This window comes from Hirundo rustica, chromosome Z (genome assembly GCF_015227805.2).
Source record: "Hirundo rustica isolate bHirRus1 chromosome Z, bHirRus1.pri.v3, whole genome shotgun sequence".
NCBI classification, from domain to species: Eukaryota; Metazoa; Chordata; class Aves; order Passeriformes; family Hirundinidae; genus Hirundo; species Hirundo rustica.
In genome coordinates, this window is record NC_053488.1 from 2,969,610 (window position 1) to 3,242,254 (window position 272,645).

Genomic DNA, 272,645 nt, shown 5'->3' on the forward strand with positions numbered 1-272,645 from the left:
CCAGCCTGGCTTTAGAGCCCCACCACAGCTGGCGTATCCCCAGCTTCTCTGGTAAACCTGTTACAGTGTCTTACCACCTTCACAGTAAAGAGCTTCTTCTAATCTAAACCTACCATCTTTCAGTTTGAATCCATTCCCGCTTGTCCTGTCAGTACATGCTCTTGTGAAAAGTCCCTCTCCAGCTCTCTTGTACAGGCCCCGTTTGGGCTGAAAGGCTGCAGTAAGGCCTCCCCGGAGCCTTCTCTTCTCTGAGCTAAACAACCTCCATTCTTTCAGCCTGTCCTTCAGTCCTCTGATCATCTTTGTGGCTCTAGATCCTCTTTCTAGCCCTTCTCGTAGACGATGCTTAAAGTTTTAGCCTTCATGGGTTTCAGATTCTGGGCTGCCCAGGGGTGCAGTTCTGAGCCTTATATTAAGTGTCAGTCAGCTCTCTTCACAGATCAGGGAGACAAAACAAATCCTTTTCCTGCTGATGACCAAGGACAACTTTCAGGCCTTAAAACAAACAATGATGGACTGAGGAGAGAGAAACAAGAAGGATGGGACCTCACAACCTGAAGCTGTAATTGAACAATTAAACCTCAATATGCAAATGGACCAAAACTTATGAAAACATAAGACCTCATGACCATTTGTCCATTTTGTGACCATCCTTAGTCCACCTTGGGTGTAGCCCTGGTCAGCCTCCTGTTGTGCCCAAGGTGTACCCTAAAGGTCTTTCAATAAATACCTACTTTATTCACTACTTCTGTCCAGTCTGTGTTTCAGGTCAGCTTTCCTAAGCCATCAGTTTTTGGTGACCCATCATAAATGGGCGACACATTTGCCAAACCCCAGTCAGCTGGGACCTCCCCGGTTAGCCAGAATTATGCTAGAAAATGGTTCAGTGGTTCAGAAAGTTTCCACCAGTTCCCTCAGTACCCTTGGGTGGAGGTAGGGTAGCTGGGTGTTTTGGTTCTCCTCTGCGTCACTGTGTTGGTCAGAGCTGGAGCACCAGATCATATCACAGCAGGTGTTCTGTGGGAATTTTTAAAGGTAAGAAGGTTTTCAGAGAGCAGAAGAACTTGGAATTAGCTGCAACTGCAAAGCTTGAATGTAGGAGAAGATACAATGATACAGTAAGCAAGGACATGAAACAATAGTTTGAGTTTTTAGGCTTGGCTTGAACACACCTTCAGATTGCAGAAAAATATGCTTAGCAAGATAGTAGAAGGTTTTAAGCTTAACAATGGAATATTGTGTATTGTTAATAGCATACAAGCAAGCATTGTTTGAAGCAGGTGTATGTGTGCTTTTAGTGACTGGCTAGAATAATTGTCTGTAAGCTTTAGCAATATGCTACTGGCTAGAAAGTTTTTAAAATGCCCTGTAACAAAGAAATCTTTGGTCACTGCTGGAAGTTGTGAGCTGTTTCCATCTTTCAATTGTCTCAGCCTGTTATGAGGCTGATGTTGCAATAAAAGGCTCGAGGAATATCTCACAGTGTCCTCGTCCTGTTAGTGCGAAACACCCAAAAAAAAGTTCCTTATCCTATAGCACCCCTTTAACAATTATGGAGAACAAGTCCAGAAAAATGAATCTTCATTTGTCAGGTATAATTATACCTTTGATAATTAGGAACATGACAGTGATTCTTCAGTGTCTAATAAAAAAATATTACTCACTGCAATCCAGAAAGGCAAAGGCAGTTCCTATTTTATGTCCTCGCACTAAATAGCCATATGCTGCAATGTAACAAATTCCCTCTTCATGGAGCAATCCATGTAAGTATTTTGTGCTCCAAAAATATGATGGTGGGGAAATCCCTTAGGGATTTTCTTGGTGCAAAAAACTACATTATCCTGCAAACTTGGTATTAGCAGTAGCCCAGCAGAGACATGATGTTGAATAATCTGTATTTCTAAACCAGGGACCTACTTCCATACAGCTTTTGTTGCCCTGTTAGCTGTAGCAGGGGGTTACTACATGCCTTACAGCCTGCCAAGGCACCGCTCTGCTGCAAGGCATTGCTCTGCTTCAAACACTTTCTTCAACCAGCCAAGCAGTTGGCTTTATCTTCTGGCTCACATTGTCAGCTTTGTGCTTGATCATGAGATTCACAGGCCTACAACAGAGCTAGGCAACAGTCTTCTGGCATAAAACTGTTAAAGTAGCATGAACAAGACGGAGGGTTTTGTGATGTCAATCTCACCAAACGACAAATAACTAGTTTTTTTTTTTTTTTTTTTTTTTTTTAACAACTGGAAAAACAAAGAAAAATGCAGCAATAATCAGCATCTCTGAGCAGGGTGCTATACACATCGAGACACAATCACTCTATGTTATCATAGATTAATTCTGTGGAGGATTCATAGTTGCTGTCATATGTCTTTCTTCATGAAGACGGATTTCTCTCTGATTCTGCAGGCAGATATGCATCTGTAGGGCTGCGTTGAATGGGTTTTCTCTTTGTATGCATATGAAACATCTACTCTTTTGTGTAGTAAGGGAACAACACAGAATCAACCTAAAAATCAGGGAACAATCAGCACTTTGAACAACTAGGCTTGTAATGAAAATTTTCTGGGAATGTTTCTTTCCTTATATCACTGAGTGTAGTGGGGAAGGCAAAGGAAGAGCAAGAAGTCTGAAAAGAATGCAATGCATATTATTTTGTCTTGATATTTTAGAAAACATACTTTTTCAGATGTTAATACAGATTTTGTTGCTTGTAAATTGCTCTTTCATATGGTTTATGATTTTTGTGATATGGCTTATAAATAATTGATGAAGTAGTTCAAGGAAAAGCAGAACAATTGCTTAAAAGTATGCTGTCAACATGTATGTTTCCTTTAAGTTTTTTTCCTAGCCTTGAATATTTAATGACTTAATTTCCACTGTTTCTTCCTTGAAAAATAGCTCCACCATTCTGCTAAAGAGTTGTTTTTTCTAGAAGCAGAGCATACTAGTATCTCAGTTATCTTAGTAAGTATGTATTTCTGAGGATATATGAAATAACATGCAAAAAGTATGATTTTATCAGGTTCTATAAAATGAAGTCTCTCATGCTTTGTGAACTATTTAAATCAGTTTTCAAGATGGTCTGCAACTGGTTTGAATTACACTTATAGACACCAAAAGTGTATTGGTGCTAAACAGAGGTATGGAAAATGGGAAGACATGGAGTCTATTTCTGTGGAATTCAGAAGGAAACCAGTTTCTTTTCCTCCATACCATTTTTGAATTGAGTTCAAAGTTCAGCACTCTTCATTGCTTTTCCTAGAGGTGGAGGAATCAGTGCTGGAACCCTGTTTACTTAGGTGAAAAGTGTATATCATTCACCATTTTGGAGCCACACTCATTAAATTACAGGGGACCATTTTCTTGCTTCCATCCAAAAAAGGCTTTTATCTAAAAAATCCAGCCTTTGGTTTAAAATTTCACTTAGCTTTTTCTCAGTCTACACAGAGATGTCTCTTTTGCCTTCCTGATCTTTCCATAGTTTTGGATGCATGATACAAAAATCTGCAATCAAACATGTGCTCTTGTTTTGTATTTATTTGCCATTAGTATTTAGTCCACAAGGAAACCTTTTAGACTATGATTAATCTCTTTTCAAACACTGTTATGTGCCAATAACTTTTATTCTAAAATACCTTGATATTTTAAAGAAATAATTATAATTATTCTAAAATCACACGCAAGCTGCTTAGAGTTTAGGACAGACAATTGCAACTATACTTTCCGCTTTATGAAGGGGTGGCATGAAAGACATTCGCTGAGTGATGAGATGGGGTGACCCAGTGAAAGGACATGATGTAATATTTATAACTGAGTTTTTCTGGATCTGTTGTTTCCTTGCACTTGCTGGATTTTATTTGGCACACAACTTTCTCAAACAGTATGTGCTGTGAGATGAGTAGAAAGTGACAGTCTTGTTACAACCTTTTAGAGTGAATGGATCTTCTCGCTTTATAAAGCAAAGCTGAAGTGGTAAGATAAGGGAAAATTTGAGCTGTGGAGGCACTGAATCCATATTCTGTTAGAGATACTATGATAAAGTTAATTGCTTTTGGTAAAAGGTCTAGAAGTTTTCAGGGAGATTTACAGCTAAACACTTTTTGTAAAAGGTATTTTGACAAATTATTTTTATGTGTTAATATGCCTCATACAATACAACAATTAGGAAAAGTAGCAATAAAGTAAAATTAATAGAGAAAAACTTGTAGTTATGAAGTTCCCTGGAAATATTTGGAAAGAGAGGGGTACACAGGTTTTTGGTTTATGTCTATAGATGAGTTATATTATTTTTTTATGTTGGCAAGACAGCAAATCCTTTATGATGGTTGAGGACAAATCAAGCGGTAATCATAGATTTCCCATGTAGATCTCCTTCCCCAAAAAGTCCTTCCATTGTCAATTTACCAGCTTTAGGGGATGTATCTTAGAGATCTAGTTTCAAGATGTGCTCAATGTGGCTGTTGACTGGAAGGCAATTGAATGTTTTAAGAGCTCTTATAAAGATGGCAATCAAACAGCTTTCTTACATGTTGTGTCAGTCTGTACAGCAACTTTTCAGGGAGGATGTGATCAGTCCAGAGCATTAAGTATCTTAGGATCTTCACTGTCATACTTTATCATCCTAGAATAACAAAAATCTCTGGAAAACATACAGCTTGGGGTGCTTCAGACCAGACTGGATTGCATTGAAGCAATTCAAGTTGTGATACAAAACTCATTGAGGTCAATGGAGAGGTTCCCAATCAATGGCTTTTGAATCAGAACCTTAAAGATGGTGTTTTCTGTCAGAAATTACTTAGGCAGACCATGAAACATAAGTGTGTTTTTCTCAGAGGACCTGGAAAACATTGAAACTGGTCCTTTCCCTGCAGCTACATTAAGGATTACGCCTGATTGGCGAAGCTTTCCAGAATGTTTAATCTTCAAATTAATTTGATGGTCCTGCTCAGCACAGGGTAAAGGAGCAAACTGTTCTGCAATATTTATTCACATTTTTAGATGGGTTATCATCAACAGTATTTTTTCTCTTTGTTTACCTTTCTGATAAACCATTCTAGTGAACAAGTTTGCTAGCTGGAAGGGATTGCTGATGCAGCAAACCTTAAATTGGTTGCAGTCTGCAGCCTGTTAGCAGTGCAGTCCATGCGTGCTACAGACAGAGGTGTGGCTGCTGTTGGCATGGTTATGCACAGGCTGGTTTTGTACTGCTGGCTGTGCTGAGTGGTTATCCAGCAAATCACAGCCTTGGGAAAGCTGACCTGAAACAGGGACTGGACAGAGCTAGAGAAGTATTTATTGAAACGCCTTTAGAATCCATCTTGGGCAGGACAGGAGCCTGACCAGGGCTAAACCCAAGGCGGACTAAGGATGGTCACAAAATGGCTGAGCCACAAAATGGTCATGAGGCCTCACACTTCTATAAGTATTGGTCCATTTACATATTGGGGTTTCATTGTCCAGTTACAGCTTCAGGTTTGTGAGGTCCCATCCTTCTCTTTCCTCCCTTCAACCACTGTTGTTTGTGCTTTTGGGCCTGAAAGTTGTCCTTGGTCTTCATCAGGAACAGGATTTGTTTCGTCTCCCTACTCTGTGAAGAGAGCTGACCAGCACTTATTATATACACCCCTAGGCAGCACAGAATCTGAAAGCTAAAACTTAAGGCATCAACAGCACACCGTGTAGCTGTTGCAGATTGAACTGTCTCTATATTGTAGTAAACATAAGGCTGGAATTGCTTTCTCTAGTGGAGTATATTATATAGTGGGTATAGCTCCCACCTTTGGCAGACAGTGTGTAGGAAAATGTGTCGCTTTTAACATCTACTAGTTGCAGAAAATTTATGTATGACAGAGAAAATGCACGCCAGCAAATTTTTAATGCAGTGCCCAGTGGTGGCAGGAAAATTACAAAGGCAGATAGGATGCCTAATTCGTTAATACTTCACTGAGTCTACACCTCTTTATCAGTAATGATCCTGTAACCTCCATCTCTTAAGAGAATTTATTTTTTCTTTTCATTGCCATGCAATGACAATCCAGAGGATTGCACCAGTTGTCTCTTGTGAGCAGAAACAAAGGATGAGTCGGATTCATTATTTGGTTTCTAGATCTAGTAAGTAATCTAGTAAGATTCTAGAGGTCTGGATTCTTTCTTTTTCCATTGCTGGACAGACTGTCTTCTAAGAATTTGCTTTATCTCCCACTGCATTTGTCTAATGCAAAATAGGAGGAATCTCCTGATTTTTAGGAGGAATTTGAAGATTATTAATTACAACCTGCCACGAAATAATGTGTATTAGGAGCAAGCAGACAAAAATAAAGACATTAAAAATGTTGCTAGAATGGGTTTTATTCAAACTGTAGTGCCATTGTTCATTTTGCAATTGTTAAGATAACCCAGAAGAAACAGTTGCTGTGCCCAGGTTTATAGACATTTTTGGAAATCTAGGTATAGAATCCCAGAATATAAAGGGCTGATGTGTCTGTCTGAGGCATGAACAGCTAAAGAGTCATGGAGAGCCAACCAAGGATTGTTGCTAATTACAGCAAAGGATTGTTGGTAAGAGCACACTGAGAGAAAGAACAAGATACAGCTGGGGAAGGAGCCATGCATGTCCTGGTTACAGGAGAAGAGTGCCAGTTTAGCAACATGTGGGTGTAACCAAACTGTGAATATTTGTCATTTTCTGATAAACTGTTAACGATGGGTCATTTCCAGAAGCTGCCCAGAGCACATCTGATACCTGAGGCTACAAGCTGGGTGTTAAATGAGGTAAGGGAGAAAAGGCACAGCCAGTGAGGCAAGGTAGTGTTTCTCTGCCTTCACAAATTACTCAGTCGTGATACTTCCCTCTGGGTGTAGGGGAAGGCACCAGCACCTTCACATCCATCCCTGAAGGGATCATCTCTGCTAAGGGACTTAATGGCTCCAGAGGAATAGGTAGCTGCAATGACTTACATCATCAGGGACTTCCAAATATCCTGTGACACTGTTACATCACCCATTGTGAAAGCTCCCCACCCTGTGGGCCGTGCTGAGCATTCCCACATGAACCTGTTCATATATAATCTTTGGGTTGGGGCTCCACCACTCAATGGGTCAGGAGGAGCACCAGAAGTTCTACAGGGCCACTGCTTTTTGACAAGACTGCAACTATTCACTTCAACAGGATTGCAAACACCAGTTGATAGGATCCTGACTTTTGTCATTCCTTTTGAACCACGACCACCTATGAATGTTGTGTACTCTCTTCCCCTTAAGGGCGAGAGGAAGGAAACAGCTTTTACTCCCAGTAGATAGTTAACAGGAGGCTATAGACTCCATGGAAACTTTAAAATTTGTAGGCTGCAATGCTTTACATTCAGAAACAAGCTGTTCTGGAAGGTCAGTCAGACAAGTAGAATAAAGTGGGTTTATTGCACCACACATACTCTTTCAGTTTTAAAACATCATCCACTGTGAAGGATGCGATTATGCGTGATCCTCATGGATAGGGAGATGTGCCAGCAAACAGGATACAGCTGAAGGTATTAACTGTCTACAAGCAGGTGTCCAGGATGGCTCATCCTGCACACTCATCCTACACAATCCCAAATGGCATGCAAATGTTAGGTAGTATATATAAATATTTAGTACAGTAGTCTTCAAGACAAGGCAGCATACTTAGAAAAATTGTGAATCAGACAAGTTTGAAGAAAACATTGGTTAGTACTACTGCTTCTCCAAGCAGCAGCAGGAAGTCTCCAGCAAGATCCTACTCATGGCACACCTGGTAATCTGGCTTTCCCTTCATGATATTGCTGGGCACGTGAGTGCCTGATGCAATTTTAGGTGTGTTCTATAACACCACCTTTCCATTTAGAGCACAAAGTAAAGGAGGATACTATGATTGAAACTGCAGACGGCAACTTCTAAAATTTTTTTAGTGAATGTTCAGCAGCCTTGGGAATGAGAGGCAAAGAAATAGATCACTCACATGAAGCAAAGCAAACCTGCAGGTTTGGAATCAGGTATCGTGTATCACATATTAGGTATTGAGCAACTTGTAGTATCAAAAGTGCAGAAAAGATACTAAAGACATTGGAACATACCACTGGAGCCCTGGGAAGGTTTCATTTTTCCCTTTCCTTTTTTTTTTTTTAACCATTTCCTGTTAGCTGTTGCAATTTCTTCTGAGCATATCACTGGAGAATTGAGGAAAAAGTGCAAAATTTTCCTTTAGCCACAGGCAGGAAAACGTAGTTTTCTTTCTTTTCTTAGCAAACAATGAGATGCTTCCATAATTTTAAATTACTTAGCATTGTTGAATACATTTATGCTCTGCTGATGCCATTATAACTGCATTATACATTTTATGATCATATGAACTTTTCTTCAGTCCTGCTATACAGACTCTCCTAAAACACTGCTAACACCAGAAATTACGGAGTACCACTGCTTGTCCAGATGAACTAAGGTATGCCTTGAACCTTTAGGTGCATCTGCTTTACTTTCTCTTGTAAAATTTTTAAAAAGAAAATTTGAAAAGCTAGAAACAAATATTCTAATAATCAAGCTTCCAATAAACCCCCTTGATGTCTGTGTAATTCCCAAATATTCAGGATGCATTGTGTTTTTTGTTCTGTGAGCTATTTACAACTTTATCATAAACAACTAATGATGTTGAATTTACTCTTCCCTGAAAAAAAAAGTTGTTTTTTTTTCTGGATGTGATGGTCTGGTAGTTCAGCAAAAGGACAAATGCATCTTTCTCTGAAATCTGAAGTTCTAGATATTGCCCCTGTGTCAGAGGAGGTCAGCATGTTCCCAGAAGCTGCTTATGGCAAAAGAAATGTCTCCTGCAATAAGGTGCCTGTCTGAATGCTGCAGCTAGTATTTCATAAGTGGGCTGGGGGGTGGTTAAGGAAACGCCACTCCTGTGACCTCTGCAAAAAATTGTTTTTCTAATAATCTGTGGCAGGCCTCATTACTACTGAGCACCAAGGCCGCACCTTTCCCTCGTGTTGCAGGCTGGAAATCAGGCTCCCACTGCAGCTGGACCCCCTCCATCTTCTCAGCACCCCTTGCAGTCCCAGCTGTAAGGAGTGCCTTGGTCACCAGCGAAGAGCAACCCTCCCTCCAGGACCCCATTCTACCAAAATCTGGGGCAGCTCTGCCTTTTGCTTCAGCTTTCTTTCTGTCATACATCCATAGTTGCTTCAGATTTTCTACTGACATGCTGCTCTCTGTGGCTTTGTTTTTTGCTGTGTTCAGCTTCCCAGTGATGGCTGTGGTCCCATCTCTCTCCCAAGGGAGGTTCAGGCAGCCCCGCACCACCCCCACACTGCTGTGGACCAGGACAGACCACCCATGGTTTTCAGAAGAGATAATGAGGCCCTCTCTTCATGGTTACAGCTCCACACAACTTCCCAGCTCAGATTTTCCAGGACACTGAGTGTAACCCTGTGTCAAAGCAAAGCCAGAAGCAAAGCTGATGATGGCTTCCATCCTTGCAGAGCTGGATCTGCTGTAAAGGAGAGTGAGATAGGAGAAGCAGGTTCAAAGTGCACAACGAACTCCCATAAAGAAGCATTCTTCTTGCAGAAACTTGGAAGAGGCTCTAACTTTTATATTAACGGAGGGATATGGGTCCTAAACTTGTGGGAAGCAACCAGTTGTTGTATACAAGAAACGCTTTGAAAATATTTGACTTCATGAAGAAGAGTAAATTTAGCCTGACTTTCCAGGAGACTTCACTTTGGCCTTACTCAGATATCTAACCTGTGAAGCTCTAAGGGTATATCCATGTTGATATATGTTTGTAAAAAGCTGTCTCCATGAAGGTAAGAGCTCCTTCTCACAGTCCTTGTCTCTCCTCATCTGTGTTGGAGGGTTGTGAGTAGCACTGAGCAAAACCAGCTGAAAACTAACACACCTGCCACTCTCCCCATCCCTAGATCAGCAGAAATGAAAAAACCTCAGTTATTTAAATGCCACAGGGCTTTACAATTATACAAACACTAACATCTCTCTGTCTTTGTTTCTGAGTAAAGAGGGCTGGACTCATCAGGTAATGCAGCAGATGATATTTTATGTGTATAGCAAGGCTCTGTGGGATCACAGTGAGAGAGGCAGAGAAAACTCATTGCTTTCATCACTTCTCTGGCATGTTAAACCAACCTTGTCTGGGATTAATCTGAGCCCTGGCTCTGTCTGTGCTTTGTATTAACATCCCCAGCAGACCAAAAACCACTTTAATTTAAAAAGGGTCTAGGCTAGTGGTTCTGGAGGCTTTCCTTGAAACAACTTTCACCAAACAGTGATGGAGCTTGGGGCAGGCCTCTGACTTTGCAAGAGGCATAAGTCTGGTTATTGCAGACAACATGCTGGTTGTTGCAGAACCCATGTATTACCCCCAGAGCTGCCTGCAAATCAACAATAATGATTCCTCTGTGTGACTGGAAATATACTGCACTGCACAGCGACTACAAGACACAGAATTAAACATCTTGGTCTTCTAGCTACTGTCAGTTGGCTGCTGATAAAGTGTCTTTTTAAAGCAGTAACCTTTAGCCCCAACTCCTTTACAAGGGAAAGATGTCAAAATTGTCCTTCTTTCTTTTTATTCCTAAAGATGTGCTAGTAGAGAGATTGTTATGCCTACAGCAGGCTCTTAAACTCTTCAAAGACCTTTTTTTTTTTTTTTTTTTTTTTTTAAGCCAGTGAATAGCATTGAATACCAACCATTATCCAGAAAAATTCTTTTCACCCATGAATTGGTGGATCTGGCAATCCATCCCTCCCTCCCACTAGGTTTTTCTGTGCTTTGATCATCTCTGTAGTCTTGCTTGGGTCTGAGTGCAAAGGCGACAGTTCCTCTGACTTTGACATTGACTGAATAGTACCAACTATCTGCTGGAAAACAAAAAAAAAAAGGTTTTGTGGATTTGGTTCCACCATTTCTATTCTGAACTAGCTTGTAGCTCTACTAGATCTACAGGGGCTTTGAGACTGAGAGGAAAAAGAAAGAATTCGGGGATTAAGCTTTAAAATATCAGAGATAAACTAAATGAGGTCTGTCTTCAGGTTATTTCTGCTGTTGAACCACAGGACCATAAGTGCTGGTGACACACTCATCTACAACAGCCCGAAATACTTCTGGACAGAAAGCCTATGACTGGTGCTGTTGCAGGGTGGCAGGCAGGGCTAAACCAGATCCTAGCCTCTGGCTTGTACCACAGCTTCAGTGCGTACTGGCTTGAAGAAGGGGAAAGCTGAGGAGATGTAATCCAAGTGAGGCATACAAAGTCAGTGACATGAGATAGGGACACCCAGAAATATGGCTGAGACTGCAAGTTTCCTGTTTACACTCAGCATATATTAATATGCCAATATGCCCTAACTCCAAAGACAGAGGACATGAAAATGTGCTAAAAATCAATGACATTAGGATGAGGAGTACTGTCAGCTGACACAGGATGGAGAACTCCTTCCTGTCCCCTTATTCTTGTGCAAGAGTACAAGAATGGATGTAATATTTTAAAGTCTTCTGCTATGCAGAAGGTTTTTCAAAAGAAATTCAACTGCTATGGTTGCTAAACCGCATCCCAGATGAACAGAGAAACAAAGTAGTGCAGTGGTATGAATTACATGGGGTTTTTTTAGCTATACATCTATCTCACCTGACCGTCTGCAGAGCCATGTGATGACATGGCTTGTGGCAAGAAGCCAGGCAGATATGCACTTATTTCAGGCTTTTTGAAGGACTGGATATTAGCTCAGCAAAAGGGCAAGTCCTGGAGAGTGAAGACCCTTGCAACAAGCATTTGTCCCCTTCAGCAAAACAATGCAGTAAATCACAGGTGAGAAAGGTGCCTTCACTTTACGAGTTGTTGCAAACTTGGTGCAGCTATTTGCAGTTGAGAAGGTCTTGGTGTGTGGCTTAGAAATGTCTGTGCAAAGAAGGGACAAGAAGAAACAGTCCAAATACAGCAAGCAAAGGAATTGGAGATTTTCTGCATTTGCTTTCAGTGTGCAGCAACACAGACGCTGAAAGTACTGCTGTAAACAGAACGCATTAATTTGGTGTCTTGTGCTGATGCATGTTTAAGAGCTGGTTTAGTTTTACAGCCATTCAAAAACCCTCATTGTATAAGTCATAAAATAATCTAAATCTCTTATCACATATCCTCTGGGAGACACTAAAAGGGCAGATGTCAGCATCCTGAGAGAGAGTAGCAGAACAAATTGCAGAATCACAGCCTTGTACTTAAAGAGGGCAGAATGTAACCCCTTTACAGATCTGCTTGGAAGAATTCCCATCATCCCAGGGAGACAGTCCTGGAGGAAGGAGGAGTCCAGGAGAACTACTGGGCTCCAAGCTCAACAATGATCCCTGCCAAAAAGCAGAACCAGAGAGGGCAGGAGGCTGCTGGTGGTTGAGCAAGGAGGGGCTAACTTGACATAGACATAAAAAGGAGGCATACAGAAGGTGGAAAGGGGGGCAGGTGGCCCAGGAGAACCAAGAAATTCTGTGTGAGTGTGGAAGGATGGGTTCAGGAAAGCCAAAGCTTGTCTGCGGTTGAATATTGGCAGATGGTATGAAGGTAAAAAAGAAACGCTTCTCAAATGGGTCCTCATGAGTAAAGGGCCTCCTATACCAAATGTGGATCTGTGAGTATATGGAGCAAGGATTTGATTGAAAAGAATACAGAAAAGGCAATGTTGCTCTGTGCTTTCTCTGCCTCAACCTTCATGACTCCAGTCCCTGAGACAAAGGGGCAAGCTCAGGACAATGCAGACTGCCCCTGATGGAGGACAGTCAGGTTAGGAAATATTTCACAAACTAGGCTTACACAAATAATGGTGCTGATAATACCAAGGCTGTGGGTTTGATTGGTCTGTGGGCTGCTCACATAAGATTTGGACTTGATGATCCATGTGGGTCCCTTCCAACTCAGAATAGCCTGTGACCCTTTGAAATACATGGGTTCTGATGGGAGGCGCTGAGTCCTGAGGGAATTGCCTGATGTTGTGGTCCGTGGAGTCTCCACCAGTGAAGGAATGCAAAGTCCTGCTGGACACAACTCTCAGCAATCTGCTTGAGCTGATCCTTCTGCTGACCCTTGGAAGGGCTGACCTGAAAGAGAGGCTGGACAGAGCTAGAGAATAAAGTAGGTATTTATTGAAAGGTCTGTAGGATACAACTTGGGCAGGACAGGGTCTGACCAGAGCTGTGCCTGGTGGTGTGGGGCTGGGGTGTGACACAACCCCCGGGGTCCTGAGAATCCAAGTCACTGCAGGATCACTGTAAAAAGGAGAAAAGAGGACATCACGGGCAAGTTTGAGAAAATCATTTATTAGAGCAACGTAAATCATAACATAACTTGAACGTGGAGGAGGGGCAAGGACCGGCAGCAAAGGCATTGACGGTGGGTTTTAAGGGACAGAGTCAGGGTGGAGTTTAGGGTTGAGGGACCGATAGGGAGGAGACCAGGGAGGGACACAAGGTGGGGTTTACAGAGTGCAAACCAAAGGGGAGGATAAGGGGAGCAGATTTATATGTACAGACCAATGGAGCTTGGAAGAATAGGGGATTTCCCAAGGGACGATCCAGGCAGGGGCTGGTACCGGGGGAGATTCACAGAGAACGTTTGGGAATAAGGGATATAAGTATCAGGAAAGACTGACAACTTACAATTTGGGCTAAACCAGCAACCCAGGGGGATGGAAAGGAACAAACCATCGGGGATTAAATCACAAAATTATACATCACGACAAAGGTGGACTAAGAATGGTCACAAAATGGCTGACCAGTCATGAGGCCTCACACTTTTATAAATTTTGGGCCATTTGCATATTGGGGTTTCATTGTCCAACTACAGCTTCAGGTTGTGAGGTCCCATCCTTCTTGTTCCTCCCTTCAGCCACTGTTGTTTGTGCTTTTGGGCCTGAAAGTTGTTCTTGGTCTTCACCAGGAAAAGGATTTGTTTTTTCTACCTAAGCTGTGAAGAGAGCTTACCAGCATTTAATATGAGGCTCAGAACTGCACCCTTGGCCAGCACAGAATCTGAAAACATGAAGGCTGAAACTTAAGGCATCACTGTGAGTAGGGGGGGTGGACTAGGTGTCCTCTGTAATTTTGGTCTCCAGCCTCTCGTTTTCTCCTCACTGTTTCGTTTTTGTGCGGGGATGGAATTGTGCACTTCTGGGTGTCCCACAGCACATGGGTTACATGAGCTGGCTCCTCAGACGCTGCCTCCCACATCTGCTGTGATAGCCCCAGCTGTTTGCAGTGACAGGAGAAGGGAATGCATGTTTCTTTCCATAGGAGTCCTAGGCCTTTACTGCTGTAAAGCCAGAAATGACAGAGTTAACCAAGACATTGAAAGCAGGTTTTTCAGAGCACAGACTAGCTTTCAGCTTGAAAGCATACTGTAGCTTTGAGGAGAGTTTTTCATTATTGGACAGGATCCAGCATCTCACCATCTATGTTACAGTTTGCTCAAAGGCAGGCAGATTATGAAGAAATAGAAGCCACATCTGTGTCAACTACATTTATCCCATCTGCTTTTTATTTTATCAACTTGGAAAGTAAATCCTAGTGATCACACAGGCCTGTTTTATATGGATTAGTGCAAATAGTTTGGCACTGACAAAACATACGTATGAAAGTTTTTCCTTCTTGACAACACATTTAAAAATTAAATTTCCAGTGGATTTAATTACAGTTAAAATCTTTCAGGAAATTATTCAGTGCCTACAACCCTCATTCAAGCAGTTCTGTGTCTCTCTTTCCCGTCATTTTTTGCGACAGGTTATTAGAAAATATTACCACACCATGGTTTGAAGTACAGCATGGGTTTGGATGCCCCTGATTTACCTTTGCTCAGGTCAGTGTCACTACTGCCTGCAGGTAAAAGTCAGAGACTGGTGTGGATGTGGGGAGTGAGAAGGAATAGCAAACAGGAGATGCAAGGGGACAGAAAATACAGATGCATCACACGTATTCTCCTGTAACTGAGACCGGCACCAGGCATCACCAGTAAACACAACATGCAATACTGTTTATAAAGCAACCAGGCTCTTCTCTGTGATCTCGTTATGTTATTAACCTAAGCACACATAGCCTCAATTGTCTGAAAAGGAGAAGCCTTTCATTTCTGATTTAGTTCTCTGGGCACTGGCCATTTGTTCCCATGCCAACATTGGTTAATTGATTTCTTCTATTTTTTTTTTTTTTTTACCCCCAGATCTCTTCTCTTCTTGTGTATTTCTCATGAGAAGTTAAAACCTTCTAAGAAAACAAAGGTTTTACTATACTAAACAAGTTGAAATAATTTATGTTCTCTCTTCCTAATATTTTTCTATTCCTATACCTTTTTCATTTTAGGATCTTTCTTTGCACAGTGTGCTGAGGAAATGTTGCCAATGCCTTGTACAATGACATTAATATGTTCTTATCTCTACTGGAGTTGATGAATGTGTCAGACTGAGAGTTTTTGATCTTTCCAGGTTCAGAGGAGCTGCATCTTTGGCACGAATGTACAGCATGTTCAGTTCTTACTTGCTGGGTTCTACATGGAGTACATCTGAAAGCTCTTTTAAAAGCATTCTAGTATCACTGTCCCCATTTTACAAAGACAGTTCAGATGATGAAATAACTTGCCCAAGGCCACCAGCAGACTGATAGACAAAATAAAGTGAAGTCTATGTGTATCTTGACCAACAAATTCTTTATCCTCTAAGCTACAGATTGCAAAAAGAACTCAGGCCTTTTAAATCTAAGATTTAGAAAAAATAAAGTTAAATATTGCAATTCAGGAGAAAGGAAAACCTTTTGATAAACCAGAAAGTGACCCCTGTATGAAATTCTGTTGACATTATATCCACAACACTTTTCAAAAAAAAACCCAGGAAACATGCCAGAGCACAGCATTGCTTTGTTCTCATGACAGTTTTCATCTGTGGAGTACAGGCTATCCTTGCCAAGTCAGAAATAATTTCCAGCTTGCAAGGAGACAAGTAGCTATATTACAGACTCAAGTAATATTGCATAGCCCTGATTCTGCAGGACTTACATTTTTTACTTTATTCATTGTGATTAGTAGCAGCTGCTTTACATGGCTTTTCATTAGGTACTCAAAGGCAGGTTTGTAAGATTTTAGTCAAAATGTCGTTGGAAACTGGAACAGTAGAAGCATCTGAGTCTAGGACCCACTGTCCTCCACTAGGTTTCTTAAAATATTGCCATGATTGCTTTTCTCTGAGACTAAGGACAAAGCCTCTAGGGAAATAGGTACTGCTTGTATTTTACTGCTTGAAGCAAGGTCTGAAAGAGTAACCTTCACTGTGTTTAGATCTTATTGCAAGTTTATAAGCATCTAATCCCAATTAAAGAAACCTAGAACTGTTGAGGTTGGGAGGCATTGGTGAAGATTGCCTTGTCCAAGCCCCTGCTTGGTCAGCCATGGGAGCTTATTGAGAGGTGTGTCAAGTAATGCTGGAATATCTCCAAGGATGGAGACTCCACAACCTCTCTGGGCAAGCTGTTCCAGTGTTTGACCACACTCTTTTTTTTTTTTTGTAATTTTCCTCTTGTTCCTTCAAGGGATGTAACCAAGAGGAGTTTAGCACCACTCATCTTTATTCTCTACTCACCGTCCCAGTCCTAACATGGATGATAGGAGGTGGACAGTTGGACATCTTGCTGAAGTGCAAAAGAACACTATCCACTTCTCTTTCCATGTCCATCAAGAAGGTCACCCCTTTGTAGAAAGCCATCAGGTTGATCAGACTTGATATCCCCTCCAGAAATCCACTCTAACTACTCCAAGTCAGCTTCTCATCTGCAAATGAGTTTTCTAGGATTACTCGCTCTATCACATCATGGATGAAGGGCAGGTGTCCTCTTTTAAAATGACCTCTAATGTGCTTGATGTCCACTGAAGGTGATCACACCTTACTCTGGACTTTACCACTGGTCTTAGACAACTGGAATACTAAGAGTATAAAGAAAGAAGGGAGCAGGGCTTTGAGAACATCAGGCTTCTCCACACCCTTTTTCACCAAGGCTCCATGCCCACTTCAGCAGCGGGGCCACATTTTCTCTGGTCTTGGTTTTCCTGCTGATGTCCGTGTGAAAACCTGCCGTGTTGGTGTTCACGTGTGTGGCCATATTCAACTGCAGACAAACTTTGGCTTTCCTGAACCCATCCTTCCACACTCACACAGAATTTCTTGATTCTCCTGGGCCACCTGCCCCCCTTTCCACCTTCTGTATGCCTCCTTTTTATGTCTATGTCAAGTTAGCCCCTCCTTGCTCAACCACCAGCAGCCTCCTGCCCTCTCTGGTTCTGCTTTTTGGCAGGAACCATTGTTGAGCTTGGAGCCCAGTAGCTCTCCTGGATTCCTCCTTCCTCCAGGACTGTCTCCCTGGGATGATGGAAATTCTTCCAAGCAGATCTCTAAAGGGGTTGCATTCTGCCCTCTTTAAGTACAAGGCTGTGAATCGGCAATTTGTTCTGCTACTCTCTCTCAGGATCCTGACATCTGCCATCTCATGGTCACTGCAGTCAAGGGTGACACCAAACTTCATATTCCCAACTAGTTCCTTCTGGTTGTAAGTATCTGGTCCAGCTGAGCATATTTTTTCTTGGCGCCTCAATCATCTGTGTCAGGAAGTTGTTGTTTACAATTTTATTGGAATTGTCTTGAATACCAGGTCTATTGGTAACAAAAAGTAATTAACCATACTTCTTTTTGGAGATAATATCACATCTCTTCATAGATGTAGGTTTTTTCCTAACTGAAAAAATGCTGGCCCCAACCTGAAACACTCATCTGTAGTGTTTGCTTAATGCACAAATCAGGAGTATATAGGCTTGGATACAGGACTGAGGATTACAGTGACTTATTCCTCAAATGAAATTGGCACAGATGTCAGCTTTTCCACCTCATCAAGCAGTGGAATGACAGTTCAGATTGTCAGCAAGTTCTCTATTTTTGGAGCAAGACATATATTCTGCTGGACTGTGACTTACAGAAAAACAGAAACATAGTTTTGAATTTCTGAAAGATTTTTGCTGCACAGATTTGTGAATCTGTACCAAAGTACATTGACTTTAATTTTATAGTTTTACTACATTAATTTGCCATCTAATAATACTATAGGTAAATCTCTGCACTAGGTTTATTTGCTTTTTATGCTAGTAACTTTGCTGTGAGGAAGACTTTTATAGTACATCCATGAAGATGTTATTATGCAGTTATAGTCTCTAAAACAGAACTCATTTTTGCTCTACTCCCTACTTGATATTTAACTTTCAGTAGTAGTTTAAGTAGTAGTTTAGGAGATTTGGGGTTGTGACTTTTTGAGAAGAGGTGGGGGGAACGATGTGACCGTTTTGTATATAAACCAAAATGGAGGAATTATTTTTCTGCCAATTTGTATTTTTTAACCGAGTTTATCTGGAAGAGGAGATGAGGCCTTTTTATTTCAGTGAACACAAAATCACCAAGCGGGATGGGGCATTACCCATTACCCTTTTACCCTGTTTAAATTTTGCCTTCTTGACTTCCTGTAAGTTTCACTAGGTCTCTTCCAAGTTCCTGGCTGGAGAAGGAAATGGAAGACAGCAGTGAAGAAAAGGGGAGACAGCAATGCCATGGGCTTAGAGAGTGGTCTTAATGCTATAAAATAGATCCAGCCCTGTGACACTAGGGGAACAGTCCTTGCTAGAGTGGTGCTCTTACAAGAAATCTTTTATCCTATTGGCTGAAATGTCCTGAATCATAGGGGCTGCGGGGGACAATGCAGTTTTTACTGCTGAGTAAGACTTCAATAAGTATTTTGCTTTTCATTTTACCAGTTTTCCAATCTTCCTGCTGGGTTGGCATGTTGCCAGCTCATGCTAAAAGTACAATCAATACTGCACTTGTTCTTGCAAAGAAGGTGTCACTCGCTGAGTTTAAAGAGCTATATAAATTCCAAGTGCTCTTGTAGTACTACACGTGTGCAACAAGAGTCCAAAATCTAAGCCCTTTTCCAAGCAAGTTATTTAGAATAGAAAAATTAATCACACTTTACATTTCCTTAGCTACAGTTATGTCCATTGCATTAAAACTTGGAGCAAAGTCTATTTATTGATAAACCCATTCAACTTGTGATTCAACTTGTGAAATAGCTTGACATCCTAAAATATTTTAGCAAAAAACTTTATTAGTAAATGAATGGTTAATAAGGTAAAAATCTAGGACAAGTATCTTGACTTGTGTATGTTGTCAATCCAGAGTTCAGTAAAGCATTTGATACCATCTCCCACAGAATCCTCCTTGAAAAACTGTCTGTGGCTTGGATGAGTGGACCCTTCCACGGGTAAAAAAACTACCAGGACGGCTGGGCCCAGAGAGTGGTGAATGGAATTAAATCAAGTTGGTGGCCAGTCAGCAATGGTGTTGCCCAGGGCTCTCTTTGGGGATGGTCATGTTTAACGTCTTTATCAATCATCTGGGTGTTGCAATTGAGTGTCCCCTCAGTCAGTTCACAGGTGACACCAGTCTGGGTGGGAGTGCTGATCTGCTGGAGTTCAGGAAGGCTCTGCAGAGGGATCTGCACAGGCTGGATCATGGGCTGAGGCCGATGGTGTGAGGTTCAACAAGGCCCAGGGCTGGGTCCTGCCCCTGGGTCACAACAACCCCAGGCAGCTCCACAGGCTGGGGCAGAGTGGCTGGAAAGCTGCCCACAGGAAAAGGAGCTGGGGGTGCTGGTGACAGGGACTGAACAGGAGCCAGCAGTGCCCAGGTGGCCAAGAAGGCCAATGGCATCCTGGGCTGTGCCAGCAATGGTGTGGCCAGCAGGAGCAGGGCAGGGATTGTCCCCCTGTACTGGACACTGGTGAGGCTGCACCTCAAATCCTGTGCTCTGTTCTGGGCCCCTCACTTTGAAACAGACGCTGAGTTCCTGAAGCATGTCCAGATTAGGGCAACATAGCTTGTGAAAACTTGAGTACATGTCATAAGAGGAACTTCTAAGGGGGTTGTTTTTCTATAGTCTATAGAGAAAAGGAGGATCGTTGCCCTCTACAACTGCCTGAAAGGAGGTGCAGTGAGGTGAGAATTGATGTCTTCTACTGTGCTTGCAGTGAGAGGACAACAGGAAATACCTGAAGCTGAGATAGGGGAAATTCTGATATTAGAATTTTTTTTTTTCACTGTTAGGGTAGTCAAACATTGCAATAGGTTGCCCAGAGTAACCATCTGTGCAGGTATTTAACAGGCATCTGGATCTGGTGATGTGGTTTAGTGGTTTAGGGGTGACAGGGTGGGTGACAGCTGGGCTGGATGATCATGAAGGTCTCTTCCAGCCCCGATGATTTTGTGATTTAAATAATGCTTTAGTCATTTCATGCAGAAGAAAATAAGTGGAAAGCAGTGAGTAAAGAATGGATGGAATGTAAGGGTGACTTGTATGTTACATCTTTACTATTCAAGATGGAATGAAAATAAAACAAAATTACACTGTTCCTGGATAAACTTATGATGTCATGGAATTGCTTGTTTACCTGCATTAACTAGTTGCCTGTGCAGTGTTGAGGCTGAAACTGTCAGCTATAGGAAACGCTTCGGATATTGGTTTTACACTTAAAATCTCATGGGAATATAATTCAGCCACCACCAAGCTAAAGTGTGTCTCTTCTTTCCCTATTTTTTGTGCTTTCAGTCAACTCCTGGTATGCATTACAGAATTTGCATGGAGATGGGAAATGCATGGAAATCAAAGCATACACCCATTTTCTTCAGGGCTTCTGGAAATTAAAGTTATGTACGGGCTACAATGTGTACAGATGAGAAACTGACATTTCTCATCACTGGCTAGGTTCTGTCTGTGTATAGGTTGAAATCTGTGCTCTCTTCTCTGTACGACAGAGATATCCCATGACAAAGCCTTAAGACTGCCTCGTCACTTGGTTCCACAGATCCGCAGATTTATCAGTGGCACCAGAGCTGAGGAGAAGGTGCATTTCATACATGCTGTTAACACATTTTTCAGGTTCAAGATTCATCCAGGCTTAGCTTCCTCCTCTGATACACTAAATTCTATGGCCAAGAATGCAATTGAAAACAGCCAGGCAGCTGCAGTCACTACCCTAAATACTTCCCCATGTTCTGACAGAAGCTCTGCTCTCCACCTCTCCTAGATGGTGCCTTCTACATAGCAACGAGACTCACTGCCATGGAGCATGACAGAGTGTTCAATAAAATACCTTCCACCTCTTTCTTTTAGAGATGGATATCTTCGATGCCTCAATGGATCCCCATCCTCAACAGCATCCCCATCTACTGACAATTAATACGACCTTAGTGCTGAACAAGTTTCAGCAAGCGGAGTTTAAAGGTCAGGGAAAGCAGCAGGCACGGATGAGCACTCTATGAAAACATCTTTACATCTTGTAAAACAAGAAGTGCAGATTTAGCTCTGCTGTGAATATGGACAGGTGTGCCAGTTTCTAGAAGAAATTTCTAGACAGAGGTTAAGTTTAATAGCTAACATTTTTTAGAACCCTTTTGAAACAATTTTTAAAAGGACTGTTTTGGCACAAAGTTCTACACTGGAGAAGCATCTTATTTCTCTGTAAAAGTCAAACAGAACTATTTAATGAATTTTAATACTTATTTGCACTGCATTCAGTTTTTACAGCAGGCAGAACTGTCTAAGAATTGATAGACACCTAACAGATAAAGTCCATTTGATTCCAGGTAACATTAGTTTTTGGAAATTAGAGTTGGACTTGATGGAGTTGGTCTCAGTATGGACTTGGGGATCCTTAGAGGACCCTTGAGATCCTTGGGTCTCTTTCAACTTGAGATATTCTGTGATTTTAAATACAAACAAATGGGAGAATATTTCATTGCAGAACAATTGCATTCAGGAAATAAACCACAGAGAATTTTTTGCAGTGCTGTTTTCCTTGGTCTGTACTTTAAACAGATTTATGCTTGTTTCTAGATAACTTATGATCCAAGCATTTGGAAAACATTTTCCTAGAACGTGGAATTTCCTCTTGGAGTACATCGGATCTGGAAGCCAACACACGAGGATTTGCATTTTGGCTTTGTATTCTTCAGATTAACTTCAAATCCGATGACTGAATGGAAGAGGAATGGAAGTTTCAGAATTCTTAGCTTGAACTTAACATGCAGATAATATATGGCATGTTTGAGGCTGTTCAGTTTTGCAAAATCAGGTGTTTTCACCAAGGATACATCACCTTGAACAGATGATCTTATTTTTTGTATTAACCAAAGTATTTTTGTGAACTATATGTGTTTTTATGAAATATAATCAAATGTAGACATATTCTGGATTAAAATTTCCCAGTTCTCTGACCACATTGCACATCTTGTGTTCTCCTCCATGAGTGCAGAGGGTCTCTGCGCTTTCTGCTAAGGTCAGCTGGGTGCATTGTGCAAGCCAGCTTAGATGAAGATTTTCTGCTGGATATTCTTTAATTACAACCTCCAACATGTCAGTATTTCAGAGAAGAAAGGTACAGATATTCTGTCTTGAAAAGGAGAGTCATAGAGATTGAAGTTATGTTTCAGGTTTTTTTCCATCAATAGATGATATAAAACCCCCCAAATATAGGTATAAGGTAGGTAGCCCTAGTACTAAAAGTGTTCTTCATCTCAAGTAATCATCCTACTTCATCCATTTGACATTCATATTTGTGCTCCCAATGAAGCATGAGACCCCTCAATCATTTTGGTTCTAGTCTTTTCAGATGTAGCAATAAAAAGTTGATGAAACATTTCTGAGATAAAAGAAAATACAGAATCCATTAAGATACTTCTGTAACCTTGCTTGTCTGATCACAAGCACACACTGCATAGCTGCATATTACCAGACCATTTTAGCAACTTACCCAGATTTTATCAAAGCTTACGCAGACTTTGTCTTGTCACTCATTATTCCTCCAACTAATTTTCAACATCTTTCAGTCCAATTTAGTCTTTTGGTTTTGCTGTGTTCCATATAGCCCAGATCCTGCAGCACCCATAATGTTTCAGGTTGGATAGTCACACCAAACAGGAGCAGGCTGATCTTTCCCTACTTTTTCTACTAGGCTCAAAGAACTTCAGGACAAAATAACACTGGTTTAATTTAGGTGTGACTGAGTTATTAGAGGTAGCACAGCAGTTATGCTTTGTCATTATTAAATACATCAGTGAGGCAAACACTGAAGAGAAATGTGGTGCTTATTCTACCAAAGTGCTGTTGCAACTACATTTGCACTTCTGTGTGCTATCACTATAGGCTGTGCAGAGTTTTCACAAGGGATCCCTTTGCTCTCCTCCACATTTGGAAGTTTTCTGGACCCAGCCAAATCCACATCTCACCTGCCTGGTGCTTCAACAAGAAAGTTACGCCTTACCTTAGAAGGCACCTGAGTGCCTTCCAGGCATACTTCTGTCCTAGAAGAAAACTGTCAGAACACAATGTCTGTGGATGGGGATTGTTATTTACTTCTCAGAACAGACAACATGGACTTTTTAGGTTTTATGTTGCATGGACTATGAAAAGGCTGCTTGGTCTGGCTTCATGCCATAAATATTGTTCCCTTGAGCAGAACTGGCAGACAGCTGCAGTATGTTGGAGATTTGTTTAAGTACTTTCTGCTTCCAAACATAAGGAAAGTTATCTTCATTGTGATCATGAGGACACGGACAAAAAATACGTATGTTATTCAGGAAGAGCCTGAGTACATCACTGTAATAGGAATTGCATTAAAGATGACAAATAAGTAAAGTAAACCATTCTGTATTATCTGTTCACTGGAGATTGTTTGTAGCTCAGTACTACACGGAAGTGCTGAATTACTGGGAAGAGTGAAAACCCAAACCAAACCACCTATGCAGAACAAGGTGAGTTCTGCAAAATGTGTTCAGACAATCTCTAAAAAGTAAAGGTTCAGACTACAGAGAAAAAAGAAATCTCTGTGATAATTGCATAATGTAAAGAAGTGAAGAATGCCTTTCAGACTAGTACTAGTGCAAACAAAGATCATGCAGGGCAGGTCCCCAGATTAGTTTGCCTTGAATTACACACTGTAAAACCAGGACTCAGAAGAAGTGAGTAATAAGTTCCATCAACTTCATTTTAAGAGAAAAATCATCAACAACGGGAAAAAGAAGGGAGGTTTTCTTAAGGGCAACTAATATACAATAATAAAGTGTGGAGAGCAAGCTGCATGTTCAGTCTATGTCAGCCTTTATTTGCAGTCCATAAGGCCAATTTTGTTGTTGCTTAGCAGTAGCGTGTCGCCTTGGTAAAGACAGAAGATGATATCCAACATCCTATTCTCTGTATCCTTACTTTGAGTGACCCCACACTTTATTTGCTTGACAGACACCTTGTGGCTTGATGCAGTGTCCTTCATGGAGCGGTGTCTCTGTCCACCCGAGCTAGCGCAACACCGCGGTCATGCCGGGGACACTCCTCCAGATCCTGGGAACCAGAGGAGCAGCTAAGGGGACTCTCCCCTCGTCACACGGGAGTGGACCACGCCGACGGGGGAGGAAGGAGTCTGACTCAACTGGAGGGCAAAGTCCAAGGTCTTTATTCAGTCCCAGTCGGGACATCCAAGCCTCAGGGACACAACTCCAGCAGAGCGCCCCAGCAAGGAGACCTGGGCTTAAATGCAGGGGAGGGACTAAGGGAGGAGACAAACCAATATCCAATGAGGGACAAGGTGGGAGTGGAACAGGGTTGGAGGGACATTCAAATAAACCAATGAGAACATAAAGGGAAGAACCTCCTTGGCTTCTGCCCTATCACTCGATGCCCTTACCCGAACTTTCTAGAAGCTGGGAGGAACAATCAAATGACAGGCAGGGCCCGTAGGAGGGGACTGGGAGGAATATGGGAGGATTGACAGGGAAGAGGGGCAGGGACAAACCTTGGAACACAACATTTCTTCAGGAGAAAAGGGTGGTGCGGAACAAACCATTGTAACAAATATAAATAACATAAAATACAATAAGAAAGTAAACAACGCACAGCACAATGCAACAGTGGCTGATACAGCTAAGCAATTAAATGGTTTCCAGATGTCTTAGTGATGTCCGTGTGTCACCAAAGCCTATGTGCTGCAATTTCCCATAAAGTTAGAAGGACCTGGTTAATTGTAAATTATTGTTTAACATTTCCCAGAATATTTTCCTTTCCTATTAAATGTTCAAGTTTCTCCAGAAGTTTTCGTACATTAACCTTTCTGGAGACAGTCACAAAGTTACTATACATTAAGTCTAGGTTATCAATAGCTTGCAAAGTGAATGGATGATTGAAGTTTAGTAGCAAGCTCATGAAAGACTATATTATTGTCTCCATCTTTGATATCTCACTACCTGCAATTGGATAGTGTTGGACAGATACAGAAAACCTTTCACATGAATAAATCTAGGCCAAATTTTTTCAATAAAACAATTCCTGAAATAATTTTGGCAATGTAATAAGAGGATTATCTACCCCAGCAATCTCCTTTCAGCTTTCTGTGCAGAAATCAGGGACCCTGCATTTTTTTTTCCTAGCCTTCCTAAGTACTTTGAAATATGACATTAACTTGCCAAGTTATTTAATAGCTAAAGGATACTTAAACCCAGTCAAATTTAATATTAATCCATAATTATACTTTGGATCTTTCCAGTTTTGTCCCACAGAAAAGTTTAGTCTTGACATTTTGGATAAAGTTGCAGTGATACACACAATAAAATTTCTGTAGATTGTTTTTCTGCTCTGCGAAAAAATCCAGAGCATAAAGCATTAGACTAGCACAGGAAAAATATGTTTTAATGAAATTATTAGAAAAAATGCAGAAAGTCCACATTTAAAAACTATTTTGGTGGTTCTTAGCACTGACAGTCATACATGTCTATCAGTATGAGTCTGAGTCCCATTTTCAAGATGTCTTTAACTTTCCAGGGAGAATTTATAACCTCTAAATGTTGCCATAGATATTGGTCTTGTTACTGAAAGATAGTCTCCTCAGGAGGAATTCAGAAAGTCTGGAAAAATGCTTGGAGTGATAAACCATGGAATGAGGCAAACAACATGCACAGAAACTGCTGTACAATTTACACAATTTACACCTGATGAATTCAGTGAGGACTCTATGAGTTAAAGTATGTGGGTGGTAGCAGAAAACATGTTTCTATGCCACGTCTGAGAAGCAACAGATCCACGTCCTTATAAGTGATTAAAACATACTTCCTACAAGTGACATGGAGAAGCAAAGCCACAGAAAACAGAAAGGTCACTCACAGGGCTTGGGAGACCTTTCTCATGATAACTCCTTCTCCAAAGGCTCTGTGGCTGTCTGCACAGACCTTGACAGGTTCAGCCCCTACAGCAGCTTCTGTTGCGTACTGACCTTTTAACTGTGCTTCTCTGTACTCTTTAATACCCCCACTACTTCAGTGAACTAAAGAAACATCTCAGACATAAATTTATGTGAAATGCTGGTGCTTATTTCACTGGCACAGGTGCTGTTTTGCATGGACTCAGTACTTTCTGCCAGAAAAGGAGAGGACATGATCTGCTGGTCCTCTCTGTGTAGGAAATCTAAATATTTGACTGGTAGCATGCATGATAGTTATGTTGCATGTTACTCTCTGCTAAAGATAGATCCATTCCCTCATTGCCATAGTTTCCAGCTCCATAGTTTAGTCACTGTGCTACAACTTCATTAACTTCAGTTAGCACTCATGTCTTCTACCATTTCCCATACAACATGGTGATCTGAGCATCCTTTTAAGTCAGATGTACAGCGTATGCCCTTCATCATTCACTCAATGTCCAGAGTCACAGATAGACAACTGTGCAATTTTATCATTACTTTTGGTAATTGCAAGGAAAAGGAGAAAACCTGACCACAAACAGTGAGTCCCTTCTCTGAGAAGGACAAACTGTCTCCCATGTTAATGATCATCATTAAAAGAAATAATCTACTCCTGTGCACAAGTTCTCAGCTGAAGAAAACAGCGTACTGAAATAGCAACAGAAGAAGAACATTTCTGTCTAGCTTGATTTTACCTGATTTGCTCCACATTGGAGGCATATCTTGTTGCCCTGGATGTTTTGCATTGTGTTTCCAGACAGAGGTTCATGAAGTGAAGAAAACAAGTTAAGCATCTGCTGCCTGTGTACATCAACATGTATATTCATGTATTTGAGCAAGGGTACTCAGTTCAGATTTATAGTCTAATAATCAGTAACCACTTAAATTATGATGAAGAAATAATCTTACTTAAGGGTGCAAACAGAAGAGGGGACACAGGGGGGGATTTGTGGAAAAGATAAGGGATTCAAAGATCTTGATTCATCAGTTTGTATAGTGTGCCACAGAGAAACTCTGCTCCAAGTTTTCTAAACAGCCATTCAAACAACCTCCCAGAGTGCTCCTTTGCTGATGTGTTAAGAATATTTAAGTCAAAGCTCTCAGATCCAAGTAAGTAATCAAGGAGGTCTAGACAGTAGAAAAGAAGGACTGCATTGTGCAGGCATGGGACTGGGATACAAGGCTGTAGGATCCCCTCCCCTGATCTCACCCAGATGCACTGGAAGCCTCCATCAGTGCAGATGGGATTAGACTGCAGTTCAAATAGGTGCCTAGTTTAGCTCTTCACTGATTACTGTTCTCTGTATGGTTTTAAATAATCAGTAAGAAAAGAATAAAGCAAGGAATCAAACAGAGGTTTGATTCCAGTAGAAGCCTAGAAGATAAGGAGGCTGATGTGTATGTCTCAAACACTAATAGACTGTGGAAGCAGCCAAGAATTGTTGGTAATAACAAACTGCAAGCAAGAACAATATGTGGCTAGAAAAGGGGATATGTGGAGGTAGGGCAGCATGTTTCTGGGACAAACATCCTTGTTATGGCTCCTACAGATAAGAACAAGTACAGGTACCACTCAAGTGCAGGAATGAGACAGAGAAATGGACTGAAGCAGGGATATAAAGAATTCCCAAAAGCTCTGAAAGAATGAATTTTGCATGATGATAATTTGAATATAAAGCAAAAAACTTAGATCCAGGGTCGGGAAAACCTGTCTATAAAAAGGTACCCCCAACAAGCCTAGGTTATACCTCCAGGAGCCTGGGAATGCCATCAGCTGGATCAGTGCTGGAGCCAGCAGGACTGCTGAATCCCTTCCTTCCTTCATTCCGACAGTCCTTCCTTCCTTCCGACCTTCCTTCCTACCTTACTTCATTCCTTCCTTCCTTCCTTCCTTCCTTCCTTCCTTCCGTCCTTCCTTCCTTCCTGCCTTCCTGCCTTCCTGCCTTCCTGCCTTCCTTCCTGCCTTTCCTGCCTTTCCTTCTCTTAAACCCACTGGCCTGTGCTTACATAGGTCAGAAACTAACACAGCAATTTCCAAGTCCATTGTGTAATTTACTAATGAAATTTTGGGGGTTTTGTGTACCTTCTGAAATTTGTTGTTCCTTTTGGCCATGAGAATCTTTGAGACTTGGGTGTTCCTTCCCCTTAAGGCTGGGATGCCACAACCAGCTGCCTTAAACAAGGGAATGTAGATTCAACAAATAGTCATAAAGATCACACCTTTGAAGGTCACCTGCAAAGTGCTGCCCCTAAAATGCTGCCCCACAATCAGGCAGCTGTGGGTGCTGCCTCTGAAGCATGCAGCCTTTTTAGGAGGTTTTACACTAAGGTATCAAATGTAAAAGTTTTGGAAAGAACAGGATGGATTTCTATTCACCAATGTAGTCATGGAGAAATATCTAAAATGCACATGACATAGAAAAGTGGCTTGCAACATTTGTACTTGTCAGTAGTTTTCAATAAAGCTGTTTATCACTATACACTGTCAGAAGTAACTGAGGCCCTATACTAGTCTAAGCCTATGAATGTTTTATTTCTTAGGCAGGCTGGGGCAATTTTCTCTATTTCACAATGCAGCTAGATTTTTGAACAAAAATAACTGAGTTGCTTTAGGCTAACATTTCTAACTCAGTCATTATTTCCGTCTAGTAAAGCAAATTCTCAATTCTGAATCTGTTTAATTTGAACTCTTCCCTATTTCTGATGAAAGAAACACGCACACACAAACTAACAAACGAACAGCAAAGCAAAAACCAAATCCACAATCGCCTCACAGTCAGCGTTTTGTTAGAAGAGGGGAATTTGCTTGGCAGACTCCACCTGCTGACTTTCTACCAACTTGAGTCTCCAAATGGGTAAGAGTTGCAGCCATAAGTAATAGAATGGAAGGGGGAAGGCATCTGTAAGCCAGTCAGCTGTCCTAAGCACTATTGCTAAATTAATTTTTATCCTGATACTGACTAAAGCTATGTAGTGCAGAACCAATCTCTTCCTCGTGTCAAGGTTCTTCTCTTCCCTAGGGATGCTCCCGTGAAGGCTTCAGTAGGCTTGTATGGAGGAGAAGGACTTGGGCATTGCTTCTGTCCTTATTGAGTGGTTCTGGTAAGTGCATTTTTTTCCTGCTTCCCTTGTATCCCAGCTTGCACATGAATATAACGGCTTGATCCTAAGCAGGCAAAGGAAAATATTCAAACCCTTGCAGGATTTCAGTAGAACAATGACACAAGAGTAAGTTATTAAAAATACCAGTTCCTCCAACATTTCGTTTGTAATAGGGAAAAGAAAGCAAATACAGAGGGAGATCAGCAGGACAATGGAAGATTTTGGCTTCCAGCAAGTATGTCATGTTTAATTTCCAAGCACCCATCAACTGTATTGAGAAAACAAATTGCTCCTTTTTTTCCCTCTCTTGCATCATCTGTCCTTTGTTAGTGCTTTTTCAAACTTTATGAACTCAATGGATTGTTAGCATGCATTAGTGTGTTAGTGTGACATGTTCAACAAAACATCCTAGTCATCCAAGATATAAATACTTCCTGGGAATTCAGTCTCTGAGTTAAACTACAAGAATCTTTGCTTTATCTGCATCATCATCAGAAGATACTATTCAACATGGGGCCCCTCTAAGAAAGGAAAGAAGAAAGGAAAAAAATTCACAATATCTAGAACAAGCAAGATTCAAGTCGTTGCTGACATCAACGTGCCAGAGAGGTTTTGTCCTCTGAGTATGATGCAATTAATTTTTCCTTTGCAAACTGAAGATTAGCATAGATGACACATACTTAACCTCACACATAATCAATCCTCAGATCTGTGAAGCAGATAGATCAAATTGAGGATAGTAAGTTCCACAACTGGCTGAATCCTTCTGTATTTGTCCACAGCTATTTTTCCACAACTCCTAAGGTTTTAGTTGACTCCAATATTTTCTTTGTCTGAAGCACTGGCACAGGCTAGGCAGAACACATCATGACAAGCAAGACTGAGCTGCCTTTTCTCTCCACTGTATGAGACCCTGAACATGAATCCTTCACTGCTTGTTGAACACAGAGCCAGTGTATTCTAAAGGAAACACAGACAAAACAAGTAGTCTTTGACAGGTAGATTTTTAATGAAGCTTCTACTTTGAGATATTAATTGACCTCAAGTATTTAGCAAAACACAACTTCACTGAAGGTGCTTAAAAGGATTTGTGCCAATTCAAGTCACAGGTGAACCAGAAAATGAGTGTGAAGCAGACTTCACCTCTCCTGCCCAAGGCATAAAGACTAGTCAACTGCAATGGGCACTGTTCTGGGAGGAGAGCTAATTGTTTGGTGTTGAAAGGACTGCTCTACCTCTTTTTAAGTGAGAATCAGTTCCAGTCTGTGAGTCAGACTCAGAGGCAGACTCTGGATTCCCCTCTAGATTGCATTTTTCCAACTCATAAGGATAGTCCTTGCTGGAAGTGGAGAAATACTAAGCTTATCCATGCTTCAGCAGCCTGTGCCAAGAGCTGGAAATTCCTTGGCTGTGTAATTCATCTGCACAAAGGCAAATCAAACTCCTACACAGCACAGCTGCATCAACTTGGCAGGCTGTTTTTTGGGGTTGTTTTTTTTTTTTTGCCTCCTCCTGTACTCATAATGCAGATAAAGCTGTTCTCAGGCATGGGTCTAGCAGGATTTGTACCAAACCCATGCACACTCACTAGAGCCTGCTCAGCTTCCAGGAGTTCAACATCAGGGAAGGCTGGGGCTCTGTTTGGAACAGGATACATACCAAACTACACACAAAACCATCAGGATCCTAGGATTGTCGAGTGGCATCCTTATGTCAGAGATGAATTTGATGCTGAAGGCTGAGTGGATATTTCTAAGGGCCCAACTCAGAACTTACCCTTCAGCCTTTATTATAAGATAAAAAGGGTGACACAAAATCATACATATTTCATACAAAGTAAACACACCTGATCTTTGTTGAAGCAATGATTAAATAGTAATTTATACACAGCCACAAACCCTCTTGCTTCCTGCTGACTGCAGGAGATGCAAGAACAGCATGTCAGACTCATTACAAGATAGTTGCATTTTCATCCTTATGTGGTGTTTTGAACGACTCCTGATTTTCAGACTGATGACTCTGGCTAAAGGCGAAGACTCATGGAGATGAATCCCTGAAAAAAAAATAGTTCCTCTTCACTTCCCAGGGACACCTACTGCGTGGTGCTGGAGCAAAGGCAGTTTGGTGTGGGGAGCTGGGTTACACTCTGTCTGAGCGCTGAGCTGCTGCCCTAGGGGCAGTAGGATCCTTCTGGCGCAATGCTGAGATATTTCACCATGCTTCACCTCGGCGTTGCAGCTGCAGGTGAAGTACTTCACACAGGCCAGTATGAATCAGTATGGATTTACAGAGCACTGTGACAGGGCCCTGTGAACAACAACCCCTCCTGTCCACCCTGGGGGGCTGTGACAGAGCTTCTTTTTTGGCAGACTCTCTATGGGAACCCGTCAATCATTCCAGCCACATGTCCCGGTCCTCCAGTCATGATGGTGGCTTCATGCCTTGTTCCAAATCACTGCAAGAGTCATATTTCATTAACTGTAATAAAACAGAACAATATGGGGGCTTCTAAGAGAAGATAAGGCCACAGGAAAAGAATATTAAATGAAACAGACCTAGTGCATAGAGGGTAAATGATAAGTATGCACCCAGTTCTCTCTGTGCAGCAACCCAGTGGAATGGAATTTATTGCACAGCAGGCTTGCTATTTGTTTTCCCTCTCTTCCCAGCATGGGGGATTTTAAGTTAAACAGTTTTATTCATACCCAAATTCACTCGTGTATCCCAAATTGGCTGCTTGCCAATGTTGTTGGCATTTCAGGTTGATAACATCTTAATCTAGAGTCATTACAGTAACTAGGAGGGAGTCGAATGTAGGAACAGACACTTTCCTGGAGAGTTGCCTTTGAGATTTTAATGTGAGAGGGCATCCATATTAATTGAAAGCTTGCCTGGAATGGCAATATGGATGCGAGCGCTAACTTTGTTTACATGAGCCATGAAAAATGCACAGGAGTGTTTGGTACTTGCGCTCAGCCTCACAGCAACATTCAACCCAGCAAGTGTCAGTTTCTGGCTCATTTGCCAACGATGTTCATGATATTATACATAGATTTCCTGAAACTTTAGCCCATTTTCTAGACAGCAGAGAGAGTAAGAAGCACAGACAAAGCATTTAACTGAGGATGAATCAAGATCTCGCAAGAAGTCCTGTAAAGTGGGAGTAGAAGGAATCTGTTTGGTATAATAAGAAAGGTACAAGAACAAAGGTTCTCCTTTCCCAGCTCTCCAGTTTCTTAACCCAGAGATAATGTATTTTTTTGGCCTGGAAACACACTTGTATGTACATTTATTTATTTTTTTAAAAAAATGAAATTTCAATATGGAATAGGAAAATGTTATGAGTTAGTCCATGACCTCAGTGAACTTGTTCCAACAGATATGAGCAGGCTGCTAGTGTTTATACAGAGTGACGTGATTTTCCATACTCAGCCCAGTCTCTCTACCCTCACATGGATATACAGGCTAACACTAATTATTCAATTCCCTTTGCTTTTGGTTTTGAGCCTAGGTGGAGCATCTTGAGGAATCTTGAGGAATCCTTCATCTTCTTAACAAAACCTCTTGTCATTTCAAACCTTAGTGGTCTGAGGGGAGATAGATGGTGAAGAGTCACTTAGCCAGCTCAACATAATCCGGTGCAGTGGAGAAGAGTGGCAGGCTGCAGGCAGAGCAGAGAAAGTACAGACAGCAAAAAGGTAGGTGTGAGATCAATGTCACGTAAACCTACTCTCTGGTTTCTGTCTGAAACAGAAAGTCCCATACAGTGCCAGCAAGGAGTGCGCACCATTGTTTCCCCCAGTGACAGGCAGCTCTCTTATGAACTGGCCAGAATAAAGACAGCAGGAAAAGCAGAAAAATTACAGGAGGCACATTTATTATTTGCAAGAAGAAGGAAGGGGTAACCACGCAGACAACGAGTGTCTGTGTTTGGTTTTGTTTCGTCTTCATCAGACGTATCCTAACTCCATTTGCTTCAGGTCTTTGTGTCCTTCCAGTTCGGCACTTCAGGCTGAGGCTCTGTTCCAGAAGAAAGCGGGTCAGACAGAGAAAAATCTCAAACTGTATAAGATCAAGCACAAGTGCCTCTATTTCTGTTGAAGCATTAACCAAATAATGCTTCCAAGGGAGCACTGAAGGCCAAATAGCTTCCAGCTCGTAGATCAGTTATGTGCTGAAGAAAGAGCAACAGAAAGAATGGAATTGCTGTAGAGATGGAAACAATAAGGTGGTTATTGGCCTTTCAGAAATATGGGCATGAAAGAGAGAGGAAAGACATGAGAGAGTTGCATACAGCGCAATTAATGTCTTATGAGCAGCCTTCCTCCCCGTCCCCACTGCCTGACCTCCAGCTGTACCCACCACGGATCTCTTCACTGCCCCTGGACAAAATTCTGGACAGAGGCCAAGGTGGACACATTTCTTGTTTTATTACAGAGGATAAATGCCAGCTTAAGTCCTTTGCGAGTCAAGAGGAAAACAGCTGCCTGTAGAAGGGTGAGACAAAAGGAGATTGTCTGGGCCATGAGTTCTGCTTTGTACCCATAGGCAAGAGGCCGCAGGGCAGTGAAATGTGGCAGTAGGGTGGGATTCCCGTGAGGCACCCAGAGGGCTGCTCTTAGCAGCCATTCTTTGAATTTTCAGCACAAAGGACACGCCAGGAAAGAGAGGAACCAGATGGCAGACCTCTTCCCCTGGCTTCTGCAGGGACCCTGCTGCTGTCCCCACGGCTGCCCATCTCAGAGGAGCAGCTCACAGCCCAGGAGCCCTTCTCACAATGCCCACACCGGGCAGATGATGAGTGCTGGTTAATGCCTTCGCCTCTGCTAGGTCTAGGACACTAAAACACCGATAAACCTGTGACCCAAACCCACTACAGCTGCTCCCAAACAGTCTCTAGGCAGCCTCCTGACCCTTTCTTTTGTCTATTGATAATGGCAGGGCACCCACCCACTACAGGGTCGGCGCTCCTGCTTGGGAAAACCTGGTGAATTCCTGGGCTCTGCTGATCTGCACCACCAGCAGAAGGCTTCACATATCCATGGGCATAAAAACAGTACGAAAACATTGTTTAAAACAGTGTTTAAGCATAGGTTTAAAGCATGGGTTTTTTCCATGTCCTTGCTTGTCTTTCAGAGGCTCTTAACTGCTCCACAGCTTCCTCCTGTTGTTTCTGTCAATGTTCCCTCACAGCATCTTGACCTTCTAACCTTTTATTGATGCTGTTTACGTCTCACAGGAATGAACTCAGCATTGGCAAGAACAGCCAAGCTCCCACATCAGACATCAGGATAATGCTGGGATAGCAGCGATGGGGGTTCCCTCCTTCACCTTTCCACAAGTCCCCCTGGATTCTGGACCCAGAAACACGTGTGTTCTTGGACAACAGGGCAAGAAGGATTGTTTTTAAAAGACCCGCTGCTAGAGGAAGCAACAGTGGTTGGTTGAAATAACAGTGAAAGAGTGAGTCTTGAAAACATCTCAGAAATTCACCATCTAGGATAAAATGATGGAACAGGATTTTGAGGTCTGATATGAGATCATCAAGTCAACTAAAGAGGTGATGTTTCCATGCCTCTACAGGAGTTCCCAGGGCCTGGATCACAGAAACAGCCCTTCTTTACCAGGCTACAATTCACATGAGGTGTGACAGGAGACGGTCACAGATTGGTTCTCATTTTGCTCATGCCTTATATCCCGGTAGCTTAATCTTTTTCCTTATCATAATCCCAAAATGTTTCTGTGTAAAGCACAAAAGGATTTTGTATTCTGGCTCTAAAATCAGCTGAAGTTCATTTGAACAAAACTCTAGTTAAGAAACAAATATGAAAAGATTACACTACTGTTGTGGGTTTATGATTTTTTATTAATATGATATACTCCTCTGAATTGACTTGTGATCAGAAAGGGAAAAATTCTTCCTTTATTATGAGATGACATAAAGCAGATCTACCTGGCTTTTTCCTCCTTCCTTATTTTTATATATAATTAGATTTGGTCCACATGATGTGTCTTTCTGATGTAGGAAGCAGGAACCGAAAACACATTTCCCTTTTTATTACATCAGAGGATATTTATTAGCTCACGACTGTTTCAGGGCATCGTGCCAGCCTTCCCCTACAAGAACGGGTGAACGATCAGTACAATAAAATTGTCAGACCCAGATGGTCTCTCCTGTCTTTTTATTTCACTCTTAGATGCAACACAGATAAATTCACAAAACCATCTTCCATGCATATGCAGTGTGTACATGCACGTGCAAACTCCTCTCCCGAGCCACCCCCAGGGGAGAAAAGTAGGATCAGAGAAGGCATAAATTACACTGGCACCTAAATGACTAAAACCTAAAGGATGAAAATGACGGCATGAATTCCACCATGGAGAACAAGAGTAAGTTAGTGGGATGAAGAAAAGCACCTTCATTTCTGTAGCTCTTGCTGAGAGGGTGGGTGGAAAGTGGGACTTTTTTTCATGCCCATAGGCTGTGCTGGGAGATGTAGTCTCTCACTCTTACTGTGAAAGTGTGGGAGACTTTTTGTTTTTAATCACTGAACTGCCGCACTGAAAGTTGTTTTCTTGGTAGTAGAGCACTTTTGGCAAACAGCTGTAACTCATACAAGATTAGCACATGTAGGTAGTAAGCAAATGATGATCAGTCAGAAGATGGAAAATACTAAAAGCATGTACACACCTATATATCTCTTTGGAAATTTTGCTTATATTTTCCTTACAGGCCCTTTTCTTGTGTGTGGGCGAGCACCAGCAGGGAGGCTGGGGCTTGCAGGAGGGATGAGAGGTGCTGCTGGGGGGAACGGAGTGGCCTTGAGGACAAGGGGAGGGAAAAGTTGGAGATAAAGCGGGAAAATACGCAGAGAGGAAGGCACAGGGAGTGCCATGGGTTGTGCACATGTACATGCTGGGAAAGGGGAATTTTGCAATGAGAAGACTCCACCGGAGAGGCTGAATCAAAAGGAAAGTTAAGCTGTGAAATGCAAAGCTTTTAAAAAGATTTTTTAAAAGCCCAGCCAAACAAAAATTCAGGAAAAGGACAAGCATGAAAGAAAAAGAGAAAATTGAGACTTTGAAAATGAGAACTTCCACAGGAACAATGTGGAAGGGAAAGATAGAGACAACCTAAGTGGTATTTTAAACATTAACTAAGAACATTACATTGTGATGATGGTCTCTACATGTGCCCCTCCCCTCCTCAGCTCAGCTTGTATCAGACTGTGGTACAGCCTGACACAGAAAAAACTATGATTTAGTGAGCAGAAAACTGATAGATATCTTAAATGTAGCTACGGAAAACTGCAGGAATTTCACTTTAGATATGTGTACTAGGAGAGGGAAGGAAATTACCAGCTCTGCTGGAATAGCAGGTACCATTGCAATGCCTAACACACAGATTCCCTGCAGACTCCTTAAGGAAATCAAACTTGTTTCTTTTAAAGTTTGGGAAAAAAAGTTTATGCTAAAATAGTAATTTCTATATATATGATCAAAATAGTTTGTTGGTTTATTACACAGACAGACTGAAATGTGTTCTTCTTTGTTTCAAAGGATTTCTAAATCATGTGACTGCCCTGGTACTGCTGAACAGCGCAGACTAGTCTTCTATATTGAAAAGTTTGGTTTTAAACAGAGGGGCATATTTTTAAGTATTTCACATCCACAGGCAGATGTAATGTATTTAAAACCAAAAATATATAGGCAAAATATTTTTTATATATTTACGGTTTTTCTTTTTTTTTTTAATATTTTCTTTTTTCCTTTTTCTTTTCCCTTTTTTTTCTTATTTTTCTTTTTAATTTTTTCCTTTTTTTTACTTCTTTTTCTTTCCTTTTTTTTTTTTTTTAAAAATAAATCCTGTACAAATGTTATGAATATGTACATTCAGTTCGAGCACCTATATCTATATAAAATAGATTTCATGACCAAATAGCTTTTTTGGGGATATGGCAAGTCGAACCCCATATATCTGACTCACTCAAAAATATAGACCTGAGGCTGAAAACATAGACAAGAGAGATCAAAAGACACTTATGTGAGGAAATTAAGAGGGGTCAGCATCTGAACTCTTGCAGAAGAGGTCCCTCTGACTTTCACAAAGGGGTCGCAGAGAAATAATTGTAAGCACTCTCCGACCTGATAGCTTCACTGTGGGAACGTGTCACTGTTATCTGAAAGCTGGGAAAACCAGGACGTGGGGAGGTCAACATGATTCCTTCAAGGACAGATAATGAGCCAGAGGTAGACCAACAGAGAGTGGTGTTGTTCAGATTCCCAGGCCAGGGTCACAGCTATTGGGTGCACGGACTTGCCAGATGAGGAGCATTTCTTAATATTTACCAGTTGTGGAATTTCTACTTGTACTTCTGATAAAGGCCTCTGGAGACTGGGAGGCAGGCTCAGACATGTCAATACTCAAGGGGAGTGAAGTGTTAGTGAATTAAAGAACAGTTTACAACAGGGCAAGAGTACGAAAATTCAGGAGCTGCTCTGTGCTTTGGGGCAGCTTTATGGCAAAACCGCGGAGCCGTGAGAGCAGCAGGCTTTCCGTCGAGGTGATAGTTGTGCTGAAGGGTTAGGGAGATACCTGGGAATTCAGATGCCAAAAGCAAGACTTGAACAATGCTCGGGTCCTTAAATCCTTTGTGAAATTCGGCCCTTGAATCTCCATCTGTGCTTCCCTTTCTCTATAGTTAACTTGTGTGTTGATCGCTTCTGATTGGAATAACAAACTAGCAGCAGGAGGTCCAGTCCCACTCCTAGGATTCCTGCCTTTCTGGATCCAGGAACCTTGTAAAAAAAAGGGGTTGGTTGCATTGGCACCTCTGCAGTCCCCAGTGCCCTAACAAAAAAGACTTTTCCCCCTGCACAAGACGTTCAGTCGCCGAGATGGTGGCTCGGCAATTTGAATTGCATTTGTGCACACAGTGCAGCCAACGGTCCACACTGCAAAATGTTATTTCTATCACTTCAGTTTGGCCATTTCCCCAGTCACTTCTAATCTAATGCGTTGTTGTTGTTTTTAAATTGACATAAACGGAAATTAGCAAGTACTCAGGAGTCGCTGATTTTGTGGCACTGGTAACTGAGGCACCACATACACGCCCCATCAAGCAAGAAATATGCTTACTACACTAATAAGGCTTTGGACACACCTTAGATGGTTGCGTTTACTTTTCATGGGTCAAGTTTAGTGAACTGTGGTTTGTCATGGCATAACGTGCACGCAGATTTTGCATTTGTAAAAAAACATGGGCAAAAGGCTCGGTTTTGCCTGCCCCTGTAAATTCACATCAGAATGAAAATTTGTCATTTCAAACTGCTGAATAGTATTATCTATTAATTAACTTGTCCTGGCAGGTCCGATTTAAGGAGAAAGTTCTGGCATCTTGGCTGGGATGCTGAAGGGTCACAGAGATGGATTTTGCTCATTCGTCTTTGTTACTGTCACCTGCACACAGGTCAGTACTAAGATATTCAGGAGCAGTTATGGAGCTGTAAACCTCAGTCGCTGAAAGAATCACAATTTTTCTTGTGCTTCAGACTCAAATGAGTAACCTATGAAATGTAGCTTTTGACTTTTGTTTGTTTTCCCCCCAGCACCACTATAAATGCAGAGTCCTGTCTCTGGCCCTTTTTCCATTTGCTTGACCAGGTGCCAGCCCATCCATGTGGGGTTACTCTGCCCTTTCCAGGTGGGAGTTCCACGGTCGCACCTGCAAGTCTCTGGCTGGCAGACGCAGCAGGTAGGTCAGCTTTTCCAGGAGATGCACAGAGGAGCCAGAAAGCAGCCAGCTGTGAAATCCCGCAGGACCGTAAATCCAGGCTTGACTGCTTACTCCCAGACATACTGCGGGCTCCTCACTTCGTGTTCTTATCAGTGTTGTTGTGGCTTGAAGAGGAAGCTGCGTGCCGATGGAGATGGGAGGAATTCATCCACAGACAAGGGAGGGTTACTCGGCGGGCTGAGGGAGTATCCTCGCTGCTGACTGTTGTGGAGTATTTTCAGTGAGCGACCTTGGATTTTCTCCCTCTTGGAAACCATGGCAACCAGCATTTGTTCTTGTAAAATAATTTCTTGTCTTGCAGTGAGTGATTATATATCTTCTCCGAACTCTGAGGTTAAAAAAAAAAAAAAAAAAAAAAAAAAAAATCTCTGCAAAGAACAAAAATTGCTAAAGAGCAAGCCTGAGTTGATTGTTCTGAATCGCTGAATCTTAAAATATGTGATGCAACAATAGTTATCTACTGCCAGCTGAACAACAAGCTAAAGAGTAGCCCCTGGATGATTGTCTGATCCTGTTTCTAGGTTATCATAATTAAGTCTGAAATAAATACAGACCCCTTTGGTGAATGCCAGTTTGTTTCCCTAATTAGCATCTGACAACAATCAGGAAAAAACACCCCAAGATTATACTGAGGCTTTTGTTGAGCATTTTGGGAATCACTGACACAATAATTTTCCTGTTCTTAAATATATTTTAAAGGTCATTTGCAAGTTATCCTTTTTTCAGATAGTCAGTCTGTGTAATTCTGCCTGTAGCACTTCATATATCTTGTGCTTCATCCATACAAAGCCTCTCATCACCTGGGCATTTGAGGGAAGAGAAATGTCTCTCATACATCCATGCAACTCAAAATCATCTGCCAAAAAACTTGAACATCAAACACAAACCCAAATAAAACAAGACAACCAAAATCTACTTAAAAAATAAAGATGTGATAGCAGCTGGCTTGTTTGTGTACCATACCATCCGTCTCTTGTGCCCCCTCACTGGTGAAAAAATGTCCAAAAACGACTTGGAAAATCCTCCATACCTGCTTCAGGATCATCTCTGAGGTGTGTGGAACTTCATTTCACAGGAAAGCAACTTGCTGAGGCATTCAGCTGTGCTCTACCCATCACAGCTTTGTAGTTGCCTCCTTTCATCTGGAAACAAGCTGCAGATGCTAGAAATTGCATATTTTAAGCCTAGATCCAAAGGAAACAAGTCCTGAGGGGGAGCCAGCTGTTTCTGATTGTGAATAATCCCTCTTCTGCAGTAACTTTGAGCCTTCTGGCAGAACTCAAACAAATCTGAGTGAGGACATGGAAACCTCAAGGACACTGATGCTGTTAGAAGCATCAGAGCATCGGAAGCTGGGCAGGAAGCAGATGCCAGGTTTTCCTGGTTTCCCTCCTGCTCGAGCTCTGTCTGATCTGTGCATCCCAGCAGGTTGCCAGGCTGTGAGCCCAACTCGCTCCTGAAGACCCCGAGGACTCTCCCCTCTGGCCCTGCAGGAAGACCTGCAAGTCCAAGTCTGGGGTCTTCTGCCCACAGCAAGAGGCGAGACAGCATCCTGGGGTCGTGGAACACCCCACAGCTCATGCGGGTACCATGGTACACCGAAAGGCTGATACCTTGTTTTCTTATGTCAGAGAAAAAAACCTCTCTACGACTGACATTACAATGGCATTTTTAGTGACAACTAAATGGCACGCTTGAAAACAGGAAACATAACCTCTGCTTCATCACCGGACTGCCCTCCTGCTCGTCTGCTGCCAGCAGTGGCTTTACCGTGCAGCTTTAGATCACCAGGCTGGGGCACTCAGCTAAGTGAGGAGCCCCCGTCAGCCAGCCAACATCCCCTGAGGAAAATGCAGCAAAAGCATGTTTTAAGAGGGCCTCTGATGGGCACAGGGAGCGCAACAGGGGCAGGTGACAGTGGCACCTACGTGTGCCAGCCAAAGGCGCTGCTGCCAAAACTGTGGCAGCGGAGGGGCCGTGAGCTGGACGGGTGTGTGAGCTGCATGAGCAGGCTTGCTGCAGCCTGTGCTGGGGAAGGAGCACAAGTGCAGAGCTCCGTGGTGGGCAAAAGAGGATCTCTTTGAGGGCTCATACGGATGTAGATGCTTGGAAGCCCACAGGAGCCCACCACGAACCCTTCCTTATTAGCACCCATGGTTTAGTGCGGGGAGCGTTACTGCACTGGTGCACACACACAGTTTTGGGGTGCACACACACAGTTTTGGGGTGCACAGCATCCCAGCCCTAAAGCCTGGGAGCCCAGAGGTGGGGGCTGTCCCCAGGCCGAGCCAAACCACTTTGAAGAGGGTGGCAGTGATGCTGCAGCCGCCCCTGTCACACCCCCAGCCCTCCTGGGCTGCCATGCACAGTGCCCACTTGACTGCGCTGCACAGGAGTGCTTAGCAGACATGAGCATCAGCTCACAGATGAGCTCTGCAGCCTTCTCCAGCCGCTGACTGTGAAGTGGGGGTTGAAATCTGAAAGCACTGCACGGGATTAGCCATGCATCTGCCATTAAAATCGATCTTCCTCGGGGCTGTGCAAACCTCCCTTTGCAGTTATCTGCCTCTTGGACACAAGAAAGGAAGAGAGAGAATGAGAAGGAGGAGAGAATGAATCCAGAAACTTTTCATATATATATTGTGACTCCATGTCACTTATTAATGGTATCCCAGAACAATATTCAGACTAATTTAGTTCAGTTTCAGTTCAAAATGCCTAAGCAAAGAAAAGGACAATATGCTTTTTGGGAAGAAAAAGGTATCTGCTTGTTTTCTATAATGCTGATGGGCCCAGGGACACAACTTACGTCAGGAGCTAGACAAACACATTTTTCAGCAGATTAAAAAAAGTACAGGTGGCTATATTCTGTTATTTTAAATCTCTGTGGTTTTTTGTTTTGTTTTGAACCATAGCCTGGGTGGGAAATTCAGTAATTTCCTTGCAGCACGTGTGCCAGAAACATAGTATTTGCATAAATAAACAACCCTCTGGAATTCTCCTGTAATTTCTCACTTCTGGGTATGGCCGCTTTCAGAATTCAGAAGCTTTGCAGGCATGGCGTGGTGATAAGCAGGCACCTGCGATGTGTAGGAGGGTGGTCACAAGTGCTGTGTGTTGGGAGAGAAAGAAGTGATAGTAAAACAAAAACAGTAAAAAAAAAAACTGGAGGACAAAAAAACCCCGAGGAGTGAAATCCATGAAGCAGGTAGTTAAATGTTTCTGTGAATTCTAATTTTTTTTTTTTTCTTGCCAGAAGATTCTTTATCCTATCAGTCATATAAAAGGTGAAGCAACTGTTGGTGTTAGGAAATCATGTCAAAACAAAAAATAAAATGACGAACCAGTTGCTGATCACAAAGAAATCATAAAAAAGCCCAAAAAGCAGAAAAGTGGTTCCTAGCTTTGGTGCATAGCTGCCTCACACTTGCTTCTTAAGGAGGTGCAGATGAGTGAACAGGGTGACTGGCTTGTGCTGTACCCCTCATCTTGCTCGCCTGCGATGACGTCCAGCAATAAACATTTCTAGGAAGAAAAATGAGATCTGAAAGTGCTTTGAGAGTAACAGCACAGCAAGTCCAGAGAGGAGAGCCAGACAGGGGGAGAGCAGGGGCACGTGGACCAGCAGCTGATGCTGGCAAGGAAGATGGGTGGGGACACTGGCCACTGGAGTCTGGAGAATGGCCCAGCAGTGGAGTTCAGGGGAAGAGGGAATCTGAGCACTCAGGCTGCTGGACGGGCACTGCAATTCCTCTTCCTTACCGTGGTAGTAAGTCCCACCATTTCACTCTTCACTTGACCATTTATTCCTACCAGTTAGGTGAAAACCTGAACATTTCCTTTTTGTGCCAGATAAATTTAGCGTTCCAAACAATAGAAAGAAGTTTGACTTTGCGGCCTATGTAACAAAAGCAGAGGAAACAGCACAGAGCTGAAGGGTGAGCAGAACAGCAGGGAGGGAAGGTTTTGCTTCTTTCTAGCCACGGAGGACAAGGGACTCACGATCCATACACCTTTGCCTTCGTTTCTGGTTCTGAGGCAGGGCTCTTGCAGGGGTGCTCTCCACTGTGAGTCCACCCAATTTGTGTGGCACCTTTAATTACCCATCAAGCAGCAGCACGTAAATGCTCAGGGCACTAGTCACAGAGACAGAGCACGAGGCTTCGTGTCCCAGCTCCACCAACACCTTAGTGATTTTGCCACAGAATTTCTGTAGCAACCCCCTGGATCGGAAGAAGAGGCTGAACTTGGATCTCATACTCCCTGCGTAAGTGCAGATCCTGGTAACAAATTGTGTTCCCTCCGTGATCTGCCCGTTGCCCACTGTCCTCTGCCTGACCCCCTTACGCAAAGAGTATTGCCGTGCGCAGAAATACATTATTCAGTGAAGAAACCCATTTTCTCAAATCCCACAGCTCAGGGGAATAGCTTTCACAACACAGTTCTTTTAACAGCTATAGCAGCAGACAGCGGGGAAGGCTGTGAAGCTAAAATGGAGAGGGTTTGCTGCGTTTCTGAGCGGTCCGAAAGCAGCCGTGCAACAAGAAGGCACCAAAATACAGAATGACAGTGGGCATCCAGCAACAGGCCACGGTGCGTGCTGGGGAAGAGACTGAGACAGCAGAGGTGCCCTGGTAAGGGCTGCCTGCAAGAACAGGAAGGGGGTAGGGAGCCGGTTTCGTTTGCGCACTGTTACTAACCACTTGTGACCAGCAGGGCTTCAAGATGCACAAACGCCTGGAATAATTAGGTCAGTCGTGTCTGGATGCAGAGACAGCTAGATCAGACTTGGCTGTGCTTTAGCTTTCCCCGGGAAACCGTGGCTGTCACACCACCAGAGTTCAGGAGACGGGTATATATATAAAAAACCCCCTGCATCCGAGGGGTGGTAAAAATGACCCTGTTGTCAACGAACTGAGTGGGCTGCAGGAGCTGCTGTACCTCAGCCTCCCCTTGCTCCCCGCAGATCGCTTGCATAAGCAGGTCTTCAGCTTCAGAGGCTAGTGAGAGTGAACAGGGGAGATCAAACACGCTCCACGCTCATCCTGTTTGAACATGAGCTGAATTATCCGTGAGGCAGGACGCCGAGTCCGTGCAGAGCGGTGTGCGCCCAGACCCAAGGATTTCTGTGGGTAGGGAAGGACCGTGGGATTACTGCCTGAATGCTAACTAGCTTCATCGTCTCCACAATGTCAAAACATCATCTTATGCCCCGGGAGGACTCCTTGATTAATGTAATTAACGTTATTCTGCCTGGTGCGTGAGGCAGTGGGTGTGTCGGGCCTGGGGTCCCGGATGCTCCTGCGGACACAGAGGAGGGAAGGGGCTCTCTGGATAGCGGAGTTATTCCAGCAGGAGGGCAGCCAGGGAATGGGGACCCAGCCTCGCTGCCTGAGGGGGGGATGCAGCTGCACCTGCATCGCTGCAGCAGCTCAGCCTGGCCGGGCTCACTTCTTCAGCATCCCCGAGAAACTTGCTGCTAGCGGAAGGTGATGATGGAGTGTTTATCCTGGAGAGATTTCAAAACCTAACAGGGGCAGTTTGTTTTGCAGTGACATCACCGGGTCGCAGGCAGACCCGTCAGTGTCCTCACACCAGGAAAATCAAGAGGTAACACGTCGGGGTTTTTTTGTTGCACTGCTCTCTTTTTGTTTTCACAGCACAACAAAGCAACCCTGCTAACGAGAGCAGGGGAAAATGATTTGGTTTGGGTTTGTTTTGATTAGGATGTTTGCAGGTTCTTGTGACAGCAAAGAGAAATCTTCCCTAGGTGTAAGCCCCAGGCACAGGATAAGTAAGTTCTAGAAACTGGATCCATTCTTCTTTTTGAATAGAATATCCACTGAAGCAACCCTGCTTCCTTCTTTGATGTGTGTTAGAGGCCACATCATTCATTTTTCATTTCATTTAAAGTGAAATGCAGAAAGACCTGCTAGTTAGCAGTAGCACAAGACCACAGTACAACTGGAATTTAGATGACATTTGACAAGAAAATAATATTTTTTCCACACGGGTATTTACAGTTTTTATACATACACATAGGATTGCTTCTAGCCTTTGACACAAGTTATTCTGATGAAAACTTGGTGGTACAGAATTGTGTTGATTTACGTAAAATTTTTAGATTTTGCCTTCCATTTGTGGTCTTCAACACTTTCAACATTCTCTAGAGATGACGGTAATTTCTTTCTTGCTATCACAATAATATCATTAAAGAGCTTGGACACAAATGCCACGAATGGAAATAGACTGATGAAAAGGCATAGAATATCACTTGCAAAACAGCAGTTATTGAAAACATATTAATTGATTACCCAAGGTACCCAGCAACGTCCTTCATTCAATCACTCTGTATCTAGTAATTTAGGAAGGAAAGTATTGTATTTTAATATAGATTATGCTTATTGTAGTCTCCATAGGATTTGTAATGTAATAAGAGCATCCAGCAGTTTTCAACTCTGGTAGCAAAAATGTTACTGTACCAAGGGCATTGCATCATACACTGACAGTGGTTAGCCAGCAAAAGTAGTTGCTTATGACGGAGTTTGGGTAAGAATTGGACTTTTATGTCATAATTCACAACATAATTCCACCGCCTCAGGGAACAAAGCATGACAGCAATATATGACAGAAATATACCGTATTTATGGACAACAGCTGAAGGAGAGCTTCAGACAGCATCCTGCCAGGGACCACACAAAAAAATGGACAACAAGCAACAGCTAAGTGCTGAAAATTAGAAGCGGTGATTCCAGGATCCACCTTCCACTCTCATCTGGAAGGTGGCACTTACTCTGTGCCTGTGTGTCCCCTGTCCCACTATTGCTTCAGGAAAAGCCTCCCTTCCTTTCTTATGATAATTAGCTGTTCCCAGGGATAAACCTCTGGCTCTCAAAGGCTCTTTAAATATCTTGCTGTCTGGTGTTGAAGACACACTACCTGCAGGCTCTAGCAATTCAGGGTTTTGTTCTCCCTTTCTGAGCGCCTGTGCTGCGAGCACCATCCACCCGCACCAGTCAGCCCTCCTGCTAAAATACCATTTGTGTCACGGGCCTGGGTGAGCAGACCTGGGAGCCGCCCAAATGCTGCGCCCCTCGGTGCCCTCTCTGGAACTGAGAACCACTGAGTCCTTGGGGACGCTGGAGTGAGTGGTGGACAGATGGATTGACAGAGAGTTGGCAGAGAGAGCGTGACAGGAGGCTGGAACAAGTGCAGGATCTATGCAACAGCTGCTTGGCTTGAGAAAGAAGGGTTTATCTGCCCCGTTTAGTCTTCCTTAACATTAGCTAACTGCGCATTAAAGCTTTGGGAAGAGTTCTCTGCCTCCATCCGCACTAGCCAGGGGTTAAAGCACAGCCCTGGTTGCCCTGAAGGGCTGAATCACCTGCGCTTTGCTTGCAAGCAGTACCCGCCCTGGGGATCCTCCCGCGGTCGTTCCCCCTTCCGTGAAGTCTGATCCTGTGTTTAAATCTCTCCAACTAACTCACGGCACACCTGTTCCTGAAAAGGGGGCCTCTGAGAGCTCCCACAGCAACTGGAGATGCGGCTTGCCAAGGTGGGGGTGTTGCCAGGATTGCGTCATGTAAACTTTTCCAGGCAATCCAGCCCAGTGGGAATGACAGACGTGACAGCGGCCAGGAAAGACGTCACGGGAACGCTTCACTCCACTTGGCCTTGATTCACGCTGCTGTGAGAACCCAAGCACGAGGCAAGTTTGCACAGCTATCCTAGGAGTAGGATGGAACTACAGAGACCTACCTGAAGTATTTTGGAAAACTGCTCTGATGCAGTCTTGCACATGGCCAGAGGGTGAATAGCCCCTGAAGATGTGTCAAATCTGAGGGCTGACCTGAAATTTCTCGAGTGTCTTATTAACAGTGAGACAACTTCTCTGGACACGCTTTGTTAATTAAAAGGTTTTAATAAAGACAAAAATAATAAACATCATCGAACAAGAGAAGCATAAGGCAAATGCAGCGCAGAGAACACTCCTACACTGCTAAGGCCATCCAAAAAAGCAACTGAGCAGTTCTGTGAAGGCTTTTTAAGTACTTGACGGTCCAGGTGGGCTTTTTGGCACCTTGCCCAATTAAATTGGTAACAGGCTTTGAGGGACATTTGCAAAGCCCAACCAGTGCCTCTGTGATGGCACCTGGCCAATGACTGGGAAAAGAGCATGGAAGTTTCTGGGTTCTTTAACTTACTAGAACAGCAAGAACCTCTCCTTCTATGGAAACACCCAGTAAGGTGGGGTGCATTATTACTGCTGCTCTAGAGTCCCCGTGTCATTTGCAGAGTCTTTGGAAGAGTCCCTTGGAAAGGGAGCACCTCTGAGCCCACTCATGGACAGGCATCCAGGAAGCAGTATCTTCACTTCAAACAAAAGCTTCATTCATGTGTTTGAAGGTAGGACAGGACTATCAAATAGTGCCTTATCTCCTTGTCCTAATAGCAATTAGCACATAAATCAAGTCTTGGGTCTTACATGAGTGCTTTGCTTCTTAAACAGAATTGCTATGAGAAAAGCAAGGAATTGATTATTTTGAGCTTACAGTAAGAGTATCAAAACTGAGAGTTAATTCCTCATAAAAGATGGTGGCAGTCCACAATTTGTCTGTGAAAGACATCCTGTAAATATTTTTACTCACACTGCAGTACCAAAACATCTGCATGTGAAATGTTCGAAGTTAAAATCCACAGCACTTCAAAAAAAAAAAAATTTTTTTTTTTTTTTTCTTCTAATCTATTTATTCAGTCCGCATCGGTATGTATCAGAACTCTCTTGCTGGGAAATATAAAACAACAAAAGGATCACACATGATCCCCACAGGAAGCTGTTCAGGGAAGCACACACACCTTCTCAGTGTGTATAAACACCTGAAGGCAGCAAAGCATCTGAACACAGTCTGGGGCAGCCAGCTCCAGGTCGCCCTGCCTGAGCAGGGGCTGCACCAGAAGATCTCTAGGGGTCCCTTCCAGCCTCAGCCATTCTGGGACTCTGTGGTAAGTGCCACTGCTTTCAACAAAATTAATCCTGTATTTGCAAAATCGTACAGCTCGTTACTTGTAGGGACAGCGGTGCTTATTTGTCTGTAGGGCAGCACACCTCACAGTCTGTGTCCTCACCTGGAGAGTACCATGCCAGGCCAGTTCTTAAGAAGTCACAGGTTTTACACCTATTACATAAGCAGAGGACATGGTTCAGGAATTTTTCATGTATTATCGAACAATGCTATAAAGGATGGGTGTGAAATCAAACCAGAAAATGGATATGTATCTCCTTAGGGACAAGCATATTATGTAACCTGCCTTCTATTCAAACACACGCTGCACAGACTGGCCAGTCAGGATGAGAGCCTTCCTCCATCACCATTTTATCTTGAATTTCATGTTTGACAGGAGTCCAGTGCTGCTTCCTTTGAAATCAGTGTTCAAATCATCACTAAGCTTAATGAGAGCAGGACTGGTCTGCCTGTCTGAATTTGAAAAGTGAGTCCAGCGCTGAACAGATAAAATTAAGTCAGAACTCAGATTTGCAAATCTTTTCTTTTGTAAAAACAGTACTCAGCATGTTGTTATGAATATCTGTGGACATAACTGGGGAGAATGTTAATACAACTGGCTGTTAGCATAGAATAATAATTATCTGTTAGATTAGTGCAAAAGGAAAGATATAATTATTTGCAATGAACAAGACTTGAGGCTTATGATAATGCTGTGTTGCGTTGAACTTTATTTCCTCACAGTTGTCTCAGTACACGTTAATAATTTTTCTGAGGCATGTTAGTACTGTTACACTTTCCTTCCCTTCTCACCCCTATGCATCAGAAGGGAAAGATTTCAACTGGTGGAGATGCATCAGCGGATCAATTTTTCTAAAGGCAAAATCTCTAGATGTTTATCCCACAAACTGGGTTTTTACTCAATGAGGTTATGCTGCAGAAACAAAGCAAATGACAGTCTGATTGACTGGGAAACAGCTTGAGGGGTTGTTGCAGAGCCGTGCCAAACTTCAGCTGGGCTAGTGTGAATTAAAGTGTGGGGTATAACTTGTTCTGACAAGAGATGAGGCACCGTGTGTCTGTGAGGCTGTTACATTACCAGCATTGCTCAGCAGGGTTCAGCAGAACTGTACTCCAGGAGTGAATCCAGTCTAATGATTTCAGATCACACACCTCTACCCCGGAATGGTGCTGCTCAGAGTTTCATCTGAAATGGAATTTATGCCATCACTGACACGGGATTCGTTTTTGCTTTTGGTAGGAAGATAAAAGTAACACTGCTGCAATTAGTGCCAAGGTTAAATTCCAAAACTACTGAAAACTGACTATTAAAAGCAGTGGGTTCTTTCTTTCTTGCTCTCTCCTGGTCAAGAATTGATTTTTTTTTTTTTTTCCCCCCCTTCTTTCTGAAGGCAATGCTTTCATTAGAGGCAAATTGCAAGACATTACACATGGTAGCTGGGCAGAACTGTAGGGAGTGCATCAAGCAAGAACTCACTGCAAGTGACACAGCAGAGCATTTTGAGCTTTGGATTTAATACAAGCAGTTAACAAAAACACAGCTCTATTACACTGCATGGGATGAAATCCCTTTGGAGTGGCATTTCCCTTAAATTAAAAAAAAAAAAAAAATCAACAAACAACCACCAAACCTAAACCTGCTACTCTTTTGTGTCTGATCAACAGAACAAAAGATTCCAAGAGGAAGCTGTGTCTACGATGACCATGACCTAAGTGCAGCGTATGGGATAAATTCCCAAGAAAGGAAGCAATCTAGAAGACAAATCTGTAAATAAAAATACACATTGGGCAATCACTTTAATTTTGTTTTATTCAGACTTTTACCCCACTACTTGTACGACAATATTACAACCAGAAGCTAATCCACTTCTTACCAAAATACCGCGTTAACCTGCACTGCCTCTTTCCTCTTTTACTTCTCTGTATCTTTCATACACTTAAAATGACAGCTGTGCAACCTTCCCACCAATGTCCCTGCTACAACACACAACCTTCTAATGCTGGAATTCCGGGCCCCTGACCCCTCACTGTTAGATTGTCATTATGAGAGCAAAGAGAGCGCCCCACATGTCAGACAGACAGGGACTTGTGAAGTAGCACACACAGGAACACTTCCTCCTGCCCTTTTTTTTTTTTCTTTCTTTCTTTTTTTTTTCTTTTTTTAAGTTTCTAGCTTGGGGAACACAGCATGTCCTCATTAAAAAACCCTGCCTCGTGGAAAAGGGTTGTCCTCCAAGCCATGTAACGTGGCCATGCCCTCAGATGTTCTACTGAACTTCTTTCATGGCTCTGGTTCTCTGTCTGCCAAGTGTCTTCTCTCTCACTGTACTCTTTAAGAGAGGAGAAGGAGATGCATGGGGGGAAAAAAAAGAAGCAGAAAATTTTTCCCTAGGTCTTCATGGATTTTGTGTTTGTTTTGAAGACTTAAAGCTAGTCACAGCACAAGCAGTGTTTTTTTGGATGTCAGCTAAGGGCAAGGGTATAGTTACTGTTTGCATGGAGGTAGGTCAGCATGTAATGCCTGAAGTATCACTTCAGGATCAGCAGCAGAGAAGTACATCAGCTTCTTTGTCCTACTTAGATTGCCTGGATGTGTCACAAAGATAAACATCCACCAGAATTAGCCTACTTTGTTAATTGGACTGAAACCACCTACAAAGACAAAACATTTCAAGTTACCGTCTTTTCCCTGTGGCAGGTGTCCTTCATCATGGAAACACAGGTGAGAGAAAGGTAAGTGCCACTCATCTGGGAGCTTGGTATACCTGCGAGGAACGTGTTTCTGCACAAAGGCGACATCATGCAAAAAACCCCAAGCAACTCTTGAAAACGTCTTTTGACGCATCACTTCCAGGTACAGGCTGCTGGTTTGCTGGTTCCCGTTTCCCATGATGTGCCCTGGAGCAGCTGGGCTGTAACTTCCCAAAGGGATCACTTCCCAAAGTGTGAGGCACTTGCAGCTCTAGAGGAACATTCAGTCCTTTGGTGTTGCCCATCACTAAGCCAGAAATGCCGATATTACTTGGGCATCTGCACTGAAGTCCTGTACGCACTGAAATCTGTCAGAAACACCTAAACTTGCTCAGCTTTTTCACAGATCAAACTTCTGAAAGAAATCACAGGAAGAGTTCCTGTACATAATTGGGTGCATATAAATTTAATGCACAGAAATCCACTGAAAATCAAAAATTTAACTTGGCTTTTTAGATACTTCCTAATATATCTCACCTGACAGTCTTTTTTTTTTACCTCCCACTCGGGCACACTCATCTTTTTCTATTCCAGGCAAATAATACAGATAACTACAGTGATGGTACAGTCTATAAAAAACATTTGATTTTTCTCACTGTAGCTCAAGACAGATATAGCAGTAACAGAAGAGAAAAGGTAATGACAGAGCACTGGGGTGTTAAGCAAAGTTTCTTTCAAAGGAGAAATTCAGAAGCTCAAGAATCAAGGGGAAAAGATACACAGTTTTGGCTCTAAGAAGTCAGTGTAGTCATTCTGCCTAGGCAGGATTTCACCCATGATGAAAAAGAGGGGCCCAAAGAAGGGTAAAATAGGAGTGATAAATCTGGGGAAGGTGCCTTCTTTATAATAGCAGAACAGAACAAACGTAAAGGAAAAAGCATTTCATATTAATACTAGGAAATGGTTTCATGCAGATAAGCCCATATGGAACCTACTGTCAGTGGATTTGGAGGATTATGGAAGGACTGGATAACAGACATTGGCAGCATGGCACCCTGCTACAGAAAGCTGTCAAAGACTAATTACTATTAAAAAAAAAAAAAAAAAAAAAATCATTGTGCCATCTCCATGAGAATGCTAAAAATAATAAAAGGTTTCTCCTTTGAGCTGAATTGTTAGTGACAGCCTTTCTTGCATGTTCTTCTGTCTAATACTAGCTCCTGTTAAGAGACAGAAGCAGGACAGGTCCCACTCTGGATATTTGTGGCTAATTTAGCAGTTTTTACTCATGCTTTTGCCTTCCTTTGTTTGGCAGGGAGAGTGACCCAAGCAGAAAAGGAGGTGGTCAAAGGTCAGGAACATTTCCTCAACTCTAACAGCAAAATTCACCTTGGTTGCTGAACATAGTCCACTCATAAAAGAGATGTCACTTTGTGGCAGTCAGCTCTATTATGGTTCTTCCTAAAAATAAAGCACATTTTTTGTAGTGGTGGGTGTCTGAAGATGCAGACAGTGACAAACAGCATCTCCTTTATCTTTGCATTTTTCTCTTGATGTCTTGAAAACACACCCATGTCAAATATTTAAAAGAAAGTCATCTTTTCCCAATCAACATATTTACTTCTCCAGAAATGCTAATGGAGACTCAGTACCAGATTAAGAGAGAAGCACAAAGAGGGCAGCAGCACTATACTTTCATCTGCTACAGCAAGCGGCTGTCAGCACTAATATAAAAATTATCCAGCAGGCACCCAAATTTATGCTAAGCAAACATTTCTTGAATCTATTACATGCAGCAGGAACCTAGTTTTTCTCTGGCCATTGTTCTGAGTAATTGTTTCCCAGTTTTCCTTCCCTGTGGTACACACACCAAGCCTGTCACCTTGTTGTGGAAGGCCATTACGTTATTCCGGCAGGTTTTCCCCTTTATAAGTCCAGAGAAACTGCTTGCAGACACCTTCCTGCAGACACCCCTGAAATGGTTTCCAGGGTTATCTGCTTCACCACCTCCTCAGGGAGTGAGGTGAGACTCCACAGGCTCTAGTTCCTCAGATTCCCCTTCCTGAAGACAGGAGAGACCCTTGCTTCCTCCCAGTCCTTGTAGCTCTTATTTCCACACCCTTTTGATTGCAAGCAGCCTGTAATGACACGGGCCAGCACCCCCAGCACTTGTGGGGCCATGGACTCTGTAGGTACAGTTTGTCTATCCGTCTATCTATCTATCTAGCTAGCTAGCTATCTGGCTATCTAGCTATCTCTGTCTATATCTATCTATCTATCTATCTATCTATCTATCTATCTATCTATCTGTCTGTCTGTCTGTCTGTCTCTCTGTTTCTATCTATCTATCTATCTATCTATCTATCTATCTATCTATCTATCTATCTGTCTATCTCTGTTTATATTTATCCATCTATCTATCTATCTATCTATCTATCTATCTATCTATCTATCTGTCTATCTCTGTTTCTATCTATCTATCTATCTATCTATCTATCTATCTATCTATCTATCTATCTATCTGTCTATCTCTGTTTATATCTATCTATCTATCTATCTATCTATCTATCTATCTATCTATCTATCCATCCATCCATCCATCCATCCATCCATCTATCCATCCATCCATCTTCCCTGACCTGATCATCCTCCACTGGGAGCACATGTACTTTGCCCTTTGCGTTTTCCCACTTGTCCCTGAGGTTCCTGAGAGCAAGCTCAGCAATCAGAAAGGCGAAGAAGACGTGGAGGATTTCTGTGTCTTTTGTCACAGGGCTCCCTGCCCCCGTGGGCAGTGGGGGCCTCGTCTTCTCTGGTCTTCTTTTTGCTGCTGTTGTCCTTGTGGTGTTCACGCGTGTTGCCATTTTCACTTCCAGATGAGTTTTGGCCTTCCTGACAATTTCTCCAGCCAGACAGCGCCTCAGCAATCGTCCTGACACCTGTCCCTGCTTCCACCCTCAGTACACTTCCTTTTTATGTCTGCCTGGTGGGGGGCTCCTTGCTCATCCTCTGTCCTCTTTGCTTGGTTTCTGCTTGTTGGCGCGGACCATTCTTGAACTTGGAGAAGATTATCCTTAAACATCCACCAGGTTTCCTGGGCTCGTCCTCTCTCCAGGGCCATATCCCATGGAATTCTTCCAGGCAGATCTCTGGACAAATTTTGCTCTCAAGGAGTCCAAGGTGGTCTTGCCTTATTCCCTCTTCTAAAGGTCCTAATCTCCACCATCTCACGGTTCCTTCAACCAGGCTTGTCTCTGATCTTCAGATTCTTGATCAGTCCCTTCTGGTTTGTAAGGATCATGTCCAGCCAACCACCTCTGCTCCATGTTTTGTTGATCCAGGTAGGGAAGATCAGTGTCGTTTATTCTTCCACTGGAAATTCCTTGAAAATGGTGTTTGTCACTGCAAAAACACGGCAGGTAAAACACTTCCTCTTGGAGAGAATGGTCTGTTACTTCACAGACACGGGCTCACATCAGGCTCTGACTTGCTGTTGTAGTCACAGTTATGCTGCTCTTGGAAAGGCTCTTGGACCATCTTGTGTACTTCTACACAAACCACGGATCCCTCCTGGCTCCCTCTGTGGTGTTTATCACCATCCAGCTCTTCCACTGGCTGCAGGATGACATTCAGTCATCCACTTTCCTTAGAAATGTCTAAGGAAAGCCCAGAGATCTCTCAATCTTTTCACAACATCTACATGTCTGAGCTACTTTGTCATCTGCGTTGCAAGAAACTCTGGGATTTATTTGGTTTAACTTTGCCATAGAGACTGTGTAGGGTTCTCCTGAGATCACATTCCACAAGAAACGCAGCATTTTTATCAAATCTGGTTGTCTGCAAACTGGAAAGAACAATAGATCTCATACAAAAAATGGATTACAGACACAGAGCAGCTAGAACGATTAAGGCATCCATCCTTAATCCGTGGGCTGGCCTCCAGGACAGAGGCACCTCCACATATGGAGCATGACATCTGATCAGCTGGACACACTGATCTTACACTGATTTTACACAGGGGCTAAATCTCAGTTTCACTTTTTTCCACTGACCAAAAGTACTGCTTAAGGATGAAATTCCTTTAACAGATATCCTTCCTCTAGCTTGCACGTCCTCATCACCAGAAAAGAGCTGCACCTTCCTTAGGGAAAACATTATTGGACACGGAAACCAGAAGCTCGACACGATGCTGCAGGTTACTGGACCATCACATTCAATTTTAGTGGGGATGCAATTCTTTATTAAACTGAATTGAATAGATACAGAAAAGCTGGGTGAAGTTCCAGAAGGAAGTATGGACTGCATATTCCTGCCATTTGATTTTTTTAACTGCTAAAACCCCACTCTTTCAGACACTGCCAGTTCCACTATACAGAAAAGAAAGAAAATTTTAAGACCTGTGCTAAGAATGAAACTGCCTAAACACAGGCGAAAGCAAGGCTGTCTGAGGTATAATTCCCTCCTGCAGGACCAACAAGGGGATCTGACACAATGGAGCCTTTCAATGAGTCACAGTCTAGTGGTGATGTTCAGCATATGCTCCACGGACTTAGCACTAAGCCTGCCTGGCCCCAGGCTGCCATGCTGACCAAAAATGCCAAACTAAATGAGTTAATTCCCAAAACCACTTCATGGGAAACTGTGAGAAGAGGACAGAGCAGGAAAAACAGTAGGCTGCAAGAAAGCCTAAGGGGAACAAAAAGAGAGAGAGAGAGAGAGAGAGAGAGGGGGAAAGAGAAAGACACCTGCATATAATGCCTGATTAAACAATTCAGCTGGACTCATACAAAAACAGAGGACCAAACCCTCTGAACAAACTTGGGCAGAAATGCGTAGTGGAAATTCAGGACCATTGTGGCTCCTAACAGAACAAGTTTTTATAGACTTAATTTATTTTCTTAATTAGTTCATGTGTACAGCTCTAAGCATAAATATTCAAGAAAGCCAGTGTTATCGAGGAGAAAACTTACAGACCGCCAGGGAAGGCTTTAGTTGGCACTGAGGGACACCAAACAAAGCACTTTATTTGAATGACTTGCTGTAGCCAGAAAAAGAAAACAGCTGATCTACTTCTTTCCAGACTTCAGGTCAATTGGACAGGAAGGAACTTCTTTCAGCCTGAACAGGCTCTTCCAGGATCTGAATGTCAGCTAACTATATTATGCCAGCTAATTAAGACACAGGCAGAATGAAGATCCCGCTGAACACAGCAGGATCCCATCACAGGATTCAGCAGGCTGTACCAAGTCACATGGGGTGAGACTCCAGGGCTGCTGGTGACCCATATCCATGTGCAGGCTGCTGGTTCTGGGCAGGGATGTCTGCAGGGATTTTATCTTCTTACAGTACTTAGAGACTGTGAAAAACCAGAAAAGGCAGAAAAATTTGTCGTTCCCCTTCTTGTCTCACAGTTCAGATTTCTTTATCATTACAAGATCTAAAAACTCTGTAGGTTAAAATGTTCAGCTTTGCTGTGGTCAAACCACCAGCTGGAATTCTGTCATAGAAGGAATATTTCAGCTTGTTTTGATCTGCAAGTATGGAAAGAATTTTTTTTTTTTTTTTTAATCCTTGTGTTGATATAGTAAGGTGGCTTTGAGTTGGTAGAGTGAAGTGGCTTTAAGTTTCTTGGAAATAAAGTCAAGGTTTTTGTTCTGCGTTCTACAAGTTTAATAGAAGACTGTATGGTCTTCTAAAAGAAGTCATGGTCATCTGAAGTTACTGACTGAGTTAAGAATTAAATCTCTTTCCCAGGCTGCCTTTTGCATTATGACAGCTGTTGCTGCCTTGCCAGTGAAAAAGATCACCATAACGGGAAAAGCTTTTCCTTCTGGACTCAAGAACAAGCAACAGAGAGAAGAGAGAAAGTAATCAGGGACAACCCAGGACTAATGCAAGCTGAAAAATTTGTAATTAATATCCCCTAAATGTGATTTCTATCTATACACTCACCCTGGGGACTTCTGCACTTCCCTGCTGATTAGAGTATTGATACTTTTGGGTTTTGCTCTCTGCTAAAGGTTCATTTCACTGGGAACAGACACTACATTCATAAGAATAAGGAAGCAAGCTCTAAAAACTGATGATAAAAGAAAACCCAGCTCTCTGCCTACTTGTTGAACAGCAATTTTCACCCATCCAGTCCATCTGCTCACAGAGTTGTAAAAATTTGGGTTAATCAGCCTGCTGGTACACTCAGCTACCTTCCAGAGGAGGATGTGTTCTAAAAAGGCCCTTCTTGGCTGGCTGTTAGGGACTTGGTATTTGTGTGGCATCACACCTCAAAACAGTGGGTTGTTGATAGTGGGGGATCATTCAGAGAATGCAGGACCGTGTCTCACTTCACTGCTTCGTCTGCACAAATCATGCACATTGACTGGTCTGCGCTTGATTTTGCAGGGTAAGAGCTCTTCAGGAATTCAGTGGTACAGAATTCTTGCACCCAAATTCAGTGGTACAAATTAGTTTATTAAACTCCATTGTCTCACTTCAGTTTAGGCTCCTAATTATAAGCACCAGGGGCTCAGGGTCAGGCCAGGGTGGCACTGTGTGTGAGAGGGTTCAAGTGTAGGAACTATGAAAGGTTCTGTACCAACAAAACATTTTTGTAAGTGACAGAGCATGGAAAGTGCAAACAGAGAAGGCAACCTTGCTGGTATCTTCTCAGGTCTACTGGACAAGGCCAAAAAACATGAACAATTACTTTGTTTCTATTTTCAAAGGAAAACCAAAACCAAAACCAAAAAACCCCTCTGAACCCGAAGGTTTGGTGAAGCAGACCCTGAGCTGTTGAAGCTTCAGCAAGAGAGCTCATCTCCACCTGCCCTGGAAGCTGCTTTTAAGCTGGGCTCCTGTTTTTGCTCTTTGTCTGAGCTGTGTCCCCAGTGAGCCCTGCCTGGCCGTGGCACCCACTGATCTTCCATAACCTGTGGGCCAGTGTCTAAACACGAAAACACGGCCCTGGCCCCATCCCCAGCCCGTGACCAAGTCCTGTCATGAGCCTGCCCTGCTGTCACCTGATCTTCATTTTCCCTTCTTTCAAGGTGTCTTGGTTTTGAAAGACAGTTGTCAAGGAAAAGGAGAGCTTCCCTTGGAAGGGAGAATGTAAACCTCCTTCTCTCCAATTATTATAATTTTGCAGTTAGGGGCTTTCAGGCAAAGATATGGGAATAGGAGTAACAGTTCTTTACTAGGAGTATTCAAAGAAAAGGAAAATATAAATGTAGTAGTAAAAAAAAAAAAAAAAAAAGCAAGCAAGCAAAAAGAATCCTGGAAAACCCGTGACAGAGTCAGGGGCGTGACCTGGCACCCTGTTGGTCCAGGCACCAGGGTGTAGGAAGCAGTCCAAATAAATCCTCCTGGAGTAACAGATGTGGTTCTGTGGAGTACAGATGGACCTGTACTGTAGAAAGTCCAGTGGTGGTGAGATGGGTCCGGTCTTCCTCCGGGAATCCAGTGTAAAAAAAGGATCCCTTGTGTCCTTCAGTCCCAGTTTTTATCCAGCTGGGAACAGCTGGCTCCTCCCCCACTGTTATGGACCATCTCCCAATGGGATGATGGAATGTGTCCTGTCATTGGTGGGCCCTAATGGCCCATTATCAGAAGATGTCCCCTGGAGGATGGAGGGGTGGTGAAAGAGATAAGAAACACTGCCCCACCTGGCTCTAATGGCTGGGCCATTATCAGAAGGCATCTGCCCCCCTCCCCCCTGGAGTAACAAGAGAAGGATAAAACATCTCCCAAAAAACAGCTTTCAACAGATGAAATAGAATACACATTTTTAGGTTAAGTAATCCAAGACGTTATCCACCCCTTATTCTATGACCATCTGCATTATACCTAAATCAATAAACTCGATACACAATAAGCCCTTACACCCAGTTCTCACTTAGGATTAGGTTCCCCTGTGGCACACAGCTGGTGTTTCCATCTTTCTGCATTACCCACCAAGTGGAACCAGGTCCTTGAGTAAGAACAATCCCACCGATGGGTCTGCCTTTGCCTGAGGTGGGGTTAATCCAAACAGTCTGTCCTAGAATTTCCTTTCATATGTACCACAGGGACTTTATCTGCATCCACTGTGTGCAGGTGTTCAGACTGGGCAGGACCAGCTCGACTGATGGAGGGAGCCTTGTGTGCTGACCATCCAGGTGGCCTTTGCTAAGAACACTGAGCATCTCAGAGACCTCAAATTATGACTTCATGTCTTCCTGTAACATGTTTCATTTGCATTAATTTACAAGGAGAAGAAAACCCCCAAAGAGTCTGAAGTTCATGGCTGTAAATCAATTTCCATCAATGTGCAGTAGTCCTTGTTTTAGACATCTTCCTTTTAAGTTTTTAAATGTTCTCTTAATGTTGTGGTAACAAACCCAAATCTGGGTTATGTTTCTAATGTCCTGAAATGGCATTAATGAACTCCTTTGCTATGTATGTGCCTAGAGTCACCATCACTCCCATAAAACCAAGAAGCTGATGGATTGTCTAAGGAAATACTATTGAAAAGCATATTTCTCCCATTGAAACCCCAAAAAGGCAAAGTACTTACGTGCCTAAACTTTGTTTGTTTGTTTGTTTGTTTGTTTGTTTGTTGCTTAAATCAACATTCTTTGGTAATGTTTGCATTTCGATATAATTCAGGAATTCCCATCAGGCTTGAGATATACCTGTGCTGTACAAGGATTCTGGAGGGGTCTTCTCTCTCTTGGTCTTTTAGAGCTTAGAGAAGAGATGCATTTTTTAACCAGAACAATACCCTGGAATGGACTTCCTAGAAGGTGTGATTGATGCATTGACCCTGCAGTTGTTTAAGGAGCATTTGGATGACATCCTTAACAATATGCTTGAATTTTTGATCAGCCCTGAAGTGCTTAGGCATTTAGGTGAGATGAGCATTGTAGGTCCCTTACAGCTGAAATATTCTATTCTATTCTATTCTATTCTATTCTATTCTATTCTATTCTATTCTATTCTATTCTATTCTATTCTATTCCATTCCATTCCATTCAGTGAAACATAAACAAAACATCAAAGCTAACAACTGAGTAAGAAGACTCCTAAACTGCTTTTAAAAGCTTTCAATTAAGTTCTTCTAAAGCAAAAGATGAGTATCTTTTCTAGCATCTAATGATTCCACCTGTGTCATAGTTTGCATCTGCTCATGTGCTCATGTTGACTGCATAAATGTCTCTGCCGGTTCTGATGTTATTTATTTTATTTTATTTTATTTTATTTTATTTTATTTTATTTTATTTTATTTTATTTTATTTTATTTTATTTTATTTTATTTTATTTTTAATTCAGGGTTGTGCCAAAATATCTGGAGTTGTAGCAGCAAAGGCTGCTTAGGAATACCTGACTTATGGATCCAGCATCATGTTACAAACACCTGATGATTTGGGAGGAAAGAAGGTCAATGAGAAGAATCAGTCAAAATGAACCCTATAAAAGCTCATAGGAGCCTGAGAAGGGAAATTAAATTGCATGGTATTTAGTAAGAAGTAGAAATATAAACAGAGGGAAAGAAAGGATGCAAATCTGGCATCCAGGGTGGCGCAAGATGATTATCTAATAGGGCTTATACATGCATGTAAATATTCTAATTTCCAATTGAAATAGTTTTTTAATACCTTTCAGTAAGTATTCTAAGAGAGTGCTTTTTCTAGTGTTTTTCAGTGAGGTTTTTTGAATTGACTATTATTTTTCCCCTTTCTCCTGTATCTTCGAAATACTAGTTTTTGAGCCTTGGGGTACTTTGGACAGGACTTTTGGGACCCCAGTGAACTTTGCTGAAGCATGTGAGCTGGCAAGAGCACAGCACTCATCTTCAGACTGTACATGTGCCAATCCCAAACCAGATTTTAACCCTTACCACAAACTTTAACCCTTGCCACAAACTTTAACCCTTGCCAAAGCTGCTGTATGGGTCTGCAAATGACACAGGGAAAGGCCAAAGTGAAGGACCACGTGTATAACATTCCTATGAAAGTAGGAGCTGTCGCGCAGATGTGAATTACAAGAAAGTACTGTTCAATAAAAATGAAAACAGGTTACTACTAGGTTCCAAGTAACAATAATAAGATCTGGAACCTGGTAGCTTAATGGTTGCTTCAGCTCAAGCTGGAGTAAATAGAAGTTAAGCCTGGATTTATTCGGACAAGGATTACTACTGTTTTGTCATCTGCTTGCTGTTTACATTAAGTATTGACAGCGTAACTCAGATTCCTGTTGAATTTCTGTACCTCAGTGCAAACCTGACGGTGATTGAGGTGCACTAGACATCTAAAAGGATCCATGACTGAGGGGCCTAAGGAGCTGTACATTTCTACAGCCTGTAACAGTGGTTTCTCCCATTCAGATTTGGAAATGTTTCTGGGGTACCCAACCATTTACAAGCAAAAGATGAAAAAGCAGCTCTGTACCTCCCACAACAAACATTCTGTTTGCAATTTGAAATAACCTCTGCAAGCACTGAGACTTACATGTATAGGACGAGGGATTTAATTTAGCACTATTTCTACCTGCCTGTCTCCCAGGCTGGAGATCCCCTGGCAGAGGGTGATGACCTGGTCAAGATCAGTTGCTTGAGAAAGCAAATTTCCCTGTGCTGTCTTCAGACATAAAAAAGCTCCTTGCTACAATGGAAAAACCATGTTGGCCAGAGGTGGCTTTCAGAGGCTTCACAGACCTCGCAAGGCTCCTCAATGCCCTCCAAAGGTGTGCCTCTAAGTCCTGCCATCAGGTTGAAATTAATTTCTGTGTCACAGAGCAACAGATGCTTCAGTAGGGAGCTCAAAAATTACTTTCTTGGTTGTGAAAATAGGTGTTTTTGAAACTTTCTCCTCATTCCTCAGTTACTGAATTTAATTTTCCTCTTGAAGTCTCCCCAGATTTGCCCTTAGGAAAGTCAGATTGTCCTTGCTATCTAACATCTCAAAGAAAAAGTTCAATCCTCTGCAAAGAGCGATGATTTAGGACACAGCTGATGGGTTGCTGCTGGTTGGTTGAGCATGGTGCTGATATTGCCAAGGTCACAGGTTTGATCCCTGTGGAGGCCATGCACTTTGGAGCTGGGCTGATGATCCTTGTGGGTCCCTTCCAATCTACTCTGATTCTGTGATACAGCTGTGTCCAGTGCAGACCTTGGCACGGGCTGCTGGGTGTTCAAGCTGTCAGAAGACAATTGGTCCCTCCATGTGAGACAGAGCGTATTTTCAGGCAAAACTAGGAGGAAAAGTAGCCCCACCAGTGAAGGTACAAAAAGATAACGTACGTGGGACCTTCCTGGAAATGTTTACACTTTTCACAGAAGACTATTTCCGTACATTTCCATAATGCTAAGGTCTAAAAAAAGTGCACTGAAATTTCACGTTCACCTTTGCAACGTTTTTCAACTCTGAGTGCTGTAGTCATGGTGTACTCTTAGACCTTGTTAGACTCAAACAGGCCTCTCATGTGATGGATTCCAGAGCTTTATTCCAAAGTATACCATGAGACAGAGGTGGGGGCTGATGTTTGAGAGGTTAGGATGCATGATGTGCTGGAGATGCCCTCCTGGAAAGTTCTCAGAGGACTGTTTGCTCTCTTTTTGAGCAGCAAAGTGCAAAGTGGTCTTATATGAATAATCTTTTATTTTTTGAAAAGATAACTGTGGATTCTGTATGGTAGGTATTTTTGTGAGTTTAATGTTACCTTTTCATGAAGCTGTCACTGTCTGGTACAGTATTTGTTCAGCCTGTGTCTGGACAGAAACAATTCTGGGAAGAGTTAGAAATATTTTACTGTGCAAGCTCACTCAGTTTAAAAATAACTAGAGACTGCTTTTTGCTCAGTGACTCCAAAGGCTGAACAATCCCTAGCCAAACTTTGATGGACTTCAGAAAGGTGAGGTGGCTAGAGACGAGAGACACCATTACAGAGTGTAGATGGGTGCCTTTGTTATTTTGTAGGATTAGTGTCTATGATTCACCTGATGTACCTCTGATCACAGAATTACATTAAAGGATCTACAGCAGCAAGCAGTAGAAAGGGAAAGCATGACATGGACTTCTCCTGGAACTCTTGGAAAGCAGTGGGGAAGACAGCTGTGACCGTCTGTTACCAGTGAGGTAACAACTGCTCCCAGGGGCCAAAAATCTCTTTATAAGACAGATATTAGGCTATTAAAAAAACTAGTCTGGAGGAAACAGGCAGCTCTCTTATCCAAGGAATAGTGACACAGGCAGAACAGCCAGTAAGGTTACTTACTGAATTCAGCAGGGATGAGATGGCTGCACTCACCTGAGCTCTGAAAGCGGATGAGCTGCCCACTCTGTTAATCCTCATGCCTCAGACAGGGAAGCATGTTCACCTCTAGGAGCTGCTTTGAATTAGTTTTCACTCCAGGGACTATATCCCAGAATCACGGAATGAGCTGTGTTGGAAGAAACCCTCAAGGATCATCAAGTTCAACTCAACCCAAGAATCACACCATGTGCCTGAGTTCATGGCACAAACGCTGCTTGAACTCTGTCAGGCTTGGTGACCTCTTCCCTGGGGAGCCTGTCCAAACACCCTCTGGGTGAAGAACCTTTTTCTAAAACCCAGCCTAAACCTGCCCCGACACGGCTTCAGGCCATTCTCTTGGGTCCTGTCACTGTCCCCACACAGAAGAGATCAGTGCCTGCCCCTGCTCTTCCCCTCACAAGGAAAATGTAACTGCAGTGAGGTCTCCCCCTGAACAAACAAAATTACCTCAGCTGCTCCATGGGGCTTCCCATTTAGGCCTCTCACCGTCTTTGTGTCCCTCCTTTGCACACTCCCCAATAGTTTTATATCTCTCTTTCATTGTGGCTCCCAGCAGTGCCCCCAGCACTCCAGATGAGGCTGACCCAGTGCAGAGCAAAGCAGGACAATCCCCTCCCTTCCCTGGCTGATGCTGTCCCTGATGCCCCCAGGACACGGGTGTCCCTCCTGGCTGCCAGGGCACTGCTGGCTCATGTTCAGCTTGCCACAGACCAGGGCCCACAGGTCCCTTTCTGTGGCACTGCTTTCCAGCATCTCATTCCCCAGTCTGTCTGCACATCCAGGGCTGCCCCATCCCAGGTGTAGAATTCAGCACTTTCCCTTGTATAACTTCACATGGTGAAGTTATTTCTCAGCCCACTAATTCATTGATGTCTACCTGCAGGCCCACCCTGTCTTTAAGGGAGCCAACAGCTCCTCCCAATTTTTGTATCACCTGCAAACTTAGATAATATCCTTTCCAGTCCTGCATCTAAATCGTTAGTGAAGATGTTGAAGAACACAGAGCCCAAGATGGAGCCCTGTGGAACTCCACTAGTGCCAGGTCCCCAGTCTGATGTCACCCCATCCACTGTAACCCCTGCGCTGACCCATGACCCACTTGCTCACCCAATGCTTGATGTGTTTGTCCAGCTGTGTGCTGGACATTTGGTCCAGAAGGATCCTCTGAGAGATGGGATTGAAACCCTTACTGAAATCCAAAAGGGTTACATCAGCAGCTTCCCTTGATCAAGTAGGTGGGTAACTCTGTCATAAAAGTAAGCTAATTTTGACAGGGAGGACTTTTCCATCATGAACCTGTGTTGGCTGTGACTGATGACTGCATTGTCCTTCCTTCAGGCGTTTTCCAATATCTCTCAGAAGAGTATTCTCCATAATTCTGCCAGTCACTGAAGTGAGACTGCCAGGCCTGGAGTTTCCAGGCTCATCCTTCTTGCCCTTCTGGTAAACTGGGACGTCAGCCAGCTTCCAGTCAGCTGGGACCTATCTAGGTCCCCAAGTCCATTTGGAAATCCTTGAGAGAAGTCTCATGATGACATCAGCCAGCTCTGAGTATTCTCAGATGAATTCCATTGGGCCTATAGATTTACAGGGAACTGGGTAGTTCCCTTGATCATTCCCAGAGCCACTGCCCTCTGGCTCAGGGCACATGGGACCCCTTAATCCATCATTGGCATTGAGGACAGAGGCAAAGAAAGCACGAAACATCTCTGCCATGTCCATGTCCCTGCTTGTGAGGTGACTGTCCTCATCCTGTAACAACAGCACAGTGTGATTTCTCCACTGTGTTTTGCTATTAATGCATAAACCACCCCCTGTTTTTATTGTCCCCCTCAACTGTGGCCCATTTCAACTGCAGTGGATCTTCAACATGACAAATTTTCTCCCTGCAGTGGGGAGCAGCATCTCTGTATTCCTCCCACATCACCTGACCTTGCTTCTGCTGAGCCTGCACCTTCTTTTTTTGCCTCTACCTCCCAAAGAAGATTGCTGCTCAGCCAAGCCATCTTCTGTCTCACCTGCTTGGCTTCTGACATTTGGGAATTGCTCCTCTTTTGCCTTAGAAGATGGTGCTTAAAATGTGACCAGCACTGAAAGACCCCAGCGTTTGCAAAAGCATTTTCCCAGGATACCTTACTCAATACCTTACTCACCGATTTCCTGAGCAGCCTGAAGTCTGCTCTCCTCATGTCCAGAGCTGAGGTTTTGCTGGTGCTTTTCCTTCTCTCAACAGATTGTAAGCCTGATTTCTTCATGGTTGCTGTGGCGAAGATGGCCACCAGTCTCCACTTCACTGACCCTCTCTGTTTGGCAAGCAGCAAATCAAGGAGAGCATCTTTCCTAGCCAGCTCTCTTAGTACCTGTATCATGAAGTGGTCATCCAGGTGCTCTACCAATCTTCTGGACCTGTTTGTGCCAGCTGTGCGGTGTTCCCAGCTAGCGTCTGCCAAGTTGGAATCCCGCATAAGAACAAGGGCAGTTGATTTAGAGGTGTCTCTTAGTTCCTCAAAGAGTAATTCATCAGCACCACTGTCCTGGCTGGCGTCTCTAGCAGAGTCCCCTGATGACATCTGCATTGTTTGTCCCTTAATCCTTACCCAGAAGCCTGCAATTGTGGCATTGACAGCTGCGAGCTCCATACATTCCAGCCCTTCTGTGAGTAAAAAGATAATATATGTGTGACCTTCCTGAAAATGTTTGCACCTGTGGTGAACGCAGCTTTCGCAGAAGAGTATTTTTCTGTAGCTCTGTATTTCTAAGATTAAAAAAAAGTGCACTGAAGTTTCATGTTTATTTCTCCAGCAACGTCTCTCAGGTGAGAACTTTCAACATAGCACAGTTGGAAGAGGCAAAGAGCATGAGCCCCAGAGGCAGTCAGAATGACAGAATCACTGCATGGCAGAAAGAAAAAAAATCCATCACTTGAGTGGTTGTGAAGAATAAATTCAAGCTTCTGCCCTTAACCTACAGCTTGGTGGCTGGGTCTCAAGTCAGCCAAACCTGGCATTTATGTTCTGGGAACAGGGAGGACGCTTTGAATTGAGTCTGGAAAAGGAGACAGTAACAGCCTTTTCAATTTGTTTGCCCATAAGCAGATATAATCATCTATAATCAACCAGATTTAGGACAAGTCACCTGTTCTTTTTTTCTTTCTTTCTTTCTGGTTTGTGGGGTTTTTTGTTGGTTCCCCCCCCCCCCCCCCTTTTCCCCCCCCCTTTTTTTTTTCCTTTCCTGTCTTTGTTTAACCTATCCCATCTCAGAGAAATTACTGCTGCAATGTACTTTGATTCTGGTATGGAAACTGCCAAACAGTATCTATGCATCCTCCAGATTCCCTAGAAATAGGGAAAAAAATTAACAGAATTGTAGAATCACTAAGGTTGGAAAAGACTTCTAAGATCACTGAGTCCAACCTTGACCAAACACCACTTTATCAACTAGACCGCAGCACCAAGTCCCAGATCCAGTTCCTTCCTGGCCACCTGGGCACTGCTGGCTCCTGTTCAGTCCCTGTCACCAGCACCCCCAGCTCCTTTTCCTGTGGGCAGCTTTCCAGCCACTCTGTCCCAGCCTGTGGAGCTGCCTGGGGTTGTTGTGACCCAAGGGCGGGACCCAGCCCTGGGCCTTGTTGAACCTCACACCATCGGCCTCAGCCCATGATCCAGCCTGTGCAGATCCCTCTGCAGAGCCTTCCTGCACTCCAGCAGATCAGCACTCCCACCCAGACTGGTGTCACCTGCAAAATGACTGAGGGGGCTCTCCACCCCCCATCCAGGTCATTGATGAAGATATTAAACAGGACTGGCCCCAGCACTGAGCCCTGGGGAACACCACTGGCCACCAGCTGGGTGTAACTCCATCCAGCACCAATTCTTGGGCCCAGCCACAGACAGGGTTTTACCCAGCACAGAATACACCTGTCCGAGCCGTGGGCTGACAGCTTCTCCTGGAGAATGTTGTGGGAGTCACTACCAAAGGCTTGGAAGTCCAGGTAGATGACATCCACACAGCCCTTCCCCAGTCCACTAGGTGGGTCACCCTGTCAAAGAAGGAGATGAAGTTGTTCAAGCCTGATGTGCCTTTCACAAACCTCTGCTGAGGGAGCCTGATCCCCTGGTTGTCCTGTGCATGCTGTGTGATGGCACCCAGGACAATCTGCTCTGTAACCCTCCCCACAGCACTGAGGTCACACTGTCAGGCTTGTAGCTCCCCCAGTCTGTCTCTGACCCTTCTTGAAGATGGGCATCACATTGGCCAGCCTCCAGGATGAATCATTTTCCTGTAATGACTCAAAATGACTGTGACTTAAATCTTTACTATCCCACAGAAACAGCAGGAGAGAAGATGGCACAAAGAAACTGAACAAAAAGTTACATTCAGTGAAGTGATAACAGCAGTGGAAATAGGTCTAATAAGGTTTTCTAAAGCAAAAGTAAAATGTTCTTGTTTTGCTAAGACTGCCCCTTATGCAGTTGAAATGAACTGCCAAGTTTTAAAGACCTATTTACTTCTTCTGAGCGCTTAAGTGCACTGGCATGGAACACTTACCATCTTTTGTGCATCTGCAGAATGTCAGACATGCTCAGCTTCACTGCTTTCTTCCCTGACAGTAAGAATGGCTCAAATAAAGTTCTAAAAGTGCAGGAACACTGGCATGTCCCTAGGGTTATGCCAGCAGACAACAGCATTCATAGAAGCAAGGTGTCCTGGTCTCAGAAAAAGCAGAATTCTAAGTGAATAATGCCTTTTTCTCCTCCCCTTTCTCATTTCATGTTAGAATGACAAAGGAGATGGGAAGTAATGCTGCACAATTAAGCACTAAATTCTTTAAGTCTGTTAGGCACTCAAGTACACACAAAATTTATTTCAATGGAAGGTGAGGGAGAGAAGCTATGCTTGAAGCCCAAGGGGGGAATGCATATAACAGATACTAGTAAAATGGAGAATAAACCATAATACAAGTGGATACAAATTCACCTCTACCAGCAGCCATGTCTGCTTCACAGAAAAAAAAAAAAAAAAAAAAAGATTTGGTATGTAAGTAGCTCCCTTTCACTTGCAATGAACTCATGTCTTAGTACTGGGGTCCTCTCTTGAGTTTATCTCCATCTCTTGGTGTGAGAATAGCTGACTTAAAGTTGTATTGCAGGTGGCAGATGATGCAGTACATAGTTTAAACTCTTTATATCACCAAAAGTGACAAATGTAATGAAACGTCACTGTATGTCATCATAAAAATGGATTGTGCATGAAAAGATGACATTGAATACTAAGAACAAACCCAGCAAGCAGCCACCTAAATTGGAAGTTGTCATGAAAATGGTCCTTGTCTTGTGTATAAATCTCCAATACAAATTTTCTGGTCCCTCTGAAAACACAGTAACTTCATGTTGCAGTAATTTGTTGTGATTCAGCCTTTTGACAGCAACTTGGCATACAGGGGAAGAAAACAGAAGCTGTCAACATCTAATTGGATAAGAATTTTGTTCTTACTGTGTCAGCCATGGTCACAAATATAACAAGGAAGGAAAGAACACCATACAGATTGAAACACAAGCTCTTTATAATAAAGACAGGAGAATACATAACACTGTCTGATCAAGGCACAGACTTCAACATGCTCTTCAGCATACCCATCTCTGTGTGAACATAGAGTCAAAAATATGATAAACACTGCCACACTGAGAGTCTTCATCAAGCTAATGGAGAGACAAGGACTAGCACCTGCAAAGCAGATGTGACTTCTGCATGAGAAAGAAGTGCTGGTGTGTCTGCATCAACCTACTCGCTTGAGCTCTTGGTTGTTAAGGGGAAGTAAGAGTGATGCACCAGCTTCCAGTTAACTTTTGTTTTATATCCTGTTTAAATATCTGTTGAGTAAAATATACTTTCTGACTTTCCTCAGAGAGAACAGGCAGGCTGCCTCTGGATAATCCTCCACAGCATTTTCATTTCAATGTAATTAACGGAGTTACCCCCTGTGCAAACATGGCCCTTGCTGTTTAAACACTCATACGAGTACCCAGTCCTTAAGTTCTGCTCTCACCGAGTGGAATGTTCAGTTTCATCAAAACAGAATTAGGCAAATGCTGACTTGTGACTTGTTCCACACTGTTTGTTTATTGCTTTTTTCTCACCTACCTTTTACACCTTTTATCAGCACAGGAAGACTAGGGCTGAGTGACTCCCCAAATGATTCACAAGTCAACTGCAAAGAACTCAAAACTGTATCACTCACCTCTTTGCCTACCCTGAACCTACTTCCCCTTCTTTAAGGTCAAGAAACCGCATAAACTACTTCTGCCAGCTCCTTTTGTGAACCTATGTTTCAGCATACAGTTGAAGTCGCTATTCAAAAACTTGAGGGACTTTAAGACATTGCAGAGGTTTTTCAGGGGATGAACAGAGGGGAAAGCAAGACACCAGCCCAAAAATCCCTTAATAAAAATTGATTTTGTTTTTAATATTCTGTGTCCTGTTTCCTAGCTTAGACTGTGTGTTTGGTAAACCTCCAAGCATTCGTGAAAAAGTGACAGTAGGCTGGGCATTATTAACAGAGCTATAAATGCTTAGACAGGGCTGAGCATGTATCAACAGCTCAGTAACTGCACACAACTTTGAGGCTTACCACTGCCTCAGCTGTGCCTTTATCTCAGCGTGCACAGAGGCCGTGGCAGCATTTCCTGTCTTTATGCCTCCACAATCACTGAGTCACAAGCTCCATGCATGAGCTGAGGGAGTGAAAAATACTTTGCACTGAGGACCCAAACACACTTAAGGAGGAAGCCATTTATATCAACGGGTAAAAGAGCCTGTATTTTCTTTGTTTCTTTCAGATGTGAGGGGAAAATAAATACTATTAATAGTATCTGAAATGTATAAAAGATGTTAAATGTTTTTCATCTGGCCCACTTATACTGCTGCCTACTTCACAGGAGAAACCGATGCATGAAAGAAAACATCTTGCTAGTTCCTTCACTTTGCTTGTCTTCATCAGAGCCCGAGCTACAGCACTTCCAATTTTATTACACTATTTCTGAAATTAAAGGAGGAAATGAGCTGTCCTCAATATGGACTGTAGCATTGTGCTTTTTTTGGGTACAGTCCGAAAGGTATTTCAAATATTTTGCTCGTCAGCTTGTACTAGAGAGGGAATTCTGTAAAAGAAAAAATAGTTCCATCTTAAACACAGAATTATACATACCTTAAGTAAAGATTTTCTCCTTTTTGTTGGAAAGCAATTTGGACAGTTATGCACTACAACAATTTTCCCACTACCTTTTTTTTTTACTTTTCATATAGTAATGTGCTAAGATTGCCAGGAGAACAACTCACCTTGAAAAATACAGTAAATTCATACAGAGAAACAGCAAGACAACAATTAAAATTCTACTCTGGTAGAAACGAACTCAAATCCTAAACAAAATAGCAGGACCAACTGCAGTGGAGGCATAAGCATGTCTTACATCTTAAATGTATTTTATTTTAATGTTAAAAAATAATTGCAGGTCTTTTGGGGGTTTTATGAAACTCAGAGAGAAAACGGAAAATATTTTGAAATTACTAAAACTTGATAAAAGAAACTGCAGCAAAGAATTCAACTGTATTTCTTCATGCAAATTGATACCATCATATGACTTACAGTTACTGACCAAACCCAAAGCTACTTTCAATTTCAACAGAAATGTATCTTAGTTAATTTTTATTATCCACGTAAACGCTCATCTGCAAATAATGAGTTCTTGAAAAATAAATGAAACTGGGTCACTGCAAATTCATCAGGGACTCTGGGGATGGGTAATGTGATACCGTGCCTTTTATATCCAAGTTGTCAGTTTAAATCCAGTCTAGGCCAGCAGTGACTCAGTGACTGGAGCCTACTGCCATATGCTTTTTGTCATGGCTAACAGGTTAGTAGACTTGGTTCATTTTGCAGTGAAAAAAAATTACATCTCTCTTTGGTCTTGTGAAACTGTCACTGAAAACTAAACTATCCTGCGTCACGGAATCACAGAAGGATAAATGGCAGGCACCCCTGGAGGTCCTGAATGGAAGACTCTGGTCCAATCCCTCTGCTCAAGTAGGGACACGTCCAGGTGGCTTTTAAGTATCTTCAAGGGAGACTTCAAAAGCTCTCTGGGCAAGTTGTTCCAGGGCTCAGTCACTTTCACAGTAAAAGTTTTAGGATATTCATGGGGACTGCCTGTGTTTCAGTGTGTCCCCACTGCCTCTTGGTCCTGTCCTGAAAAGATCCTGGCTTTGCCTTCTTTGCACCTTCCCTTTCCCATTATGAATTCACATCAACAGGGTGCCTTTGAGCCCACTCTTCTTCATGCTGAACAGTGCCAGCTTTCTCAGACTCCCTGTGTACGTCATAGGCTCCAGTCAATCCTTTACCTGTGTCAGTGGCCCTTTGCTGGACTTCCTCCAGTATGTCCACATCTTCTCTTCAGCTGGAGCCCACTACTGTACAAAGCACTCCACATACATCTCACCAGTGCTAAGGTGAGGGCAAGGATCACCTCTCTGGACCTGCTGGAAACACTCCTCCTAACACAGTCCAGGATACCCTCTTTGCCAAAATAATGCACTGCTGTCTCATGTTCCACTTGATGTCCACCAGGACTTTGTTCTTTGAACGCTGCTTTGGACACCGGTACTATCAATGTGAGCCTCTGAGATCAGTGATATTCTCTGTGAAATACTGGGTCTTCCATTCAGACAGGGCGCACACTAGGAGTAAGATGTTTGAAATTGCTGAATCTAACCAAAGCTGACTTCTCTCAGCACAGGGCTAATATAAACAAATGGGTACCAGTCCAAATTATTGATCACTTTTCAAATAAGCTACAAAAATCTGAAGCAGTTAACCTACTGCAAGGCAGTATGAAGAGCCTTATTGCAGACATACTCTCAGAAGTTCATACAACAAAGATGCTCCTAGGCTTGTCCATTTTTTACACAATGTATGTTCAAATTTAAGGTTTGATTTTGCAGAGTAGCAATGTTAACTGCAAACAGAAAGTTCAAATGTTTACACTACCACATCTTATTGCATCACCTCTGTGGCACCTCAAGATAAGACTTAAAATAAACTGACTTATGCGCTGCCTGCACAGCTAATTCTATTCATGCCCACTAAGGCATATGGACATACATTTCCTGAAAGGAAAAAAAAAAAAAATTATTGCTATATCACTTCAATGGTAATTAAGTAATGAATTATGCTTTTATTTCAAGGTATCAGTCTACTACTTAAATCTACTTAAATTTAAAATACTTAAGTTTAGTCTTTATGTATTGCGTATCTTCTCTCCATCTCAGAAGATACTTCTGTGATATCTGAATTTTTAATCCAGGAAGGATATAAAACTGATATAGTAGTAGAGCTCTCTACAGCAGACACTTTTGTCCCCTCGTTGCTACTATAAAAATGTTTTTGTGGAACATGTAACACACGGCCGCATCTATTGAACTTGGTTATTTCTTTATAAGAAAAACACCAACACCACATTCTTCAAAATTACTGGAATTTTATTTGCCTCAGGCTTATGACTCGCAACCAAAGACATTGTGCAAAGAAAGCAAAGATTAAGTACACTTTAGGGAAAAGGTGATAATCCACACTGGTAACATAGATCAGTCTGATGAAAGAAGCCATACGTTACACTATATAGATTGCAATATTCAATAGCATTTTAACCCCAACTTCTTTAATAGAGAAAAAAAAAAAAAAGTTAAGCAAAGTTTACAGTAGACATAAATTTGATACAATTCAAAACGCCTTTTTCTGAAGATCATCAAGCATAAAGTGGAAAAACATATATGGGGCAAGATGTATGGAAGCTAACTACTGAACATTTATAAGCTATTAAACAAAGTCGCATATATGTACCACAGTGTAAAAAACCAATACAGGACAAATAAAAAATTTGAAATCTGCCTGATGAAAAATAAAATAACCAGTGGTTTTCAATGACTTCTCCTGGTTATCTATGCTACAAAAGACTTTTTTGTTGTTGTTGTTGCCTTTCTGATGCCACTGAAAAAAAAAACTTATCAAATCATAAAACCAGGCACAATCAAACCATTACCAAGTCAAAACCAGCCCATAGAAATATACTATCAAACCACATTTTCCCTCAAAAGGTTTCTTTGTTGGTGGTTTTTTTTTTTTTTTTTTTTGAGGCCCATTTGGTCACAATATGTTACATTTTCTTGCCTTTTTTTTACACCATGATATCATATGTTTGTCTGGCACTATCCTAAAGCTAATTTATAGAGAATGAGAATACAGAAACAACCCGATGTCTATTTGACAAAAAGAATTCACTGGGTGTAAAATAGGAGAAAAGAGAAGAGAAGGGGGAGGGGTCAGTTCTGCCAAGAAAATAAACCCTATGGATCACTCATCATCACTTCCGCTTGCTTCCGACTGGTCCTAGAGGTAAGAGACACAAGACAAGTCAGAAATTCTTTCCAGCTATTCTGTGGAATTTGTTAAAGAAGGAAAAATAAAAGGAAGTACGAGGAAGAAATATGACAATTAAACTGACAAATCAAGATAGCCTGAAGAAAGGTACTGTGTTATCTAGAATTTCTCTTTCATGAAATTTCATCTAATTGCTGTAGACTTCTTTAGGGGGGGAAGACAGAGAGTCAGGAAACACCAGCTCTTTCTTTCTATCCAGACATTTAAAAACAACTGGGAAGACATCTATTTTCTTTTGTTGCAATAATAGAAGCACCCACTAAGAAAAAAAAAAAAAAAAAGGTAAAAAATAATCAAGCTGTAAGTTTTTCATCTGTGGACGAAAGTGAACAGACCATGAGGCTTAAATGTTCAGTGAGTGTAGGAACAGCTCCGAGAAATAAGATCCAAACTTCTCAGACTTCGTGTCTTCCAGCACTGGGACCAGATCTCGTAAGCGCACTCAGATACAGTTAACACCCCCACCCAATTCTCTCAGGATGATCACTACAAGTTAAATATGTGCTTAAGCATGAATAGTTGAGAATTCTGACAGCAAGCAGGACAGGGCAGAGATGCAATCACTGCAACCACTTCCACAGTCTCACTGAGCAAAACTTACATTTTCATCTTGATCCTCATCACTATCATCATCACTCACGACAGGCTTGGCTTTTGCTCTGCTTTGCCTCTTCTTGCCTTTTCCCTTCTCCCGACTTTTTTCATCCTTCTTATTTAACTTGATTTTGACTTTCACTGATTTTGCTGCAAGAAGTTTAACAGCGTACATTAATGTAACATTCACTTATCAAATTTAAATGCTGTCTCCTGTTCACAGAAATTCACCTCTGGTAGCAGCCTGAAAAGGCATTCCCTTCTGACTTTATATGGACTGTGGAACAACAAAGAGGTATTTGCTTTTATTTCTCTTGTTCTTAATAGTTTTAACAATAATATATATTAAATTATAAAGACAAATTTTAAGTTAAGTATATGCAGCTTCTTTTCATTATCAGAATGTATGATGTGTACAGATAGTATATGGTCCTGTGAGAAGATAGGCATGTAAAAATATTTTCTTCCATACCACAGAAATGTTTAGCCTCTGTATAAACACACTTTTTTTGTATTTTAAAGTATAGAAATGGTTACTGGTGAATTTTGGGTTGACGTCTTTCTAAATAACACATTATTCTGATTCCATAATATCCACTCATTTCCAAATGAGCTACAGAAGCTGCATGCTTAGCACACATGTGTCACACACTTGGAAGGGTAGCTCAGGGCCAAGTACTGCAGCTTCTGTACCCAGAGATAAGGGGTAGCTGGAATTTGGATAGATGGACTGGATGGCGTGAGGTGCAATGAAGGAATCCATCCTTTTTCACTTCATCATGTTTCCAAATCTGCAGGGATTTAATGAGTGCTCTGAAATAATCAGAGTTTCACTTCGTCCTCGTCACACTGAAGAGTGTTTTCAACATCATCAGGTTCTTAGCCATGTGCTGAACTTTGTATGTCACATCATGCCTGAAGGTTGACCGCTTCCCAATGAAGACTGTCTCTAGCCTTTTCGGCCACTTCCATTTACAAACAGCATGAACAGGCCCTGAAGGGCTTATAAACAACTACAGCTGCCCACAAAAGCACCTCTGTGATTTGTTTCTGGCTTAAGAATAGTTTAAATAGAAGTAAGCCAGAACACCCAGCTGAAAGAACAAAACAACGTTACACCCAAGCAACCTTAGCAAGAAACTACCTTCACCAATGGAAAATAGCAGCTTATATTCAGTCTCCATGCAGAAGCAGCAAAACCTGCTCTTCCATCCCCAGATATATTTCCTTGTCAATATCTAGCAGGGGACTCACATTCTGATTCCGATTCCTCCTCTTCATCTTCCTCTTCATCATCATTGCTTTCATCCTCGCTTTCCTCTTCTTTGGCTATCTTCTGTCGTGCACTTTTGAACACAGACTGAAGAACAATGGAATCCTCATAGATCTACAGTACAGGTACAAATCTCTGTCAGAACTATGAAGTCAGGCAGAATCAGAAATTCACAGCATAGACCTAAATTTCCAGTGAAATTCTAAAGAACACATGGCCTTTTCAAATACCAAGGAATAATGTCTGTTGCATGAATTGTACAAGACATGCCAACATTAATTCTTCATGCTCTAAATGAAGAAATTTGTCAGTAGTGAGCTGCAAAGAAACAACTCTTCTAATGTATTACATCTAAAATGTCTAGTTAATGTTTTTCTTCTTATTCCTACTACCATAGGAACTATTGTGCATTTTCATCAGATCATAACACCCTTGAAAACCTGCCAAAGGAACAGACTTCAGCAGTAAGCACCTTAATTAAAACATGGGTTATAGTCTGACAATACAGTTAATAATGACAAATGGCTAACCCTCATTTAATTATCTCTACGCTTTTTTTCTGAAATCCGAAGAGGCTACAAGGAAAATAATTTATCCCAAGCAGCTCATCCCTTCCTTCCTCTCACATCTAAAAAGACTGAAAAAAACCCTAGGGTCTGCTCTAAATTGAGCATGTGTTCTCAAACTTTCTGTAGTAACCAAAGTATCTCAGGTAAATCAGATTTTCTCTCTAACCTCCAGCATGAGTGGACTCTCAAGAGTGACTATTTTTGGCTTCTAACATATTTCTTAGATTAGCATAGTAAAAATCTTGTTGTGTTGCTGAGTGTCTGATTCTTTGTCATCACCTGAATAAAGGACCTTGTGCAGTTTGTTTTGTAAAATGCCAGAAGAGAAGCCCTGCACAATTCAGCACCAAACAATTAAGAATAATTACTAGAAGAGTACAGAGTCACAGACTGCATTTGATTTTAGCATCATCAGAATCATCACAATCATCATCATCATCTACCTTGGCTGTCTGTTATTCTACTCCTCTGGCTAAATGACACACTTTCTAGTGCGAAGACAGTGGAAGGATTTTTGGCTGCCATTATGCAGTCTGCACGCTAAACGCGATAGAAGCACTCTAATACTTTGTCGGTTCAATAAATTGAATTAAAAGAAGTTCATTCAGAATACTTAACAAGAAATATCAAATTCCTACTTTTTTCATTGACCACCAAGTGCTTTTTTGCCTTTCACTGAGATGGTTCCTTGTTCTGTAAGCTCCTCTGTGCTTTTTGTTTGAGATGTTTGACTGCTCTCAATCATGCTAAATTTTTTATATATCTATTATTTATAAAAAATAATTACGAATGCTTTGAGAAGGCTGCTCTCCTTCAATCCTTACAACATTAGTGAGATGTGAGACTCCAGAACTTCCTTCCTTAAAGTCAAATAACATTTTTCTTTCTCTTATACCTACTTCTTTTTAAGTCAGCTATTGATAGAACCTGCCAAGTTCCTCTTGAGAACTATTTATTTTTCATATATATATATAAGCCTAGCATATTCAGTTGTTCTTAGGAAAGGTTCTTTCAACTAACCTTCTGTTCTTTCTCACAAAAACACTTTCCTAAGTCAAGAAGAATTAAAGACCTGTACAATATTTTATTTTTTATGCTGTCCACTACATATTTAGGGCATCAGCGTGACCCAAAGTTTCAAACAGTTCCCAATGAAATAGAGGGGTTTCAAAAATTATTTTAACCTTCTTTATGTGGAATTATTTGTAATATTCCTCTCTATTTTGATACACAAAAAACCCCATGGGGCTGCTTCATGAAAAGCTGTGCAAATAAAAAATTTATTATTTTGACAGAAACGCAAGTCCAACAGGTTTCAAAAAATCAAGCAACAGTGACAGTAGAACTTCCTTCCAAAAGGGAGAAGCAATGACAAAAGAACTTCGCAACAAATTACAACCATTCATGAGAAATCTTCTGTTTGAAAAGACACACAAGCATTTTTAACCCTGTACACACCTGTGTGTCATTTGACTGTTACAACATGAAAAGTTTTCCAAAACACTGAGGTTTCATTGAGGACAAAAGCCGTAGCACATAAATCCATTCTATCACTGAAAACCCTGAATAAGCTTCCATCTCAGATGGAGCTGCTTTGCTCCGAGGAAAAGCAGCAAGTGCCACACTAACAGAACACTTGAAGTCCACTGTGTGCTTAAACAACTGCCTGAATTAGCCCTGAAAATTTACATCTGGACATGCAGCAAAATCTTGTCCCAAGAATTCTACCATAATTATTTTAGTTTTTAAAATATTTTCATTTGATTTATTTGTAGTTGCTTCCATGTAACTGAAGACAGTAAAAAATCACAAGTACATATTACACAAATAATTTTTATATATCTTGATATTAAAAATAATCACTAAATGATGAACTGAATCCAACAATTCTTCATATTAAATTCCACACTCATTTTTAATTCTCAAAATTTAACATAAACTCTCCAATTTAGCTAAATGTTATCACTAATATTTAGAAATTTTAAGGAAACTATCATTATTGGCAGCATCATCCTTCAGTTTACTTTTATTTAGGCTTCAAATAACATGTTTTTTTATCTCTTGCATGTTATGGAAGCTGTCTTCATGGTCTTTGCTTCAACTGAATATTGTGTGCATCACACTTTTTGGATCTCTTCTATAAAAATAATCATCCAAGACTTTGTTCCAAAGTATTTTGAGAAAACTTTCTTATCTGTTTGTCTTATCTTCCATATCTGCCATCCAGATTTTGTATTCTTTTCTTTTGTATCAGCACCCTACTCCAAATTCTGAGCCAAATCATGTGTGCAAAACATCTGTTTGAGATGAGTTTGCCTTCTAAACCTGAGACTCATCTGGGATTTATTCCTACTGTTTCTTAAAGCGGACACTGACCTTTCAACAATACAAAAAAGTTTAAAAAACAGAGGTTTCAGACGGTAAAAAGCTTCATATATATATATATATATATATATATATCTTAACTGATGGACAGCCTTGGATTTTTATCTTCTATTAGCAGGATTGAAAATCTTTCTATGATGTATTTCCTCAGCATCCTGTCCTAGAGCCGTACTGTTGCATCTGCTACTTCTGTGATCCACTGTGGAAAACCTAAACTGATACATAATTTCACACACTGCTTTTTACCACAGATTCAAATAGTCTTACTGCAGCCTTAAAATACACATAGATCAGAAAAATCTGATCTCAGAATTAGCGCTAAACCCAAATTTTCTGAATATTCACGCAGTGCAGCAGTGTCCGGTGAATTCTGGATTCTAAAAATGTGGACATTTTTCTCTACTTGAAGTAGGAATTGAAACAGAGAGTTTATATATGAAAATAATAACTAACAAGCACTAAAATCATTACATAGGGGAAACCTGTATGTTTAACAGAAATTAACTTGTTCAGACCTGAGATCCCTCCAAGTTGAATGTTTGTGCATTGTGACACAGCAGCATGACATCTTTTTCTAAATCCCCAAGACTCCGATATTTATGGTTGCGAATTCTTTCCTGTTGCATTTGTTGCGGAAATGAAGACAAGTATTGATGAGCAGTGGTGCAAAAAGAAGAACAGCAGAGAGGACACTGAATTAATATTTGATACAACACATTAAAAGCTTTCTATTAAAAAATTTTACCTAGGCATCAAGATAAGTATCTGTTTAAAACAACCACGTTGTTATCATATTACTCAAAAAAATGTATCAAGGTAAAAGAGCAAAAAATAAGCAATTTCTTTGTGAACTGTAGGAGTTAAAAGCAAGAAAAATGGAACTCTTTTAGTAAAAGAAGTTCCAGTTTTGTCTTTCTAGCAAAGCAACCCAGTAACTGTAACATAGGTGAAAGATACAGAATTATGACATCACCCAAGGTGCAGCTTGCTGCCTAGACCCCATGTACCAAACTCTGTTCGGATCTGACATGGCTCTTCCAGGATATGAGGCCAGGGTCCAGAAGAGGAAGCCCTGTGAGGAGCAGCTGAGGTCATTTGGTGTGTTCAGCCTGGAGAGAAGGAGACTGAGGAGAGATCTCATTGTGGTCTAGGCAACTTCCTCATGAGGGGAAGAGCAGGGGCAGGCACTGATCTCTTCTCTGTAGTGACCAGTGACAAGACCCGAGGGAATGGACTGTAGTTGTGCCAGGGGAGGTTTAGGCTGGATATCAGGGAAAGGTTCTTCACCCAGAGGGTGGCTGAGCACAGGAACAGGCTCCCCAGGGAAGAGGTCACAGCACCAAGCCTGACAGAGCTCCAAAAGCAATGGACGACGCCCACAGGCACTTGGTGTGATTCTTGGGGTGTCCTGTGCAGGGCCAGGAGTTGGACTTGAGGATGTGTCCATCCTTTCCAGCTCAGGATATTTGTGGTTCTATGATTTTAAATGTAGGGATAGGTACATTCCTCTAGAACTATTAAATCCTTGTCAACGCTGTGTTTTCACCAGATCTGTTGACAGATTCACAATAATGTCTTTGCAAAAAAGGCACGGAGATGTCATCCATGTCACACTACTATAGTTCGATTTCACCTTGAAATTACAGTGATACACTGCAATATACACTAAACAAAATCACTAACAAGGTGTGTGACAATGTTTAAAATCTAATCCACCAATACAGGCGGCATGAAATATTCATATTGTTATTTTAAAAACAACTTTATGCTCATCCTTCTAAAAAACAAAAAGAAATAGAGGAATCTCCACTTCCAAAATTCCCCCATGCCTTACCTTTATTTTTTTGAAGTCCACTGGCTTCCTAATCAATTCATAATACTCCGGTAGTTCTTTCCTAGACGGGAGCTGAATGAAGACTTCACTTAGCTGCCGTCCTGAACTGTTGAGAAAAACAACGCCATATTGAAAAGAATTACTACAACTTTCTCACAAAACACACACACAATCTAATAGTAAGAAAAAAATTAAAATAATGGAATAAAATCACAGTTTTTCTTTCAAAGAATTAGAAACTGAACCCTGATTTTTATATTTGGTACAAAAAATTAACTAACAATTTGACATTTGAAACCGTTGTCCTAACGTATCATTAATATGTCACTGACATCTAACATCACTAGAGATGAATATGTATAAGAGGCTTTATGAAAGAAGAATCAAGATTTGCATCTGAATTCCACAATCTTTTGCTGAGTACACTCTTATTGTTTCCTTGGTTTTGTTCAGTAATTTCTAGCAATTATCCCTTCTGTCACTCTTAAGTTTGTCTTCTTGTTCACTCTACAGTTATTCTCGTAATTCCTCTTCATAGCAAACCATACTGGTTTCCCTGATACTATATGCTGGCTGCTATTAGACTAACTTGACGTTACAACAAAAAAATTAGTAACTTCTGTTAATGAGTGTTGGTTTTCTGTGAAGATCATTTCAACTATATCAAAAATCACTAATTCCATTTGTACCTCTTCATTCATTTGAAATAAAGTGACAGATTATTTATAAAACTTTTATACTGTCGGAACATGTGCCTATAACCCAGAGATGTCCAAATTCTCCAAGATTCCCATGCTTCCCACTGTTTATCTTCTTTTAATAGTTACTATAACACTTCCATATTGTGGATCTTTTTAAAATCTTCCTACTTGTTATCTTCCAAATAATACATGGCTGTACGTCACCTTGAGAGGAAATGTGCTGATGAAACTTAGGGGTTTAGTTGGTCTTGTGCTGTTTTTGGTTGGGTTTTCTCTCCCATGTGGATGTACTTTTCACAGAGTAGCAGAAAAAAAGCAGTCCTGTGAAGAACTGCACACAGCATTCACAAGCATTTCCCAGTTCACATTCACACGCTTCCTTCTCTCCCAGCTACTCCAGAGGGGCCCTGTTTCTCAGCTGAATTTCCAGATAGTATCTCAGGAACACCAAATTCCACAGGAGTTGGGCAAGAAGGCTACCAAATACTGTTTTTCCCCTGGGCTTTCTCTTGCAACCACCCGCCAGGGTGGTGTAGGATCTTATCAGACATTAAACTAAAACTGAATTGAAGATTAACTGAAGCAATTCTGCAATGGACAATAGGATGGTAAAAAGCACAAAGCTGGCAACAGCTCTGCCCTTAATGGAAGTAATGAATGCTTACTATACAGTATGCACTTCTTAATGCCTGAGGTAACATCAGAATTTCAGAAAGTACTATTTTTCTTATGGTCCTGATAGATTAATGAACAAGAGGAAATAAACAGATTTTCCTCATTTCCTAACTATGTGGCGCTCACCTTATCCACAATTTTTTACTGTTCTCAGTTTAGCCCTGAGGGAGTGCTGCCCTTCCCATCTCAGAGGACAATAATGTAAATACTCTAATTGCAGACAGCTAATCGGCATTGTTCTACCAAAATCTTGGCACCAACAGGCAGCTGGAGTATTTTTTCATTCAATGCAGAGCTAGAAACCAAAAGCCTCTGTCTCGTTCTGTACAGTTGTGTCTGACTTGCAGCAGCAGCAGCAGCAGGCCTTGCCTACTCAGCAGCAGCTGCCAAGCTGCCTCCTGGGTCTCAGCAAGGCTCTGGCACACACCTGAGTGTGCTCCTGAGCCTGGCTGCTGCAGGTGAGACAAAGCAGTGGGCGTACAGTGCATCCCTGTCTCAGGAGGGCAGAGGGAAGTCTATGTACTCCATACAGTGTTACCCTGGTTTTTCTGAGTTTTTTAAAGCTTTTTGATTTTCATAAAAATGGAGTCAGACCTTTTAGCTACTGTACAATATTAGGAGCAGTTTCTGCCTTTTTCCCACATATGTAACATAAAACATATGTTTTTCATTCTCTGTCCTTTGTTTGCATATTTCTAACCTGAAAACAATTGTAACTGACAGTTGGTCTGGCCACTGAGGTTGAGGGGTGGAAAACCCCAGAAGCCAATCTTCGGCCAGACCCACAAATGCATAAAAAGTAAGAAATAAACAAGGAGGCTCTCTCCGCCCTGACTCAGCTTGAGCTGGATCGGAGGAAGTCTCTGCCCTGCAAAAATATCTCGTCTCGTGTGATTGCTTTGCGTGTCACGATCACAATACAGCTGTTGGGATAGATACTCATGGAGACCACTGGCACCTCAGCACCAGCTACTAGCAACTTCACCCAACAGATCTAATATATTTAGGAATAACCCTGTCAGTGAAATAGATGAAAGCAAAAAATGGCCAGGTAACTGTCACAGCCAAGTCTTGCTTATTTCTCTCCTGCCGGCAAATTAACTGTGAAATTCTGGCCAGTGCACCTGCCATCTCCATTGGTATGGACTCAAATTCATTGCTTTCGTACTTTCCCCGTCCAAGCACTTATACAATGGATTTAAAGGCACCAGTCTTGTTCTTGACTTTGTGAGTGTCTATGTCATGCTACAGGACAGAATCTGTCTTCATCACAGACTGCCCTCCCAAAATGAAACTGGAAGCAATACAAGGAAAAGCAATGCATTATATACATTCTACACAACTGACTAAATTAACGTACGTTTCTATGCCTTTGAGAATTGAGGACTGCTTTTTTTGTTTTGTTTTTTTTCGTTCAGAGAGGGAAGTGTTGAGCAGTAACAGCTGTAACTGAGATCAATGGAATTTCTTCTGAACATATACAACACTGTGAAAACCAGCAACTGGATCTCTGGTGCCCAAATGGTATCTTAAAATTTAAGTTTCTATTCCCCATTTATAAAATGAGAATAAAATGCTGTGAGAGAAGTACTGTATCTGCAAAACATTTAGAGTCCTTAAGAGCATTATACAGAAGCCCAGGGGGAATTTGACTATTCATGACGTGATCAGTGCCCACCTTACACATGCAAGGCAGGATCAGTCCTGAGCAAAGCAAAGCAAAACAAAGCAGTATCCTGTTGCACCACTGCACAGCGCACTGTAACTAAAGTAAAATTACCCAACCACTGATGCTGGGTTTCTTCAACTGTGCTTTAGAGTCTAATACTGAAGAATGACTTCAGTAAAAAGGAAATAGCCACTAATAAACTAATTCTGATCGAATTTAAAAACATGCTTAGCCTATTTGTCCTACTGAAATAGCTCCTGAGATTATAGCTTTTAATCTCATGGCTCTATTCTTTTCTCTTTTTACATCCACACACCCACCCTTATATGGTATTTTAAATTAAAAATACAACTCATAAATTATTAAACAGCAATATTCTATTTTCCAGGTGCAAAACCAGCCAACTGTGATTTGTCCACACATTCTATTAAACTAAGAATGCCATAGAAAACCCTCAAGCTTTTGCTTGATGTAATTAATTACTGAAAATCATTTAAGGCCATGAAAGAAAAAGCATTAAGGGGTTGACTGACAGCCTGATTTTGCCTACTCAGATCAATAACAGCTTATTCTGTTCTATCATTTTATAAAACCTACTCCCACCAAGTACTATCTTGCACTCCCACTGCATATGCACATCCATACTATAAACGAGTGCAATATTTCTAACAATCTCAAATTGCTGTGCTGTGGACACAGTAGGCGACAATAAGTAATTATTAATGCAACTCTGATTTTAATGCTTTTGCCCACTTATGTAATTAGAAAATAATAACCACAACAACTACCACATAAAAATCATGCGCAGTCAAAAAAAAAAAAAAAATCACTTATGGTTGCCTAGCAACTAGCAGGCTACGTGCTGAAAGGAAGGACCAGAATAAATTAAAAGATCTGACTGCGAAAGAACTGTGACAGTTCATTGCTACTGCATCAGCTCAACATGCTAGTTCCCATGTGTGCTCACACTAAAAACACTTGCAAACTGCACAAGCTAAAAAAGCACTAGGAAACAGTGCTTATTTAGAAAAGGTTTTTGCCTAGAAAAACATTTGTGTGCAATGTTTCCAATTTTCTCTCATTTCCAAGGTGCATACAAGCACATAATTCCACCCTTTCAGTCAGCACTGTCTTCAGCGAAATGAAATGAAATGCAGGAACCTCATTTGTATGAGGCTCCTTTTCTGTTTGTTTTCCCTGGCAGTATTTGGCCAGAAACAAGCTGCCACAGGCCTGCTAGGAGTATCCTACTACCAACATTCTTCCTCCTTTGGAATCAAAAGGAGAGATAACTGTGAAGCCAAAATTGCAATACATTCTCGTATTTCTGGCAAATTTCAAACTTTTAACAAATAAATTCAATTTAGGGTGGATAGAAGGCAGAGTCCTGCTTGCCCAAGTCAGAGTCCTCAAAAACAGAACCATGGCTTGAAAGCTACAACTTTGAATTAAATGCAAAATCACAAAGATGCTATTTAAAAGAAAAATGAATGTGGGGGAGGAACTGACACAGTGATTTCCAATAGTGACCCAGCTATGCAGAGACATGATTCGTTTTCATTAGTGTTTAATGGTCCCTTTTTGGAACTGACTACAGTAGTACATGGTAAACCTGTCCCCATCACTGAAATGGAAGTTGGTAAAAATAGTTAAATATGTAATCCCCGGGTCTGACACGTGGCAGTTCACGCCATAACTTGGGTTCGGATATAAGTAAAAATTATTTACTTCTTGTGTTTGAATACCCAAGAGTACCAGCTGGAATAATTAATTACTAGCTAGATCAGTACTGTCCATTTTAAAAGAGTTAAAACCCGGCAACTTAAGAAAACGGCTGAAAAGACTACGAATAAAATCCATTTCACGTACAGAGAAAATACCATCTCCCTGAGCTGTGTCATCAAAATGCTGAGCACCACAGACAGGAGTAGTCTCTTGCCAAGTAGGCAAAAGGCACAAAAACTTCACCTTTCAATTTTTTTCTATCCTTACTTGAATGTGGTCAACAGCTACCTGATAGCAGGAGAAGACTTTGTGGAGTTAAGTGGTACACCATGCAAGTCCTTACTTTAAATCTGTGAATAGATCTGAGGGCAGGTAGGGCACAAATTAAATCACTGTATGGAACAGAACTATCAGCATCCCAGGACTCTTGAATTCAGCTGCTGCTATTTATGCAAAGTTAATGCAAACCAGTGGGAGAGTCAAACTGGTACCCAGACAGGAAACAGTAAATTCTGAAGCAAGGCAGAAGAAAACAGTGGGTTTTTAAGGAAGCTGAAGGATTGCAAGCCATGGATGACAGAATCATAGAATTATTTACATTGAAGAAGACCTATAATATCGTCCTGTCTACCACCAAGTGCCACATCCTCACACCTTTTCAACACCTTGAGGATAGTGATTCTACCACTTCCCTGGGCAGCCTGGTCCAATGACTGAGCATTGTTTCAATGAACTTTTTCCCAATATCCAGCTGAAATCTCCCCTGGGGCAACTTGAGGCCCTTTACTCTTGTTCTGTTACTTTTCATCATGGAGAAGAGGCTGAACCTCTTTTAGGCAGCAGTTGTAGAAGGCAGTAACACATTCCCTGGGCTTCTTTTTCTCCCGACTAAAAACCCCAAACTTCCTCAGCTCCTCCTCCTATGACTCATGCTCCAGACTCTTCACCAGCTTTGTTGCCCTTCTCTGGACATGCCTCAGCACTTCAGTATCTTTCCAGAAGTGGCCCAAAACACAGGATTTCAGGTGTGGCCTCACTAGTGCCAATTACAGAGGGACAAGCATTTCCTTAAACCTGCCAGGATGAAGTATCATTCATCTTCTCTACTTTCTCTACTTTTATTTATTTAATCAGGAAAAGAAAGCTACAGTTACACCTTGTCTTCCTCTGAAATACGCTATAAAGAGGAAAACCATCACAAGAGGAAAAATATAGTTTAGGAGACTAAGTCTGCATGTGTATGATATAGAGCAGCAGCTGGGGCTCAAATGTGGCCTAAAAATTTCTTATTCTGAAAGCAAAGCTACCGGCAGTAAAACTGTCCCTTCTTAAAAAAGGCTACAGCATTTTAAGTGGACATACAAACCAATTTTTGTGGGGCAAACTGATTTGGTGGTACCAAGCAATAGGATGAGAGGGAACATGCAGGTATGGGTGCACAGGAAAGTTTCACCTTAACATGAGGAAGAACTGCTTTATATTGCAGGTCACCGTGCACTGAAAGAGATCGTCCCGAGAGACTGTGGAGTCTCTGTCACTGGAGACATTCAAGAAATGTCTGGAGCACCCCTGTGTCATCTGCCCTGGGATGGCTCCGTCGAGCAGGGAGGCTGGAGCAGATGACCTGCTGTAGTCCCACCCAAACTGTGTCATTCTTTGATTTTGTGTTGTGAAAATGTAACATAGATAACACATGATTCTATGATATTAATTTCCATGGCCATTCCTAATTTTAAAGGGAAAGAAAGACATATTAAAAGCATGGGAACTGGAAAAACATGTGAAAATAATGTTGGACTGATGCACTGCAACTTGCTCTCTTCTAAACAAGTGTTTTACGCTGCAAGGTTAGAACAAGGTACAAAGGTGTAAATGCTTTTAAATCTTAGTTTAAGAACTAATTGCAACAAAATCTCAGATTAATATGTATTGCAAATGGAGTCTGCAAAGATGATGCATATACTTCACCTGGGAGAACCAGGATCAATGTGCAACTGGAAACATGTTTTCAGGTCCCTGAGTCTAGGGTCTTGGCATTGTAAATAATCATATAGAACTTTTTAAATCAAGGAACAAAGGCCAAATCTATCTAGTTATTTCTGTCCCACTATTCCATATGGAAAGATTACAGAACTCTTAATAAATAAGTTGCAGTAATTAATAAATGCTTCCAGTCATAAAACCTTGTGACCACCATCTTGTATTTTTACATATTTCTACACTTCCTCTGTTTACGCTTCCCTTCTTTCCCAGGGAATTTGGTGACAGCAATCATCTTCCCCCCTCAAGACTGGATAAACAAACCAACCTGTTTCCTCTTGTAAGGCTCTCCCATGCTACTTTATCACTGAAGTAATTATTTACACTTGTCTCAGGGTAAACTAATCTTTCTTGAATGGAAAAGCATTCACGTACTATATACAGCAACTCGAATTTTAACAGTATCACACCCATAATGAATATTCCACATCCGCATAGGCAATAGCATCACAGTAAGGCTCCTGTTTTCTTATGTCTGGACAATACTGATGGATAATAGTTGGCTTTGATCAATAATTCCTCTGCCCACGTAATTCTTCTCCTGTCAGTTCCACTTGAGCTGACACTTGAATCAGAAGAAAATTTTCTTATTTTTGGTCTTTGAGTACCATATAATGCACTCAGAGATACTGTACTTAATGCCTTTTCTTTTACTCCAGATCTTACTGTGTCCAGTCTGCTATGATTAACACACCACTACTGATATTTTAATTTTGGCCAGGACATTCCTCATTTTTAATACATATCATAAACACATTGTAATCTATGCCAACACCATTTCTCCAAGAACTTTCCAGTTTACCAGTTACTTTTTTAACAGTGTCTTCAGCTAAGTATTTTTACTTCTTTCCACTCAGATTAATGAGCTTACTCATTGTATCTCCTCTCTCTTTCATGTTAGCATATAATGTTCCTATGGTACCCTAAAAAAATACTTAAGCAAAATCATAGAATCATAGAATGGTTTGGGTCAGAAAAGACCTTTGAAGATAAACTTCAGCAGCTTCTCTGCTGCGGGTGGGCAGAGACATCTTTCACTAGGTCAGATGACTGGAAGTCAGAAGATTCTGACCATCTTTTCTCTCCGACCTTTCCTTCATTACAGATCCATTCTCCATTTTAAACTAGTATAGATGAAACCTATATTAATTCAGCTTTGCCAATGATGGCAAAGCAGTGTAGAAGAGCAAAAAGGGATCTGCATCAGTAGTACCATCACATGTTTTATGGTTTTATACTGAAAGCTGAGTAATGAGACCACAGGTGCAGTTTAAAAAGGCAGCAGTGCCTTCAATAGTAATTTTTACTTAGTGATTTGGAGCATGTATCCCATAGTTCTTCAGACTGAGGTATCAGCTATCTGTTTCCAGTTTAACTAAGACAATTATGAAGATAACATAAAGAAATGCCTATCAATACAAAAAATATCTTGAAGCACATCAGTCGAAACTGGAATCCAATGCAAGAGAGACTGCAAGAATCAAATATTGTCAACTTGACAAAGATATCAACAACTCTCACACCAAAGGCATTCAAGCATTCCAAGCTGAACATTCTTAGTGTCTTCCACCTTTGTCCTTTTTCTCTTTTTTCAACTATTTTCTTTATTGTATGGGACACACTCTAGACACGGTAATTTCAGGAAACTAATGCTGGCTGCCAGTCAAGTCAAATCTCACTGCAGTTTTTTCTCCTTCAGTGTGTCTCTAGCTCTCTAGAAATATCCAAAGAAAATCAGGTGTTACTTGTAAATTGCTCTCTAAGAATTGCTAAACCTATTGTCAAAGGAATTTTTTATTAAAATCAACATCACATTGGGATTAATGATGGGAATAAAAGGAAAGTGGAGGACTGATAAACTGTAGTTCATAAAAATCTAAATTAAAAGGCTGAAATTGCACTGAGGACATGAGGAAGACTAAACTGACCTCACTGCTGACTTCCACTTCCTTCCACGGAGTTCTTTATCTGAGGTTTACAACTACTGGGATAACTACCTCTGCATTTCCTTTTTTTGAGAATCATATCCTGCATTTATCCACACCGAAAATTTACCTAAAATATTGCTAATATGTCTGTTTAAACTTGTTTTAATCTTCACTTTTAAGTTTTTCTGTGCAACTACTATTCACTACAACTTATTGTTTGTATTATTGAAACCTTTAGCTTCCCTTGGTACAGCCAGCCAATTTTGCTGGATCTTTTTTAACATCCAAGGGAAAAAAGGGTGGTACTTATTCCCAGATGCTTACAACTAAAGGCAAGTTTTAGATGGTTAGGAAAGCACTTGGAGAATCCATCCCTGCATCAGCATTAGACAGTGTCACCACAGAAAAGCAGCCAACTAGCATTTCAGATTTTTTTGAGCACCACAAATTGAACCTTTTTTTTTTTTTTTTTTTTTTTTTTTTGAGGCTTTAATAAGAATGGAAAAGCGGTTCTGTACTTACAGGCAACTCCTCTCAAAAGCAAGGGAAAACATGAGATAAAGCACGCAGAGATTTACCAGCTTTGTAACACATTCTTTTTACTTTTTTTCATGCTGCCCTTTAAACTGCACAAAACTTAATAAAGGTTGTAGAATTGGCTTTGACAAAGTAACTCAAGCCTAAATCACTAAGATTTTGGATGGGTATCACCTGACCGCCTTTTGGGATACAATCAGTTCTCCATAGTCCAGATGAGCCCTCTGGACTTACCATAAAGATGAAACACCTTTTAGCACTGAAAATTTAAACAAAAGACAAAGATGATTTCAAGCATTCAAATACTAAATACATGAACACTCATTTTTTTTCCCCAGATAAAACTCATGGCCTACTTTTCTTCCAATTAACCTGTCCCTCTATACTTGCCCCAATTGTCTTCACACTCACAAAAGCCCAGAGCTGAACAAACATTGAACCCCCAACAAAACTGAGGGGTTCCAAATGCCTAAAACCCATTTAACTCTAAAGCTGCAAATCCTGAAAATATTAATTGAACTCTAGAGCAGGTTAACCCCAAATATATTCAAGTTCCCTGCTGCCTAAATTTGTAGTTCTATTGTTTCATAGTATTGGGTGGTTTGATGCTAGCTCACAAAAAAATCGGAATTAAGAAACTTTGAACTCCTCCTTACAACTTACAGCACTGAAGAGCTCAGCTAAAGAGGTATTTTTAATTCCTTACAGAATAGAGCTCCATACACTTTTTAAATTGGGAAGCCATTCTGTCTTGCATAAATGTGGCGTCCTGGGAGAGGAAACAGTATGTGTTGTCACTACAAAATAACACAGTTGTTAAATTTTTTTTGGACAGAAATCAGACAGGAACTTCCTGGGGAACAAACATCAGGTAAAAATCTTTAACTTCCCCAGAAGCTATCAGTAGCTATCCCCTACTGAAGGCTAGTGGAAGCAACTTTACCTGCTATTTTAAATGTGAGAAGTAGATATTCTGATCAGAAGTGCTTGGCTTCAAGAGAAGGTTCAAGAACAAGGATCTAAAATGCAGAGGTGCTTCCTTGAAGTCCTGGCTGGAATACCTGAACTTAAATGCTTTTCCCTTCTCAGCTGTTTTGTTTGTTGAGAGTCACAGCGAGCTAAATACACTGAGATTGTAGTCAACTTGTTGCTCATCGTGTTTGTTGCTATGAATGCTGTTGCAATACAATAAAATACTTTTTGATGTACTCCAGAAAGAGCCCACAGATTACAGAATGGTCCATTTTAATAGTTATGTCCAAAAAAAGTCATGGATCACAGCAGTGTGTGCTTTACCTCTCAAACTACCCTTGTACAGGCATAGCCAGAACAGCAGCTGCAAAAAAGGGCAGAGTGCAAGTTGTCATTTAAAGTCAACAACTGAAAGTTGTTTACAGGCAAAAAATACATAGCTCCATGTAGCTCTGCTGCATATACTCCTTGACTTTCTCTGAATGCATTTAATATTAACTTGGTTTATAATAGGTGCTATAAGATCCAAGTAATTCCGTGTACAGCAAAGAACAGATAAGCACACAAGAAGGCTTTACTGATTTTTGGCAGATACAAACTGAGTTTAAATACAACTTTTGCAATCAAGTCTGATTCAAAGACATTATGAACTAATTCTCAATTTCTTGCTCATGAAACATAGGCGATTTGCAGTTTGAAAATCTGCAAAACAGAAGTCTTCAGATGACATTTAACTTTAGAAGGAGTATTTTTTTCCTAAAGACCAACTATTTAGCATATTTTTATGCTGAAAATAGGGATATATTGACAAACAGGCTTCCATCTCTGATGTTTCAGTATTTCTGTATTTTTTCTTTTGGCATCTCTTATGGTCCTGATATGAGCAATATGGGCAGCCTTTCAGCCCTTCATTATGAGACCCATCTAAATTTGAATTAATAAACCTGTAGCCACGTCTTTGAAAATATTAACACATGCTCAATAAATTAAAGGAAAATCCCGCTCAAGCCGAATGTCCTTACGTACACACCTTGAGTAGAATGACTTTTTTCCTAAAAAGGAGCTCTAGACTTACATTTTTCCTATTTTTTTAAACTGTATTTCAACAACTTTCTATCAGATGGGTGTTAAAAAAACCCAAAGCTCTACAAAGCGTGAGACTTTCAGGTTCAAGCCCTAAGACGGATTCCTCTCCAGAAAAGCAGTGTCAACATGTCTTTCTAAAGACTGAAAAAAATGAAGATGTTATAAAATGCAGAGAGTACTTTCAGTAGGGAAGGAGAGAGCACATGCAACAGAGACAGACCATCTCCAAGCTCACCTATCCTTGTAGTTTATCACAGTATCAATGATAGCATTCATTTGTTTTGTCAGTTTGGGTGGATTGGGCGACAACTTCTCTGCAGGAGGTCTGCCTCTTCTTTTCTTTGCCTTCTCTCCATCCTCCTTCCCAGAATCCTTATCCACGTTTCTTCGCCTTTTTCGCTTTTTAAGCCGGACCTCCTCTTCCATTTCTTCCAAATTGCCGTCTTCAATTGCCTGACAACCATGGATTCAAAAAGCATGATTTTTAAACAAAAGAGATATGGCAAAGAGAAATAACAACCTATATTCAAAAGCCATAATAAGCCCCCCCTGCAATTCCACAGGATGCAGAAAATTCAACTAAAAACGTTCAGTTTATTTATAAACAAGATTACAAGAACCTGACTTACCAGCAATCAAAGAGATACTAAATATTAACTTTTCCTAAGGATCCCACTATCATCTAAATGCGTTGTTTATCTGAACCTTGAATTCCGCACCAAATCACGGTTTCACACATAATGGCCTGGGGTATTGTCTCAGTAAGCATACAGAAAACATTCATTTTTTCACATCAGTGTCAGTCCTGGGCTACACAGTTCCATGCAAAACAGATTTTGACACCATATGTTTTCAAACAGGACAGTCTAAATTGTGCTCAGCTCCCAAAGCCAGTTCACACACGTTCTTTGTGCATACACAAAGAACAGAGATGCTTTATGCAGTAACAACTCCTCTTCCAAGCCTTTTAAGCAACTTTAAATCACCTACATGTTAAAATCTCAAAATGTATAATTTTCTTCTAGAACAGTAACCATGAGGCAAGCAGAAACACTGACAGTACAGTGGTTTGCTCTGAACAGGACTCATAACATGTGATGCAAAAAACCCATACCAAAAACCAATCCATACACACACTCACAGACAATTAACACTAATTTCAATTGTTTCAATTACCTGGATGTACGCTTTTAACCAGACTCAGCAGCTCTACGCAGAGGGATAAAAAAAGTGGTACAAAAAACCAAACTAGGAATAAAGGAAACCTGTTCATACGCACTATCAGATTCCACGTCATAAAGCAAGAAGCTGAACTTTTCGTGATTTGAGAAAGCCAACAAAAGAAAAGAAATAAGAATACCAAGTCATAAGAGAACTGAAATTAAAAAAAATATAAAATAAAACAGAAAATCTTAAAACTAAGACTTTCTATGATTAATGATTTCTCAGAACATAACTCGTGTTGATATTTGTCGCTTTTGCTTCTCAATATTGCCTTGAGTACATGCAAATGCTAATCAATCCTTTCTCGTAGCTGAAAGAGCTCTAATCCTAAGGCAATTACCTTCATTTCTCCACAGCACCAAACATGGCTAATATTTATGATCATGTGAGCATAACAATCAATATAAAAAAGTGATTACAGCCTAGACATTATTTTTCTCAATTGTGTACAATGTCTCTTCAAAAACGTTTTGTGAACAAAACCTGATGCACGACACAAAATAACCTGGCATGTTTTAAAAACAGTGGGATTTTGAAATCTGTTTCCTATGCATCCTGTGATGTGCAAATCCAAGACAAACACAAAAGCAGAATCCTGAGAGACAGCCTGAAACTAGGCCTTAATAATCAAAAGACAATTTACATCATGCTTCCACAGCATTCAGATATTCACTATGAAGGAGGCTCGAGATCTGATGAGTTAGGAAGAAAGAAGAAGGGAATAAAAAAATCTGCACACAAATTCATTAATATTCATCCGGCTAAAGCAGGACACGCGCTATAAACCACTGAGGCTAATGAAGATTAAGAAAAGCAAATTTCTCTGCATATCTTGGAAGCCAGAAAAGCTAATAATAAATACAGCATGCAAGGCTGTCAACAGTTAATGTCATTGCTCTCCTCAAGCACTCAGTTGTACATTGAAACACGGAGAACACCGACTTTTGATGTGTTACACACCTACACATGCCTGTGATGTAGTTCTACTGAATCTTCAAGACGGCAATGAAAAAGGATATTTACCTTACCACTATCAGCAGGCCGGCTATCGGAAATCACAGTTAGTGGGGATAAAATTAACAAGCCAGCAAAGCAGCGAGCTGCTAGTCTCTTCATCAGCTGATCAGGAAAAAAAAGAGAGCTGGGGAAAGGCTATGTTTTCATATACAAGTAATTTTATTTTACTGAAAATTTAATACTGAAAGGATTGTGGATGCTGAAATCTGCTGTTTCATTCTACCTACTACAAGGCCTGAAGCCTTGCCTCCTTCAGCCGGTTTTAATATTGACATCTACTTATCATATTTTTCCCCTTATTATTCTAGGCATTCAAATTAGATTTTTAGCTCAGCAGTTACTGATTCTTGTTATTATTTTAATAGCAATAGCACTATTAGACTATTTCATGTACGATTTTAAAACTGAAACTGCTTGTATGCATTTTAAAGATGCATTCATTACAGAAAATGTATTCCTATTGCTCCACAGTTAACAGATCAAGTTTCGGTTACTGAAATTGATACAATAATCTATTCTCATTTACAAGAAATTTAAAAAAAATCCCCAAAACAAACCAGTCATCATTCTGTTCACTTTGGTAACATTTTGCTGTCCTTCAGAAAACTTCATTTAACTACAGCATATTTATATTTTTGCTTGCTTGACTGATTTTCTACTATCAAAAAGAAATCAGAGAGGTCCTGTCATCAGAGTTTGTAACATCTCACTTTAGAATTCTGCATAAAATTCTTGCTTAGAGTAGGCAGTATTTTGGGAAATAAATGCTAGCAAAAAGAAAAGATAAAAGTGAAAAGTTGGGATTTTTAAAAATATTACATATAGTACTGTAGTAAAGACAAGCAATAAAAATAAACCCCAGGTAAAGTAACATATACTCTTGCACTCTTAAAATTGCCGACTAACAATAGCGAGGGAGTTCTTAGCAAATTACAAATATACCATCAAATGTTAAACTTTCTATTTAACCAGTAATGTATCAATCAATTACTATATTAAGCTTTCAAAATTTCTATGTGTGAATGTAAACTCAGACAGCTTTCTTTAAGACCCTAGTGATCCCACTGGAAAATCAGTCTGACAATACAAGCAGCACAAAAATGTTGCTATTATGACTCTTAACATTTGCTCTCAAGAGACGGATTTGTAATTTGTACACAACCAATCACATTTAAAACTAAACCTATATGCTTTATTCTGTCTCAAATGATGGCTCAAAACTGTACCACATGAATCAATTCTCAGCAGATAGGTTAATGCTCTGTGCATATATCTACACATATGATCCAAGCATGTGGGTATCAGCAACAACACATTTAAGCTAATTCATATGACTGAGCTTTGTTAGAAAAGCTAACTATCCCAGGCCCTAAGTCCCACACTGAAGAGAACACCCTTCCAAACCTTTACCAGTATGATAATGATACGAATCTCAGGCACAAATCTCCAGTTCCTGACAGATGATGGGCTGTGTTAGAGTGCAAAATAACACAGACATCTCCCATGTTCAAATGCCTCTGGATTAGTGAGGTGAACAGCAAGGGAGTCAAGGAAAATGGTACACTAATAAAAATTTAACACTTTCCTGCCTTTAAGGAAACTGGACAAAACAGTACCAAAAGAAGTTTGGACACCTCATTTTTTTTTCAAAGACAGCTGCAAAAATGTAAAGTCAAATTTTGCAAGTTGTCAGGCATCTCATGAAAGGCAAATACGCCACTGAAATATGAGGACCCCGTGTTAAGTTCTGTACTGACAAAATGTTCCTGCGTTTCTGACTCATACTGCTGTAACCTAGTCCATGTACACAAACCAATTTCATTTCTAAAGAGGTAAGAGCACGTTTATAATGGATTAAAGAAATTAAACCTTCTTCATCCAAAAAGAAGCTTCTACCTCCCAAGAACAAAAATGTCTTTTTCAGGAGGCAAGCAGAAGCTACTTTTGAGACAGACAGTCTTCCTATTGCTGCTGGCAATTAAATTTTCACCTTTCCTAAAGGAGAAGAACTGGTTTGAGGTGAAAGTATTCTTAGCGAACATCAATACAACATTGATACATGACCTCCAAACAGAAATGAAGTAAGAATAAAACGCAAACTGTTTCTTTTCTCCATTTGAAGGACGTGATATTACACACGTATTCTTTTTCTGCTGAGTATGATACAGCACTGTGACTCAACACCTTTTTTATTCAGATTAACAGATAAAAATAAGGACTAAGTACTAACAGCTCCGTTTGGCTTCATGACTGTGTTCTGCAAGTCAATAACTGTGCAGGCCTTACACAACTAATATGTTTTAAAATTTTACAGGAATCAGCTAACTCAAGTGTGGTGGCAGAGTGAATTAGTGGAGGTGCTCATTATAAAATCAGCTTTGGTGTCCAAGGCCTATCTTGTTCAGATGGTAGAACACTGCAGTAGGTAATTATTTTTCCTTTGATTTGAGATAACTAGAAAATTGAGACATAGTGAAAGCTATTGGTAGTACTTATAGTCTAAGAAACTGGATACACAGAGCAGAAGTGGCAGGGAGCCACGGATTAAGTCTGTTTGGTGCTGCCCAGATGAAATGGGAGATGAGCACAGGACATGCAAACTCCTCCTGTGTCCCTCTCCAATTTCATCTTAACAGGATGAACATTCAGAGAACTTGCCGCATCCCTTCAAACATCAATGCCCTGGGTCTCTCCAACTTGCAAAGCTGAAAGAGAGCTGTTGTCACTAACATTATCATGTGAAGAAATACTTTAATTAAACTCAGCATTTCAAGAGAAAGCACATAAACATAGGTGAATAGAAAAAAACACACCACCTCACCAACTCCCTGAACATAAATACTAACCCAATCATACAAAATTTCCAAAAGAACAAGCTTTTTTGGGAACAACAAATAACTTAAAAGGGTTAATTTTACTGACTATTGGCCAAAAGACATTAAGGTTAAGGGCTGTTAAGCACTTAAAACCAAAAAACATGTCAGTGGTGGAGTAATGAACAGCAGATGACTGCTTTACAAAACGAAGTTCACATTTACCACATCGGAAGAGAAGAACGGAAGAAAAGAACCCTATGGACAGCTGACAAAAAACACCAAAAGCCCTAAAATTACATCTACCTAGCCTTACCAATTTCTCTCTTCAACATGATCCTTCTTGGAATATTGTATTGATATTCCAAGAGAAGTTCTCTTGTTTTGTTAGGTTTTTGCTGTCTTGCCCTGTTTGGAATCCTACCATTCTTTATTTTACATTTGTAAGTCTGGCAACCACTGAAGACTTCAACTTCTCACACTGCAGTTCACATCCTTAAACAAATCTCTTCAAAATCCAGTTCTCTTGCTTATTTTATTACCATTAACATTCCTGACACCTGGGACAGCTTCTAACTGTTCCTTAGCTCTGCAGAGCAAGTTTGCTTACATCATTATTGAATCTTGCTATGCAACACCACAAAGGCCAGTATACTAGATAAACACTGTGAAGAAAAATGCTGTTAACACTTGAAAATTAGATGTAAAGGGCTTAAGATATTCTATCAACAGTGCAATCAATAAGTACCTGAAAATAATTACAGAAGCCTGATGAAGAGTTAATTTAATTCAATTTCCTCTCCTTGCTGGATATTATTGCACAACAAGATTCACCAGCCTAGTTTTCCTGAGACTAAACTAACACAGAGTATAGACCAGAATCTGTCAAAGGCAAAGAATCAGTGACAACATCCAATTTTAACTCACTTTCACAAAAGTATTGCTTTTTCTAAAAACTCAAAATGCAATTATTGCAAATACATATCAACTTGTAATGCATGATCTTCTCAGACAGGCTGAAATTCCACCAAGTATGGTAAATAAGTTCCTCAGCCATATGTTCATCAATCAAGAGTCCGTGTCATCACATCACTGAAACTAGCATATTTTTAAGGAATGAGAAAAGATAGACTGTTTTCTGCTTTGCATTTGAAAATTATTAATTGCTGCCCAATTATTTGCACTGAAACTCCAGCTGCCTATTTTTATTTAGACATTAAGAAGAACAATAATGTAAATTATAGGTTTTTCCTGAATTTTGATTCAAAGACTGATGCCAATACGCCCTGACATAAGCATGCAAAAATATGAGTTATCGTTAAAGACAAATGGTCTCAACAAAAGCAACAAAGCACAATAATAAAAAAAAGAAAAAGAAAGAAAAAAGTATTGACTTAAAATATTAATAAGATCAAAGCTTTTATCATCAGTGTTTCCTTTCAGGTCTGAGAAAATTTTTCCAGGTCAAATATCCTAATATTTAATCTTGATATAAGATATGTTAATGCTGAAGCTTAATATTTAATATTAATACTATTATAAAATATAATTATAAATTATTAATATATGAATTATAATTATTAGGTAAAGCATCATGCAAAGCAAAGCCAGCATCGATAAATTCTAAGTTATGACAAAACCTCCTGACAAGCATATAAAATTTTCTTCTGTTCAAAAGTGAATTCTTGCTAAAATGGAGGAAAAAAAAAAGAAAAAAAAAAGAAAATCTGTAATTAGTCTCATTTGTCCCTCCCCCAAAAGGCAAACAGGGATTTTAAATGGAACTCCTCAAGCTGATTTTGCACCAATGAGATTTCCAAAAACTTTGGGGACAGAGAAATTGAAGAGCACAATTAACTACTCATGATACCAGGACCCCACTGCTTCTCTGCTCAGTGAGCAGCATGGAAGTTCTCCACTAGAGGGAAGGAATTGAGTTATAGAAAGGAACAACTGTGTCACGCTGACTATAAAGACACTTTGCTCCCCAGTCAGAGAAAATACATACTCGCTGTGTCAAGACCCTGAATGTGAAACTACCCAAAAATCATCACTGTTCTGTGGTCTACATTTACGTAGCCATACTCTGAGAATATCTACACATCTGTAGTTGTCTTCTACAGTTTTGAAAATGTCTTGCTAAGAGGATTTAATTTTAAAAACCACTTGACCAAGCCAACCTCACCTAGAAGCAACAAAAAGATGCAAGAGGAAATGTAAAATAATCCTATACCAGAAACAATTTTTATCATCCTCTTACTCTTTATCACTGAACAGTTTTGTTGTGGTGGGGTGTTTTGTTTGTTTCCCTTCCTCCCTTCATCTTGAAAAGCTTGATAACCTGCTGAAGAATTCCTGTCACCTAGGATCATAGCCTGTTTCTGAACATAGGGAAAAAAAAAAAATCTCTCCTTCATGACTGGAGGACAATTTATAATGGACTTTGAAACATTACATAGGAAAACTTCCGGATGATAAAGACACATATTCCCAAATGGATCTTACAATAGTATTTCTCAAGTACAAAGTACTCAGGTTACTTGTACAAGTACAAGTAACCTGAGTATTTCAGATTGCCTTCATATTGTTCAGAACCTTACAGCTATTGATAACTCAAAGACTAAGTATCGTTAACAGACTGCTATCCGAAATAATTACAGAGATGCTTCGAAGTATGATTGGAAGTAAAACTGAGAGACTGAATGAGGTGTAACTAACTTAAGAAATACACTGGAAGACTGTAATGAAAATACTGCAGGCACGTTTCCTGGCTTTGGTTTCACAAGAAATCCACCTTGAAGTGAAATCTGCCTTGATAGAGATGCCTCATTTTTCCCCTTTATCTTGTTCACTGTGTCAGAGACATGGATGCTTGTTGCATAGACAAGATTCTGGAGCATTTAGTGACTGGTGTTACTCAGCGAGGAAGTGAGAATGGAGAAGGTTTTTGTTGTTGTTTGGTTGGTTTGGTTTGATTTTTTTTAATCAGTGTTTTTCTCCCTTATTGAGCATTCTGATTCAGGAAAGCCTACTACAGTAGAGGACTCCATACTGACAAAGGCATTGTGAGATAATTGGTACTAGAGTTATGCCTTTTCTTGAACAAATACATTATCTTCCCTACACAACGGGCAAGGAAAGTTAATTGCACCAGGAAATGACCTTTTCTGATAGGCATCAGGAGGAGGTGGGTGGCAGGGGGTGGTGGTGGGGATTACTCTTCTCACGTTTTCCTATATTCCTTTAAAATAATAAGCTTGGAATTTAATATAACAATAAACATGTTTCTGTTCAAGAACAGATGTTCTTTATTTCCCTGGCGTCTCAAGAGTTTAGAAGGAAAATAGTATCAAGGTTGTAACAGCTTAGCTTGTACTCAGGGTTTTGTTTCCAGAACTTCCTTTTTTAGTAAAATAGATCTTTTACTGAAGGGATGTATTGTTCTGTTGTGCTTCTGAGGTAATTTTTAAATTCTATTTTTAGTGATTTGCTAAAGCAGTTGATGAATTAGTTTAGAACTTGTGAACAAAGTTAGTTTAGTAGTATTTTTGTTAACACCGACATTCCACTCAGGCTCACAGACAAATGTCACAGAAGAGGAGGAAACATGCTGCAATGAAGTCATGGAAATACTCATCAATAATAACCAGATCCAAAATCAAGAGCAAAGAGGAATTCAACATTCCAAGGATTTATCATCTCTCACTCAGGTTAAGACATTGCTTCTTTTACGAGGGAGATCAAGCATACAAAACCAATCAGAAACACAAGTATATCTGACTACTACTAAATAAATAGTTAAACTGGATGGCTTCTTTTCCAAGTTCTAAGGCAAGTATTTACAGCTGTGTTTTACTTTACATTTCACAAAATACTGTTACTGTTGTAGATTTCTGGGTAACTCTAAGCAATACATCTTTTTTTCCCTTGACATTTACCTTTTTATAGACATGACATTCTTCTGTTGTGGAAAAAGTAGAAAATCTGTACTTTGTAATGTCACTTACTGGCAGACTAGCAGAGTGGATGATGTTTTGAAGGTCTTGATGCTAACAACTAAAGAGAGACTTCTGTTTGATTTTATTCCTTATGAAAAAAAAAATTAAATTCAATTTAAGAATGGGAATTAATGGATTTTTAAAAATCACTTTTTAAAAGAATGTCCAGGCATGTAGCCCTTTTTCATTAAAAAAAAAAAAATAAATTGTCTCCCTTATCGTCTAAGACCATACTAATTAAACCAGGAAAATACCTGGTATACAGAAAGGCTTTATACTCCCATCAGACCAGCTCTTAGCAAAGAAACCGCAGTCTTGGCTCTTTCCATGACATTTTCTTCCACTGAACATTGCAAGTATTTGCAGCAACAGGCACCTGCTCTATAGTAAAGATAGAACTGACAATTCTAAGCACTGGAAAAAGGTAAGAAGCCATTACAAACTCCTGTTCTGCAACATACTCACAAGCAGGATACCATATCTTAGCAGAGTGTTTCCTATAAAGAAGGGGATACCTTTTCTTCCATTATGGAAACAACACAGGTGAGGACTAAAACACAAAGGCATAATTAGCAGATCCCAGTGTGCAATCACTAATTTTGAGATAAATCAGTAGTGTTAGAATAAGTCAACTATTTGTCTCAAGTTACAGATATTCAGTACTACCTTCTAAATTGCTCAGAAGAACAGTAGAAGTTTTCTCTCTTTTGATGATCAGACTAATAGACTAAAACAAGGCTTCTAATTTAAAGTGAGCATAAATTTTTTGTGCCCTGAAACCTATGGCTGTGAATAATGTAACAAGAGAAGCCTATAGTACAAAGTTTAAACTGTCATTTTTACATATGTCAAAGTAAAGTCAGCTACTGCCAATAGTTGCACCATCAAATATTTTCTCTCATATGTTCTTCTTCTTATATTTAAGTACATTCACATATTGTCAAGCAGTAATCTTTTATTTCAAGTTTAAAATGTGGACCATAACTAAATGGGAGCAAAATTGAGAAAAAAAACTCAAGACAAAATAGATAAAATTATCTTGCAAAAAAATAAATACATAAATAAATAAAGTTACAGCTTTCAAAAACAATTATAATTTAATAATTTTTCAGTGGATGTTCACAGATCTCTTGTATCTATTAATTCACAGAAAACAGCTTAAGGATTTTTTCAATAACATGGGAAATTTGGCTTAAACATCTATCATTATTAATATAAGTACTCTGAGGCAATTAAGCATCGGAAGCACACAGCGTTAAGAGAGCATGATATGACAGAAATATATGGAAAGAGGTTAGAATACTCAATTCCTATGCCAAAAGAGGAAAAAAATTGCTTATAGAAACAGACTATTTAAATAATAAATAGTAGGAAGTAGCCCTTTATGACAATTCCAATATAGCTTTTTAATAACTTAGAAGAATTTGGAGGAAGACTGTATGGAATGAAACTGAGTCAAACTTTGGAAAAGTTGCTGAGAAAAGCTATATAGTATCTATCTTTTATGTATTTTATACCAAAACAGTATGTTGTGATGTTAACTTTGAGCACTGATGCAGTGAGTTCCAGGTCTTCAGGATGCTTCAGAAGGTGCAGTTATCTGACTATGCCAGGACTCACAGTAGAACCTGACACTTCAATATGCATATTACAACCTAGAAGTAAAAGTCTAACATGACCAGTAGGTGTCTAGAAGGCTTTTTTGTTCTGGGATAAGTTGCAATGCAAAATCACAGTCTGACGAGCACAAATCTATTACCTACAAATAGTAAGAAGATTCTTGAAATGCCAATGACTTAAGAGTATGTGAAGTTTCTCAACAAAATAATGGTTTTACTAAAGCGTAATATAGTATAATGTAGTATAATGTAGTGTAGTGTAGTGTAGGTGCATATACAAAAAAGTAAGGTGTAAGCAACACAAAGTCCTTGGTTCTCCATTTGAAACTCAGCTAAAAACATCAGATGGAAAGAACGCATAATGAATATCCATGGAACCATGATTTGTAACTTGCTAAACAGGCCAATTTCAGGGTATGGGACAAAATTACATGCTGTGGTTGCTCAAAAGTTTTTTTAGGATTTGTTTTAAGGTTAAAATTTTACTTTTAAGGAATAAGGAATAAGAATAAGGAAGTACACTACTATACTCATCAAGCAAGGTACTTCAGGATGGCTTAGGAAAATAATTGCCAGCCACAACATGTCTAAGCATTGGCTAGATAGTTTTTGAGAAACTCAGTCTGAAACCACCGTGTTCTCCCATATCTGTTAATTCAGTACTTCCATACTCGTTTACATAAAAGAAAAGACAAATTACTATCATTTAAGTTGCTATAGAAGTAGTTTCTATAGAAGAAGCAGAGCTCTGCATACATACACCAATCCACCAGAAGAATTACTTCTGCCTGTATGTGTCTGCATTAAAAAAGTCAGCATAAAGCCTTCCATCACTTGCTCAGGTCTGCCTTCAAAAGATGGCCTTTTACAATAAAGGGTTTCTCAATTTGCCTCTGATGACAAGGAAAAATATTAAATGGCTCCCTTTTTACAGAGTTAATCAATACTTTGCCCACAATATACTTGGAAAGGTATGGGTAACTTACACATTTTGCAAATGCAAATTAACATATGAAAATGTAATGCCTTTACTAAAAAACTGATAGGCGACAGAAAGTTAGCTACTGCCTATCACCTCTCACTGTTACTGTCAAGTCATGTCACAGAACGTAAGAATGCAGTGACCCCAAACATTAAAATGTTTGCTGCTCCTTGTACCATTGTCATATGCCCCCAGCAACAATAATGTTTTAGACTTTTAATGCAGACTTCAGTTTTTGTGGGTTTTGTGACTTACTTAGTATTTCTTTTTGTTTCAGTTTTAGAGTCATAGAATATCGTGAGCTGGAAGAGTTCAACTCCTGACCCTGCACAGGAGCAACAGAAGAATCACACCATGTGCCTGAGAGCATTGAGCAAATGCTTCTTGAACTCTGTCAGGCTTAGTGACCACTTTCCTGGAGAGCCTCTTCCACTGCCAAACACCCTCTGGATAAAGAACCTTTTCCTAATATCCAACCTAAAACTCTCCTGACACAACTCTAGGCCATTCACTCAGGTCCTTCAGTGGTCACCACACAGAAGACATCAGTGCTAGCATGCTCCTCCTCTTGTCCTCAAGAGGAAATTGTAACTGCAATGAGGTCTCCCCTCAGCTGATCTGAATTCTGACCCTCCACATAGAGAGTATTTCTGGCATCTTAACCACAGGGCCCAATTCTTCCCATGAAAAATTCTGCAGTTGAAACAGTGATGATATAACAAAACCTGAAACCAGATTTTTAACTCACAGCTTCCAGGCTATATAAACTTGGTATGTCAGAGGATACAGTTTGTCAAAAAAAATTAAGTTTATTTTATTCTAATGCTAACAGTACTCCCCACTTTTTAAAAAAGTACTTATTTGGCATTACTATGTTTTCTAGAGGAGAACAGCTGTGCAATTCCACTTGAAGGAATGTTAGTATCTGTTATGGTACTTCACATGTAACGTTGTATAGTCAAAATCACAAACTGAATCCCATGAAAATATGGCATTGTTTCACTAATAAGCAGTCCTCATAAACAGCTGTTCAGATTTCCAGACCTGAAGTCTTTCTCACAAAAAAAAAGTTTATCAAACACTAAAAATTTCTTTATGAAGAATATCTCTGAAATACTGAAGAAGCATTTCAAAGTACTTTTTTAGTTTTCTAAATTAATATTCTCAACCCTCAACCCTCTCAACCCTCTGAGAAAAGACAAAAGAATTTCTGAGAAAGTCACCCACTGTGAATCAGGCTCTCTTCCTTATAAACTAACAAAGCCATCCTCCCAAAATAGCGAACCAAAGCTATCAGGGAGATGCATTTAAATTCCCTCTCATCCATGAAAAACCAAGAAAATGCTCTTTCTGCTTGACTAGTTTTAATTTCACTGCAATGTGAAAGTAGCTTTTTTCCCTTTTCTCAAGTAGATTCTGAATTGAATTTCATGAAAAGGGCATGAAAGATAGATAAGTATACCAAATATAAAAATGGCTTGGTTCAATCAGGCCTTTAAGTCATGTCCACCATTTCTAACCTTTCAAAAATCAGCTTCCACATGCATAAAACTTATCAGCCTCACAGTGAACATTAGAAAATAGTACCTGGGGCATTCTGACGATCACTGGTCAACAAAATCAACAACACTCTAGGATGGTGCACTTTTTAATCTTCCAGTAACAATCTTTTAAATGTGACTTGTTTTCCCATAAAGCTTAACAAATTCAATTGCATCTGCAATTCAATACTGCAGAGGAGGGTTTAGGTCAGAATGCAATTTTCTTCCAGTGTCCTGTGCAAATACTCACTTACTTGATTGTGAAACAGGTTTAGCAGCAACTCAGGAAACTGCAAATGTAACCAAAAATGTTATAGAGTATAAATGAAGAGAGAAAACCAGGGGTGAAAGGGTATTATGTATATGAACTATGCAGACAAACTATCCACTGGGTAAAATGTCTTTTTTTCCCTCTTTCTAAGAATTTCAGCCTCCAATACACACTAGAACAACTACAGACTGCAACGCAAATTTTACACACGGGTATTTCAGTACTTAATGTAATAAGGCCTGAACAACAGGCCCTGTGCTAAGGCTGACCTCTAGATGAACCCTCCAACCAAATGTTTTCTGTATCCACTAATTAGTGAAGCATTATCAGCAATATGATATATGTACCTGCTCACTGGTGAAACACGTATTTACCTTTGTGTATTTAGCAACCAGACAAGACCACATATGGCTTTGTCTGGGGGCGGAGGATCAAAGGATCCCTTGGCTCCTCCTTGAGCCCTGGCCAGGCTTTGGGAGAAATCCAATAGGAGGATAAAACCTGACGCTCCTCCTTTAGAAGTAATGGGAGCTCGCTTATTGTAGAAGCTGGGCTACTCCCACAGCAAAGTCAGAAGCCTTATTGCCTGCAAAGGTGGATGCATCACAAGATTTCCCAGTTGCCAGGCCTGGTTCTTCAGTCCTTCACTGTGACACCTTCCCTGGACTGATATGTACATCTGAATAAAGGATAAAGTAGGGTAACTGTAACCTTTCCTAATAACTATTGCACTTTTTTGTAGTAATGATTAGATGCATTGCTTAGCTTATCCTTTTGTGATTCTTTGCAGTTTTGCATTATAGTAAATGACATTATTCCTTAAGTCGATGTCTGTCTCTGACCCTACCCTTCCACAAAACACTACCCTAACATCAAATTCCACCACCCCACTTTACAAAAATACGTCTTAAAACACCCTCCTACATACAGAAGTAAAGCTCTCTCAGAAAACACAAACTTGAAAACTTTTAGTAATTTATACCAAGCTGTACCAAGAAGTTGATCCAAATTTATTATCTCTGCTATCAAACCTGTAAAGAGACTATTAGAGAATGTGTAAAATCAGTAAGTTTAAGTTCCAGTTGACGAGGAAACAGTTAAAAATATGCCCAAAAATTTTCCTGCTAGGCAGTTTGATTCAGTATTCCACATAAATTTAGTAAACATAAACAAATGAAATTTATGTCGTGGCTATGTTAAACAGTATTCACCAGACATTCTGCATGAGTGAAAGCCAGCACTGTATTTCTTTAAGTAATATTGACTAATTACAAACGTATGAATTTCACTTACAATTCCTAGATCAGTAAAACAGCATGACTTTTACATGTCTGCATGACAATAAATGAGATGCTGCTAATTTTGTACTCACAAATGTCTCCCTGGCCAACATATAAGGCTATTTCAAATTAACAAGCACAACTTAGAGACTAAGACTTTATGTATGTCACCTAGCCAGCAATCAAATTGCATGAGAAGCTGAAACCAGATGCAACTGTCTCAAGGGTCTTGTACCTACTCAAACAAATCCTCTGCTTCTTGAAGCCTGTCTCAGGCAATCGAATTCTTAGCAGATGACCCCTCCCAAAAATAATATGCCATGGGAACCAGCAAAGTGTTTTGCAGTTCTGTTAGAAGTGGTGCAGGAAAAGAATCTGCTAGAGCATGAAATACTCCCAGAATATAAATGCTTTGTAGGATCAGGAAGCAAACTCCTCCTTCCAGATTTTTTTTTTTTTTTAAAGGAAATATGGTTGTCATGCCAACAGTTAAGAGAACAGCGGGCTGCAGCGACAGCTAGTGATGAAGCCTGTTTCTGTCTTAAGAGTTTTCCTGGGAGACTGTCAGTGAATTACAGGCAGCAGCAGAATTCTGGGCAGCAGCACGATCTCACTAAATACTGCCTATGATCACAGGTTTGGCTTCTGTAATTATTTTGTCCCTTGCTTCCAAACTCAGGTACTTGACCTCCTAGCAAGAAGGGAGCTTGGTCAGTGTACACGCATGCATATAGACATTGAGGTCCTGTCGAGATCTGCCAGGACCAGAACTGTACTCTCCAGTGTTGTATGTATCCCAGAGAGTTCAGGGTCTCACTTGAAAGGAACCAGCACCTACTCCACAATCAGAGCTGTGGCTGCTGAATGAGGAAAAATTCCTTGGAAAAGATCTAGTCAACACCTCAACACACAAAAGAGACTGCTCAGGACTACACACCAATATTATGAAACCACTTTACTGATCAGAAATGCAAAGGTTCATTCACAAAATCCCATGAGAAGATAGCTATAAAGCTGCAACAGCAGCTACAGTGAGAGAAAAAAAGCGAGGGGTGTCCCTCGCTGCTGGTAAATAAATCTCCTTCATTTGTAATACTACAATAAAAATAGACCCACGGTTACCTTTGGAAAATGGCATGATACAGAACACAGCTAAAAGGATGCCTTAGGAATTAAGGTATCGCTTTTTGATTCAGAACTTGTCTTTTATTTTTTAAATTATTAATTAATTAATATATTATATTTATTTTATTTTTCAGATGCTTTGAAGTAGTGCATGAAACAATTCACTGTTTTCATGTGTTCTGCATGACACTATTACAGGTTACAGTGAGGAAGCCACAAGATACAAGTGGCTTATAAAGAAGGTATTAGCTTATGCTTATAAACAATCTACCACCTTTTTTGTGTTTATATAGTTAAGTATTCCCTTGATTATGTTGTACACTATTATTATGACATCTTGAGACATCATTACAGAAAAATCAAACATTTTCTCAAAGACAAAAAAGTGATGCTGCTGAGAGCACAATGGGAAGAACTCTGTTCCACACACATGAAAAATAAGATAATAAAACCTCAGAAAACTTTACTTACATTTCATTATCTACCCAACGTAGTTTTATTCAGAATGTGCATAAGCAACATTACTTTATAAATGTAATTCCACTGGAGAGATTAAAAAGTATCAGTAGTTCTTAGGCTTCCATTTGTTTCATCACACCTCCAAGTGCACCTGAAAGTATCTCAAACTATGTATATGCAGTTATAATAGTAATTTCAATGCCGCATGAAGCAGTCTGTTCTAAGGCAACTTAGCTACCTTGAAAACATGCCTAATTACTCAATATAGAGAAGGGAGAACAATTTCTCTCAACAGAATAACAAGCCAAGGTGAAAAAGGGGTAATACATTTATATCACCTTGCCTAGCAAGGTTTCTAACTTGGCCTCACAAAACAGTCTCTGAAGCAGACAATCTAAACAAATACTGTCAAGCATATGGGGACCTGCTAAAAAGTTGTTTTCAGAGTAGCCTTTTATCAAATAGTCCAGCACTTCAGTGTTTTTAGTGTCTTTAGAAAGACAAAATAAAAGTTATGCCTACTAAATCTCAAGAAAACACCAAGTTGACCAGAAGTTCACCCAAGGACAGGCTTATAATTCCGAGTAATTTTGGTGAAAAAAACTTGAAAATTATTCAACAAAGCATATGCTAAATCCTCTTAGGAAGGAAAGATCAACTAAATGAAACATGATTTTTGAAAAGCTGGCAAGGAAGTAGAGCCACAGAAAAGGATTAAGGTCTTAATCTGTATCAAAAATTTAACATGAGACAATACCTTCCATGTTATAAAATGAATTACTGGACTGTGAGGTGTAAGTATTACACAAGTTATGCAAAAGAACTCCTCCTTATTCAAATGACATTGCACCTGTAATTCTGATATCTAGCTTTTGATCAAACTTGTAGAAAGATGTCAGTCACATGTAGAATAGCCATGGGAAGTCAGTGAAACAATCCAGAGGTCTAGAAAACAGGAACTATGGGAAAAAACTGCATATGCACGGTTGTTAACCTTTTGAATTTACTCAACTGGGAGACAATTCTTCTATGACACAAAGAAATGTTAAAAAAATAGTGGAATCAGGCTTCTCTCACGAGCAGAGTTATTAGGACAATGTAACTAGTTTAAAATCCAACCGAAAAATTCAAATAAAATATAGCAAAGAGCCAAACGTGTAAAAACAATCCGCTGTGGACTTCTAAGTTCACTACTCAGAAATGCCTAGAAGAGGTCAGGTCCTGAACTTCTATTATAAATGACACAGGACTGGATGACTCTGCTTGTAGTATGACAGGGATCACATGATTTCTTTTAGGCCTTTTTTGACAATAAAGCACTCAAAACAAATATTACAGCCAACACAAGGCACAAAACATTAAAGCCAAAGCTAACTTCTATGCTGCCATAGCCAGAGTGTTCCATCAGTAAGAAAAGTAGCTTAAAATGACCCTGGGTAGATGTACACTATACTGCACAGACTTCCACTGTAGGATAAGGTAAATCTTCAGGAATCCAAACAGGAGTTTATGTTTCTAGATCTTTCTTCTCCACTGACTGCTTGAAAATACCAGTATCAAACCTCTGTAGTTTCAGAGACTTGCTTAAATTTACAGCTGGTGAATAATTCAGGCTTTCTCTCCCCTAAGCAACAGGTCTGGTTTAGCTCATAGTACAGTACTGCACAATGCAGTATCCCAAACATCCCACTTTTAACTAAGTACATAATCTTTACCTAAACTAAGTACATAATCATACATTTCTTTACTGAATTATACAGAAAACATACACTGTATATTCTTGTTGCTATTATCTGCAACCATTCTACAACAAAATTTACTCTGTTAAGCCACATAAATTAATTTTGCACATAAATTACTTTCTTTTAAAGTTTTGGAAATCATTCTATTATCAAATTTCTGAAAAGCCTTTCCAACAATCATTCCTCACCTCTTTACCATGCTCTTAGTACCACAAAAAAAAAAAAAGACACACGCATTATGTAGACTTCAAAGAACAGCAGCAAGAGACAAAATCCCAAATTTGGTGTTAGTTAAGTGTAGAATCTTTGCTTTCAGGTCTTAAATTCTTAAATCATTTATCAAATGCTTTGATCTCAGTGGCGCCAATAAATGCTCAAGACTTGGAAATTAAATAGCCTGAGAGAAATAAAATTTAAGTGAAAATTTCTGAATTCTTCACAGGATTAAATACAGATATTTAAAAATATAATAAGCCTGTGCAGCACAGAAAGTTTTAATATATGCTGACTAACAGTTTTCATGAATATTTCATGTATATGAAAGACAACACTTACAAAAGCACCTGAAGATGTAAGACCCATGGAAATAAGAGCAGTTCCAACAGAATGTTACCATAGTTATGACTCAGCACTTAGTAACACTGATTTAACTTTCTGCAGTGCAGTTCGGAACTTACTCCTGCCTTCAACATAGCAGCGAAGCTGGATAATGAGGGTATTTTAGGCTTAAAATTGCGCCCTCCTTGGCGCAGTCCCCAAAATGAAAAGAAAAGCCCACCACAAATGAATAAATTTCAAGTGTAAGAAACAACCAACCAACCAACCACCTACCCGCAGCCACTGTTTCTCTGTGAGAGCATCACTGTAGTCCACATCCCTGCGCTGACGCGATCCTCGTCCGAATATTTTCTCTTCTTCTTCTTCACATGTAAGCCTTTCAACTTCAGCATCATCCTTAATAATCCAGGATGGCAATTCATCCTCCTCCATCAGGCGAGGTTTACGTTTAGGGTTTCTGGCATCCTCCCTGCGACGATCCATGTCCATGCGCTGCAATGGCAATTGGCAAAGGATAAAAAAGCTTTAAAGGCAATCATTAAGAGAACCATGTCAATGCCCACAGCTCTAATAATACTTGGAAGTCCTTCCCAGGTATCTCTCTTTCATAATATTCCTAAATACTTCCAAAATGCTGCTGTAAAAAGAAGCTTCACTCAATTGCTCACTTCCAGTTATATTCACTACTTCGTAACTAGCTTTCACTGGAGGAACTAAGACAACACACAGCCAAGTGATACAAAGCCGATCACAAGAACACCCTGTCCCCATAAGGTTTCACTACAACGTAACTAAAAAGAGTAACAAGAAATGCACTAGTTTTGTTACCCTGAATATCAGAAGTAAATTTAAATGTGTAAGAAACAAAGAATCAAAGGAAAATTAATAAATTCAGAGAAGAGCTTGTTTGCACAGAGCCAGAAAGCAAACACGCATGAACCCCGGAAGCTTTTTCTGATTTTATTGCTGTACCAGACAAAAATGAAAACATAAAAATATCAGATAAGCTTAGCTGAAGTGTCAAGGACATTAGATGGTAATGTTAAGACTTTCAGCTGGAATTTGAATAAACATTCACTTCAAATGTGGTGAAGGATAGCTCAGACAGAGGAAACAGTCCCATGATCTACCACAGACTCATCAGTGAGGTGTCTTAAAATCCTCCTGGGGAAGCATCCACCCCTTTGGACTTCATGCTGGCCTGGCTTCCTATAGTCCTGTGGATTGCAGCTGCATTGTCTTAAGTACTCAAATCAGGTGATATGAATAGGCATTTCAAATAGGCCATTTGAATAGTCATACAGTACTTAACACTCAGTAATCAGCTGCTAAGCAGAGAAAACAAACAGATGGCCACCAGCATTTCATTTTTGTATTCGAAAAAAATTATGTAAATAGACGGGCATGTAAATTTGCTGTAGCATTGTAAGAGGCTACTGCTTTAGCCACTAAAGCTTCATAAAAAACTGTTCTCAATTATGCACTGCTGTCTCCCCATGTGTACACGATGCTGCCCTTAGCACATGATGCCAATTAGACATACCATCCCCTTACAACCTTAGCCAAAACACAGACGTGCATGAATTCAGAGGCATTATCTCTCCAGAGGGACAGCTCAAACTCAGCCAAATTTAAAAACTGAGGTTTAGTGATGGCACCATTGAATATGCTGAATCTTCTCTCATCTTGGCACTTTTCAAACATGAGCATTTTTAAAATACCGCTTCAGAAAGTGGATAAATTAAACAGATTTCTCTATTTCTATTATTTAGCAGAGAACTTGAGTGAAGTCAAGAGACATCATATTTTAATGACATTATGAACATGAAGTCAATGCTGAAACTTTGTATTTTTTCCACAATGACCATGTCTCTTTGTTTAACACAAAGACTATTATTAAAGCATATTATAATAGCTGTTTTCTGATATAAAAGTATTTGGGAAGGAAAATTAAAGACAATCTCAGTTAATCTGAGATATCAGAGACACAAACTGACTTTTTTTCTGAGGATACTACTCAAAACCATATTTATATCTGGGAAACCTCTGGTTGTATCTTCTCATTTCTTTCCAAAACCTGTGTTTCAAAGACATATATTCATTACTTTTATATAACTAAAACAATAGAAAAACTATATGCTCACTATCCTCAGTAAGGCCTAAATGCTAAAAATAATATGCTACCAATACTTAAACCTAAGCAAAGAACTTGAATGCTGGCACACTCAAGGCCTAAAATTTCCAGTTTAGAAAAAACAGCACTGCTGTTCTGTGAGTTGTGAATGGTTATCTTAAACTTTCCAAATTATAACTGAAAGAGTCCTTGAAAAAACATTCAAGCCATTCAGTGTAAAACTGGTAATTTATACACCCAGTTCAATTAGAATGCCATTTTCACTTCAAGGAAATCAAGTGTATTAGCACAACTGGAGTTTTGGTACCCCATTTGGTCTTCCACTTGAAAGGTATTTTTTATATCAAAAATCATGATTTTTCAATGTTTTATTTACTTTATTTAAGCAATTTTAACACTAAAAGGAACCATTTACTTTCCAGAAAAGTAACTTATTGAAGGATTCTTATGAAAGGACAAGAGTTGTACAGATCAGAAAAACCCACTTTCCTCTGAGTATTTTCTGATTTTTTTTACGATTTAAAGCCTCTAAAAGCCACAGGAGCAAAGCCCACTTGTACCTTCTTTCTGAACATCATATTTACTCTACAGCTACATTTCAGGTCCTGTGTCAAATAACTCTTCTAACCAGCAAAGTGACTACAGAAGAGATGCTCATGGAACTGATCTCTCTTGCAGATCGTTCAGGAAATTCTCACTTCCTATTAGTAAAATACATGCTTTTACACACCTAGGACTAGTTAAATTAACAAACCCAAACACATTTTTTTTGGTATTGCAGTCTCCTGAATTCTGATTACATACGCACAACTTTAAAAAGGAATGAGGCGGCATAGGTATCACTACAGTAAGGGGAATACAAACTATCTTTTGCTCTTTATCTGACTGTGCAAGACTTGAAATACTGATAGAAAGACAAATAGCTCTGACTGGCAAACTTGCTTTTCAGATTTTTCTTTTATTAAGAAACAGTTTGCAAGAATTAAAACCAATTTTTATATTAACAACTTAAATTACTTCTTAGCCATTCATATTTAACTACAATCCTTCTGTCTTTCAAAGTATGTAGTTTTGCCTTTAATTTTTTTTTATGTCAAACTCCTTACTTTTCCTTAAAAGCATCCATGTAAATTTATATGAAAAACATGAATTCATCCCACATAGCTTCATAAATTGGATGCAGGGCTTGAAGGGATACTAAGCAAGTTCATAGACAATGAAAAACTGTAAGGAGCTGGCGACTCCGTCAAAAGAAGGGAGGGATTGCAGGAAGACCTCAACAAATGAGAGAACTGGGAAATTATTAACCATATCAAGTTCAAAAAGGACAAGAGCCAGATTCTGCACCTGGGATGGGGGAACCCTGGATGTGCAGACAGACTGGGGAATGAGATGCTGGAAAGCAGCACCACAGAAAGGGACCTGGGGATCCTGGTTTGTGGCAAGTGGAACATGAGCCAGCAGTGCCCTGGCAGCCAGGAGGGACACCCGTGTCCTGGGGACATCAGGGACAGCATCAGCCAGGGAAGGGAGGGGATTGTCCTGCTCTGCTCTGCACTGGGACAGCCTCACCTCCAGTGCTGGGGCACTGCTGGGTGCCACAATGAAAGAAAGATATAAAACTATTGGGGAGTGTCCAAAGGAGGGCCACAAAGATGTTGAAGGGCACTGAGAGGAAGCTGTAGGAGGAGCAGCTGAGGTCACTTGGTCTGTTCAGCCTGGAGGAGACTGAGGGGAGATCTCACTGCAGCTACAGCCTCCTTGTGAGGGGAAGAGCAGGAGCAGGCACTGATCTCTTCTGTGGTGACAGTGACAGAACCCAAGGGAGTGGCCTGGAGTTGTGTCAGGGGAAGTTTAGGTTGGTGTCAGGAAAAGGATCTTCACCCAGAGAGTCACTGAGCACTGGAAGAGGATCCCCAGAGAAATTGTCACAGCACCAGACTGACAGAGTTCAAGAAGTGTTTGGACAATGCTCTCATGCACATGGTGTGATTCTTGGAGTGTCCTGTGTGGAGCCAGGAGCTGCAATCGACCCTTATGTGTCACTTCCAGCTCAGCATATTCTGTGATTCTGTGAAAACTGTCTTTACTCTACGTTCATCAACTGTTTTACATGAAATAGCCTCCAAATTTAATTTCAAAAATTGAAGGAAACAGACATAACTTCATCAGCTATTTTCAGTCATGGATTAGTTATTTCCTATTTGGTCTGAAGGAGAAATCAGAAGCTCTTTTCTAGCAGCAAATCCACTTTCACAGAACTCTGGGTATGTTCAATCAATAATTTAGATGAAATTATTTGAGTTTGGATCAAATGGCCACCTCTTGATTTGTGTCATGTAAATTTCCTTACACTGAAATCACTGATGGAAAGTTTAAAAAGACAGATGTCTTTAAACTTTCTGCACATCCTAACTTCAGTGATTTCAGTTCTGATCAACACTTAATGAATCTTAGCAGGAAAGCACTAAACTGGCAAGTCAGCAGTGACAAAACAATAGTCATACAGGAGAATAAGGCCTTTTCCAACAGTGTATGTGAACAATTGTAACTTATGTACAAAGGGCCCCTGCAGACTCGTGTAACAGCAAAGTTTTACAGGTGGATTCCTGAGCAGAAGACAATGAAGGACTAAAAACCTGTACTGGGTACATAGGTTTTGCACTGGGCCTATCAGCATTTGTTTCTGTGGATAACACTAGATACACTTCCACTTATCCACACAGGAGTATCTGTTGTTTTCCACCGTGCAGAAGCAGGCAGCCTCTGTAGAATTAGAGAGCATGGTGCTTTACCAGTAAGTACTTAATCACTGCCCTGTACTGCTGTCAGTGAAGCCCAGAGGTTCTCTAGCAATCCTCAGACTGTACAAACACTAAAAGGCAAGAGCCATGCCTACAAAGGCATTTGAGTAATTATTTCATCAGTGCTGCTGTAGCATAAACAAAAAGGAAAGTACTAATAAAAAGAGGTGGCTCACATTTGAACCACTAGCTTTACTTTGGTAACTGTTCCAACAGTTTTAGCGGCAGAGATGCAGCTAACTGGATTCTTGAAAAAAACATCAACAATACCCCAGTTAACTCACCAGAAAACAGCATTGTTAGTCTACTAATTTATTACCTTGTTAAGTTCCTGTAGTTGTCCTTGCCAATATCAAAGTCCAAAAGTAAGAAGAAACGTTGAACAGTAAAAGTATACTGCAGAATTAGCAAACCAAACTGTGACTGACATTTTTGCACTATAAATTTCTCAGGCTGTGTCAAACTCTTCCTCCAGATTGTCACTGTTTCACTGACCGCAAGCACCTCTGAAGTCTTTCTGTCATTTGAGGAACTCTGTATTTAAGCAGATTACACTCCTTTCCTCAGATGAACAGTGTAAGTAAATAAAACCTACTCCTCCAGTAAAGTTTTGACAAACCTGAGTGACAAAAAGGTTAAGGCCTTTGTTAAAAACACTAGAGAAGACAGTTTTTTATTATTACACCATCCTTACCATAAAGAGATCAAATTCCTCCTCACGTCGAGCAATCATCTGATTCAGTGTCTCATCATCAGGAACTTCATCTTCTTCCTGGTTAGAAAGATGGATAAAATTATCCGGAAGTACTCACATGCACCTTGAACTAACAGCCTCCATCAGTTCAGAGCTCCACTGACCCTCTTTCACTGACAGCACGTGTGAAGCACTTAAACTGAAACGAAACCTTTTAAAGTGTTCAGCTATTCAGAAGAAACAAGTGAGAATGACAAATGAGAGTGATTACTGCCTTCAAAATTTGAGAATGAGGAAATGACCAAATACAAACCCACGAAATTTTGGTTTGTGGGTTTCCTGGGTCAGAAGCACAGTTAGTGCTTTGGTTTAAAATTGATGATTTCTTACTGTTCTGCTATTCTACAATACTCCTTCAGAAATACCATTCTAGAGTTTGAGGACTTCCCCACCAAAGTGAGGAGACTAAAAACTTCCTGATTAAATGAAAAGAACAAAACATGTTTTTATCCTGGAAAACAGCCCTGTTGAATCACTTTCTCTTGACCATTTTCTGCTTACAAATTGAAATGTGAACATTTTACTGCAGACAAAATGGATTATTTCATAAAAACAGAAACAGACACTATAAAAACAATTTAGAACTGTAGTGTTCAATTGAAAATGTTAAAGCTGAAACCATTATGATACCCACTTTAAAACAAAATGTCCAGTCTTCCTCCTTGAATTATTCTGAAACCAGACAACAGGTCACTCTACATAGGGCTTTCTGAATCTATGTAACACTATGCTATAGACATATAAATCTTGCTAAAAGCTCATGTTTTGAACCCAGTTTAATTGGAGTATAGAATGCTGCATGTAGCACCCAAAAAGCTAATATCCTGCAGCTTTGTTTTTTTCAGAAGTATTATATATCTACACATCTTTCCTCTAGTGTCTGGATTTCTACACCACAGAAAAAAACCCAAAGCAGTTCTCATCAATGCAATTATCAAAGAACACCTTTGTACCTTAATGAACATGTAATTTAAATTTTAACATGAACCAGGCAACTAGGAAAATGATTAAGAGAGCTAGCTCTTCTCACTTCTAGTCACTGCTCCTTCACTGTTGACAAAAAGGAAGTCACACAGGTTTCACACACAGAGAAAAAAAGATTCTTTTATACACGTGACCATCATGAAAGGTCCGCATACTTCCTTATTATCTCAGAGTAACTTTTGACCTGAAAAAAATAAGTGATCTCACAGTAGAAGCTGTGACAACAGTGTCTGCATTATCAGTGGTTAGGCTGAATAATCCTGTCGCCAAACACGTAGGCTTGGCAGAATAAAAAATTATAAATAACCTCAAGTGCCAACAAAAAAATAACACTATGAACAAGTAACTCCTAAGCACTTGTCATACATTGCTATTATTCTAATGAATCTTTCTAAATACACAGAAATTACCTCCCTGATTTATCTAGTACTGCTAAAAGAAAAAGAAAAAAGGAGAAAGAAAAATAAGAGAAGCCTTGATGCTGAACTTAGGAAAAAAAAAACCTACTACAAAAGGATGAACAGAACAGAGTACTCTACATACAAGTGTGAAAAGTTTAAAGCATGCTTAGCATGGGAATATTTAACTAGATGATCAGTAAACAGTATCTTTGTCAGACACGCCAGTCCACATTTGCAAGTCAAAGTTGTGTCAATATTGTTGATAATTTAACTTTTAATTGAGAGATTTACTTTTTTTCCCATCAATCTCTTGCTTGATACGCAGCGTTGCTGCAGTGAAGGAGGAATGGCTGACCAGTGCATGATGGTGCAAATTCAACTCCTCTTAGTCCTCAGGAGGTTGAGTGTTTGGGCAGAGTTTTGCACAGTCTCTGTTCATAAAGAAGTATTACTTTGAAAGCTTCAGCTAGGAGTCAGACTGCAACATCAATGCTTTAAAGATTGATGCTGGGCTACGGCAAATAAGCCTTTTTTAAATCTGCTTGCTTCAGGATAGCAGACTAAGTATATTTGAATAACATACAAGAAACAAATTGTTCTCAAGTTGTCTACAAAACATGGGATGTCACAAAGGCCTGAGCAACAGCCCTGGCTTCTGAAACTCTGTCAGATAAATGCTGCAGAAACAAATGTAATCCTAACTTTTAAAAAAATTTGCAGGATTACTGAAAACATCTGCTGGTTTCAAGTTAATCTATCTACTCATATAGGAAGTATGGTCACTTTATAGCCACAGGTTTACTTAATCAAAAATGGTACGTATGTATATCACTAAATTTCTGCATTAACACCACAAATAAAAGACAATTACTGATAAAATGTTTGTCACTCTTCTTTAATTTCTATGAAAAATACTAAAGCAATACATCTTAATCATGCTTTTCTAAATGCACAATGCAGAGTTTACACAAAAGGATTAATGACTGAAGAAGTAAACTCCTTGATCTTTGAAACTTTACTCCATATAATGAAGGATGCCCATGAAACACAGGCTGTAGGATCTTCTATCAGTGTGCACCTTATTCAGACTAACAGGCTCCACTCAGAGGCAAGATCAGTCTCAAAAGCTCTGTCTTTAGCCACTACAGGGTATTTTCAAGGTGGGAAAAAGTGCTGATCAAAATTTTCTCTCTGTGTGTCATCAGTATATCTGACACACTTATTTAATTTCTACCAAATATGGCTTTTGTCCAAATACTGGATTTTGTTCAAATTAAGAGAAGAGTCTGCAGTGGCAGGTGAAAAAATAGGTTCATCATCCTGACAGTTCAACAGAAGAGCACAGTAAAAAGAGAGGGACACTCTGTGACTCTACAACTTCACCTCCCAAGTATTAAAAGAAAAGACTTGGCAGCTCTTTTTAAACAGGTAATTATTTCTCAAAGAGAAAGTGATGATGAGAAATCCCAGCTGGACATAGTACCAGAAAGACAGTTACTTTCTGGCTTGCTCTAAGCCCCAGGCACATCAAAGCAGATTTTAATTCTTAAATAGGTCCCAAAGGAAGCACAATAAGTGGGGTCCTTCAAAACTGAACCTACCTAGAACTAGCTGCTCAGCATGTCTGAAAATCAAATTGCCTAGTTGAACATATATATTGGACCTAGAAAATAGTTTATAATCTGTTCTGGAAAATGTCTTTGTCTGAATGCAATTATTTGCCAAAATTATAAAGGGTAGAATGGATTTTAAGTTGCAATGCCTAATTCTACACTAAGATTTAACCATTACACCATAACAGGTTACAACTTATTACTGTGACCATAAAAAAAGATAAAAATTAAGTTATTTCTCTGAATGGATGGTAAGAAATTGTAATGAATTTTTTAATTTCAGGAGAAATAAAAATCTTTGTAAATGATGAATAAAAGAAGAGTCAGCACTTCCTGAGTAATTATTTCTAACTACCTTACCTCATTTTCTTCTTCATGCTCCAATATAGCTTGTAGGAACGCTCTCCTTTCATGGCTTGAAGATTTCTGATCAAACATTCCTGCCTGAATAACTTTTTGATCTACATTCAGCTTATACTTTGCCGCAGCAAGTATCTTCTCTTCCACACTGTTCACAGTGCACAGTCGCAGGACTCTGACTTCATTCTGCTGACCAATTCGGTGAGCTCGATCCTGGGCCTGCAAGTCCTGTTAGGCAAAGAACACAGAGAGAAATTAAACAGAGGGAATGAACACAGATATTATAACTCTTCTTAGAAGTCTCCCTTCCCTTGCTTTTACATGTGGCCATTGAGTATTATGTGATTTGCATAAATTTGCACAACAGCTGAAAACACATGCATAACTATGTACTTCCAGGGGTACTGAACTTACTTTCTTAAAAATAAAATAAAAATGAAATTAAAATAAAATAAAAATAAAATAAAAATAAGGTGGCAAAGGCATAATTTTATTTTTTTCAAAAAAGCCAAAATGACAATATATCCTTATTTTCTGGCAATCTGTTCTTACTACTAACCACCACAGAGTAAGTTCAGTGCCTCAGGCCAAGACTATTGTACTCACATGGTCACCTAATTTCGTGAGACAGGCAGCATTCAACACAGCCTTTACTAAAGTATTGCAAACTACCAAAGGCTAGGGAGCTGCTTATTATATCCTAAGGGTTAAGGAATGAATACAGTCATGCCAATGAATAAGGTTTACAACACCCTGTCCTAGGGTGACTGTGTATCCCCCAATCGTCTGTTGGGTGCAAAGGGGAGGGGAAGCGCCGTTTGTTTTTCCCCAGGAAAACTCTGCTCATCGGAGTGACCTTGAAGCGGAGGAGTTGGAACACGGCAAGACGAAAGAAGCTCTGCTGTTTTTTTCCCCAGCAGTTAGTTAGTCTAGTGCTAGCGTAGTTAGACGCTGTAGAACAGCTGAAGCTTTTTGCCTTCTTTTTTTTTTTTTTTTTTTTTCTTTTTTCCTCTTTTTTTTTCCCCTTCCTTTTTTTCTTTTTTGCCCTCTCCTTGGAACTGTTCCAACCTCTCCGGACTAAGGACCTGGGGAAGCACCAGGGGTCTCCACAGGGGACCCACCCCACCAAGACCAGCCCTATACATCTCCTTTTCTCCCAACACCAGCGGAGACAGAGCGGTGGAGCACAGTGACGACCCTCAAGGAGACTTTCTTTAAGTTTGTTATCCCGCCGTAAGCGGCACAAAGCTCTTGTCATCGGGTATTGTGCTGGGAGTGCTTTGCCTGTTTAATAAACAGGTTTTTTCCACTTCTCTCGGAGGAAGTCTTTTCCCGAACCACTTGGGGGAGGGGAGGGGGGCCCTGTGGGAGGGTTTCTCCCAAAATCTGCCTGAAACCACAACAAACTTCTTGCACTGAGGATACCCCAAGACTCAGGTAAAATATGTATCAGGCAATTCTGAGGCACAGAATTACTGATTCAAACCAAAACATTTCTTGATTGTGGTGGTTTGCCTCACTAATTCCTCTCAAACCAGAATTTTATCTCTTATTTGGATTTTTTTCCTTTCATCGCAGGCTATAATGTCTATTTAAAGAAGCAACTCGAAAAAGCATCAGGGATGCTTTACACATTTCATGAAGATAAGAAAATAAAAATAACCTGATGAGGATTCCAGTCACTATCAAAGATTATAACGGTGTCAGCAGCCTGGAGATTTAAGCCTAGCCCTCCAGCCCTTGTACTCAGCAAGAAGATAAAGTATTGTGACCCAGGTTCATTGAACTTCTTCAGCAGAGCAGCTCGATCCTCTGATTTTGTTGTGCCTGAAAAAAATTAAAAGTATCATATAATAAAGATGTGAACTGAAGTAACATAAATACAACGTCTGTTGCCAAAAGTATATGTAAAAGAGTTATTTTAGTCCACTGCTTTTTGACATCTCTGCCACATTTTCCATTAACACTGGCCATGAATGTTTAGGTCAACTGCCTATCACACCTACGACATGGACTTCTAAAAGTCTCTTCAAATGCATTTGTTTTGACATTTCTAAAGTAGATCTTAAAATGTTGGCTAACACTGTTACACCTTTTTATAACTCGCATAAATTTCAACTGAAGGTACTATATACAAACAGAAGAGAGCTCTAGTTTTGATTAATGCCTTCTGGCTAGAGCAGCATTAAATATTTTTAAAAGCTACTTATATAGAGATTTATCAAAATGTCACTATTTGCCTTCAGAGTCATAGTGAATACCAGAAGACGGCAAATTCTTAAAATGTCCCATCTTGAGGGTGATATATGTATAGAAAATGAATTTTTTTTTTTTCCTACTATGGTGGGTTGTTCCCCAGCCAGCTTCTTCATACAATCCCCTGCCTCCCCAAACTCAGCAGTACATGGGGAGGAAATAAGACAGAAAAGCTCTTGTGTTGGGATTAAGGCAGCTTAATGAAAGTGAAAGGTGTGTATGCAGTAACAACAAGAGGAACCTAGTTACTACTTCCCAACAGCAACCAGATGTCCATCTGCTTCCTGGAAAGCAGGGCCTCAGCACCTATAATGACTAATTGGGAAGACAAATGCCATAACAAGCCATGTCCCACCATCCTCTTTTCCCTCAGGTTCTACTGTTGTTCACAACCCTTTGGTCAGCCTGGGTCAGCTGTCTCATCTGGGTCCCAGTCCAGCGCAAGCCTACTCGCCTTGGGGCTGAGTTTGGAGAGAAAGCCTTGACACTGCAAGTGCTGCTCAGCAAGAGCAAAGCACCAGGGTGACGTCACTGGTGGTTTTACAAACCCTGCTGAACCACAAATGCAAAGCAAAGCATTACATGGGCCATTGGGAGGAAAATTAACTTCATCCCACAATTACACAGCCAAACTGCTGTGTGAACCCCATAATAAGCACATGAATTGGGTAGCAAACACTCCATGTAAGAACACAGCTGGACAGAACCTGGGTAGACTGCATCCCAGTATGAAAGGTATCTGTCATTATGAAACTAGAAAAGAAGAAAAAGGGTTTGTCTAATTTAATGAATTACCTGAAAAATACAATGAGGTGTATTTACCATGCTGTGTCTTGCCATGAACATTCTGGCATGAAAAAGAATTAATTCAAAAATACATGATGTAAAGTAATCTAAAACATTTAAAATGCAATGTAATTTATCCTTCTCTAACAGAAGTATTAAAAGACATGCAGGCCAGAGGTGTGAAGAGGGCTTTGTTAGAACACTAATACGTTCTTCAGATGGTTTTGGCATTCTATGGCACAGTGATACAGCTCATTTGTGTGTCCATTTCATAACCCCACTTTACATTCAAGGATAATATTGGTTCAACTTCATGTTCATTAATATTTGTAAAGGATGAGAATATTTCTTGGGACTACTTTTTCTTCTGAGTAAAGACTGAAGCTAAGAGTCAATTTAAAACACTGTTAAAAAATACTCAGAAGAAACTTCAAGTCTCACTTATACTGTTCTCTGTATTTATCTTAATTGCTTCTCTACTAAAAAGGTATTCTGATAAATGCTACTGGTCCTGTGTAATACCATAATGTGTGAGATAAAACATTAAGTAAAAATGATCACTATTTATGAAGCTCAGTATAAAGAAGATCATCAACATGGAAGACAACCAAGACGGAAACTTCTTTCAAACAGGTTTAAAACTTAGGTGGGATGTGCCCTTTTTATTTTTCTTCCATAAAATTGTGGGAATCTGGAAAAGACCTCTGAGATCGAGTCCAGCCTTTGGTCAACCACCACCCTGTCAGCTCGACCATGGCACTAAGTGCTACATCCAATCTTTCTTAAACACCTCCAGGGACGGTGACTTCCCCAGGTTCCTGGACAGGCAATTCCAATGCCTGTCACCCTTTCTGCAAAGAAATGCCTCCTAATGTCCAGCCTGAACCTCCCCTGCAGCTTTGGACTTGCTGTGTCCTCTTGCCCTGTCACTGGCTGCCTGAGAAAAGAGCCCAAACCCTCCTTTCAGGGAGTTGTAGAGAGGGATCAGGTCACCTCTGACCCTCCTTTTCTCCAGGCTAAACAACCCCAGCTCCCTCAGCTGCTCCCCACAGGACTTGTGCTCCCAACTCTTCATCAGCACTGCTACCCTTCTCTGGACATGCTCCAGCATCTCAACATCCTTCTTGGAGTGAGGGAGCCAGAACTGGACACAGAACTGGCAGTATGGCCTCTCCAGTGGCTACTCACTCAGTACAGGAGGACAATCCCTGCCCTGCTCCTGCTGGCCACACCATTGCTGGCACAGCCCAGGATGCCATTGGCCTTCTTGGCCACCTGGGCACTGCTGGCTCCTGTTCAGTCCCTGTCACCAGCACGCCCAGCTCCTTTTCCTGTGGGCAGCTTTCCAGCCACTCTGCCCCAGCCTGTGGAGCTGCCTGGGGTTGTTGTGACCCAAGGGCAGGACCCAGCCCTGGGCCTTGTTGAACCTCGCACCATCGGCCTCAGCCCGTGATCCAGCCTGTGCAGATCCCTCTGCAGAGCCTTCCTGAACTCCAGCAGATCAGCACTCCCACCCAGACCGGTGCTCTCTGTTAATCTACTGAGGGTACATTCAATCCCCTCATCCAGACCATCCACAAAGATACTGAACACTCAACAGAGACACTGAACAGCAAAGACATTAGTATATAAAATGTTTCTAAACCATCTTTCCTGTCGAAGTGATAAAACATATCTACACATGTAGAAGAAATTGAGGCTTTTGATCTTCCTGTGAAATTTGGGCATCACACTGAAATTCAGCTATCCTGTGAAGGGCAGCAGCGGAATTTTAAACAGAAAAAAATGAATTTATTCCATTGGAATATAGGCCTAACACTGGCATTATCATCTCTTATCATGGGAATATTTTCAGGCAATTTAGACAGTGATGACTGATTGGGACCCTGGACTTTACACACTGTGTGGAAAACAGATAAGCTTCTAAGCAGAAAATTTATACATAATCTGCATTCCTGGAATAGACCTGAGTGCTTACCAAAATAATTCATTGACCAAATGGTCTTTAGGTTAAACATATAAAAGAAAACACTGGAAGAGACAGACAAAATTGCTTCTACAACAGAAGCAAAACTATGTCCTTCTCTGTACCTTGCCAGGAAGAATATGGGAAATTCTAATAAAATGCCACTGAAGGAACTACTGGCATAATTTAATGGTAAATACACTTGTCAGATTATGAAATAATGTTTTGAACCTGTTCTCACTTTTGTATAGTCACAACACAGCACTGTTACGAAAACACTAGGAGAAGAACCCAGGGCTCCCATGCCCACACTACTGAAGGATATTACCTCTTATCTCAGTATTTATCCTTTTTTTTCCATTTAGCTTACCATCGAGACGCAGGTAAAGGAAATTCCGAAACGCAAAGTAGTCTTCCATAATGGTCATGAGTGATGTCATTTGACAGAAAAGAAGCACACGATGGTTAGTAGCTCGTAACTTTGGTAGAATACGATCGAGTAGCTCAAACTTCCCTGAGGCCCGATAAAGTTCAGCTCTGTTGGAGAGAAGCAGCACAGCAAATGCCAGAATAAGCCCACATTTAAAAGTCTGTAGTCATTATCATGTCAGAGTATAATAAAAAGACTAATTTACTTAATCTAAACAAGATTAACACCACTTATCTTTCTTTAAAACTGAACAAGTTGATTAAAATAAACACAAATGAAATCACGTTTTCCTGATTTTTCTTCAATTACAAGAACTGTGCTGACTTTCAACCACTCAATTCTTTCTCATTTTTTATTAAATCAAATGGTTTTTTTCAGCTAAATAAGCATTCTATATGCTAAGACATTCACCTGCTCTTTTGTTTTCAACTGTAAGTTTCAAACTGTATTCATCAGGCATTTGCTGGAAACAACTCCCTTTCCACTCAACACTCAACTATTATGCACATGGAAGTGAAATACTGCAAATTGAACTAATATATGGAGATAATGCCAGGAGACTGATATAGGATATATCCCTTAGCCATACAACCTTAGTCATCCTGAACAGTGTTTATCTGCTTTGATTAGCTACTCTTTTGTCTTCTATGCAAAGAATTGCAAAAGCAAATCCTAGCACTGAAATTCCACCCATAACTCAGAAAATGAACAGAAGTAAACAGAATGTCTAAATCAGCATCACAGTGATACACTTTACAGAAATAAACCTCATGCAACTTTTCTCTAGCCTTGAGTCTGTACTCTCAAAATATGATTTATAATTAGCAATGGAACAAAATTGAGAAGACACACAGCCTTCTGATATGCATAAATCTGTAACCAGCCAAAGTCTAAACTGTTTCAGAGACAAGTATTCTGGTATACTAGCTAAGGACACAAACACTCTGGTGTACTAGATAACGAAAAAAAATTATCATTAAAACCTAAACAGGAAGAAAGTTAGGTGGATGATACACACTTTTTGTTTAGAAAGCATCCATTAACTTGGCAGTTGCACAGAGTGTCAAGAAAAGTAAAGCAAATCTTCTTCATTTCAGAAAATGGAAAAAATGCTACTTTAATTTGGAAAAGAGATAGTAAAGAAGACAAAGCAGAAGGCAGAAGTAACAAGAGAAGAAAATCCTAACAGATATCTTGAGAGTCATCCCACTGAATTTCAGATGATATATTATTTCCAAAAAAGGGGAAAGGAAGACACGAGTCTTTTCTGTCTGCCATCCTGAAAGAGATGGACAGTCATGAAAAGATCTTACAACACTTCTACTATTCTACTATTACTACTGTTATAGTACTATTAGGTTTTGCTTTACATATGTGCCCTCAACTTCCTCTGCCTTTGTACGGTTTTGCTTTACATATGTACCTCCTCTACCTCTGTATAAAACGCCTGAGTTTCCTAACATGTAGCCTCCAGAAAAAGAATGTGATCATTAATTCCAATACAACACCATGGACAGGAAAAACAGAGAGTTACCCGTTAATGACACCATTTGAGTAGCCCAGATGTTCAGCGAAGGACTCCTGCAAAGTTACAAGCAATAAACATATTATAAACTACACAGTAACCAAAAACTATTCATTCTTACAGAAATCAAATTAAATATATGAGTCTTGTGGTTTGAGTCCAGTGATGTTCATACTCTTGGAAACTGCCTTGTGGCAACAGTGCTCTGCTTAATTTTCCTGTACTATTATTTGAGATGCATGATTTGTGACTTCTGCAGCATACATTTTACCAGACTACAAACACGGTAGAATATGAATTAATTTATACTAATGAGCAGTAGATCCATCTGCAAATTACTCAGCATATGTATCATGAAGATCATGAAGAGTGAAAACTACAATAAACAACAATAATAAATCATCACAGTAGGTACTTGATTATATTTTCATAAATTTGGCTATATTTGAGGTATTTATGACACTTTCTATCTTTTCAGGTCTATTATATTCATATACATAGGTCCTATTGAGAGATGATACACAGATAATACATTTCTGCTGAAAAAACAAGATGGATGGAATAGAACAATTGTAGTTGACATTGTAGAAGATTAGCAGTCTGCTAACTGCTAGAAAGATTCTACATATTGACATTTTGAACCAGTATCTATATGCAATAAATTTGGTGTGTGTGAATACCAAGGTGCTCTGGGTTATCTGAAATTAACAAAAAAACCCTTCACTTTTTAAAGATACTGCTCCATAAAATTAAATAATTTAAAAATAGACTTTGCATTATAAATAAAAATATGACACTTGTTGGCTGTAATACATGTTTTTTCTGAATCTGTCCTTTCCAGTATAAATTATGTGGACAGTGATGTCCCCTACCACAGTTTTCTATTATCCTTGAATTCTGAATAAAAGCGACTCTCAAAAATCAAACCTGACAATCTTACCTCAATGTGTTGAAACATGTATGGGTGATTGCATATCTTTCTCAATTGCATGATAGTGTTCATAAGAGTTTTTGCTCCGCCTTTTCCCTATGGGTACAATAGATGCAAACCAAATGATTACTTTCTTAGCTTATGAATATACCTTTTAAAAATACTTTTATCCCAAACCTGAACAACACATCACTAATAAAAAAAAACCCAAAAGGAAACAACAACACAACTCCCCAATGAGATTAAAAAAAAACCAAACCAACAAACCAGGCCAAACCAGAACAAGAAAAATAAAAAAACCTATTGTACAGTTGTCTTACTGTATAAATTCACCTGTCATGAGGATACTCTGTAATGAAAAAGACCTGGAAGTAATCCATGAAGTGCATTACATTTCTACCTGCAGTATTCATGGTAAGCAGAGCATCTCTTGTCCTGATTATTTATACTGTTTATTATGAAACCAAACCCCATAGTGCCTGAACCTTCTAACAGGAAGTAATTCCAGCTGGATTATTTCCAATTCCATACTAACTTCTCCAGTCTGTTGACTCAATATATGAGTTTCTCACTCCAGGACGAGTAAAACATCAGGCCACAGGTACTAAAATGTTCAAGCTCATCAAATTAATGAGTCTTTTTATTTAAGGAACTATGTTTTCAAAACATACACTAAAGTTAATCTTGTAGAATCAAGACACTCATCAGACATGTGCTGCAGACCAAGCTGTATGGTTAAAAATTAATTGCAGCTGGTCAATACAAGTTTGAGAACACTGTACCACATTAACATTGCCAAAAAACTTGTTGCTTTCAAATGCCATTTTGTTTTGTTCCCACTTTATAAAAATGTAATCAGAGTGGCATCAATATTCCAAGCTTACTATATGACTAATTCAGATTTATTTTAAAAATCGCAGCCAAAACAATTTACCAATTCTGAGTTGTAAACTAGGGGAAAATACAGTACTTGATTGTAAGATACACTAGCAATATTCTAGTCTTTTCTGGGAAGTACACTGAAATCCTAACTTTGATCTAGAACAGATATTATCCATTTGAAAGGGGCACTTCACATATTTATAACTTGGCTTTGCTCTTTCCAAGATTGTCTCAGATTTGCTCCAAAATGCCATTCCTATTTGTTATAAAAATAATTTCATAGATCTTCCCATCTGAGCAAACTGTCTCTAATCTCAGCTGGGTCCAGGCCAGAGCTGCAGAAAGACAAGATTTTTTCCTAACACAATTGTTGTTTGCTCATTGAAGCCAAGTGGTGTTAACAACCACCTCCCTCTACTGCCAACAGGTAGAAGTGGTAAAAGACCTTAATTTAACATTTAGAGAAAAAAACTAGTTAGGTAGGACAAAATACACAAAAGTATCTGAGCAGACGAAAGAAAGAGAACAGAAAAGCAAGCAGAAGACTGTGGTACAAAATGAATTTTTTAGGACAAATATAAAGACATCAAACTGCAAAACTGCATTAAAAATACAACTGAGGAACATGAATTAATGTCTAAAAAGTGTTCGAACTATGAAGATGCGTTTCAACATCCAGTGGAAAAAAACCCCTTTTCTGGAGTTTAATTAAGCACCAGTAAAGAAAACAATTTGACTGCAAAGAACTAGAAAGATAAAGTAAGATACTAAATAGAAAAACCACCTACTGTACCAATGCAACATGAAAAAGGATTATGGAAAGACTGTGCACTGCATGAGCAATATACACACAAAAGGGTGCAAACTGAAACTCTTACATTCTAGATATTCAGCAGTGTCTGTTTTAAGTATTTCACATTTACTACAGTATTTCAAATTTGTTATCAAGTGAAAAGCTGATGAACGTCAATTTCTTTACTCTGTATTGACTGGATCAAACCCCACGACTGCATAACCAACGTTTACTAATACAAAGTCTAAATCTGACTATATGACTTTGAATCTTACTGATCTCTTAAAAGAATTTTGTCACCAACAGACCTTGTAAGGTCTGTTGAATTTGCATTTGATGAATGCAAATATACAGTCTTAGCTGACCAAAACAAGACTTCAACTAGTGGCTCCGAAAGACAAGATACATGACCTTCTGCAACCACCACTGCCACAATCACAATTATTCAGATATACTATTGAATTAAGCTCAGCCAAGGGAAACACAGTTTTTTCTCAAACAGTGCCTGTCTGCAGAAAGGCACTGCAACTTCTGAATACAAGTAGTATCTTCTCCCTGTGAATAGCTGCTGTCTTGTAACTGAAAGGCATGCCTGAAATTTCTCTTCCCATGAGAGAAGAGACTCCCATGACTCTTACCTGCAGTAAGAGTCTACACATTAATTTTATAAAACAGAAATCATATTGTTAACATGTTTACTCATAACACGTTATTTCCTTCACATTTTAGCCTTTCTTTAGTACCTTCTTGTCCTTTTCAGAACCATCTGTGAGAAGGATCCCCTTGGCTTGCATGTGACGGTACAGGATCTTTTGAAGAGCTGACATATCACATTTGATCACATACTCCACCTGGTGCAAAAAAACCCCAAATCCGTAAGTACGCTGACATAATAATGTTAGTAAAATCTAACTGCAGGTTGTTGTCATTCTAGAACAAAACAAAACAAAAAAACCCTACTAATCTTTTATCCATACCATAACACGACATAAAATTTTAATGACCAGCAATCCAACTGCAAGCACAGAAAAAAGTATCTCAAAAGATTATCCATGAGTCACAGCTGCAGTGAGACAACTGGATCCTAAGGATGCAAGTGGAGGATTACCAAACATACTTTATTTCTCACTCTGATTTTTAAAACTTAAAAACTAATTTTGAATTAATTTTATGTTTAACATGCAACTAAAAAAGAATTTTGTTTAATAACCAATGGAATTTATTGAGTCTGTTAAGTATTATAAAAATATAAAGCAAAGTGTTATAAAAATATCATCACTGTATATGTAGCAATTTAGAATCCCTCATAGAATCTAACTGGCAAGTTTATCTAGGCAGTCATAGAAATATACCATTTTATCAACATCCACTAAAACACAGAGAATTAATACAGCACTGCATGACCCCTTCATTCAGCCTGACCTCTTCATCTTTGTAAAACTGTATTTAGTTTTTAACTGCATATTAGATTTAAAAACAGGAACAGAAAGACTTCACACACCAATTTAATGTAATTTTTTCCACTGCCCAATGTCCAGATTCCAGTCACTATGTTTTTAGTAAGTTAAGTCAAATAAAAACTGTAACATAACCACCCTAGTGGCTAAAAATCTTTCAAGCTGTGAATAAAAGACAATGTGTAATATTCCTAATGTTGAATAAATAAACAGGAAGAAAATTAACAGGTTATTTTCTTCTCAGAAAGACAGGAGTTTAAACTTCTTAAAGAGAAATTACTTTTTTCAGTGGCTTTTTTACCAATATTTGCAAGAGCAAATGAACCTGATTAGCAGACTTCAGCCCCCAGGTTCAATCCTCATGGTTGGATAAACTCCTTTTCTCAAGGTAATAGCAACAAAAAGAAACATGGTCTTCTAAGTATAAGTTTGTATGGAACTTCAAAATTTTCCCCCTCCAATGATTATTATTGGATTTATTAAATAAATGGCCTTGATTTCAGTATTATTTTAAAATACAAGAAACTTTTATTCTCAGATAAATGCATCTGAAGGTATTGAGAATTTGACATTTGAAGGAACAGAAATTTGCAACAGTAGTAGCATTGACATGATTATAAAGATGAAAAATAATTTCAAAATTACTTTTTTTGTATTGCCTCTAAGCATCTGTTCTTCAGAATTCTTCATTCATTTAGCCAGTCAGCTCATAACACACCTTACAAATATTTGTCTGGTATGGTTGAAATCCACTTTACATTAAAATCAACTTTTCCTTACCACACCTTCAAATTTATTTATTTTAAATTTTAGTTGCTGTTGCTATTCCAGGAAAAGGGATGTAGAATTGCAGAGGAGGACACAGTGGGTGTAACTGTATTCTGGGTAACAAGATGTGTTACCCAGAAATAAAAACAATTACGTTTGAAATCAGAAAATAATTTTATGTTCTGAATTAAAATGCCACTAGTTAAAAATAATTGTGCAATTTCAACAAGGCACTTCACACAACTCCTGGAACGATTATACAGGACCAAATTGCTGCCTGCTTTATAAAGTGCAGTAACCCTTCAGAAATTTCAATAAACTAGCTTCAACACAGTGCGAGGAGGATGGTGCAGGACAGAACTATCCTCAGTGTACGGCTGACTCATAAATTGAAACTAGACTCTAATGCAAAGAAGTTGCCTATCTTACAGTGGTTACAACAAACATTTAAGGTTGGTGAGGAACCCTGAGAATGCAGACATTTCAGGTAATCAGGGCTCCTCAGTGGCCAGTTTTCTCTGAAGAGGTATAAACAAACAAACAAACATTAAAGAAGTCCTCTTTCCCAAAATAAATCTGAAAATGGGACATTACTTAATGATTAGAAAGAATATTAATAAACCCCTTCCAAAACTCCTCTCATTGCAAACCTTTTCTGGAAGCTGAGACTCAACCTCCTTCTTCAGTCTTCTCAGCAGGAAGGGCCGAAGCACTTTATGGAGACGACGGATGATCAGAATAGTTTCTTCCTCATTTAAGTCCACCTAGAGAAGTTTATAAAAGTCACTACAAGGCAACTCAAATATATTAGGTAAAGTCTTCTCTCAAATGAAAAGTTAAGAATGAGCAGTAATTATTTGCATCTTACAGCCAAACTGACTCTGAGTCAAAAAGTACACTTTAAACATTAAAATTTTGGTATTATTAAAAAAGGCATCTTTTAGTTATGTTAAATCCCTAAATACCAGTGGAAGTTCAAACACTAATCCTTCTGTGTAAGCTCCTTTCTCTTTTCATCAAAGTGGTTTATTTCTAATCTTTTAAAATCTTTTAAAAAAACACTGTACCCTTTCTCCAGTCATGGCAAATGGAGCATTGAACCACTGTTCAAAGGTGCTGCAGCTCTTGAAAATGGTCGGAAGAAGGAAATTAAGAAGAGCCCAAAGTTCAGGCAATTTGTTCTGCAGAGGAGTCCCAGTCAGCAGGATTCTCCGAGGGGCCACATAGTGAGTATTCAAGACTTGAGTCAGCTTGCAGTGATGGTTCTTCATTCGATGGCCCTCATCTACTATCATGTACTTCCACCGAATCTGAAAGAAAAGTTGGTGAAGTTAGAACAGGCCAGACTTTGTCAAGTTCCTCCCAACAAGTCGAGAACAAAAATACTTAAACCTGAGACACCCATCAGCCTCAACCTTGAGGAAAGCTAAATCAAGCATTATGCAACTATAAGTGTCATTGCTAGGAATAAACATAAACACTAGGTATGCTCAGTCTGATGTCAAATTCTGACTGAACTGAAACAGCTAGCAGCAGACTTTTCCCATTTCTGGGAAAAAGATTAGAATGACTGGCTCATCAAGGCCAGAATATGGTTCACAGTGGAAAAGAAACCACATGAACTGCAAATAAATCTGTCTGTAACAAGAACCTTGACAGGAAACAAAAGCATTCTCAGATAAAGTCAAGTATGCTCATAAACAACAGCAACTCTAAACTTTATTTCAGGTAATCCTATGTTTTCACTTGAGAAGAAAGCAGCATAATTAAAATCATCTCAGTTACTACACTTTCAACTAAAGCTTCTACATCTTAATATGTAACCTCCAGCTCTCTGTTACCAGCTGTACTACAACAGTCAACACAAGTGCCACGCTGACCATATGACTAGGAAGGCCTCAGTTTATACTTTTACAGGCGTTATCTAATCCCATTTCCCAGGACACGATGAGTGACAAAGTGCTGTCCTTCCTATCTTTCAGAAAGAGTGCAAAAAATAAAGGAAAAGGAACATTATGTAGTCTCAAGCTGTTTCCAAGCATTCAGAATGATGCTAAGAAAATGCACTGCCCTTGAACTAGAGGGGACAAACAAGTAAAATGCAGTATGTAACAAATGAAGCGAAAATACGCAATGAAACTACAGGAGGACCAATTGGATTTCTCTGTATAGCAAAATACCTCTGGCTTTGTGTGCACATGAAATAGCCTTACAGTAAGGTTTTTTTAATTCACGATATTTGATACCTAAGAGTGAGCCCTTAAGAACTGCAATGTGTAGACTCTTTAGTCTAGATACCAAATTCATGACATAGGTAACTATTTAGTCATGTGGGGAAAAGTGACAGCACAGATGGAAAGGGCCTTACTAACAGTGAGCTTCAGGAGAGAAATAACAGAAAAAGTTAGTAGTCACTAATGCAGATTAGGCTGAATATTATGCAGAGATGAAAAAAGTCATGTTCTTCCAACAACAGGCAGATATACAGTACAGACAGAATATCAGAACTGCACAAAGGAATTAGTCCCCTGGCCACACTCAGGAAAATCCTAATATTTACATAAGGGAAAGCTGTAACTGAGAAGTTCAACCATAAAGTTAGAACAGGAGGATACCAGGAATATAAAAGAAAGCATTAACTTTTATTGAAGGACAGAACAACCGAGAATTTCCCTACAAAACAAAAATGTGTTTTGTGGTGTGCACCTCTCGAAGGTGTCTGGGTTTTACTGTAGAGAATAATAGTTAAAATTACCTTAGCAAGGATATGTTTGTCCTTTATTATGTACTCATAAGTAGTTAAAAGAACATTAAATTTTCCACTTCGAAGCTGAGGAACAAGTGAGCGGCGCATTGCAGGTGTACCCTAGAAGAGAGAGACGTGAGTTGTTATCTTTTACTTTGATGAAGAAGAAACATTGTTTTTAGGAATGAGAAGACAATAAGCAACCAGATGAACCTGCAATCCTACCATGCTATGAATACATTGACTTAATTCCAGACCTTCTCAGAGTGCTTTCCCTAAACCGCTGCTAGACTGTAGAGCTGCTTATGGGGCTCATGCAAGTACAAAGCCAGTGGTCCAGTCCGGCTACAAATTGCTTGGTTATATCACAACTACAGTAGCCACACAAGAAAGTATTCAGCTAGGAATAAAATGTTAGGTAGTCACCAATCATAACTCTCAGCTTCTGCCTTGCAAATGTGATAATTAACAATTTTATTCTGTGTTTTGTACAGCTATTTACAGTTGTTTTACTTCTACAGTCGTTTCAGTTTATTATAGTCTTCTTAGTATGATTAACTCACACTGCTTAGTACCTGATATACATGACAAAACCTGAAGAGCAGATAGTTTAAAAGCTTGCAGAGACAGAGGAAAAACTCATTCTTTCAATACTACAATCATAAAAAGCAAATCAAACCTTGTAGGATATCTTCACCACAGAAGGAGCCCATTTGTCAAATTCGTATGTCCAATTGGATAAAGTCCTATCAGAGAGATTAGAGAGAAAAAGCAATGTTACATCATCTGCAGATCAAACTTTATAAATGTTTCTAAGTGGATGCCAGCTTTTCAACACATATTGAGTAATCAAACCTCATAAATAACAACACATTCTAAAAATTCACTTTATATACTGCAATAAAATACAAGTATCTCAGAGGGAACTAACCAGAAAAAAAAATGTGTTTAACACTCATTCACTCAGCTTACACTCAGGGCCTTTTTTGAAACCAGCAAAAGCAGTGTTTTAACACGCACTTTTATACTTTAAACAGTACCTCTGGACAAAAAATAGATTTCCAAGTTCTTCTATATTAGACTTATTATCCAAAAATGGACATTACAGCTTTTCAAACACAGCCCAACGAAATTGATAATAGGCTTCATCTGTGCACTACTTGAGCAAAACTACTCATAGTGCCACCACCGCCACTATGAGAATCCATTCTTGCACTGTTTCTGCTGTTTGCTCCCCCCCCAAAAAAGTGGCCATAGTGTACATAATTGCTATAATGAGACAACAGCAAAAAAACAACCTTGAGGTTTTTCAGCTGCTTGTCTTTTCTTTTTTTCTTCTTAGTGGACCAATGATGGGAGCAATACTAGCAATGTAGAAAAGGCACAGAAAGGCATCTTTTAGAATGCATACAAGAAAGAAATTTCAGCTCCTCTCACATTTAAAAAAAATCCACTAGAGTACTCAAAAGACATCAGATGTTTTACTGTGCCCATATGAAAACTGACATTAATAACACTTCCCCTATTTCTGTTTTATAGATCTTCTCCCAGGTGTTTCCTTTCAAACTAAGCTTATCATTTATGTTCATACAATTAGGCATATCTGTGACATTTATCTTAGTTAATCAGTTACTACTGCAGCACAGTCACCTGTGTGGTCGGAAGACCACAGACAGGACACCTCCAAAGAAACCAAGAGATGACCACAAATCAAATTTATCCTAATTCTAGATCAAATTTGCATGCTCAGCACAATCGGTGGACAAATAGCCTAATGAAATTACCGGGGAACCTCTCAACATCAATCAAGTCAATTACATACAAAAAGAAGGAAAAAACTCAACGTGCTATAAGAGTTCTACGACGACTCATATTTCTTATTCAAACCACTAAAACCAACATCTGACCTTTGAAGAAAGGAAAATGCATTACAAGAAATTTATAAAACAAGCAGCATTTTGGAAAGCTAAGGAAAAGCAAAAACGGGGGCAGCATAATAAACAACCATAATCTGCTCACCTGACAAAAGTATGTCTATCAGTCAAGGGTACATACATTCAGGGCTATCTATACAGTAATTAAAAGATCAACTTCATTAAAGTAAGCTTGCATGGTATCAGATGAGGTACCAGCTGCTTAAAGAATTAAGCAACAGAATTTTAGTATCAAGAGTCAAAAGCTGAAAGGTGGTGCACGCATGTAATAGGAAAGAAAAAACATCCCCCTCTTTTGGCTTAAGAGTGAATTACAGTTAATGCAATATAGTTTGCCAAAATTAATAGAATCAAGTGTTTCACCAGCTCTCTGGTTTTGCCAGTGTGCTGTGTTCCAAACAAACCAATCTGCAGTTCTTAGGACAATAATGCCAGAATGAGACCCATTACTTACGACAACGGAACAATGATGAGATAGGGGCCATTGAGCCTTTTGTGCTCCATCAGGTAAGTGATGAGAGCAATAGTCTGGATTGTCTTTCCTAGTCCCATTTCATCTGCTAAAATTCCATTCAGATTGTTATTATAGAGAGAAACCATCCATTCCAGTCCCTGGAGCTGAAATGAAGAGTAAGAGCTTCAGTTACTTAAAACTCACAATAATAATTCACTATAAATCACCAGTATGGAACTAATGTTTGGATGTCCCTGTCTACTTACAAGTTGTATTTTCTTTAGCAATACTACATGCATGGGGGACCCTGTCTCTCTTTACATGGAAATCATCATTCCTATTTAAAACACTCCATAAGATGAAGTCAGCTTTCATGTAGAAAGGTTTTTCTACTCAACGAAAAGCAACAGAGGCACTCATAGTAAGGCTGCTAAACACCACTGCAGGGATTTGTTTCTCAGTTTCAACACTCTCAAATGCTGAAACTTTCTGTGTGTATTCATCACATTTGCCTGTGTCAATTAAAATCTTTCAGAATCAAACTTGTCAAAACAGCACAAAACACGTAAGCCTCACAGCTGCCAACTGTACCACTGGTATGCTAAAGCTCTTGTAGCACATGTCCACTCAGTGTCTGCCATCCAAAACTCCACGTTAGAGTAGGCCACCTTTGTCCAAATATGCCTTGCGTATAAAATTCCAGAGCTGGAAGGAAGCCAGAGTTCTGTAGCTTAGCAATGTCTGCATAACAGAATTTCACACTCCAGGGAATACTGCTAGAAAGCACTACTCCTTTGTCAGACAGATTTCCACATATGTGTGTCACATTACTGATGGACGTGTGAAGTTTCTGCTTCCCACATCCAGAGTTTTGCTGTGTCTCGTGCATGGAGACAGCAGGAAATTAGGTGGCCTGAGAAAGTTCAGAGGGAAAACACTACAATAAACTCTTGAAGTAACTGTCTGTTCTCCCTGCAAGACAGTATCCAAAATCATGTTGCCAATTTGCTGGCTTTACATGTGGACTGATTCATATTTACTATTAAATCATCAAGAGCTGACTGGAATCTGTAGTGTCACTGCATGTCTCATCTACAAAGTTGGCTTCAGAATTGAGGAGAGCTATCTTGTCTACATCGTTATTCTTTATGTGGAGATATATATAGATATATATATAGATATATATATATATATACACACACATACAAACAATGTTCTGACTAGAGAAAAGATGCAAGTTGTTGGAGTTAACTAGAAAGTTGTACGATAGCAGAAGTGTAGAAAATATGCATCAAGAACATTTTCAATCACGTGAATCCAGCTTATGTCAAAGTTCTTGGCTACTAAATCCAGCAAAAGTCTGTGAAGAACATGTGACACCAAACTCCACAGCAAAATATTTTTCTTATTTTCAAATTTTATCTACCACTGCCCTGAAATATTAGTACCTTAATTAAAAAATGAAATTCTAAACTTTTAACTATTGCAAGAAGGAAAAGACTCTTAATCCATCACAAATTAAAACAGTAAGAAATGAAAACTACACGTTAATGAGAAGGGTAACAAAATCAATATATTATACATGTGCAGTGAAGAAAAGATAAGAGGTAGCTGCAGAAAGTTTGTATTATTCAAGCAGTACTTATCTGTGACAGGTGTCATTGCTTTATCAACACTTCCAAATTCTAAACTATTAGAGCCTTTGTATTTTTAAACAATTTTTCAGTTTGCCATTTGAAATGCCACATTGAAATGTTGGGCATAATTCAAAGTTTTAGGTATTTTATTGTTTTAATGATTTCTCACCTGATAATGTTTTAATGTGCCATTAATAAGAAGGGAAGACTGCTTTTCCACCCTTTCGGTGATTGCATGAGCAACAGTGTAGTAGGACTGGGACCCTCTAGCACTATATTGCATGCTATATTCATCATCCACATCTTGCTTGGCTGTCCTGGAAGGTAGAAAAAGAACTCAAGTGAATACAAACAAGTATTTTTAGACCACGGCATGCATACATATGTCTAAAGAAACAGTTCAAGTCCTCAGCTGTGAATGAGGTGAGTACACCAAAGGGTGTAAGATAATAAAGAGTATACAATTAAATGATCATGCTTCTTCTCCTGCAGATCCTTATACCACAGAAGTTTAAAAAATCACTCTAATCTAGAGAAAGCTACTCTTGCGAAATGCCACTGTAAGAAATCACAGTTAATAATAAACAGCGCTTAAGGAAGACTCACTCAATGATTTGCTTCGCATCTTTCTCAGAAACTTCCTCACTGTTGGGATCCAGGAGTATCTTCTCATCTGTTTCTAATTTGCTTGATTCTTCTTCCTCATCCTACAGAATACAGAAAAAGAACAGAAGTGCTGGGAAGTGTAACGTGTTCCTCAGCCACACTCTCAACTGGCATTCTCATACTGGTAGCTTTCATTGGTCAGTGCTTTATGACAGACATCTGAATCCTAAGTTTCAATTTACACCTATTCTAAAACAAAATTGCACTGCGGCGTAACAAATTGATTAATTTTTGACATACATTAACCAGCAGGAAGTCACAGCACTTTGAAATAAAAATTATTTTCCCCTTTAATGATCTTACTTCCCCAAGGCTTTCTCTGAATACCATATTCATGGAGAGTATTCCAATACCATGTTTATTTTTGTTTTGTATTCTAGATGCATGATGAATTAGTAAGGCCTAAAAAAACTGCCAAGTACTACTTATTTAGGCTTCTAGTTTCTTTTTTTTTTTAAACCAGTTATTTTTACTCTTTCTGAAATAACTTGTCTTCTAGCTACGGTTGCAGCAGAGAACAAACAACTTAAAATCTCACTAAGTCAGATTCTAAAATCTAACAGGTATCAGGCCCTTTCTCTCCTACCTTAATATCAACAGATGTGTACAATTACATCACCAGAAACTGCTCCTACAAAAACACACCACGACATCACACAGTCGGTTTCAGTGGTTGTTTGGTTTAGTAATGTAAAGACTCCTAAACTGAGGAGATCTCAGTACTAAACCTACTTCTGCCACCAGGCCGTTGATTGAACATGGTTCTTCTCTATTCCTCACTTCTGTTCTCCTTTAGAAAGTACAGATCTGAAAATGCTATGCAAGTATCACTATTTATAATTCATAGTACATAATACAGTGACACTGAAAGGCTGGGATCTTTGTGTGGGTTAATTTTAAGTTTCTTTTTAGAGCTTGTGTTTAAATCACCATCCAAATACTGAATCAAATAAGCCTACCCTGAAAAGTCTGAATATAAATCCCTGGCATAATCCCTAACATTTTATTAAACGTAACATGTAAGTAGTAACCATGTTATTTTATTGCTCATAAAACCTTCAGAGCACAAACTTTGAAGATGTTAGTTTCATTCAGCACAAAGCCACAATGCAGCATTTTCTGAGATGTATTTTAAAACAGGAACCTGCTTAATTCTCTGGTTCATTACTATTAATAATCAGAGTAAAATATTCACTCTTCCGAACCACAATTACCAGTTAGGCATTTACAGTGTATATAAAGAACAACAGAATGAATTAATTTTCCTGTTTGTATTAGTCTTAAAGCACCCGCACAATCTGCTATCACTTCCCCTCTCTTCATTATGAAGAAGGGGAAAATGAAATATGAAATAAGTACTTGTTTTTTACTGTATTGTCACAGTAGTTCTTTTTAAAAATACATACCTCCTCCTCGTACTCAGAGCCACTTTCATCTTCACTATCTGATCTGGGAGCAACTTCATAGCTGTACAAAAATGAGAGAAAGATTGTGCATTACAGTTAAAAGGAGGAGGTAGTAGGTTCAATACATCTCCTATTCAGCTTACATACAATAAATAAAAACAAAAATAGAAATGGTAAACACGAAAGAAAGTATAATATGAAAAATATCAATGCAAATAGAAAAAAAAACAGTCTACTTGATATAATAACTACTCACCCAGGGTTCATTTCCAGCCAAGCATCCAGCTGACTTGCTTTGGGTGCTTCTGGTCCAAGAAGAACTTTGCCTGTTTCAGTGTGAGTCACTTTGACTGGAAGGTCACTCATCTGACTGCTCTCATCTATGGGCTAAAAATGCAAATGAAACTTTACAGCATATGGCAACTGAACATAATGCTTCTTGTACGAAAATAAAAAAACTAGTATCACTATCAAAATTCCAGTTCTGAACAAACTGGAAGTTTCTGAGCTGAAGTTTTGTTACTACATGCCACACTTTCCACTAAGCAAGCACTGAGTCACAATATTTCTGTGTGTAACATATTCTATGTGACATCCACAAATATATCCCAGTATCCCAAGTAAATTAACAACATCAGCATGGCAAAAAAACCTACATTATTGGTTTTTGCAAGTCAAGACACAAGGTATGCATTCTTATAGGCATTTAATCCTGTTATTTATACCAACAAACATCTGTAACAAAAAACACACAGTGATCTTACGGCTTTTTATTTTTTAAAAAACAAGAACCAAACAATTCAGCTAACTTTCAAAGTAAAGGCCTTTTTTAAAGATTTACTGTCCTAACTTCTTCAGCTAAGCTGATGAAGCACCTGTAAGAACAAAACCTTTTACTTATCTGTGTTGTAACAAAACTAGAGTATAATCACTCCTTATGTTATTTCTTTGCCCTGTTTAATCACATATTTTTTTCATTTCAAAAACTTGTTACCTTCTAATACTGATCTTACCCATGAATATTTTCCAAATAGATATATTTGAGCAAGAAAAACTAATTCTGAACAGTTCTAAATACAGTGACTGACAGAGTACAAAACTTAGCCAATTTCCATTAATACTGAAGTTACAGGAATGCTATGTGCATTTTTCTTGTGCAAATACAAATATCTTACAGTATTATGCTACAATTCTAGCTACATTAGCAGAACTATCTCTTTCAAGTACAAAAAGAGAGCAGAATTAAAATAATAAATACAATTTGAAAGTCTTTATATGAAAAGTCTATATAAAGGCTATATATAAAAATGAAGTGGAATAGAAAAATTGCACTAACAGAAGAACTCTGAATGAGCTCCGAAGAATGACACAGAAAAATTACTCATTTCTAATTACTTGTGAGGAAGAAAGAACTTTCAGATGTCTTAATCCATCACAACACTGTACTCTGCCCTGTGGCTGAAAGGTAATTACATGCAATGTCAATAATGTATTTTTTATTAAGACGAGAAGATGGACTATATGGTGTTTACAAGCTCAGACTAGAAAGTAAGTTGTCTGTATACAGACTGGAAGAAGAATATTTCTTGTAAGCGCGTTACAAAACTGAGAGGCTACATTACAAAACTGAGCAGACTTCATCACACTCAGTGATAGATTCGATATACTTTTTGTTTTAGTCTTCAGTTTTAAGAATAGTGAGAGGCTAGCATAAATGTTAACCTACTTAATTATTATTTCTGTTTATAAACAACAGCTCCTAGAACAGCTGTCATCATAACTCTTTTCAAAGTTACAGCCATGACACATAATCCAGAATAATCACTGGAAAGCTGGGGTTTTTTTAAACCAAACACTGACAAGAAGAAAGAAACCAACACCTTGCAAGAATGCATACCTCTCCATCGGGACCAAGACCAGATGCCATTCCTTCTGCATTTTCTTCAGCTTTCTACAACAAATGAAGAGGTGATAAATACTATGGTCAGATTACAAGTACAGAAAGAATAATTTACATGATGTAAACACGTTGGATCACGAATATGTTTCACTTATTTCTGAAGAGCCTGAGATTGAAGTTATTGAAAGCATAGATGGATATAGACAGAGATAGGCCCAGAGTAATTAAGACAGAAAAACCATTTCCTAATCTAAGGAGGGTAACTACTCACCTCAGCCAAGTATATAAATCTGCATATAAGAAGTGGCTGGCCCACTTGATTTCCAGTTCAGACCTAAAGCCCAGTTGCTTACAGGCTATTCTAATGCAAATACAATAGTAAATTATTTTCACACGATTTACTATTAATTTCCTCTAATCTGCTTTAATCTCCATTTTAAAGGTGTCAGCAGGCATCACAGATATATGATGCATATTCATGCAAGGCACTTTTATCTTAGGTATATATTTTGGGATTTTTGGTCTGATGACGAACTAGAAGGAGTATTTTTGGGTGTTCTTTGTACTATTCCAATCATGTGTATACCTTACTCAAATTAGAAACAAAAGGAACCTTGGAGTTCTTCACTAGAGAAAGCTAGTTTTCTTCTCTTCAGGCACCAACCTGAGAAATTACTAGTATGCTCCTCAAGCTTATCTTCATTTACCTTACTTAAAAATATCAACACGGTATGAGGAAAATGAAAGACATAAAGTTTGCTTCTGCATTCAAACTTTCCTAAACAATTCTAACCAAGTAAGGACGTTTTACAGCTTCTCCTTATGTCACACTGCTGAGTTCGTAGTACTACAGCAAAATATTTTGGATACTAGTGTAAAGATAATAGACTAACAACAAGAAGTGATCTCTTAAATTGTATTTTAGAGATAAAATACTTCCAAGTATTACTAAACTGTGTGATAAATATAGACCATCAAGTGATTCCTTTTTTTGTTTAAGAAGTATACTTGAGGAATAGCTGCACTTCTCAATATTGATACAGTCTTTAATATCTGCTTCAGATCATACTTCAGCCTTTTTCTTTGCCATTAAATGGCATTATCTAAAGCATGTACTTGAAATGAAAGTGCAGCAGCTGATGCTTAGTAGGAATAACAGCAATACAAGCTTTAAGGCTGCCTGCTTCAGCATTTCTGGGCAGCAGGTATGACTACTGAGAACGAAAGGAACTGTACCAGAAGTGAAGATTTTAAATAAACCCAATGGCAGGATAAGTTATGAAAACATGTATCTAGTCTTGGCTGAACACAGCAGATGGACTGAGGATACTTTTTCCCTGGATGAACTAGGCCTGGGGTCCATCCTTTTACACTACACAACGCTGTCCAATACATAAAAATTGTTATAGCTTAGTCACAGGCAATGGAAAAGAACCTTGTAACTCTAATCACAGAAAAGCAGTGAACATCAGTGCTGTTCACCATGCAAAACCCATAATCTGCTGTGAGCACATTTATAACCTTTAGTTAAAAACAACTTTGGAAATTAGAAGAACATATTACAAGAAAATAAATGTAAATAATGACAGACATCTTGCATTTCTGTTTTGGACCGTGCAAACAGATCTTCAATGTTCACAATTTAGTCCTCGAGTTTGGGAAATTGCAATATTAAAAAGCAGGCACATTTTGCTAATTTCTCTGCATAATGACAGGAAAAACTACTAACAATAAAGTGAAAAGCAATAAATGAAGTTCCTCTAGAGGAAGTAGAGGAAGAATGGACTAATCCCAAATTTTTTTCTACTAAGACCATAAGGTTCACTTCAATATTCTATAACTAGTCTGGCATAGATTATTTCTTCACTATTTACTTCCTCACTGCCATTTCTAGGAGAAAATCCTAATTCTCTTTTCTTATTTTTCTCTAAGTACAAAACATTAACTACAGATATTAGTAGATTAAACTTTAATATGGATCACAAAACATAAAAGCCTAAGAACTTAAAGTGTATGACTTGGGAAAAAGACACAGTTCCCAATAACTGCAACATGTTCCACAGCCATGCTATGACAAATTCATAGAATTCTGGATTAAAATAAAGGGTAATATTTGTGTGAACTCTTATTTACTTCACAGATGAACACAAAGGATTGCTGGAAATAAGTTCATTACAAACAAAAAGACACAGATAATCAAGACAGATTTTTTTTTTTCTTTCTTTTGCTTATCTTCCTTAGGTTTTAGGGTGGGATATATACAAACACTGAATATTTACAGGACATATTTCCTTTTAACTTCAGGGACAGAAAATTATATTTTTACTGACTTGGCCAGAAGATAACCCTGTTTTTGATACATACTTAGGCTAAACTGACATGGAAAGAGAAACATATCACATATATGGACAGTTAAAGGACTATGTATTTATTTACGCTATTAAAGCAATGCAGTTATTCCACATGCTGTCTCAATAATTATTATCTCTACTGTGCATTATATACATTAAACCAGGCCTGTTCTCACTGGCAGTGCAGACCAAGAACCCCATCCAAAATGCATCTTCATTCTGGAGACAGGTTATTGTTCCTATGTTAAGAACATGCACTCAGGAATAGAGGCGTTTTTTGAGAGCAGGAGAAAACATGTACTATTTTTTTAGGCCATTAATGTCCAAGTCAGTATTTTTTCTCTACTGGCTGTTTTTACCATATTTCCAGTACTGTTAGTAAACCCTGTAAACATAATGCTTGTATTTGCAGCAGTAATTAGCAGCAAACCAAGCATGGAAATGGATTATAAAAATCCTCTTATACATTCTGTAAGAGAGGAAAGGTACTCTGAGGTCACAAAAACTGACAAATCGTTCCTTAATCACTGTTTTACACATGAAATTATTTTTTTGAAAACTGCACTGTCCAATTTCAACAACTTTTTCTTGCAGGGCAAAACATTTCGTATGGAGAAAAGTAATCTTGTAAAGTTTCAATTAAAGGTTAAAAATGCACAGTGAACAATATTACTGGCAAAATACCCATTTACTATAATAAACCTGTCCAGGTTTCTTAGCCATTTTCAACGGTCCTTACAAAATGGACTGAGCCAAGTGTATAAGGTGGAAGTCGACAATCAGACAGCTACACACACCAGATTCTTGACATCTTCTTCACAGAATGTAGTTTTGATAAATTGCATTCCTTTTGGGTGCCTTAATCCTAACTTACACATCTGCCCCAATTTTATCTCTATGAAGTTTATGAGAAAATTAGTTTTATGAGGATATTAACAGTTGAGAATTTTATAATCCTGTCTCCTTATCACCTTGAGTTAATAAAAGCATAAATGTACTTCAATATAAAGAGAGATGAGTCCCCTCAGCATTGAGAATTCGGTGATGTAGACATTTTTAGACACTCTGGTACGTGTACGACAACTGGGCACCACCACATTTATCAACATTAAATTGGATTTGAAGAAGACATGGCTTAAAAATATCAGCTGTAACTACTTGCCTTCTTTCTTCTCCTTCGCTTCTTCTTCTCCTTGGCTGCTTGTGCTTGTTTATGCTCCCATACCAGGTTAGTCAAGTTAGCCACATACTCATCTGTCTGCTGCAACAGGTAGGCCAGGCGTCTGTCTTTCTTTTGATCAATCAGCTTACGGTAGCCTTCTTCATCTTCAGCCTAGTAACACAAAAGAGATGTCAGTCATGACAGAAATGTTGGTGAATGCGTGCCATCCAACTCCTGTTCAATAACAAAGTGTTATCTTAGGTCATTATGATCTGCACACAGTGGCAGCTACCTGGGTAAAGAGCTTGCTGGATGACCAGGCCCAGATAATCATATATTTGTATCAATACATCACAGCATCACAGGGCTTGGCAGGGACCTCAAAGATCATCCAGTTCAAATCCCCCTACCACAGTAGAGGTGTATCTTCCACTAGACCACATCCAACTTGGCCTTTAACACTTCTAGGCTTGGGGCATCCAAAACCCATTCTAGTGCCTGACCACTCTCACAGTAAAGTATTTCTTCCTAATACCTACCTTAACCATGCTTTCACAGAACCACAGAATCATTATTGCGGTTGGAAGATCCCACAGATAGGCGGGATCCATGAAGTCCAACCATCAGCTTGACACTGCCACGTCCCCCAGTAAACCATGTCATCAAGCACCACATCGACATGTTTTCTGAACTTCCCCACGCAGCCTGTTCCAATGCTTGACAACCCTTCCAGTGACATAAAATCTTTCTTGGATGTAATATCTGATCTAAACATTCCCTGGCACAACTTGAAACCATTTCTGGTTGTCCTATTGCTTGTTACCTGGGAAAAGAAACCAACCTCTGCCTTGCTACAACCCCTTTTCAGATGGCAGTACAGAGCAATGAGGGCCCCCCTGAGCCTCCTTGTCTCCAGGCCAAACAACCCCAGCTCCCTCAGCTGCTCCTCATAGGACTGGTGTTCCAGCCCCTTCCCCACCTCCACTGCCCTTCTCTGGACATCCTACAGCACCTCAATATCTTTCTCAGAGTGGGATCCCAAAACAGAGCACAGGATTTGAGGTGTGGCCTCACCAGTGTCCAGTACAGGAGGACAATCCCTGCCCTGCTCCTGCTGGCCACACCATTGCTGGCACAGCCCAGGATGCCATTGGCCTTCTTGGCCACCTGGGCACTGCTGGCTCCTGTTCAGTCCCTGTCACCAGCACCCCCAGCTCCTTTTCCTGTGGGCAGCTTTCCAGCCACTCTGCCCCAGCCTGTAGTAGGGTTGTTGTGACCCAAGGGCAGGACGAAGCACTTTGCCTTTTCCTAATGGCACTCTGCTGTATCACTGGCCTCCGCTTTTAATGTAGTCCATGATATGGCTGGCTTCCTGGTCTGCAGGTGCAAATTGCTGGGTCCTGCTCATCTTGCACCCCAACATATCCAAAATTCCTCACTACAACATGTCAGAGTTATACTTTATCTGAAGACAGTATGAAGAGCCATACTACAGGAGTCTATCCAAGTAATTTTGTGTTTAATACATCCATCAGTGACACAGAGGAAGAGATGGAGGGCACTTCAGTCAAGTTTGCAGAGCACAAGAAACCAGGAGATATCTGTCAATATGCTCAAGGACTGGCCTGCACTTCAGAAGTACCTGGACAGGCAGAGAAGCTGTGCTGTTTCTGATGTTAGAGGTTTTCAAGACAGGACTGAAAAAAACCTTGAGCAACCTGTTTTGAACTCATTGTAAACACTTCTGGAAGGTGGTTCAACTAGAGAGCTCCCTGACAGGCTGAGTGACTCTGAGATGCAGATTCCATGATTCTACACATTTCCTTCTCTCATGGACTAATGACTGGAAAAATCTGCAGTAGTTATGACTGGCAATGGAGAAAAAAAAAATCAATGCTACATTATGGGCCCAGATGGGATCCATCCCAGGGTAATGAGGGAGCTGGCAGATGAGCTTGTGAAGCCACTCTCCATCATTTACCAAGAGTCCTGGATACCTGCTGAGGTTCCAGATGACTGGAAGCTGGCCAATGTGACACTCGTTCACAAAAAGGGTGGGAGGGCGGATCCTGGTAATTATAGACCAGTCAGCGTGACCTCAGTACCCACCAAAGTAATTGGTATTGATACTGAGTAACATCATGCAGCTTCTACAGGATGGCCACAGTATCAGACCCAGCCAGCACAGGTTTAGGAGGGGTAGGTCATGTTTGATCAACCTGGTGTCCTTTTATGACCAGGTGACCCGCCTGGTGGATGGGGGAAAGGCTGTGGATGTGTATTTGGATTTCAGCAAGGCTTTTGACACAGACTCCCACAGCACACTCCTGGATAAGCTGGCAGCCCACGGCTTGGACAGGAGCTCTCTTTGCTGGTTTAGGAACTGGCTGCATGGCCGGGCACAGAGAGTGGTGGTGAATGGTGCTGCATTCAGCTGGCAGCCAGGCACCAGAGGTGTCCCTCAGGGGTCTGTGTTGGGGCCAGTTCTGTTCAATACTTTTATTGATGACATGGATGAGGGTATTGAGTCTTTCATTAGTAAATCTGCAGACACTAAGCTGGGAGCGTGTGTTGGATCTGTTGGTAGAAGGGGTCTGCAGAGAGACCTGAAATGGATGGATGGATGGATGGGCAGAGTCCAATAGGATGAAGTTCAATAAGTCCAAGTGTTGAGCTCTGCATTTTGGCCACAATAACCCCCTGCAATGTTACAGGTTAGGGATGGAGTGGCTGGACAGTGCCCAGGCAGAAAGGGACCTGGGGGTGCTGGTGACAGCAGCTGAACATGAGCCAGGGTGTGCCCAGGTGGCCCAGAAGGCCAATGGCACCTGGCCTGTGTCAGGAATGGTGTGGCCAGCAGGAGCAGGGAGGTCATTCTGCCCCTGTGCTCGGCACTGGTGAGGCCACACCTGGAGTGCTGTGTCCAGCTCTGGCCCCTCAGTTTAGGATGGACACTGAGTGCTGTGTCCAGCTCTGGCCCCTCAGTTTAGGGTGGACATTGAGTGCTGTGTCCAGTTCTGTCCCCTCAGTTTAGAGTGGACATTGAGTGCTGTGTCCAGCTCTGTCCCCTCAGTTTAGGAAGGACATTGAGTGCTGTGTCCAGTTCTGTCCCCTCAGTTTAGGAAGGACACTGAGTGCTGTGTCCAGCTCTGTCCCCTCAGTTTAGGATGGACATTGAGTGCTGTGTCCAGCTCTGGCCCCTCAGTTTAGGAAGGACATTGAGTGCTGTGTCCAGCTCTGGCCCCTCAGTTTAGGAAGGATGTTGAGACACTTGAGTGCACCTAGAGGAGGCAATGAGGCTGGTGAGGGGCTTGGAACACAAACCCTGTGAGGAACAACTGAGGGAGCTGGGGCTGTTTAACCTGGAGAAAAGGAGACTCAGAGGTGACCTTATCACTCTCTACAACCTCCTGGAAGGTGGCTGTGGTCAGGTGGAGTTGGTCTCTTTCTCCAGACAGCACTGACAGAATGAGAGCACACATTTAGCTGTGCCAAGGGAAATACACGTTGAACATTAGGAAAAAGCTTTTCATGGAAAGAGTGATAAAGTAGTGAATTGGGCTGCCCAGGGAGGTGGTGGAGTCACTATCCCTGGATGTGTTTAAAAAAGGTTGGATGTGGCACACGGTGTCATGGTTTAGTTGAGGTGTTAGGGCACGGGTTGGACTCGATGATCTTGAAGGTCTCTTCCAACCCAGACATTCTGTGATTCTGTGATTAGGCAGATTGAATGTCCTGAAACAAGAGATGGTAAGTCTCCTACAGAGATGACTTTTCAAAGATATGAAGTGCAGGCAGTTCCCCAAAGAGAAGAACGTAGGAGCTGGACATAAAATTGCATTTAGTCCTTTTTCCAGTATGAATACAGATCCTTTTCTTCTGGATGTCAAAAATCCTTTTTATTAGATTTATGTATCACTGTTCTAAGCTGGCTTTATTTATTCTCTGATAGAGTTCACTATCAGAAACAGGATTCACCATGTAAACCCTATCTCTGAATCATCCTGGCAACTTCTGCATCCTTGTCGTATCGTGTGTGTTGGACATACAACAAATATTATTTTCAAGATCTGTGACAATGTAATACAGAATGTCCAAAAAAATACAAAAATGCTGTAGAGGTGCCTGCCTCAAATTTGACTGAAACAGTAAATTAAGGAAGTATACAGTGCCTTATAAAAACCAAACGTAAGAAATACTCTAAAGATGATTACTTTAAAGTACAGGACTCTGGGAGATCTCTTGCTTTTCTAGAGACACCAGAATGGCATACAGTTAGAAAAAACAGTTATAATGTTCAAATTGAGCTTGCAAAAATCCACTGTTATGTTCAGCCTATCAGAAATTAAAATGCTCAAAACCCAGGTTTTCAGGAAAAATGAATTATCGTTATGATTGTTGTTTTTATTCCTTCTAATATTACTGAATGCACAGTCTATGTAATCTAGGTACTTCTTTTATACATTTAAGCTTGTCTTGACACTATCTTTTTGGCTCACACCAATGCTCATTTTTGCACTATATATAGTACTACTAATAACCTGTGACACAATCACCATTTCTAATCATAGTAAATGAAGGGAAATTTGTGGAATGAATTCAGCATTCCTGAAAAGATCTGCAGAAAGTTTTAGATACAGCACATTTTCATAGACCATGGCAAGTATCTGAGAGGAGATGATGTTTTAAAAAAACCCACTAGTACACATCTGCTAATTCCAAATTTATCACAATTGGACTAAAACTAAATAGGCAAAGTAACCCCATTAACAAAACACAGAGATTGGTTTTGCGGAAGGATTTAACTGAGCAGTAGGTACAAACCCCTAAACTGCAAATGCCTATGAAATTCTGCATGTATGTGTAAGAGCTTCACCAGTCTTGGTGGGGTGTTTTAGGAGAAAGCATTGATAATCTGGAAGCATTTGGTATCCTGTTCCATTTCTGGACATTGAAATCTACTTCGTACTTTTCAGCAGTGAACATCTTCACTACTTATCACACTGCATGTTCAATGTGACATAAGCTGAACCTCACAATACAGAAAAGCTTTTCCCAAATGCCAATATTGCTTTTATTTAATATCAGCTCCTTCTTTGCTAATAAGTAACATTTTTCCAAGCTAGGTTAGACAAACTGCTGATGATTATCTCCAACTACAAAAAAGCTCTATAATACTATTACTATATAATACTATTACTATATAATACTATTATTATAATTTTAAGAAATGCTCTAGGGTCTATACATTTGTTACTCTCTTATGCAAGTCCTTAATTTACACTTTACACAAGCTTTCATTTCCAAGTTTCTATCATTGTTAAGTTTTTCTGCATTTCATTTTGTGACTTTTAAGACCAAAGGGTTCAGCCCACACTGATGGTGGGGATACTCTCTGGACAGAAACGAGCATTTACACCTGCACCTCTATTAGATACTTACTGCTTTTTGCCAGCAAGTTACAAAGTAAGCTTGTCAATTTCCTTTCATTCTGTGTTGGTGAAATGTTAATAGAATGTTAAGATAGAGCTAACCAATGTCTTGAAGAGTTTTTCCTACTCCAAGTCACTGCCATACTTGTACGTATGCACTGATCTGTCTACACTTTGAATTATTTTAACTCCTGAAATGTAAGCAGCCCCCTGACTGGTTCCACAGCATTCTGAAGAGACATGATTATATAAAAACCCATTTTACTCTGTTCTTAGAATGATATAGCTGATATTGTGAGGGTATAGGGAACAAAAAACCATGGAATGGTAAGAAGTATGATACGAAGCATTAAATGGGTAGAACTGACTGCTACTCATTCTCAAAATACATGCATTACTGCTATTGGTTAGGTACTCTCATACGTGGAATCAACTGTATGTAAAAATTGTGGAGTAATACCATGAACAAGTTAGTTGTCTGGTATCTTCAAAACTACAAACCCAGAATTAATCCAAAGTCCAGTATTTGTAAAATGGACCAAGAGCCCTCCAATTATACCAAAGTGTTAATATATGAAGTTAATAAGATTAGGTTGCTGTTATTCAGAAGTGGCTGAGCTAAGTTTTCATGCTAGTAACAAAAAAATCCCATACAAAAGCCATACAAAAGAAGGAGCTATAGGTTAAATTCAAGAGTATCACTCTACCATTAACAGAAATACACATAACAAAATGTAGTAGTTTTGGATTTATGCTTTCTTCATAACCAAGTACTTCGCAAAGGAAACACATGGGAGTGGTTGAGACGGTATATAAGCATATTAAAAGGAGACAGTAGATAACTTTAAGTAAAAGAACCGTATTCCTTCCTCTACTCCTTACCATTAGTCTCCTCATTCTTTCTTTCTCAATTCTCTCAGTTTCTTTTTTCTGCTCACGTTCAGTGTTGGCATGCCAAGTTGCCACAGCTTTAGAAAGTTTCTGAATTTTCCCAGCGACAGACCGGTGGTACTCTTTAAAATCTTTAGCATGCTGCAATATGCTATTCAGGTATTCCTAGAAAGAGAATCAAGTTAGTGCAGGCACTCTTACACAGCAAGGATCTGAAATCAGGAATGTAGGAGTTCTAATCTTTAAGCCTTCCAATTACTTATCACACCACTTGGAGTTTTTTAATCAGAAAAACTACAAAGGTAAATAGAATATGTAGAAGAGAAGATCTACACAGCAAAGCAGGGTCCATTTCTGTCATGGGGCAAACACCTAGTAAATTAAAATACCTGGTGCTTCTGCCTACGCTTCCTCTCCTGTTCTATCTTCTGCTGTTTTTCAAGCTTTTCTGTCATACGAGCTTCTCTCAAAGTCTGGCGCTTGCTTCGTTTGTAGGCTTTGGAGTTCAGTGCTGTCTCCAGTGTTGTGTCACGACGCATGCAGGCTACTACCTCTTGTCTTAACTACCAGTGGAGGGAGGGGGGGAAAAGACAAACACTCAAAAAAATATAATAGCTCTTAAAACAACTTTGAACTGGTATTATAGAGTAAAAAAGTAAACAGTTCAAAATATACTCCAGTCTCCCATTTTCATTATAGTTCTAAAAAGATGCATCATTGATACAGTTGCAACAGCTACATCTGTTACCCTAAACAAATCTTAAACCTTCAAAGAACGTTCAAATGCGTTAATTACTTCAGTCACAGTCTCTTCCCTTTTTACAAGATCCTGGTAACAACTGTCCTGCTGCAGTTAAAGGGGCCAGCCAGGATATTACACCATCAAAATAAGACACAAATGCATCACATGCATAATGCATTCTCTAGTGCTGGATCTGAACACAAGTGACAACTTGTTCCATGGCCAGTTGTACAAAAGGCAGGTGGGAGAAGTAAATGTTAAGAGCTTGGAACTGTATCGCTATACTCCCAGCAGGAGAGCAGGGAGAGCCTGCTGCTTTTCATCTAATCTCTGACAAAACTTCATTACAAAGGAGTGCCAAGGGGAGAAAGGAAGGAAGACTTGGACACCACGGCACAACTCCTGCCAAGGCTTTTGTCAGGAAGTATTTTGCTTGACCTGCCAAATTGCATCTTTGTTCTTCCAAACTAGCAGTAAATGCCAATGGCAAGAGGCCTGTAACAGTCTGGCAGTGAGACTCTTTTTCTGAAATTAATTTGCTGATATAGGCACTCAACATTCAACTTAAATCTTATGCATGATCCTCTTATGTTTCATTTTCAAAGTCTGTGCCATAGCAGAAATCACAAAAACAAATTGCAGAGGAAAAACACACAAAACACCAACAGGCAGTTTTTATTAAAAAAACCCTTTTTTTAAAGGGGAATAATGGAAATTCTAAATATGTCCAGAAGGAGGTATCTTTTGAGGAGATCCTCGCTGAAAATCACCTTGCAATCGGTCCAGCACTATTTTTGGTCTTGGTACCAATGTCATGTTCATTACAAAAGATGCAGTTCTATGGTCACATTCCAGACTGAAGATAAGGCTGCACATCTTTATCACCAAAATAAAGTAAAATCTAACATTGACTTGCTTGTTGGTTATGTTAGCTCTCATGCAGGATCTGCTTACATTTTGCACTAATGCAGAATCTCTTTCCAGTTTATTCTTTGCTGCATGAACATGTTTACTTGTGACTGCTATTAAAATTTTCCTCAAGTAAATGGCATTACCTGGCGTTGGAAATTCAGTAACCTAAGTGCCTTCAACTCCACTGTAGCTTTGGTTCGCAGATCAGGGGGCAGAGAACCAGGCAAGTTCTCCAGTTCCTGGATTCTGTGAGCAATTCGAGCCTGAAGCCTGCAAAACCAGAAAACGGAGTAAGACACCACGAGAAATCTTTAAGGCATCAATAAAAATATATAGTAAAAACAGTCAGTTTAACTCACGCATTTACATGTCATTTTCTGGGGTTTTTTTCTGAACTAACAGGCTTTTGCAGATGACACTAGGTATCTTTTTCCTCTTTGAAAAGAAACTGCCATGTGATCAAAATGCCCCTTGACCTGCCTTTCTTTTCAAGTAAAATTAGATATGTGAAAATAAACTTGGGAATTCTATTTTACACATATTATTCAGGATTCTGCTTTCAAGCTTCTTTGATGGGTGCTATTTTTATGCAGTGTAGTTAGTGATGACATAAGACTGTACTTGCCTTACTATCTGGAATTCTACTTTGTTATTTTATTGACAAAGTAAGTTTGTTCATAAAGTACTCACAGCTATATAACTGCTACTGTAAATCAAATTCTACTTCACTCTTCCTTTAGAAGCTCATTTTGCATTCATTTGCAAATTCAAGAGAGAGAGAGAAAGAGGGAGTACTAGACAAGACAGATAGAACTTGATTTTTTCCAATTTTAATATTATCAGAAAAATTCTGAAGTTCCTGGAACAACAAATAGGATATAATGCTGCATTACTGCAGAAGATGATATTAGTGTCTTTAAGAGAGTAAAAAATTGAATCAGAATTAGATAAGTAATGTTTGTCATACAGACTAAAAAGCAAATCAAGAACAGCTATTTCTTAACTAGAGAAAGTTTCATTAAAAGCTTAAAATATTCATTTTGGTCCAGAAAATTTCATTATTCCTGCAGAAACAGTCTTCATTGAGAAAGTGACTACCTTATTTTGCTATTTCTGGTTTATATACTGCACTAAAATGTTCACATTTTGCACAACTGAGCATTCCACTTAGTAAGAAGATATTTTAGTTCACCTAAGGATGTAAAATCTTGAGAATTAAATGGTTTCTTGGAGAGATGTACTAGCTAGTGTACATTCATATAAAAAAAGCAACCAAGCTGTTCTAAATCACATGCTCTACTAGTCACTTACCCACACATGGATGCAATCCTGCATCACAACAATTATTTATTTCTCTTTTTCCCTTCCCAAAAAGCTGCAGTGTGTCTCCTGAAACAACCACCCACAAAACAGTTATAGCCAAAACCCAGTTTCACTAACTTTAATGAAACCTCAGGGGAGTACTCACAACTTTCCAAACCTTTCTTTTGAGTTATGAATTTATTAAAGCAACTGAATACTGAACACATTTTCAATTTTTTTTTTTTTTTCACATTCATGCTAGCAATCAGTGTACCTTCCTTCACTACACATGAGGATTAGTTAAGGTAGGTTCTCCCTAGCATACCTTATGGTTTTAGATAACTAACTGTAAGAGTCACTTCCAAACAAACGTGAATTGAAACACTGACTTCTTAGTTCTGTCAGAGTTGTTTTTTTTCTTTAACTTCCACGTATAAAACATATAGAAGTGCTTGCTGTTGTAGAAGCTTACACAACGGAAGTTCAAGCAATTGCCAAAGGTGGACTGGTCTCTACATCTCTATCATCAAAATTTATTAAAAAATCCAAATATATGTTTCTTGAGATATGTCTAAACATAATCAAAGCTCAGAGAGTGTGCTTATTTATGTCCCATCATTACATTATGCAATCCACTCCCATATAAAACCCATTTCTTTGCTAATAATTTTTTCAACTTAAGTTTACTAAAAAAGCAGATCAGAAATAAATGTGCATGAAAATTTATCATTAAATTATACAGCAGATTAGTATATCCAGGACAACTTTTCCTTCAACTCCTTTCCTTCATATACTGAAATCCACTGAGTTACACACAACGCCGGTTCAATCCTTTAGTGGCTGACTACCCTTCCTTTTAATAACCCAGTCAGAGGGAAGGAATATGAACAAAACCATAAATATTTCTATGCAGAGATACTAACTCAGAAAACTCTTATTGCTCAGATCAGTTTTCTCTTTAAAAAAAGTCCAGAACAACAAAAAAGTTGAAATAGTAATGAAAATCTACAGTAACCCTATGGAAGCATAAAGAAAATGAAAACCAGATGGGTTACATATGAACCAAAAAAAACCCCAAAAAACATATTTTGAAGTTTAATTTTATAATTTCCTAGAAGTACTACTTGTATGCATTTTCTACAGTACTAATAGAGTAATAGTAATGGTGTTTTCTTCAGTGTTCAGAAGGATTTTTTCAATAATTCCAATTCAAGTGAACAGAAGAACTGCTTGAGCTATCTCTCACCACAGCCACCTTCCAGTCTTTAAAGGAAGTGACTGCAGTTTGTTGTACTGCTGCTATTTTCATGGAATAATGCTAACAGCTGCTAGGCAAAGGGAATCCAAAGAAAAAAGTTTCCTAGATCTTTTTACAATCACTTGAAGTATATAATTGCACCATTTAAGGGATGTAAGTAAATTAATTCTTGCAGTTCAGTGGTTTACCTTCAAGCAGAAAGTGGCTACAGAATGTACACAGAGAATTCTTTGCAAATTAATTGATGCACACCCATTCCTCATTAACTTGGATCAACAGCAGAGGTTATGGTTGTACAATGAAACCTGTCTGGAATGGATGCCACGCAGTAAAGAAGATACCTAGAAAGATACTTTGATGGTAACAGAAAGAAACCATATACAATCTGCAGGACATTACCAAGTGTGTTATTTTTTAATGTGCAATGAGAATGAGAAGGTGGAAAAAGCCTTTCAACATAATAGAACAACCTTAAATTATAGGCATTATTATCTTAAAGACAGCTATTCAGTGAGACTAAAAAGCAGCACTTTATTTTGAAGAAAGCATTACGGACAGTTTTATAAAAACAAGTGTATTGGATTTGTGTGGCTAGGTGCTGCTAGCAGGGGGGTTACAGCACTCTGCGTAAGTGAGAAGCTGCCAGAAGTTTTCCCTATGCCCAGCAGAGCCAATGCCAGCCAGCTCTAGGACAGATCCTCCACTGGTCAAGGCTGAGCCTATCAAAAGTGGTGGTAAAGCCTCTGTGACAGCAGATTTAAGACAGGGGAGAAAAAAGTTCCTGGGCCGATGCAATTATGGCTACAGAAGAGCAGGGTAAAGACTTCAGAGGAACAGCTCTGCAGACACAAAGATCAGTGGAGAAAGAGGGGCAGGAGGTGCTACAGGCAGCAGAGCTGAGATTCCCCTGCAGCCCACAATGCAGGCCATGGTGAGGCAGCTGTGCCCCTGCAGCCCGTGGAGGACCACATGGACACAGAGATCCACCTGGAATTCAAATGGTTTTCAAAGTATAATGCCCCTTTATTAAAAGGGTTTAGTGTGAGATCTCAAGAGCCAACTGTTTCATAAAGCTTTCACTAACTTCAGTGTTTGTAGGATAGGGATGTTTATTTTGGCTTTTTTCTGCTCAGTTTTTAATAAGAAATTGTGAAGTCAAGTTTCTGAATTAAACAGGCCTATATTAAAGCTAAATCCAGCACCATTCAAAGCACAGAATCTGTCAAACTGCTTTTTTCAAAGCTTTTTTTCTGATGTTACTTAAACGGTTTTAACAAATGAAAAGATTTCCTAAAGTTCTTCATATTCTGGAACTCAAAGCAAAATTAAATACCAGCAATATTCAACATTAAAAAAAGCTTGGATCTTACATCTATGTTCTAGGATTAAAAAAAACCAAACCAAAACAAAACATAAATTATACAATCCTTTTGCTGGAAAATCCCTATCAAACTTTCATCTCACTCTGCCAAGAACATCAGTGTATTTAGAACCTAACAGATATGCTGTACCTGTAACCGGTTCTCTAAATAAGTTAAATTATCAGCTTTTTTTTTTGTCACTGTTTATGAATACCAAGACATAATAGTTCAGCACAAATAGTGCAAATACAGCAGGGCTGAAAACACAGGAAGAGTAATAATTTGAGGTTAATTGATGCAGAAAATGTTACATCATACTGACCATATGATTCTTGGTTGAAGACAGTGCTACAATTTTTTTGTCAGAGTAAAACCATAAAAGGGTGTGTTCTACAAGCTTTCCAGAAAAGATCTGGAAAACAGTGATTGCTCATGCTGAATGTTATAGCAAGCCATTCACTCCTGGGGTGGAATGACAACAAGAATGCAATACCTGACACAAAATGTATGAACTTCTCTGTAATCAAGGCCTGAATTTTGGGCACGGCATCACACCCAAAAGTGCTTCATGGTGTTTTACCTTCTTAAAGCAAAACTTTTTAAACCAGTCCTCTGTGAGATCACCATCCCCCCTTGGCTACCTTCCTCTACAAACTCAAGAACAATGCAAGATGCATCATTAATCCAAAACAGGTCATACTCAAGTATTTATTCAGAATGCATTTACTTTCCTCTGACTGATAATCATCAGGCACATATGTCAGGTGCAGGTCAAAACTCTTCTGCCTGGCAGACTCTCAAGGTCAGTAGTTAAATAGCCTTGATGATCAGAGAGGGAAGAAGTCTCTTTCTATAACTCTAAAAGAAATGTTCTAACTTATACTTTGTAAAAACATTGTTCATCATCTAAACAGAACACTCAGAAGGCAAATTTTGAAAATCATGCTACCTGGCCCGCGACTTTCTTACTCTCTTCACTCTTTGGCTGTCCAGACAAATCCCATATTAATAAAATGTGGTTTTGCTGTGGCAAGTAACTCTTCATCCTTTTGACCCTCTGTGTTCTCTTCTAACTTCCCTTTGTTTATAATACTGAACACCTTGTGCATTAAATTGGTTTCTCTGTAAACTAAAAGGATTTTGATTTCCAAAGTTTCAGTGCTTGTAGGATCCAAGTAATACACTAACTCAGCAAGGCCCTTTAAATGTAAATGGTTTCCAGTGATATTGTCAGTATGCTTTACTAGTTCATAATATGGGCTAGAATTAAATAATTGTTTGGTATTTGTGTACTTCTTGGTAATACAGCCTTTCTCTGGAAACTTTGTTTACACTATTACCACTACAGCAGCTGATTGCAAATAGTTCCACTTAAGGATGTAAAAAAAACAAGAATAATTTTAATCTTGCTATTCGCTTTTACCTATATTCACGTTCTTGGAGTATTTCAACAGGATCCAATCCCTGTGGCTTCTGGATGGGGCTGATGCGGTTCTGCTTCTGCTGCAGCTGGACAATAGGTGAAGGTTGTCCAGGGGGGGGCTGTGGCACAGAGGGCCCAGGTATGGTGGCAGCAGGCTGGGCGGCAGCGGGAGCTGGAGAAGGCCTCCCACTAGGAGCTGGTGCTGGAAGCTTTTGTTGTGCATTGGAGACGCTCATATCTGGGGCTTGGCCTGGAATATAAACAGTACTGATTCATAACGTGAAATATGGAAAGCAGGAAGAAAATCAGGATGGCCTTCTGAAGACATGAAGGTAAGGTAAGGTAAACATTCAAAGTTACCAGAAAAGGCACACTGAGACTACACTCTGTTTTTTGAAACAGACATACTAAAATGCAAGTATGGCCAAAATAAAAACAAAACACATGAAACTTTAGGACGAATGCAGTTTCTTTTACTAAGAAACTTTAGTGTTACTTTCTTGTAATATTAAAGTTACAAAGTCCACAGGACTTTTAATTATAGTGCTACAAGAAATGAAACAGCTGTAGAACTGACTTCCTGCAAATGCAAGACCTCATTCTGCCTCCTGTTCACTTATCCTTACACCACTTAGAAGAAAGCATCTAACCACAATCTGACAAGAAGAACTAGGTTTAATTTTAGGCCTCTATAAGAACTTGATAACCATATGAAAATTTTTACAACTGTATTTAGAAATACCTGCCAGATATAAATAGCTTTTGTTGCACTATGATCTCCTATTAATTGTATTTAGTTCAAATATCAGGAACTCAATTATTCTAATCGCCTTGAAAAGCAACACCTGAAAATAGTACGAAGGGTCACAGACCTCAGAATTTCATTATGACAAGTTACTCATGCACTCAGATGTTCACGAATTCACTAACAACAGACATTGCTAAAATAAAGATGCCACTTAATTGTCTGAAGAGCCATAAAAGTGACTTCAGTAATAGAAATCACTTAAACTAGGGAAAACAACTAAAGTACACCTGCAATCTTGTAATCAACCTTGATTCAAAACCAACATCCTGGAAACTACAGAGATCGCCATTTGCCATTCACACATCTGCGTCAAACTCCAGAAAAGGAATTTTCAGCTTATAAAAAGAAAAAGAGCAAGCCCATCAAAACCCTCTGTTCAACCTTATTTCTCAGGGAATCTGGGAAGTTGAATGACTGCATAATGAATGACAAAAAATTTGAAGACATGGGGGAAAATGTTACAGTGTTCATTTGATCTCAAAAGCTGCACTGATCCTTTAAAGCAATTAGATTCCAAAAGAACAAAATATACTGAAGGAAACAGGGTAATTCTACCATGATTTGAAAACTTTTGTTTTCAGTAGCAAAGCTGAAAGACAAGCTTGCTGCAATTAAGCATGCTCAGAACATAACTTATTAAGTTTTATGTGTGTCCCTCAGAAAACGTACACATTTCATTCTGATTGCAAAAAGGTTATTCATGTTCAGTCTGTCTAAAACTGCAGTAATTTCATGCGGATCTTTTACACATTAATAAAAGGTTAGACCCTCCCTGATTAAAATCTTAGACATAGTAAAGGTTACACTATTTTTCCTGCACAGCTTTTTTTAACCTTTCCTTTTTACTTTTCCCCATATCTTTTTCCCACTATACCTTCAGGCCAAGTTTTAGGGGTAATGGCAGTTGTATGTCCAGGCATCCCCGGTGCAGACCCTGGTCCAGTTGCAGTACCACTCATTGCATGTAATCCAATACCTGCAATTTGACAGAGGAAAAAATGTGCTACAACGTAAAACATTTCCAATATTCAAAAATCATTGTTTTCTAGCATGCTGTCTATTCAGGCAAGTAGTAACTTCCTTCATTAAGTAAGGATTTAAGTGGTTTTTACTGTTAATACATGTATCTAATGAAGGTAATACATATACCTAAAATCATGTTTCATGAAAAAACACAACTTGCTAGCAAAGCAATATCCACCAAAACAAAATGAACTGTGACATTATTAAAACCTAAGAAAACAGTATAATATTAACCCTTGATTCTAACTCAAACTCAGTAATGGAAATGTCCAGAAATTTAATAGGCACAGGGTGTTTAACATAACAGTTTTCTCAGGACCAAAGTCTGCTTGCTTACCTCACTGCAACATTTATTATCACTGTGAGGAAAAAAATAAGTATATTTCCCTTTCCCTATGTTTTGTACTTAACAGTACACTATATATGGTTTATTTTCAACTACCTAAATAATCAGTCAACTCGATCCAGATTATTTATCTACTTTCCTGCATAGCAACAGGAGGTGGAAAATTCACCAAAAGAAAAGCAAGGGCAATTGCCATCAGTAAAGTATAATTAACATTCAAAAACTGTCAAGCGTATCAGGACAGACACAGTACTGCACAGTGAAATAACTTCTATTTCAGTTATTAGCATTCTATTTTGACAATATCCTCTTAATAACAGATGTGTTTTACGCACTTGCTCAGGCTTAGCACAGTCCCCAAATTACAGCCCTGCGAGCATCCATTTCATAATCTATCACAGGCAGAACTTTGAGAATTACCTGAGCAATGATTCTCAGCAAAGACTCACTTACCAGACTGTCTGTTGAAGGCACTGGGAGGCTGCTGCTGTTGAATGCCAGGCAGAGTTCTCTTGCCCTGGACAGCAAGCTGAAGGTTCTCTGGCAAGGGCTGACCCCTAGCCAGCATTTTGTATGCTAGAATCTGAGCCCGCAGCTGATGCAGCTGTGCAGGGCTGAAAGGGGAAGGACCTCTGTTAGGCTGATTCATAACTTGTGGGTCTCCTGCGATAATGGGTCCTGGCTGACTGGGAGTCATCTGAGGTGGTGTTGGACCTCCTCCAGACAACGGGCTGGACACGTGCTCCGGTGCTCCTAGTGGAGATGGGTGTGGAGACATATAACCTACAACAGGTAGAAGAATCACAGCCTTACCACTCTGCTAGTTAAACCTGAATTTCATCCATTTTTTTTAAACAGTACATAAAGTGTAAAAGTGTCTCTCTCAGGGTCAGGATATCTGTAGCATTTTCTGCAAAGACAAAAGTACAATCCAAAGCTCCCTGGGATATCAAGACAGGCTTGTCACATCTTCTGTGAGAAGAACTACAGTTATTTAGTCCAGTAATTCCTTAACATAACAATTACCTGCGTATTTGGAGTAAAACAAACTAAAATATGAAATACAATACAGAAGCCTGGGGATATAGTGTTGTTTACTAGAACTATGGAAAAATGCTTCTTTGTGGAATACATGCAGTGAAGTCTGCCTAGTTCATAGCTTAATAGTCTAAGTTTATTTTGAGGTACACACATCAAGGAATAACCATTCACTTCTAGAGGCCATCTTTGCCAACACTCACCAACATACAGAAGTAGAAATAAATGGTATTCAAAGCTATTCAAACACTTTATATAGATTAAAGGTTTGAGCCTGACAAAAGTATGTTCAATACCTTTTGTCATCTGGGTGCTCAACAACTTGGAACATCAACTGCAAGCACAAAAATCACCCTCTGAAGAAGATGCTGAAGACTACATCAAGAGCAATTACTGTTCTGAAATGAACAGTGCTTCTATCTTATAACAGCACTTGAAAATGCAGTGGTTTTAATTCTGATTATTAATTACATCAACTACGTATTTTCTTGAGCTTCACAAAGCACAAAAAAACAGCCAGTTTTGGGGGGATTTTGTCCACCAAGAATGAGAAAGAAGTAGCAATATTTACTCACTTCACTCTGGTAATGTGGAACACAAATAATCTTCTCACAAATTGGAAAAGTCTAAAAAAAATTAATAAAAATCTAAGGATCTTCAGGTTCATTTCCATATTCCACGTTAGTAGGCCACAGATCATATCTCCAAAGATCAGGGTACAGGTGATGATTCTGTGACACCCGATCTACTCTTCTCCCAATTTTTCTGTCACTTTACAGTGAAACTACATAAATTTCATCTATATGTAGTACAGATCACAGAATAAATTTTGCTTGCTCTTTAGCTTCACTGGTCTTACTGATCCTTCAGTGAAGGCACCATAGGCAAAACCTCAAAGTAGTCTCAACTTTTCTGGGATGACGGCAGCTATAAGTCACTGGAACTCAAACAAGTGAAGAGATTAGAGTGCCAAAGAACTAAAATTTGTGCTCAACTGAAGTAAAGGTTGTAAACAGAAGAAAAAGAAGAAAGTATTTCAGTTTGCCTAAACAAAAGGAAAACGAGATAGAATTACAGTAGGCAAAAGGAGATTTGTGATAGGAAAAGACCAGACAAGACAGAAACGGACCAAGCTCAAACTAAAGACAATGACAACAGGAAAGGAAGATGATTTTGGCAAGAATAAGAGGAGTTACACAGTTCAAAAGAAAAAAAATGAGAGAAGGAGCTCAAAGAAAAGAAAAGAGATGTTAAAAAGTTAGAACTACTGGAGCTATATACTAGCTCAATATGAAATTTGTCTACACATCCCTTGTTGGTGATAAAAGGTAAGATAAATAGCTCAAATTTGCTCCACTTATCCATCTTCTTCCACTAACTTACTTTTATCTCTATTATTTTAAGAGAAGAGGGGAAGCTACAAATCCCTCTTGCTGAGCACATTGCTTAAGAAAACACCCATCATACCACAACAAAACAAAAAATATGTATTATCCATTCGTATCCATCATACCACAATAAAACAAAAAAACTGCATTACTAGTTTTTACTATTAAATGGGGTTTATTGCAATGTTTATCCATTATTATATTTCTAAATCTTAGGATTTAATTTAAATGACACCTGACTGCAATTACATTGTTTTCTGAACTGCTTCTGAAAAAATGGTTTCTGTCCTTCCTCAAATTATATTACTTAATTTATAAATTCCTTAATGACTGATAGATTTCAGACCCAAGATCTTGAAATGCATCTGGACTACAGAAGTTAAGAATTATGTAAGATGTTGAGTATTTGTTTTCAATCCTGACAGTTCAAGCTGCAAAGTCTGTGACCAAGTTTTGCAAACAGGAGTTTTCAGAAGCAGACTTTTTTATATTTCCAGGTATGAATTTATTATTTTCACTTTCTCTCTTCCTCCAAGGCCTCTGCATTAGCATTCTTAACAATGGAAAACTGTGCTTGACAAGAGGAAGAATGAAAAAAAAGTCCCACCAAGTTGGGAAAGAACAAAATCCTTCCAAACCTCTTGTAAAATGCGCTAAAATGTGGCATTTACACAATGTAAATTTTGTGATGTTATACGAAAATTTTCCTTTAAAGTCCGAGAACTTTCATGTGATGACAGGGACAAAAAAAAATACAGCCACAAGCCTGTCTTAATAAAGTATTTATACTATTTGGTTTTTTCCTCTCTTATTACACAAAGTCTAACACAGATAAGCATGCACACGAGAGGATCCCCTAAAACTTGAGTTTAACCACCATCAAAGGAAAATAGTAACCAACAGTTTTGAACAACACAGCAAATAGAAGTCACCCACTACCAGGAAACAGAGGCCAAACAACACTGTCTATAATTTAAAACTGTGGTAACTTCTAAGCTTTATCAAGATTCTCCAGATCCTGTCCAACTGAGTCCTGAAAACCTCAAATGACAGTGATTCCTAATCACTCTCATGCTGAATTTCCTTTCCCTTAAGTCCCATCAGAATTTCACTGACACAGCTTGTAAACATTACTTTTCTGCTTTTACTCTGCATCTTTAAGGAGAGTCTTGTCTGCCTTTCCATAATCCTTCAACGAGTCATGTAAGAGGCTGCATCAGAAACCCGTCTCAAATTTTCCTAACTGTATGCATAATCAGAAACATACTTAAGCCCACTTTGGTATCAACTTATTCAGCAGAACTACAACACAGCACGTCATAAACAATGTATATTCTTTGCAGTATCAATATTGGAAGAAATCCTAGTTCTAACACTCGTCCAAGTACTATTGGAGGGCAGTGTGTACACAAAGTTTCTGCTTTAATTGCTTTTTGTTTCACTTCAGTTAACAGAAACAGTAACATCTTTCTTTTCTGTTTTAAAGCTGAAAAAAATCAGAGCGCTAAAAATTGAGACACTTTCTTCTTCACTTTTAATGCTATAATGAAACCAAGAACACCTACAAATTAATTCAAAAACCTAGTAAGGATACAGAAAGAATCAAAGTTTCAGCAGACCAAACACCTGAACGTTCAATATAGGTTTTGAACTGCCACTAAAATTTATTAAGTCTTAAACAATGAAAGTGTCTGAGGAACATACGTATCACATCTTTATGCTAACACCAACAGTAAGGGTATATTTGCACTCAAGAATGTGACTGTAAGAAAATTTTTTGATTTGGAAGATAGAGACAGGATTGAAGAAATATAACTGTGTAACTCAATGAACTACCGCTTAAATCATCCATTGAACTTCATATAAAAAACAAAGAAAAGGAATCAAGTACATCTCCACAACACATAGTACAAAAGTACAGTGTCTGGGAACACAGGGGAAAGCATGTCCATGTCAGAGGCATAAACTTTCCTAAAGCAAGCAAACCATAAAATTTCCCTCTCTGTAGTGTGTCCAGGGTTAATACCAGCAAAGAAGAGAGCTCATGTGTGCAAGTAATTTAAAACTAGGACTGCAGAAATAAAATTGTTGAGAGGTCTTACACTGGCAGGCGGAGGAATAAAGTGGAAAGTCTTTTCTCATCTCTAGAAGTCTGAAATATTTGAGAAAAGGAAGCCCAGCTAATTTAAGAACAGCAGGGACAATGAACATTGTCTGTGAAGTAGTAGTATATTAGTGAATTCTAGAAGTTAAAAAACCGTGTGTCTTTTTAAGCTCAACAAATACTGCATAATTAACAAAAATTAATATAGATCAAGTCCCAGAATCCTAAATTCTTTCAGCCCTTATGTTTCCACTTAAAAACAGCAAGGAAAGACAGTCAAACAATTCAAATCAGCCTGTATTCCACTCCTGTATCACAGAAACTTAATTTAATTTTTATAAATCCCAGAAAAATACATAAATTGTTTGTTCTAGCCCATTTATATATTTTTATGAAGTCTTTATAATACAAGTATTTTATTTTATATAAATATTTAGCTTGTCTTTCCAATTTCTCCCCAATCCCCTTCAAAAGTTTATCCTAACCATTTTAATCTCTTGGATAACTGTTCAAGAGCTTAACAATTTACAGTAAATTTCATACTCCTCATATAAATACTGCAGAAATCTCCACAGTTCACTCACAGAGCCGGAAGACAGTTCCTAACCAAATTCAGAATCAGTAACATGTAGTAAGTTTACTATTTAAACAGCTAAATATGAAGTTGGAGCAATGTACTTTCCATCCATTTAATCTATTAGCATCAAAAGGAAGGTATAAAGACTAAACAGGGACATCATTGTATATAAGTCCAAGAAAAGAGAATCTGCCACCAAAACCAGTCAGGAATGTCACCCTTGCTCCAATTTGGCAGTAAGACTGGAAGGAGTAATTGCTGAGGAGAAAGGTACTAACTCATCGTATTTTTCCCCATAAATTAATGTCAGACTTCTGAAAATCATCCGATTGCAGCATGCAATAAAAATGTGATGATCTGTCTGAGCTAGTGAAACATTCTTTCTGCATGACTCGCATCTCACTGAACACCAATAAAAAAAAATAAAATCAGAAACTAAATAATGAAGTTGCATACCTTAACTTAGTAATTATTGTTGGTAAAAAAAATGCAAAAATCTCAGAACAGTAATTGCCACTCAACAGTGAATAGGCACTTAAGTAAAATGACACAGTTCTTGCAGATTCAGCTTTCAAATGTTTCTGACTTGCTCATCATTCATTTCACCTCAGAAAAGGATAGTTAATTACTTCTTAACATAAGCTGTAAGAATCACTACTTCCAAAATTCTGCATCAACTTTCCCTTGTTCATTCACAACTGCATGTTTGATTTACATAACCATATCTACAACTGCATGTGCAGTTGCCAATTTACTTCTAAATTATCACCCACATTTGTAAGCATATATTTTATAAAAAGTCTTGCTTTTGTACCTTGATACAATCTTTCACGGGACTTTCTTCTTTTACAAAATTACTAAAAAGAACTAAAAGGACTGCTATTGGAACATCTGACATTTAAATGAGATCTCATTTTGTGATCACTTCTCATTGTAAACTGCATACAGAAGGACTACATCCTATGGATTCATCACAACTGCTCCACTCAGATTTCTAAGAACTGAAGCATTTTATGGAGACTATCCATCCTGCTGTCATCAAAAAATTTAAGGACATTGCTTCCCACTCTAGCTTACCAGTCCTTCTCAGAATCTTGGAGCCTGTGAACAGGAAGACTTCTGTCAATAAGAGACCGTTACAGCTACAATAGCCTACCTAACTTTTCTAAAACAGATTAGCAGCTCTTGATCTCTAAAGAAACTTCTGCCATTCGTCTATAGAACAGACAAAAAAGACATCCAGTGCTGACTTAGCTCCTGTGTAACACAAACCCTACCACAAATACTGGGGTAATCTTTGTTGCAAAGGTTAACTATCTCCATCAAGTAACATACAGCTATTTAACACAGTCTGAAATCAAATAATTTGCAGGTAAATTTGTAGGAACCAAAATACATTGGTTACGGTTTTGGTTGTTTTTTTTTTTTTTTTCCTTTAAAGGCTCATCTATTACAAACCCTTTTACTCTCTGGGAATGTGAAGATTGATCAAGTATTTTTTTAATTCTCTCATCAGATAAATTAAAAAATGGAGTTTAACATTTTCCAGGATAAAACAAACATACTCTTCTCAGCAGTCCAGACTGCTACATAGCAAACTATTTTGCTATGCTAGACATGCACTTGTTGGCTTTGCTAAATTCTATGCTAGGAAAAAAAGCACACTCTTCTCAAATTCTGATAAACCTTTGTAACCAGCTTATTATGCACCGTGAAACCTCTGTGCTATATATAATTTTCATCTTTACTGACTTCAAACTTTTTTCCAAATCACAAATACCTTGAACACCACTGAACCAAAAGAGATTTCTAAAAGACTAAAAAATTCCACAATTGGATGATCATCTTCTAACTTACTAAACATAACTATAGTTAAGTTTATAATCTGTCATTTAAATAACTTAATATATTTAATGTAGATTATATTTATTTTACTTAGTGATATCTTTGTGGTAAATCACAGTATCATACAGTAACAAGCCAAGGAATTTTTGTAACTCTACCAGGCAGACAAGGTTGTCTCTATCATCATGCTACTGGCTTTAACAATGCATAGAGAAGCCTCATACACAGGCTAAGATCATTTTTCCTGACAACTGTAAAAATACTGTATCACTCCTGTTGACATTTTAATGAAGGAGTTTTGTGATCTCCACAAAAAATGACAGACTTGTCTGACTAGTACATAAAAATAATGTAGTAGTATCGAACATAGTATATAATAGTAAATTTGTCAGACTAAAGGCTGACTTTATGCAATTCAGGAGGACTCGAACAAGCTCAAGAAATGTGACTATGTGAACCTCATGGGGTTTCACAAGTTCAAGTCCAAGGTTCTGCACAAGGGTTGAGGCAAACCCCAGTATCAATACATAACATCGAATGAAGGGGTTGAGAGCAGCTCTGCCCAGAAGGGCTTGGGGATACAGGTGGACAAGAGGCTGGACATGACCCAGCCATGGGCACTCCCAGCCCAGAGAGCCAAACGTGTCCTGGGCTGCATCCAGAGCAGTGTGGGCAGCAGGGCCAGGGAGGGGATTCTGCCCCTCTGCTCTGCTCTGCTCAGACCCCACCTGCAGAGCTGCATCAGCTCTGGGCTCCCAGCGCAGGAAGGACATGGAGCTGTTGGAGAGGATCCAGAGGAGGCAACAAAGATGATCACAGGGATGGACCAGCTCTCCTGTGAGAACAGGCTGATAGAGTAGGGGTTGTTCCCCCAGAAAAAGGGAAGGTTCCAGGGAGACCTTATTGTGGCTTTTCAACAGTTGAAGGAGGCTTAAAAGAGAGCTGGAAAGAGACTTTTTAAAAGGACTGTAGTCATATGACAAGGGGGAACGGGTTTAGACATTAAATTCAGACTAGATACAAGGAAGACCCTTTTTTTATATGAGGATGCTGAAACCCTGGCCAAGTTTCTCAGAACAGGTGGTAGATGCCCCATCCCTGGAAACACTCATGGTTAGTTTCAATGGGGCACTGAACAACTCTGAACAATAACGGGGCTCTGATCTAGTTGAACATGTCCCTGTTCACTGCAAAACAGTTGGACAGAATGACTTTTAAAGGTCCCAAACCATCCTATGTTTCCATACCCATCCAACCCAAACCATACTATGTTTCTTTGATTCTGCGGTTTTTCCAGAAAACTATTCTCGACGATCTGAATTACAGACCTCATCATGAACAATTAAAAGATAGACAGTTTTTTATTTTACCTACAATAATATTTATTGACACATGACCACCCTCCCTAAACTTTCAAATTAATGGGCAAATTTAGGGTGATCCATTTCCTGGGGTTTTGGAATTATTCAGGTGCTTTCCCTCAAAAGCCCCACAAAAATATTAATTAGTGCATACTTATCTACTTCAGCTTGAGGACTACAAACAATAAGGCATGAAAAAACCCAGACCTAGAACTAATGAGGTGCAATTTCTATTTGACATTTATATTGTTAAAAATTGTACACAACCGTGTACTGTAAGCTCAACCATCAGACATCTACAAGGAAGTGAACCTTGTAGTAAGGCTTGGTTTCCACCATATCCAACCGAAGATTTTGTCAGGACTTCAAGAGTTACCAGGCATCTTTCCATGGATTGTCAGAGAAGTCATACTGTCCTTTTGCCATGAGCATGGGCCTGGGTAAACTCTCTTTTGCCACACTGCATATTCCCACAAAATTTGTAAAAACACGAGTGTCCTACTTTCTCTAATGTTGTGGGAAATCAGACAGAAAATATCCAATAGGCTGACAGGCTATTAAGGAACCTGGTTTTTTACCCTTGACCTTTACACTCATGGCAAAAACCAGTAAGTCTACTTAGATGGGACTTTGCCCAGCAGGCATCAGAACAGCATCAAGTGCCACCACCGCTTTTTTGTGGAAAAGACATTTGTGTAAGAACAAAAACAGTGGCGACATAGAGGCAATGAAAGCTAAAACCGTTCTCTATAATGTCAAAAAAAGTATCTGGAATATTAGAATGTAGCAATATATAGCTGGTTTACAGCTGGATATAATGAGCCTGATCATAATAGACCTAATTTGGCTGACCTGGCTTGTTCTAGAAGTCTCTAGGGGAACAAAGACCTCAGTGTCCCCACCTAAGCCCTGGATGCAAACGCATCACTGGCCAGAGATTTGGGCAGTGCAGAGATTCCCAACCAATACTCTTCCCAAGCCTGGGAAATTCAAACTGGCCATAAAAAGGAGCTTGGAACAATAAAGGGATTGCTGGCTGTTTCCCAGGACTTGGAAGAGGTCTGTGTCCTGAGTCCGTCTCCACCCATGGCCCCATGTTACATTAGAACATCTGGGGATTTTTTTTGACCACTTCTTCTAAAAGCCTGCTCCACATTATAACTCTAGTAATGTCTATTTACATTGTAATAGCTGCTGGCGTACACAAAAAAAGAGAGTAGGGATCTGCAGTCTCTAGCCTGACAAAGTTGCTACTAATATAATCAATCATCTTTTAACAGTGCAAAATAACCTGGAAATCTGGCATGAGGCAACAGATAAAAGAAAAAAACAAGAAGCTACTTGTATTTGAAGCATTTGTAACCCATGCTCCTGTATTTTCAGTACATAATGTATGAACTGTCCCATCTTCATGTTTAGACTAAATGCTCTCCTCATTTCATCCCAAGCAGAAGTGTCCCCTAAATGCAAAGACAAGCAAAATTTGTCTTTCAGATGATCATGCATACATTTTGTTGAAATCAACAGAAGAGAAAGTTTTACCTGATGAAGAACTTGCCTCTGCAAAGTCAGTTCTGTTTTATATATTGAAAGGTTTAACGGGAAAACATTACTTTCTAATTATCTGGGTCCCAGACTGGGATTCAGCTGGCAAATCACATGCTAGAGTTTCAGTCACACACCACCAAAAAGCACAAAGTTCAGGATCACCTCCTAACAGACCTGTACAGTGTGTAACACCAAAAGCCTAATATCATTTGGGATTCTTCCGGTGTTGTAAAATAATTAAGCATGCAACACAGAAAACTTTATCTGATGTTGAACTTATTTATACTAGCAGGCATTTCCAGTTAAATCTCCAAAATACCAAGCTGCTCACAGAATGCATGTTCTTTTATCTTCCAACCTACAGGACACAAAGAAGGCACGCAGCAATGGGTAAAAAAGAGTTTCTATCTTCTGCCATAAAAAACATTGGAAAGAACTTTGATCAGCAGTTGATGATAATAAAACATATTAAAATGCATTTACATTTACAGTAGCCACATAAGATAAGAAATAAGTTGGTGGGTTTTTTTCTTTAGAGATGCAAACTGAAATCTGTGATAGAATTGCCCCAGCCACAGACCTGAACCTTAGCTTCTTTCAAATATATGCATTATGGATACTCCAGGAGGCAAAGGGACTCAGCTATTCACCTTGCCCTGTTCAGCTTTTCTGAACCAAGCTGAAAAGAAGAAACTGGCAACCTGTAACATGGAACTACTAGAGACTCTTTGTGGAACAAGAGGCCCCAAAATCATAGAGCATGCACAGTATGGATAAACCTTGGCTATGCTGGTCCATTGGACTCTGAGGTGGACCCATTCCAGGATGAGGAGGTCGCATACTCTTCATGGAGCCACAGTGAACATCTTCAACCATTCCTTTTTCATGCAAGCCATCAATAGACTGTGAAGACAAAATAAGTATTTAGAGAGAGAGAGTATACAAATCCACTATAAAAATATGAACAACCAACTCAAAATCTAAATAAATACACGAAGAGGAAAAACTTCTTTCAGCAGTCATTCAAAGTAAGACAACCAGGAACCTCTGCCCTGAAATCACACATTTAGGGAAGCAAAGAACACTATCAGACTTCTTTGCCCTGTTTCCTTTTTGCCATTTTTTTTCCCTTATGAACTGCTTGGCAATGGCAGGGAGGCAAACTGTCCAAATACAAACACATAACCTGTTTTGGCCTCATATTACAAAGCAGTGTAACACACATTAACTTATGAAAGTAGAGCCTGTGGCTTAACTTGGGTTATTTTTAGCCCAAACTTTGCCCTTTAAGTCATTGCTCTACTGGAACATCCCAAACATTGTTTCTCTTCAAAATCAAGGGTGACATTGCAGGAGGTAACCTCTTCTTTGCTGACAAAAACAAGGATAGGCAGTCATGGAAGGGAAAAAAATACTTGTGCTCCCTACAGCTCCTGTCACCTCATACACTCCACAAAATCTACAGTTCCCATGGTACTTCAAACGCAGAACAGCTCCAAGTGCTCTCTTTAGAGACTCAAGAAAGATAGTTTGGAGTCTGAAAAACAAGCTGAAGGCATTCTGGGCACTGAAAACGGCTCCATAATCGAAACTGAAGGGCTCTGAAGGTTAAAAAAAAAAAAAAAAAAAAGTAACACTGGAAGAAAGATATCCTAAGAAACAGTGAAGTTTCCCATGAAAGCAAAACTTGTATCATATCCTTAACTATGGAAGGGATTAAGCTAACTTCTAACTTAGAGCTCTGTAAAGCTTTGTATTAGGAAGGAAGAGATTGGCATCACTTACTTAGGCACTCTCTACAGAAATACACGGCTCTGCCCCACTCTAACACACGCATGCATGCAACACTAAATGCTGCTCTTGCAAACCCTACTGTGAATGGAGACCTTGTGGTCTGTTTTATCTAAATGTATATCTATTTATTGAGAATTCTTTTTAAAAAGAGACTTAATATAACTTGCTCCAGTGGAAAATGTCGGGAGTTAATTAAATGAGTGTGCAAGAAGCTACATCAGCTCATAGGAAAGAACTGACACATTTCTTATTTTTGAGTAATTTGTTGTGCATGACTCAACTTCAACAGAACTAAACAAAGGCCACCTTTCTACAAAAGAAAAAAATAATTCTAAATTTCAATTCATAAACCCTTCATATATAATTTCTGCTTTCTATCACAATCATCAGATTTGACTGAAAACACCTTGAAACACACAGAATTTGTTGTTGTGGTTCAGCATTTTTGAAGGATTTCACTGTACTTTTTCCTTTTCAGAAGTTTGGGTTAAAAGGAGGAAAGTTATAGAAAAGGAAAAATAAAATGGATTTTTCATGTTTCACCAAATCATTTAATTGTCGTGACAGTATAAAAATATTTGTGAAAAGAAATTATATCAGAAAAATACACACTACTCAAGAAGCTATTTTTGATCACAAGAACTTAGGATATGGAGTAGAAATGCAGACACAGATGACTGACACATTAAAAATAGTTCCACTTTGCTAACCAAGTAAATCCCAGTGCCCTTTTCCGAGGCATGAAGATCCCTCCCTCTCTCTTCGCCCCTTCTTTACAAAGATAGCCAACGCAGAAGAGAACACTCGCTCCACACTGTATGCACAGGCTGAGTACTACAGAAACCAAAACACCTATAAAGCTGGAGGCATTCTTGTTTTGTGATGGCATGCACTGGCTGCCGTGGTATCTTTATGGCTGCCAAGAGGAGGAGACTTGCAGGTAACTTGATCTGATTTCCAGAAGAGAAGACTCTAGCTGTACATATTTGTGGTGTAGGTAACTGCAGGGACGGGTTTCACTGCACTAATAGGTGCCAACCAAGAAACCTCTGGGAATGCAAACAGCTCAGATGGGAGTAAGAAGGCATGCAGCCTTCTTACTGCAAAGGTACATCAGAAGTACCAGCACAAAGAGGGTGGGGAAAGCAGTTGTCAGTTAAAAAAGAGCAGCAGAGAAGAGAAAAGCAAGTATGTTTTGATAAAGCCTTTGGTAGAGGGAATTTAAAAAAAAAAATCATACAGGAACAGAGAGGTAGTGACACAGTCATACAAGAAAACTTCAATTCAAGGCATGCTTCTGTGGAGAGAATTGATCGAAAGAACAGATTTTTGTAAAAGTGTTATTAAAAAGAAACACAGACACAAAAACAACTGTAGCAAATTGAAATGCTTTAAGTTTAATGGAAGGGAGACAAAATATATAGCAAAAAAGGCGTTTGCAACTGTGTATTTGCAAAAATTATGCTGTGAAAAAACTGAAAACGCAATTCATTAGAACTCATAAATCAGCTTTTTACTAGCAAAAATACAAAATATGAAGATGGCATAGACTTCTGTGAAGCCAAAACCAGTTTTAATGATTACGCAATTGCAAACGTATGCAGAGACTGTTACTTCCAAGAATGTATTTAATCTAAAAGCACCTCTATTGGCTGTGAAAAAAAAGCATACAATAGGGAACGCCATTCAGCATAGGACAGCTGTGCACTACAAGAACTGAGGAATAGTTAGTTATTTTTGGTAACTTTTCAAAATCACTATACAGTTTCAGGGCTAGAGGATAACTCAGAATTATGCAACAGGTTAAAAATTACAGAGGGTATCTTACACAAAATGTAATTCTTGTAAATTCTTCAGTCCTCTGTGTAAGGTACTAAAGCCATCTTCCACAAAGACATTTTTGGGTTAAGTAACCTGTATTACCAATAAAACACTACTATCACACTGGGGTACGTTTTTTATTATTTTAGTCTTCTAATATGACAGAACAGAAGGGAAACAGGAAGCTGAGACATATTCAACTTTGAGCAGAAATTACAATTTTAATTGGACCAAAAAAGTAAGGAAACGAGTACTGAACAGGCCAAATAAACAATGCTTCTAGAAACAGAATGAGGGACGAACTTCAACTGTAGGCTAGCACAAGCCTACAGACTTGGCACACTTACAGACTTACATAACGTCTAATGCATAAGGAAAATTTTGCCTACAGTGCTTTTACTCTGAATTTAGCAACCAAGGTCTTCTCATAGATACATCACAGTTTGACCTATTTTCAGGTAAACTGTGATATTACAGTGTCTGGGGGGGGTGGGTTTTGTTTTGTTTCAATCTGCTTTCTTAGGAAAAAAAAAAAAAATCAACCAAAAAAGCACTCCAGCTTTAAAATCAAAGACTGAGTACCACACTAGTTTTCCTGTAGATCATACATCCCCTAAAACAGCAGAATCACATAGACCAAACAGCAGTGTGTTGTCATGTAAGTGCTATGTAACCACCCAGCATGAATGAATGCATCCCTGATGAACACCCAGCCCGAGTGTGGTTTTTGCAGCAGGAAACTGGCCACTGATTCCATTAATCTCTAAAAAGATCACTAAATCACCACTTCATGTTAAGCTCCCTGTTGACTTTTCAAGGTTGGCAATAGTTCCTTTTTTTATTTATTAAAGTAAACACAGACAACAAAAATAATACAGAAAACATGTCTGCTGACATTGTAGGTTGTTGTTTCTAGGACATTGACAGAACTACTTTGATTTTCAGAATGTCTAATGTGCATATAGATCTGTTACTCAATAATATCTGAAACAGGAAACCATTTGCCTTCTGTTTTAATGGAACATCTGAGTGAACAATGAACATATTTAGTAAAAATGACTGTATTTCTGATGATTTTTTTCTCTCCCTCACATTTTATCTCACTCACCAAAACGAGTAATATTACCCATGACATCATTTAAATTACTCCACATTCAGCAATCATTTACAGTACACTCCATTACAAATTCACAAAAGAAGTGATTATTCATCAGGTTACAATTAAATGGAAGAGAAAATAAATTGAGACCTCACAGTACTCCATCCATTCCTCAAGTGAGCACCCTGCAAATTAACAAGCTACAATGTTGGCATAACCAAAAGTTAAGCAGTTAAAATCATGTGGTCCAGCTAGCACATAAGATAGAGAAGGCTGTATCACAGCATCATAGAACAGCTGGGGATGGAAGGAACCTCAAAGATCATCAAGTTCCAAACCCCTTGCAGTGGCAGTCTCTAGACCAGATTGCTCCAAGTCCCATCCAAGCTCACCCTGAACACTTCCAGGGATGGAAAATCCACAGCTACTGGGGACAACCTGTCCTAATGCCTCACTACCCCCACAAGAAAGAATTTCTTCCTAGTATCTCATCTAAACCTCCTGTCTTTCAGCTGGAAACCATTCCCCTTTATCCTGTCACTACTTATCCTCATAAAAAGTCTCTCTACACCTTTCTGGCAGGCTCCCTTCAGGTACTGGAAGGCTGCAGTGAGTTCACTTCAAAGCCTTCTCAAGGCTGAACAAATCAAATTCTCTCAGCCTTTCCTAAACTCACCTAAGGAGAGGTGCTCCATCCCTCTCTTGTTTTGGTTGCCTCTTCTGGACAGTTCCAACAGGTCCATGTCCTCCCTGCACTGGGAGCCCAGAGCTGATGCAGCTCTGCAGGTGGGGTCTGAGCAGAGCAGAGCAGAGGGGCAGAATCTCCTCCCTGGCTCTGCTGCCCACACTGCTCTGGATGCAGCCCAGGACACGTCTGGCTCTCTGGGCTGGGAGTGCCCATGGCTGGGTCATGTCCAGCCTCTCATCCCTCAGCACCCCCAGGTCCTCCTGGGCAGAGCTGCTCTGATCTCTTTACCACAGCCTGGGCTGATGCCAGGAGCTGCCCCAACCCAGGTGCAGCACCCTGCACATGTCCTTGCTAAAACACAGGGAATTCCCACAGATTTTCACTTCCTGAGCTTGTCCAGGTTCCTCTGGATGCCATCCCATCCTTCAGACAAGTCTGCACCACTCAGGCTGGTGTCATCTGCAAACTTGCTCAGTCCCTTTGCATATGTCATTAATGAAGACATTAAATAACACTGCTCCCAGTACAGACCCCTCGGGGACATCACTTGGTACTGGTGTCCATCAGGACTCTGACCTCTAACTTCCACATGTGACTGTCCAACCACTTTCTTATCCATCTAACAGTCCACCCATCGAAACCACCTCTCTCCAGTCTAGAGAGGATGGTTGTGAGGGACTGTGTCAAAGGCTTTATCAATTCAGACTAAAACCATGTAACCCCGCTCTGCCTGCAGAGAAGCTTCCATGTGGATGCAGAAGGAAAGTAAGATTAGGACAAGGGAGGTAGCAATGCTTTCTTTTAACATCTTCCACCTTCCACGTATTTTTTCTCACAAGACTCTCCAAGGCTGTTATCTGAGTACTATCCCTGACAGACGTCTTAAGTATTCCTCCTTAAACATAACTTGAGGTATCTGATTGGTATCAGAGGTACGTGTCTTGATACATCCAAGATATACTTCAGTAAAATTTGTACCTGTATTTTCCAAGAAATTTGGTTGATAGTCCTTAAGAAGCTAGCAAGAAATGCAGTTAATTTATTGTTTCCATCAAAACTGCGTTATGTAAACTTTTCCTGTGGAAAGGTCTTCTGGTTGTTAAGTGAATACACAATCTTCAGTTTTCATAATAATGGTTCTTAAGTAAACTTACTTTGGAATTACCATTTATTAATATAAATTTCTTTCAATCAGTGTTTCAGCTACTGATTGATCCTCTGGATTTTTTACACATTTTTGCATTATATTATCATTTGTAAGCTAGTCAAACATCTAACACAGAATGAATTTATTTCACTTAAGCATGCAGATTTTAAAAGAAGAGCTCCATGCCACTGCAGACATGGCTACCTCACAAAGCAATTGTATAAATGGGACGATTTTGGTGGAATCCCCAATTTTTACTGAATTTCATTAAAAAAATAGTTATCATATATCATGGTTTTAAAGTCAACATATTTTATATAGCACTGAGCAAAAAGAAAATGTTTATTTGGTCCAGCTGCAGGTGGCTGACCAGTTTTTTTAATTACACTGAACAACACTCAAGTAATATTTGCAAAATTATCTAGAGGCACTCTTAGATCCTTCCAACACTTATCCCAATATACTATTTCTGGAGTTGCATATAAAAATAGAGCCAAAACCTCATCTAGACCAAAAATTAACTAAGATATTATTTATTTTTTTCTTTTTTCCCCTGTATCAGTTCAACAGATACATTTTCTAGCTTAATCATACACATTTGAAGACATGCTGGAACCTCTGAAGTGGAAATGTAACAGAAAATGGCAAGGCTGTTGCCACTAAAATAAAGACTCATAAAATTACAGTCTTTATTCCATTATCAGAATAAAGGTATAGAAAAGGGAGTGTAATTTAACTGCAACTATACTGAATGATCATGTTTGAAGTGGCTATCCAGACTCAGAGGTGCATTTTTCAAAATATTTCAAATACCACCTGAAGGGGAGAATTTCTAGTCTGGCTCACAGAACCTTGTGAGATGCTCTATGAAGTCTCTGAAAGAATGTTGTGGGATGACATTTGTTGGTTTGTTTCTCATTATAACACAGGATTAACTGCCTGATACAACAGAATATATAAATTAAAAACATAATGTGGGAAGCATTCAGCCATTCTATGGAAATTTCCTGGTGCCACCTTCTTCTTCTACAGGTATAAGAAAAATCAAAAGGAATGAAGGATGTTAGAATCCTGGCTATGAAGTCTGGGGACAGAGTTTCGAGAAGCTGGGCTGTAATTGACCCCAAAACAAAAAAAAATGCCAACTGCAAATGTCTAACCTGGCTAACAGCTAAATCAGAAACCTCAAAATTCAAATGCAAAGGTTACAGTTACTGCACATACTGACCTCTCAGAAATTACAACAGGTCAGTACAAATGGAAAGCTGGATCACAGCCTCCTTCACTTCAGCTAGTCTTTATGTTCTAAAAAATTTTTAGTTCTTCATGTAAAAGATGGTAATGTCATGTCCCTACTGACTGGATATTGTTTTAATGAATGAAACGGATCCATATGTGAGAGTGTCAAAATGAAGACATCATTTCAAGAGGAAAACTAAAACATGTTTCTATAACTTTGAAACAGTTTTTTTTATTTTCTTTTTTTTTTCTATGTGCATTTAACAATTCCAAGTGGAATCAACAATAGCTGCCAAAATGTTCTCAGTATCTTGGCTCGTTAAGCTGCTACTACATATTTCTGAGTATAACATCAGTGCATCAAAATTATTCTGGGTTCTAAATCTCTGGTAGACAACCAAGCAAAAATGACAGTACATAAAGGGACTGCTCTCACAAAGGAATTTCCACATAGGCAAGTATTTCCTCAAAGCAAAAAACATTAATGATAGCCTAAGCGCACACAGTCTAAGCATACATAGCCTAATTTTAAGTGCGTAACAATAACCACTGAAGTGAAGCTATTGGCATATTCTACACGACATAGTTTTATATTCCTTTGTAAGACAGAGTCCTTATAAAATAATTTGAAAGCCACATTTTTCAACCGCATTTTCAATATGGAAGAGTAAATGAATTTGTAATACAAATTCTCTAAGGTGAATTAAGTTTGCTTTGTGGGGTTTTTTTGTATGTTTGTTTAGGTTTTTTTAAGAAAAAGAACAGTTTCATGCAAAATTAGAAACCACCCCAGAAAAATGCACATGGCATCCAAACAGACAAGAAGAAGAAAAAGAGAAAAAAGGTGTTTAGAATGGTGTGCCTTAAAGTTTTAACACTATCATTCTTTTTTTTTGTCCCTAGTAATATCTGTCTTACTGAAAAGTATAGTTTACAAATGAACAGTTCCACACTACTAACTATAGTTTAAAACAGTCTACTAAGAACAGGGAAGCTGTGTTTAATCTGATACACGGATAATCTTTAGTAATAAAGAAAGAGGTAACAGTGTAGCTGAAGTTTTGCAAGTGATGTGTAATAGCAGTTAAGCAGGTCTAAACATAGTTTAAGTAGCTCTTTTCATCAGTGGAAAGAACTCTAGAGAAAAAAGGTTCACTCGTAATAAACTATTACCTTATGCATTTGATGCATGCCTTCCTGTGGATAATCTGTAGGCCCCATTGTCGGCATTGGATGTGGGACACTGGGCGGACCAGGACTTGGCCCCATCATGCTGTGAACGGAGCCAGGAGATGGCCCTGGTCCTGGGCTAGGTCCCAGAATCGGTCCAGGTGAAGGTCCTGGTCCAGGGGAAGGACCAGGATGAGGCATGGCGCCAGGGTCTGTAGGCGTGGACATCTATTTTCTGTCTCCTTTTCAATTAGCAGAATAGCTCTAGTAACAAAAACAAAACAAAACAAAAACAAAACCACGATTTCTATGTGACATTAGGGGCATGGAAAAAAATTCAATAAAATCTACTGGCAGTTGCTACACACACACACACACACACACACACACACACACACACATATCTATGTACACATGCAAGCTGTCATTAGCAGAAAATGCTTAAATGATCCTTAATGTTGCCCATTAGCTTGGTCATCTTTCTAAAAGCCCTCTAGAAAGATAAGGATTCTGAAAATTCTGTCCATTTCTGGACACTTGTATAGTACTCACAGAACAAAGCAACTGTGCGCTATGAAAAACATCTACCAGAAACAACAGTTGAACTGACTTGCTATCACCAGATGTGTCATGTGGGCCAAGCACAGCACAGTAGGACTAACAGCAGGAAAGAGAGACGGGCATCTCTGTAACCTACGTGTTAAAAGATCTTTCCCTCAACAGTTGTGACTAGCCTGAAATTTGTACTCACAGAATTCATGGTAATACAGTGAATCAAGCATTAAAAGGATTATTAAGACTATTTTCAGAACTTTTTTTTCATTTGCCTGAGAGCACTGAGACATGCGTGGAACCACCAGCCTGCCCTGGAGCGGCCGACTGGGCACGGGCAGAGCCGGTAATGACAGCGACAGGCTGGAACACGGCCTAACTGCCCCCAAGCATCCCTTGCAGAGGCAAACAGCTCCAGTGTGGAGCCACGGACTACAGCGAGCAGGGCTGGAGCCAGGGGAAGTACAGGGGAGCGCTGACACCCAGCTGGAACCGGCAGCTTGCCCTAGAGCAGCTGACTGAGCGTGAGTGCAGCCAGCAAGGACGGCGGCTGCCCTCAGTCTCTCAGATGGGGTCCCAGTGAACGTAACCAGGGCACACTGCAATATTTCCCTCATGACCATTTGGGAGCAGCCAATGGAGGCAGTGAACAGACGCAGCAGCTGGAGAAGAAGGGTGTAATCTTGTTAGTACATGCTCCCTCAGGTATGGTTTTGACACGCCACAAAGCCCATTCACCAGCCATGTCAGAAGTCTCCAGTCAGCTAGAGTATCCAGTGGTAGACTGGATACCCAATGGTCCTCTTCAGGACTCAGGGTGCCAGGAGTGCCTAATGCCTCTCCCTAAGGCTGGGGCTGACCATCACTCCTGTCACTGAAGATGCGTTATTGTAAATTGCCAGGTTAAGGAGCCATGGGATTAAGTGAACAGTCTGTGCAGAATTTGTGAGAATTCGTGAGAGATTGGCAGGCTATTCTCAAAGACTATCAGAAGTCTCAAACCTCCACTGAAGAGGAGATGCAGGTGGACTCAGAACCCTACCAAGCAGTAAGGCAGAGTCTCCTGAACACAAAACCTGGAAGCTGGTCACTGGCCACACTAGGAAAAACACTTTCTCCTGAAAACTTGAAGATGACAAATAGGACTGTACCATTTACAAGAAGTATGATGCGCTGGAACAGGCAAGACAGTCAACTGATAAGGTAGACAAAGGTCTTTCTGGGATAGGAAAACCATCTGGGGCAAGACAGCCTGCCACCCTCATCAAGACTGCCCATTAATTAAATGGGAAGGGTAATTGATACAGGTGACTCCCTTCTTAAGAGAACCAAAGGCCTGGTATGTAGATCAGACCCAAGCCAGAGGGAAGTCTGCTGCTTCCCAGGGGCACATGGCTCCAAAATTGGGTATCATTGGCAGAATCTGTTCGGTTTTTTTTTATCATGGCATGGTCTGTGCAGGAGTTGGTGTACTGATACCTGAAGGGATGTACCTTCCGCAGAGTGGAAAAAGAGTTCTACCACAAGAGCTAGTAAGGCTCCTTGACAGAGCTTTAAACTAGATTGGAAGGCAGAAAGGGATAAAACCAGCCTTGCCAGTGACAAGCAATGGGATGGCACACCAAAACTTGAGGAACTGAGATCACTCAATCCGCCCCATGAGGCATAGGCTACAAAGAACTACACAGCATGAGAAAGGAGCAAGAAACTTTGGCCCAGTGCCAGAAGTATGACATCATTTGCATAAACAAAACTCAGTGGTGTGAGTCCGGTGACTGGTGTGCCATGCTGGATTGCTTACAGGCCCTTCAGGAGGGATAGGCAGGGCTGGCAAAGCAGGGGTATACAACACTGTTTACAATAAACATTGTTTACAACAGAGGGACAAGAATGTATGGAACTTCCAGCTGGCAACAGCAGGAGACCCCCTGGGTTAAGATAAAGGCGTAAGTAAATAATGAAAATGCCACCATGAGAGGCTGCTATAGGTCATATAGGGCAATTCCCAAATGTCAGAAGCCAAGCAGGTGAGACAGAAGATGGCTTGGCTGAGCAGCAATCTTCTTTGGGAGGTAGAGGCAAAAAAAGAAGGTGCAGGCTCAGCAGAAGCAAGGTCAGGTGATGTGGGAGGAATACAGAGATGCTGCTCCCCACTGCAGGGAGAAAATTTGTCATGTTGAAGATCCACTGCAGTTGAAATGGGCCACAGTTGAGGGGGACAATAAAAACAGGGGGTGGTTTATGCATTAATAGCAAAACACAGTGGAGAAATCACACTGTGCTGTTGTTACAGGATGAGGACAGTCACCTCACAAGCAGGGACATGGACATGGCAGAGATGTTTCATGCTTTCTTTGCCTCTGTCCTCAATGCCAATGATGGATTAAGGGGTCCCATGTGCCCTGAGCCAGAGGGCAGTGGCTTTGGGAATGATCAAGGGAACTACCCAGTTCCCTGTAAATCTATAGGCCCGAGGGAATTCATCTGAGAATACTCAGAGCTGGCTGATGTCATCATGAGACTTCTCTCAAGGATTTCCAAATGGACTTGGGGACCTAGATAGGTCCCAGCTGACTGGAAGCTGGCTGACGTCCCAGTTTACCAGAAGGGCAAGAAGGATGAGCCTGGAAACTCCAGGCCTGGCAGTCTCACTTCAGTGATTGGCAGAATTATGGAGAATACTCTTCTGAGAGATATTGGAAAATGCCTGAAGGAAGGACAATGCAGTCATCAGTCACAGCCAACACAGGTTCATGATGGAAAAGTCCTCCCTGTCAAAATTAGCTTACTTTTATGACAGAGTTACCCACCTACTTGATCAAGGGAAGCCAGCTGATGTAACCCTTTTGGATTTCAGTAAGGGTTTCAATCCCATCTCTCACAGGATCCTTCTGGACCAAATGTCCAGCACACAGCTGGGTAAACACATCATGTAATGGGTGATAACTGGCTGATGGGCTGAGCACAAAGGGCATCAGGCTGTTGACCTGTCACTAGTGGGGGCTCCTCTTTAGGGACAGTGCTCTTAAACACAGAGCGGTTTGGGTTAGAAGGGACTTTTAAGATCATCTAGTGCAAACCCCCCTGCCATGCGCAGGTACACCTTCCACTGGATCAGGTTGTTCAGAGCCCAGTTCAACCTGGCCTTAAACACTTCAATCTCTCTGGTCAGTCTGTGCCAGTGGTTCATCAACCTCACCTTAGAGAATTCCTTCCTAACTGTTAATCTAAACATACGCTCTGTAAGCTTAAAACCACTGCTCCTTGTCCTGCCACTGTGTGCCAAAGTCCCTCTCCCTTATTTTTATAAGGCCCCTTCAGGTAGTCAAAGGCCACAATGTGGTCTCCCTGAAATAACCTCTTAACCACGCTGAAAATTCCTGCTCTCAGCCTTTCTCCTCTAGGGGAGGTACTTTATCTAACCCTCTTCACTTCAAGGCCTTCTCCTGGACACACTCCAACAGATCTAGGACTTTGTTGTGCTGGGAATCCCATACCTGGACACAGCACTCCAGGCAGGGTCACATGAGGGAAGAGGAGAAGGGCAGAACTACCTCCCTCACTCTGCGGGCCACATTTCCTTTGATGCAACATAGGATGCAGTTGGCTTCTGGGCTCGAAGTGCACATCGCTGGCTTACCTTCTTAAAAGACTTGGATTAAGGAATTGAAGGGATACTAAGTTGGCAAATGATACAAAAGTGGGAGGAGTTGTTGACTCCCTCAAAGGCAAAGAGGTCCTACAGAGAAACAGAAAAATTGGAAGACTGGGAAACTACTAACCATATGAAGTTTAACAAAGACAAATGCCAAATTCTGCGCCTGGGATGGGGCAGCCCTGGATGTACAGACAGACTGGAGAATGAGATGCTGGAAAGCAGTGCCACGGAAAGGGACCTGGGGGCCCTGGTCTGTGGTGAGTTGAACATGAGCCAGCAGTGCCCTGGCAGCCAGGAGGGACACCCGTGTCCTGGGGACATCAGGGACAGCATCAGCCAGGCAAGGGAGGGGATTGTCCTGCTCTGCTCTGCACTGGGGCAGCCTCACCTCCAGTGCTGGGCACTGCTGGGTGCCACAATGAAAGAGAGATATAAAACTACTGGGGAGTGTGCAAAGGAGGGCCACAAAGATGGTGAAAGGCCCAAACTGGAAGCCCCACGGAGCAGCTGAGGTAATGTGGCTTGTTCAGCCTGGAGAAGACAATACTGAGGGAAGACCTCACTGCAGTCTACAACTTCCTCATGAGGTAAAGAGAAGGGACAGACACTGCCTCTGTATCTCTTCTCTGTAGTGACCAGTGACTGGACACAAGGGAATGACCTGAATTTCTGTCACAAGAGTTTTAGGTTGGATATCAGGAAAAGTTTCTTCACCCACAGGTTTTTGGGCACTGGAATGGGCTCCCCAGGGAAGTGGTCATGCCACCAAGCCTGACAGAGTTCTGCCACACATGGCGTGGCTCTTAGGGTGTCCGGTGGAGCGGAAGGAGTTGGACTCAATCCTTTTAGGTGACTTCCAGATCAGGATAGTCTGTGATTCTATGACTTGATACCGTGGGATCCTGTTTCCTTGCAAGATAAAACACAGACAGGCCTATGAAGCTTCCCAGTCCAAAACTCTAAATCTCTAACTCTAATTAGTCCTCTACAACCCCACAACGGGACCACAAAAGAAATCAAGTTATCAAATGTTCACATCTTCAAACATCATAGCTTCCCGTAAGAGGTCTATGCTTCGTATGAACGACAACACATTTCCACACAACAAATAGTTCTTACATGCATCAAACATGATATTGCAAAATCTAAGACTGACATCCTCACAGCTGAGTCGCTATGTACATTATAAGCAAAATTCAACCCATTTAACAAAGCATACACCTAGCACCACTACCCCCATCCAGAAGAATGTGTACAGAACCACAACACAATCAATAACAAAAGTGCTACCAGTATACAGGATCCCAAAATATCTTGTTTCACAAAAGACATCTACCTATACCCATGCACTAAAATGGGTATTAAGATCTTACCCTCTATTCACCTATTCATCCTATTTCAAATTCAACCCATGGCTCTCATAAAAAACTAGCTCATTTCATGTCCATTAGTAACACTGCCATCTACAAACACATTAAACATATCCTGTATGCAAACTGGAAAAATTTAGAATTCTTTTTGATAGGATAGCAAGTGTCCAAACTATGAAAAATAGTAACTACCAGAGCTGAATGTCTGTATCACTTAAACTAGACCAAGTCCCTTCATCACCTTTCTCTGAGCAAAGATACACTCACCCCATCTCACATAATTGGGAATTATCAGATTTGTACTCAGACATCTTGTATGTCAAAGAACAATTAAAGAAAAAAAAAAGTAATTTATAAAATCTATACTGGGGAACATAAAGAATTGGAAAATACTACTTAATTGCAAGTAATAACTCCTTCTGAATACAGTCATGGAAATAAAGACAAAGCTATTTTCTCAGGCAACAGTAGTCCACAAAATTTAAAAAAGTGCCACTGACCTAAAACAGAACACAGTATGGCCCTCTTAACTAAGTATCTAGTCACAGAACCAACCCGTTAAAACGTTTATAGTTTAACATGTTTCAAAAATAGCTTAGTTCATATTTATTAAGTCTGAGATTGTATTAAGAAAACCCCCACAAAAATTAGACCCCTGCTCTCATTAAAATTCAGTGAAAGCTAGATACCTAATTCATTTAGGCTTTATGAAAGTCTCAGTAAAATCAAAGCAAAAATCTACAAAAGACAACAGGTCCAACAGCGGCCAAGTTCAATGCAGGTAGTATTGGTATTATTTTGGCTAAATTCTGGTGCCTGCAATGCAAAAAAGCAATATGAAGCCAATTCCCTGCCAAAAGCCAGTGTTGACCTATTTCTTTGGACTGCTTTTTAATGAGTAGTGCCTGTTAGAATTAAAAAGCAAGGGAGAAGGAGAGGTTAGGAAAAAAAAAGTAAATGTTTCCAACAAATTACAAGACTACAGTAAAATGAAAAAAAAAATAAAAATACCATCTTATTGTTCCAAATTATGAGGCTCTTGGCCCTGATTCTTGAACACATTATACATTGTTTAATTGTTTTTCAAGTGCTCAATCTCACATTTTCCCCAAAACACTCACTGGAGTAGTATTATTCACATAACTTCAAACAGGATGGTGTTTTCCCTTGAACCGTAATCCCTTACCACCTCTTAGATCTGTGTACATAAACATGACCAATTCTCTTTTGTGAACAGCCCCAAATGAACAACTGGCAACTGAATTAGTTGTAGTGAATCACATGGTTCTTCCTGTGGTCTCAGAGAATTTCTCCACCTCTGCTGGACACAACCAGAGCTAAGACAGGGAAATAAAAAAGGCATCCATTGTATGTCACAGTAACTTTACCCAGATCCAAGTACAAAGAAAAGCCACAAAACCAAGATCTGAAGATTAAAAGAGACTTAAGATCTCTGCTCAACTCTTTCTAGATCAAACTGTTTAGGACAGTAAATATCTGCACTGTAAACAATTTGAAATAACAGTCTCTAAGCATAAATGTTTCTCCACTATCATTTCACATCCACCTAGAAAGTTTTGCAGATGTAACTAATTCACTGTACAATAAGGTCTCCATCAGTTCTGCTTCTATTACACACGCTTTGGTAAAAACCTGCTACAAACCCAAAGGTAACAAAGCAGGAATTTTTTTTTTTTTTTTTTTTTTTTTTTTTTTTTTTTTTTTTTTTTTTTTTTTGCATAAGGAAGTATTAGCAGATCCCAAATGAAAACACAGCAGGTAAAAAACCATTTGCATTACTTTGGAATTCAAGACCAGCTGTACATCCAAAAAGATCCAGGGATTACAGACTGCTTTGACAGGGCACTCACCGAGTCTAAGAACAGATGGAGCAGCAAGTATTTATAATTCTTCTAGCTAGTTCCCTTCACCATCCAATAATACTTCTGCCTTTCCTCTCAACCTAAATTGAACCTCAGCCAGGATGGTTTGGCCACATCTCCTGCCTTGGATGTGTAGTGGAAAGTAAGGAAACTACACTGCTTAGAGCTGATGAAATATGGACCCAGACAACAGCCACACAGATACTGAAAAGCTGACTGTAACTTTGTCTTCACAGAGAAATAATTAACAATCAACTTCTCCGCGCACATTTCCAACTGCAGACATGACTCACAAGTGGCTTTGAAAAGATAAACTATAAACTTGTGATACTCTATAGGCTAAAGGAGTTATCTTTATTATATTATCATAGAAAACACGAAATTATAGTCAGTGATTTGCATTACTTGCATAATCTGCTAACTATAATCAAATTAATATGCTCAAAGTAGAAGGGCTGATTAGTAATGATAGAAGCTCATCATCACTAAATAACTTATCATACTTGCAAGCAAAGCACTATTTTGAATTGTACAACTTCACAGGACACACCGCATTACCTTTTATCATGATTTAACTATTGTCATTTGATTAAATGACAATTCAATCAACAAAGAGGTTTACATGAAACAATAAAAAACAGTGAGAAGACTCAAATCTGCAACTAACATATACCAGAGTTATTAGCTCATGTAAGAGAAGCCAAACACACTAACAGCTGAGATTCTGCCTTTGCATACTCATGTACGCAATGTCAGTGTAACTTTAAAGCCTTCTGCAAGGGAATTTGTAGTCTGAAATACAAATCACAGAACCAGAAACACTCAACCTTAATTACTTATCCAGAGACCTAGGCCCAAAGAAAAAAAACTCTGCAGGACTATTTTAGCGGCATGTCTAGCCCTCTACTAGGAACTGTTGCAGGCATCCCCACAGAGCCCACAAAACGGGTGGAATGCTTACATCAGAAACTTCATTGTGGAGTCATGTAGTATAAGAGACAGTTGACTTTAGGATGACAGTCGGTACTCCTCATCGTGAAATATTCCTGTAGAAATTCTTACTCCTACTGCATAGATGTTCCAGCTTTACACAAACTTCTACTTTTCTCAACTGCTCTAGCTTCCAGCCTACCCTCTCAAGAAAAAAACTAACATCAGCAGCGAAAAATGACTTGTTAACAGCTGGGAGTTGAAAGTACTCCAGACTGTCAAAAGACATAATCACAAATCGGAGTGCACACAAGTTGGGCTAAGCTATCCTGCCAGACTTTACTGTGAAGACACGACAGCACAGACATATGATCCTTTCTGATAGCTTTGCTGCAGAAGACAGTAGCCCCCAGGAAAAGAGGAGAGCAGACAGCTGCAGTCAAAAGTTTAATTGCCATCAGACAACGTCCAAGACCAATCCCAGGTTTGCTACATACATAGATGCCACTGTAAATGTCAGGCACAGAAAACTGATACAAGACACTACTAAATGATAAGTTTTCATACTGTGAGCTTTACTAAAGGTATTAATCAGAATTCTTGAACACTGTCTTCTCATTAGTTTCTAAATAAAAAGTAGTAAAGAGATGCAGGCAGAAGGAAAGGAATGCACCGTATTACCAAGAGGCCTTGGCCTTACTCAAGCAGCGAAGAGGAGGAAGAAGGGAGAAGACTGTTATAAATTACATTTAAAAGTTACTGGTATTAAAAAAGTTACTTGTTGCAAAATAGCAATGAAAATATGTATGAAAAACATCTATTTCCTGTAAAAACAAACCTATTTTTAACATTTTCTCCAATGTCCCACCTCTAAATGATCCACCTGTGTGCTCAAAGTGATAAATAGAAAATATTCTCTGCCAACTGGAGACAGACAGGAAAATGTTAATGCCTATCAAGTAATGACTTTACATGTATCAGAAACAAAGAAAACAAATTTCAGTGTTAGTCTTCTCATTCTACTGTATTTACAAACCATCAAAGCTATGTTTAAGAAAGCTTTAATTCCTTTCCTTATTCATCCTTCTTTCTTTTATCTTGGGAATAAGACATGAGTTATTCTCTAATGCCAATTTTATTACAAGTGATCTTTATGCCATAATGTTGTGTTTACTATTCCACTAGAGAATAGAAAAAAACCCCAACCTAACCTGACAGAGTCCAGAAGTGATGGAGGTCCAGGAAACACCTATTACATATAGAGAACTTTGATTGCAGCAGGAAACACACAGAAACCTAATGGACATTAATTTGCAAAAATGTTCTAAACCATAAAAAGAATGTGAAGTTTCCTTCTGAAAAGGATCACTTGTAGTTCACAGCAATATTACTCATCAGGACGGCAAAAAACAGTAGAATAGTAGTGTAGACATTTTTTTAAGTTGATACTGTGCACATCCTGACCTTAAATTCAAAAGTCCAACAAAACCTGAGAAAAATGTATCCGGAGATAGTAATTTCAAACACATCTTTGTCACGAATATATGTAATGTAAGTATGCCAGCTGAAGGACTTTTTCTCTTGTCAGTTTTCAAGCCTCAGGTGCTGGCGAAAGCACTTTTCAAACTCGACAAGAAACGTTCACAGACTACTTCAGAAATGAACAAAAGAAAAGATCTAAGACTGCTTTGAACGCACTCTTTTGGCACATGTTCGATGCAACACCACAGAAATACCAGTCTTACAGCTGAGATATAACTCATGAAAGAAATAATGTTTTTAATGAAGATTTACCCTCACCTCTGGCAAGTCCACATATGCTGTATGATCCACTCTAAATTTTAAAAGCCCACTATCAATACAGTCTTTTTACTTTCTATTACTGATACCTACATATATATAAATATATATACATTAAAAACTGCCTTGAGCCAAGCCTATCCTTCTGGTACACTACTTTTTTTTCCCCTTAGAATCACAAAGGGACAAAAGAAACAAAGTCAGAGACAATAATAGGGCAATTAGGTCCCCAAAGAGAAAGTGTGCCCGTATTTGCACAACAATAGTAACTTGCACAGAGGAGACTGCCCCACCCCGAACAAGTAATACTGGTATACTACCAAATGGTATGCTACCAAAGGAATTAAATTCTGGTACAGTGTTTATCTTTTGGGTCTTAAAGGCTGTAGTTAAAACCACTTAACACTTCAGAAAGTTAAAGCAAAACAGAAGAGAATGCAAACGGAACAACGCTAAGTGTCACCGACCCCAGATCAATTCTTCACTGAGAGCATACAGAATACTTAAAGCGGTAAAAAACCCGACCAAACAAAAAACCGAAAAATCAACACATTTTCATTTTCAATTCTTCAGCCGGTTATTTACTTGCATATTCATACTCACATAAATATTCATAAAAATACATCCTAAAAAGAACAGCGCTAACGTAAAGTCTGAATATCAAACATTAGAAGCAGATACCAAGAAAAACCAAATTCGGTACGATGTATGTAATCTGCAGACACTTTAACACTCCCTTTACCTGACCACAACGCACGCTCAGGGGAGAGGAAAAAAAAAAAAAAAAAAAAAAAAAAAAAAAAAAAAAAAAAAAAAGCCAATCGTTAAACTGTAACTTCAGACCGAGTTTAGAAGAATTGTAACTTTTCCAGCCGTGCGCAGTTTGTAGTTCCACCATTATAAATTTAAGAGGGGAGGAGACAACCTAAGAAACTCCATTTCTGCACGCACCGCGGACACAAGGAAGAGCCGCGCCGAGGACCCGGGAGCCCCGGGGGGCGGCGGGGCAAGGGCGGCCGCTCCCTCTCTCCCTCCCTCCTTCCCTCCCTCCGCGGCAGCACCGCTGCTCTGCCCTCGGGTGCTCGGGCCCTGGCAGGACGGGCGGCGCGCAGGCCTCGGCGCCGGGCCGCCCGCCGCCTCCCCCGCCAAGGCGCCGGGGCGGGCGCGCACAACCAGCAGGGCCCTGTTTTCCCCTCCCAGCCTTTCTGGAAAGTTTTCTCCCCGGCCGACAGGCTGTAAAACGTTCCTGCCTGGAAATGCGGCCCCGCTGCCGCCTGCCCCCGCCCCTCCGTGAAGCAGCGGGTGCGCTGCTGACGGCGCTGCCCGCGCACGGCCCCGTACCTCGGCCGCAGGCGGGCGGGCGGGCGGCCGGGTCATGCCTCAGGACTGGGCTGGGCCCGTCTCCCCGCCTCTCCTTCCCTCCGCCACCATGTCACAACGACCAAATATGTCTGTGCGCCTGTGTGCGGCGGCGGTGACTTCCTGATCCGCCGCCGCTTGCTCAGGCGGAGGGACGAGAAAGGCCACCCACCCTCCTATCCTCTTCGCCCGCCGCCGCCTCCCGCCTCTGCCCCGCAGCGCTCCGGGGACGGGCTCCGCTGCCCTCCGGCCCCGCCCGGCAGCCGGCTGCAGCAGCGCTCTGCCGCCCACCCCCGCCTCCGGCTGGGCACAGAACTTTTCCAGGTGCCAAACACCGCCGTCCCCTCTCTCGACATAGGGGCAGGCGAGCCGCAGCTACCTGAGCATCCGCGCGCCTGTGCATCCTCGCTCCCGCCCGGCCGGGTTAAAAAAAAATAAATTTCCGCGCACACCGGAAATAAAACGCTTTTTTGCTTGGCAGGCGATTCCAAAATTGTAAGCGCATGTTTTGTGCTACTCTGCTAGGAGGTGGGGAGGAGGAGGGGGGCGAATTTCTGCAGGGAAAACGGGAGGGGTAGGACGACATGCAAGCTATTTCGGGAAGTAAACCGCGACACCTTTACAGCAGGAGGGACTGCACAGTTAAAAACAAGAGACCGAAAAGCAACAGGAGCCGCAGCCCTGTTGGGCTAAAGTCCCAGCCCCCGCTTCTTCCCCCTCCCCGGCGTGTGCAATGTTTGTGACAGGCAGGCAGCGAGATGATCCGGATCATGGCCTCCCTGTCTCTGCCGGGGAATGCCGCTACTCTCCTCGCAGGCGAGACCGCTCCCCCATGCACCATGTTCCTCCCTGCCCAAGCCTCCCCACTTCCCCTCGCTCGGCTGGGTCTGCGCCAGCGTGTGCCAGGGCGGAGAAACAGCCCCACCGCACCGCGCTCGGCTGCCTCCGGACACCCTGAACTTCACCCTGCGACCCTCGGCAGCTGCGGCGGAGCCGCCCACGGCCCGTCCGTGTGGGCTGTCGCTCGCTGTTGTCGATCTATTTCTCCCGTAGCCGCTTCGCCCGCAGCCCGTGACACGCTCGCTGGGCGGCAAGACCGAGAGTGCCGCTGACTCACGAGTCAGCCACCGGCGACTCCGTGGGGGTTCTGTCGCTGCCACTCCGGAGATCCGCATCGTGATTATTCCAGAATAATACCGGATCAAAACTTTCTTCTCTCCACCCACTGGGGGATATAAATATTCGGGAGGGCCGGGCACCGGGGAAGGTGGGGAGAGGAAGCAGGTGGCACGGCGGCGGCTGGGACCGGCGGGGCCGTGCGCGGCGAAGGGGAGCGATGCGGAGAGGGAAGGTGGGCACGGTGCGAGCCGGCACGGCCGCTGACAATAAAGGACCGTGCCGGGCACCGGGAGCTGGCGGGGTTGGACCGAGTTGCAAGTTGTATTTACCTTCCGCCCGGGCGGAGCGCCGTGCTGACTGTCGCTCCTCTCCCCCGTCAGTGAGTCACCCGAGTCCAGAACCGGAGCGAGGGACTAGATTACGAACATGACTTCATTGATGACAGCCATTCCCTCCTATTCCTAAACTCCTGCCCCTCCTCCGGCCCCCTCCCTTCGCGGACGCCACTGCTCAGGCAGCGGTGTTGCCATTGGCCCGCCGGGCAGGGAGTGCCCGCCCCCTTGCGTAGAAGGGGCGATTCTATTGGCCCGGGGCGCTGTCGTTCACGCGGGGGGCCGGTTGCGGGGGAGCGGAGGTGTGCAGGCGCGCGCGGGGCGGGGTGCGCTGCGCTCCGCGGCGCCGCGCGCGGGGCGGGCGCTGGGCTCTCGCGCCGGCCGTGCAGCGGTCGGCGGCCGGCGCTGCCCTCGGGTGCCGCCGCCGCGCTCCTCCGCCAGTCCCTGCTGGCCTCTGCGGCGGGGAGAGAGGGGCAGGACATCCTCCCCTACGGTGGCGGCGGCGGGGCGCGGGCGGCACTGGCGGGATTAGTTTGGGGAAGAGGTGAAGAAGGTGCTGGAACTGCGCCGCGCCTCTGCCCCGCTGGAGGGGTGGGGAGGAGCCAGCCTGACGGGCCTGGGATCAGCTGTGTCTGGCTGTCGGAGCGAGAGTGTGTGCGTTGTGTCCGGAGCGGGGGGTGTCTCCTGCCCTTTAAAAACAAAACCAACAAACGTGTGGGGGGGAAAACTTAGACCCCGTCCCCTCTCTCCGGTAGCAGAGGGTGCTGTCGTGGACGAGAGCAAGCTGCTGAGAACATTGCAGCGGAGCCGGCCTGTCAGGCAGGCTCCGGCGGCGGCGCCGAGGCTGCCCGCAGCCCCTCACGGTGCGGAGCCGAGGCGGCTGCCGAGGCACCGGCGGATGGAACGAACCCGGGTGAAGAACCGCGGTGGAGCTCTTTTTTTCTGCGGGGTTGGGAGGGGGAATGGTGCAGTTATGTATGTTCCGTCTTGCTTGCTTCCGTGTGAGTCGGTTTTCTTAAAGTTGATTTGGAAGTACGCTTTCCAGTTCCGTGTGCTGCTGCTTCCGGGTTTTGGATGTTTGGTTTGGGGTTTTTGTTGTTGTTGTTGAGGGTTTTTAAGTTTGCTTGGGTGTGGTGGTTTTTTTTTTGTTTGTTTTTTGGTTTTTTTTTTTTTTTTGGTTTAGGTGGTTTACCTGGATTGCAGGGGCTGCAGAGGGTTTTTTTGTTTGTTTTTGTGTGGGTGTTTTTTGGGGGTTTTTTTGGTGGTTTTTTTTTTCCCCAAGCTATACCTGTTCGTGTAACAGGCGACTAAGTACTTCATTAAAATAATGGGCCCGCCTGTCTGAGGGTTTGTTGTTTTTTTCTTGCACGTGGGTTGTAAAGACAAAAAAAAAAAAAAATAACAGTCAGACTGTCGTACTTGGTGTTACAAGCAGATGCGGTTTTTTATGATCGTATTTGGCAGTATTTGCCATTCTGAAAGTAAAATTTCACTTTGTACTGTGGAGAAAGAATGCTCGTAGGAACCTAAGTAAAATCAGTAGCTACCACAGAGGCTCAGGTGGCCGAGTTTACGTGAAGTTCCTCTGCTGTGGTCAGGTGCAGTAGTTAAAGACCTGAAGCAGTGCTGGAAGCACTAAATGCATCTTGTGGTCTTAAAGTGACAGGTGTTGTTTACATGGTGTTTAGCTTAGAGCTCTTTTTATTGTTCAAATCACCAATCTGCAATGCTGGCAAGACAATGCTAATTACTACTGTTTCTGTAGTTTTCCGGCTTAACTGTTAGCTTCATCGTCTTTTTGTGTGAATGACCAAAATCCCAAAATATAGTCATGTAAGAATCAGTGCTAACTTGATAGCACTAAGTATCAATAAAGTTAAAAAGTCTAAAAGGCTACATTTTCAGTTCACCATTGTTCACCAGTGAAAAATATTTACTTGGGAACGAAATCAAAGAAATTTAATCATTCAAATCTTAATATACAAAATAACTTATGTCATTATGTAAATCTTTTGATCCACTTGTAATTTATAGCTTTGTTTTTACCATTGTCTTAAGCTGCAAACTGGTGTCTAAGAGATAAAAGAATGTAGTTAACATTCTTGGAAAATTATGCTAATGGAAATGAAAGGGGTAAAGAGATCCTTTTTTATTTTTTTTTTCTTAATACCCTTTTCTTAATACTGAAACTCTCATTAGGCAGTCATTTGCATCTGTGGTTTGTTTTTCCTCCTCCATTCCCCAGCGTAAATCTGAAGACTGTTTGCCTTTTCTCTCTGCAGAAGAGAAAACAAACATTAAATAATGGAGGGGAAGCTTTCTTTCAAGATAGCTCAACTGTTTGCTGGATTCAGCAGCACTCAAGCCATTCTAAACGAGGTCAAGCTAGTCTTTTTTGTTAGAAAGCATACAAAGAAGAAAAAGAAATAAAAGCCTATTTTTTTAGGCAAAATAAAAAAGTCTCTTGAGTCTGGAATAGATGCAGCTATATTTAGTTAATGATTATGTTTATTTGGGAAGGTTGCCACAGTCGATTTCATTTTGCAAGAACATGAACATGCCTGTTGCTGGTGTCAGTCTGAAGGCTTTTTGTGTTTTGATGAAGTACCATTAAATCTCATTGTAATCTGTACTCAGGGGATGGGAGACATGCGGTGTTTTTTGTCAAGGGAGGCATGTTATGAATGCCTGATATGAAAATCTTAATTGAAGGGGTCAGTAAGGCTTCCCTATATGAGACTTAAGTAGCTGAAGCTTTGTGCATAATGAATATGTAAACATGATAAATAATCACACACTATAGGATAAATTTGTTTTCCCCCTATTAATTTATCTGACATAGAAAAAGGAAGAAAAGATGAGGGCCCTTAACTTGATTTAATGGTTTGGATGTGGCCATTAACGGTAAAATAGCATGTAAAATTCTCAAACTAGATAAGGTACCACTACAAAAATAGGTATGTCTTTGATTAGCTAGATATCTTGTTGTGGAACTAAAGCTTGTTTATGTGAAGAATGATACCAACATAATGAATCTGTTTAGAAACCGATGTATCAGTGGCACTCTTGCAGGGACACTTCTGCTAAAAGGAGGTCATTACCACCAGGGAGTTTCAGATGTTTACAGCAACCTCACCATTACCACCTTGAATCCCCTGCTGTAACAGTTAGTGGTGCTGTTTCTGTGTTTGCTACAAATTGTTTGCCAGAGACAATTGCCCTCGCTGCAATAGAATAGCAGAAAATTTTCTTTTTGAGTATTTCAGCCAGTCCTTAGCAGAATCCAGCTGCTTTAGTCTGGGTGGCCAGTGAAAAAGAGCTAAAACTAAAACATTCCAAGAAGATGGCTTTATGCTCAGGCTTCTGCATAAAAACCAAAAGAGGAGAAAAATGTTCTTTCCTGGGTCTAGGGAAATCATAAAGAAGTGAACTTGCCATCCACAAGTCCATGGGCTCTGATGGGTTCCTTCATACCTCTGAGTGCTGAAGGAAATAGCAGACATGATCACTGGGCCTCTCTCAGGTCTTTGAAAGGTCATGGCAGTCAGGAGAGGTGCCACAGTACTGGAGGAAAGCAAGCAGCACCCTGGTCCTCAAAGGAGGCAGGAAGGCGATCCCAGGGAGCTACAGGCCAATGGTCTCATCTTAATTCCTGAAAAGGTAATGAAATGTTTCATCCTGGAGGCTGCCTCCGCACACGAAGATGGTGAAGAGTAGTCAGCATGCTTAACCAGCCTGATTGCCCTCTGTGCTGAGACAACTACCTGGGTAGATGAGAGGGAAGAGCGGCAGATATTTACCTGGAGCAAGAGTTTTGATGCTTTGACATAACTGGTGTTATACTCACAGGCCAGCTCAGGAAGTGTGGGATGGATGAGTGGACAGCGGGGTGCCAGTTTTCACTGCAACCTCACTGTCCACTCATCCAGCCCATATTTCCTGAGCTTGAGCTGCAGATCTCCAAGGGTTGGAATCAGCGGCACAGGGTCTCATTGGAAGCATGTCTCTCCTAGTGTCTCCAGGGGTTCACTACTGGTCCAGTATTGCTTAACTTGTTAGTGGCTTGGATGAAGGGTCAGATACCTCCTCAGCAAGTTCACTGGCAAAACAAATCTGGAAGGAGTGGCCGATGCGCCCGATAGCTGTGCAACATTTCGGAAGGACTTCAACAGGTTGAAGAGGAGGGCAGAGAGGAACTGTCTGAAATTCAACAATGTGTCCCATTCTGGGCTCCTCAGGACCATAGAGGCATGTAGCTCCTGGAGTTTGTCCAGCGGCAGGCAGCATAGATGGGGCTGGAGCATCCCAGTTATATGCAAAAAGGCTGAAGGACAGGGCCTATTCAGTCTGGGGAAGAGAAGACTGAGAGAAGATCGCATCAATAGGTATAAATATCTGAATATCTGATGGGTGGATGTCACGAGGATGGAGCCGAGTTCTTAGTAATGCTGAGTGATGGGCAGAAACTGGAACATAGAAACATCCACCTGAAGATGAGGAAGAAATTCTCTACTAATGGAGCACTGGAGCAGGCTGCCCAGAGCAGTTGTGGAGTCTCATTCCCTGGAGTACTCAAAAGCAGTCTAGACAAAATTCTGACTACCGTGCCCTAGGGGATCCTGCTTGAACAAGGAGGCTGGTGTCATCCAGTGGTCTTCTCCTGACCTACCTATTAAAGGGGAAAAATACTTTACCTGAAGTGGGTGAATCCTGAAGGGAAGGTCACTCTTCAACCATCTGTTGTTCTGTGGCATGTAATATGACTGTACCATGGTTCATTGTAGAGTGTAGCTAGCTCAGCCTGGTATGATTGACAACAAAGTTGACTGGAGCTGGTTCAAGCTTTTCCTTCTCTTGTGGAAAAGTTAATTACTATTTAATTTAAAAGTAAAACTTGGGTTCCAATACAACTTTCATGGATATGCCTAGTACTCATGCCCCTTTCCCCTTAGCCTTTTTTTTCTGGAGACATGCTCATCTATCTGTATTTAGAAAATGGAGGTTTAAAAAACAGAGCCTGTTCCATAGTAGCTGCCTTTGCTCTAAACTCTCAAGGTGTTTTTGTGAGTGTGATGTTGAAAAGACAATATTCTAGTGAGATCTTTTCAAGGCTAAATAGAGTGTAATAACAATCTTCAGTCGAAAGAGCCTTCTGAATACGTTCCTGAGTAAAGCTGGTGTGTGAGGAAGGTGAGCTGGCTTGCAGAGATAATGTGTTACTGTTCCTATTATGTAGTCTCTGAAGTTCTAGAGTTTAGTTTGATATACTATTTTACAGGAGAGGAGAGGCACACAGTGTTACCTCTTTCTCCCTTTGTTCTTTTTAGGCTGCCATTGTACTTCCCAAGAAAATAGTCCCAGCTTTGTGTGTATGTTTTTACAAGAATAACACTCTACACTTGATTTTTTTTTTAATTTTATCTTAATGGTTTCTGAGCATCTGCAATTTCTCAACATCCATTTCAGTTCCAATTCTCTCTTTTATGGTGCTCACCAAATCCCTTTAGCTTTGTGTCAACTGCAGATTTTGTAAACATACTCATTAGTGAAGCAATTTAAAAGACTGTTGAAGATAACCATGCCCAGAATGGATTTCTCTGGTACTCTGAAGTGTCCTTAGTTATTAAGCATTCATTCCAGGGTGTTGACCTGTTGTTGTTCTGGCATCCCATTATCTTCTTGTGTGCTTGTCGTAAGATGATTTGTTTTTTCATTCTGTCTCTTCCTGAGCTGTTACACAGCCTGCTGGAAGTGGTCAAACATCTTTTGTTCAGTGGAGCAAACCCATCATTCTGAACTGAAGCCTGATTTCTTAGAGAATCCATTTTGTTGTTCTTCGTGTGGTTAATAGTGCTCCTCTGGCAAATGTGAATTTACCCATCTTCAAACGTTCTGCGAGTTTGCCGCTTAAGTACAAGACGCAGGTACAATCTATCATTATTAACTTATTCTGGTGTTCCTTTTTAGAGTCGTGTTAATTACAGGGCACTGTCAGAATACATAAAGAACACTGCCACTGTAGAACCTTGAATGTACTAGATTGGGAAAAATAATTTCTTTGCTGTATGATTACAAAGACTATGATGATTCAGTTTAGTCCAAGAGAAAAACAAGTATGGAGGACAATGGGGTTTTTCTTCAAATAAGATTCAAGTCAAGCCGCTATTCAAAGGATGGCATATATTACATACATGGAATATATGTTCTAATTTCAAATATGCTGTTAGGTTAAGAAGGAAATCTGTTTAGGCAGTGAATATTGTGGGCCTTTGAAAAATATGTCTTGCCCTGAAAATCCTATATAAATCACAGCTACACACCAGGAAAATCTTATGACTGTTCGATTAGTAGGATTTCCCATAACTTGTTTTTTTCTCCTCCACTTTTCTTTCCTCCAATAAAAGTTGTGTTCCTCTGTTTTTTCTCACAAGTGTTTATCTTTGCACTTTTCTCCTTCCTTTTTCACAGTTACCTATTTTTTTTTCATTTGCTTTATGTTTTCTTCTAGATTTTTTTTCCTTCATTCGTGCTGTTTATGCCAGCATTATGCACAGTGACTACAAGGTGGTATTGCACTATGTAAAAAATACTCAGTTTTATAAGCTATTGCTCACTGTTTAAGCAATGTTTGAGAACCAATTATGACTACTTTCTCATCTTCTTGAACCTTGGACTTTGGTTTTGCCCAGATGCAAGCATTTAAGACATTGAAATCTAAGTAAAGCTGAATTTGGCAAAAATTTTCTAACTGCTGTTAACGTGACTTCCTTCCTTCCTAGATATGTGGGTTTTGTCATACTTCATCATATGAAAGGGGATATTCTTGTCCTGGCAATCAGGAGAAAAAAATTAAATGGCACAGCCAGGAGACAGGAAAAGAGACTCTAATTCTCATTCTCTGAAGAGAAAATTTAGAAATTTTTCTGTTTGTTTTCACACTATTTTTCTGGGTCCTATGTCATGTGTGCTTAGTTTCCAGATTACAAGATTGTGAATCCACAGGTTATATCAGTTGTGGGGAGGCTGTTTGTTTGTTTGTTTTTGTTTTAATTCTTGAGCAGTAGAATGTGTGTGCCACTTCTCAGTCTGGTTTCTGTTTTCAGATAATGCAATAACAACTGAATACAATTAGAACATACTGGTAAATTTTATAAATTAGTGCACTGCCTGAAGTAGCAGAATATTTTAAGATTCTTTCCTACCTAAACATGTTACTTTTGAGACAAGTCCTGAAATGTCTCATTAGTCTTCTTATCTCAAAAAGTTATTTTATCAAAAAGCAACCTGGTGAGCATGATGATAAGAAAAAACAACAGTAAAATGGGAAGGGAAATGGTCTACTAAGAGAGAATTGTTTCAGTGTTTTGTTAAATATGTTCTCAGTGTGTGAGGGCAATTTTGTTGTGTACCCTAACACAGTTTTCCCAGGTGAGTTACACAAATTCCCTGCTCAGTTACACAATTTGATCAGAGTACCAAAGGCAAATAGCAGATCTTGGGTGAGTAAGTTTTTCTAGAGGCTATTGAACACCTGGATAAATTGGAGCCATCTCTGCTGCTACTCAGCTTGCGGAGTAATGACAAGATAAATCTTTAAGGGTGTTCTGTCTGTGCTCCCCTATGAGCTCATTGCCAACGGCTGTAGGTAAGTAGGACTCTGGAGATATTTTTATTTTCTATTTATACTTCTTCCTTTCTAAATCAGGTGCATGAACATGAAATACAGCTACTCAAGAAGAAAGGTATGCAATTTAAGACATGGAGTTTTGTTTTCAGCTGGTCTTGTCAATACACAGACTTTTTCTAATTCAGTGTTCACACTGGTTAGGATGTAAGAATACTTTGCTTCTGTTTAGCTTTGAACAACTGATCTTGGAGCCAAAATAAATCCTTCATCATGGAATGGCATACAGGACAGGCCATTCAGTAATGCCAGTGCAAGAAGATGTTAGCTTTCTGCCACTGTTGTTTACATGAGTCACGGCTTCTAGCAATCTGCTGACACAGCATTTTATATGGCCACTTTTAACACAGATATTCAGATAAACCTGGTTTATTTTAACTGGTAAGGTAAATTGGATGTTCTGGACACGACCCAGATATGTGCACTCACAGCCCAGAAAGCCAAGGATGTCCTGAACTCTATGCAAAGTAGCGTGGTCAGCAGGCAGAAGGCCTCTTGCCCTCTGCTCTTCTCTGTTTTGGTGAGACCCCACCTGCAGAGCTGCATCAGCTCTGGGGTCCCAGCCCAGGAAGGACATGGAACTGTTGGAGCTGTCCAGAGGAGGCCACCAAAACTAGAGAGGGAGGGAACACCTCTCCTGTTAGGAAGGGCTCAGAGAATTTGGTTTGTTCAGCCTGGAGAAGAGGAAGCTTTGAAGTGACCTCCTTGCAGCCTTCCAGTACCTGAAGGGAGGCTGCAAGAAAGGTGTAGAGGGACTTTTTACAAGGACAGGTAGTGACAGGATAAGGGGGAATGGTTTCCAGCTGAAAGGAGGTTCAGATGAGATACTAGGAAGAAATTCTTTCTTGTGAGGGTAGTGAGGCATTAGGTCAGGTTGCCCCCAGTAGCTGTCGATTTTCCATCCCTGGAAGTGTTCAAGGCGAGCTTGGATGGAGCTCTAAGCAACCTAGTGTAGTGAAAGGTGGTGCTGCCCATGGCAGGAGTTGGAAGCAGGTAATTTTTAAGGCTCATTTCAACCCAGGCCATTCTATCATTCTGTGATATGAGCCAAGCCATTGCATTTTAGCAAAGCAATGCTGCTTCAGGCTATGTTTTTGACATGCTACGGAGAACTTCATTCTTCACAAGAAATGTGGTAGGTGAAGGCAACTTTTAATCCAACAAAACAGGTGATTACAGAAAAAAATCATCCAGTCATAAACAGGATATCATACAAGGGATAAATAACTGTAAAAAAAATAAGTTCACATAGTCTAGCTTAGCCAGGGACATTTCTGTGTTAAGAAGATAGCTGTGTTCCTTTTAGAAATCCCAATGAGTTGTTCAGCCTTTTGACATTACATATAAATTCTGCTACTTAGCTTGCAGGAGTTTTGTGTTCATTTTTGCAGCAACTTTGCCAGCTGCCTGGGAGCTGGAGGCTGTTTGGCCTTTGCCATCTTGTTCAGTACCTGTACATGTTAAACTTAACAACAGTTACTATGTATTGTTTTAATACGTAATGTTTTAATCTAGCTGTGTAATGTACTTCAGTTAACTTGTGGTCAGGTGTTTGAGAGCTCTGGGTATGATGGTGATAATGATGCTTACTATCCAGTTTATCTTGTGCAATTAATGGTAAGTTAGCTGCGACAGCTAGGAGATAGCTTCTGGCAAAGAAAGTTCTCAGAGCTGCTGTAACTACACTCTGCCTTCATACCTTGGAAATTCTTTATACTTTCAGAAGGTTAGGTATAAATGCAGAAAAAAAAGTCTGTCAGTAGATGAAATTTTGAGGCTCAGCACAGATTATTGTCACCAGCTCTTCCAGAGACCTATGAAAAATTACTAAACTCTTCAAGGTTCTACTAGGCTCAAACAGCGCTTCTCTCATTACAGTTCTGACAGAAGTAGTTTGAAATAAAATATTCTAATAGGACACTACCCCTTGGGTAGGCTTCCTCTCCCATAAATCATAAAACATTGGAATTGGCCTATTAGATTCTTAAATGTTTGTGGAGATTGAAGTACCAGGTCTAGGTTTGATGGTGCTGTTCCAGTTTAACCTCTGATAGCTCAGGTATGGGAATGGCGCTACTTCTTAAGCCAAAATCATGGAGTCACCCTGCACTTTCCATGAAGAGAAAATGTAGCCTGCTGAAGAGACTTTTCTTTTTGGGACACTCAATTGTCCTAGCTGGCAGAAGGCAGAATGGTCTGTGTGTTGTAATGTGTAACTGCTGCAGCAGTTTGCTGCAGTGCTTATCAGTCAGAGCCCTGTGTCCTTTGCCATGCACTCTTTAATACTCAGGTGGAATATAATGTTAGTGCGAGACTGTTATCACAGTCAAAACATTGTGTTCTTGTCCACCTGATTTTCTTTTTTTTTTTTTAGGATTTTTAAAAGCCTTCATCAGTCTTAAAGCCTCTAATTGTCTCAAATGTAGTGTATCCAGCCTCAAGTTTTTCAGTTCTTTTCCTAAAAGAATTACATTTTAATGAAAAACTGTTAGTAGCATTATAAACTTTATTTTTAATGCTTTTTTGTAACTAAAGAAGCAGAATTGGATACTACTTTTGAACAGTGTCAAAATAACCCATTATGATAAGATACTCAGGATACTACAAGAGTTAGAAGCCTGTTACACCAAACTTATCAAATGGTTCTCAAATATTTCTGTTGTCAACTGTCCCAAAACAGAAATTGTTCTCCTCCATTCACTTCCTCTAGAGTGTATAAAACACATGCAGTTAACCAGCCATTCTGAATTTCTTAAAATTTACAACTTACTGAAAATACCTGGAACTTCTATGCAAAATTAAGGAGGACTTTTTCCACTATAAAGTTTGTATAGAATTACTTGCTTAGAGCAATAACAAAATAGAGCAAAACAACTGTCAGGTTAATCCCTGCAGCGGAATGGGAATCTGACAAAAAGTTGTCATCACTTGTTACCTACCTAGATGTAGAGGTGTTATAAAGTGTCTGAAATGACATGACTGCTTGAAGAGTATTAATATTAAACAAGAAGGAGAAAGATGTAACAATCTTAACATACTAATACCTGGAAGAAAGTAAATAAGTTTAATACCTCAGGGTTCATTTTTTCAGGATAAAAGTTGAAAATATCATGGAAAATAAACTACCATGCAACTCTGGATTTGTACTGAAGAGGTGTTTGTCTAAAAGGGGTTTAACTCTAGCACACTTGCTAATTTCAGTAAATGTAAAGGGATGCATTTCAATGGGTCATCTCTGATTAGAAGTTTTGGAAAACAGAGTGATTCCACTCCAGGGAAGTTAATGAGCCCTTAGTTAAAAAGGGCTTGATATTAATATTCTGGGTGATGAAACTCAGTTGCTATGTTATTACTATTATTATGTTGTCCATAATGCTTATAATTTTGTCAGTTGTTTCCTGTATTATTTATTGGCCCATTGTATTTCCTTCCTATTTAGCAGGGTGAATGGATTTTTAAAAGTGTGTCAGGGTTACGATCCTCTACCTCACTATTGCCTTCATGCGTTGTAATGTGTGTTAACAATAACATTAAGGACAATGGCTGTGCACATTTTGCCCCTGACTGCTATCTGCCTTTTCACCAGGCCCAGCATTGTGAGCAAATTATTAAGCAAAGCAGGCTGTCAGTGTGGTATGCCTGGGTATAAGTGCACATTTAGTTCATGACATTTAGGTTCACGAGTGTTCGTATGTGTGGTGTGCAGACTGGTAAGCAGCACAGACGCATAATTGTATTAAACTTTCTCCAGAGTCTTTCAAAAACTGCAGAGGTTCAGTAGTTCACCTGCATTCTGCTGGTGAACTGCTAAGGCTGGATGCATTAAGAATAATTAACAAGGAAGAAAACAAATTTGTGAGTGGATAGATGCAAGCAGACTGGGTAGAGTAATAAGACGACCATCCCCCAGTGACCAAATAAAGTGACATTTAAAAGTTAACTGGAAACCAGTACTGGAGTGCTGTGTAAGAAAACCCCAGGGACAAGGAAACAAATATAATCAGCTACAAAAAAATAAGCTAATATAGCACTAGATGTGAGAGATATAATAGCAAAATAACCCCCAAGCTAGCAACAGTTTGGTTGGAGATGCAGTTGTGTAAGGACTGAAACAGGTATGAAACACGTGGAAATCTCTTGCAAAGCATTCATTATCCTGCACCACTGGTAACAAACCAAGGATATTAGGGGTATTATTGTGAAATAATTAATCAAAATTTATTATCATAAATAGTCTCGTTTGTGCAAGAGGTGATAATGATTCTCGCAACAGGAAAATTGTTTTGGAGTAATGATGAGAGTTATGTCTCTTCCCTCTTTCAGCAATTCTTCCCACATCACTCCCACTATAGCCAGGCATTGCCCTGCCTGTTAACTAGGCCTTGCAAGAGAGTAAGCTTGCTACTTCTGCCATGGTGTAGGACAACCAGGAGAAGAAAAACTCTTTGTACTCTGTTAATCCTGTTTGCTTCTGCTGCTACCTTGCATGCCTCTAACTCTTTCCTCAGAAGCCAAGGTTACGTAAATAGGAAATAAAACCGACTCTTCAGGCTATATACGTTGCTGAAACAACTGATTATTGCTACCTTATCCCAAATAAAGCAGGTAGTCTGCTCTTCTAAGTTGCTTCCTACTTTTCCAGGGCCAAAAGCTATTTTTTTTTTTCTCTTGTGAGACTCTGAACAGGCCACATTTTGGAACCTAGGAAAGAGCTATGTTCAGAGCAGTCTAGACAGAGATGGCACAGGCATGTCTGTTTCTGAAGCCGCTGCACAGAGGGAGGACTTTTCCAGAAGAGCCCCTGAGAGCAAAGGTGTGGCACAAATCCTTGCACAGGGCAGATCCAAACTGGAAGGTCAACCCTAAATGCAGTAACAGCATGCTAAATTCAGAAACCATCCCAAAAGTTAAATAGAAATTGTCCACTTAGAAACTGATTGGCTACTTGGACTGACTTCTAGCTAGTCTTGTTGCCTGGGAAATTGACCTGCAGAACCTGTGTTTGTCACAGCATAGAATTTTTAAGTAAGGCAGTTGGACCTTATGTATGAGTAAGGACAATAGCAGCAAGTTGTCATTCCAGCCCGGTTATGAAAAACTTGTGGGCTGTTGAAGAATAACCCAAATACACCGGAGACTGTGAGTTTCACTGCTACACAGCCAACATCCACAGAGAATAACATTGACAGGATGTGAAACTCTGTTTGTTACTCTGGCAAATCTAGAGATGAGGCTCCGTTATTAGCATCAGTGATGCATCCATTGCCATCCCTTGCTTTCTGTACATCACCCATTAAACATGCAAAATTTCGGCCGCTTTGAAGAATGAAGGATTCCCCCCAAATACATACCCACTCTCTTTCCTGCACCTAGTTCCTGTGGGTTAAAGTGGATGAGTTTTTAAATTTGTCTCATGGGGGTGGGGGGGTGTCCCTGGTTCTGTTTGTTTATTTGTTTATTTGTAAACCTGCCTTTAACTATACATGAAACTTGATAACTTGCATCTGTGTTCCTAGCTGGAATACATGGTCTGCCTAGAAGAAAAATGGCTTTTTTCTTGCACGAGAGAGGAGCTGAGAAAGCACAAGAGAAGGTAGGAATAAAAGTCATAATGGAATAAGAAACAAACCAAGTTAAAACTAATTTATGGATAAAAATTCAGACCAAGGAATGTGAAATGGAGGTTCCTTGTGGTTAGTTCCTCATGGCTGCTGCAGGTTTTTCTGGTAGCTGGCATATATATTCAAAAGTAACTTCTATGCTTTGTTTCATCTGATAGGTGTACTTGGAACACCCTGTATAAGCAACTTCACACAGAAGCAATTATGATTGTAGTTGGTTAGAGGATGATCTTTAGGGATAAAGAAGACTTGGAGATCATAAACAAGTAGCATTTTTATCGTGCTACCACAGCTCATGTATACTGTTATTTTTTGTTACAGTTAAAGGAGTGTTATACCAGTTTAAGAAACAAGTGTGTTAATGCTTCTGCAATTGTGGAGAGGCTGTAGAGAATTGTGGAGAATTAAAGGTTAAGGCAATCCACCTTCAGAGATCTCAAATTTCAGTCATTATGAAAGTGCTTTTTTCCAGGCATAGCTTATTCATTTCAGGGATTGTGTACATTGTGTAATTTTATTCAAGAAACAGCCTGGCTATTAGTAGGCACTAGTGAGTAGAAAATTTGTTGTTAAAAGGACTGTGATTGTGATGGTTACCACAAGCTGTGCAATAGACTATACTACCTGCATATCAGTTTAGGAATGGAGGTCTGCAGTTATAAAGTTTTTATTTAATTAAAAAAGGAAAAGTTTTAATTGAATGGCCAGGCTTTGCCAGAGGCCCTCTTGAAAATCAAAACACTGGTTTCAAGAATTGGCAAAGATGTTAGTACAGATGGGACTTGAAATGTCATAGATGGAACCTTTCCTATTTTGTTTCTGGGAGTATACATGTGTGATCTGGGTTTGTCCCTCTTTGGAAATTCTTTTATTTTTAACTCAGACAACAGCGAGTGAATTGCTGCCAAGACATTATGAAGCTATGCTGCACATAGCTACCATATTTTCTTGTCATGACAAATACTGCTTTCATTGGGGTTTTTGTACCTTGGCTTAAAGATTGCATTGGAAGCTAAACTGAGTAGACTGTATTGATATTCCTGTTCAGATCCCTTACACTGGCCTTCTTATTGTGTACTCCTGGCATACGGAGCTTTGTTAACACGTGATGGTAGAATTTCTAGCTAAGCTTGCCATGGTGCTGCATTTTCTCCCCCAGTATTTCCTTCTGTCTGCAATTACGCTGTGGATAATAATATTTTTGTGCTGAAAATACAGTTTGGCCGAACACCTAGATTCTTGCAAGTTAGATAATCCCCACTTTGCATGCTGTCTTTGTGATTTCAATTTCCCTGAAAGAAAGAATAAATTAGGGGCAGATGCATGGACACAACTCTTTATCTGATGATCTAGGTGGCAGAGATGTTGAATCTGTGTTGATAGAGTCAATTTCCTCTTTCAGCTTGATAATTTGCATTAATTACTTGATGGGAAGGAGAGGGATATTTTGAAAGTATTCCGTAAAACAACCATGGTCAACAAGAATTTTGACTGGTAGGTTTAAATACCTGTATTTTTAAATTTGGATACTCTTTAGTAAAAATTCTTTAGAAAACAAGCCATCCAAGAATAGATAGTGAAAATAAATAGTGACTTATCCTTGAAACAATTTGCTGAGTAACTTCATGAGGTGGAAGTGTTTGTAGGAGGATGTACTTTGATTTCAAATACAAGCAGGACTTTGTAAACATATTCAAATCACAGTGCCCGTGGCAGCTTTGTTTGCTCCGAGAAACTAAGCTAGACGGGTTATATATTACAAATCTCATGCAACAGTTACATTATTGTGCAATTGATATTTTTAAAGGTTTGCTAAAATACTTTGCAGTTTTCTTTCTAATACCATAGAAGTTCTGCTATCCATTCAATCACGGAGTTTTGCCTTACAAAGTTATTTTGGTGCCACGTCCAAAAAGCACATTGTAAGTGTGCTGCAGTACTGGGCCTTGCTGGTTTGCCTTGTGGGTGGATGCTGGCTGGGTGTCTGTGGCTGTTCAGTTTCAAAAGAGCCATTTTGTGCTTGTGGGGTTAGGGGGGGGTTTTTTGCAGTATGATTCACAATCCATTTTCTTCAAAATCCATCACCCACAACTACTTTTTGGCCAGATTTAAGACTGAAAAGAGGGGACCCAGTAGGGACTGAGTCACTTCTGTTGTGTGCCAACAAGTTGCTCGTTTGCTGATTAGCCACCTGCTTTAGATCTGGATTATATCCAGACCTGCTCCAGCTGGCCAGAGAATGGGAATGTCAGCTGTAGTCAAGGATACCTGCAAAGCACTGAGAGCTGCAGCAAAGCATCTTTGAAGAGACGCACAGGGAAAAGGCAAATTAAAGGGAAGGCAAGTGAAAAATAGAGGCAAGGAGCCAATTTCTGATCTCAGCATCACTGATGTCACCAATAGAAATTTGGTCCACAGAGTGCTGAGGAAATGAGAATGGAAACAGGTCAGAGGGAAAGGTGACAGACTATCACAGGTGACAGCAAGGGGAAATTTAATCATGTCTCAACTGTAATCTTAATGGCTACTCTACTTTAACACTTTTAATGTCTCTTACTCATCCAAGAGCATGAAATTAATAAAATCTTTCCGATAGTCTTCTTGTCTTTCATAGGAGATCCAGACAGGCATTTTTACTGGTGATGCATTCATCTGCATATCCATTTGAGAAGCAACATGCTTTTCAGATCTAATAAGAGGAAAAGGTTTAAGTCTCCTCATGTTTCAAGTGAAATCCTATGGTAACAAACATCCTTATACTTAAATATCTTCTTTCTTGTAGTGTTTTACACGTTGCCAAGGTTGCTTAAGTTGTTGAATACTAACAAGCTTCAACTATGCTTTAGAACATTTTATTTTGTAAAAAAATTGCAACAAACACACAAAAAACTACCTTCCTGAAAAATTTTCTTTTGAAAATGGTCATGAAACTCTATTGGCGAGTCAAAAAAAAAATGAAAATAAAAGTTTGCTGCAAGGATTTTTTTAGCTGTTTGACTAGACTATTCATTCTGAAAGTAGTTTTTCTTCTAAAATAAGGAACAGAAAGAATGCATGAAGAACCCTTCACCTGCTTTCAAGTACACTTCAATCTAAAAATGTTGTGTTTAATTTATTATTTGTTTATAGTGAGTCCATTTTAAATTCTTTCATTTTTTGAAATTTTGCCCCTGGAAATTCGTTGGGGTTGTGTGGGGTTGTTTTTGTTTTTGTTTTTTGTTTGTTCGTTTGTGGTGTTTTTGGTTGGTTGGTTGGTTGGGGTTTTTTTTTTGGGGGGAGGTGGTTTTTTGGGTTTTATTTTGTTTTTTTGTGTGTGTGGTTTGGTTTTTTGGTTTTTGTTTGTTTGTTTTGTGTTTGTTTGTTTGGGGTTTTTGTTTGTTTGTGGGTTTTTTGGTTGGTTGGTCGGTTGGTTGGTTGGTTTTTTTATTTGGTTGGGGTTTTTTTCTTGTTTTAGTTTGGTTTTTTTGGTAGATTGACCAGCAGTCATGAAACTAAAGCAAGTAGCCAATTTCATGTTTCTAGGTACCACAAGGGTTAATATGATTCAGTACAATAATATACTTTGCACTTACTGCCTTTCACTAAAGAGAAATAAGGCTTTGGAATTCTTTGCCCACTTGAATAGCAGTATAGTTTTTGGAAGTGTTTGAGAAGTCCCACTGAACTGAGGGAAAGGAAGCAATGTCTCATATTCCTATCTGCAGATACTTGGAGGCCTGATCTAGCAATAAGGTGTACTAAGCTGGTTTTCTGACTGTTGAATTAGAAAGTACAGGAGGGGTTTTGCTTTTTTGGTGTTTTGTTTTGTTTTGTTTTTAAGTGTGAATTTATAGGAGATTGTCTTTGACTTGAAGCTGACAAACTTTGCCAATTCTGAAAAATCACCTCTCACAAAAAAGAAAAACAAATTTCTTTTTCCAGTTAGTCTTAGACATAAGTAAGACAGATATTAAAACATACACATACCCCTGCCCCTAGAAGCAGAACTGTCATCTGAGATCAACAGTTTACGTTAATAAGACATTTGAAATTCTCATTTCCAGATATTTCTGTTGCAGTTTGATTTTTGTTGTTTTTGTTGTATATTATCCCAGCCACCCAAAATTTGCAGGTGGAAGCAGTGTTACAGCCTCAGACAAGCTCCTGTTGAGCTGCTGCTCACACAGGACTGTCCTTGTATTTCAGCAGCATTGCCTGCTGAATTTAGCACTTGTCATGTTTACCGACTTCCAGCTTGAAACCTAAACAGGGCAGGTGTGTGATTAGCTAATTAACACAGCCAGCTGAGCTTTCTAAAAATTAATTTAAGTATAAAACATATTACATTCAGTTCCCATTTTTTAATACTGCTGGATGAGATCATTCTCTCCTCCTAATCTGGAAGAAGCTTCAGTAGGAGTAGATATCTACTAAGGGAGTCAACAGGATTGTATGATACTCTAATGAAAGTCAAAGTATGTTATTCAGCAAATATTTATGTTAAAGATTAGGAAATATCTCTAAGTTTTTGCAACTCAGTTCCAAAGTTGAAGAAATTTCAGAATGTGAGATTCCTTGCTGTAGTAAGCTTACAAAATACCTTAATGCTATTGTTTTGGAAAAATAAATACAATTGTTCTTTGTTTTTCATTCTTGTATTTGCACTTCATGTAGAAATAAATTTTGTTTCCCTTAGCAGCAGCTGGAGCTCAGTTATGCTTCATATCTTCCTTGTAAACTTTGTCTAAGTACAACCATTAGGGACAGAAATTTGCATTAGCTGCTAGCATAAACTTCAGTACCCTATAAATGCAAGCAGTCCACTTCTTACCGGGGCCGATTCTTTATTGGTCCACTCCCTCCAGTGATCCTTCTTGGAAGAGTGATCTGCTCTTTGTTGTATGCTTTACTCAGAAATGTGAGTGAAAACCAGGATGTGATTGTAAAGGTTTCTTCCCTTCAAGCTTGACTGGCTTTCTTTATCATGTCTTAAACAAAAAGTCTGCTCCTGCAAAGATAGCCTTCTCCCTTTGGCTGGGAGAAGGGGTCATGAGATGATCAAGTGCAGCACCTCTCTGCTTCCCTCTCAGCAGTTCCTCCTCTCCTGTCTGGTAGCTGCCAGATTGGAGGTGAACCCTGTCCTGCACTAGGTTGGGCCAAACCAGATTCCACTCCAGCTGTTTCCAGATAAAATTAATAATCTTTCAAAGCTGAGGCTGCGGTAAATTGCCAACATTTGTTAACACAAAGCATGCTTGTGAAGATGTGTATTGATGACATAGGACCCTAATGCTCAAATGGACTGATTTCAGGCAAGTGTTTTGAGAAAGACCCTTCAGCCTCTTATTAACATCCCTCTTATATGCTGCTCGTTGGGAAGATCCCCCTGATGCATGAATTGCAGCCAGGAATAATGAGGACATATTTGTAACTCCTAGGAAATGAGATGACACTTTGGCATGACCATGACCAGGGTCTGTGACTGACATCATAGTGGCAGGGTCGCTCTAATCTCTTGCAGAGTGATTTATCACACATTACATGTGTGTACTCATGCAGGAAAGTTCCTTGAATCATATGTAGTAAAAAGAATCTGAAATCCCTAATAAAAATGTTTCTCTGAATTCTGCAGCGCAGAATGATGAATGTGAAGTATATGTATCAGGAATGCATGAAAAAAAAATTCTGTTTTTCTGTAAGGATAAAAGTATATTTGACCTCTTAGGAAAAACAGAGTTTAGCACCATCTGAACAAATATTTTTCTGCTGGCAATGCCTGCTGTTCCCTAAAAGGATAGTCTAGCTGTTCACAGGATTTTCCTTTCATTTGTTGCTTTTACAGTCTCACAATTTCTCTAAGAATAAGAGTAAAGACATTGATACTTTAGCCTCATCTTTCTATCTCAGAGAAGTGACAGAGAAGACAAGATCCTCCTTCTAAGCAAGAACATTCCATTTTCTAGCTTACAGACCACAGGTAATGCATGTGAAATTTCTTGGCAAAGTTATGGAAGAGCTGCTTCATTCTCATTCTTTCTTAAATCAGGTTAATGTAGAAAGCCATCTCTACATAGCTTGAATCAAGGCACAGTCTTTTTTAAGTCGCCTAGATGCTTTACAGTCTCGTGTAACGTGATTTAGGAATTTATATCAGTCTTGATATGATGTCAATAACAGTATTAGCACAAAAGAATCCATTTTAAATGTTTTTATTCTGTCCCATGTGTTGAAATTATTTGATTCTTTGATAGTTTTTCAATCCAGTCACTTAGTCATTCCTGTAACTTCCTGCAGTTCAGAGATTCCTAGATAATATGCTGCAAATATTGAGAATAGTTGGAGGTTAAAAGAAGGTTAAAAGAAGCCAAAATCTGTTTGTTTTATCTTCACCATGGTTTGAAGTAAGAAAAACAGAAAGGCATGCTTTAAATGCAAGCTGGAAGTCAAAAGATGCATCTGAAGTTTAGGAAGTGCTTGTATAGCTGTTTGAACCCCCAGGAACTGGATTTATATATTAAATATTTATAGCTTAGCTATGAGTCCTTTTGTATTCTGGCCTCTTAAACTTACATCAGGTTTGGTTGCAGGTAGAAGTTATTCCTTTAGAGTTTTGGTGATCTCTGAGTGTCACTGAAGTGGTGGAAAGTGCTTTCCTACAATGACTTGCAATGGAAATGCAATTTCCTTAATGGAAATACCTATATTGCTTCACAGCTGGTGCAAGTGGTTTACCTATAACAGGTTCATATTTTGTCCAGAAACTGTAATTCCATTGTTTTTTCCAAAAGATGGATTTTTCTTTCTTGTAAATGTATAATCTGTAAAAGGCTGGCTATGTGTTGTGCCCTGTGCTTCTCAAAGCTTTTTGGAAAGCTTTTAGAACAAAGATGCTTTTAGGGAAAAGTATTTTTCAGCTTCCAGGTATAACTATACCTCCAGATATAATTAGAATGTGATTAGGCTGTGATTTTCCCCAATTTCCGTAATTTCTTAGCATTTTTGCTCTATCATTTTCCTAGGCATTGTGACAGAAGGGGAGAACTTAACATTCTTAATATCTTTTGATCATCTGTATCATTTAGCTTTTTCTGATGCATCGGCCGTTGCAAAGGAAAAGGAAGTTTTCCTAGCTGGGGCATGTAATTTTTTTCCTGCTTAGCTTTCTAACTGGAAATGTAACCTATTATGGTTCAGCAAGGAACACTGATTTGCACAAGGCTTTGGGTGTTAATGGCATTGAGCACCGTCTGAATACAAGTTGCTATGAAGAAGTCTATGGAAAGAAGACAATAGAATAGTTTTATGAGACTGAGACTTCCACCTCCACAATCTCAACTACTTACAGAGGTACAGAGAAAGTATTCCTCTTCGGGTTAGTTTCTTTTCTGAAAAATTAATGGACTTTAACAATCATAGGTTTAAAAATGATGATGAAGACGAAGCAAAAATCTCCTTCCAATTCTTAACATCTGCCAAGATATAAAATGAGCACTTTGTGTCCAAGTAGTACAGTTGGTAGCACCACTACTCTTACAGTAAGGCATTTCTTCCTAATAGCTAATCTAAACATGCCCTCTTTCAGTTTAAAATGATTGCCCCTTGTCCTGTCACTATCTGCCCATTAAAAAAGTCTCTCTCCCTCGTTGTTATAAGCCCCCTTAAGGTACTGGAAGACTACAATGAGGTTTCCCCAGAGCCCTTTCTCCAGGATGAACAAGTCCAGGTCTTTCAGGTTGTCTTCACAGGAGAAGTGCTCCAGCTGTCTGATCATCTTCATGGCTCTCCTCTGACTCTGCTCCAACAGGCATGTGTCTTTTCTGAGCTCACGCAGCACTCCAGGTGGGATCTCACGAGGGCAGAATTAAGTGGCAGAATCCCCTCCCTTGCTCTGCTGGCCACCCTCCTTATGGTGCAGCCCAGGACATGACTGGATTCTGGGCTGTAAGCACACACTGCTGGGTCATGTCTGGCTTTTCATCTAAGAGAACCCCCAGGCCCTTCTCCACAGGGCTGCTCTCAAGGAGTTCTCCCAGTCTGCACGCCTATCTGGGACTGTCCTGACCCAGGGGCAGCACTTCACACTGGGACTCGTTGAACCTAATGATACTCCCATGGGCCGACTGGTTAAGCTTGTCCAGGTCCCTCTGGATGGCATCCCTTCCTTCTGTTGTGTCAACTGCACTGCTCAGCTTTGTGTCATCTGCAAACCTGCTGAGGGAACACTCAGTGTCACTGTTAGTGTCATTGGTGAAGATACAGAAGAGCACCAGTCCCCAGATCTCTCTCTGAACCACTCCTCACTGGCCTCCACCTGGACATAGAGCCATTGACCACAACTCTCTGGCTGTGTCCATCCAGAAAATTCCTAATTCACTGAATAGTACATCCATCAAATCCATGTCTTCCCAGTTTGGAGGTAATGACATCATTAGGGACGGAAGAAGATAGGACACACCTGTTGGTCTTCCCTCTCAATCGTTGCTCAGTGCCTCACAGAATACCACCACGTTGGTCAGGCATGATTTGCTTTCAGTAAAATTTGCTGGCTGCCTCAGATCACTTCCTTGTCTTTTCTGTGCCTCAGTACATCTACAAGGAAGATTTACTCCATAATCTTCCCAAACATGTGAGGCGCACTGGTCTATAGTTCCACAGATCTTCCTTTCTCCCATTTTTGAAAATGGAAGTGATGCTTCCCTTATTCCAGTCTCTTCACCAGTCTGCCAGGACTTTTCAAATATGATGGAGAATGGCTTGGCAACATCAACCACTTTCCTCAGGACCAGGAAGTGCATCTCACCAGATCCCTTAGACCTGTGGCTGTTCAGCTTCACGAAGAAATTCCAGACCTGTTCTTTGCTTGCAGGGTAAAGGACTTTGCTCCTTCGACATCCACAGAAAGGACCAGGGACTTGAGAGAAGTGGGAAGCCTGGCTGCCAGTGAAGACTGAGGCAAAGAAGTCGGTGAGTAGCTCAGCCTTCCAGTTACCATCAGTTCACCCTTCTCACCAGGCTGGATACACTCTACTTGGCATTTCTTTTTTGACCTATGTTCTTATAAAATCCCTTTGTGTTGTTCTTCACATCTCTTGCCAAGTCCTGTTCCAGCTTTGCCTTGATTTTTCTGACACCATCCCTACACATTAAAATTATTCCCCAGCACTCTCCTCACGTTACCTGTCACTGCTTCCACAGGCTGTACGTTTCTTTCTTACTCCTCAGTTTGATGAGCAGATACTCGCGCAGCCATGCCAGTTTCCAGCCTGCCTTCCATGATTTCCTACACACTGGGATAAAGATCTCTTGTTCCCTAAGAGAGCTCTGATCAGTCCCTCTATTCTTAAGGAAAGTTACCTGGGGGAGCTCACTCACCAATTTTTTCCGACAGCTAGAATTCCACTCTTGCAAAGTTCAGGGTCTTGATTTTGCTCCTTGCCAGGCCCAAACTCCTTGAGATCATGAACTCAGCCAGGGTGGTTGTTACAGCCAAGGCTGCCTCTGATATTAACTTCTTTGATGTGCTCACCCACTGCCTTGGTGAGTACCAGGTCCAGGTAATGTCTCACCTCTGGTTAGTTTGTCTAATACCTATACCAGGAAGTTGTCCCCTACACTCTCCGGGAATGTCTTGGGTTGCTTGCTGTATTAATTTCCCAGCAGATGACCAGGTGGTTGAAGTCCTCCATCTGGATTAGAGCTTGTGGGCATGATGCTTCCTGTATCAATCTGACTTTTCCTTAACATGGAGCACAACACCCCCACCCCTCCTTCCCAGGCTGTCTCTTCTGAAAAGCTTGTAGCCCTCAGCTGCAGTGTATCCAGCCATATAACTCATGTCCCATCTTTCTGTGACAGCAATTAGGTTATAGTTTTCTAATTCCACCATGTTTTCCAGCTCATCTGGCTTGTTACCTGTGCTGCATGAATTGGTGTAGAGGCACTTCAGCTGGGCTATCCACCTCCTCGTCTTCTGGGAAAAGCCCTCTCCTAATTCTTCTGGGATGATTTACAGGTATTTCCCTGCTGTTCCCCAAACTGCTATTGTTCCTGCTTCCTTTCTGATAAGCCAGTAGAGCATACTCTTTCTCTGCTGAATGCAATTTAAGGCTCTTTTAGTATGTCTTTCCAGCTTGTTTCCCATAGTAAGTGCCTGAATGCTTCAGTACCAAGGCTTACTTAAGCACAGCACAGAGATGTAGCAGTGTTTATAAAATGTATTCCTAATCCTGCAGAGTCCTGAAGGCCAGAGCATGAAAAACCATCTGGAAATAAAAGAAAGGAAGGAATATATATATATATATATATATATTTGTGTGTGTGTGAGAAAGCTGTTGAATGTGTGACTATGTGCTCAACAGCAAACAATGCCTGAATAAGCAAGTAAGGCCAGCTTCTTAATAATGATAATCAAGGTCAACATTTTTAAAAGTGCAAACTACCAATTACAGAAATATGGGGCCTAATCTTATAGTCTTTCCCAGAGGGAGAATTTTCTTGGCTACACTAACAGTGCTCACCAGAGTAAATATTGGAATCATAGAATGGTTTGTGTTAGAAGGGACCTTAAAGATCCTTTCAGACTCATTGCCATGGGCAGGGACACCTTCCACTAGACCAAGGTTGCTTGGAGCTCCATCCAGCCTGGCCTTGAACACTTCCAGGGATGGGGTATCTACAGCTTCTCTGGGGAATCTCTTTCTGTGCCTCCCCATCCTCTCAGGAAAGAATTTCTTTCTAATGCCTTACCTAAATCTACTGTCTTTCAGTTTGAAGCCATTCCCCCTTGTCCTGCCACTAGAAGCCCTTGTAAGAAGTCCCCCTGCAGCTTTCTTCTAGAGCTCCTTTACACCCTGAAAAACTTCTTTAAAATCTCTCCAGAGCCTTCTCTTTTCCAGGCTGAGTAAGTCCAGCTCTCTCAACACATCCTTGTAGGAGTGGTGTTCCATCCCTCTGATCATATTTGTGGCCTTCCTCTGGACCTGCTTCAACAGATCTGTGTCCTTCTTTTGCTGGAGCTCTGGTTACATTTTTTATAATGTTACCCTAAGTGATCCATTCACAGATGCAAACAAGAAATATCTCATTTTACCTTCAGTCATGAGGGTGATACTTGGACTTGAAAGCACAGTTTCTTTAGAAGCTCTTGGAGTAGATTCAAAGCTGACCAAAACTCAGGTGTTCCCAATTTTGTTGTTGTTTAAGGTTTCCCTCCTGCAGAATGATTTAAATTGAGCTGGCAAACTGAGTAGATGAAAACAGGCAGACTTTCATCTTTTTTCCATTGTTTATGAGGGATTGGGTGGTGCCTGGAGGAAAGTGCATGTATAAACAAGCTCTAAGGTAAAATACTGGCAAGTCTGCAAGTGCTGAAAATTGAGCACGCATCATGCTGAAATGATGCTTCCTCAACAGAGAAAAACAATCTTTGTAGATGTTTGTCTCGGAGATGTTTCACAAGATGTCTTTTGTTAAACTTATTAAACTTTCTTTAAAGATTAACCTGTACCCACTGAAAATGAAATTAAGTGTACTAACTAGTAATTCCCTACTCTCAGCAGGGAAAATATGTTCATTAGTTTTGGTTAATTGAAATGTGTTAGGTAAATTTAGATGAAATTCTGCCTTTTTTCCTTCACTACAAGTTCTTCACTACTGCTGTAACGTTTTCCACAGTCTTCAGATTTGCAAGAGATTCTTTTTCTTGTAATGCTGAAAAATGAAAATTTTCTTCAGCTACTGCTCAATTTTTCTGTTGCAAACCTTCCTTTCAGAAAGTATATCCAACTTCCTGCATCTCTGATCATGGGACATGGTATAACTGTGCTACACTTAGTTTTGTATGCTGTACAGGTATTTTCTTAACTTTTGGAAATGCTGGAATAATTTTAATTTCATTCCATTCTAAAATTTCACTCAGAGATTTGGGTAAATGTGATATTAACCAGCATTTTCCCTTTTCTCTATAATTTTTGGAAAATTAGCTCGTATCACCCTTTTTTTCCTCAGGCTGGCAGTCAGGACAGAATTGTTAAATCATTTAACATGGAAGAGTTTAGGTGCCTGGAAACTAAGTGGGAGCATGGAATCCATGAGGGCAACAGAACTTTAGCCACTGGGGCTAGTGGGTATTTATAGCAGACTCAGGTACAGCAGGCTGCTCAGTGCTGTGTCTGTTTGGTTTGAATATCTCTAGGGGCAGAGACTGCCATCCTCTCGGGAAAAGCTGCTCTTGTGTTTGATCACCCTCACAGTATTTTTTTTTTTCCTTGTGGTTAAATGGAACGTCTTGGTTTGATTTGTGCCTGCTGCCTCCTCTTCATTCACTGGGTATTACTGGGAAGAGTCTGACTCAGTCTTCTTTATTCTCTTCTGTCAGGTGTCTATACACATTTATAAGACCCTCCTGAGACTTCTCTTCTTCAGGTGGAGCAGTTCCAGCTCTCCCAGCCTCTCTTTGTGCAGAAGGTGCTCCAGTGCTCCGTGTTTGTGGTCTGTCATCAGACTCACTCCAGGATGTTCAGTGTGGCCCAGACCCGGACCCAGCATCTGCGTGTGCATCACCAGTGCTGAGCAGAGAGAAAAGACTTCATGGCTTGACTTACTGGGCTCTTCCTAAAGCAACCCAGGATACCACTGGCCTTTTTTTCCCCTCAGGGCCACACATCTGGCTCATGGTCAGCTTGTTTCGATTCAGCACGTTTTCTGACAAGCTGTTCTTCAGCTGTTCAGCCCCTGTGTGTAGCCCCACTGTGTGGCAGACTCGTGTATGTCCAGTTTGTACACAGACCTATCCAAGTGTGTAGGCACCCGAGTTTTTCCTCGTGAGCTGCTCCAGGTATGTATCCATGCCTAGGCTGCAGCTGGCTTGGCAGGTCTGAGGACTGCTTTTCAGGTCATGCCTGAGCGAGCCTGCTCAGAGGTTCTTCGATAAACCATCCTGTGCCTACACCTCCAAAGGCATCCAGTGCTGTGCCTGTGTTTTTAGCATGCACCTGAATGTGTACTGCTCAAAAGAGAGCAGTTGTGATCATTGTCATTCTTAAATACAGCCTCCAGTCCAGCTAATTTATTTTTTTTTTTTTTTAAATACAGCCGGGCTTGCACAGCAAACAAGGAACCAGGTTCATGGTCTTCTGCAATTTCAGGAAGTTCAAAATCACAGCTTCCAGGGAACCCAAGTTCAAATTAACCAAATTAGCTCATTTTCTTTTTGAGCCAATGCGTGCATGCTGTTGATCCGCCCTGGCATGACAGTACTCTTAAGAGCTCATTTAGGCTGGATGCTGTTGGTAGGCCTGCAGGAACAAGCTGTCTTTCCAGAGGTGCTCTGATACCATGGCAACTGTCACTTTACAAGGAGATAGATAGCAACCCAAGCCCCCGAGCCATCCCACTGCCCAGAGCTACTGAGGCTTTACTAGTTCCAGTAAACACTGGAGGTTGCTCTAAGCCTGATGTGATCAACTGCAACTCCAGTGACTTCAAAGGATTTGTCCCACTGTCACCCTCACTGAAATTACTATTTCAGTGACAGTGAAATAATTCCCATCAAGTACAAATTACTTAGAAGCTTTTGGATAGAACTCAACAGTACCAGTTAAACCTATTTGTCATAGCTGTGATCAGTGAACTGAAGACAGGAAGGCAATCTAATTTTACAGTTTTATTAAGATGTAGATGCTGGACATGACTACACGAGAGGTAAATTCCTATAGAGAGCTTCCATTACAAATGGAAATACTGTCCAGGAAAGCTGGACCAGGGTATATTAGAAAAATTAATTTCAAGCAATTTACCTCTGTTCATTGCAAAAGCAATTTGTCTTGCAGCCATCAAGGAAGATAGAGAGGCACTTGTCTCTCTTCTGACAATGTAACGTAATAGTGAAAAGCCAAAGTAACGTAAAAGTGGCATGCCAAAGGCCAGACGGAAAGGACTCATGGTTTTGCCAGATAGGTCAGAGTTAGGACTGTCTGCCAGTTACTGATCTGAAGCCCTTGTACTAGGTCTGACTGGGATGAAGGTCATTTCCACCATAACAACTCCTGTGGTGCTGATAACAGACCCACATTTCAGGTACTGCTGAACAGCATTTGTGCAGCATGAAAGCATTCTCTGCTCATTTTTACCCCCCAGTGAACAGATTGGAGTGTGTGAGAGGTAGGGAGAGGACACAAATCTGACCAGAGAGATTTTCCATGCCCTGCAGTGTCATGTTCAGCAATAAAAGAGAGGAGAAAGTGGAGTTAGGTAGATCAGCTGTCTGTTGTTTGAGAACTGATGGGGCATCAGTCTAGCATGGGAGGTGGATAGTGATTGTCCTTGTATCATGAGCTCTTGGTTTTTTACTCTCTATCTTCTTCCACTTTTCCATCACCTGTTAAATTGTTCTTGCCTTGAGCCATGAATTTTTTGCGGGTTTCCAAAAATTAGCTCTTTTGGCTCTTTCCTTTTATTTTTCCCCCTAAAACTGTTTTGGGGGGTGGGGAAGGAGCAAGTGTCTATGTGGTACTTAGGTGCCCGCAATAGTTTAGGGTAACTCATATAAATACCAGTTTTCAGTACAACATTTTAGGTGTGTGTTGTACAACACACAATTGTACAGTACAACAGTTTAAGTGTAAAACCCATGAATTAACAGAACTGAAGCTTTTTGTAGAGTTTTGTGCTTTAAAGTCCATGGAAGCAGTAAGCATGGAACAGGCAGAGCAATTCCTCACATTTTCTGGAGAGCACCATGTGGAGTGAGGCAGGGCCTCTGAATCACTCCAGTCCTTGCCTCGTCTTTGTCTTTCATAGTTAATGGTGGTGTCTGATGAGACAGCCTTTAAACAATAGCCGCCATGAGAAGGCTTCTATCAAGATGAAGACTGCTGGTAGCACTTTGCTTGCTTGTTTCAAACCATTGTGTTCTTTCCAGCCTGGAAGTTTTACTGCCCGTTTGTGGATTTCATGTTTCATGGAAGGCTGGCATTCCTTTCTCCTAAGAGAAAACTGGAAATGTGAGGAAAACTGCAAAACCATGATCTTGAGTATCAAGTAGTCAAAATATTTGCCTGGTTTAGCTGCTGAAAAAGTAAATCTCAGAGGGAGGATATATGCCCATAAAAACCTGGTTAAGGAAGTAGAAAATGTATTTATATGTTCACTCTCCTTTGATCCTCCAATAAGAAGCTGCTCTAGTGTGTTATCCTTGCAGCCAGTGCATCTCTTCTCTGCATTATCTGAATGCTGGGTCAAGTCTTGTACTTGCTAAGGATTGAATACAGGGAGCCCAAACACAAAGATAAACACTATACAGGGCCTGGCTGGGATGGAGTTAATTTTCTCCCAGATGCTGCTCTGTTTTGGCTTTGTGACTAAAGCCACGGTGATGGCACAGTGTTGTGGCATGGCTTGTATGGCATTGGGGCTTTGTCTTTTCCCAAGTGTGCCTCAGCAAAAAGAAGGCTGGGGGAGTATGAAATACTGGGAGAGGATGTAACCAGGACAGCTGACCCAAACTGACCAAAGGGATATCCCATGCCATAGAATATCATGAGTGGAGAGGGCTTGGGGTTTTCTTTGAATGCAGCCATTGCTTGGGCACTAACCAGGTGTCAGTATCAGTGTGGGAGGTAAGTGACTTCTTTGCGTCATTGCCTTTTGTTTTGTTCCTGTTTAATGTTGTTTTCTTTCTTCTTCCTTGTTCCTTCCCATTTAAAACTATTTTTATCTCAGCCTTCTGAATTTTCTTGCTTTTGTTCTTCCCATTCTCTCCTTGTCTGACAGTGGGGGAGTGATTAAGTTGCTGTGTGGGGCTGACATGTTGACCAGCATTAACCCACAGCACATCCTAAAATAATAGTCATCCGTGGCAGGTGCCAGGCAGCACTCACACGGGGACCTGATTGTCACTCGTATGCATGAAGTTACTAAAGGCTTAAATGTTTGTTTTGTAAGGCCCAAAACCAGAAAAGAGGCATTGAGGCTTCTGAGAGGGAGAATGGCATGGATGAATCCTGTAATATTTAGATAAAATAATTTTAATAACTGGCAAATCTTACATTGTGTATCTGTAGAACTGCTTTTATCTAGTGTGCATGGAGCCATCAATCTGTTCACCCCAGAAAAGACTCTCATTTGAAATCTTATCTGTTGATTTGTAGCTGGTATCTCCGTAATGACACCATGTTTTAACAAGTTGTGGTGGGATGCCCCCCTGCCCTAGCAGGCCCTATCTGTTACCTATCAGCTAATGCAGGAGCTCAGGGCATCTTCCCCCTCATATGCGTTTGCTAATTGCTGAAATAACTCGATCAGGACAGCTTGTCCTGTAGCAAGTTATTTCGGCACCATGGAGGTGACGTTCCCAGCTGACAACAGACATCTTGCCTTGAAAGCAAGATTGTAGGGAGAACGAGCTTGAATTTCTGATTGACAGATACTTCACTTTACAGGCTATAAAAGCTACGCCATACTTTCACAAAGCAGACATATTCTGCACATTCCCTGGAAATTTGTGGGGATCTCTCCTCAAGGTTTGGGATGCCTGTCGTAAGTTATTCTCTTGAGGGTTGAGTGAAAGGTCTCTGTGTACCCCATCATCAATTTTGTGGTAAATTATATTGACTCCTAATCTATATTATTTCTTTTCTAGCTGTTATATAGGTACCTTTATGTTGTACACAGTTTTATTTAATATATTAGTAGTTTTGTTTAATCCTGTGTGGTACATAACTGTTTAAGACCTTTTTCCTGTTAATCTCCTGTCTCTTTAATAAATAACCCATTTTATAACAGACCCTATCTGCCATTCTTGAGAAATTGTGAGCCAGAATGATTTGGGTGCAGGTAGAGCTAAGTGAAGCTGCAGTGAAAAATCTGAGCCTAAGGCAGGGCTTGTTCAAATCTCTCACTCAGTCCATAACACAAGTGTATGAAAAAGGACTTACATTGGAAAAAGGCACAAAGACATTAACAGTGTTAAAAGCTTTCAATATTTTTTACGTCCTGGACAGAAGAATCATGTATCAATAGCAATAGAAAAAAACAGCTTGGCTTTAAAGAAAAAAAAATCTTCATAACTTAGTAGAAAACTTGAATGCTGAACTTGAGCAAATGCTGTAATTTATTTATTTCCAGTTCTGTGGAGAAGCCAGTGACATCTACATTGCAATACTGCCTTAGCATAGCACTGTATAATAAGCATTTCTCAGTAATTGCTAGCATTAGTATTACACCGCCACTAATACGTTACCTTGGGTGCACTATCCCAGAAAATACTAAAATGTGACTATTTCCCACTTGGGAAAACTGAGACATCACCTTAGTCTTTTTCTACTTGATTTAATGTGCTCTGGCCCATATCCTGTCAAGCTGACATTTGAATGCAGATAACATTGACATATATATATATGTAAAATAAACATTTTGATACTATCGAGAAGAGATAGAACATGAGTAGTTTACTAAAAGACTACAGACAGTGGGCATGGAAATATCTTTTTGGAGCAACAAACACAGATCTGTTAATATGACTGATTACCTTTGTATGATGAATTAGGGTTACCTGGACGCTTATCAGACAGTGTTACACATAACCTTGGGATAGTTACATGACATTTAAATGAATAGTATAAACAAGTGATGCTGCATGAGTTTTTTATTGGATTCAAGACCAGAATATGCAAAAGCAATCAGAACCGAGTTGGATGTTGTTCAGCAGATCCTGCTCTGGTTTTTAATCACAGATGAGAATTCAACATCATTCCAAACTTGTGGTAAAGTTAGAGTTTTCTGTCTTGATTTATGAAAATAAAAGAAAATGATCCATGGCCTCTAGCCTGAAAGATGTATCTCCTTCTATATCTTCCTGTGTCTGCTGACAAACTTAGGTTCAGTCTACTCTAGTATCTACAAGATACGGAGATGTTAGCAAGGTCTTTTCAGCTTTGGTCTCATTTCCCTGTCACCATGGCATGTACATCCAAAAAATCACATCTTTCTGCTTACTTTCTTATACTTTTTTGTCCACGCCCACTCAGCTGGCATATGCTTTTACCACTCACTCTTGATAAAACAACTTGAGCTAGAAATCAATGCTGATATGAAAACTCATAACAGCAGCTTCAAATCCACCGTTGAGAGCAAATCCATTTTATTTTAATGAAGGCACACCTGCTTACAGAAGTGATGAATGTGGCAATGTGACAAGTCATAAGCATGTGTTTAACTGTAAGTATGTGTTTAAATTTCCAAGCACTCTCAGGCTTAAAGTGTGAGTTCATTTGAGCTTGAGGATTCTATTGCTGATTCTAATAACTGTGAAGAAAGCTGCTAAACTGATGATGCAATAGGAGCTGAGATGGCAGTAACTATGCATGTATCATCTTAAAAAATAAATACTTTTCCCCTTGCTGTGTTTGTAAATGCCATGACAGAAGAGAACATGGTTTTCCGCGTTGTTTGTTTGTTTGTTATTGTTAGGATTCATGAAACAGATCAAGATAATTGCAGTATTTTCCATGGGTTTTGGGTATTTCAGCTGGTGTTTATGGGCAAGGTTAGCCTGATGACTAATTTTTTAAGAGTATAAGGCAGTATAAGTAATTTGGATCACTAGGAAAGGGGATCAATGTCTGTCAGATTTCTTCAGAGCTTCCAAGCAATGTTGTATACTTTTGACTATTGCATGAGTGTGAAGAAGGTGCTTCCTTCTCCCTGCAGGGGTAGCGCCCCTGAAAGAACAAGATGAAATGCACTTGTTCTCATCTTTGCTTTGGGTGTAATAGAAGAATAACTGGTTTCAGGCAGTGAAGGCTGTGACTGAAAAGCATGTAGCATCATGCAGTCTGAGCTAAATTACATCCTTGCTATGAGTTAAGCATAGATTTCATTGTGCTTTTTGCCCAGGCACGTTCAGCAAATGCGCTTCTTTAGTAAGGCAGTACAAAGATGCCGTGTCAGACTGACCTCCACAATACTGGAAGGAAAAAATGTGAGCCTGCATCATGAATTAACTTAGGTGAGCTGTTTCCTTTACATGTTCTGGGAGGGCTGGGCATGTTCATACCAAGGGTAAGTCCACACAGAGCTGTTACAAAGCTTTAGTCTTTCAGAAAATGGTGTGAGTGTTTTGCAGTCTTGAGGGTTTTTCAGGCTGCCCAACAGTATTTTTCCTGGAAAGTCAGTGTTTGCTGTGAGCCAGCCCTCCTCATCTCTGCTGTCCATCTCCTTGCAGGGTGGGTGAAGCCCATTCTCTCTGTCTGCACATTCTTCTCCCACCTTTTGCATTTGAATGTTGCCTGGCCACTGTCTTGTGATTTTTGTTTTAATCACTGCTTTTTCCTCCTTAGTCATTATTGCACCATGCATTGTGAAATGTTGATAGGATTGGAAGTCACTGTAAGATACTTTTTATTTTGTATTGTAATATTATAAATATTTTCTCATGTAATAATATAAATATTTTCTCTTTTCTATTTCATATTACACAGGGATGCTTCATTGTTACATGTTCTTCTTGCATTTCAGAATGTCATGCACTGGATCAGACATTACCCTGATGATGTGACAAATGCCTTTGCCATGGTTTCTTATGCATTTGCACCCCCCCACCAGGTGACATTTTCTGTTAAACTAACTCTGAAATGGTGCAGTTTCTATCAGCACACTTATGCTTGAAATGTATTGTACATCAGGATGATATTTTTTTTTTCCAATTTGGAGAACTTATTAATAGTGTTCTTATTTCCATTCTGGTTTAATTTTCTGCAACCTGTATTGGCTCTGTCACCATTATATTTCAGTTCCTTTCTACTATCATGTCCACGGCCTTCCTTATCCATCATTTTATTTAGCCCCCCCCTTTCAGAAGTTAGATGTAAGCTGGGATATTCATCTCAGCTATCACAGTTTAGAAGAGGCACTCAGAATGCTTTGGCAATGCTCTTCAAGAGTTGGACAGAGGCCTTCAGTCTGATTCAGTTGTTCCCTTCATTCTCCCCTCCCTCAACAGTTGTTACAGAAATTTAGAAAAAGGCGTGTGTTACACACACACAGACACACACACTCCTCAGCTGCTAGACAAAGAACACTTTACCACTTATACCCTTCAGATAAATTGTAATAAACCCATGGCAATTCCTGTTAAAGAAGGTGAGTTACTACGCTGAACTACACAATAGCATACATCTAAAAAGGTTTTGTCTTAGCCACGGAGGTATCACAGAACTGCTGGAATTGATTTGGATTCAGCCTATAAAGGACGCGCAGATGGCAATTTTAAGTCCTGTACGTTATCATTGAGATAAGTATCATATAACAAGAGAAAAAGAAATTATTTTGTTACTGAAATGCATAGCTATAAATTATATTAATTTTTGCAGGCGGAAGCAAGCATTCAGCCTGGTTTACAGGTTATAAACATATTATATCAATTCAACTTATGCTTGTATGGATTGCAGGCTCTAATTCAAAAGGAGAGAACCTATGTAGGACTGGCCTAACTTGCCATTAAGGGAAGACTAAAATTCACTGGCTGTAATTAAATGATACAAGTTTTATTATAGAAAGAAATAAAGACCCAAGTGATAACTGCTCCAACTTTTTGCAGGACAAGCTGATCCATGCAATCTAGTCTCATTCAAATTGAACTAGATCAATATCAATTGTACAATGTGATCTTTGTTGCCAAAATCTTCTAAGCCTAATAGTGCTTACTCTGATCAAAGGAAAAATAGCATAGGTCTCTGAAGAGAATAAAGTATATAGAAATAGTGTGACTAACATACAATAATTTTACCAGACATGGGAAAAACATGGTTGACAATACTCAATGCATGCTCCAAGACTACCACAGGCACTAAGGATTGGACAACATCTTGCCTATCAAGAGGGAAGCTGAAATAACCATTCCAAACAACCTAAACCATGAAAATAGTTCTGGCCAGAGTACCTCTTAAGAATAAGGTATCCCAAAGGAACAATGCAGCCATAAATAAGCTAACAACATTTGGAAGATTCAGGAAGAGTAGACAGGAAAATAAAATGTATAGTGATGACATTTTCATGGTCTCACATTTTATGGACCTCCAACACTACTTCCTTGATTTATAAGTTGAGTTTTTTTAATACAAAAGTATGGGATCTGGTAGAAAAAATAAAGATGGTATTAGAATGCAGCTCCTTCTGTGTCACAGAGGAGGAAGTATTAATCAGAACTACACAATAACTGCAAACAGCTGAGAATACCCATAAATATGGTTGAGACGCAGAGCTTTCTGTGCAGCCTCAGAGGCATATTGAAATGACAAAATGGAGAAATAATTGCCAAACTGGTGATGACCATCACTGTTCATCATGCCTTGCATAGCAATGAGTATTCTGAGTGCCCTTCCCTGTGCCAGCTACCTGGGCGAGCTGTTGAGATTTTGCTCATGTTACAGCTAAGTGAGAGTCAGAGGGCAAAAATGCTTGGGGTAAGGACTCCTTTCTCTTCCACCACTGTAAACAGTTTCATTCACATTCCCAATGACAGACCCAGACTTCATTCACAGAGAATGCTTTAGCAATGAACACCCTGATTCACCTGGTGAATAATCACCTGGTGATTATTGACTTCTTGCAGGAACCATGTGTGGGTGAAGCCACCTTGCCTGGTGTTAATGAGAGAGTTATAGGATATGGTGATTTGGAAGGGACCCAGTGGTGAAAATGTTTTGAGTAGCTCTACAAAGGATGTTTGTGTGGAGTGTCCCTGAGAGTTCATGACACTGTAGGAGTAGTGTGGCAGAGGAAATAACTAACCTGCAGCCCAAGATATGATTTTTTTCTGATTTTGAAATAAAAAGGCATGGAAATTCCTATCATGAAAGGAACAAGAAAATGAGATCTCTTGCCCTTCCCCCCCCCCCCCCTTTTTTTTTTCTTTTTTTTTTTTTTCTGTCACTTTTTCTTCAGCACCAATTTTAACATGGCTTCAATCAGACATTTTGATATGCTGACACAAAATTTCTCTTCACAGACAGACATCTGAAGTGAACTGTTAGTTTTTTGGTTTTCCAGAATACAGATCACTTTCAAATGAAGAAGCTGAGAGCATTCTCTGTTTTCCCATGGTCCATGTTGATAATTGTGGGCAGCTGCACAGTCCAAAGAGAGTTCCCAAAAGGACAATACTTCAGGGTTGTTAATTTGTTGGCATGGCTTCTTGGGTATCAAAGGTGTGTTTTAAGAGATTTGTTTGCAGTGACTTCACCAAGAGCTTGTGACAAGATAGAAAGTGACACTGCAAAATATCCTTAATTATTAATTCCCCCTATTTTTTAAAATTAACTTGGATTTCTACATAAATAGATCAGGGCTCTGCTGTTGATTTGCATTTATGTCATTTCCATCCAATATGTTTTTTAATATAGTTTTGGATTTGTGGGGTTCAAAATGGCGGAACACAAAAATCACATATCTGTATGCAGAATATGTTAATATACTCATTTTATCAACCTGTTTTCCAGAATATACTTATGCCATTCAAGTGATTTAGTTCCAAGCTAAGCTCTGGTCTGTCTAGGAACTTGGTAAAACAGGTGAGCTTGACTCTGCTCAGCTTAGACCAGATTTTTGTGGTTTTTTCAACTTGATGTAAAACCCTGTGAATTAATTCTGAGTGTTAAGCACAGGAACACTCCATGGCAAGGGCAGCTGGAAACCTCACAAGTGTATTATTATGTGCAAGAACTCCTTCCGTCATAAAATTATATGGTGCCACCAGAAAACATGGTAAATTAGTCTAAGCTGGCATTTTATTAGGAATTGGAAAATTAAGAAATTAGCCTAAACCAAGCAGTCCCAAGCACACAGGGGTGTGTGCTCATTTGTGTATGGGAACATATAATGTGCTGAAGAGTAGGAAAACACATTGTATGATTCATCTTGCTGACAAGCAGGAACATTATTTGATATCTTAGATGGAGCCCTAATACTTCATAACTTTGTATAAAGACTCTGGATGCAGTTTTGATAGACAGCAAAATATGTGTATGGTGAACCACCTGCCATCTTCTCATTAGAAAGTTGTCTTGTTTATTCATTTATTCCTGACAAAGATAAAACTTCAAATGAGAGTTCCCATTCTACTTTCAATGCAGTACTCTTCTAATGAATGAAACACAAAATAACTAGTCATTATTTCTTTTCTCTTAGTCTGCCACTGCCTTATGCAATGTACAGGGTGTATATTTAAAAAAAAAAAAAAAAAAAAAAAAAAGGTGCTGTTGTTCTGCTGTGGTGAAGAGAGAAAATGGAGAGGAAGAGGCTTTTTAGACAATTTCCATCATAACTCTAACAGTGTGTTATAGTAAAAGGGATATGTCTGTTTTTAGTGGACAATCAGACCAACCAGAATGAGATTTTTGCCTATCAGCTAGGCAGTGTACTGTAGGATTTTAATATGGAAGTTTTTAGAACTAGACTCCCCTAATAAACCGAATACGTAAGCTCTAACACTACATCAATGAAGTTGATTTATGTATGAATAGGAGGCCAGCGTATATACCTGAAATAAACTGTGGGCAATCCAGGATGCTGCACGTAGGTAGAGGAGACACACATTGAGGCAGGATGGAATAGCCAGAAGATTACCTTCCACAGTTCATTTCTCTTCTTCTCCCCATGTTTACTCATAACAGGCTGCAAATAAAATTTTTGGGAAAGAGCACAAATGCAATTCTGAAAAGCAAAGGAAGAGCTTTAGAGATGAAGTTTTCATCGAAAGCAAAGAAATAGGCAGCTGAGGACATTACAAGATTCATGTTGGCCGAATTATAAGCTCTTGAAAGTCTTTCCACACCTCTAAAGAGATGCAGAAGCCAGTGTAACAGGAAATGGAGATACACATTTTTAAAACAGTAACTAGATTGAGGTCTGGATTCCCGTAAGTGTTAGGCTGACACCACTCCTCAGGACTGCATGCTCCATGCCATGTTTGTGCCTGGAGAGTTCTTCTATCCACAAGGCTTTGTTAGGCAACAAAAAGGCAGCACTTATTCCTAAAACTCTATTAAGCTGCTTCAGCCCAATTCGCTATCAGGCTATATGTTATGGAAAAGACATATTTGTACTGTAGGAAAATAGTACTCGTAACTGAAATAAGGATGCAGAAAATCTAAATGTGCGTAGGCTAAGGACGACTTGTGTCAGTAGAATTTATTGATGGGAGGGCTAATAAGATGACCTTCAGTAACCAGCCATCCCATTCTTTACCCATGCACAGCTCAGCTGTGTCGAAGACCACTGGGCTGTGTGTAAAACAGCTCCTGAATTGCTAGCAGTTGCAGTCCAATTATTTTGAAGTAAAATCATAACCTTTTATTTCCAAGACAAATTGAACTGAACTATGGTGTTTCAGAAGCAACCTAAGCCTCTGTGTGGCAAAGGTGCAGTACACTCAATGCTTTCTCTAAATTGCATTGAGCAGCTCTTTGTCACCAAGAAACAATCTCTTTTTCTCTGTGTTTCAGTTTCTCTGTATTTTTAGTGTCCAAGTAGAAACCCCAGTGCCAATACCATGGAATAATCAGCGTAGGTGACATTGCCAGTTTTTGCCAGGTGATACTGCATTCCCGCGGGGGGTTGATAAAGGGGATGATTCACATTCAAATAAACCCTTGGCTCTGACAGTCTGAACAGTGTTCTCCCAACATTTCAGCAGGGCAACGTGTGACACTGTTAAATTTGCCTGCTCTGTAGCTGCTAAAATCATACAAATACATCCATTTTGAAATGGGCTTTATCTCTTCCTACCCTCCACTGTCAAGATGTGACTGAGTGTGCTAGAGAAGCTGGTGTAGGTAAAACAAAGAGCTTTTTCACCAGGTAGGGCTGTAGTCATCTCTGATGGAAGTGGGTTTTGCTATGTGAAAGACTTGGCTGCGTTTGGTGTTGATTCAAGTTTTTCAATGTGCCCTTGCCTTCTTACAATTTTGCTATTTGTAGGCATAGCTGTAGGAAAGGTCCTTTAACCTTTACTGTCATGATGTAAGTCTAAATGCTGGATGAACAAAGCTGTTGCGAAGGGATCAATCTGCCAACAGCCAAAGGTCAACGCCTGGGTATAAACTACAGAAATAAAATCAATCCACCATAACCTAAATCCTTCAAAGGTCCAGGCAAAATGCCAAGATGGGTCACCCGCAGTGCCAAAGCACAGGTTGCAGCGGCCCTCAGCCAAGCTGAACAGCACATTGAGGGGAGCCAGTCCTGCAGACCAACCAGCCATGCAAGTGCTATATATCTCCTACAAAGACGCTCAGGTAGTGTCACTAAATTCCCAGAAGATCATGGGTCGTGTGACATGGACAAGGAGGGAAGCTAGCCCATAATTGTCGCCGTGTTACCTAGGTAATGCATGCACAGGTGCCCACCAGACCTGTGGCAGTGAATCGAGCAGAGTGCACACTTCAGAGCTCAGCATCAATGCCAGCTCCTGGTACCGAGAATGAGCCTGTCATGAATCCTAGTGCATACAGCCTTGAAAGAGAACCTCACCAAGCTTTCTTTTCTATGATACCACCCTGCCTAGCCTTGCTATACCCTGTCCTTAAATTTGCCCTCTGCTCTCAGGGGCTGATCAACTCTGATCTTCTTTGGAGTATAGAGGAACCATACTCCAGATGCCTGCTGTCTGCACTGTCAGTAGCCCAGTGATGTGTTTATTCTCTGACTGGGCAAGACAGAGCAAGTGAAGAGCGTGACAGAGGATGATGAGTTCCTCTGCACAGGAAAGGAATGTCCTGGTCCCAGCTGCAGCCCACACCGGGAGAGGAGTGTCCTGGACACAGCCACTTCCCAGACTTCACTGTGCTCTCCACCAGGCTCTGCCACAGCATCTCTGTGGAGGATTAATTCCTCCCCACTCTGATGAGGCAGAGGAAGGCCATTCGTACACTGAGGACAGAGCTGCATGTCAAGACACCAAAGTTATTAAAAAGATGGTTTTAAAAGACAGACAAAGCACTGGATGTTGTTGATAGACAAAGTTGAGCAGCATCTTTCAGGGACTGGTGTGCAATCCTGGTGTGAAAGATTGGTGTATAAGACAGAGGTGTTGAGCAGATAGCCTTCTCCTTTTTAGGTATTGGTGCACTTTGATATTTTGTAAATTTCATGAAAGGAAAATCAGGGCAACACAAAGATATTTTTTCCAACTTAGCGGCTAGAAGTAAGGTGAATTTATCAGCCTCAGTGGTGTCCCTTCTGAACAACAGCACCCCACAAAGAGAAAAGGCAAACAAGTAATCCAGCACAGCATGGCATGGTTGAAATTACCTCTGTCTTGTTTTGTGCACCTGAAAGAACAAACATTTTGGTACAAGGCAGGTGTAATTCAGTCTTTGTGCTGACTCACACTTGCCATTCAGATGAGGAAAAACTGCAAAATACGATGGATTATTTGTTAATAATTGGGATTTTATGTGTGTATGTGTGTGTGTGCATAGGGACAGCTGCAGCTCAGTGGGACTGAGAAGCTAGGGCGGACTGCATTTAAAGCAAAAGTGAGGACTTCACTGGCTAAGCCACCAATGCCTCTTTTCTTCTCTTTTTCCCCCTTTCCACTCTTCCGTCTACTCACCGTATAGCATATTTATCCATATTTAAGTGCGCAGATAAAATTTAATCCACACAGTCCCTTCCTGCCCATCTGCAAAAGAATTTGTTCCATTACAGTGGAAAGTTACAGTGTTTATTACATCTCTGTCTAAGGTGAACCCCAAAGCAAGCATTTTATCCTCACTCATACAATCGTCATAAGGTAGAAAATGTAATTTCCAAAATCAAAAAACTGTAGGAGAGCTTCAGGGAACCGCATGTCAATTTTTACTTTGATGTATGCTATGTTTAAAAAAAAACTGGGAATGGGAGGTGGTGAGGAGAGGAGAAAAAGATGCACTGAGTTTCTTCCAGGAGATTTCCTCTCTATTGTTAAGTTCTTTAGATTATAGAAGGAAGAAAATAATCTCTCCTTGCTGCCTGGAGTGAGAGTGAATGTATTCTGAAGAGACATTGTAAGAACTTCCTTTAGTACTATGGATGGTTTCTCATTCCCACTTGCATCTTAATAAAAGTAAACATCACCTCAAGGTTTGCAGTGAGGGTATAATGATTTTTAAAACTTTGATGGGATTGGCAGAGAAATACTCTGTTTCCTGAGATGATTTAGAAAAGAGCTTTATCTCAGACCAGGGAACTTTATCACCTGGACCAGGAGTAAGGGGGGAGCTAGGGTTAATGGTGTGTGTTTATCCAGGTGATGGGTGCTAGTTTCTGAAGTGTATATTGCTGTCTATTTCCTGGGAGAGCACAGTTTTGGTCCTAATTGTCAAGGGCAGTTGGATATATTAACATCTTTTTCTCTCCCTCTCTTCTCTTTTTAGTGAGACATTAAAGCACACACTAGTTCAAGAAGCAGAGCTCTGTATTTCTCTGCTAGTGGCAATTGAATCCTCTCTACCCACTTTCATTATTTGGTTGCATCTTCAAAGTAATAGCTCTTTTTTTCTTTCATAGTTTTCCTAAACTAACTCTGTCTTTCCTCACTCCTCTCTGCCACCTCCTATTTGCACTTACAACTACTGTCAGTGTCATCTGTGCCTGCCATCTGCTTCCAGAATATTATGAAGCTGTAATCACAGGACATTTTGAAATTTATTCATACAAATCAAAGACATTCAGTTGCTGTCAGGGGTGGATTTAGAGCTAGGAAAGGCATAGGTCTTCTGGCAGAGGCTTTCAGAAACAGCTGGCAGAGGGAGGCTGGAAGAGGTTTCCCTGCCCAGTTTTCCATCCCACCTGGCTCCTGACCTCCAGCATTTTTTGCATTCTCAGGGCTGGCTTCAGCTGAGATCAGCTAACTCTGCCAGATTTGCAGTTTAGTGGTAAACATGAATCTAGGTGAGAATAAGACCAAAGGAATCTTTCACTTGTGACCCATTTATGTAGAAGTGTATAACCACAGCAGTAACCCTGATCTTGCTCCTTTTACAAATAGGCTGTACCTCAGAATACACTTTTTTCTTCACGATTTGCTTTGAACTTTCTCTGCTTCAATCTCCTGGACTGATTTGGGCCAGAAGTGCCTTAGTTGTTCTTGGTGTGCAACTTCTAATTTGGCTTCATTCAAGGAAAGACTGATCTATTCTCTGTGCAAGCCAGGGCGGAGGTGATGGAGAACTTATAAAGCTGGAGGGCTGATTTTTGCAGTATGCTCCACTGACTTCAAAACTATTTAAAATCAGTTTAAAAATATTTACTCTTTCACAGTTCATACATTTGGCAGACTGATGTGCCTTTCAAAATGTCTCTTCTAGGCCTCCTGTTTTCCAGAAGCACCTTCAATACGTCAGTGCTTCTATACCTGTCCCCAAATGGAAACATCATTGTTTAGGAAATGCAACAAAAATGAAGAAAGGACTGTTACATATTTCTGCAAAAACAAACCAGTTGCTCAGTGGATTCCCTTTTCCCTCAAGACCTATAAAGAGCTGGAGATCCAACATGAATTTAATGTGCTTATGGACTGAGTGAAGTGAGTGCACACTGCCTGTGCTGTCCGTGCCAGCTAAGCTCCTGCAGTCTCAGCTAGTAGCTGGAGGCAAGTCAACTCAGGATCCTGGAGGCTGAAGATACAAGCCAAAGATCTGTGGTCAAGTGCTTGGCAGGTATTAGACCACAGAAACCAAATGAGTAGAGATTCATTTGGCTCTGTTGTTGCTGCTGAGTTGCCGTGTGGGAATAAAGAGGTGTGACCTACTGACTTGCAGTGACAGTACAGCAGCTGAAGGATTTCAAAAGCGGGATGGTTTAATCCCAGAGGTTTTGGTTTAGTGGGTGTTTTTTTTTTTGGTTTTTTTTTTTTGGGGGGGGGGGGGAGTTGGTGGTTTTTTTGTTTGTTTGTTGTTTGTTTGTTTTGTTGGCTTTTTTGGAGGGGTTGGGGTTTTTTTTGTGGGGTGGTTTTTTGTTTGTTTTGGGGGGGTTTTGTGGTTTTTTTTGTTTTGTTTTTGTTTTTGGGGGTTTGGGGTTTTTTTGTTTTGGGGGGGTTGAGGGGGGTTGGTTTTTTAATTATTATTTTTAGTTGTGGGGATACCTTAAAAACACACACGAAGGAGCTAAATGTGACACACAGTGAGGACAGGAGCAGTGTTTTCAAGGGACCAGAACTAGGATGAGTTTCTTCCCTATAATTGTCTACCTACCTCCTGGTGCCGCAGCACTTGATCGCATTCCCTCACAGGTGGGAAAGCTGGTGAAGCTATACTTGATTAGAATTTAAAATCCCTGACAAGGACATCTTGAGAGGAAAGGTTAGTGCCCTGGTGCACTGGCTTCACCAGGGATGTGGCTGGTACCATGTCAACGAAGGCTGACGATAGAGCAGATGAAAGGGCAGACATGGAAAGGATCAATGCAGGCAGCAGCAATGTGAGGAAAATACAAAAGGCAGGGGAGAGGCCATGGTGTATTACCACCCTTGATGAAATGCCTGAGCTCCTTGTCCCACGGTGGCAATTTGTCATGTTTGCTGTCAGGTGGTGTGGATTAGCAGCAGAGACCTAGAAAGGGAGGAGGAAGTGGTGGTGGTGGTGTGCAAGCAGGCGGGAAGCCACCGAGTCCTTGGGTCATGCTGCTGTGGGGAGACCCTTGTGTGCTACCTACCAAACCCCCATTTCGGTGCTAGTGGGTGATTTTGGCTCCAGGCAAGCACAGATTTCTTTGTAACTGGTAAACTAATCTCACAAAAGGACTGTGTAATTGAAAGGGACAGCGGATTACTTTAGGTGCAGGTGACAGACGTACAGGTGTTTTTTGCTACATCCAAAATGCGCCAGAACAAATGAAACTTACTGGGACAAGTTAAAGCAACCTTCATCCCCCTGCTCCTTCACACAGATCCTGTATAAACATGCTGCTGTGCATATTTTGGGATGGGATGACAAGCCCATTTGCCTCCTAAGCTGTTTTCACTATGGGAAGCACAAAAATCTCAACAACTCAGACAAACAGCCTTATCATGGAGTTTGCAAGTCCATTTTCTGGGTGATGCCTTAGGAAGGATGACCTGAAAGAGAGGCTGGACAGAGCTAGAGAATAAAGTAGGTATTTATTGAAAGGCCTCTGGGATACACCTTGGGCAGGACAGGAGCCTGACCAGGGCTACACCCAAGGCGGACTAAGAATGGTCACAAAATGGCTGAGCGCTCATGAGATCTTACATTTTTATAAGTTTTGGTCCATTTTCATTTTGGGGTTTAATTGTCCAGTTACATCTTCAGGTTGTGAGGTCCCATCCTTCCTGTTCCTTCCTCCAGCCCACTGTTGCTTGTGCTTTTGGGCCTGAAAGTTGTCCTTGGTCTTCATCAAGAAAAGGATTTGTTTTGTGTTCCTGCTCTGTGCAGAGAGCTGAGTGACCCTGAGTGTGAGCTCAGAACTGCACCCCTGGGCAGCCCAGAATCTGAAACACATGAAAGCTAAAACTTAAGGCGTCATGGGCCATAACCAGCAGATGTGACAGCAGAGCCTGGAGCTAAGGCTTTGCAGCTGCATCCCTGTGCCTGCACTAGTGCCACTTGGATGGGCATGGGGCACCCCTGCCTCTTAATGCCTTCTGGCGGTCAGCAGGGATAGAGGGCACAGCCTAGGGAAGGGGGACAGGAGGTTTGATCATGGCACAGGACACTGGAAAGGACGTGGGGTTCCTAGGAAGCAGAAATTCAAGGTGGGATAAAACCATTTTCTTCTTGCTGAAGTTAGCCATACATAGACTTGTCTAGATTTGAAATGGGTGGGGTGTTTTTTAGAATATATTTAGCAAGACAATTGTAAAACAGCTTGGCTCTTGGCTAGTTAGAGCTTCACAGTTTTAAATTGGGTTTGTTTTATATGCACAGCTACAAACTCTGTCAGGTATAAACCAACAGTGTGTTAGTATTTTAGTGTATGCTAGGCCTCTATACTGCAAACTCTAAATCTCAGCCTGTTTCACACAGTTTTCTCCCCCATTAATCTTTTATCTGTCTCTGAAATTAAAAAGTTTGCTGAAGTAAATACTGATTTGTAATAGGAAATACTGTAGATTTTTTTTTTTTTTTTTAATTATGTGTGTCCTGCAGCGAAACAGGTACAAATCCATGGATCATGCATATTTTACAGAAAAATCTGGCTTGGGTAGTAAACTCCGCCGATTTCAGAAATGTTATTCCCTCAGATCCAGCCCAGGATTCCTAGTGGAGCTGAAAGCAGGATTGACTCTTCAGGTTCAGCACTCCCAGGACTGTCCTTAAGAGGCATGTGTTTGCAGGAACTCAACACCTAGTTTCATAAGCTCCTAGATGTGATCTTAAGTATGCATCAACAAAATTAAGATACCCCAGTCTCATAAGTGCTGGTGTGAAAGCTGAGAATATGAAGTCATAAAATAGCAACTGGTGAAATTAATTTGGAAGCAAATAAAGCAGAGAAAATTTTATTTGAATTTTCTTTGTTTTAAAGTCACAGAGTGGCAAATAACATGATTATACAAATAATGTGATCTTTCAAGGTGCTTCTTACTAGGAGATTCCAATCAAAGCTTACTTTTTGTTTTCTATATCCAAATGATAACTATTTTACCTTTTACAAAATTATTATTTTGTAACCCAAGGGCAGATATCTGCAGATAAACTTGTGCTTCAGCACACTCTTCTGACATGAAAAGCACTCATAAATCACAGTCTAAACTGCAATTTCACATCCTCTCAGAAACCACTCTAACAGAGGCATGGCAAGTCATTTAGGTAGTTGGCAGAGCAAAGCCTGTCAATACGCTTACACTGTAGGCACGTAACCTGTTTTCCCTTCCTCCATCTGCTGCATCAATTGGGTAGGCATTATGCAAAATAATAGCTCCCACCATTTCAGAAATATGCAGATTTCCCCTTCAGCTTGCAGTCTTTTCTATCCCTTCATATTGTATCAAGATTTTTGACCTCACACACGTTAAGTGCTTTACTGAATCTGAGGAAAAAGAAGCTAAAATATAATGGGAGGTATGGTATTGCCAGGAGCATGGTGGACCATGAGAAGACCGTAGGTCTGTTAAATGCTTGTCCTTTGAAAGGGTGGGGAATATCACTGGCAGAATAAAAACCTTGGGCCACCCCAACAGATAGGAAATCAGCACAGGAGAAGAGTGCTGCACTTTCCAAGGTCAGACACGGATGTTTCCCAGATGGACGCTGGGAATGCTCATCCTGGAGGGACCTGCAGGGCTGAACTCACCTTCCCCTCTGTAGGTAGAGCCAAGCAGTGGAGCAGGGTGTTGAAGCATCACCACAGCCAATCTTGGTTCAGTGGAGACCGCAGGGAACAGCAGAGCTTCAGGTTAGTAAAGCATTACTGAAGTTACACCCAAGATTGGTGCCCTCGTGCTCTGGGCATAAGGCATAAACAAAATGTTTCAGTGCAAGAGGTGCATGATGCCTATGTGCCTTTTTAATGAGAAATATTCTTCTGAGATCCCTGTGGATTTGGGGTGTCACTACCACCCTTTTCTTGCCAGTTGCCAGGCCCCAAATCCGACTGTACCCAGGTGATGCACTCAATGCAGCTGCTTGATGACAGAGAAAACATCAATAGTCAAAGTGAAAACACTCCAATTATGGGAATGTGAGATGAGAAAGAAAGTGGCAACATGGAGAAATGTTTAAGGCTTTTTCTCAGCCAGAGATTTTTCCTTTTTGGAAGTAAAATCAGGACATGTAACAAACAAGGACGAATTGAAAGAGAAAGTATTCCCATGTGTCTTGTTTTTGTTTTCTCTTAGGCTCAGATTTGTACTGCATTGTAGCCCAAACTCCTATTGGAGACATCTGGTTTAAGTCTGTAGGATTATTTGTTTATGGGTTTGGCTTTTTTAATTTTCATTTTTCTCCCTTTTACTTTTGATTCTTTCTCCCCTCTAGCTATATTTTCTCAACTTTTATCTTCTTTGTTTCTTTTATCTTCTCCTCTTCTGTCTCTCCAGTCATCTTTAGCTGCTATTGTCTGCTCTATGCACTATCTTGCAGAATTAGATCTCTCAGATGACCAGTGCTCAAGCTTTAGAAAGACCTATTCTTTCCTTTTTTTTTTTTTTTTTTTTTTTTTTTTTTTTTTTTTTTTTTTTTTTTTTTTTTGTCCCTGCAACCTTTTACTGTCTGCAAAACCAACTGCAGAGAGGGAGAGAGGCTCTCCTTCCTTCCAAGTACAGAGTGCCACCTTTCTTGGAAGTGGTTTTCCCTGATTTCTGCTGCTAATGGAATAGTTTTCCTTCCTAGTTGCTTTGATTGAGTCTCTTTCTGTCTCCCAGTGAGTGGAGCACCTGTGTGATGGTTCCTGGCATCCAGACATTTTATTATACCCTCTCTCAAGTAATGGGTTTGATTTTCATGTTCATTAAAGTTGCTCAACACCTGGTGAAGTGCTGCTTTTAGACTCTCTGGTCTCCCAGGTTGGTGTGAAAGGGGTTGTGGCACAAGTGAGAATAAAGGCCAGTACTGTCGTTGTCTGCTGTTCAAAATGACTCATTACTTACTTTTCTTTGTGAAATTGATGCTATCGGTGACATGAGAAAAGAAGGATGTTCTTGCTACTAGAAACACTGCACAGTGACTTGAAGGTTTTTCAGATTCTCATTCAGTTTTACCCATTAGGTAGTGCATGATACTCATTGGAAATACAGCTTGAGGCCAGTTCTGGTCCCCAAAGAATAATAAAAAAAAACACTTTATTTTTTAAAGTTGCTGTAGGATTCATGTGCTTTAGGATTGATTTTTATTTGTACAGCACAAATGGCCCAACCACCTTTGTCTTCACATAGAATAAACCCAAATGTCTCAATTGTAAGAATTACATTTTTGCAGGTATCTTCTCCTCGGATAAGTTCATTTTTAGGATGTTCATGAGAAGAACTTTTTTATGGCCTGAGCTTTGTTTAGTTAAGAGGTACCTAAAGTTCAGTTACCACTAAGCACTTCCAAGAATTTATGTTCCTTCCATAGTTCCTTTTTCAGTCAGAATTTCCCCTTTGAATAACTTGTGCATGTCTTTTACACTACATTGGCACTTCTTCACCTCATACTTTCATAATAATTGTTATAATTTGCTTCAATCATTTTGTCAGTGGGATGGCATATGCCTCCATTAGATGACCTTTTAAATCCCTTTTTTTGTGAAGGAAACAAAACCAGATGTCATGTCTGAGTAGGTTTTCTCTGTAGTTTAAAGTCTCCCTGCAAAAGTATCTGGTTCATCACCCTAAAGGACACAAGGAGCATGAATTTGCAGAAATGCGTGACTCTTTCTTCTCAAGATCACGGTTTTCAGTGGCCATATCTACACTAAGACACTACATTGCAGAATCACAAAAATTGCCAGCCTTTGTCTGGTAAGCAGTCAGGTATCAAATCCATTCCACTTGCAGCCTGTTCTGTCTTCATAAACAGTCTTCTGGAGTTTTCAAAGCACTCTGGCAGATACAGAAATTCCTTAGTAGTTTAATTATGCATTCAGTAAATCTCATAATAATAGGGTATTATATTTAATTTTATATTGTACTTCGAATAAGATGCGGGCTATTAACTTCAGATGTCAGAATCCAGCTAGTTTGTACCTTTCTGGTGTTTCTTCAGGCGGTCAGCGGACTTTGAAAGACATTATGATTCACATGCTGCTCACCTTTCCATTTTCACCTCAGAAACAGAGCATTAGAGACACTGTGAATTAGAACACGACAGACTGAAGCAATTCTGCAGAAGTGGGTAGATCTGACAGGAATTTCTGCAGTGGGAGTGAATTTACATGTATTTGTTATATACACATATGTTATACACACATATATATATGTATGTGATTTTGCCGCAAGAGATACCTGATTAATTTAAAATTACGGTATGATGTTGTTCTTTTGCCCTCTGTCCCCTTATTGAAACATTAATACAGATGTTGCACTAGGTGATGAAAGCAATATTTTACTTCCATCTACCTCTGCCTTTTAATTTATTTATTTTCTAATTCTTTCATCTCTGTAGTTTTATTGGCTTCTCTTTGCAAGTTCAATCTTTTAATTTGCCCTGCATAATGAAATTCTTCTCAAATTACCTGCTATTTTCCATCAGCCAGTGTGGCTACCTCATTATTCTGTTCCCTTTTTTCTCCCATCCCCATCCCTCTTTTTTTTTTGAACCTGCCATATACAAAACCAAAGACCCCTCCTTTGCTGCTCCAGAACTCTCAGAGAGGGAAAGTTTTGCCTGCTATATCACCTTTGGCTAAAATACAAGTGAAAGCTCCTGCGTTCATTCAAAGGATAAAGAAGTTATTAGAACCCAAGAAGAGGCCTGAGATCAAGTAGTACTGGCGATACGATTGTCTTCTCCATTCTTCATGACTCTCACCTTTGCTGGCCTGCAAAGAGCAGTAGGCCAGTTGGTAATGTGGACACTCTTCCTTGAAGAGAAAACAGCCCTGAGACTTCAAGAATATGGCGGTTCTCCTAAGGGAGAAACCTTGGGAGGCTGCTCTCTCCCTCAGGGTGAGCAAACGTGCTCCCACCATGAGGCTGTGTGGTTGATATGCCAATCAGTTATACCTCATTTGTCCTTTCCCTGCTTCCTCCTTTTTACCCCACCTGATTGGTCCGTTTTCGATCCTTCCCCTGATTGGGTCATTTCTCCTTTTTACCCCACCTGATTGGTCCATTTTTGATTTTTCCCCTGATTGTTTCATTTCTCAATCCTCCACCCGATTGGCCAAGTTGTGTAGCCCCACCCCCTGGCTTACCTATATAAGGCCCTGCTCTTTCTGGTTCTTTGCCCTTGGAGCCCTTTGAGGGAGCAGCAGGATAAAGGCTCTGAGGAAGCCCCAGATGAAGATTCCCTTCTCCTTCACCCTGGAGGCTCAGCTCACAACTGAGCTGAAATCACTAGGCTGAGCTGGAATCTCTGGGTGTTGCCGATGTGCCTGTGAGATCAGGTGTGTCCTTTTTAGGACACTTCTCTGGGGACATCACGGTATTGACCACCGCTGCCTGCCACGACACTGGCCCTCCTTCTTGCTTTCACACGTGCATGTAAATGATGAATATCGTGCTATGCAGGTAGGGCCCAGTGGTAGCATTCTGTCTTTTCTGGGGTTTTATTAGATGGACATATGGTATCTAAACCATGGGGCTGGTGGTTTCCTCACCTTCCCAAGGCATCTTCGGCATCCTAGGCTGATGGTGTTAGGGATAAAATCCCCTTTGAATTCCATGCCCTTCAGTCGTTGCCTGAGGACCGTAGCTACTTATTAACTTAGTAAATGATCAGCACTCTCTCTGTTTGTGGAAAAGAATATTTATGGACTTCTTTCTGAGGAGAATCAGAACCAGGCAAATGAAAAATAAGTGAATTGCCTTTCTCTTTCCTTTGTACAGCACAACTGTGCCCTACTTTGCTGTAGCCTCCTCCTGGGGACGCAAGGACATGGAAGACTGGATGTCTCTTTGGAAGATGCAGCTGAAAATCGTTAGCTGTCCTGACTGATGGGTTCTCCTCCAGCACTCAGCTCAGGTAACAGAGACACATGCCAAACCCAGTGGCTACTCCTGCCTTTTCTGCCAGCTGTGCAACCACTAATTGTCAAAGAGTTGCAGAGGTCACAAGGAAGTATGTTCTTTCCATTTTCTGGTCCACATTGCATGGGGTTTGAGACATAAGTAGCTTCTGACTTCAATAGCAACAATCAAAACACAGATATAAAAATTTCGGGAGAGGTGGTTATGATCCTCATTTCTAACCTTCTGGTTAGTCAGAAGAGCTTAGAAGTTCCACCACATTGTGCCTCTGTTAAGTATACAGCTCAATTTAAGTGCAACATTTTCCTCACCAAGGCAGAAGAAAGGTGTTTGAAGGAAGGTCTTCCTGCGCTTCTTTATCACGTACAAATCTATTGCCATTTACAGATTGCATGGGAGAGATCAGGCATGAAGTAAAACTTGAAAATAGATTCCTTTTGGTGTGTACCAAGCTCAGGGCTCTTATGAGACCTTATCACTGCAAATGGTGCAGCCAGGAACATGTGGTTCAGGCAACTGTGAATACTTACTTACCTTGTCATTTTAATGTTTTCTGAATAGAAATTCATACATGCGCTCTCACCAACATCATACACTGCCTGTAGGGAAGGCTTTTGCTTCTTTATGGCTTCTCACATCCTGGTAGGAACATACTTTATCCACAGTTTTGTAGAAGTGGAATCAATGAAGTTAAGTTTTGAAGTGGGGTCCTGTGTTTCCCCCTTCCCTTGGCTCCCCAGAAAAACTCCAAGTTGTAAAGGATATAGTGCATTCTGTCAAGAAAAATAATGCTATTTCTTCCTTTCACTGGCATTTGGCAGTTCACAAAAGTTGGGTCTTTTCTCTGCAAGTTTGGCTGTGTACACTGCATTTCTCCATTTACCAGGCAACTCCTGTGTTCACTTAGAATTCCTGCGGCATTAGTGTCATAAAGCTGATTACACTTGAAACAAAACTTTTGCATTTTCTGCCACAATGACTGACAAAAGGACCATTTTCTATCATTTAATGAATTACTGCAGCAACTGACAGCTTTTAGCGCAGGTGGCCATTAGCTGCCAGGAAACACCTGACCTAAAGCTTATTGTTTATTAGCTATGGACGTCCAACCAGACAGCCATTACATCAAGTATGAAATAATGTTATTTCCTCTTTTCTGCATGTTGAAAAGTTAGAAGCTGAGCTGCCCATTGCCATGGAGACAGCAGCCGACTTGCAGATGGCATGTGAGCCGCTGGCCACAAGATGAAGGGTCCCACCATAATCTGCCAGCTCCATCTCACTTGTTTGGGAGGCAGTGAGCAATGGAAATGTGCTTTTCCCTCTTGCTTTCAATGGGTTTGCTCCTTCAGATGTGAACAGTCCTTTTCAAGGAGCAGAAGGAAAGTTGCCATACACTGCCTGACCCTTGGTAAAATGGTCCTGATTCGAAACACATTTGGGCTTAAGTTTACAAAAAGTCTGAAACACCTTCCCGAGCAAGAAAAGTCACTATTGAATTCAGCAGAATTTACCTCTCAAGGAGGGGCAATAGGGAATCCTTTAAATCAGCTGTTATGCCAGTTTTGGGGGTTTATATTTCTCATTTTTGAAGCTCTGCCAAGGTAACTTCCAAGGCTTCAGGGTACATTCCCATTGAAACTGTACAGTTAAGATGCTCTTTGTCCCGATTCAGCGTGATTCCTGGGTAGAACACGCTGTTTCAATACTTTCGCCTAGACAAGAGGGCTCTTCAAAGGAGAGGCTGAAGAAAAGTGTGTTTAAGAAAACTGGAGGGGAACCTTTTATAAAGGCATGCAGTGGTAGGAAAAAGGCTTTAAGCCGAAAGAGGATAGATGTAGATTAGATTATTAGGAAAAAATTTCTTACTGTGAGAGTGGTGAGGAAAGTTGCCCAGAGAGGTTTCAGGCGCCCCATCCCTGGAAATGTTCAAGGCAGAATTGGATGGGGCCCTGACAAAGCTGATCTGGTAGAAGGTGTCCCTGCCCATGGCAGAGGGATTGGAGCTAGATGATCTTTAATCTTTCTTTGGATTTGCCACCCCAGATAATTCCTTGATTTTATGAAATCAGGCTGCCAGCACTGGGATGTGCACAGAGCTTGTCTGGTACACATTTCCTGATGGCTGAGAAATAGATAGAAGCCCAGAATTCCACACAGGGAAAAGGGAAATGTTTCATGCACTTTCTGCACACATAGAAGCTAAAGAGTTCAAGCAGCCTAGATCCAAAGCTTGCCATGAAATTAACACTATTGCATCATCTAAATGTATGCCCATTACACAGAGTCAGGGTTTTCATTAACAGCCCTATCAACAAAGCCTCAGTGATGCACATTTGAAAAATGGATCATGTTCAAGTGTAGAGAAATTTATGGTTATATAGACTTCTAATTCAATAAATTGCATTTAATTTTTCTGAGATTCTTCCTTTTCTAAAAAATAACACAGACAATAGTGTTTTACTTTATAGTTAAAGCAAAAACAAAACAAAACAAAACAAACTTTTATTTCTCCTTATAAAACTTATGAAGTTTCTGAAACTTTCTCTCAGGTCAGAGACACTGCATGCAAATACCTGTTTTGCCACTCAGTCAGTGAGGCAAAACTTGAAATCATTCTTCTCCCTGAAATAAATGCTCAGCAAACAAGATGCATGTAATCAATTTTTGTTATTAATACTTCATTTAAGGTTCAGGTACCATATTTTACTTCTTATAATGAGCACAGTTTTACAAAAGTTGTTTGGAGTTTACAGTACATAACATCACTGACAGCTGCAGAATGCCTGTCATGTGCACCAGAGCTGGATTGAATATAAGTACAGTTCTCTGGGCAGTAACAGTGTTGAGATATAAACTTCAACTTCTGTCTACTTTACTCTATTTGCACAAACATAATTTTCCCTGTTATTTAAGTGCATGGACATATTTGTTATAATTTCATTTATCAACAAAGCTCTAATATTAATGTTATATTGCATCTCAGTTAAAGAAATATTATTGGCCAGTGAGGTCTACAGCAGAGAATGCTCATGTGTTTCCACTCCCAGTGATTTTACAGTGTAATTCCTAATATCTCTATATGATATGTGATGAACACCCAAGATTATGCACTTCCTCCTCTCATGGTTTTTACTCTGTAGGGACAGAAATTTCAATTTCTGTTAGAGGAGTGACTTGTCAGATTCCTGGATCTGTGATTTTCTTCTGTGCTAGCTATATCCCGAGAAGGGCAAACAGGAACAGAAGGGTCATCAAAATAAATCTCTCTACCTATTGACTAGTTTACATTCAGGATTTGCTGCATTGGTGGAAAATATTTTCCTGTTTCAAACAAAGATTAATTCCTAATTGCCACAGTCCTCATGTCTAGCAGCTAGTTAAGCGTTGTCTTAGCATTTTTTAAATGGAGCTGTTAAGCTGCAGACCTGCCCTCACCCATGCACGTTCCTTCTGACTGTCTGTGGGTCTGGTTTGAGCCCAGTTGTGTAAGAGTGGAGCCTGTTGTCTTGGATGAAACAGCAGCAGTGTGTGTGTGAACGAGGATAGCCCAGGGAGGAGAGCACACAGACAGCTTCTGGGGTTTTGTGGGACAGGCCTTCTCCTCACACTGTCAGTTTCAGCTCCTGTGCTGCTCTACAGCATCCTCAGCTTGCAGGCTGAAGAGGTGTGCAGGCTCTGCCACCTCTCTGGTCCCACGTGCATCCCTCTGAGAGCAGACCATGAGTAATCCATAGGTGGATGTGTGCAATGTGGATGCAGTGCTGAACATGGATCGCTGGAAAGAGCTGTGTTTCTGAGGGTTTTCAGATGGCCTTTTTTTTTTTTTTTTTTTTTTTTTTTTTTTTCCCCTCACATGCACAAAACTGTAGGTGGAAAAGCAAAACAAGGGGGACGAGCAAAATTTCACAGTTAGCCACCCCAAGGGTAGGAGTGGTAAATCTCAAGGCGAAGGGATTAATTTTTCATTTTCTTGGGATGAAGTTTATAATGCTTGTATCCCCAATGTCTGCAATATATATTTGTGCTCTATATTATGTTCTGTACCTTTAAAACTAGTTTTAAGAGTAAAGCAGAGAAAGAATCGCCAAGTTTATTTTAAAAAAAACCTGCCTAACTCCTCCGCATTCTTCTCTAGACTAAGTGTTCAGCTGAAGCTCAGACTACAAGACAGAGATCTTTTTACTTTTAGTTGTTTAACTAGTTAAAGCAAAGAAGTTCCCTAAACTGTTTTGTTGTTTTTTTGGTTGTTTTTTTTTTTTCTTTTTTTCTTTTTTTCTTTTTTCTTTTTTCTTTTTCTTAAGACTGTTTAAACCTTCTCCAGACAAAAAACCCAAAAGAGCCCTGGGGTCTCAGCACTCAGGGCCCACTGGGGCCTAAACCTCAGCATTTTGTCAATGCTAGAGGAACTAATATGAGATCAAGGGAGCTGAGCTACAGCCCACAGCAAGGACTTTCTAATTTACCATCTCACTTCAGAATAACAGAAAGTTTTATTATTTCATATTATTCATTCTTTATGCTTATAAGCACTTTGTTTATTAAATAAAATAGGTTTTTTCCACTTTTCTCCAAAGAAGTTCTTTCCCAGACCAGTTAAAAAGAAAGGCTGTTTAAGTTTGCTCCCCAGAGAGACCCCATTCAAAAGTTTTTCTCCCAAATTTACCCTAAACCAAGACACTTCCCTTGTTCTATGGCTTCCTATCATTGGAATAGATTTGCTCTTAGTCCCCGAGTCTCATCCTTACATCTTCCCCAGAAAAATCTACAGAGTGGGCTCTCAGATCCCCTGTGTAAGTATCTAATGGCAACTACCTAAGGAAGGCATGAAGATAAAGCATGAAGTTTGTGCCGGAGATTTCCTCCCCTAACGTTGATGCTGGGTTTCATGTCACACTGCCATTTTTCTCCACAACCTACGCAGCAAATCTCTGTATTGTCTTCTTCACAAGTGGACCTCTTACTGTATCAGTAAGTTGCACAAAGCCAGATTCTTGTTTCGAACTTTATGTGTCCATGTTTAAGATGCATGGAACTCCAGTATCAGTAAACTGTTTAGGACAGGAAAAAAAAGAAAAAAAACCAAACCAAAACAAAACAAAAACAAAAAACCACCAAAAAACCCCAAACAAAAACAAACAAACAAACAAAAAACCCCAACAAAAACAAACAAAAAAACCCCCACAGCCCATTGAAGGATCCCACGATTGTTGTTCTTTCACTGTAGGGAAATCTGTTTAATCTCCTTTTCAGGAGATTAAATGGACTTTTCACTGATGAAACACCCTGACCTGGTCACCATGAAGAAGTGGACTGTGCACAGTCAGAAGTAGCAGCAGGAAAGAATGCACATCAGGGAGTACATTCTTCCCTTTACCCCAGAGATACTGAAGAAGCAGAACGGGAAGTCTCCTTCTAAGTGGAACCAAACTACCCACAGCAAAACTTCAATCAGAAAATACCCATTATTAGACCCCATCTTCTAATCTGTGTCAAGCTTTTGTTAGGATTTACTCAGAAATAAGACATTTGGTAGGACTGTCTCAAGGATTTATCAAAGAGATAGTTAATTTAGTGCCTCATACAGAAAGATCTCTATTTTCAATAATAGTGACTCATGACAGTGGGCATAATGCAGACCCCAAAAAGCCACTCAGACACCATCTGCACCTGTGGAGGGTGCAGCCTATCCTGGCTATGACTCCGAGGGAAGAGAAGGAGAGACATCTGCACTCGAGTTTGCGGTCACAGGCATAACATCAAAAGACAGTTCCGTCTTTAATGTGGGAAGAAGAGTGTATAATTCATTATGAAGTTTAGCCAACAAAAGGCTCTTTTCCCTAGCAGCAATCAGTGCTGGTCCTCCCTCTCTCCCTCTCCTATTTCTGTCACAAACTCTTTTTTTTTCTTTTTTTTTGTTTTTTTTTTCTTTTTTTAAATTTTTTTGAAACCTGTTCAGCAGAGGCAAAACAAGATAGGATTTCTCTCCCTTACTCCCTCACCCCAGCAGAATGATTTTATCACAGAATAGCCAATCTAAACAGTGAGGTGCAAATCATACTTTGCATGCAAATATGAAGACAGTGTTACCACAGGAATGGAGCCTGTGTAGGTATGGGGTGACCAGAAGCTGGTTGCTCTCTTCTGAACGGACCCAAGTGGTGCAGCAAGAAATTCACAGATGCGGGGAGAGCAGGAGGAGTATTTTTCCTGGGTTTTGCCACTTAGCTTTGACTTTACTGCCCAGAAGGAGACATTTTCAGATGCAGGAAGCCAACAGGAAGTTAGCAGCAGGGAGATTTGTCCTCTACCCAGAGAGCCGAGTGGTTCAAGCCAGCCTCATATCTTTCGTATGAAAGCAGAATTATCTGCATACACTCCAGCTGGCATTGAGTCTGTTTACCATCACTCTTCAGCTTCAGAGAAGCAGTAAATGACTCCTTGCCTGTACAAAACCCAGGGTTTTGTGGGAAGACAGATTTAGCATTCTGCCTGCTGCCATTGCCTTGGCCTTTTGGAGCAAGGCTGCTCAAAAACACTCAGCAGCTTGTTTCCATGGATTTTGTACTGTGCCCTAAAGTCACACCCTAATCACGTAGCTGGCACTGCTGGTGCCTTCATGTCCCCATGCTACAGGCAAGAGCATCCAAGTACACTAATGTACTACATGGCATCAATCACCACTTCCCAACAGTGTGGCTGACATGAGTGTTGGAGATATTCTGTCCAGACACCTCTCACATTCCTGTGTGAGCATCACAGCAAGCTATGAGAACAGCTCACTTGTCAACCGGCTGCCACCCATGCTAAATAACTGGGTGCAGCCCTATAAAAGACTTTAAATATGTGCTTCTCTGCCCTTGTTTGAAATCCCCCACCTCATTGTTATCGGGAATTATTAATAACCCTTCACTGGTTCCTGATAGTTGGTGGTATGCACCAAGCACTTGTCCAGCTGTGTTTTTGAAACAGTGATAGAAATTTGATCTAATATTCTTCCCACCTTGGGAAGAATATCCATGCTTTGTGCACCCCTATCTCCGTGGCTTCAACACTTCATACCTTCTGTTCCTCCCACTGCTGCATGTCAATGTTGTTTATTGACAATGTCTGTTTATTCTGCAGGGAACACAGAGACTTTATTTGCACAACCATGATTACAGGAGGGCCCAAAGATTTGGGTGAGGCTCTTGGTGGTCAGTTCCTCCCATAGATGAAGCGTCAATTTTAGCATTACCCTGGACTCAGGCTGAAGGATGCACACACTCACTCACTCAGCACTGGGGTTCAGCAGCAATAAATATAGCAAGGTGACGGATAGCTACTCCTGGCTTTTGGCATGTAAGCAAAGGAATTAGCAGGCTGTAACTGCACAAGCTTGTAGGGCCTGGAACAGACTGGCAGGCACTGACATTTGTGTCAGCTGGAAAAGAAAGCAACAGCAAAAAAAACAGGGAACACAGAACAGTAGTACTTCAGAAAGGAAACCTCAGCTATTTGCAGAATGCCATCAGCTGAAATTTCTAAAGACCAGAAGGGCCCATTTTAAAGTGCTCAGCATGCCCAGTCAGGGCCAGGTTTTCAGTCAAGCTCAGTTCCCATGGAGGCAGCTAAACAAGAGCCAAATTTTTAAAAGCACTCAGTATCCAGCTGTTTCCATTGCAAAAATTCTGTCCCAGTTTTTAAACAGAGCTCAGCACCACCCAACAGGCTGTTGTATTTCAAAAACTTGCCCTGACTTCACACCTGGTGTCAATGTTTCATTGGCTACCTGTCAGAGGATCAGGCTACCTCCATTTCTGTCTTCTTCCACCTTTCCTGAGCCCTGATGTGGTCTGAATAATCTGAACTATCAAATAACTGTTCTGGGCATTGTACAAAGAGGGAATATCATGAAACGCACCTCACAGACTACAACATGGTGAACTTCACAGTTCTGCCAATTTACCAGGCACTTTTGAGCTGCAAGAGCCAGCATTATGCTTTGACCTGCCAATCACGCTGACTCACGTCAAATTATGTCATTTTCCAAATGTCTGAGTTTGGAGGTCTCAACCTATTTTCATATGCAGATGAAGCTGAGAGTTTTCTTTCTCCTGAAGTCTGCAGGAGAGCAGAAAAGACAGCAGACTCCATGACTCAGGGAAGACTGTGTGGCAGGTGATGTAAAGCATTATCTGGTTATAAACACCTGTAGAAATTGGAAGTCTTCCTTCCATCAGCATGTCACTGTGAAGCTTTCTAAGGGCAGGAGTAACCCTTTGATAGGAGAAGCCAGCCTCAGAGTTCCTAAATCACACACAGCTCTTACACTTTCTCTCAAACTTTTCTGGGAGCCTGTAGAAAGTGCACAATGTACAGACAACACAGGAAAGGGTAACATCTTCTTGCCCTAGTGCCCACTGTCTGCCATGGTTCTTGTGTAAGCAGAGGGGTGTAATTCAGAACACGGAATGAATCACAGAAGTTCTCAGGTCTACAAGAAGAGTTTCCTTTTATTTCAGTTGTTTGTGCTGGGACTTTTGGTTTTTTGCTTGTGTTGGGTTTAGAGGTTTTTTTGTTTGGTTATTTTGTTTGAGTGCAGTTTGGGGTTTTGGGGGGTGGGGGGACAGGGACGGACAGTTTTGGGATTGGGATGGGGGGTTGTTCTTCTTTTATGTGCAGATCCAGGAGAGAGGGAAGTGCAGAAAATTGACTTGGTTAAAGAAGCACCCCACCACACAGACAGGCACTCTTAGGCATGGGTAGCTGAAGACACTTTTCTCCTTTCAGAGCGATTTTAAAATGCTCAAAACAAACTACTTCAAAGAACAAAAGACCTGAAGAGCAGGTGAATTTCAGTCTTTTTTTTAAAAAAGGTGCTGTTCATTTGAGAGGCATGTATGCAGCCATTTGAAGCTTCCTCTTCTGTCATTCTTTCCTCCCGTTTCCTTGATCCCCCTTGCTGTGTGACCATGTGACACGCAGCCGTTTGGTGAGAATCGAGAGAGATATTGGCAGTTTGGGAGCTGTTGTTCCTGCTTATGTATGCAAAGAACATAATTGCTAAGCGCATCATCTGTTGTAATTTGCACATCCACACACAGAATGGATCAGGGCTGTCTTCCCATAAGGATGCAGTGCCTTTTTTTCCCCCCTCTCTGCTTTTCTGGGCAGTAAAATATTAGGTCTCCTGGACGTCATTGCAGCACAGGCTGAACAAATGCCCTAGGAGGTGATCCATGCCCCAAATAGCTTGTACTCCTAATATAGCTGCAGATTACCAGGATGTGAAGCAGCATTTCTGTAACTCTCTTGCTTCACACACAAGTTTGAAATTATTTGAGAAATAATTTAGGTAGGTCTGCAGCAGGTGTGAGAAGTTAGCAATGCCAAACCCAGCGTTACAAAAACACTCTGCAGCCACAGACACACCAAGCAGGAGCTGTATTGCTCTCAAAGATTATCTAGGCAAGGGGGCAACCATGGAGCAGTCAGTGAATACTGATTTGGAAAGCAAAAATAGCAGCTGAGAAGAAAAAATAGCAGCTGTGTAATAATAAGAGGACAAAATATTGGGAAAAAAAAAAAATAAAGAAATCCGGAGAGAGTATCAGAGGGATTTTCAGTTGGCCTCCCCATCAATTGTGTTGATTCTTGTGTCACAGCCGTTTGACTTCTCAAGATCTTCTGCAGCAGAAGCCAAGCCAGCATGCTGCTTAAAACCTTAAGATGCAGGTCAGACAAAGCCCTCACCTGAAAGTGCAAACTGCACTTTAGGCATATTAGACACCTCAGAAACCAGCCTTGTGCTCCCTGATGACAGGGAAAGGGGCTTGTTGTTGTTCCATCTGACTCCCCTAAGTAAATACGCTGCTCAGGGTGTGTCTTGAACTGCTTGAATTTCTTCATCAAGCCGTACTTCTTGCAGAAGATTCCCCAGTTATTGTTTTTGACCTTCAGCAATAGAACCTCACTGTCCAAAGACCTTTTCAGTCTGTGGTGGAACCCACAGATATATCAGGATCCTTTACTCACTGGATTCTGACCATGTTGTCTCAGGGAGTCTCATCTCCTTCCCTGGTTCCTGGAGGTCTATGTCTCCTTTTAAGCAGAGATTCAGAAGAGAGAATTTCCCCTCAGACAGTGGTCTTTAAAACATCAATGCACCTTGTGTGAACACATGGAGGGCCCACTGAGCCTCCATCAGTGTTGGAATGCCAGTCCCTTCCCAGCCTACCTCTTCTGCTGAGTGCTGCACTGTTGGATGCTACTTTTGTGCAGCAGCACCAGAAATGGGCGAGCTGGGGGCTGCCAGTGAGCCCCAGCCATTTCCCACACGTGTGCTTGCAGGTTACGCTTTACCTGTGCATGCAAAGTGCTCTTTTCCTCCAGCTGCAGCGCGGGGACGTGGCCCTCAGGCAGAGCCAGAGCCACTAGAGGGCATTTGAAGGACATCAGATGAGTGGGTAGCAGGGGATGAGCCAGCCGTGCCAGCCTGTCCCCCTGTGCCAAGCTGTGGCGTGCAGCAAGAAGTCTTACATCTCACAGTGCCTCTCTCGTTCTGTCTTTCTGCAGTTGCCCCTGGGTATTCTGAGTTAGCGGCTCGCAGAATGCATGGCACAGGTCCTTTCCATGGATGGACTGCTGCAAATGGGCAGCAGCAGAGGTGGAGCAATGCTGCTGAGTAGTCCGCGGAATAACTGCACCTCCCTTGGTTGTATCCTTCAAAATAGCTGTGCACGTAGATATCGGACGTGGCTTTGTTCATCGGTTTTAATCAGCTGCCTGCCACCTCTTCATTTAGTTTTTCTTGGCATTAAGTCAGAAGCCCATGATTTCCCTACCTTTTGCCATCTACTCTCTCTTAACAAAGAGAGCTGTTCTTAAAGGCCAAACTTGAACAAGAGCATACACCTATATTTCATACCTACCTCTTTCAAGTCTATTTCAGTAGACTGAGGAGTTAAATATGACCTTCTGTATCCCAGATGAAGGCCAGGGCCTTCAAGCCAAAATGTTTGCAGTGATTTCATCACCATGTAGCTGTCTGCCATCCAAGGGGAATGCTTGACACAGACCGTATGAATCCTTTCAGTCAAGCTTAAACAACTCCCCCAGTGTTCCTCTTTCCTTCCTCTTTTTAAATTCTTGAGAATTTAAAGAAATCAAGAGATCAGCAGTACAGAAACAGCGTGGCAATGCATGTGCTTGCACAGTGACTTTCTGCACAGATGAGTTCCCATGACAAAAGCTTGCATTGAAGGGCTTCAGGTTGGTATTTCTGGCAACCGCTGCGTGTTGGAGAAGAGATAGGCATGTCAAGGGTGAGCTTCCACCTGCAGTGGGCCAAGAGATACTAGAATGAGTTAGCCCTGGTCTATTGCCAGGTTTTCTTGTAGTCTTAAGAATGACCAAGTGCCGCCTCAGTTATCTCCCCATCAAATTGCTTGGCAAAACTTCAGATGCTCAGGAGTGGCCTTCTGAAAACAAGCAGGAGTCTTGCAGGGTTGAGAAAGAAGACCCGATGCTTTCCATGGACTTGAGAGAAGGGATGCCAAGCCAGCATTGAGTAAGGCAGGTCAAACTCTGTCAGGCTTGCTAGAAAACTAGAGCGGCTGGGTTGTTGTAAAAGTTATTTATTGCATGGCTGGAAGATCAGTCTTGAAGGCAAAGGGTTCAAAGGATAACAGTTCGTGTTGTTATGCAAAGCTGTTTGGCATAAATTCCCCATGTCCCAAGCAGAGGCAAAGCAGTGGCCCCATAAGCAGCAGCCTCAGCAGTCCTGATACAATGCATTATATTTATAAATCATCCAATCAGCTACAAACACGATGCCATTACTGTCTTTTTGCACCTATCCTGGCCTAACATTGATGAACAAAAGTGATTGTAATTTCTTACACAAATTCTATGTATATAGTTCTATCTGTTCTGTCTAGGAATGTTGCATTGTGCTCTGTGTTATTTATTTTCTTATTGTGCTTTATGTTATTTATTTTCGTTATAATGGTTTGTTCTGCACTCCCCTGTTCTCCTGAGAAATGTTATGTTCCAAGGTTTGTCCCTGCCCCTCTTCCCTGTCAATCCTCCCATATTCCTCCCAGTCCCCTCCTACGGGACCTGCCTGTCATTTGATTGTTCCTCCCGGCTTCTAGAAAGCTTGGGTCATCGAGTGATAGGGCAGGAGCCGAGGAGGTTCCCCTTTATGTTCTCACTGGTTTCTTGGAATGTCCCTCCAACCCTGTTCCCCTCCCACCTTGTCCCTCATTGGATGTTGGTTTGTCTCTTCCCTTAGTCCCTCTCTCTTATTTAAGCCCAGGTCTCCTTGCCTGGGGCGGCTTGGCTGGAGCAGCATCCCTGAGGTTTTGATGTCCCTGGGTGGGACTGAATAAAGATCTTGGAATTTGCCCTCCAGCTGAGTCCAGCTCCTCCCTCTGTCTTCCCTGAGGTTCCCAGGATCCAGAGGAGTATTCCCTGACTGATCACAGTGTCAGAGCTAGCTTGGGTGGACGGAGCCGCTGCTCTGTGAGGGACACTGCGACGTAGGAATGCTACAATTATGTTTTCGTTAGGTGTAGGGCGTAGTTAACTCTGCTACTGAACTTTAAGCTAGGCTTTAGGGCTTTTCTTACTAATACAGGCCCTTTATTTGCTTAAGGCGCTTAAAATATTCTCTACCCATTTAAAACTAAAACTTACATTTCTACCTCACGTCTGCATGGATTTATGTATTTAAGTTTCTCTGAAGGTTTTAATTCAACTCTCACATTTCTGAGTACTTCTGAGCCTGTGTGAATGGGCCCAGAGGGATTTGCATCCCAACAGAACTCCACGGAAAGAAAAAGGGGAACAGTCTGTCCATCCCTCAGACATTCTCAGGTTGAGTCAGGTGGACTTGTGGAAGGAATTGGGAGCCCTCTGGGGACAGGTCCAGAGACTCAGCCCCTATAACTGGCACGGCTCCATGACTCATCACTATGTACAGCTGCTGTGGGGTGGGAGTAGGAGTGATAGGCTGGATTTAGCTCAGGACACACATGTTTGTGGTAGCATGAGCACCTGTCTGCTCTTGGAAGCAATCCTGATGGACGTGTGAGATGAGCACTGGTGCTCTTGTGCACCTCATTGGGGTTGCTACACCATGCTTCTGCTTCCAGGAGCTTGGACTGAGCACATCAGGCTTTATGGTCAAGAGAGGCACTTTTGTACAAAGTCATGCCTTAAATCTCAGCAATAACTCAGAAGGCAGTGCAGGGATTCTTTTTATGCCAGCGGTAGGGACAAGAGATGTTTCTTGGGGCACAGAGCAGACCTGTGGGTAGAGCTCAAGAACCTTGATAATGTTCTTCTGAGTCCAGTATCCAGCTTTTTTACATAACATGTCAGGTTTTACAGGCATTGAGCCACCTGTCTCCATTAATGAATTAAAACTCAGCAAACCACAAACTGAGCTAATTGGGGTATTTTTCCCTTAAGAAGAGAATTAGAAAACACACTTGTACTGGGAGTTGGGAATGATACGTTCTGCCTGAAGGAAAACAAATTACCACTCCAGCAGGAAAACTCACATCCCCAGGGTTCTGAAAGCAACTCATTTTGAATCTCTTGTTTTAGTCTGTTGGGGATTTGAGAGGAATGATCTGAGGCAGGGCCAATGGGGGGAAATTCCCTCCCTGTGTTCTCTTTCTCTTTCACATGACTGTCACCCAACAGGTGATGAACAGGCTTCCTCAAAGTCATTACGGTAAATGCAGATTACATTTCATACACAACAGACAGTGGCTGCAAATCTTGACTGGTACATTCTTTAATGATGAACTGGTTTCAGGGAGGCCATAGATGTCATTGCTGTTCAATAAGTAATAGATGATATGTTTTTCCTCCCACATCATGAGGTGCTGTTTGAAAGGAGACTGAACTTAAAAAAACAAAAACAACAACAACAACAACAAAAAAAACACCAACAAACAAACAAACAAAAAAACCCCAAAACAAACAAAAAACCCAACTAAATAAAGTTCCCAAAGTGACCAAAAAGCACTACAGTTACACAGTTAAAACTGCTGCCAGTTTCAGGATGTCTTTGTCATCTTAGGTTACCTTGGTGACACACGGGTGGGGAAGAGTAGTGTGATACCACAATGCTGCCTACCACAGGAACGTGGTATTTTCCTTGGACTGCTATGCAAATTCCGGAATGCACCTTTGAAAGCCAGATCTTGCACAAATTTGGGCTATTGCAAGGATACTCCAGAGGCTGTCTGAGGAGACAGTTCATATATATCCAGTCACAGACACCAAGAGAGGACATGAGCTTCAGAGATCACACTTCCACGGTGACTTTACCAGTTGTCAAAGCGGCACAAGTGCTGGATTTTAAAGTTCAAATTAGGTGTGGAACCTTAAAATACCACTTTTGTGGAATCCTGGCGCCTGGCATGTGAGTCTTACCCTGGCGATGTGATGTGGACAGCGCTGCCACGTCCTGGTGAAGTCAGGGTGAACAGGTTATTTTTGCAACATGAAGAGAGGAAAGGAACAAAGTAGAAACATACTTTCAGTATTAAGTGCAAAAAGTCCTGTATTTAAAAGGCAAATTTCTTCTCTTATATTAGTACAAGTGTGAGAAAATCTGGGATAAAGAACTTTCGAACAAAAACAGCATAGGACTATGTTCTGCAGGAATGGGGTTTGTATATCAAATTTTAGACTTCACAACTTGCATAAATTGAATAGCTTATCACTATTGCATTGGAATTATGGCAAAGCAAATCAACTGGATGTACGGAAATTATAATTCTTAGGAATACATCAGGATTACATCAGGACAAAAAAAGGCTGAAGGTGAACCTTGGTCAGACAGTAAATACAAAATAAACATACTGTAGAGAGACTTCTGAATAAACAGATAGCAGCTTCAGCAAATTCTTAAGACAGCCAAAACATCTTGCTGACCTGTATTTGCAGGGAAGGCTATTCTCCTTATGGTATAAAAGAAGGTTCAGTGATGGGCACATATCAAAGTATTTTATACACAGTATTTGTGTATTTGTTCTAAAGCACTTACTAACGCTAGTTGAGATGCCTGTATGTGGGTACATCACAATTTAAAAAAAAAAAAAAAAAAAAAAAAAAAAAAAAAAGAACATTCTTTAATTTCAGGTTTTTTCCCCTTTCGTGCTGTCATTAGATAATAATGAGTTCTATCATGTAGGCTTTGAGAATTGCAATGTCACGTGTAGCCCTGAACTTTGTCATCTTCCTGGTGGGACCACAGGGCAGTGTTTGGAGGTATTTACGTTTGCTGGCAAAATATCTAGTTGCCTACTTGTAGACTTTAAAAGATATGCGAAACAGCTGTGGCTATGTAGGGCAAATGCTGCACCCAAACCCTTGGCCTTCTCCCTTCTCCTCGTTCAGACTGCTGGGAGAAAGGGCTGTGCTCTGCGTTCTGTGCAGCCAAGGGTCTCTCAGGAGACAATCCTTGTTGAGTAGAGAGTGTGCCTCAAGAAGCCCCACAAACGTGAACTGCAGAGCAGCTACTGGTTTTGATGGGTTTCCTCTTGTTTACTTCCTCCTAATCCCATCTATCAAACTCGTATTTGGGGTGGGTAAACAACTCTGTGTGGGGATTTTTCTGCCCCTCAAAAAGGGAGTTAATTATACGCCATAATGTTTTTGCCTGAGCACTGGGACAAGGTCTCAGTTACGCTTTGGCCAACCACACATTTTCAGTATTGTAATCACGAGAATCTTTCTGTGAAGGATGTATTGAAGACAAAGTAACTTAATGAGAAGAGCACTGTTTTCCTATATCTCCCTCACACAAACAAGTAATAGCTAATAACATTAATTGAGCAGACTCTAGGGCAGCCGGCCAAGCAAAGTATTTGTCTAAAGCTGAACACCACCTATTGCACTCTGCAAACACAAGCTGCTAGAATGACCTCAGCACTTCTTTTGCTCTTATTCAAAGTCACCGAGATGTTTATGGTTCAGTTTCCTCCCTATCTCAGCAGTAAATACCTACGTCGCAAAGGCCTGTAAATCTGCCATTCAAGGAGCAAAAACAACAACGTGCCAATCCAATAAACGACTCCCTCGCAGTGTTTTCATTACACAAAGAAGACTTCTTCTGTGTTCTGTCCAAGAACACCATCCTGCAAAGTTTGCTCTATAATAAACAAGGGAGATCCAGCGGAGATGGGCAGCAGATCAGAGGAAAGAGAATGTCATGTAGACTAAAGAAGGGTGAAAAAGAAAAGAAGGCGTAATTATTGTTGAGCATGTTCTTAAATTACCCAGTGATTCTGTTAAATTCACTTTCCTACACAGATTACATTTTTTTGGAAGTGGCCTTTTGTGGCTGTATTCGTTAATACCTGGATATTTCGCAGTGCTGTGAATGGTTTGATATTCTTTCCTGCTTTCTGAGTAAGAAAATGAATTATTTTCTTGTATTTTTTGCTGCTAATCCACTAGTAAGGGATAATCAACCAACAGGCAGTAGAAGCAAATTCTTCATGGGCAAATCATGAATTTATATATGGCTACAAAATGTATTTCAAAACCTTATGAACAAAACAATCTGTCAGAATGTAAACTAGCACATTCATCATTTACAAACTGAAGAAAAAACTGCTTCAAACTCACTGAGTAGTTTGCTCATTATAATTTGTTCAGCTTCAAAGTATGTGATAAAGTAGTGAGGAAAACCATTTGGAAATGCCTCTCTCAATGCCTGATGCCTCATTTATACATCTGATTAATAAATGCAGAGGAAAGATGGTGTTAAAAAATAATTTTGTTCCACTATTGCTACTCTGCTTTTGAGAGCAAGCATAGATGTGATCAGCATTTTTCTTACCATATAGAGGTAGGTTTTCAACATTTCTTTATTACTTAAGGATACAGATAAAACACCTACAAACAACAAAAACCGCAAGAAACCCAAACCAACCCAAAGGAAAAAAACCCACCACAGCCTCCCAAAAACACAACAAAATCTTCCACAACACCAAAATCAAACATCACACCCCCCCCACCCCCCCAAAGAAGCACACACATAAAGAACCCTAAATAAAAAGACAAAGAAAGGCCCAGAAATCAAAAGCTGCTATCAGATTGGCTCAAAAATTTTATGTCCTTAAGGATTTGGTTGTCTTCCATATCTCTGGGCTCAGCCTGTTGCACAGGCATCCATGCATTTTTCTCCTTCAGAATAAAAGCCGTTTTCAGTTGTGGCAAGATGTTATATAAACAGTTTTTTACCTAACTCAGGAAAAATAAGAGGAGGAAGAGGAGAAAACAGCTAGTATGGTTTTATCTGTTTGCTGGATTTCTCTGTACAAGTGACTAGATTTTAAAAAACTGAGACGCTTTAGTAGGTATGTTTTAGAGCTGATGCCAGGAAGGGAATAAAAGTGGTGAGACAGAGAAATGGAGAGAAGGTCAGAGCCACTCCTGTTCAGTGGAAGAATGCTGGAAGAGAACAAAGGGGGAAGATGAGCAGAGAAGAGCTATGTGAGTCTTGGAACAGGACGGAATGGCAGAAGTGTGGAAAACAAGAAAAACAGAATTAAACCCTTTCTGCACAGAAAATAGTGTTAAAAGGAACAATCAGCTGGGGAAGCTGAAACATTGGGGTTTTGAGAGAATGTTCAGTGCTGGAAGTAAAAGAAGAGAGGAAGAAAAGAGGGAAAAGTCTCAAACCCTAGGAATGTCAAAGCACTGCAGAAAGACAGAAGGAGGAGGTCAGCTCTGTCTCTGTTCCCCTGCACACGTGTGTCTGCACGAGGAGAAAGGCAGAGCAGTGCACAGTGTGACTGCACTGTGGCTCACTAAAAAGAGCAGCTTCCACAAGGAAGAGAAAAAGACACACTACCAGACTGATTTAGCACCAGCTGTGCTTACTCTGTTTTTGATGGTTTTCCCCCTTGTGTTGTACAAACAAGCCTACTTTTGAACAGGATATTGTCCTTTCACTGCTTTTCCCTGTAGCTGATGTTCTTGTCGGCATCTCCTGCCCTAAAATACAGACCACATTGTAATGATGCTGCAGTGCACTAACTTTCAGGGACAGCAGGAAGAACAGCTATTTGATAACTCTGAGGCGTCTACTGCAAGAGTAGGAATAAAAGCCTTCAGAGAGGGATGGCCTGGCTGGTCCTTATTAAAGTGTTTAGTATATTTTGTCAAGAAACACTGCAGAATCACAAGGTAACCCACGGGCAAGGCACAAGGCCCGAGGAACAATGGGAAGCCAGTGGTGGCTGCTTTTTTCTAACTTCAAACTGCCCTGTTGATTGCAGCATGGTAATAATAGTGCTTTGCAGGCAGCTGTGCCCCTTGGTAACGCACTGTGTGGGAACAAGGGAAAATTAAGGAACGCAGAGCTGGTGCCCAGCTTTCTCTCCAGCAGCACATGGCCCCAGAGAGAAGCAACGCTGCCCAAGGCAGGAATAAACACCATCTCTATTTTCTTCAGCCTGCAGCCTGGAAGATCAATTCTAAGAAAAACAAAAAGTGGCAGATTTTGAAAAGTGTGCATCCCAGCTGTATGAAAACATCCCAACAAGTCACAGTAACAGTTTGCTCCTGTCTGTTTTGTCTCTGCCTGTTATAAACTCCACTGCCCTGCTCTGTCACAGGACTCAGAATATTTCTGCAGACCTGATTTAAGAGCTGTCTGTGGAAAGATTATCTAAGGTGTCTATCTCAAATACCTGGAAAACCTTAAGACACCTTTATGGCAGAGAGCTGTAATTATCTAATGCACCAGGAATATGATCCAATTACACAGCTACTGCAGAAACAGAGCCAAAAAGCCCCACAACAAACTGTGCAAGTCTTTGCATTTCTGCAACTGCAGAAAACTGGGGGGTCCAGTCACCTTGCCAAGGTGTTAGCCATCAGGAGCTTTATTCAGCGTGCCATGTGTCAGTTCCCCACAGCCTTGCACTACAGAGGAGGTCAGGGGTTCCTTCCTCAGGCATGTGGTGGGAGCTGTGTGCATCAAACACAATACTGAGTATGTGGCTTGAAGCAAGACTAAATTGTGGTATCTTTAGAGCAATGTTAGCTTGCAGAAAGACTGCCTTGTCTCACTACTCCTGCTGAATAGCCAGCTCACCACAAAACAGGAGAAGGGGCATTGGGCTAACACAGAGCAGGCACGGATTTGCCCTCTGAGGCTACCCTGGCCAGCCAGGCTGTGGCAGCACAGCACCGGAGGCAGAGGGGACAATAGCAACCTCAGTCAAGTGGGCAGCCTGAGTCACGCCAAGTGAGCTCTGTGGAGAGCCTGGTGCTCCTCATGGAGCCTTAAGTCAGCGGCCCAGGAATGCACTTTCTCACAAAATGCGTAAGCCTTTGTGTATGCGTTCCCTGAGGACCTTGGAACGAGGACAAGACTTCTGGTGCCAGTGCTGTTCATTTAGCTGTCTGTCCTAGATCAAGGTAGGCAAAAATTTATTCAGGTATGACGATCCTCAACATTGCCTTATTGACACTTGATTAAAATCCTGCTGTCCTATTAGCCCATTTCTACTTGGCCTTTCCTCAGGCGGATTCCCAAACACTGAGCAAATTGGACTTCAGGGTCTATCCCAGGGAATTTATTTTCTCCCATCACAACAGGAGAGAATGTTTGTTCTGCTCTAAGAATCTGAAAAAAGGTTTGTAAAGTACATCCACAAAAGAAGTTTCCTCTGGAACCCTCATTTCCTGGCTGCAGTATGCCTGTCACATTTCCACTGATGCACTGTTCAGCTTCAGGAAACAAAACAGCTCTCTCAGTCCCTCTGCTGAAGTTTGCTCCATTTGTATCACAGCCTGTGATAAAATCCCAACCGCAGTGTCTTGGATATTCACTGCATCCTTGTTAAACAAGGGGGAATGTTTGATGCATAAATTATCCTGTGATTGATTTTGCACGTCATATCATTTTAGAGCATTTGGAAATGCTGGAATTAGACAGAATTTATTCTCACAGCTCAGTCTCAGTGACTTGCTTGCTAAGGATACGACGCTGAGTTTCCATTGTAAGCAATGCCCACAGTGTCTGACGGGCAACAGAAAACTTTAAGGCACGAACTCTCTCACCAAGCAGCATTCAGCTTTCCGCAAAGAACAGGCTTATACATCAAGTTCTGTTCAAATCCCTGCACTGACCACGAACACTGTGAACAGGCTCCAGCCTTCCAGTCCACAAGCAAAGTCAGCATGACCGTCACCCAGTCACTCAGCAGCCACACAGTTTGCTGCTTCCAGGTGTGTCTTTCCCTCTACCTTGACCTCACCTGGTTTTGCAGGCTCCCAAAACAGTGCACCAGGAGAGAGAATGTTTTTCAAACCTGCTTGCTACAGTGGGCTGTGGCTCCAGCACCAACCAACGCACTTCAGTACATTGAGCTGGAGACAGCTGCAGCAGGCATAAACAGGATCAAACCCTGCTGAGCTTTAGGTCACCTGCAAGATTGCAGGCAGTCCTGCCCACTGCAAAAGTACAACCTTCCCCCACAGGCCAGGGTAGGAAGCCTTCACTTCACCTTGACAAATTCTCACTATCATCTATTCTCATATGAATTACTGATGAAGACAGGCAGTTGACTTCGGTTCCTGAAACAAAATTATCCATACTTTAAAGGAAGTTTGAAAAAAAACGATTAAAAGAAAACTTGTTCTGTTTTGCACAAACAGCAGAAACTCCCCCATTAGCTAACGGACATTACATTAAATAGAGAACAGTTGTTGTAAATAATCATTATTTTCTTAGATACACTAACAAAAGGCCTCATAGTTCCCCTAGCATCTGTGTTACATATTGTACTCTGAAACAATCCACTTATACTTTACTCCTCATCTGTAGTAGTGAAAGTGCTTTTAGCAAGGTGAGGAACCACTCATTCAAGATTTCATGATTGAAGATACCCCTGGACATGCTCAAGATGAAACAGAACCAAACAATCTCCTTAGGGAAGAAACCCAGCAGGAAGGCTCTGTGTGCCACAAGGAAACATGATGACCATCATGACGGGTTTGCTGTCTTAAATGGACAATGAGACTTGGTCAGGCCACGTGAGCTTAAGGGAAATGGAGTGAAGCACGTGCGTCGGCGCTCTGCAGTTTGCCTCAAGTCACAAAACAATTCCCCTCCTATCCTCATTTTCATCCTCTTTCCAGATAAGGGCCACAACTCCAGATTTATTAACAACCGATTTTTTTTTTTTTTTCCCATTGAAGAATTCCAGGAAAAGGATCATGCCTGAAAATGACTGTTTCATTACTTGTGAACTGAAGCAGCTGAGAAACGCTTGGAGAAAGGACATCCCAAGGTTAAAAAGAAGGAAATAGTTCTTCACCTGCTGTTGAGCCTTACATCTCTCCCATGATTAAACTTGCAATACCTGGTCTCTCTGCCTCTCTGTGGCTGCTTCCATCTGTGCAGTTGTGTTGGGGTCACTACTCTAAACTCTGCAGCTGTCCTCAACCTCTCCTTTGCATATTCATTTGTCACACCAACAGTTTTCCACCTGAAGGATCTGTTGGCAGCAGGAGGGTCTCTGTGAGAGAATTTGAATACCTGCCCTAAAACAACCATTTCTGAATTTAGCAAAAAAGCCACTAACTGGTAATTCCTTCCCTCCCTTAATCAGTGACGGAGACTTAAAACGCCCCAGCACGTTTCCCAAAACTCTGTTTCCATCTAACATGGTAAGCATCTAAATCTAGCTCCTGGTTTGAGCAGTACTTGATTAAAAAAGCTCTGTCACAGGAGTCTGCTCTGAAGACTGAGATGCCCAAGTTCCCACAGCACAGATATTCCCCATGGCTGCTGACCTCTGCTTCAGCCTGCTCCGGGAGTGCCAGGACTATGCAAGTTACAGAAATGCCAGCCAAGGGTAAAGAAGCCCCTGAAGATCACTGGATCTTAACGGTGATACCAAGTCAAGCTCCCTTTGAAATGGAGTCCTACTAAAAGCGTTGAGTAATTTTATCCACAACAGCAGTCACAGAAAAGCCATGCCTCTTCAGCCATTAAGAGGATGTACTTACATACAAAACAAAACAAAACAAAACAAAACAAAACAAAACAAACAAACAAACAAAAAAACACAAAAAACAAAACAACAACAAAAAAATAAACCCCCCCAAAAGCAAGCAAGCAAACAAACAAACAAAAGCACAACAAAAAACAAAGCTATCAAACAAACAAACAACAACAACAACAAAAAAAACCAACACAAAGCCACACACACACAAAAACAAACCCAAAAAAACAGGGCAGGGGAAAAAATAAATCTGTTGGTTTTACCTGACAGGCATAGCCCATCTCCTGGAGAGGTCACCTGGGCAATGGACTGGTACATTATGTCTGCAGACCTGTTGAGAGACATTGTGCTTATATAGAATCATAGAATCATCTAGGTTGGGGGAAAAAACCCTATTCTGGGGCAAGAGATTAATGTAATCCAGCCAATAATATTGCCTTCTTCAGTTTAATGAGAGCTAAATTAATTGTAAATCCCATCACAAATTCCTTATATGCCTTATCACAAGGAGACTTCTACATCCCCTTTCTTCTTTATCTGCTGTCAGATTATGTGCTGTGCTGGTAGCCTTCAGCAGAGTGCCCTCGTCTTCAATCCCTCGGATCCAGAGGTTGTGTCTCTGAGAAATAAAATCACAGCACCCAGCCCACATGCCAGCTGGATTTGTCACTGTGCTGAGGGCAGGGAGGCAGAGCAGGGCTGCACAGGGGCAGCGGGACTCTGCCTGCCATGCCTGCCTTGTGCTTCCCTTCACAGGGCTGCTCCAACACTGGTGGAGCCCTTGGGCTTGTTCTGGGGCTTTTCCGCACGCAGAAGTTACAGCACTGAACTCCAGCCTCTTATTTACAGGCTTTCCATGAAGTGTGACCATGGAGGGTCGACCTGGGCTGGGTGCCAGGTGCCCGCCAAACTGCTCCAGCACTGCCTCAAGTCAGCTGGGCATGGAAGGGGACAAAATTAAATGGAGAACAACTCGTAGTGTAACAGTTCTGGCTTTTTTTTTTTTTTTTTCCTTGCCAAGGTCAGGATGAATAATACATGGGAAATGTAGGTTTTGAGTTCGGACTTGGGTGTTTATTTCTTATCTATTTACAGACTCATGAGCCCTGAGCTCTAACTAGCAAGAGTTAGAGAAACGAGGTAAAATGGAGAGCTTCTAACTCTTTCCAAGGTTATTTAAGCACTAATTACCCAATAATGAGGTGACACCTATATTATTTGTGTTTCTGACTCAATAATGACCACCCAAGGCCCGCAATGTGGGCCTTTTCCACTCAATTACAGAAAACCACCCAAACCCATGAAGAAGAAGGAAGAAGAAGGTGAAGTAGAAGAACTCAGACAATACCCAAAGCCTTCCATCTTGATTCACATGTATTACTATATACTAAAATCCCCAAATCCAAGTTCCCAGAATTCCAACATCGTAGGTCAAGGTAAGGCAGTTTGCTAAGGCAAAAGTAAAATGGTGCTTACTCAAACAAAAGAAAAACCACAAAATGTTTTTATTCTGTACTTCCCATCAACAGTGGACCACTTTCCAGGAAGCAGGGCTGTAGCACATGTCACAGTTGCTCTGGAAGGCAAAGATTGTAAATAACCAATGCTCTCCCTTCCTCCTCCATTGCTTAGATTTTTCTATCTGAGCTGATGTCATATGATATGGAATATCCCTTTGTCAGTTTAGATCAGCTGTCCTGGTTATGTCCTCTGCCAAGATTTTGCCCACCCCCAGGCTTCTGGTGGGAGGCTGGAAGGATGGAGAGACATTCAGCAGCAGCCCAAACACCCAAACACTAGCGTGTCACCAACATCTTTGTAGGTACCAACGCAAAGCACAGCACCCACAGGTGAGGGCACCTGTGGGGAAATTAACTCCATCTCTATGGGATTACAATAAACAATAATGCCTGTGTTAAAGCCCTCCTGTGCACTTGTCCGTGTCGTGTGTCCTTTCCAGGATGAGGAAATGTTCATTAGGAAACACCCCATCGTCTTCTCCTTGTGGGGATAAAGTCAGTGGCTAATGTGCATAGCAGGGTCTTAAAGGTTTCTGGAACTCACAAAATAACAAAAATAAGTAAATATTTACAAAGCAAACTCAAGTGAAAATAACTGACTTTTCTTTCATCTTTCTGAAGCAGGTGGATTTTTAAGCCTGCTACACCAAGAGCCACACAGTTTCTTTAGAACTATGGGGTGAAAATTCAGGGAGGTTCAACTAAGGGAATATTAACTATTTTGTGCGTCACATTTGAATTAGTGGCTGAGATGTTTTCATTCTCAGAGAAGTGCTCAATATGGAAATGTGGTTTCTGGGAACGCAAATAGTTCACACAGGGGTTTTTTGGCAATGATAAACAAATGGATGTTTGCACAGGTGTAATTAGGCACGGAAGAGGCAAACCTCTGCGCAGAACTGATTCACAGTCAAATTCATCTGCTTTAAAAATCCAGATTACATTGCATGTTGCTGTATTATCAATCTGGTGTTTCAGTGACTTGAATTGCCAGATCTTCCGGATGATGTAAATCAGGTGATAACTTTGGAAATAAGGTGAAATTGGTTTAAACTCTGACAGCGTCAGTGGGGGAGGGCAGTACAGTGTGTGAGTAGTGCCTTATTGCAGGAACTGGAAGTCCATCTTCCCACACACAAACATAAAGCACTGCAAGCCATGGAAATTATTTAAGTAGAAGGTAGCATCTATCTTCATGGCAATGTGTTCTTTCCAAATACTGCACCAATAGATAAAGAATAATCTTTCCTTTGAATAATTTGCACTTGCAATGGAGAAGTGAAAACAAAACACTATTTGGTACGTAGGTAAGATGTTTGGGGATGTCATGTAGAATGTGGGACTCATCATAAAAGTCTAAACAAACCTAACTCTGATATTGCTAATGCCAAAACCTCAGTCTCTAAAATCAGAGACATTGTTCGAACAAGATTTCCTGCAACTCTAAAGGCTTACTAAATCTCATCACAGAAACAGATTATTCCAGTTCTTTACTCCTCCCTTGCATCAATCAGCCCAATCTGACTTCAAGAAATTTTAAGAAATTGAGAAAGTTATGAAAGAATTTAAATGTTATTTGGGAAATTTTCTGTCTTCCTTATGATTAACACATACTCAAAAATTGTAACAACCAGCAGATGTCTCTGCAGCCACTGATCAGTGCTGGGCCCATGAGGAGATGCAAGGAGGAAGAATTTAATGAGTGAGCCTTCACTCTAAGATTGACTTCCAAAAATGTCAAACCTACACAGCAAATTCCAGGAGAGCAGAGATTGACAGCATTATAGCAGCACTCACTGGGAAGGAATCAGCATCTTACTTGGTTTTACAAATAGCAACATGAACGCCTTAGAGCTGTCTGTTTTCAGAGTGGTTTATCAAGAATAAAAAGTTTCTAAATTTGGTGTCTTTGCCTCAAAAAGGCTTTGTTCTCAAAAAGGGCAAGCTTGCCCTCCCTGGAGCTAACCTGTACCTGTACTCTTTTGTCCTCCCACAGGTGAAAATGACTGCCACAAAACATCCCTTGCTCTGCTCCAACTCAGGGCATGAAGCTTCAGGCTTCCCTTTGCTAATGTATAAACAGAAACATGTGAAAAAAATATTATTTACCCTACCAAAACAAGACAACCTACTGTACATCAAACTCCCTCCATGGGAGAAGGATAAGCTGGAAAATGAGGCATATGATAGTTATGAGTCACAGTGTTTAATGTGCTGTGGTAAGGCACTTGAATGTTATGACTGTGAGAGCAATAGAAGAAGCTATCTGATAGCAAAGCACATATTTTCTACCACTGTGAATGATTTGTAAGCCCAGTGAGTTGCTGACTTGCAGCCTAATGTCTCCTGGTAGAGTCATCTTTATTGAACCCTGTTGATACCAGCTATTTCCTGTCAGGTGGATTTGTGTAGCATTTCTGTCTTGTACAGAGGCAGTCCCTCTTGCCACGAAGCTACAGTTGGCTTTTGGCTCGAGACAAATGAGGAAAACCTCAAGGAGAACACTAGAAAGACAAAAGCTCTTTTTAGCAATTTTTTTCCTCTTCCTGAACTCTTGGAGGCCCAAAACTGCGTGTAACTTGCCGCTGACTTCAATGCAAGCAGGGTCCACTGTAAAATGAGCACCCCTTACCTCCTCACAGGTGACATGAAAAAAAAATGCTGAAGACATGGAGAGGCTCTTTGGTGTGGATGCAATTCAACAGTTTATCTTCTCCAGATCTTCCAGTTATTGAAATTCAAGAACCCCGATGCATTCAGGTAATAAAATAGGAAAATCCTACTGACGCTGTGGTTGTTGGTTGAAGACATGTAACGAATGAGATCCTTCTGCTTTCCCTTCCAAGGAGGGTGGTGGGTGATTCAGTCTGTAGGGGAAAAAAGGCCAGGTGGTGGTATGGGTTTGTTGTCTTCTCTTCTTCTGTTGTTAGAGCTGGGATTAATACTTGAGAGATGCAGTTCATATTTGGACTCAGTTGTTTATTAATTCTTACCTATGTTACAGTCTCACAAGCTGTGAGTTCTGGCTAACAAAGTGAAAAATGGCTCTGTCTCTAATTCTTTCAAAGGTCTTTTAAGCACAAATTGTCCAATTACAAGATGACACCTAAATTATTTTTACTTTTAACCCAATAACCAACCACCCGTGGCCCGCAATGTGGAATTTTCTACCCATTTACAAAATACCACCCAGACCCATGAAGAGGAAAGTGAAAGCAGAACTTAGCCTACGCCCTAAACCCTCCATCTTTCTTTATATATATTACTATACACTAAACCCTTAAATCCCAAGTTTTGCACCCTGTGATATCACACACTCCTATTCAAACTTCACACTCATGATCCCAGTGCTATCACTCAATTCTGGAAGCCTCTTCCACGGCCTCAGGTCAAATGTAGTGTTTGTTTGAGGGTCAGTGCCTGTCAGCACAGAAAGCCTAAAATTCTCAGCTTCCAGGGTTCCAGTCTTTACTATATGACATATGTTTGGGTAAAAAGCTTTGATTTTTTCTTATTCTTTAATTTCCATGATTTACATTTTACTCCCTTCTGTTTTAAATAAATTGAGCAGCAAGATTTGTGTATCTATTTTACCACTGTTTAATGAAAAGCCTGCAGTTCGTACCTGTGATACATGATGTATAATGCTGCTACAGGAAAAGTAGCTAGTGTTGTTACAGACCTTCATCTTAATTATGAAAATTTTTTATTTAAATATAGAGCTGAGCATACAAAATACAGCACTAGGCCATCTGTTAGTTTTCCATCTGGACTCATTTGCAAAATACTCTCTGTTTCCCTCCTAAACACTATTTATAATCTTCCTTGGGAAAAAGTATGACTAATCTATGGCCCACAAGAGATAGCTATTTGCATGCCACTTTTAATAGAAGTGGCTATATAGTTCAAAGTAGTAGCAAAATACATTTATTTTGCTTTGCATGCAGGTGTAAAAGCTCACATGGTTTCTAAACAAACACACAGAAGCTTTTCCTATCCCACTGGTTTTAACTAGCAAAAAGTGAAAATATTGAAGATTTCTGATTTAATGGAAAAGTTACAAGTGAGGACGAACAGTCAGCATTTTGAAGTGCCTGACCAGGACTTTTGCAGTGATTCTGAAGCAGCTTGTATTTCTGTCTTGCTCAGTTTGAAACATTCCCCAGAGGCCTCATTTCTGAAGACAAGCACACAGATGATACTTATTATAAAGTTATCATCTGAGCTGAATATTGCAATGTTGCTAGCGTAATTCCCTAGTCGTTTGGTCCAAACCCGTGCTCCACGGATCAGTAAAATTTTGGGCAATGGGTCTGGCCACAGCTCAAAGCAGCAGCTGAAGGGAGCCCAGTGGCAGCCCCCTGGAAGACAAATGGGCTGATTTCCTGGTACCCTCCAAGGCCTTCTGAGGGTTGCACTGCTGTCTGCTGAGGGTTGTTTCCTATTTTCACAGAGCAGGGAAAGCCTCATTCCCTGGAGCCTATTCCCTAGTCACTCTTCTACATCTCTGGGTCAGGTGTCCTAAAGTGCCTTCTCAGTTCCTCCTCACTACCCTAAAATGTCATCTTTGGCCAAACTCTACTTCACAGCTGCCAGAGTGGAAAGTAAAAAGGGGCTTATTTCAAGGGTTTGGGATTTGAAGGGCAATTATTCAACAGTATCTTACTATCCTCTTCCCCTTCTCTTAATTTTTCAGTGAAAAATGTTTTTAGACGCCCCTGCTTGTTTCAATCCTTCATAAAAAGGCAAAGGCTGACTTCTCCGACTAACTTGTATGCAAAGTTCTGGAGAAGTCCTTTGCAGTGAAATCTTGTCTTTGGGGGTTTGGGGCGGGTTTTTTATATGGTGAGCAAACAAATTATGTTCAAGAAAACACAATATAAAAAAAGAACTGGAATTAATTGCCAGGCTCCCTGGCATTGCATCTTCAGGCTGTCTAGTATCTCACTGCTCTTGCAATGTCTTGTCTTTCTGCCATCACTATGGCAGGATGTTTTAACTTCTCTCCTATAAAGACTGTCTTTTTTGTCTCTCTCAGTTATCAGTACTATGCACAAATGCATTGTTGCAAAATGAACCTTGCATGTGCAGTTGTAATACAGCCCTCGCCTACACCCCAAATCTGAAAAAATGTGGTCCCTGACTACTGATTGTGAAATGGGAGACACTTGAAAAGTTGCAGCAGTCCATATGCAAAATCCTTACTTTAATTCTGGCAAGACCTGAAAACTCCATGCAGCAAACCTGTTTTATTTTATGTTAATAGGAGCAAAATGACACTCTGAAATACCAACTATCTTTGCAATGTCTTCCTGACAAAGATGAAAAAACTGCCTTATCTCAGAGTGTTGTATACATTTACAACGAAATAGAGAAAATCAGAACAGACGCAGGAGGTACAAAAGACACATAAGTACTGAGTTTAAATTGCTATAATGCGAGCATTAGTAGCTATTTACTAACGATTTAATTAACTTCCCCCCACCCGTGCCACCACGATTTCGATTCTCTCAATAACATATGGCAGCCCTGGAGTGCATTTTGCAAACATTCCCCCATCACAAGTATTTGCATACTTGCGGCTGGATGTGGCTCAGGAGCTGAGGAGCGCTCTGTGGCACACAGCAGGTACGTGTGGCTCCACAGGTGGAGCCAATGTGGCAATCTTTGGAGTGTGGGGTGTCCCCATTCAAAGTGCTTCACGCACCGTGAGGCTTCGGTCCCTGCTGGCTCCTGTGTGCCGGTGGTGGCCCTGCCCTTTGCTCAGTCGCCTGTTTCTGCTTGTGTGACAGCTGGAATTAGACCCACTGCTTGGTACCAGGACCATCCACGGCTGTGCCTTGTCAGAACCAGCCCTCTGGAGAGACCCGTGTGGCTCTGTAGGACTCAGCCACCACCGGGAGCTGCAGACATAGTTAATGCTTCCCCTGACGTTTCCCCTCTTAGTTTCCAGGGAGAAAATAGATAAAAACATGAAATGAGACTCTTTTGTAGCTCACTGGTAGGGAAGCTTGCTCTTGAGCTTTTCAAGGTCCCTCTTGCTGAGCCAGCATCAGCACTTACCCTTCGCTGCCAGGGGCTACCAGAAGTCCAGTCACAATTTTCTCCTACGTCTGAGATGCAGAAGAAAGGAACCTACCTATCCTAACAGTAACCTCAGGGGTGTTGTGTATGGTGTTTGCAGAAGAAAACCAAAATGAAACAGGGCAAGGGCAGGAAAGGCAAGGGCAGGAAAGGGCAGGAAAGGAAAAAGGGCAGGAAAGGAAAGGGCAGGAAAGGAAAGGGCAGGAAAGGGCAGGAAAGGAAAGGGCAGGAAAGGAAAGGGCAGGGCAGGGCAGGGCAAGGGAAGGAAAGGAAAGGAAGGGAAAGGGAAGGGAAAGGGAAAGGGAAGGGAAAGGGAG

At 40.6% G+C, this 272,645-nt stretch overlaps 1 protein-coding gene and 2 long non-coding RNA genes across 9 annotated transcripts; 2 read left to right on the forward strand and 1 right to left on the reverse strand.

The window, feature by feature from the left end:
- Nucleotides 1-72,786: 72,786 nt before the first annotated feature.
- Nucleotides 72,787-192,969, reverse strand: SMARCA2 (SWI/SNF related, matrix associated, actin dependent regulator of chromatin, subfamily a, member 2). Of its 7 annotated transcripts, none has more exons than XM_040089304.2 (34): nucleotides 192,797-192,969; nucleotides 179,800-180,060; nucleotides 171,618-171,741; nucleotides 161,431-161,760; nucleotides 160,483-160,584; nucleotides 158,801-159,050; nucleotides 153,600-153,726; nucleotides 152,192-152,365; nucleotides 151,794-151,967; nucleotides 145,480-145,650; nucleotides 141,964-142,017; nucleotides 140,323-140,453; nucleotides 140,067-140,127; nucleotides 138,601-138,701; nucleotides 138,164-138,311; nucleotides 136,358-136,521; nucleotides 134,649-134,715; nucleotides 133,979-134,089; nucleotides 132,291-132,533; nucleotides 131,874-131,987; nucleotides 129,742-129,849; nucleotides 127,333-127,419; nucleotides 126,402-126,448; nucleotides 124,808-124,974; nucleotides 121,093-121,256; nucleotides 119,430-119,657; nucleotides 116,012-116,089; nucleotides 110,653-110,871; nucleotides 91,986-92,203; nucleotides 80,418-80,523; nucleotides 79,099-79,200; nucleotides 75,611-75,743; nucleotides 74,364-74,506; nucleotides 72,787-73,711 (listed from the first exon to the last, which is right to left on the reverse strand). In XM_040089304.2, exons 2-34 carry the CDS (start codon nucleotides 180,022-180,024, stop codon nucleotides 73,676-73,678), a joined length of 4,707 nt encoding a protein of 1,568 aa, XP_039945238.1. In that variant the 5' UTR covers nucleotides 180,025-180,060; nucleotides 192,797-192,969; the 3' UTR covers nucleotides 72,787-73,675. The 7 variants fall into 7 exon arrangements, with proteins under 7 accessions (XP_039945238.1, XP_039945236.1, XP_039945241.1 ...); XM_040089302.2 differs by lacking the exon at nucleotides 192,797-192,969 and adding an exon at nucleotides 192,466-192,485; XM_040089307.2 differs by lacking the exon at nucleotides 192,797-192,969 and adding an exon at nucleotides 191,728-191,774.
- A 21,904-nt stretch (nucleotides 192,970-214,873) lies between these two features.
- On the forward strand, nucleotides 214,874-218,877 carry LOC120765430 (uncharacterized). Its single transcript, XR_005704421.2, has 3 exons — nucleotides 214,874-215,047; nucleotides 215,979-216,095; nucleotides 218,460-218,877. It is a non-coding gene; the product is annotated as an uncharacterized LOC120765430 (long non-coding RNA).
- Nucleotides 218,878-224,981: 6,104 nt separating this feature from the next.
- Nucleotides 224,982-242,684, forward strand: LOC120765429 (uncharacterized). The gene is made up of 4 exons (XR_005704420.2): nucleotides 224,982-225,089; nucleotides 225,599-225,685; nucleotides 234,430-234,780; nucleotides 242,550-242,684. It is a non-coding gene; the product is annotated as an uncharacterized LOC120765429 (long non-coding RNA).
- The last annotated feature ends 29,961 nt before the right edge of the window (nucleotides 242,685-272,645 follow it).

Excerpts from the sequence above, each read along its gene's own strand:
- SMARCA2 (XM_040089304.2), bottom strand. The coding sequence starts at position 180,024 with ATGTCCACGCCTACAGACCCTGGCGCCATGCCTCATCCTGGTCCTTCC. Across the intron at positions 134,716-136,357 it reads CTCATCATTGTTCCGTTGTC|GACTTTATCCAATTGGACAT; the intron begins GTAAGTAATGGG and ends TCTCTCTGATAG. Across the intron at positions 121,257-124,807 it reads CCTTTACCTGCGTCTCGATG|GCACAACAAAATCAGAGGAT; the intron begins GTAAGCTAAATG and ends AATTTTTTTCAG.